Here is a 288,358-nt window from a genome sequence, read left to right as displayed (position 1 = left end):
CAGTTCAATGAGAAAATATTGTAAGCAGCCAGAAAGAAACAACTCATATATCATGGAGCTACAGTACATGGATGACACAAGATTTAGCAGCTCCTACATTAAAGGATTGGAGGGCCTGGAATATGATATTTTGGAGGGCAAAGGATCTAGGATTACAACCAAGAATCACCTACCCAGCAAAACTGAGTTCAATTCTTAGGGGGTGGGGGGAATTTAAATAGGGGACTTTCAAGAATTCTTGATGAAAAGAGCAGAGCTGAATAGAAATTTTGACTTTCAAACACAAGCCTCAAAAGAATCATGAAAAGGTAAACAGAAAAAGGAAATCATAAGGGACTTAATTAGGTTAAAGTTAAACTGTTTACTCTCCTATGTGAAAAGATAATACTTGTAATTCATAAGAACTTGCTCATTATTAGGGCAGTTAGGAGGAGTATTTATAGACAGAGGGCACAGATGTGAGTTTAATATGAAGGAATGATATCTTAAAAATAAAATTAAGGAGTTAGAGAAGAATGTACTGGGAGAAAGGGAAAGAGAGAGGTAGAATGGAGTGAATTATCTTGCATAAAAGAGGCAAGAAAGAGCTTTTATAGTGGAGTGGAAGATGAAGGAGATAAGGGGGGGTGAGTGAACCTTACTGTCATCAGAATTTGCTTAAAGAAGAAATAACACATACACTTAATTGGGTACAGAAATCTATCTTATCCTACAGGAAAGTAGGGAAGGAAAGGGATAAGAGAAGAGGGGTGTGATAGAAGAGAGGGTAGTTGAAAGCAAAATACTTTTGAGGAAGGACATGGTGAAAGGAGAGAGAGAAAATAGAATTAATAGGGCAGGAGGTATAGGGTGGGGGAAAATACACTTAGCAATAGTAACTGTGAAAAAAAAGTGAAGCAAGTTTCTCTGATAAAAGCCTCATCTCTCAAACACTTAGAGAACTGAGTCAAATTTTTTAAGAGAGCCATTTCCCAAATCATAAACAATATGATATGAACAGTTTTTATATGAAATAAACAAAGCTATTTATAGATATTAAAAATATTGTAACTCACTATTGATTAGAGAAATGCAAATTAAAACAATTATGAGGTCCTACCTCATAGCTATTAGATTGGCTAATAGGACAGGAAAGGTAAATGACAAATATTGGAGAGAATGTGGAGAAAATGAGACTATAATGCATTTTTGGTGGAGTTGTGAATCGATTCAACCTTTCTGTCGTGCAATTTGGAACTGTACCTAAAGGGCTATAAAACTATGCATACCCTTTAAGCTACCAATACCACTACTAGGACAAAAAAGGGAAACCACCTATATATACAAAAATATTAATACCAACTCTTTTCTGGAGACAAAGAATTGGAAATTGAGGGGATGCCCATCAATTGGGGAATGGCTGAACAAATTGTGGTATGTAGGACTGATGGAATACTATTTTTCTATGAGAGGTGATGAGCAATATACTCAAAAAAAAACCTGGAAAGACTTACATGAACTGATATAAAGTGAAATGTACTATGTGCAAAGTAATAGCAATATTGTAAGATGTTCAGCTGTGAATGACTTAACTATTTTCCTCAATGCAATGATCCAAGACAAGTCTAAAGGATTTATGATGAAAAATATTATCCTCCTCAGAGAAAGAACTGATGGTGTCTGAATGCAGATTAAAGCATGCTCCTTTTTCCACTTTCTTAATTTTTCTCAAGTTTTTTTTTTGATATATGTTTTCTTTCACAAGATGATTGATATGGAAATATGTTTTGCATGACTACATGTGCATAACCTATGTCAAATTGTTTGCCTTCTCAATGAGGGGGACAGGGAGGGAGTAAGGGAGAGAATTTGGAACTCAAAGTTCTAAAAATGAATATTAAAAATTGTTTTTACATGTAATTGGGGATAGAATACTAAAAGAAATAGGACCTCAACCATTGCCTCTACCCAAAACAAAACAAAACAAAACAAAAACCAGGTTGTGTTCTTCATCAGAGAAAAAATGCACTCAGTTACATTATGCATCACTTCTTACTTAGTGAGAACAAATCAGAATGAGCAAATGCTTCATTGCTTCAAGTAAAAGTTTTGAATCCTTTAACAGTAACAAACATGAAACAAAGAAAAGAAAACTGATCAATGAGATAAAGGGCATTTACACTGTTTGTATACTTTGAGAGAAATGAGCCTTCAAGAAAATAGAGTAGATTAGCTAATATTTCTGCTTTATTGTCAAGTCAATAAGCATTTATTAAGCATCTGCTGTGTGTTGGGTCCTGTGTTATGTTCTGAGCATACAAAAGGCAAAAATAGGCTCTAACCTCAAGGACTTCATGTTGCAATGGAGAAGACAACAACATATAAACAATCATATAGAAATCACACATGTGTATATTTATGTATAGATGGGTACATACATACATACATATGTGTATACATGCATATATTCATATACATACATAAAGAAAAATGGTAGTAAAATCAAAGGGAAAACATTGGTATTAGGAAAGTACAAGGGCCTTGTTGTACAAGGTGGGATTTTAACTGAGATTTGAAAGAATCCAGCCAGCCTATCAGTCTGAGAAATTAGTGAACAAATGTCACATTGATGGCATTAATAAATAGGCCACATATATTTCTCCTATTCCAGTGTGGTCCTAGAATTCCTTTAATTAATTTAGAGATAATATGTGAGAGGATGTTGTTAGGTTTAAACCTAGGAAATTCAGTTCTATTCATTCTATGTCCAAATGGGAGCAGCTGTCTGAGTACTTTAGGTCCTCCTTGAACTGGGAATCAGTTCATCCATCTAATCAACTGGCCAGAACTAAGATTTACCTAAAATTATTCTATTGATTCAAAAGTTAAAATTTAACTCAATGACAGCTTTGTTACCTGGTATTTCACAAACTAGAAAAAGTAAGTATTTCTGATAAACCTAAAGGCAAAATTCTAATCTGGCATCCAGTACCAGTGTCAAAATTGACCAGAATTAATCAGTTAGACTATGCTAGGTTTAACAGTGACATTTCTAGACAAAATTTTTTATGACCCTGCTATTTGAGGATCAAAAGGCCTCCTAGTCTAATATGAAACTATGCCCTTTTATTCAGTGACAGAAATTACCTGGCATTTTGTTTTTGTTTTATTTTATACTAATTATTACTTGCCATTCCTTCTAAATACCAGACAGTGAAGCTTTTACTCTAATAAAGCAAATTTAGATTTAACTAAGGCAAGATTCAAAGAAAGATGAAATCTAAGACTGTATAAAGGTAGTACAACTAAATATAATTCAAATGAAATTCATTACTTTTACATTTTTATAAAGAAAAATAAATTGATTTTTGTACATATCTGTGATTATGAAAGAAAACAAAGTAATCCTAATGGTCTTTTACTCTGAATTTCACCATCTAGAGACTTTTATTTTTGTCTTACAAACTCATTGCATTTTTTAAAATCAAGATGTTTTTAGGATTCCACTTTACTATCTTTATCAGACTGGTTAAACAACTCTCAAATCCATCCTTTTATTGCCAAAAAGCATCCTGTATTAGAATCAGTAAGGGAAATCTCATCACCATTTCAAAAGAATGGTGAGACTGAGACATTTTCCTAGAAAAATAGAAGTTATAAATAAGTTATAGTTAGAAATAAGAATAATTGAGTACAATATAGAAAGCGCATCTGGCCATTTTTAGTAGCAATTAACAAATATTGGCATTGTGTTCCAGACCCCAAGTTCTTCACAATATTATTTACAGTCTATTCAATTAAGCTTTTACTTTATATAGACCCCAAAGTGTTAACCAGAGATATATTTAATAAAAACCTATCTGCAATTGGATATGAATTGCCTGGCTAAGAGGAGCTAATGCTTATCAGTAAGAACAGGTTTGTCTTACAGACATATAATTCATTTTATGTTATTGTTACACATATTTCATCTGTCATCTTAAATTATGGCTTCTAAAGAAATAGAGCAGCACTGCACACTGATAAATCCATTTTTACATGGAAATCTATTTTCTGTGTGTTTGTGTATATAAGTTTGTTGGGTTGTTTTCTTTTGTTTTGTTTAATCTTTGAAAAACTCCAGTGATGGAGTTGAATAACACAACTGAGAACTCATCTAAATCTATCACATTTTCCCAAATCAATTCCCAATTTTTTTTCTTTTTCATGGTTTTTCCCTTTTGTTCCAATTCTTCTTTTACAACATGACTAATGTAGAATATCCAAATACTTGTTCATCAAGCTGTGTTTTCAAAGATTCTTCCATGCCTTCAAGGGAGGGTTTCTCAAAAGTACCAATTTAATACATAAGCATTTATTAAATATCTACTCTGTGCCAGGCACTGGGGAAACAAAGTCAAAATGTAATAATCCCTTTCCTCAGGGAGTTTATGTTCTATGCTGGAGTCAAACTATGAACATATAAGTTTCTGCAAAATAAATAAAAGGAATTTTCCTGGGATGTGGAGTTGATACTCCTCATAGATATGGGATCAAGGAAGGGATCAAGGTGAGCAGAACCAGATGAACATTGTACATAGTAAGAGAAACATTATGCGATGACCAACTTTGATAGACTTAGCACTGCAATGATCTAAGATAATTCCAAAAGACTCATGATGGAAAATGCTGTTCATATCCAGAGAAATAAATATGGGGTCTGAATGCAGATTGGAGCATACCACTGTGTCTTTTTTATTTTTGTTTTTTTTTCTTTTTCTTGGTTTTTCCCTTTTGTTCTAATTCTTCTTTTATAGCATGACTAATGTAGAAATATGTTTAATATGATTGTACATTTATAGTCTATATCAGATTGAATGCCTTCTTGAAGAGGGAGAAGGAGAAGGAGAGGGGAAATTTGGAATTCAAAATCATATAAAAGTAAATGTTGAAGATTTAAAATTAATTACTTAAAAATTTTAAAAAAGAATTTGGATGCTAAAAAGAAAGAAAAGGAAGAAAAGTATCATGTAGAAGGGGAAAACTGAGCTGCACTGTGAATAAATCTCTGGATTCTGAAAGGCAGAGATTTGGAAGAAATATATTCCATACATGGATAGTACAAAGGGACTGAGATGGAAAATGGAGTCAATGCATCTATAAAGAATGTTGGAAGTCCAGTTTGTCTGGAAAATAAAGCATATAAAAGAGAGTTCTGTGCAATAAGGTTGGAAAGTAGGATGAAACTAAGTCATGAAGAGTAGTAACTTGAGAAGGGAATTTACTCAGGAGGAAGAAACAAGGTCAGACCTCTGTTTAAGGAAGATGGTTTTGACATCTGTGTGGAGGGTGAATTTGAGAAAGAAGAATCTTAAGCAGGGAGCAGTAAGGAAATTTTTGCAGGAAATAAGTTAGGAAGGCCTAAAATAGAAAGGCAGCCTTCTGAGGGGGAGAGGCTGGGATAGAGGTATATCCACAAGAGAGAATGTACAATGTCTGGCAGCTGGATACATAGGGTTAGAGAGAATCAAAAACTGAAGACACTGTAGCAATTTCTCACTTGGCATTACTGAAAGGCTGGTGGGGTTAAAAGGGGGGGCTTTTCAGGGAAAGATGTCATATTTTGTTGTGGACATGTTGTACTTGAGGCTTATAATGTATCCAATTTGAAGTGCCCAGAAGGGAGATGGAAACATAAGAGTTGAGCTAAGGAGAATGTAAATGGAGGTGCTGAAAGTATCTGTAGATAGATAGGATGACAGATAGATGAAGGCATAGTTGTTGGTCCTTTGTTCTCAAAGAGGACCATGACATCAGGAGGTGATGCCAAGACATGCAAGTGAATTAGATTTAAGTGAAGGAGAGATGTACAAAGTCACCAACCTCACATTGTTCTCCAGAGCCATCTGGCAGATTAGATCAGGACAACTGGAGATGGCTGGAGGAACTTGGCCTTTTCAAGCTAAGGTCTTTGACAGTTCTCAGTTTGACTGAGGCAATGTCCGTTCAGTGATTAAGGCTTAATAAGTAATGAGGCAGAGAATGGCCTCTTTAATTAGTTAAAAAAAAAATAGATCTTAGAGGGGAAGATCCTCAGGGTTTCTGGCCAAAACAGAAACAATTGCTATTTGCATTCATTCTGAGAGAATCTAGGCCCAAACAGTAACCAAACAGGGCTTGGCCTGGGATCTATTGTTGGCCAATAAATGAGACCTAGAGTGATTTGGAGTTAAGGCTGGTCTTTAAGAAAGAGAAGAAAATAAATATAAAAGATTTTATGGATTAAAATTTACATTCCCTTTGGGCAGAATGCCCACATGTAAGAGTGTGACACTTTATGTAACAGAGGGAAAGGAAAGAAAAAGAAGAAAGAAAAAAGGAAAGAAGGATAGAAAGAAAGAAAGAAAGAAAGAAAGAAAGAAAGGAAGGAAGGAAGGAAGGAAGGAAGGAAGGAAGGAAGGAAGGAAGAAAGAAAGAAAGAAAGAAAGAAAGAAAGAAAGAAAGAAAGAAATGAATACAATCGTGCAAAAAGACAGTGTATGAATTGTCTAATAGACTGATGTAGAACACAACTATGGCCTCAAATTATCAAATTCCTCATATGTTCTTTTCTATTTAAAATTGGGAATGCTTTCCTATCCTTCTCCTTCTTCAGATTTTTCTAAAATCAGTAGAATTTCATAAGAAAGTGAGATTTTCATTTTCTCATATCATTCAATATGAACTTAAAATAAGGAAAATTGCTTTTATTGATACTTACTGAATTTACCATGGGATTTGTTCCCCAGGTAAAAAAAAGAAAGTAAATGGCCTATTACATAACTTTAGATACTTAAATAGAATTAGCCTCATGTGTCATTTTAATTGCCTTCCACTAAGGAGATTTATTTTATCACCTATATTCATCATCAGATTTTAATGAACTTCATATCATGTATTTAAAGAAACATGTTGAAGTATAAGACATTTTCAACACTTAGAAAATAAATTACCAGTATCCATTAAATTCTTGCTTGCCAAATGGGCATACTGTTCCCATTACTTCATAGGAGGAAGAGACAGATGAATGGAAAGAGCTAGAATGCCTGATAAATCCCCCCACAAAAACACACATCAGAATAACTCTACCAACTCATTTGTGCATTGTTATAAAATTTGTTATGTTTTGTATAGAACGTGTCTGGATTTTAACAGCCATTTCTAGTTCCTCATCTTCCATGACTTCTATGTAGCCTTTAAAATTTTCTATGAGGTCACACTCTTCTCCTGGATATTCTCTCCTTTCTAGATATTTCCTGTCTGACAGGTCCTGCCTCTTTTGTTAGATCTATACCCAACTCAAACCTGCTATGGGTATCTCTCAAGTCTTTCTTCTAGGATTTTTACTTTATACGATTTTATTTTTTTTCACATTGTCGGCTTTCATGGTTCCATTAATAGATGATTCCTTGATTTATATATCCACCTCAAACTTTCTCCTGAGAATAGTTTTGAATCACCAGCTGCCTCTTAGACATCTCAAAGTGAATGTCTTGTAGGCATTGTAAATTCAATATGTCCAAAACAGAAAGTTTTATATTTCTTACAAGCTTTCCTCTCTTTTAAATGTCCATATCACTGTTGAGGACACCACTATCTTCTGTCACTCAAGCTTTCAGGTTTGCTGTCAATCTCAACTCCTCAGTCACACTCACTTCAAAATTCCAGTATTTTTTCCAGTCATGTTGTTTCCAGCTTCACATCTCCCATATACATGCTGTTCTCTTCACTCACACATCCTCCACTTTGGTACAGGCTATTGGTGACTCCCTCTTGGATTATTGCAATAGCTTCCTTATTGGTCTCCTTCTCTCAATTCTCTCACAACTCCAGTCCATCCTCCATCCTCCAATCAACAGACAAAGTGCTCTTCTTCAAGTATAGGTCTGAGCCATGTCACCCCTCTAATCAAAAAAGTCCGTTCGCTCTCTATAACTCTAGGTAATATAGAATTCTCTATTTGGCTTTTAAAGCCCTTCCAACCTGGAATCTTCCTAACTTTCCAGTCTTTTTTTAATTTACTCCCCTCAATGTATTCTTTGTTCTAGCAAGACCGGCGTTTTTCCACTTACTCACTTGTAGCACCCCATATCCTGACTCAATTTTTATCTGCAGTCCCCAATGACTGGTATGCTCTCCTTTCTTACCAGTATCTCTTGGCTTCCCTGCTTTCCTTTAAGACTTACCCTGAAACCCACCTTCTGCAAGAGGACTTACCCAGGGGGGTGGAGTCAAGATGGAGAGTGGAAGCAGTGACTTGCTTGAGCTTTCCCCCAAACCCCTCCAAATACTCATAAAAAATGGCTGTAAACAAAGTCTGAAGCAGCAGAACCCATAAAAAGGCAATGAAACAAATTTCTAGCCCAAGACAACCTGGATGATTGATCAGAAAGGTGTATCGTGCAGGGCTGGGCGTGGAGTGCAGCGCGGCGTGGGGTGCAGGCCTCAGTGAACCTGGAGCAGGCCTCAGAGGACTGAATCATGGGCAGCTGTGGAGGTTTCCAGACTCCTCAATCCACGAATGCCAAAGACAATTTAGAAGGTCAGTGGGAAAAGTCTGTATCTGTAGGTGGTCAGAGAGGAAGGCAGGGTTTCAGCTCCATTCCCCAAGAGCATGGCCCTGGCGGGGCAGGCAGCTGCTTCCGGAGTTTCTGGCCCACAGACTGAGGGGGAATCCAGTGGCTGATCAGAGAGGGGCTGCAGGGATCTCTTTGCCAGTGCTGAGGCAGGAGTCTCTTGCTTTGCCCATGTGTGTATCTGGGTGACATTTCTGGGCCTCGATGCTGGGGTAAGGAGGAGCGCTGGCATGGTGGAGCTTGGAGTGGCTGTGGAGAGAAACCCCTCCTCACAGTTACGGGACAGAAAGGAATACATGTGGTCACAGGCCAGGAAAGGAGCAAACACCTCGCCCCTTATCATACCACCTTGGAAGAACTGAAAATTTTCAGGTCCCTACAAGTATCTCTGAAAACAGCTATACAAACCCCTGAAGCTTGGGACAGTACACTCTCCACATTGGAAGTAGACTCTTACCTTAACAAACAGTTTAAAACTCAAGTAATTGGCTGGGATCATGAGCAAGCAGTGCAAAAAGAGTCAGACTATATTATCTTACTTTGGTGAAAAAGAAGATCAAAATATACAACCAGAAGATGACAACAAAATCAAAGCTCCTACATCCAAAGCCTCCAAGAAAAATATGAATCAGTCCCAGGCCTTGGAAGAGCTCAAAAGAGATTTTGAGAAGCAAGTAAGGGAAGTAGAGGAAAAACTGGGAAGAGAAATGAGAGTGATGCAAGAAAATCACAAAAAACAAGTCAACAGCTTGCTAAAGGAGACCCAAAAAAATACTGAAGAAAATAACACCTTAAAAAATAGCCTAACCCAAATGGCAAAAGAGGTCCAAAAAGCCAATGAGGAGTAAAATGCCCTAAAAAGAAAAATTGGCCAAATGGAAAAGGAAGTCCAAAAGATTACTGAAGAAAATACTTCCTTAAAAATTAGGATAGAGCAATTGGAAGATAGTGACTTGATGAGAAATCAAGACACTGTAAAACAAATCCAAAAGAAAGAAAAATTAGAAAACAATGTGAAATATTTCATCGGAAAAACAACTGACCTGGAAAATAGATCCAGGAGAGAGAATTTTAAAATTATTGGATCATCTGAAAGCCATGATCAAAAAAAGAGCCCAGACATCATCTTTCAAGAAATTATCAAGGAAAACTGCCCTGATATATTAGAACCAGAGGGCAAAATAGAAATTGAAAGAATCCATAGATCTCCTCCTGAAAGAAATCCCCAAAGGAAAACTCCTGGGAATATTGTAGCCAAATTCCAGAGTTCCCACGTCAAGGAGAAAATATTACAAGCTGCCAGAAAGAAACAATTCAAGTACTGTGGAAACACAATCAGGATAACACAAGATTTAGCAGCTTCTACATTAAAGGACCGCAAGGCAAAGGAGATAGGATTACAACCAAGAATCACCTACCCAGCAAAACTGAGTATAATCCTTCAGGGGAAAAAATTGGTCATTCAGTGAAATAGAGGATTTTCAAGCATTCCTGATGAAAAGACCAGAGCTAAACAGAAAATTTGACTTTCAAATACAGGACTGAAGTGAAACATGAAGAGGTAAACAGGAAAGAGAAATCATAAGAGACTTATTAAGATTGAAATGTTTATATTCCTGCATGGAAAGATGATATCTGTAACTCATGAGAACTTTGTCACTATTAGGGTAGTTGAAGGAAAAAATTGTATGTATTATATATAGATAGATAGATAGAGGGCACAGGGTGAGTTGAAGATTAAGGCATCATATCTGGAGAATAAAATTAAGGGATGAGAGAGGATGATACTCGGGAGAAGAAAGGGAGAGGTAGAATGGGGTAAATTATCTCACACAAAAAGAAAACAGAAAAGAAAACTCTCTCACAGTGGAAGGGAAACAGGGGAAGGTGACAGGGAATGAGGGGATCTTATTCTCATAGGATTTGGCTTAAGGAGGGAATATCATACACTTTCAATTGGGTATGGAAATCTGTCTTACCCTACAGGAAAATAGGGGGAGAAGGGGACAAGAGAGCAGGGGGGTGATAGAGAGGAGGGCAGATTGGGAAAAAGGTAATCAGAAGGAAATACTTCTGAGGAGCGACAGGGTCAAAAGAAAGAATAGAATAGATGGGAGGGCAGGATAGGATTAAGGGAAATAGAATTAGTTTTTCACAACATGTCTACTAAGGAAGTGTTTTGCATAACTGCACATGTACAACCTATATTGAGTTGCTTGCATTTTCAATGAGGGTGGGTGGGGAGGGAAGAAGGGAGAAAATTTGGAACTCAAAGTTTTAAAAACACATGTTTTAAAAAAAATATTTTCACATGCAACTGGGAAATAAGAAACAGAGGAAATGGGGTACAGAAGTCTATCCTGATCTACAGGAAAATAGAAGGGGAAGGGGATAAGAGAAGGGAGGGGGGAGAGATAGAAGAGAAGGCAGACCAGGGGAAGGGGTATTCAGAATGCATGCCATCTTGGGGTGGGGGGAGGGGTGAGAAATTTGGAACTCAAAAACTTGTGTAAATGAATATTGAAAACTAAAAATAAATAAATTTATATTTAAAAAAAAAGAGGACTTACCCAGTCCTTTCCTGTCTTTTCCCTGCTGCCCTCCTTCTGAGATTACCCCCCATCCTATTTACCCTGTGTATATATAGTATGAATATAGTTGTTTGCATGTTGTCTCCCTATTAGAATGTGAGTTGCTTGAAGGGAGTGAGCATGTCTCTGTCTTTATATCTTTCATGTTTAGTAGTACTTGGCATGTATTAAAAATTTAATTAAAGTCTGTTGACTGACTAAGGTCCATTAAAAAGGCTCTAGTTCCTCTTCCCTATGTGGGTATGAAGAAGATTTGTCTTTGGCTCCAGGTTAGCCTATATATCCGCACAATGGTAGATTTGCCTGGAACTAGCACATGCTGTGTCTTTTTTCAGAAGGATCAGAATGGACAGCTGGGAAATTGCATTGCCAGGGCAACTTATTGGCACCTGAATCCTTGCATCTTCTGTGTGTATGTAACCCATCATTTATACATTATCAATAACATTTCTAGAGTTATATATAATATGCATACAGATACATTTTTTTTCTTGGAAATCTAGAATTGGGTTAGGTTAGCTGTATCCTATTGGAGAAAATGGAAATATACAGAGAGATATAAGAATGTATTATTAGTTTCTAATCAGTGATGATCTGCTCTGTGCCTTATCTCATTTTTTTCTATTGTTGTTTCAGGAAAAAGTGAGCAAGTATGCCAAAAGCTCTGATTTCTTTTTTCTTTGTTCTGATTTAGGGTATCTTTACAGGAGTCTAAAACAACCATTGGATGCAGTTAATATTTTTTATTTTTTTATTTTTTCAGTTCAGGGTAACTTTGAAAAGTCATGCTTTTTATTTATTTTATTTATTTTCAAATTTATTTTGATTCATTAACAATCACTTCCATATGCTTTCAAGTTTATAATTTTCCTCCCCCTCCCTCACCAACACCCTACCCAAGACAGTGCACAATCTGATATGGACTATAATATACATTCCTATTAAACATATTATCATATTAGTGATGCTGTAAGAATTAGAAGCAATATGAGGAACCACCAGAAAGAGGAAACAAAATACAATAGAAGAAAAAAAATCAGCAAATAGTATGCTTCGATCTGTATTCAAACTCCATAGTTCTTTCTTTGGATGAGGATAGTATTTTCCATCAGTAGGCCTTTGGAGATGTCTTAGATCATTGTATTGCAGGGAAAAGTTAAGTTTATCAGTATTAGTCATCGCACAATGTGGCTGTTACTGTGTACAAAGTTTTCCTGGTTCTGCTCACTTCACTCAGCATCAGACCATGCAAATCTTTCCAGGTTTTTCTGCAGTCAGCCTGTTTATTATTTCTTACAGCACAATAGTATTCCATTACATTCATATGCCACAACTTGTTCAGCCATTCCCCAATTGATGGGCATCTTCTTAATTTCCAATTCTTTGCCACCACAAAAAGAACTGCTACAAATATTTTTTGTACACTTGGGTCCTTTTCCCATTTGTATGATCTTTTTGGGATATAGTTATAGAAGTGCTATTGCTGGGTCAAAGGGTATGCACACTTTTATAGCCCTTTGGGCATAGTTCCAAATTGCTCTCCAAAATGGTTGGATCATTTCACAACAATGCATTGGTGTTCCAATTTTCCCACATTTCCAACATTTATTGTTTTCTTGTTTTGTCATGTTGGGCAATATGATAGGTGTGATGTGGTACCTCAGAGTTGTTTTGATTTGCTTTTCTCTAATAAATACCGATTTACAGCACTTTTTCATATGAGTATAGATGGCTTTAATTTCTTCATCTGAGAACTGTCTGTTCATATCCTTTGACCATTTATCAATTGGGGGATGACTTCTATTCTTATAAATTTGACTTAATTCTCTGTATATTTTAGAAATGAGGCCCTTATCAGAGTGACTGATTGCAAAAATTATTTCCCAATTTTCTACTTTCCTTCTAATCTTGGTTGCATTGGTTTTGTTTGTGCAAAAACTTTTCAATTTAATGTAATCAAAGTTATCCATTTTGCTTTTTGTAATGTTCTTTATCTCCTGTTTGGTCATGAATTCTTCTGTTATCCAAAAATTTGATAGGTAACTATACCTTGCTGTCCCAATTTGCTTACAGAATCAGACTAATTTATATCTAAATCATAAACCCATTTTGATTTTATTTTGATATATGGGGTGAGATTTTGATCTCTGCCTAGTTTCTGCCATACTCTTTTCCAGTTTTCCCAGCAGTTTCTTGTCAAAGATAGGATTCTTATCCCAGAAGCTGGAGTTTTGGGGTTTATCAAGTAATAGATTGCTATAGTCATTGACTACTGTGTCTTGCATACTTAACATATTCCACTGATCCACCACTCTATTTCTTAGCAAGTACCAAGCAGTTTTGATAATTGCTGCTTTATAATACAATTTAAGATCTGCAATTGCTAGCCACCTTCACCCATTTCTTTTCATTACTTTTCTTGATATTCTGGACCTTTTCTTCTTCCAAATGAATCTTGTTATTATAACTCTATAATATAATTTTTTGGTAGTTTGATTGGTATGGCACTGAAGAAATAAATTAATTTAGGTTAGAATTGTCATTTTTATTATATTAGCTCGGCCTACCCATGAACAGCTGATGTTTTTCCCAATGATTTGGATCTGACTTTATTTGTGTGAAAAGTGTTGTGTAATTGTGTTCATATAGTTCCTGGGTTTGTTTTGGGAGGTAGACTCCTAAATATTTTACAATGTCTGCAAAAGTTTAAATGGAATTTCTCTTTCTATCTCTTGCTGTTGGGCTTTGTTGGCAATATATAGAAATGATGATTTATCTGGGTTTATTTTATAGCATGCAACTTTCCAAAGTTGTTGATTGCTTCAAGTAGTTTTTTACTTGATTCTCTAAGCATACCCTCATGTCATCTGCAAAGAGTGATAGCTTTGTTTCTTCTTTGCCTATTCTAATACCCTCAATTTCTTTTTCTTCTCTTATTGCCAAAGTTAACATTTCCAGTATAATATTGAGCAACATTGGTGATAATTGACATCCTTGTTTCACCACTGATCTTATTGGAAATGCTTCTAGCTTGTCCCCATTACAAATGAGGCTTGTTGAAGGTTTTAGGTAGATGTTATTTATTATTTTAAGGAAGACTCCATTTATTCTTATACTCACTAGTGTTTTTAATAGCAATGAGTGTTGTATTTTGTCAAAAAGCATTTTCTGCATCTTTTGAGATGATTGTATGGTTTTTGTTAATTTTGGTGTTGATATGACCATTATCATGATAGTTTTCCCAATATTGAACCAGCCCTGCATTCCTGGTATAAATCTTACCTGGTCATAGTGTATTATTCTTGCGATAAGTTGTTGTAATATATTTGCTAATATTTTATTTAAAATTTTTGGATCTATATTCATTAGAGAAATTGGTCTACATGACTCTTCTGATTTAAATATCACCACTATATTTGTATCATAAAAAGAATTTGGTAAGACTTCTTCACCTATTTTCCCAAATACTCCATATAGTATTGGAATTAATTGTTTTTTAAATGTTTGATGGAATTCACATGTAAATCCATCTGGCCCTGGAGATTTTTTCGTAGGGAGCTCATCAATGGCTTGTTTAATTTCTATTTCTGAGATGGGGTTATTTAAGCATTTTACTCCCTCTTCGGTTAATCTGGGCAATTTATATTTTTGTACATATGTATCCATTTCACTAAGATTGTCAAATTTGTTGGCATATAGTTGCACAAAATAATTCCTAATTATTGTTTTAATTTCCTCTTTCTTGGTGGTAGCTTCACCCTTTTCATTCTTGATACTAGTAATGTGGTTTTCTTCTTTCTTTTTTTTAATTAAATTAACCAAAGGCTTATCTATTTTATTGTTTTTTCATAGAACCAGCTCTTACTTTTATTTATTAGTTCAATAGTTTTCTCAATTTCAATTTTATTAATTTTTCCATTGGTTTTCAATATTTCTAATGTGTTGTTTCATTGAGGATTTTTTTTCTTTTTCTAGTGTTTTTAGTTGTATGCCCAATTTGTTGATCTCCCCTTTTTCTATTTTATTTATGTAAGCATTTAGAGACATAAAACTTCTCCTGCGAACTGCTTTTGCTGCATCCCATAAGTGTTGGTATGTTGTTTCATTAATTTCATTCTCTTGAATGAAATCATTGATTGTTTCTATGATTTGTTGTTTGACACAATCATTTTTCAGGATTAGATTATTGAGTTTCCAATTATTTTTAAGTCTATCTTTCCATGGCCTTTTATTACATATAATTTTTATTGCATCATGATCTGAAAAGGATGCATTTAATATTTCTGCCTTTCTGCATTGTATTGTGAGTTTTTATGCCCTAGTACATGGTCAATTTTTGTGTATGTGCCATGTACTGCCAAGAGAAAAAAGATATTCTTTTGTATTCCCATTCAGTTTCCTCCAGAAGTGTATCATACCTAACTTTTCTAATGTTCAATTTACCTCCTTAACTTCTCTCTCATTTATTTTGTAGTTAGATTTATCTATAGTGCTGACAGGGGGAGGTTCAGGTCCCCCACTAGTATAGTTTTGCTGTCTATTTCTTCCTTTAAATCTCTGAACATCTCCTCTAAGAATTTGGGCGCTATACCATTTGGTGGATATGTGTTTAGTAATGATATTACTTCATTGTCCATGGTGCCTTTTAACAGGATGTAGTTTCCTTCCTTATCTCTTTTGATAAGATCTATTTTTGCTTTTGCTTTGTCTGAGATCAGGATTGCTACCCCTGCTTCTTTTTACTTCAGCTGAAGCTTAATATATTCTGCTCCAGCCTTTTACCTTTACCCTGTATGTGTCACTCTTTTTCCTGTAAACAACATATTGTGGGATTATGGTTTTGAATCCATTCTGCTATCCACTTCCATTTTTTGGGAAAGTTCATCCCATTCATGTTCACAGTTATGATTACTATCTCTTTCTCTCCACCCCTTCCCCCCATTTATGCTTTTCTTTCTCCTTTCTCCTTTTCCCTCCACACTAGTGTTTTGTTTTTGACCACCGCCTCTCTCAGTCCCTCCTCCCATCTATTAGCCCTTTCCCTTTTCTTCCCCTTTACCATTACTGCTTCTTCCCTCCCTTCTATCCCCTCTCCCTTTTATTTCCCCTTTTCCCTCCTACTGCTTATAGGGCAAGTTAGATTTCTATACCTAACTGATTGTGTTATTCCCTTCTTGAACCAAATCTGATAAGAGTAAGGTTCAAACAATGCTCATCTCCCTCCCTTCTTTCCCTCTGCTGTAATAGGTTTTTGTGTCTTTTCCTGTAATGTCATTTACCCTTATCTGGCTCCTCCTTTCTCAGCATATTTTCTTAGATCATACTAATCCACTTACTTGGATCCCTTTAACTCTGATTAGATTTTTTTTAATCATTACATCAAAGTCAACTTATATCCACCCCCTTTATGTATACTACTTTAACATGGTGTTCTCAAGAGTTGCAAGTGTCATCTTCCCTTGTAGGGATGTAAACAATTTGCCTTTATTAACAACATATTGTATCTTTCTGTCCCATTTACCTTTTTATGTCTCTCTTGAGTCTTGTACTTGAAGATCATCTATTTTTCCATTTTTTTGTTTCTGTTTGACTGATTCTTGCTCTCTTATACAGTCATTACCTTCCATTTGCCTGATTCTAATTCTTAACAAATTATTTTCTTCTACTAGATTTTGTACCTCCTTTTCCAATTGGCCAATTTTATTTTTAAGGGATTTGTTTTCTTCAGTGTAGTTTTTTTCCAGTTGACCAATTATATTTTTTAAGGACTCTTCTACCTCTCTTATTTGACTTTTAAAATCCTTCTTGAGCTCTTCTAAGGAGGCTTTTTGGGCTTCAGATCAGTTCATATTCCCTTTTGAGGTTGCAAATATGGGTTTATTGACAATGTTATCTTCTTCAGAATTTGTGCCTTGATTTTCACTCTTCTTGTAATATGAATCTATGGTATGTTTTTTACTCATGGTATTTCTTTATTCCCTGTCCTTTAAGGAGATTATGCTCCTGTGCTGGGGAGCAGAGGGCACTGACCTAAGCTTCTTGTGTTGGGAGCCTAGGTCTTGGTCACTGGCTTTGTGTGCTGGGGCCTCCAATGTTGGCAATTTGAGGCTGTAGGGTTCTGGCAGCCACCTGGTGTTGGGATGGAATCAGCAAGGCTGGAACTCTCAGGCAACTATAGGTTGCCTGCTTTTCCTTTCCTTTAGCTTTCTTCAGCTCCTTTCAGATGGATGTTGCAGGGTGTTTATCTGCCTGGGGCCTTTTGTAGTGCTGTTTCCCGTATTTTTGCTGAGGCATTGGGAGACCCATTTGCTGTAGAATGCCAGGGCACTGGGTGGCTTTCTCAACTGGTTTCCACTGGTTCCCCATCCTCACTAAGTTACTTGGAGGTCCAGGTGTTGGTGTTTGCCTGTTCCAACAACTGGGTTTCAGGATCTCCTCCTGTGTGCTAAAGTGGGGCTTTCTGCTAACTGTCTGGGACACCTCCCTTTCTGTACTGCTCCCCTTCCCCCAGGGCAAGAGGGGCCTTTCCCATTAATTCCTCAAGCTACTGCACTGATGCTCCCCAACTTTCTTCTAGTTTAGCTACTGCAGGGTTTTTTCCTGGGGTGATATTTTCTGGGCTTTCAGAGGTTGATGGGGGAGGATGAGAGCAACTACCTTTTTACTCTGGCATCTTGGCTCTCAGGAGCCACTGTTGAAAAGCCTGTGTTTTTAAAAGCAGACTTTTATACATACTAGTAACTGACTTTTTTTCAGTCGTGCTCTTATTGCATTATTCAGCCACTTAAGAATAAGCTCAATATAAACAGCTTCTACCCAGATCTCAATTTTAAAATTTCAAGTAAAGAAAGCAAGTGATCTCTTAAAACGAGCTTATAAGATATGCTTTCAATGCCTGTATTTAAAGTCTTCTCATCTGGATCCTGAAAACAATAGCAGATTCTCTAATAGCAAAAATATACCCAATTATAATAACATCTCACTTTGACTTGCTGAAATAAATACCTCTCACCTTCAGGCTACATCTTCCCCCTGAATTGCATTATAATGTGTTATTAATAATCCTTATTGAAGACTTTTGACTTCTTCCATTTGCTCTTAACATCAGTGTGGTATGCTAAGGTTCCTAAGGACAACTCCATCTTTAAAGCATTCTCCCTTTTTAAACATTTTAAAGATGATTTTTTTATTCTTTATTTTTCTGGTTTCTAAAATGGCTTTCTTCTCTAAATATGCAAGGAACAAAACTTGCTAGTGTTTCTCAGATTTTTCATGCAAAAATGTTGACTTCAGAAAGATTGCTTCGGTGAGAAATTATTTTTAGAAGTTTATGATTAATATGCAAAGAGAATTGGCCTTGGTTGTGACCATCAGTATTATTACGTTACAATTGTGCAGCCTATTCTACATTCCCTGGGTGGATTTCATTATAAGTGTAAAGTGATCTAAATTGCATGGGTCAAGAGCCGAACTCTAGGTGGTTGAAAGTCTGAAGACTGAAGACAAAGAATAATAATAAATTGTAGTATAAGCTTGTGGGAGTGAGTTCCAGTTCAAGCAGAAGGAAAGTACCTAGAGGATGAGGTTTGCATCTTTAATATTTTTAGTAATGATAGGAGTGGAATTAATAGCACAACATTGAAGTTGCAAGAAATCAGTTATTTCAAATCCCTCTGAAGCTGAAAATAAAATAAGACATCAAATCCACATGCACCACATAGCTTCAAAGATATCGGGCTAGGCTTAGAATACAATAGCTATGTGTCTGAACTTTTGAAATAGTTATAGTCTTGCTTATATGAAAAAAAAATCTTTGAAGGTACACATAGGAGAAACTCACAAATAAGACTTTAATTAGCTCAGTCTATGTCCAGTTCTAGGGCAGTTATCTCCACTAATATGATAGTACACACCACATTTTTCCCTCCCACTCCAAGACTGACAATATTTTATAGGGTTTTCTACTCTTCCACAGGCATAAGAGTAGGCCATGTCTGCTTTGGGTCTTTCCTAAATGTACTGACACAAAAAGACACATATGAATTCAAAAAAGACCTATTGTGGAAGACATCCCAAACCTACTAAATTTCCCAGGAAATTTCCTGTGACATATAGAGCCCTACTTAAGTATCGTAACTGTAGGAAAGGAAAAAAAAACCACATAACTTCTGCTTTGTAATTACCTGTAACTACAAGAAGAAAAAGGAAGTTTATTAGCTCATGGCTGTCAGAGTAATTCTGGACTCCAATAAATATAAACCCCGTCTAACTCTCTTGCGTGTAAATAGTAAGTGATAAGGACATAGGTCCAGGTAGGGTGTGACTACATGGACGATCTTTCTGTCACATTCCTTTGCTTTCACTCAATTTTTCTGTTATGACAGCCAACTGTGTTATTTGTTTCTGTGCTGAGTATGTTTTACCTGAATTTCTGTGGATTACTCCCTTTTTTTGTCAGCTGTGACAACTACATGCTGCTAAAAATCATAATTGAATAATGATTTCACAGTGTGAACACTACTTCAACAGACTGTTGGCGTGTCATGCAAAGGCACTGAGGTCAACAGAGCATGGCTGGGCAGGAAAGACCTGAAATTGGAATCTAGGTAGGCAGTAGGGGCCTGTTAAATAAATCTGGTGACTAAAAGAGTTTTAAGCAGAGGATACAAAAGAAAAATGCAGTAGTGGGAAATGAATAGCAGGTTAGGAAGTTAGTATCTCAGGACAGGATTTGAATCATTAACACATAATTAGACATTTGACAAAAGATGAAGGACATCTAACAAAAGCTTGTAAAAATACCCTTTTTAGGTATTTGAATCTTAAACTTTGCTTCATCAGTCATGCTTCATTGCTTATGAAAAGTTGCTCTATATGATAGATACACTTATGCTTTTGAAATGTATATGTGTTATGTCCTATAGGTAGTCAAGCAAATTGTCGCTGTAATGCTAATCTCTAGTCAATGTTGCCACTATTTGCCTTCCCCCTATTGACTATCTCTAAATTATCATCTATATATCTTGTTTGTATGTAGTTTCTTTCATTTTATTTCCCCAAATAGACTATAAACTTGATAATGTTGACTTTTTGCTTTTTTTATAACCCTAACAATTAACACAGTGCTTGGTACCATATCTGACTCTTCATGACCCCATGGAACATACTGTTCCTAGGGTTTTCTTGGCAAGGAAACTGAAGTACTTCTCCATTTCCTTCTCCAGTAGATTAATGTAAACTGAGGTTAAGTGACTTGCCCAGGGTCACACAGTAAGTGTCTAAGGCCCCATATATACTCAGCTTTCTGACTCCAGTACCAGTGCTCTCTCCGCTAAATCATCTAGTGCCTTGCCTGGTACTTAGTAGGTGTTTCATAAACATTTATTGGCTGTCTGTTCCTAATCAAGAGAGCCTTAAATTTAAAAGGTAGAGAGATGGGAGAAAATAATAACAACCTACACAGTTCTTGACAAGCCTGGTACCACATAGAGTGACGATACAAGAGAACAGGAAGAATAGAAGAGAGGAAGAAAATACATTGATCCTTACTGATAAAAGATCCAAGAATTAAATCCATGGCCTCACATATTCACTTACAGAGGCATCACATATAGATAATAAGCAGAGTAAACATAGGATCTTAATGATTTCTCCTTCACATATTTACTATTTATATAATCTAGACAAGTCACAACTTCTGTCATTCTCCATTCCTCTTTGGTAAAATGGGGATAATCATAAATATCTCCCTTGCAGGGTTGTTGGAAGAATCAAATGGAATAATATATGTAAATTGTTGCGCCAGCTTTAAAGTATTATATAAATGTTAGTTCATACTCTTGATGCAGCCATGCATTTAGTGATCACTATTCTCTTCTCCAAATTCATATAAACCATACCACTAATACTCTTCTACAATTTTGACTCACTGGTCTATAGCTTACAAGCTCTATTTTTCCCCTTGGTCTTCTTACATTTGTGGTGCCTCTCTGGGGTTGGGACATAGGGTTCAACAAACACATCTACTGAAATTTTTAAAGCTCTACAATTCAATTTATCTGGATCTGTTGATTTAAATTCATTGACAAAAGAAAGATGCTCTTACCATCTCTTCATTTATGTTAACTTCTCTCCCTCACCCCAATGCCTGGCTTAATCTTTGTTTCATTTTTTCCTGTCCAAAGATCTTTCTCCTCTGAAGATTAGACAGAAATAAAGGAGTTATGCAGTCTGGCCTTCTTAATTCTTGCTGATTATCATATTCAGTCTGTCCTCACTTCCCCCACCTTCCAGGGCCGTGGTTCTTCCTCTACTTTAATTTTTCATTTTCTCCCAACTTGTTTTTAAAAAACCAAAGCAAACAAACACAAGGAGAGTGAACCCTCTTTAATGATAAAGGGAGGTTTTATAGCTATCTGGGAAGACTTGTTATGAAATGATACAGAGAGGTGAAAAGAACTAAGAGAAAATTTATACGATAAATATAATATCCTTTTAAAAACTAGAAACTTTGAAAGACTTAAGAACTCTCATCAATGTAATAAACAGCCACAATCTCAGGGTACTGCTACCTACCTCCTAAAAGATGTGTTGAGTCTAAGATATCAAATAGGACATGACAAAGTGTGAATATTTGTTTTAACTATGAATATTTTTGTAGCAATTGTATTTTTCTTTCTTTTTTGTCCATTGGGGAAAGGAGATAAGGAGGGAACAAATTATTTTGTTTTTGTTTTTGTTTTTGCTGAGGCAATAGGGGTTAAGTAACTTGCCCAGAATCATATAGCTAGTAAATGTCAACTGTCTGAGACTGGATTTGAACTCAGGTCTTCCTGATTCCAACACTAGAGCTCAATCCACTGTGCAAACTAGCTGCCCCATGACCAAATTAATTTGAAAAGAATAAAATTAAATCTAATAACTTCTGTAGGAGGTGGAGCCAAGATGGTGGAGTACAGTCAGGGACTCACCTGGGCTGTCCCCCAAATCCCTCCAAATACCTTTTAAAATGGCTAAACAAATTCTAGAGCAGCAGAACCCACAAAAAGACAGAATGAAACAAATTTCCAGCCCAAGACAACTTGGAAGGTTGGCAGAAAAGTCTCACCAGGGTGAGAGAGGAGTGCAGTCCAGCACAGGCCATACCAGCTCAGCCCAGGCCACAGCAAACCAGGAAGCAGCTGCTTCCAGAGCTCTCAGCCCACAGATGGTAAAGGGGTCAAACAACTGGTCAGAAAGAGATTACAGGGATCTTTTTGCTAGCACTGAGGAAGGACTTTCTTGCTTTGGTCATACTCAGATCCAGGTACTGGGTGGCAGTCCCAGGGAGAAGAGAAGCACTAGTATATTGGAGCTTGCAGCTACAGTGGAAGGCAGAACCCTCCTCACAGTTCCAGGGAAGAAGAGTGCTTGTGATCACTCACAGACCAGAGCACAGGGCAGGAGTAGTAAACATTTTTCCTTAGATCATACCACCTTGGAAGAACTGAAAACTTACAGGGCCCTAGAAGTATCCCTGAAAACAGCTGCAACCCACTCCCCCTGAATTTTGGGACAGCATGCCCCCCCCACCATGGAAGCAGACTCCTACTTTAACAAAGGGTTAAAAGTAAACTCAGAGTCTGGGGAAATGAGTAAACAATGAGGAAAAAAAACTCTAACTATTGAAAGTTATTTTGATGACAAGGAAGATCAAAACACACACTCAGAAGACTATAATGTCAAAGCTCCAACATCCAAAGCCTCCAAGAAAAATATGAATTGGTCTCAGGTCATAGAAGAGCTCAAAAAGTATTTTGAAAATCAAGTAAGACAATAGAAGAAAAATTGGGAAGAGAAATGAGAATGATGCAATAAAATCATTTTAAAAAATGAGTCAACATCTTGGTAAAGGAGACAGAAAAAATACTGAAGAATATAATGCCTTAAAAAACAGACTAAGCAAAATGGTAAAAGAGGTCCAAAAAGCCAATGTGGAGAAGAACTCCTTAAAAAGTAGAATTGGCCAATTGGAAAGGAAAGTCCAAACACTCACTGAAGATAATAATTCCTTAAAAATTAGAATTGAGCAAATGGAAGCTAATGAGTATATGAGAAATCAAGAAATAATAAAACAAAACTAAAAGAATGGGAAAAAAATAGAAGACTGTGAAATATCTCATTAGGAAACAACTGACCAGGAGAGATAATTTTTAAAATTATTAGACTACTTGAAAGCCATGATAAAAAAAAAAAAGAGCCTAGACTTGAGCTTTCAAGAAATCATCAAGGGAAACTGTCCTGATATTCTACAAACAGAAGATAAAAGAAAAATTAAAAGACTACCAATCATCCTGAAAGAGATCCCAAAATGAAAACTGCCAGGAATATTACAGCCAAATTCCAGAGGTCTCAGGTCAAGGAGAAAATATTACAAGCAGCCAGAAACAATTTAAGTATCATAGAGCCACAGTCAGGATAACACAAGATTTAGCAGCTTCTACATTAAAGGATTAGAGGGCCTGGAATATGATATTCCAGAGGGCAAAGGATCTAGGATTACAACCAAGAATCACCTACCCAGCAAAACTAAGCATAATCTTTCTGGGGAGAAATGAACATTCAATGAGATAGAGGACTTCCAAGCATTTTTTTTTTAGGCAATTGGGGTTAAGTTATTTGCGCAGGGTCACACAGCTATTAAGTTGCAAGCGTTTGGTCTGAGGCTGGATTTGAACTCAGGTCCTCCTGACTTCCACTGTGCCACCTAGATGCCCCTTAAGCATTCTTGATGAAAAGATCAGAGCTGAATAGAAATTTTAACTTTTAACTTTTAAATACAAGACTCAAGAGAAGCATAAAAAGGCAAACAGGAAGAGGAAATCATAAAGGACTTAATAAGTTTAAACTGTTTACATTCCTACATGGGAAGATGACATTTGTAACTCATAAGATCTTTTTCATTGTTAGAGTAATTAGAAGGAACATACAGACAGAGATCACATGTGTGAGTTGAATATGATGAGATGATATATAAAAAATAAAATCAAGGTGTGAGAGGAATGTACTGGAAAAAAGAAAAATGGAGAGGTAGAATGGGGTAAATTATGTAACATAAAAATGGCAAGAAAAAGCTTTTACAGTGGAGGGGAAGAAGGGGAAAGTGAAGGGGAGTGAGTTAAACTTACTCTCATAAGAATTGGCTCAAAGAAGGAATAACATACACACTCAATTGTGGATAGAAATTTATCTCAACTACACTACAGGACAGTAGGAGGAGAAGGGGATAAGAGAAGAAGGGGGTTGATAGAAGGGAGGGCAGATTGGATTAGGGGTAATCAGAAGCAAAACATTTTTGAGGAGTGACAGGGTGAAAGGAGAGAGAGAATAGAATAAATGGGGAGATAGGATGGAAGGAAATACAGTTAGCAACAATAATTGTGAAAAAAAAATTTAAGCAAGTTTCTCTGATAAAGGCCTCATTTTTCAAATGTATTGAGAAATGAGTCAAAGTTACAAAAATAAGAGCCATTCTCCAACTGATAAATGATAAAAAGATATAATCAGTTTTCAGATGAAGTAATCAAAGACATCTATAGACATAATAAAACAAATACCCTAACTCACTATTGATTGGAGAAATGCAAATTAAAACAATTCTGAGGTACTACCTCATACCTATTAGACTGGTTAATAGGGTGGAAAAGGTAAATGCCAAATTTTGGAAGGATTATGAGAAAAATGAGACTTAATGCACTGTCAGTGGAATTGTGAACTGATTCAAACATTCTGTAGAGCAATTTGGAACCATGCTCAAAGGACTATGAAACCATGCATCCTCTTTGACCTAGCAATACCACTACTATGTTTTTTATCCCAAAAGAGATTTTTTAAAAAAGGAAAAGTACCAATATATGCAAATATTTATAGCAGCTCTTTTCTGGTGGTGAAGAATTAGAAGTTGAAGGGGTGTGTATCAATTAGGGAATTGTTGTGGTATGTGATTATGATGGAATACTATTATATTATAAGAACCGATGATCAGGATGCTCTCAGAAAAACTTAGGAAGACTTGCACAATCTGATATGAAGAGAAATTTACTATATACAAAGTAACAGCAATATTGTAAGTTGAACAGTAGTGAATGACTTAGCTATTCTCAGAAATACAAAGATCTAAGACATCTCCAAAGGAATTATGATGAAAAATGCTATCCATCCCCAGAACTGATGGTGTCTGAATACAAACTGAAGTATACTTTTTTAACTTTATTTTTCTTGAATTTTTTTTCTTGCCTATGTTTTCTTTCACAACATGACTAATATAAGCATGTTTTGCATGACTCTACATGTATAACTTATATAGAATTGCTTGCCTTCTCAATGGGATGGAGCGGGGAGGGAAAAAGGGAGAGAATCTGGAACTCAAAGTTTTAAAAATGGATGTTAAAAATTGTTTTTAGATGTAAATGTGGGGAAATAAAATATTAAATAAAACCTTACAATTAAAAAAAAGCCTTCTGTATTTCTGGTATCTCTCATTCTCAACTGGCTCTATTTTTCCATTTTTGTGTGAGTTCTTACAGGGCTATGATACCTTCTTTATTCAAATTTAACTACTTGCCCTTACTTCCTTCTTCTATAGGCATCTTTCAAAAATCTGTATTTGTCACTGTGCATCATTATGAGTTCTTTTTTTTTTCTGGCAATCCTCTTTTATCTTTATCTCTCTGTAACCCTGTTAAAATGTGTAGAACAAAATTCTCCTTTGTTCTTGACACTGCAATTCTAGTAATTCATTTTTGAGGTTGCATTTGTTTTATGTCAATCATATCCCAACTTGATTGACATTGAGCACTATACACACATAAATACACCTCATATATATATATATGCTTATATTTCTGTATATGCATATGTACATATGCATGTGTACAAATAATAATTATGTACACTATTGTGTTTTTACAATGTTTTTCTAAGATTACACTCTTAAACCTTTTTGTTCAATGATCTTATGAAGAAAAAACAGTTTAACAACTGTACATTTTACTATAACATAAACACTATAATTTAGAATGTTGATTCTAATTAAGCCTATGGAGTTAATAAGAAATCTCATTGTGTTCATTGTTTCACACCAGGAATTGCTCTACTTGTTAGGTAGGTAAAAGGAGAAACTATTTAGTAAAATTGAGAGAAATCCAAAGTAAATGAGATATCGTCTCTATACAAGTGTTAACTGAACTTCATTGTCATTATTAAAAATGTTTAAATACATTCATAAGGTGGTTCCCTAAGGATGTGGTTACTAGGTCAGGCACACCTGACACTTACCCTACCTGTGCTATCAGTTCTTTATCATATACATTATGAAGACATCTCATTAGATCTGACTAGAAATCAAAGCAGCTCAAAATACTCAAAATAAAGTTGTTTAAAATATGGTACATCTAAAACTAAGATTTTATTGCTTAATGTGTCATCTGTAAAAAACTCACATCTGCATAATTATATTACTCAGAAACAATTTTAAAGATGATTTTAAAAATATCTAAAGTATGGGTTTTTTTTAAATTTTGAATCCAACTGTTAATTATTAAAAATTATACCTTCCAACTAGTTTTTGAGAACAATTCTTTGACGTCAGGGAAAATGGAAAATTATTAACCTCGTTGCTTAAAAAATTGCATATGCATGGATAGGATTGGAAAAAACTAATTATTTGTGAGCTTAGCCAATGATTCATTTCAAACATTTGGATCAATGTATCTTTATGTAATTTGTTTTTCAGCCCTTACCACCAATAAAATCAACAATTAAAACAAACAATTTTTTTTAGTTTTCATTTTTAGGTTAATTAGTTTTATTCTGAATTTAAGAAATGAAACAAGCTTTTCTATAACACACAGAACTGCAAGTCTACTAGGTATAACTTGCTGTTCCTTTTAAATGTATAATAAAGTTATCATGTAAAACTGGAACTTGATATAGCTGAATCACATAGTACAAACATAGTATTTTCAAAAATAATGAAGTTCGTGAGGGCAGAGCCAAGATGGCAGAGTGAAAGCAGTGACTTGCTTGAGCTCTCCCCCAAACCCCTCCAAATACTCATAAAAATGACTCTAAACAAATTCTGAAGCAGCAGAACCCACAAAAAGACAGAGTGAAACAAATTTCCAGCTCAAGACAACCTGGATGGTTGATCAGAAAGGTATATTATGCCAGGCTGGGAGTGCAGCACAGTGTGTGGGCATGCAGGCCGCAGGGAACCTGGAGCAGGCCCCAGAGGACTGAATCTCTGGCAGCTGTTGAGGTTTCCAAACTCCTCAATCCACGAATGCCAAAGACAACTTAGAAGGTCAGTAGGAAAAGTCTGTTTCTGAGGTGCTGAGACAGGAAGATGGGGTCTCAGCTCCATTCCCCAAGAATGTGGGCCTGGGGGCTGCTTCCCGAGCTTCCGGCCTATAGACTGAAGGGGAATCCAGTGGCTGATCAGAGAGGGATTGCAGGGATCTCTTTGCCAGTGCTGAAGCAGGAATCTCTTGCTTTGCACATGTTTGGATCTGGGTCAGAGTTCTGGGCGGTGGTGCTGGAGTGAGGAAGAGAGCTGTCATGGTGGAGCTTGCAGTGGCTGTGGAGAGAAACCCCTTCTTACAGTTACAGGACAGAAAGGAGTACTTGTGGTCACAGGCCAGGAAAGGAGTAAACATACCACCTTATCATACCACCTTGGAAGAACTGAAAATTTTCAGGTCCCTACAAGTATCTCTGAAAACAGCTATACAAACCCCTGATGCTTGGGACAGTACATTCTCCACATTGGAAGCAGATTCATAACTTAACAAAAAATTTAAAACTCAAGTAATTGGCCAGGATAATGAGCAATCAGCGTAAAAAGAGTCAGACTATATTATCTTACTTTAGTGACAAAGAAGATTAAAATATACAACCAGAAGAAGACAACAAAGTCAGAGTTCCTACATCCAAAGCCTCCAAGAAAAATATGAATCAGTCCCAGGCCTTGGAAGAGCTCAAAAGGGATTTTGAGAAACAAGTAAGAGAAGTAGAGGAAAAACTGGGAAGAGAAATGAGAGTGATAAAAGAAAATCAAGAAAAACAAGTCAACAGCTTGCTAAAGGAGACCCAAAAAATACTGAAGAAAATAACACCTTAAAAAATAGCCTAACAAATGGCAAAAGAGGTCCAAAAAGTTAATGAGGAGAAGAATGCCCTAAAAAGAAAAATTGGTCAAATGGAAAAGAAAGTCCAAAAGATTACTGAAGAAAATACTTCCTTAAAAATTAGGATAGAGCAATTGGAAGCTAGTGACTTTGTGAGAAATCAAGACCCTGTAAAACAAATCCAAAAAATGAAAAATTGGAAAACAATGTGAAATATCTCATTGGAAAAACAAATGACCTGGAAAATAGATCCAGGAAAGAGAAATGAAAAATTATTGGACCATCTGAAAGCCATGATCAAAAAAAGAGCCTAGACATCATCTTTCAAGAAATTATCAAGGAAAACTGCCCTGATATGTTAGAACCAGAGGGCAAAATAGAAATTGAAAGAATGCACAGACCTCCTCCTGAAAGAGATCCTCAAAGGAAAATTCCTAGGAATATTGTAGCCAAATTCCAGAGTTCCCAGGTGAAGAAGAAAATCTTACAAGCTGCCAGAAAGAAACAATTCAAATATTGTGGAAACACAATCAGGATAACACAAGATTTAGCAGCTTCTACATTAAAGGACTGCAGGGCATGGAATATAATATTCGGAGGGCAAAGGAGATAGGATCACAACCAAGAATCAGCTACCCAGAAAAACTGAGTATAATCCTTCAGGGAAAAAAAATGGTCATTCAGTGAAATAGAGGACTTTCAAGCATTCTTGATAAAAAGACCAGAGCTGAACAGAAAATTTGACTTTCAAATACAAGACTCAAGTGGAACATGAAGAGGTAAACAGGAAAGAGAAATCATAAGAGAGTTATTAAGATTGAACTGTTTACATTCCTGCATTGAAAGATGATATTTATAACTCATGAGACCTTTCTGAGTATTAGAGTGGTTAAAAGAAAAAAATTATATGTATGTATACAGATAGATAGATAGAGGGCACAGAGTGAGTTGAAGATTAAGGGGTCATATCTGGATAATAAAATTAAGGGATGAGAGAGGAGTATACTCAGAGAAAAAGAAAGGGAGTGGTAGAATGGGGTAAATTATCTCACAAAAAAACCCAGAAAAGTCTTTTACAGTGGAGGAGAAATGGGGGAAGGTAAGAGGGTATGTGTAATCTTATTCTCATAAGATTTGGCTTAAAGAGGGAATAACATACACATTCAATTGGGTATGGAAATGTGTCTTACCCTACAGGAAAATAGGGGGAGAAGGGGACAAGAGAGCAGAAGGATGGTAGAGAGGAGGGTAGATTGAGAAAGGGGGGTAATCAAAAGTAAATACTTCTGAGGAGGGACAGGGTCAAAAAAAAGTATAGAATAAATGGGAGGGCAGGATAGGATTAAGGGAAATAGAGTTAGTTTTTCACAACATGTCTACTATGGAAGTGTTTTGCATAACTGCACATGTACTACCTATATTGAGTGCTTGCCTTTCCATTGATGGTGGGTGGGGAGGGAGGAGGAGGGAAAATTTGAAACCTAAAGTGTTAAAAACATATGCTTAAAAAAATGTTTTCACATGTTACTGGGAAATAAGAAATACAGGAAATGGGGTACAGAAGTCTATCCTGCTGTACAGGAAAAAGGAAGGGGAAGAGCACAAGAGAAGGTGGGAGAGATAGAAGAGAGGACAGACTAGGGGAAGGGATATTCAGAATGCATGCCATCTTGGGGTGGGGGGAGGGGTGATATGTGGTGAAAATTTGGAACTCAAAATCTGTGGAAGTTAATGTTGAAAACTAAAAATAAATAAATGTACGTTAAAAAAATAAAAATAAAAAATAATGAATTTACATGATCACATTATCATAAATTACTATGTTACTGTAATTACAATTAACAATAAAATATTTAATGAGAACAAACCTGCTTAGGCATCTTTAGCAAATAAAATCAAATCAATGTTTTTTTTCAGATTAATCTCATTTTTAAAATATCTATCGCTATATTTTATAATATGTTTAATATATTCATGCAATAGTATTTATATGTAATTTACATATAGGCAAATATGAATTTATTGGGGCACATACTCAATTGTTGTGGGGGGTTTTTCTAACAGGGATGTATGGGCATGAATTTTAGAGAACACTGCACTTAAACGTGGCTATACAAACTAATTGAAATGTTAAGGTATACATGGTACTTGGAGCATATATTGATGTAGAAAAACTTAAGGCCTTCAGGATTTGGCAATAGAAAGAAACCACAGAGTCATTAGGTTCTAAGGAGTTAATTAAATAAAATAAGAATAATTGACCACTTATAGTAAGGCTCAAAAAAAAAAAATTAGGAATTCCTATTATCTTTTTTGGGACTCTCAGGTGCTAAGAATTTTTTGTGGCTTTTTCTCCCCCAGGGAGTGGCATGAAGATGCAAGTCCAAACTAGGTTTAAAGAAAGAGTGGGAAAAAAATCACCCAAGCCCTAAAGTCTGAGTTCCAGAGTTTATGGCCTTTAATAACTTTTTCTCTACTATAAAGTTACTTGGATTTTTCTTGACAATGAATTTTTATATGCTGAGGTCATTTTGCAATGGAAAATTCCTGGTAGACCAGATGATATACACTGGTGGGTTTATTCTACTGGTCAAAGGAAGGGACTTTCATAATAAGACTTCTATTTTTGGCTTTTTTCCCCCTAGAGCTTCTTTAGTGAAAGTCTATATAACCAAGAAGTAAATTCCAACTGTGTTTGTCATATCACCTCCTCAGGGAGAGAAACACTTAGTGTGTGGACATGGTTTGCTGAGAAGTAGCTAATGATGGGTTTTGCACCAGGGTATCAACATATAGGAGGGAAGGCTTTCTTTCCTAGGACACTGACAGCAAGAAATGAGGGTATGCCTTTCCAAAGTGGTCCCATCAGGCAGGGTATCAAATAGCCACCAGTAACCTTGAGTCATGGAGGTCTATCCTGGAGAGGAAGCGTGCTCCTTTAGTATGTTGTCTTGGGGAAGGAAATGGTACCCATCCTTTGTTCATGTTTTCTCATCTGTAAAATGGGGAAAATAATAACACCTACCTTCCAGGATTGTTTTGAATATAAATTGAATTTTTTTTTACTAAAAAGACTTTGCAAACCTTAAAGAACTATATAAATGCTACTCATAGGATTATGATTGGTAGCCCAAAGTAGCTACTAAATCCAAAATTCCTATTGCTCGCAACTAGAGCAGACTTCTCCTGTGCCACCTGGACTGTTCACCCAAACCATGGGGGGAGTTCACCCAGGATCCACTGCAGGAACAATGGAGATGATGGCATGAAAGAATCTCAGGTTCCCCAGGATCTCTTTTTTTCCCATGTTCCATTCTCCCAATTGGATTTGTCCCACATGCTGACATTCCAGCTACTGCTGTCACAGTATGCCTAGCCACACCTTTTAGCTGTCTTCACTTATAAATAGTGGAGCTGAATCAATCACACAGAGAACCACAAGAATCATAGAAATATCTGAAATCTGTAGAATGGCAGGGTGCAGCCTATTTCACAGTAATAAATGTCTCCCCTGAATCTGTGAACAAAAGTTTTTTAAGCACACCCCCTTGAACACAAATATCTTGCTTTGTGGTCATTTCTTTTCAAGACATTATTCTATTGCAATAGACAAGATGCTGCTGGTCTTATAATAGAAACCTTTTCTGTCCTTAAAATGTAGGATTCTATTAATAACCATGCAGTGAAATATTGGATTATCATTTTTCACATGTGTTCACAAGTTTCTTTGACCTCTATCAAGCTACATAAATAAAAAGTCAGTTTTTTAAAATTTACTTAATAAGAAGTTATTAGTTCTAAGGAAAACAAAAACAGCTTAATAACATTCCTGTGTTCAAACTATCCTATTTATTTTATACTTTTGTCATTATTATGTGATAGAATCACAGATTTAGGACTCAAAGGGAATTTAGAGGTACACTGTTCCAACATGCTTTCACACTTAATAATTCAAGTGATTAAATATCCAAAAGTAATACAGGTAGTAAGAGAGACAAAATATAAACCCATATACTATGATGCCAAAGCCAGTGTAACATTTTGAGACCTATCAGGCTATTAAGTAAATATCAGGAGGAATATACATGATTTTTTCTTGCTAAGGACAAGGTGCTTTGTTATCACCTTTAGCTATGTAGACCAGTTCATTTGTCCCCCTTTTCAATTCCCAAACATTTAAACAACAAAGCACCTTCTGTGTTGCAATTCAACATATGTTAATTAAAAACTGAGTATGCAGAGAGCCATGAGGCCCTTTTTTATATCTGCTAACTTTTCTTTAAGTACATAAACTATTGGCTGAATAACTGAAATAGGTCTAGTCTTCGATATTTATAATGAGTTGTCACTCTCTGATGCTCTTTCTGTCTTGCAGGGTGAAGATCACAGTCCATCCACAACATGTGCACCATGAAGTCAACCAATGGAAGGAAAACGAATTCCTTTTCCCTCTTTTATTAAAGATGGAAGAAATAGGGTAGGCTTATTTGTTTTTTCTTCTTTTGCATTTGTCATTCTCAGTTTTAGGTGCCCACTGCAATATCCATTGGACACAGGAGTATAAGCCATATTTACTTTGAAGCCAGGACTAGAGGCAAGTTGTTTCAGACATTCACCCCAGCAGGAAAGGCTGGAAAATTTAGGGTGCTTCAGACTCCAACCCAAAGGGGATTTTGGACTTGTACATGAGATTATGCTCTACAAGAACTGAGCTAAGTTTTGAATCTAATCTCCTTCCTCTCCCTACAGAGGGGAATAGCATCTCCAAAATGTGGGATGAATATTTTCATATATATATATATATATATATATATGAAACCATTTGTTACAAATATTCTTTCATAAAAAATTAAAAAAATATATTCTTTCAAAAAAAGATCCCACTCCCACCCCCTAAAAACCCCTACACTTTGGAGAACATCATCAGTAGTGGCTGGAGTCATTGGCAGAGACTACAGACATTACCAAATCATTTAGTTATTTATTTACTTTTAGTGTCCAGCATGTACTTTTATAAGATTTTGAGTTCTAAATTTTTCTCCCCTCCCTCCACTCCCCCCTCCCCAAGACGACATGCAATCTGACATAGGCTATACATGCATGCTCATATTAAACATATTTCCACATTAATCGTGTTGTGTAAGAAGAATCAGAACAAAAGATAAAAACCATGAGAATGAAAGAACACACAATGACAACAACAACAAAAAGAGAAAATATAGTAAGTTTCAATCTATATTCATACTCCATAGTTCTTTCTCTGGATGTGGATAACATTTTCAATCATGAGACTTGGAATTTTCTTAGATCATTGCACTGCTGAGAAAAGCACAAGCATTGCTTGATTATTGCACAATGCTGCTGTTACTGTGTACAAATGTTCTTCCTGGTTCTGCTCACTTCACTCAGCATCAGTTCATGTAATCTGCCCGCTCATCATTTTTTGATAGTCAAATAGTATTCCATTACATTCATATACCACACTTTCTTCAGCCATTCCCCTAGTTAATGGGCATCCCCTCGATTTTCAATTCTTGGCCACCACAAAAAGAGCTGCTATAAATATTTTTCTACATATGGGTCCTTTTCCCTTTTTTATGATCTCTTTGGGCTATAGATCTAGTAGTAGTATTACTATGTCAAAATGTATGCACAGTTTTATACCCATTTGAGCATAGTTCAAATTCTTCTTAAGAATGGTTGATTCAGTTCATAACTCCACCAACAATGCATTAGTGTTACAATACTTCCACATCTTTTCCAACATTTATCATTTACCTGCTTTGTCATGTTAGATAATCTGATAGGTGGATGTGGTACATCAGAGTTGTTTTAATTTGCATTTCCCTAATCAATAGCGATTTAGAGCATTTTTTTCATTTGACTATAGAGAGCTTTAATTTTTCATCTGAAGAAATTAGCTAAATAGCTTTAATTCTTCATCTGAAGACTGCCTCTTCATATCCTTTGACCATTTATCAATTGGGGAATGACTTGATTCTTTTAGTTTAGTTCAGTTTTGTTTGTTTACTAGGCAATGGGGTTAAGTGAGTTGCCCAAGGTCGCATAGCTAGTGAGTGTTTTCTGTCTGAGGCCCAATTTGAATTTGGGTCCTCCTGAGTTCAGGGCCATGCCCTATCCACTGCACCACCTAAATGCCCCCAGAATGACTTGATTCTTATATTTATAGGAATATAAATATTTGACTTATTCTCTATATATTTTAGAAATGAGGATTTTATCAGAGGCACTGGTTGCAAAATTATTTCCCAGCTTTCTGCTTCCCTTCTAATCTTGGTTACATTGACTTTGTACAAAAAACTTTGTAATTGAATATGATCAAAATTATCCATTGTACATTTCATAATGTTCTCTATCACTTACTTGGTCATAAATTCTTCTGTTCTCCATAGATCTGACAGGAAAACTATTCTTTGTTCTCTAAATTGCTTATAGTTTCACATTTTATGTCTAAATTGTGTACCCATTTTGGTGTAAGATATTGGTCTATGCTTAGTTTCTGCCTTACTGTTTTCCAGTTTTCTCAGTAATTTCTGTCAAATAGTGAGTTTGTGTCCCAGACGTGGGAGTCTTTTGGTTTATCAAATAGTAGATTACTAGTCATTGACTACTGTGTCTTCTGTACCTAACCTATTCCAATGATCTACCACTCTATTTCACAGCCATTACCAAATTGTTTTGATGTTTTCCACATTATAATATGGTTTTAGATCTGGCATGCCTACGCCATCCTTCCATTGCATTTCTTTCCATTAATTCCCTTGATATTCTGGACTTTTTGTTCTCCCAAATGAATTTTGTTATTGTTTCTTCTAGCTCTATGAAATAATATTTTGGTAGTTTGATTGACATGGTACTGAATAAGTAAATTAATTTAGGTAGAATTGTCATTTTTATTATGTTAGCTCAGCCTACTCATGAGCAACTAATATTTTTCCAATTATCTAGATCCGACTTTATTTGTGTAAAAAGTGTTTTGTAATTGTGTTCATATAGTTCCTTGGTTTATCTTGGCAAGTAGTCTGTCAAATATTTTTATATTATCTACAGTTAATTTAAATGGAATTTATCTTCCTGTCTCTTGCTGCTGAGCTTTGTTAGTAACATATAGAAATGCCAAGGATTTGTCAGTTTATTTTATATCTTACGACTTTGTAAAGTTATTAATTATTTCAAGTAGATTTTTTCAGTTGATTCTCTAGGATTCTTTAAGTATATCATCAAATATATAACATCATATGTTCTGCAAAGAATGAAAGTTTTGTTTCCTCATTACCTTTTCAACTTCTTTTTCTTCAACTATAGCTGAAGCTAGCATTTCTGGTATAATATTGGGTAACAGTGGTGATAATGGACATCTTTGTCTCATGCCTGATCTTGTTGGGAATGCTTCTATTTATCCCTATTACATACAATGCTTGCTTATGGTTTTAGATTGATGCTACTTATCATTTTAAGGAAAACTCCATGGATTCCTATGCTCTCTGGCGTTTTTAATAGAAAAGGGTGTTATATTTTGTCAAAAACTTTTTCTGCATCTGTTGAGATAATCATATGATTTTTGTTAGTTGATGTGGTTATTGATATGGTCAATTAAGCTGATAGTTTTCCTAATATTGAACCACCCATGAATTCTTCGTATGAATCCCAAATGATCATAGTGTGTTGTCCTGGTGATAAGTTGCTATAATCTTTTTGTTAATATTTTATTTAAAATTTTTGCTTCAGTATTCATTAGGGAAATTGGTGTATAATTTCCTTTTTCCATTTTGGTTCTTCCTGGTTTTGGTATCAGCACCATATTCGCATTATAAAAAGAATTTAATAGAGCTCTTTCTCCTATTTTTCAAAATAGTTTATATAGTATTTGAATTATTTTTTTTTAAATGCTTGGTAGCATTCACTTGTAAATCCATCTGGTTCTGGCAGTTATTTCTTATGGAGTTCATTGATGGTTTGTTCAATTTCTTTTTCTGAAATGATGTTATTTAAGTATTTTATTGCCTCTTCTGTTAATCTGAGAAATTTTTTTGTTAATATTCATCCATTTCACTTAGGTTGTCACATTTATTGGCAAACATTTGGGCAAAATAGATCCTAATTATTATTTTAATTTCCTGTTTGTTGGTGATGAATTCACTCTTTTCATTTTGATATTGGTAATTTGGTTTTCTTCTTCCTTTTTCAAAAACCAAATTCACCAAAGGTTTATCTGTTTTTTTTTCGAAAAATTAGCTATTAGTTTTATTTGTTAGTTCAATAGTTTTCTTACATTCACTTTTACTAATCTCTCCTTTGATTTTCAGAGTTTCTAATCTGTTATTTAATTGGCCATTTTGAATTTCTTTTTCTAGCTTTTTCAGTTGCATGTCCAATTCATTGATCTCCTTTTTCTCCATTTTATTCATGTAGTATTTAGAGATATAATATTTCCCCCAAGAACTGCTTTGGTTGCATCCCATTAGTGTTGGTATGCTGTCTCATTAGTGTCATTTCATTTCACCCATTCATTCTTTTTTTTTTTCTTCAAGGTGGAAGCAAAGGTTACTTTTCATTACAATCTCTCGAGAAGAGGCATCTGCTCCCCTGGTACACTTTCAGGAAGAGAGAGGCAAGGCACAGAAAGCAAAATGAGATTATATACCCTAATGCAAACAAACCTCCACCCACATCTATCCCTTACTCCCATTGGTTGGGAGGCGGGATTACATTCTTTTTTTATTTTTTATTTTTATTTTTAAATTTTTTTTCCATATGCTTTTGAGTTGAAAATTTTTCTCCCTTTTTCTCCCCCCCAACCTCCCCAAGATGGCGCACAATCTGACACAGGCTTTATATTTACATACCCATTACGCATATTTTCACATTAGTGAAGTTGTAAGTAAAAATTAAAAACAATAGGAGGAACCATCAGAAAGGTGAAACAAAACTCAACAGAAGGTAAAATAAGTGATACGATTCACTTCCATAGTTCTTTCTTTGGATGTGGACAGCATTTCCATCCCGAGGCCTCTGGAGATGTCTTAGATCCTCATAATGCTGAGAAGGGTTCAGTTTAACATTCTTAGTCATTGCATAACGTGGCTGTATTGTGTACAAAGTTCTTGGTTCTGCTCACTTCACTCAGCATCAGACCATATAAGTCTTTCCAGGTTTTTCTGAAGTCAGCCTGTTCATCATTTCTTATAGCACAATAGTATTCCATTACATTCATATACCACAACTTGCTCAGCCATTCCCCAATTGATGGGCATCCTCTCAATTTCCAATTCTTGCCACCACAAAAAGAGCTGCTATGATATTTTTGTACATGTGGGTCCTTTTCCCATTTGTTTGATCTCTTTGGGATATAGCCCTAGAAGTGCTATTGCTGGATCAAAGGGTATGCACATTTTTGTAGCCCTTTGGGCATAGTTCCAAATTGTTCTCCAAAATGGTTGGATCATTTCACAACTCCACCAACAATGTATTAGTGTTCCAATTTTCCCACATCCTCTCCAACATTTATCATTTTCCTGTTTTGTCATGTTGGCCAATCTGATAGGTGTGATGTGGTACCTCAGAGTTGTTTTGATTTGCATTTCTCTAATCAATAACATTTAGAGCATTTTTTCATATGACTATAGATGGCTTTAATTTCTTCATCTGAGAACTGTCTGTTCATATCCTTTGACCATTTATCAATTGGGGAATGGCTTGTGTTCTTAAAATTTGTCTTAATTCTCTATATATTTTAGAAATGAGGCCTTTATCAGAGACTGGTTGTAAAAATTCTTTCCCAATTTTCTACCTTCCTTCTAATCTTAGTTGCATTGGCTTTGTTTGTGCAAAAACTTTTCAATTTAATGTAATCAAAATTATCCATTTTGCTTTTCATAATGTTCTCTATCTCCTGTTTGGTCATGAATTCTTCTGTTCTCCATAGATCTGATAGGTAAACTATTCCTTGTTCTCCCAGTTTACTTATGGTATCAGCCTTTATATCTAAGTCAAACCCATTTTGACTTTATTTTGGTATATGTGTGAGATTTGGGTCTATGCCTAGTTTCTGCCATACTCTTTTCCAGTTTTCCCAGCAGTTTTTTTCAAAGAGTGGGTTCTTTCCCAGAAGCTGGGGTCTTTGGGTTTATCAAATAATAGATTACTATAGTCATTGACTACTGTGTCTTGCATATTTAACCTATTCCACTGATCCACCTCCCTATTTCTTAGCCAGTACCAAGCAGTTTTGATGATTGCTGCTTTATAATACAATTTAAGATCTGGAATTGCTAGGCCACCTTCCCCTGCATTTCATTTCATTAGTTCCTTTCACATTCTGGACCATTTGTTTTTCCAAATGAATCTTGTTATTATTTTTTCTAACTCTATAAATAATTTTTGGTAGTTTGATTGGTATGGCACTGAATAAGTAAATTAGCTTAGGTAGGATTGTCATTTTTATTATATTAGCTCAGCCTACCCATGAGAAACTGATGTTTTTCCAATTATTTAGATCTTATTTTATTTGTGTGAAAAGTGTTTTGTAATTGTGTTCATAGAGTTCCTGGGTTTGTTTCAGGAGGTAGACTCCTAAATATTTTATAATGTTTACAGTAAGTTTAAATGGGATTTCTCTTTCTATGTCTTGCTGTTGGGCTTTGTTGGTAATATATAAAAATGCTGATGATTCATGCGGGTTTCTTTTATAACCTGCAACTTTGCTAACGTTGTTTATTATTTCAAGTAGTGTTTTACTGGATTCTCTAGGATTCTCTAAGTCTGTCATCTGCAAAGAGTGATAGCTTTGTTTCTTCTTTAACTATTCTAATGCCTTCAATTTCTTTTTCTTCTCTTATTGCTAAAGCTAAGGTTTCCAGTACAATATTGAATAACAGTGTTGATAATGGACATCCTTGTTTCACCCCTGATCTTATTGGAAATGCTTCTAGCCTGTCCCCATTACATATAATTCTTGCTGATAGTTTTAGATCAATGCTATTTATTATTTTAAGGAAGACTCCATTTCTCCTATGCTTTTAGTGTTTTTAATAGGAATGGGTGTTGTATTTTATCAAAAGCTTTTTCTGCATCTCTTGAGATGATCATGTGGTTTCTGTTAGTTTTGGTGTTGACATGCTCAATGATGCTGATAGTTTTCCTAATATTGAACCAGCCCTGCATTCCTGGTATAAATCCTACCTGGTCATAGTTTATTATTCTTGTGATAAGTTGCTGCAATCTACTTGCTAGTATTTGGTTTAAAATTTTTGCATCCATATTCATGAGTGAAATTGGTCTATAATTTTCTTTCTCTATTTTGACTCTTCCTGGTTTAGGTATCAACACCACATTTGTATCATAAAAAGAATTTGGTAAGACTCCTTCTTCACCTATTTTCCCAAATAGTACATATAGTATTGGAATTAATTGTTTTTTAAATGTTTGATAGAATTCGCATGTAAATCCATCTGGCCCTGGAGATTTTTTCCTAGGGAGTTCATCAATGGCTTGTTCAATTTCTTTTTCTGAGATGGGGTTATTTAAGTATTTTACTTCCTCTTCAGCTAATCTGGGCAATTTATATTTTTGTAAATATGTATCCATTTCACTAAGATTGTCAAATTTGTTGGCATATAGTTGCACAAAATAATTCCTAATTATTGTTTTAACTTCTTCTTCCTTGGTGGTAGCTTCGCCCTTTTCATTCTTGATACTAGTAATGTGGTTTTCTTCTTTCTTTTTTTTAATTAAATTAACCAAAGGCTCATCTCTTGTATTGGTTTTTTCATAAAACCAGCTCTTAGTTTTATTTATTATTTGAATAGTTTTAATTTCAAATTTATTAATTTTTCCTTTAATTTTCAACATTCCTAATTTGGTGTTTAGTTGAGGATTTTTAATTTGTTCTTTTTCTAGTTTTTTTAGTTGTATGCCCAATTCATTAATCTCTTCTCTTTCTATTTTATTTATGTAATCATTCAGAGATATAAAACTTCCCCTAAGAACTGCTTTTGCTGCATCTCATAGGTTTTGGTATGTTGTCTCATTATTGTCATTCTCTTGAATGAAATTCTTGATTGTTTCTATGATTTGTTGTTTGACCCAATCATTTTTTAGGATTAGATTATTTAGTTGCCAGTTATTTTTTAGTCTATGTTTCCATGGCCCTTTATTACATATAATTTTTATTGCATCATGATCTGAAAAGGATGCATTTAATATTCCTGTTTTTCTGCATTGGGTTATGAGGTTTTTATGCCCTAGTACATAGTTGATTTTTGTGGAGGTGCCATGTACCATTGAGAAAAAAGGTATATTCCTTTCTAACCATTCACTTTTTTCAAGAGCTCTCCCATATCTAACTTTTCAAAAATTCTATTCACCTCTTTAACTTCTTTCTTGTTTATTTTGTGGTTCGATTTATCAAGTTCAGAGCTGCAGAAGTTGACCTCCACCACTAATGTAGTTTTGCAGTCTATTGCCTCCTGTAACTGACTTAACTTCTCTAAGAATTTTGATGCTGTACTACTTGGGGCATATATGTTTAGTATTGATATTATTTCATTGTCTATGGAACCTTTTACAAAATGTAGTTTCCTTCTTTATCTCTTTTAAATAGATCTATTTTTCCTTTTGCTTTGCCTGAGATCAAGATTGCTACTCCTGCTTTTTTTCTTCAAATATATTCTGCTCCAGCCTTTTACCTTTGCTTTGTGTATATTTCTCTGCTTCAAATGTGGTTCTTATAAAATAAACAATACATTGTAGGATTATGTTTTTTTAACCCACTCTGCTATCCACCTCTCTTTTATGGGAAAGTGCCAGCAGCTGGCGTGATGTGTGACAGAGCGGTGAAGAAAAAAATGGAAGGGGAACTGGAGAAAGAAATGTCGGGCTAGGCGAGTCTGAGACTGATGCTCATACGACTGGTCTATTTTCAGAGGTTACAAGATTATATAGAAAACAGTTTCGTACCATGAGAAATGATCTACAAGCACTAACTGATAACATAAACAATCTAAGCAGCTAAAGATCCTCATTATTTCATGAGAAAATAGTTTCAATGCCAAATTTTATATCTATTGTTTTCCTGCCCAGTTGTTAGTATTGTTTACCTGAGTCAGCCACCTAGTCTCAAGTCTGGGCATGAGTAAGAACTTAGAATCAACAAACCATAACAAACGGAGCTAGGGCAAGAGTCATGGGAGCATTTATCCCGAGGCAAGCCTCTATAAGTACTGACCCCTAAAGTCTATAAGGACTTAGAGATTTGCCATAAGTTCTCAGGCTCCCACAGGAGAGTTCATCTCATTTACATTCACAGTTATAATTATTAACTATGTCCTTCTCTCCACCCTATTTTCCCTCTTGTTTATATTTTTCTCTCTCCTTTCACCATTTCCCTCCTCACCATGATTTTGCTTCAGACCCCTGCCCCTCATAATCTCCCCTCCCTTCTATCAGCCCCCTTCCCTTTTCTTTCTCATTTCCACTCCTACTTCCCTATAGAGCGAGATAAGTTTCTATAACCAACTGAATGTGCACTTTATTCCCTCTTTGAGTCAAATCTGATGAGAATAAGGGTCAAACAATGCTTGCCCCCTCTTCTCTTTCCCTCTACATTAATAGGTTTTTGCTACTCTTCCTGTGATCCAATTTATCCTATTCTGCCTCCCCCTTTCCTCTTCTCCTAGTACAATTCTTTTTTTCACTCTTAATCAATCAATTAATTTTATCATTACATCAAATTTATTTCCATACCCCGTTTCTATGTAAACACCTTCTAAATGTCATAATTAAAATACAGTTCTCACGAGTTATAAGTATCATCTTCCTGTGTGGGGGTGTAAACAGTTTAACCTTACTGAAGAATATATTTTCCCCTATTTACCTTTTTATGCTTCTCTTCAGTCTTGTATTTGACTATCAAATTTTCTGTTCAGTTGTTTTTTCTTTTAAATTAAGAATAATTGAAAATCCCCTGTATCATTGAATGTCCACCTTTTTCCTCTGAAAGATTATACTAAATTTTTTTATAGTTGATTTTTTGTTGTAATCCAAGCTCCTTTTCCTTCCAGATATCATATTCCAGGCCCTGCAATCTTTTAATGTAGAAATTGCTAAGTCTTACATGATCCTGACTGTGGTTCCACAATATTTAAATTATTTCTTTCTGGCTTCTTACAGTATTTTGTCTTCAACCTGATAATTTTGGAATTTGGTCATGATATTCCTTTGAATTTTTCTCTTGAGGTTTCTTTCAGGTGATCAGTGGATTCTTTCAATGACTATTTTTGCCCTCTGCTTCTATGATACCAACATAGTTTTCCTTGATAATTTCTTAAAAGATGCTTCCCAGACTCTTTATCTTATCATAGCTTATAATCCAAGCCTCTTATATAAAGGATCTAACTGGGGCTAAAGGAATGTTTTCTTTGGAATTCACAAACAATTCTCTATCTCCAACTCCATGCAATTTCAGAATAGCAAGAAAGTTTTCTTCTTTTCTCCTCCAGCAATGGTAATTTTGGGTCTCTTATTCATCTTTAGAACTTGCCTTTGGATCCAGTGGCTCAAGGGAAACACTTTACTCTCTTGCCATTTATTCTTTTCATCCTCACTGCCCCCTTCCCTAACATTTGCAAGACAGCTAAATAAGCAAAACATACTTTGACCATGGCAGACGAGCCATAAAGAAGTATTTAAACAGAAAGAAACAAAGTTTAAGAGCCTGTGATTGGTCCTGGATGTAGGAAGAGAAGAGAGGCAGGACAGCAAAAGTGGATTGACATTTTTTTAAACAAAGGGTTTTTTTTTTGCATAAACGAAAACAGTGTAGTTAAAACTAAAAGGGAGGAGATTCCTAAGAAAACTGCATAGATGCAGCTCTCTTTGAGAGATTCCCACTCAGAGAGAGAGAGACTCCAGTTGGATTTGTGTTCCTGAAGAAGCTTCCTGGAAAGATATCAAAGCTCAACTCCTAAAAAATGTAGACTTTATCCCACCTTAACAACATGACAGCTATTTTTTAACTCACCTGTAAGCCGAGCTATAGAAAGAAGTGAAAATGTTGTGGAATTGAGAAAGAAAGAGAAGAATTTGGAGAAAGAATTAATTGAGCAGCCACCAACAACAGACAAGTAATGAAGCACTTCCTTCAGGTTCCATTGTGGCCAAAGGCACCACCAGGTCAGCTTCAAATGGCCAAGAGAGTAGAGCAAGTAAAGAGAATTCTGATGAAAGATTGGCTGTACTTTCTTTGCTACCTCAGTTTGTCTAAGGACAATTTGAGGATTTTGAAGATGCTCTTGTATATCTCAGTCCCTCACGTGCTGGCCAGGCTGATGAAAGTAAATACCATAGCATTGATGACAGCGGTGGCGGCAATCTTGATGGCATCAATAACAAGCGTGAGAGCAGAAGTGATTAAAATGAGAGTCACAGTCATGACAACCATGCTAATGATATCTATAGTGATGATGATGCTGACAGCCATGCTAAACTTTTAGAAAGAGGAATGTACACAGATTCCTTCCAGTTTCATAACCTGGGAGCTATGTTTGAGCTTGCCCACAAACAAGCTGTAGAGAAAAGTGGAAAATTTTGGAAGTGAGAGAGAATGAGGAAGAATTCAAGAAAAAGAATGAATCTAGCAACTGACAGAAAAATAATGAAACACATCATTCAGACTTCATTGTGGCTTCAAGTGACCCAGAGAACAGTGGAAGTGAAAGGAGTTCTGAAAAAGGATTCATTCTGTTTCATTTGCCGGTTTGTCTTAAGAACATTTTGGAAAGATTTTGAAGATGTCCTTTTGTGTCTCAACCTCCCACCTGCCTACCAGATTGATGAAAGTGAAGTCAACAGCAATAATGATAATGATGGTAATAATCCTGATGTTGTCATTATCACAAGCATGAAAACAGTAGTAAGTATTGTGATGGTCACAGGCATGATGACCATACCAGTGATATCTACAGCAATGTTGACAATGTTGACAGTCATGTTAGGATGGAAAGGAGGTACTATTTAGGGAAGTTTGAGGAACAATGAAAATGTTTGCAATAGCTGCTGTGATGAGTGAGAGAGTGAATCTGTTAGGGAAGATTAAAAGAATGGATTTTTTTTTAATGTTGAAGTAGTTCAAAAGAATTGATAATTTATATTCCTTTTCCTTTTCACCATGATATTTCTCATGTTCTTCTATTATTGAGACCATTTGGCCATACCATTACTTCACATTATCCATCCTCTGTTTCTTCCCTTTCACAAACTCCAAGAATGAGGAACAAGAACATGAAAGCTAAGTTTAAGTTCAGACACAGGAAAGCTATTGAGAGAAGTGGAAAAGCTATAGAAGTGAAAGAGAAAGAGAAAGCATTGCACAAAGAATATGTATCAAGAAGTCAACTGAAAAATAAGGAAGCATTCCCTTCAGACTTCATTTTGGTTAATGATACAACCATGTCAATTTCAAGTGAACCAGAGAGCAATAGAAATGAAGTGAGTTCTGATGAAGGATTAATTGTGCCTCCTTTGTCATAGAACAATTTGAAGATTTGGAAGATTCCTTTATGTGTCCCAATCTCTCACCTGGCTATCAGGTATAGAACATGAGAGATTCAGACCTTGGTGACTGGGTGGAGCCAAAGCAGTGCTGTAGCTGCAGTTTCCTTCCTGACCTTTGCCTTTCTGGGTTCAGCTGAAGGAAACTTGGTACCACTTTGTAATGCCAGGAGGTAATACCAAGCAGCCAATGTGCACTCAGATTCTAGAGCCTGCCAGTGACCAGCAGAGATGCTACAAAGGAGTTGATGGTGAGAACACTTTGAACACTTGCCTCTGGGACTTTTCTCAGATTCACTCCCTCTTTCTCTCCTGCATTTCTTTCCCCCTAGTTGTGAGTTGAATACAAGGGAAATCTGTTACATTAGGGAGAGCAGCCTCATTATACCTGCCTACCCACTCTCTTCATGAAGCAGTTTTGAAGATCACTAAAATTCAAAATGAATAGCAAGAACCACCCCAAAACATAAGAAGCAAATGTGGCAAAATTATACAGAAAACATATCCCCAAAGAAAAGATAACAGAAGACACCCTACCATACTACTTTGCAAATGTTAGAGGTTCATGATGGTGGTATTTTGGAGATTTTTATTTGATATGTTGTTCAGTTGTGCTGACTTTTTACATTTTAATAAAAGTCACTAGTTATTTTGAGATGGTTTTCTGGGAGAGGATTGAGGAGGAATACTAGTTAAAATGCTAGTGATGGATAAAAAATATTTCAATGAAATGTATTTTTAAAAACATTAAAAAATTAGAAGGGAGGCGTATAAATGGGGGAAAAACAACTTTGTAAGAAGTCTCATTTCATAAAGGTCTCATTTCAAAGGGAACCAGGAAGCCAAACTAAATTTATAAACATAAGAACCATTCCTCAAAGGATAAATGGTCAACAGGAATTTTTTTTTCAGGGAAAGAAATCTGTATTATCAATAGCCATTTGAAAAGTGCTGCAAATCACCAGGGTTGGTAGGATGGAGAGAAAATAAAATTTTGTTAATTGAAAAATAATAACATAAAATAATGTATCTCCTAAAAACAATATTTGTGGCTAAGAAATCCATCAGAGTGGGCTGCCTAGTGATTAGCCTTTCCAGACTTTGAAGGTTTAGTTTTTGGACTATGGATATACAGTCTGTCAATGTGTCCAAAGAGAAAGCTTTACAATATTGGAATGCTCTTTCTGAATTATACTTCTCAAGTATGTAGATATCACAATCTTGACAAAAGCTCAAAGCAAATTTTGATGGAGGTATTCATCATTATGTCAGATAAAAGAGAAGTAATAGCTAAGATCTCTGAACTTAAGGAGCTTGGTATCTATGTGAAGGGACAAGTTTTACACACATGAAACAAAACAAAAGTGAGTTGAGTATGTGATAATATAATACAAACTAAATAAATTGCTGTGAGGATGAAAGTCTAGTCTCAATTTACATGGAACTAATCAGAGAAGCCTTCTTTTGTCTTAATCTCACTTATGTAAGGAATATATAGTTATTCAATAATTATGTGAGAATCAACTGAGGAGTTTAATGTGCCATATGCTATCATTCTAATTAATTCTCAGAACATCTGAGGAAAGATAATTGGTCACATTTTTAAACTAGAAAAACTGAACTCACAGATCTTAATGACCTGTTTGTTGAATAGTTGAGTCAGGAACCTGATTCCATGTTATGTGACATTAGAGTTAAATTTCATGGAAGAGAAGGAGATTGTTTTTTAATAAAATGATATCCATTTCTTTAAATTTTAGAGCTTCTTCCAAGTGATATATTTACAATCTAGAAGCAGTATGGTATATATAATACATACAGTTAGTGCTTAACTTGAAGTCAGGAAGACTTGGGTTTGACTCTTCTCTGGCATTTGATAGTTGTTTGATCCTGCACTAGTCATTTAACATCTAAGGTTCTTAAGCAACTTCCTAGACAGGTCAAGACTGGCATTACTGGAGCTACTTTCCAATACTGACACGCTCACTTATCTTTTACATATTTCCATATATTTAAATTATGTTTTTAAAAGAAATATGTTTAAATACAGGTATTTTAAGATGGATGTTTTAGGAGGGAGGCCAACATATATTTGAAATGACTTAATGTTTTTTTTTTTTTTACGTAGCTGCTCGTTTCTCAAATCACAGGGTAATGTGTTTCTCTTAACGAAGCCCCAGTGTTCTGTATTCCTGCCTTATAATTTTCTGGACAGAGTGAGCTGTCATCTGTGCCAAGAGACAACTAACTACACAGTCCATTATCTTTTCAATGGGCCTGAAAATTATTTGCTTAAAACCTTTTCCTTTGTTGCTTTCTGGAGTTTTTACAAAAGGGATTGATTGTTATAGTTAGGGAAAACCTCTGATTTCAATGAATAACTTGCTTCATTTTTTCTCTTTATGTTGCAAATGAAAAAAAAAACCTAACAAATTAAAAAAAAAACATATTTCATCCATCTCTAGTTCCAGAAGCAGTCTATTATCTGTGTCATCAATACTGCTATACCTCACCTGCCCACAGAATTGTATCTTCTCTTTTCCCTAAGTTCCAGGTGAGGTCTTCATTTTAACAGGGCAAATTTTGAGAGTGTACTATACCCCAAAATTCAACCTTCCCTTGTCCACAAAATCATCAAATATGAGTTACAAAACAGCATTACAATAAAAGGTTGCATGATCTTTCTTGGGGGTTTCCTTGATCATCATATGTATATGTATATATGTGTGCACATGTGTGTATGTTTATATGTATATGTACTCACATACACATATATGCATATATGTGCATGTGTATGCATGCACATATACACTTGGATACACATGTATGTGTGTGTGTGTGTGTGTGTTGTGTGTGTATCTTATATATACTATAGAACAGATATTCTGATGCTCATCTTACATAAATAATACTTCCTTGGCCTTATTTCTATCTTGACTTTCATTGTCTTAGAATTTTCATCCATTCTTATGGTATGATATCTCATCAGAATAAAAAGAACTCCTAAATATGTATCTCCAGGCTTGACCTCCTATTCTCTCTTTGTCTTATTTTTTTTTTAACCAGACTTGTGATTTCGTGTATGTAGAGGACTCTGAGTGAGGATATTCTTCCAGCAGCAATGCAGACCAACACATATTCTCCAACTTGTAGATTATATAGAGTTGCCTGTGGAACTGGAAGCTTAAGTGACTTTCTCAAAATGACACAGCCAATATGTTGCATAGACTGAGCTTTAAACTGGATCTTTATGAAACAGATGCCAGCTCTCTATCTCATGTACTATGTCATGCTGCTCCTCCCCTCTCATTCACTCTTCAATAAGATATCTTCCTGTATTAAATGATAGCTCCACATTGATATTCCAACAGAGCTTGAAACATTGAAAGATCAAACACTGAGAAATTAGTCACTACATCTTCATTTTCTGCCCAACCTCCCTAAATGCCATCATCTTATTTCCTTTTGCATGTATTTTTATTTATGTTTTTTAAATTTATTTAATTTATTTTGATTTATCAACAAGCACTTCCGTATGCTTCTGAGTTGAAAATTTTTCTCCCCCTATCCTCCCCCCCATGTCGCACAATTTGGTATAGGCTTTACATTTACATACCCATTAAACATATTTTCACATTAGTGAAGTTGTAAGTAAAAATTAAAACCAATAGAAGGAACCATCAGAAAGATGAAATAAAACTCAACAGAAGGTAAAAATAAGTGATAGTGATTTGACTTCCATAGTTCTTTCTTTGGATGTGGACAGCATTTTACATCACGAGGCCTCTGGAGATGTCTTAGATCCTCATAATGCTGAGAAGGGCTCAGTTTAACAATCTTAGTCATTGCAAAACATGGCTGTTATTGTGTACAAAGTCCTCTTGGTTCTTCTCACTTCACTCATTATTGTCATTCTCTTGAATGAAATTATTGATTGTTTCTATGATTTCATCCAATCATTTTTTAGGATTAAATTATTTAGTTTCCAATTATTTTTTAGTCTATCTTTCCATGGCCCTTTATTACATATAATTTTTATTGCATCATGATCTGAAAAGGATGCATTTAATATTTCTGCCTTTCTCTATTGGATTGTGAGGTTTTTATGCCCTAGTACATGGTCAATTTTTGTGTATGTGCTATGTACTGCCGAGAAAAAAGTATATTCCTTTCTGTCCCCCTTCAGTTTTCTCCAGAGGTGTATCATACCTAACTTTTCTAATGGTCTATTCAGCTCCTTAACTTCTTTCTTGTTTATTTTGTGGTTAGACTTATCTAGTGCCGAGAGGGGGAGGTTCAGGTCCCCACTAGTATAGTTTTGTCTATTTTCTTCCTGTAACTCCCTGAACTTCTCCTGTAAGAATTTGGATGCTATACCATTTGGTGCATATATGTTAATAATGATATTACTTCATTGTCTATGGTGTCTTTTAGCAGGATGTAGTTTCCTTCCTTATCTCTTTTGATTAGATCTTTTGCTTTTGCTTTGTCTGAGAGCAGGATTGCTACACCTGCTTTTTTCACTTCAGCTGACACATAATATATTCTGCTCCAGCCTTTTACCTTTAGCCTGTGTGTGTCACTCTTTTTCAAATGGGTTTCCTGTAAACAACATATTAGGATTATGGTTTTTAATCCATTCTGCAATCCATTTCCGTTTTATGGGAGAGTTCATCCCATTCACATTCACAGTTATGATTACTATCTGTGTCTTTTTCTCCATCCTTTTCCCCCATTTATGTTTTTCTTTCTCCTTTTTCCTTTCTTTCTCACTAATGTTTTGCTTTTGACCACCGCCTCCTTCAGTCCCTTCCCCCTTTTATTATCCTTTCCTTTTCTTCCCCTTTAGTCTTACTGCTTCTTCCCTCCCTTCTTTCCCCCTCCCTTTTCTTTCCCCCTCTTTTCTTTCCCCTTTTCCCTCCTACTGCCTATAGGGCAAGTTAGATTTCTATACCTAACTGATTATATTATGCTTCTTGAGCCAAATCTGATGAGAGTAAGGTTCAAACAATGCTCCCCCTCCCTTCTTTCCCTCTACTGTAATAGGATTTTGTGTCTGTTCTTGTAATGTAATTTACCCTTGTCTTCCTCCTCCTTTCAAAGTAAATTTTCTAAGATCAGATTCATCCACTTATTTGTATCCATTTAACCCACTTGATTAGATTTTTTTTATCATTACATCAAAGTCAACTAATATCCACACTCTTTAGGTATACTCCTTTAACAAGGTGTAATAACAATACAGTTCTCAAGGGTTGCAAGTCTCATATTCCCTTGTAGGGGTTTAAACAGCACCCCCTTTATTAACAACATATTGTATCCTTCTGTCCCATTTACCTTTTTAAGTCCTTCTTGAGTCCTGTACTTGAAGATAAAATTTTTTGTTGAGCTTTGGTCTGTTTATCAGGAAAGTTTGGAAGTCTCCTATTTCATTGAATATCCACCTCCTTCCTTGAAAAATGATGCTCATTTTTGCTGGGTAATTGATCCTTGGCTGCATTCTGAGGTCGTTGCCTTACAGAATGTCATGTCCCAAGCCCTGCAGTCTTTTAATGTAGAAGCTGCAAGGTCCTGTGTAATCTGCACTGTGGTTCCATATTTAAATTGTTTCTTTCTGGCTGCTTGCAGCACCTTCTCTTTCATCTGGTAATTTTGGAATTTTGCTATTATATTCCTTGGTGTTGTCAATTTGGGATCTCTTTCAGGTGGTGATCGGTGGATTCTTTCTATGGTTATTTTCCCTTCTGGTTCTAGGACTTCTGGGCAGTTTTCCTTTATGATTTCCTGAAAGATACTGTCCAGGCTCTTTTTTTCATCATGATTTTCAGGTAGTCCAATAATTTTTAAATTGTCTCTCCTGAGGTGATTTTCCAGGTCGATTGTTTTACTGATGAGGTATTTTACATTTTCATCTATTTTTTCTTGTTTTTGTTTCTGTTTGACTGATTCTTGCTCTCTCATAGAGACATTAGTTTCCATTTGTCTTCTAGTTTTTAACAGATTGTTTTCTTCTGTTAGTTTTTGTACTTCCTTCTTCAACTGGCCAATTGTGTTTTTTAGGGACTTGTTTTCTTCAGTGTACTCTTCTGTTAGTTTTTGTCCTTTCTTCTTCAATTGGCCAATTGTGTTTTTTAGGGACTTGTTTTCTTCAGTGTATTTTTTTTCCAATTGGTCAATCGTATTTTTGAAGGACTCTTCTATCTCTCTCATTTGACTATTAAAATCCTTCTTGAGCTCTTCTAAGAAGGTTTTTGGGCTTCAGACCAGTTCATATTCCCTTTTGTTGTTGCAGATGTGGGTTTGTTGACAATGTTGTCCTCTTCAGAATTTCTGTCTTGATCTTCACTCTTCTCATAATATGAATCTATGGTACCTTTCTTTTTACTCATGGTGTTTCTTTATTCCCTGGCCTTTAAAGAGATTGAGCTCTCCTGATGGGGCACAGAGGGTACTGACCCAAGCTTCTTGTGTTGGGAGCCTAGGTCTTGGTCACTGACTTTACGTGCTGGGGCCTCTTATATTGGCAATTGGAGGCTGCAGGTTTCTGGCAGCTTACCTCGTGTTGGGCTGGAATCAGCAAGGCTGGAACTTTCAGGAAATTCTAGGTTGCCTGCTTTTCCTTTCCTTTAGCTTTCTTCAGCTCCTTTTAGATGGGTGCTGCAGGGTGTTTATCTGCCTGGGGCCCCCTGCAGTGTTGTCTCCCTAGTTTCTGCTAATGCACTGGGAGATTCCTTTGCAGTAGAGTGCTGAGGCACCTTGTGGTTTTCTGAGCTGGTTTCCACCAGTCCCCCCTGCCCTCACTGAGGCACTGGGAAGTCCAGGTGTTGATGTTTGCCTGCTCTACCACCTGGGCTTCAGGATTTCTTCAAAATTTGAGGCTCATCTGGTGTTGGGTTGGAATCAGCAAACAAGGCCGGGCTTTAGGAAGCCTTTAGTTTGTTTTCTTCACCTCCTTTCAGATGAATGCCTCAGGGTACTTATCCGCCCGGGGCCCCTTGTAGTTCTGCCTCCCTTATTTTTGCTGAGGAACTGGGAGACCTGTTTGCTGAGCTGCTGCACTGCTGCTCCCTGTCTTTCTTCTAGTTCAGGTGTTCCAGGGTTTTTTTTTTTTCTGGGGTGATATTTTCTGTGTTTTCGGAGGTTGATAGGGTAGAGTGAGAGCGACTACCTTTTCACTCTGCCATCTTGTCTCCCGGAAGCGGAAGCCTCTATTTATGTTCTTAAATATTTCCCACATAAGTGTAAAAAAAAATTAAGAAACATTTGTTTTTAAAATTTTGAGTTCCAAATTCTATCCCTCTATCTTACCTGTCCCCCTCAAGAAGATAAGCAATTTCATATCAAATATACATATGAAGAAATTCAAAACTTATTTCCATATTGGGCATGTGCAAAAGAAAAACAAAAAAAAATTAATTTAAGAATATGGTTTAATCTGCATTCAGAGTTCATCTGTTCTCCCTCTGGAGATGGACAGAATTTTTATTCAAAGTTCTTCAAAAATATCTTAGATCATTGTCTTGATGAGAATAGCTAAGTCTTTTGCAGTTGATAATTGTTACAGTATTGCTGTCATTGTGTACAATGTCCTCCTAGTTTTGCTCAACTCATTTTGCCCAAGTTCATGTAAGTCTTCCTAGTTTTTTTTTTCCTCCTGAAACTATCTTGCTCATCATTTTTCATAGTACAATAGTTTTCTATATTCCACAACTTGTTCAGCCATTTCCCACCTAATAGGAATCCCCTTGAATTCCAATTATTTAACATTAGAAAAACAACTGCTATAAGTACTTTTGTACATATAGCTCCTTCTCCTTCTTCTTTGATCCCTCTGAGATACAGACCTAGAAGCAGTATTGAGGAGTCAAAGGGTATAGACAATTTGACAGCATTTGATAACACTTTCAAATTGTTTCCAGAATAGTTACTACTTCACAGCTCCACTGACAGTGCATTAGTGTTCCAATTTTTCAACATTCCCTCTAGTATTTGTGATTTTACTTTTCTGTCATGTGAGCCAGTATGTGAGGTGGTACTTCAGAGTTGTTTTAATTTGCGTATTTTGAATCAGTAGTGATTTAGAGCATTTTTTCCATGTAATTATTGATAGCTTTAGGAAGGCTTTAGCTTCTTTTCTTCACCTCCTTTCAGATGAATACCTGGGGCCCCTTGTAGTTCTGCCTTGGAAAACTGCCAATTCATATCTTTTGACCACTCATCCACTGGAGGATGACTTGTGTTCATATAAAGTAGACTCTGTTCTTTATATATTACACTCTGTTCTTTATATTCAAGAAGTGAGGTTTTTTTTCGAGAAATGTGTTATAATTTCTGTTTTGCTTCTAATTTTGACTGCCTTAAGAGGTTTTTTTTGTATAAAAGCTTTTTTTACCTTCATGGAATCAAAATTATCCATTTTATGTTATGTGACCCTCTATCTCTCTCTCTTTTCTGGTCATAAACTCTTCCTTTTTTCATAGATCTGACAGGTACATTTTTCCATGCTACTCTAATTTACTTTTTTTTTTAGTAAGTCAATTGGGGTTAAGTGACTTGCCTAGAGTAACACAGCTAGTGATTGTCATGTGTCTCAGGCCAGATTTGAATTCAGGTCCTCCTGACTTCAGGGCTAGTACTCTATCCACTATGCCACCTAGCTGCCCCCTCTAATTTACTTTTCATTTCATCATTTATGTTTACATTATGTACCCATTTTGACCTTATCTTCTCTAGAACTAGTTTCTACCAGACTGCTGTTTGGATCTTTGGGTTTATCAAATACTGGATTACTATTTTATTTATCATGTTTTTACTGTGTATTGTATATGTAACTTATTCCATTAATCTACTATTCTATTTATTAGTCAGAGCCACATTGTTCAGATGATGACTGATTTCTAATATAGTCTCAAATCTGAACTTCTAGGTTGCTTTCCTTCATATTTTTGTAATTGATTCCCTTGATGTTCTTTACCTTTTGTTTTTCCAGATGAATTTTTGTCATTGTTCTAGCTCTACAAAATAAGTCTCTGTTATTATGATTGTTATCACACTGAATAAGTAAATTGACTTAGGTAGAATTGTCATTTTTACTATATTGGCTCAGTCTGTCCTTGAACAATTAATATTTTTCCAATTGATTGGATCTCTCATTCTTTTTGTGAAAAGTGTTTTATAATTTTGTCCATAAAGTCCCGGGATTTGTCTGGACAGGTAGATTTCAAAGTATTTTATGTTCTCTGCAGTTATTTTAAATGGAATTTCTCTATCTGTATCTTTTTGCTGGGTTTTGTTGTTAATATATAGATATGCTGATGATTTATGTAAGTTTATTTTCTATCCTGCATCTTGGCTAAAATTGGTAATTATGCCACCCACACATATGTGTATTCCATGTAAGAATGTAATGTTCAACTTTAATGAGTCCGTTATGATTTCTCTTTCCTGTTTACCTTTTCATGCTTCTCTTCAATCTTGTATTTGAAAGTCAAACTTTTTATTCTACTCTGGTCTTTTCAACAAGAATGCTTGAAAGTCCTCTATTTCACTGAATTCCCATTTTTTCCCCTGAAGGATTATACTCAGTTTTGCTGGGTAGGTGATTCTTGGCTGTAATCCTATCTCTTTCACCCTCCAGAACATTGTATTCCAAACCCTCTAATGCGTGAATGTAGAACCTGCTAAATCCTGTGTTATTATTGTGTTTCCATAGTACTTGAATTGTTTCTTTCTGGCTGCTTACAGTATTTTCTTCTTGACCTGGGAACTCTGGAGTTTGGCTACAATATTCCTCGGTGTTTTCCTTTGGGGATCTCTTTCAGGAGGTGATCAGTGGATTCTTTCCATTTCTATTTTGCCCTCTGGTTCTAAAATATCAGAGCAGTTTTCCTTGAAAATTTCTTATTTTTTTCTCTTTTTTTATTTTTGAGGGATTTTTAGTTCATTTTTTTATTTTTTTATTTTATTTATTTTATTTTATGTAATATAAATTTATTTATTTTTAGTTTTCAGCATTTACTTCCACAAGATTTTGTTCCAAATTTTCACCCATCCCGCCCTTCCCCCCACCCAAAGATGGCATGCATTCTGAATACCCCTTCCCCTAGTCTGCCTTCTCTTCTGTCTCTCCCCACCCCTCTCTCATTCCCTTCCCCTTCTATTTTTCTGTATGGCAGGATAGACTTCTATACCCCATTTCCTGTATTTTTTTCCCAGTTACATGTGAAAACATTTTTTTAAAACATGTGTTTTTAAAACTCTGGGTTCCAAATTTTCTCCCTTCTGCCCTCCCCGCCTGCCCTCATTAAAAAGGCAAGCAACTCAATATATGGTATACATGTGCGGTTATGCAAAACACTTCCATAGTAGACGTGTTATGAGAAACTAACTCTTATTTCCCTTAATCCTATCCTACCCCCCCATTTATTCTATTCTTTCTTTTGACCCTGTCCCTCCTCAGAAGTATTTGCTTCTGATTACCCCCTTTCCCAATCTGAATTCCTCTCTATTGTCACCCTGCTCTCTTGTCCCCTTCCCCAACTATTTTCCTTTAGGGTAAGACAGATATCCATAACCAATTGAATGTGTGTGTTATTCTCTTTGTAAGCCAAATCTTATGAGAATAAGATTCACTCATTCCCTCTCAACTTCCTGCATTTCCCCTCTACTGTAACAGCCTTTTCTCTTCTGTTTTTTTTTGTGAGATAATTTACCCCATTCTACCTCTCCCTTTCTTCTTCCCCTAGTATAATCCTCTCTCATCCCTTAATTTTATTCTCCAGATATGACCCCTTAATCTTCAACTCACCCTGTGCCCTCTATCTATCTACCTCTCTATCTATCTATACATATAATTTTTCCCCCTCCAACTACCCTAATACTAACAAAGGTTTCATGAATTATAAATATCTTTCCATGCAGGAATGTAAACAGTTCAACCTTAATAATTCTCTTATGATTTCTCTTTCCTGTTTACCTCTTCATGTTCTACTTGAGTCTTGTATTAGAAAGTCAAATTTTCTATTCAGCTATGGTCTTTTCATCAAGAATGCTTGAAAGTCCTCTATTTCACTGAATGACCATTTTTCCCCTGAAGGATTATACTCAGTTTTTCTGGGTAGGTAATTCTTGGTTGTAATCCTATCTCCTTTGCCCTCCAGAATATTATATTCCATGCCCTTCGGTCCTTTAATGTAGAAGCTGCTAAATCTTGTGTTATCCTGATTGTGTTTCCACAACATGTCAATTGTTTCTTTCTGGCAGCTTGTAATATTTTCTCCTTGACCTGGAAACTCTGGAATTTGGCTACAACATTCCTAAGAGTTTTCTTTTGGGGATTTCTGTCAGGAGGAGATAGGTGGATTCTTTCAATTTCTATTTTGCCCTCTGGTTCTAAAATATCAGGGCAGTTTTCCTTGATAATTTCTTGAAAGATGATGTCTAGGCTCTTTTTTTGATCATGGCTTTCAGATAGTCCAACAATTTTTAAATTATCTCTCCTGGATCTATTTTCCAGATCAGTTGTTTTTCCCATGAGATATTTCATATTGTCTTCTATTTTGTCATTCTTTTGGTTTTGTTTTACAATTTATTGGTTTCTCATGAAGTCATTAGCTTCTGTTTGCTCCATTATGATTTTTAAAGAAATATTTTCTTCAGTGATCATTTGGTCAATTCTGCATTTGAAGGCATTCTTCTCCTCATTGGCTTTTTGGACCTCTTTTGCCATTTGGGTTAGGCTATTTTTTAAGGTATTATTTTCTTCAGTATTTTCAGGGGGTCGTTTTTAGCAAGTTGTTGACTTGTTTTTCATGATTTTCTTGAATCACTCTCATTTCTCTTCCCAGCTTTTCCTCTACTTCTCTAACTTGCTTCTCAAAATCCTTTTTGAGTTCTTCTATGTCTTGGGACTGATTCATATTTTTCTTGGAGGCTCTGGAGGTATGAGCTTTGGCTTTTTTGTCTTCTTCTAGTTGTATGTTTTGATCTTCTTTGTCACCAGAGAAAGATTCTATGGTCTGACTTTTTTTGTGCAGTTTGCTCATGATCCCAGCCAATTACTTGAGTTTTAAACTCTTTGTTAGGATAGGAGTCTGCTTCCAGTGTGGAGAATGTACTGTTCCAAGCTCCAGGGGTTTTGTGCAGATGTTTTCAGAGATAATTCTAGGGACCTGTAAATTTTCAGTTCTTCCAAGGTGGTATGATCACAGGTGAGGTGTTTACTCCTCTCCTGGCCTGTGTTCTGGTCTATGGGTGACCACAAGCACTTTTATCTGCCTTGGCACTGTGAGGAGGATTCCCTCGGCATGACCATTACAAGCTCCATCACACCAGCACTCCTCCTTGCACCAGGACCACCTCCCAGAACCATGATCCAGATCCAAGCAGAAGCAAAGCAAGAGAATCCTGCCTCAGCACCAGCAAAGAGATCCCTGCAATCCCCTGCTGATCAGCCCCTTGATTCCCCCTTTGTCTGTGGGCCAACTTCCAGAAGCCGCTGCCACTGCCCCAGGCCTGCCAGGACTGAGGCTAGGACTGAGCTTCTCTCTCACTGTGGCCACAGACTTTTCTTACTGACCTTCTAAGTTGTCTTTGGTGTTTGGGTTGAAAAGTCTGGAAACCACCACAGCTGTCCAGGATTCAGTCCTCTGAGGCCTGCTTCAGGTTTGCTGAAGCCTGGTCTTTGCCTGTGTACCCATGTTGAACTGTGTTTCTCTCCCAGCATGGCACAATAGACTTTTGTAATCAACCATCCAGGTTGTCCTGGGCTGGAAATTTGTTTCAGTTTGTCTTTTTGTGGGTTCTGCTGCTCTAGAATTTGTTTAGAGCCATTTTTACAGGTATTTGGAGGGGCTTTGGGGGGAGAGTTTAAGCAAGTCACTGCTTTTACTCCACCATCTTGGCTCTGCCTAGGCTTGGATTTTTTTTCCTGATATGTGACACTTTCTTCTAACTTTCCTTTTTTTTTGTCTTCATTTTATTTTCTGTGTCTTACGAAGCCATTAGCTTCCACTTGCTGAATTCTAATTTTTAAAGAATCACTTTCTTAAACTTGAAAAACACTTACATGAACCAATACTGAGTGAAGTGAGCAGAACCAGGAGAATATTTTACACAGTAACAGCAACATTGTGTGATGACTAACTTTGGTAGATTTAGGTCTTCTCAGCAATGCAATGATCTAAGACAATTCCAAAAGACTCATGATGGAAAATGCTATCCACATCCAGAGAAAGAATTATGGAGTCTGAATGCAGATCTAAGCATACTATTTTCTCTTTTGTGTGTGTGTGTCTTTTTTTCTTTCTTGTGATTTTTCCCTTTTGTTAGGATTCTTCTTTCACAACATGACTGATGTGGAGAAAAAAGAAGGAATCATTTTCTTCAGTGAACTCTTGTTCCTATTTTTTTCCATTTGGAAAATTTTGTTTTTAAAGTATTAATTATTTAGTATTTTTGTGCCTCTTTTACAAAGCAGCATGTGGTGTTCAAGAGGGACTAGCATCTCTGGTTTGAGAGCTTATGGAGCTCTTTACAGGGATGCTCATCCACCTTTGGTGTCAACCTGTTACTCAACTCTCACCTGTGGTTTAAGAAGCATTTGCAGTTGTAACACCTCAGTAAACAGTCTTAAGCAGACAGGCTAAACCAGGTTAATGGTGACTAATGGGCCTCAAACCCTTAGGTGTGCTATAGGGATGTCTACCACAAGCATGTGGAGACTTCCGCCAGTGAAATGAGTAGATGAGAAGAATTTGTTCTAACAGCCATCAAGGCAGCTGAAGCTGGCATTGTAGAATGTTTGGAGCTTGGTCATATATCAAAGGTACGAAGTCCATCCAGTACATCCTGGGCCATCACCAGACATTTTGACTTTTGTCTTTCCACTGAACATCAATGACAATGAAGACAGAGTGAAGCTGATGACTTTGTGCAACTCTGCTTCACTTAAATCTAAATCATGAACAAGTCAAGACATCACTCTATTGTGTCATTGGTCGTCTTTGAATACAAAGAAAAACAACAATTGTCCTTTTTTATATAATTGTCTTCCTTTGTTCTCATTTATTTACCTATTTTTCTTCTTACTTGATCTTGAAAGAAATTTTTTTTTTGCTTTTCCAAGAATTTTACTTGGGCTCTTGTCCAATTCACATTATTTTCTTTTCCTTTTTTTTTTTATTTTTTAACCACATTGTTTTCTTCTGAGGTTAGGGCTTGAACTTCCCTGTTACCTTAGCTGTTTTTTATGATCAGGACTTTTTTTGCTGTCATTTGCTCATTTTTTCCACACTGTATCTTGATTTTAATGTTTGTGTTAAAGTTGGTCTCTCCTCCTAATGTGGGGTTTGGGAGACTGATTCTCAAGGCTTTTTCACACTGCTGTTTTCAGAGCTATTTCGGGGGGGGTTGAAAATTTTTGGTGTTTCCAAGATAGTGTGATCTGGGGAGAGGTGTGGCCACTGCTCTCTTGTTCTGTACTCTGGTCCTTCCCTAGGAAGGTCCCCTGATCCTTTGTAATTACAATCAATACTTTTCCTCAGGATTCCTCATCCCTTGAGACTGGGAGTAATACTGTTCATCAGGGCTCCCCGTCTTTCTTCACTAAAAGCTCTCCTCTGCACCTGTGAACTATGATTCTGTAGTGGGTATCGTCAATGGAATTGCCAAAAGACAGCTGGTCCTGCTAGCTGTTCCAGTGCTATCATAATGGTCTCCTGTAATCTCTTTCTGATCATTTGTGAGGTTGCTTAACCCTTTCTGACTTGAAAGACCCCAAAACTGTGGTTGCTTCTGTTGCCATCACCTAGTCCCACCATTGGTGTTTCATCCTCATGGGCTTCAGGCCAGCCTTCACCTCCATATCATGAAGCTCTTTCTGACCTCCTAAGTTGCCTTAAGATGGAAGAATGTGTCAACCTGACCTTTTGTTGCATCTACCACCTCAGAATTAGATTTGAGGAATTAATTTAAAGGGGTTTGGAAGGGAATGTTGGGAGAGCTTAGCTGTGTTTCCTCTACTCTGCTATATTGGCTTCCCATCATCTCATTTCTTAACATTTCTTAAAATGGACTTGTTTCTTCTAGCCAAAGAAGTATAAAATATCCTTCATGTGCTTCTGATTCATTCTCAGAATCTCAGAGGAATAGAGTAGTGGACTTTGAGATATAGATAGGAATCCAGCAGCCATCACATTCAATCCATATGCCCAAAGGAGCCCTTACCCCCCCACACACACACACATACACACACATTTTTTAGCCTTTGCTTCAATATCTCCAAGGCCAGCCATTCTACTCTTTGACATTTCTAATTTTTAGGAAGCTTTTGTTTGTTTGTTTTTATTTGTTTTCCCCTGATTTTCCCTCTTCAGTTTTTATCATCTCCTCTGATTCTACCCTCTACCCTCTAATGCCTCCTCCATATGAAAATTCTTCAAATAATTAAAGATGGCTATCATATTTCCTTCCCTAGTCTTCTTTATGGATAAACATATGAGTTCTTTCAAATGCTTATTCTATATTGTGAAAATTCTGGTCAGTCTCCAGTTTATCAAAGCCTAACTACTTGATGAGATGAGCAATCATAGCAACAAGCCAAGGTTGAAGTAGGGCAAAATCTGCCTAATGAACATACAATCCATATTAGGTGAAACTCAATAAAATACTTGAAGATAGGTATTGCATTTCCCTGAATCTTCTATTCAATAAGCTAAATTCAGTGAGCCAGTTACTTCAACCAATCTTCAAGCCAAATGGATAGAAATATCCTGGTTACCTTTCTCTGGACATCATGCAGAATATCAATGTTCTTCTTAAACTCTGGAAACCATATTTGAAAATACATCAAATGGTGTCTGATGATCTTTGAGTATAGAGTGCCTTACACCTCCTTTATCCTGGGAATATATGTCTGTCTAATATAATCCAAGATCATAATATGTTCTTTGAGTTTGCATATCACACTGCTGACTCATATTGAGCTTTCAGTCCATTGGTATACCTCTAGACCCTTTTCAAAATAATTTCGCTGTATGCTACTCTCATATTTTATTATTGAAGATGATTTTTGCTACCAGATGCAAGACTTCCATTTATCCCTTTGAGAGCTTAGATTCTTATTGCCATCCACTCTTAGTGGTTGCTTTCATTTTACTGTCATCTGCAAATTTGATGAGCATATCAATTATTACTTTATCAGTCATTAATAAAAATTATTAACATCACAGGCTATGTGCAGATCTACAAGGTTACTTCACTGAGACCACATGAAGCATATATAATGAACCATTACAAATTTTTTAGTCCAGCCATTCACCCAGTTCTGAATATATCAAATTGTATTTTCATGTGGTCCAAGTTTCTTAATCTTCTAGGGACTTTATCAAAAGTTTTGCCTAAGTCTCATTAAACTATGTCTACTACATTCCCTTCACCTAACATTTTTATAATTTATTCCTGCCTCTAGGCTTTTGCATATATCATCCTGCTCATTTATAATGTCTTCTCCCTTTCTTCTTTGTCAACTTGTAGTCATTTCCTTCAAAACCTGGCTCCAAACTTATCTTCCTTTGAAATATTTTCCTGAATATTCTCCCACAACTCTGCCTTTGCATGAACTGTCAATAACTGTAATATAATCCCTCCTTATATTTGTCTTTTAGAATTCCTAGCATCCTTCAAAAACTCAGCTCATCTCCTATAGGAGGTCTTTCTTGATCCCCTTAGTTGTTAGTTTTCTCACCATCATTCTCCAATTGTATTTTATATATTTACCTGTTTACATGTTGTATCCCCTCATTAGACTGTAAGTTTGGTTACTGACTTTTTTTTTTCTTCTCCTTTTATCTTTTGTCCCGTTATCTAGCACCTAACATTTAGCACTGTACCTTGCCCAATAACAGGTATTTGGAAGCTTTTTGTATTATTTGATTAACCTAATTCTACAATGATTACTCTTAGTTTTTGTTAGAAGTAAAAAATACATAGAAGATTAATAATGACCAAAACCCCATGTTTATATAGCACTTTGAGTTTTTGAAAGGACTTTGTTTACATAAAACTTGTGAGGTTTAGTGTACACTATTAATATTATTCCTTTTTTATAGCTAAGGAAACTGAATATCATACATACGACATGACTTGTCCAGGATCAAAGAGATCACCAGCCTCAGAGCTAGAATTCAAACCTGCATAACCCTAACTAAATGTGCTACTTTTTATTTTATTATTATTTTTGCTTATCCATCATATTACTAAGAAAAATAAAAATACAAATTTACCTTGTTTAAAAGACTTAATATTGATTAACTGCCTGTTAGTTTTCTCTTACAGTTCATATTTTTTTTTAAATACAGCCCATCAAACTAACTAGATTATAAACCCTTCAAAGGAAAGGAGGAAAAAGACCACATTTTATCTTTCTAATTTTTTTTTGTCTCTCCTCACAGCATAAGGTCCTGTATACAAGAGTCACTGAAGGAAGGCTTGTTGACTGACTAAGTAAGTTAGAGTAATTGTTGACATTAGAAAAGAAAGTGATTACAACAGTCTCTTTTCATGCAGGGTAAAGAAACAGAATATGCAATTTGTTCTTTGCATAGACAACACCTTATCATGTCCAGAGGATTATTATGTAAGCAGTGTAGACAAGGCTCTTCAATTTTTTAAGTATTCTAACTTCCTTTTATATATCAATCATCCATGAAATACAGGGACAGAAAGGCCACAAGGTAAATGCCAGAGAAGATTTCACTTCCAAATATCAGAATTGTGATTAATGAATCAATAGTTAATGGATGAGATAGCCTGAGACTACTTTGATAAATTTGTACTTCAATATGTTGATGGATTTATGATATCATTCATGAAGTTCCTTTTAATGAAGAAGATAGCCAGCTACCTATATCTTACCATAATTTTTAGCCATATATCCTCAGATAAATCGTCCGTATCCTATGGATTTCTGGACTTTTCATGTATACAAGTGGATGCTCTTGGATGTCGATTGAATATTCCTCACTCTCACTATATGAGAATGGTTCATCTTTTCCTCCATCATACTTTTTTCTAAAGCCATTTTTACACTGCATTTCTTGTGTATTTCTCCTTTGATAATGGGTTGCAGCCTGCCCATCTGCCATGCACCTGTCAATTGCTCTTTGTGTGGTCTTCAACGTATTTAATAATTATTTCTGATTTTTTATTTTTGTGAATCATTGGGATATAATGGCAGATGACTCATGTATAAAAGATAGACATCAATTTCCTAATCAAAAACACTGCATATTCCTGAGATGTTTTTGCCAAAATTATCTGAGTAAGTCCTAAGTTTCCCAATTTCTTCCTATACCAAACTGACTGTCATTTTAAAAGCATCTATAAAAACAATGACCATCATCAAGTACTGCATATTTAAATAGTTCTATGTTCGAGAAATAGGCATTTTGTTTTCAATGCCTAATTATAGAGATTTTCACAGTTCCTCCAAGGGCAATGAATTACAATTGGAAAGTATTTATACTAAATGTTGCATATGACTCCAGCTGCATCATGAGGTACAAAATCTGTAAGAATTTGCCAGGCCATCATTTCTTTAATGTGATGACTATGCTTTGTTAGCCAATTAGATAATGGAAGGTATAATGATCACAAACAATGAATAAAGATTGAATGATTCAGCGCATTAGAAATGTAGTAGTGTCCCTCTGGGCTTGTAGCTATAATTTAACACAGATTTCTTTCTTATAATTTCGTTCAGTCAGCTGGTCTACTGGCCAGTCAACATTTATTGAGCACTTGGTGTACCTTTATCCCAAGTCCTGCATATTTGAAAGATGTACCCTGGGAACTTTGCTACTAGAAAGGAAGGAAGGAAGGAAGGAAGGAAGGAAGGAAGGAAGGAAGGAAGGAAGGAAGGGAGGAAGGAAGAGAATTATAGGGAATAAGAAGAGGCAAACAACATTGCTAGTCAAACAAAACAGCATCACAGCAAACAGGACAACTGAAGGACTCAGAAAAGACCTTGCTGGGGGCAGCTAGGTGGTGCAGTAGATAGAGCACCGGCCCTGAAGTCAGGAGGACCTCAGTTCAAATCTGGCCTCAGATCAAACACTTGACACTTACTAGCTGTGTGACCCTGGGCAAGTCACTTAACCCCAATCGACAACAACAAAAAAAAGGAAACAAATAAAAGACCTGGTTTAGGAGATGATATTTAGAATTCTGCTTCTAGGAGCCAAGATGGCAGAGTGAAAAGGTAGTCGCTCTCACCCTCCCCTATCAACCTCTAAAAACCCAGGAAACATCACCCTAGAAAAAAAAAAAACCTGGGACAGCTGAACTAGAAGAAAGATGGGGAACAGCAGTACAGCAGCCCAGCAAACAGGTCTCCCAGCACCTCAGCAAAAATGAGGGAAGCAGCACTGCAAAGGGCCCTAGGCAGATAAACACCCTACAGCATTCATCTGAAAGGAGCTGAAGTAAGCAACCTAGAGTCTTCCTAAGGTCCCAGACTTGCTGATTTCAACCCAACACCTCCTCCTGTCAACCAGAAGGAGATCCTGAAGCCCAGGTGGTAGAGCAGGCAAACACCAACACCTGGACTTCCCAGTGCCTCAGTGAGGGTGGGGGAACTGATGGAAACCAGCTCAGAAAACCACAAGGTGCCTCAGCACTCTACTGCAAAGGAATCTCCCAGTGCATTAGCAGAAACAGGGAGGCACCATTGCAAGGGGCCCCAAGCAGATAAACACCCTGCAGCATACATCTAAAAGGAGCTGAAGAAAGCTAAAGGAAAGGAAAAGCAGGCAACCTAGAATTTCCTGAAAGTTCCAGCCTTGCTGATTCCAGCCCAACAGGAGGTAAGCTGACAAAATCCTACAGCCTCCAATTGCCAACATAAGAGGCCCCAGCACACAAAGCCAGTAACCAAGACCTAGGCTCCCAATACAAGAAGCTTGGGTCAGTGCCCTCTGTTCCCCAGCAGGAGAGTTCAATCTCCTTAAAGGACAGGGAATAAAGAAACCATGAATAAAAAGAAACTTACCATAGATTCATATTACGAGAAGAGTGGAGATCAAGACAGAAATTCTGAAGAGGACAACATTGTCAACAAACCCACATCTGCAACATCAAAAGGGAATATGAACTGGTCTGAAGCCCAAAAAGCCTTCTTAGAAGAGCTCAAGAAGGATTTTAAAAGTCTAATGAGAGAGGTAGGAAAGTCCTTAAAAAATACAATCGGCCAATTGGAAAAAAAGTACACTGAAAAAAACAAATCCCTAAAAAACACAATTGGCAAACTGGAAGAAAAGTACACTGAAGAAAACAAATCCCTTAAAAATACAATTGGCCAATTGAAGAAGGAAGTACAAAAACTAACAGAAGAAAACAATCTGTTAAAAACTAGAATTGGACAAATGGAAACTAATGACTCTATGAGAGAGCAAGAATCAGTCAAACAGAAAAAAAAAATGAAAAAATGGATGAAAACTTAAAATACCTCATGATGTAAAAAACCGACCTGGAAAATGATCCAGGAGAGACAATTTAAAAATCACTGGACTACCTGAAAATCATAATGGAAAAAAAGAGCCTGGAGAGTGTCTTTCAGGAAATCATAAAGGAAAACTGCCCAGAAATCCTAGAACCAGAAGGCAAAATAACCATAGAAAGAATGCACCGCTCACACCTGAAAGAGATCCCAAATTGAAACACCAAGAATATAATAGCAAAATTCCAAAATTACCACATGAAAGAGAAGGTGCTGCAAGCAGCCAGAAAGAAACAATTTAAATATCATGGAACCACAGTGAGGATTACCCAAGACCTTGCAGCTTCTACATTAAAAGACTTCAGGGCGTGGAACATGATATTCAGTAAGGCAAAGGAGCTTGGATTGCAGCCAAGGATCAACTACCCTGCAAAAATAAGCATGATTTTTCAAGGGAGAATATGGATATTCAATGTAATAGGGGACTTCCAAACCTTCCTCATAAAAAGACCAGAGTTCAATAAAAAAATTTGATCTTCAAGTCCAAGATTCAAGGAAGACATAAAAAGATAAATGGGACAGAAATATACAAAATGTTGTTAATAATGGCAGACTGTTTACATCCCTACAAGGGAAGATGACACTTGCAATTCTTGAGAACTGTATTGTTATTACACTATGTTAAAGGAATATACATAAAGGGGATGGATATTAGTTGACTTTGATGTAATGCTAAAAAAAAATCTAATCAAGTGTTTTAAATGGATCCAAATAAGTGGATTAGTGCTGATCTTAAAAATGTACTGAGAAAGAGGAAGGCAGACAAGGGTAAATTACATTACAGGAAAAGACAGAAAATCCTATTGCAGCAGAGGGAAAGAAGGGAGGGGGGTGAGCATTGTTTGAACCTTGCTCTCATCAGATTTGGCTCAAGAAGGGAATAATATAATCAGGAGGTATGGAAATCTAACTTGCTCTATGGGCAGTAGGAGGAAAAGTGGGAAAGAAAAGGGAGTGGGGATGAAAGGGAGGGATGAAGCCGTGGGGGTGAAGGGGAAGAGGGGGAAGGGGAAAATACAAGGGAGGAAAGACTGAAGGAGGCAGTGGTCAAAAGCAAAGTACTGGTGAGGGGGGAAAGGGAGAGAGGAGAAAGAAAAGCATAAACAGGAAAAAAGGATGGAGAAAAAGACACAGATAGTAAACATAACTGTGAAAGTTGAACAGCTATCTTTTTTTTCCTCTTCTGTTGAGTTTTGTTTCCTCTTTCTGATGGTTCTTCCTATTGGTTTTAATCTTTACTTACAATTTCACTAATGTGAAAATATATTTAATAGGAATATAAATGTATAGCCTATATCAGATTGTGCACCATTTTGGGGAGGGAGGTGTGGAGGAAGGGGGAGAAAATTTTTAAACTCAAAAGCTATGGAAGTGATTGTTGATAAATCAAAATAAATTGATTAAATATGCAAAAAAGGAGATGATATTTAAATTGAAAAATAGAGAAGCATCAATGACTACGTATTGCCTCTAGGATAAAAAAAAATTAATTGATCATTTGATGTCCTTGAAAACCTGGCTCCAGCACATCATCTCGCAGAAGAAATTTAAAGGTACTTATCGTGTACTCTAAGTACCAAACCTTCTTGCTATTTCTAATAGATAACTTTCCATCTTCTACTTCCATATTTCCACACAGGCTGATTTCCAAGTGAAATGTTCTCTCCCTACATAGTCCACTTCCTCCCAAGGTTCAATTCAAATATTATCTCCAAAACTAGGTCTCTCCTGACCCCCTCAGTTGTTATTATTTTATCCACTTGAAAAATATTTCTATTTTTTAAACTGTGTGTATATCACCTTCCTCCACCCCACCAGTATAAAATAAACTCTTCAATTGCTGTAAACTTACTTTTTTTTTCTCTTTATATCTCAGTACCTTGCTCATGGTGGGTAGTTAGAAAACAAAATACACTCCTACTTGTTGGATTTAATTCAATTGACAATTAAAAAGTCAAGGTGTTAATTGTTATTATCACTATTTCTAAGAAAAATAAAACTAGTGTTAAACAATTGCCACAGCAAAGAGGCAAAAACCAGGATTTCTTCAAGGAAGGACTTGTTTTTTAATTTTCTCTGTGTACCAACAATGTTTTTGAAATGGAATGCCCTGAATATAATATGCACTTAGTAAATGTTTGTTAAATTGAATTGAATCTTAGCCAACTATATCTTCATTTTTACAAAATTTTCTCTGAAGTACGGAATTTAGAAGGTCATGCTACCAAGGTTCCCTTCCAACCATTTCCCATAACTCTGCTGGGATCAGATAGGAAACCTTGAGAGAAGCAAGCAAAAAGATTACTTTGTTAAAGGATCCTTTATCAATATCAAGCAAGGCATAATATCAGAACATACGCTCACTGACCTGATTTCATTTTCATGGAAGATATCTGACACAAAGGTCCAATGAAAGTTTCTCTATAGATAGTGAATAGGCTCTAATCTACATAAAACAGCAGAAAATCAGCAAATATATTCAATGAGATTCATGACAACAGAGCACCTTATGAAGTTGCAGAGGAAAAACTCAATGGTTAAAGAACCAATATTGCCCAGATGATAAATGCAATTAGTTGGGTGGCACATGAAATTTGATCATTAGTAGGTCATGTACAAACACAACAGATAGACAACACATTCGATAAAGAAATGTGTAAGAATAAGAGCGCAAGTGGGCTTACATTTGAAAAACAAATAGTACCCTTAACTACCACAACTTACTTTCTACCATAAAAACCATCATTTTTAAATCCAATATACATCTACTGTTTTTTTTTTATAATTTTGGGAATTGATCCCTAAAAGTCATCATTAGCAGACACTTCTACGTATAGTTGATGTGGTCCTGCCTTTCTTTTTATAAATCGTGAAACATTGTCTTGACTGAAGAGTAAAAATTGCTTCAACATATTTGTTACAGGGACAATATTTTTGTAAAAATATTTATGTGTATGAGTTCTCTCCACAAGCAGAATGTAATTTTCTTAGGACAAGATCTTATTTTGCTTTTCTTTTTATCTCTCTAGTGCTTAGTCCAAGTGCTTACCTCATAGTAAGTAATAAATTCTTCTTGATGATTGAATAGAAAGAGGAGTTCCACCTTGAATGTGTAAATAGGAGCTCTTAGAAAATGAAAATGAAATTGTGAAAAAAAAACTATTAAACATTTTAAAAGATGAATGCATCAATTATAATACATTAATTTTATATATTTACATTAATGATGTACTATTAATTAGAATAATCCAGCGATTATATATATTGAATTCCCTGTGTCGTATCACACTTACTCTATTAGGAGTGCTTATGTGGGGCTCAATATCTGTAACTTTTGTCTATTTTATCCATGAGCAGTGGTGTTAAAGCATAGAATGAATGATGGATTTAAAAACTGAAAGGGATATCCAAGGATAATTTACTCCAATCTCTTCTCTTCAGTTACTTGAAATTTCTATCAGTTTAAAAATATGATCAAAATCATGTGTTCATTAGTCAGTTTTGCTGGTAGCCCCAAATCAATCTGGTATACAACTTGCCATCTCCATATTAATGGGATAGGAATATCATTTAAGAGCATGCAGACAGATAAGTACTTAGTTCAATGACAATTTCCTAATTAAAACAAACAATTGAGCTTGATTAAATTTCTGTCCAAAAAGTTGAAATGAATGAAACCGCAGATGCAGAATTATCTGGCAACCTTAGCAACAACATTTCTCCTCAGCTGTACATTTTAATGTTAACTTTTATTATGAGAAAGCCATCACTTTCAACTGGCTTACAGACTCTTGAATGGGATGTTGAATAGAGATTATCAGCCACCAGAAAAAGTGGCTAAACCATTTGATTTGAATGGAAGTCCATTCAGCAGGAAAAACAAAATGTTTAATTGCTATGAAAATTATGTCTCTCCGGTGTTCATGTAATCAATTTGAAGACAACTCAGGATATTCATACGTTTGTGCCAGATCAGTCCAATAAACATCCACTAGTAGTTGAAATTCTTCAACAAATGCCATTTTTTTGATATCTTATTGCTAAATCAAGCCCAATGGCATTTGTATGAAACTTCTAACAACATACTGTTTGTTATGATAAAAACAACAAGAAAATAAAGATCATTTCAGGGATATTTTAAAAAAAACACAATATAGGGCAATATTACTTACATGTAACAATAGAACAACTGAATTGATTTCAATGAAAGTAAGTTATTTTTGTGTATGGATTCAAAAGAAGAATATTTCATGGATTGAGTTTTTTGTATGTTCAAATAACACATTTCATTTTAAAATTTCCATGATTCATGGTATCTCTAGGATAACCCTTCCCCTCACTTGTACTTGGTCCATCTCATGGGGTATATATTTGCATATTGACTCTTCATTGGAATTTGAGTGTTTTGAGGATAGGGTTTATGTTTTTAGTTTTCTTTGTATCCCTCCCTCCTAGCATAATACATGTCACATAGTATAAGTATTCTCCTGTGTTTAGCACATATTAAGTGTTTAATACATGTTTTGTCTATGAGTCTATATTGTATCCTTCAGTAGAATGTGAGCTCCATCATGGCAAGGTAATTTTTTTTCATTTTTGTCTTTTTTATTCTTATCACAAGGCAAATTAATTTGTGTCCCAAAAGTCAGTGCAGTTTTAAGCTTTAAAGCTTATATTTCACATAGTAGACACTTACATGCTAGTTAGATTTAATAAAATAAATATAGTAGTAAATACAAGGTTGGGACTCAATGTTTTCTAACAGTACTTCTTGCTCTAGTATTCCATATTTCTATGACATGTCATTTGGGGAAACAAAAAATTGTGTAAGTGATTTAATAATCATTATTTCTGATTACATTATAGATTGAATGGAGAAAGAATAAGCCTTTATATGAAACCCAATATATATCAGTCACTGAGTTCAGTGCTATACAGATGTGTCATTTTATCCTCACAACCACCATGTGAGGTAGATGCTTTTATTACCCCCATTTCACAGACAAGAAAACTGAGGTAAATAGCAGTTAAGTGACTTGCTCACAGTCCAACAGTTAGTAAGTGTCTGAAGCTGGATTTGACCTTGGTTTTTCCCAACTCCAAGGGTAGAGCTCTATTCACTGCACCAACTAGTTATGCCTGTAGCTAGACAAAACAGGGTAATAAAATGTTATAGCCGGATGAGATTTTACAAGTCATCAAATCCACCATATCATGCGCAAATGAGGACACTGAAGTCAAAACAGGGAAATGTCTTGTCCAAAACTATGTAGCTACTTCATATCAAAAGTGAGTTAAGAACCAATGTGTCTTGGCTATAAGCCCAATGCTCTTTCATATCTGGTCTCTCTTAATGTTAATGCTTTCCCTTTGAGACTACCTCCAATTTGTTTTGTGCATATCTTGTACATACAGTTTGCTGTTTTTTTTTTTTTTTTGCATTCCATGTGCTTCATACACTGACTGTATGACTGCATCTAATTAAGCATAACGGTGACTGCATATAATTAGTGCATGACAACTGCTTGTACAACTTTAGCTGTTGACTGACTTTCTACTCCACCATGCGACAGATATTGACACATTTTAATGAACATACTATTTCCTTCGGAATAATTAGAGTATTTTTAATGGGAAACAATCTACTTAGTTATAGTCAATTGTGCCTACCTATCTATACTACGCAAAAACATTCAATATATGTGTGTGTGTGCATATATATATATGTATATATATATATATATGCATATATATATGTATATATATATATGCACACACACATATACATACACACATACATTTATATATAATGTATATAGCCTTTATGAGTTTATAGACATGTAATCACATTTTATAAACACATAAGTATATTTTATATACATATATACATACGTTATACACAAACATGTATAATATGTTTACTATGGTTATACTAGATGGCTGAAGGTCATATTTTAATTGTCCCTAGTGAGTAAGACCAATTAGAAAAGTGTGCTTTATTTGTATCTTATTCCTAAGGCTAATTATTTAAGAAGGAATTTTTTCTTGTTTATCATACTTGATTAAAGCAAATGAAAATAGGTTTCAATTTCCTGTGCTTGAATTTTATAAAGGTAGCTTCTTAAAGAGAAGCCAAACTTAACAAACTTTTTCATGTTCTGATAGATTTAACCAATGCAGAATATCATGTCTTAATAAATAATTAGCTTTAGTAGCTGAAAACAGCATGCCCTTTAAAACACGCTTAAATTCTCCTTTGCCAAAATTCAATAGTTTGGTTTGAGAAATAACTTGTATATTGTATCAATTCTTTTATATACTGAACACTTGCTGATTTAAAGGTTTTGGTTACATTTTCAGTAAAGAAAACCATTGGTAAAGAATAAAATAATATAAATTATTATTGGCAACAAAATTTTAATCTTTTATTTTAGTTTGATATAAAATACTTATTTCTGTCATATTCAACAGCGTGTTGTGAGTTGGGTCCTCACCATTACTTTTCCTTTAGTATTATCTTAAGCTTCTAAAATGTCAGTGATTTACACACTTCAGTTTGATAACCATCCAAAAAGGGTGTTTTACCTACTAGCACATAGTAGGAATTTATTAGATGTTTCTTAAGTTAAATTATTGAAAGGCATGAAAGTAAAGAAAATTTTAAAGATAGAAAAACTCACAAAAATTAAAAGGATTTGAATGTTTACTTACATAACAAAATATGAATTTAATATGAATCTTCATTTTATAATTCCCTATTTGAAAATGGGATTTTTTCACTCAGATGTTAGCAAAAATTGGGAGGCCTTGCAATTATGTTGCAAGATATCTAGTAACACAAGACATGAGTAAATAATACAATTACCTTGCATTTATTTATATGTTGATATAACATATCACCTAGACCACTTAAAATACTTAGTTTCTTCTTCTGAGTGGTGTGCCTGAATTGAAGAAGACTCATCTTCCTGAGTTCTGATCTGGCTCAGACACTTACTAGCTGAGCGATGCTGGCCAATTCACTTAACCCTGTTTGCCTCATCTGCAAAATAACCTGAAGAAGGAAATTACAAAGCACCCTGGTGTCTTTGCCAAGAAAACCCAAGTAATCTATGTCTAACCTCTGTTCTTTTTTATAGCCTATCTTCAGTCTCTCTTCATACTTCAACCTCTTGAAATTCCTAGTTACCTACAATGCAGAGCTTAAAAGTAAATTAGATAAGAAATCTTTCCTAATCCTGCCTAGTTGTTAGAGCTTCTCCCAATCACTTTATAGTTTTGGGGCACGTTATATGTAGAATGTAAGAATTTTGAGGCTAAGGACTTTTCCTATTTATCTTTCCCTTCCCCAGTGCCCACCATAGCACTGGCATATATTCTGTATTTAATAAATGTTTGTTGATGTAATTAAATGAGAAGATACTTAACAGTCTTTGTCTAATTCATGTGTGGCTTGACATGAACTAGTGACTTGCTATTATTATGGGTCCCTGAGTTTTTAAAAAGAAATTCAGAGATGATTAGTTTCTTATACACATTTTTTTCTTACTATTTGGGAACAAATTATCTGTAAATGGGTGATTTTGTAGTAAGCCTATCAAAATTCCAGAGTGGGGAAGAAAAGATTTGTTCTTCTTCAGTCATTTCCAATTCTTTGAGATGCCTTTTGGGGTTTTCTTGGCAAAGACACCAGGGTGCTTTGTAATTTCCTTCTTCAGCTTATTTTGCAGATGAGGCAAATAGAGTTAAGTGAATTAGCCAGCATTGCTCAGCTACTAAGTGTCTGAGCCAGATCAGAACTCAGGAAGATGAGTCTTATTCAATTCAGGCACACCACTCTAACCACTTTGCCACCTAGCTGCCTTGGGATGGGGGAAGATATAAAATACCAATGAAGTTTATCTAAGGTTATTCTTCATGGTCAGCCAAGGCTTTGGGAGGACTGAATATTAAACTCATCCAGACCTATGTACTCAGATCAGTTCATTGCTACTCCCTAAATATAACTTCCAACTTTTACTTTTTGTATAGGAAATGTCCCATCTCTATTCAAAGCACTGATATTTCACCAGTTTCTCCCACTTTCTAGTGGTCCAAGGGCAGTGATTGGTGTTTAAACAAGTTATCTGTTAACTTAAATCTAAAATCTGCAATTTGGGATCTTTAAACATTACAATTGATTGAGGGGCAAAAAAGGGGCAGGGGGAAGAAAAGGCAGAGCTATTATTCTAAAGATAGGGACTTGCTTTCATGGCCTTGGCTAGACTCAGAAACCTTCCCAGAGCTAATAATCAAATTCCTCCTTGTAAGTGATCATTCACTCCTAAGTGTTTGGATAAGGAATTCATGTCAAGACAACAACAAAATGCCAATAAGTTTGTTCATGGAATGAATTTCTGACTCAAATCTCTTAAGGTTTTCTACAGATTCTAAAATGTATTATCTATATGGGCTCAAGAAATAGGTCAACAATTAATCACAACTTCTGCTCAGTTTTGCATATATTGAGAGGCCTTGCATCAATGTGATGGATCATTTGCTACTTAGAAGGGACTAAACTAGGCTATAATAGGTTAAAGGTTAATTACTGAGGTGAATATTATATATGTAGAACTTACCTCTAAGTCTTTGAACCTTTGAGATACTCAGTTAGCTGGAGGTGGGGCACAGAGAGTCTTAAAGGGACTGAAAACTATTGATGAATTTAAAACTTTTCATTGAATATTTTAAATATATTTCCTTCATTGTAAGACACAGTTAAGTTTATCACAATGTTATTCATTTGTTTGGTTTGTGCACTAAGACATCTATTGCCATATACGTACCAAAAATGTACCTCAGCTAATATTGTTAGAGAACGAAATATTCTGCCACAGTGTCTATTTTAAATAATCAGAATTCACCATTTTAGAAATGGTTTTTATAAATGTTAACAAATATGATGGCAGATTTTCCATAATGCAAATTGTCTTAAAATCAGATAGTAAATATTATTTAACTTTGTTGTTATTGAAGGGTAGAAATTGTGTAACTAAAGTATCGTGCCCTGCTCATGTTGTAAATTGTTTGACCGTTCCACTAAATGTGTTGACTATTAACCTTTCTGAGTTCTTTTGTCTGCTTTTCATAGTTTTTCTGCCTCATTTCTGTAATCAGCTGCCAAGTTTGTTTTCTGTCAGTGTGCCTGTAGGTTTATAATGGGAATCATTCAAATGGTCTAATGGTTTAAAGTAGAACAAGATAATGGAAATTTTGTCCTGAATAAATTGAATTACATGATATGGCTTAAATTAATGCTCTGATTTTATTTTTATGTAAGACAACGCTTTCTAATACAATGTTCCTATTTCAGGACTTAGACTCCAAAATCTCTGAGTAGAAACCAGTTTGATTACATGTTAAGGAAATGATCCACAGATGTCCTTAGGCTCTTCCTCTCTTAAATCTTCCCCAGCTCTGCATACTGAGATGCTGTTATTGACAAGCCAGTTGTTAACAGGTATGTTATCCCTTTAAGGAAATTATGATCATAGGGTCATAGCACTAAAACTCAGAAGCCATGTAGTTTTACATTTTCGTTTTACAAATGAGGGCATTGAGGCACAAAGGGGCTGAATTGCCCAAAATCAAACCAGATGTAATATATGAAGCCAGAGTCTCTTGAAAGATCTCCTTCCACTATGCCACTGCCCTCATTCTGTTAGCATAAGCAAGGACAGAAATTTTCAAAAGGACCTTTATTAGTTAGGTACAGGAAAAGAACATAACAATAACAGAGATGTATGTGATTACCGAACTTAAAGCTGTTTTCCTTAAGTTAGTAGTTTCACCACACAGCAGTTAGATTGGCACGACTGCTAGAACATAATTGTTTCTATCATTTATCTTAGCTCTCTTTTTTAAAATTATTTTTTCTTAATTATATGGCAACAAAAAATTTTAACATTTGTTTTAAAAAATTTTGAGTTCTAAATCCTCTTCCTCTCTCCCTCCCCTATGAATTCCTTGAGAACGTAAGCAATTTGATGTAGATTATACATGTGTAGACATGCTAAGAGTAGTTTCATATACCCATGTTGCGAAAAAAAAAACAGACAAAAAAAGAATAAGGCTTAAAAAAATATGCTTGCATCTACATGCACACTTGATCAGTTCTTTCTCTGAAGATGGATAGTATTTTTCACCATGTCCTTCTGAGTTGCCTTAGATCATTGTGTTTCTGAGAATAGCTAAGTCATTCACAGTGGCTCATTATACAATATTGCTGTTACTGTGTACGATATTCTCCTGGTTCTGCTCATTTAACTACACATCATCTCGTGTAAGCCTTTCCAGGTTTTTCTGAAAGCATCCTGCTCATCATGTGTTATAACACAGTAGTATTCCATCACAATTATATACTACAACTTGCTCAGCCATTCCCCAATTGATGGGCATCCTCTAGATTTCCAAATATTTGCCACCACAAAGAGAGCTTCTATAAATATTTGTGTGTATATGTATGAAAGTGTGTGTGTGTGTGTGTGTGTGTGTGTGTGTATTCTTTTCCCTTTTCTTTGATCTCTTTGAAGTACAGACCTAGTAGTACTATTTCTGTGTCAAAAGGTAGACAGTTTTATAGCCCTTGGGCATAGTTCCAAATTGCTTTCCAGCATGTTTGGATCAATTCCCAACTCCACCAGCTGTGCTAATGCACATATGTGTACAACCCCTTCAACATTTGTCATTTTCCTTTTCTGTCGTATTAGTTAATCTGATAGGTGTCAGTTTCTATCAAAGAGTTTTGACTTACATTTCTCTAATCAATAGTGATTTAGGGCATTTTGTATGACTACAGATAGCTTTGATTTCTTCATCCAAAAATTTCCTGTTCATATCATTTGACCATTTGTAAATTGGGGGATTACTGTTATTTTTATAACTTTTACTCAACTCTCTATATATTTGAAAAACAAGGTCTATATGTTTTGAGAAACAAGGTTTATATATTTGAGAAACAAGAGAAACTTGCTATAAACAGCTCCCTGCTGAGTTTTCTGCATCCCTTCTTTTTTCCACTTAATAGTATATATTTTTTCCAATTACATGTAAAGATAGTTGTCAACATTAACTTTTATAAGATTTTGAGTTCCAATATTTTTCTCCCTCCCTCCTTTCATCCATTCCCAAGATGGCATGCAATCTAATATAGGCTATTCATATACAATTCTATTAAACATATTTCCACATTAGTCATGTTGTGGAGGAAGAATCAGAACAAAAGGGAAAAAACATGAGAAAGGAATAAAAGATAAAATAGAATGCTTCAACCTATGTTCAGACTTCATAGTTCTTTATCTGGATGTGGATAGCATTTTCCATCAGGAGTCTTTTGGAATTGTCTTAGATCATTACATTGTGGAGAATATGTCTACCAAAGGGTCATTGCACAGTGTTGCAGTTACTGCATACAGTGTTCTCTTGGTTCTGCTCACTTCACTCAGTGTAAGTTCATGTAAGTCTTTCTAGGTTTTTCTGAAATCCATCTGTTCATCATTTCTTATAGCACAATAGTATTCCATTACATTCACATACTGCAATTTGTTCAGTCATTCTCCAATTCTTTGTTACCACAAAAAGAACTACTATAAATATTTGTGTACATGTGAATCAACTTTTCCTGTTTTTATGATATCTTTGGGATACAGACCTGGAAGTGGTATTGTTGGGTCAAAGGGTATGCACAATTTTATAGCCCTTTGGGCTATAAATGATTTGATTGTTCACAACTCCCCCAACAACGCATTAGTGTTCCAATCTTCCCACATCTTCTCCAGTATTTATCACTGTTCCGTTTTGTCATGTTAGTCAATCTGGTAGGTGTGATGTGGTACCACAGAGTCATTTTGATTTACATTTCTCTAATCAATAGTGATTTAGAACATTTTTTTCATGACTATAGACAGTTTTAATTTCTTCATTTGACAACTGTCTACTCACATCCTTTGACATTTTATCTGTTGGAGAATTACTTGTATGTTCATAAATTTGACTCAGTTCACTACATATTTTAGAAATGAGGCCTTTATCAGATACACTGGCTGTAAAAAGTGTTTCTCAGATTTCTACTTCCCTTCTAATCTTGGTTGTATTGGTTTTGTTCATGCAAAACCTTTTTAATTTAATGTAAACAAAATTATCCATTTTGCATTTCATGATGTTCTCTTTCTCTTGTTTGATCATAAATTCTTCTCTTCTCCATAGACAGGTAAACTTCCTCTCCTAATTTGCTTATGGTATCACCCTTTATGTCTAAATCATGTACCCATTTTAACCTTATCTAGTATATGGTATAAGATATTAATCTATACCTAGTTTCTGCCATACTGTTTTTCAGTTTTCCCAATAATTTTGTAAAATAATGATTTCTTCTCTCCAAATCTTGGATCTTTGGGTTTGTCAAGCACAAGTCATTTATTATTGTGTATTGTATACCTAATCTCTTCCACTGATCCATAATTCTATTTCTTAATGAGTATCAGGATATTTTCATGATTGCCACTTTGTAATATAGTTTGAAATCTGGAACTGTTAGACCAGTTTCTTTGACACTTTTTTTTCATTGATTCCCTTGATATTCTTTACCTTTTGTGCTTCCAGATGTATTTTGCTATTTTTTTCTAGATTTATAAAATATTTTTTGGCGGTTTGATTGGTATGGCACTGAATAAGTAACTTAGGTCAAATTCTTATTTTTATTATATTAACTCAGCCTACCCATGAGCAATTGATATTTTTCCAATTATTTAGATATGACTTTACTTGTGTGAAAAGTGTTTTGCAATTGTGTTCAAATAGTTCCTGCATTTGTCTTGGCAGATAGACTCCCAAATATTTTATATTGTCTGCAGTTATTTTAAATGGAATTTTCTCTTTGCATCTCTTGCTGCTTGGCTTTGTTGGCAGTATATAGACCTAGCAATGATTTATGTGGGTTTATTTTATAGCCTGTAACTTTTCTAAAATTTTTAATTATTTTAAGTAGTTTTTTGGTTGATTGTCTAGGATTTTCTAAGTATGCCATCACATCATCTGTAAAGAGTGATAATTTCATTTTCTCATTGCCTTTTCTGATTCCTTCAATTTCTCTTTATTCTCTTATTGAAAAACTAATTTTTCTAGTACAGTATTAAATAGCAGAGGTGATAATGGGAATCCTTGCTTTACCTTTGATCTTATTGGGAAAACATAGTTTATCCCCATTACCTATAATGCTTGCTGATGGTTTTAGATTGATAATACTTATTATTTTATGGAAAACTCCTTTTATTCCTAGAATCTCTAGTGTTTTTATTATGAATGCGTGCTGTATTTTGCCAAAATCTATTTCTGCATCTTTTGAGATAATCTTCTGATTTCAATTAGTTTTGTTATTGGAATGCTCGATAATGCTGATAGTTTTCTTAATATTGAACCAGCCCTGCATTACTGGTATAAATCCCACCTGGTCATAGTATATTATCCTCAAGATAAGTTGATGTAAACTCTTTGCTAACATTTTGTTTAAGAAATTTGCATCTATATTCATTAAGGAAATTGGTCTATCATTTCCTTCTTCTCTTTTGGCTTTTCTTGGTTTAGGCATCAGCACCATATTTGTGGCATAAAAAAAAAATTATTTGGTAGGATTCCTCTTATTTTTCCAAATAGCTTATATGGTGTTGGAATTAATTGTTCTTTAAAAGTTTAATAGAATTAACTTGTAAATCCATCTGTTCCTGGAGATTTTTTCTTAAGGAGTTCATTGATGTCTTGTTTGATTTCTTTTCCTGAAGCAGAATTATTTAAGTATTTTATTTACTCTTCTGTTAATCTGAGCAATTTATATGTTCGTAAATATTCATCTACTTCATTTAGATTGTCATATTTATTGGCATACAATCGGGGAAAATAATTCCTAATTATTGTTTTAATTTCCTGTTCATTGGTGGTGAATTCACCATTCCATTTTTGATACTGGTAATTTAGTTTTCTTTTTTCACATTTTAAAAGTTCTCTCTTTACTGCTGAACAAGCACTTCACATACATATAAAACAGATGGCGTTTAAAAAACAATTTCATTTGCTATTCTAATCTTTTGTTAACTTTATAATAAATACTACTATGTTAAGTAGCCTGGTTAACCACTGTTCAGGTCTCATCTTAAATACAAGCAAGTTGTCCATGGTGTAGGTAGGGAAAAAAACTCTTGCTACAATATTTTATTTCATATTTTTTCTTACAGATATTCTTTTGGCCCTTGTCAAAGGCAGGCAGCCTAGCCTGAAGTTGACACCATTCTACAAGATAAAGAGGAAATGTTTCCTGAATTGTGTTAAAGCAGCTTCCCATATTATATCCCCAAATATATCCCATCTTAAAGCAATTGGAGCTATTTGAGTCTTGGACCTCTAATTTTTTAGTCACTAATTTTTGAGATTTGAGGAATATAAATATAATTTATCACCCAAGTATGCTTCCTTACTTACCAATTCCTTTCATATTAGCTTAGCTTTCCTAATTAACTTTTGGATACCACCAGTATATTTAGAATCACATGGGAAGCTAAAGCTTCCACTAAAAAAATCTAATCTTTAAAATATCATGATTGGTTGTGTCTGACATATGCTGCTTTTTAGAATCACATATCCCTAAATAATTTATTTTTAAATGTAAACAAATAACCTTAATGTGAGGTATCTAGCTCTAAAACATTAGCATAAAGACAGCATCTTTCCTCTTAAGGTTTGGATTTTGCTCAGTATTCCCTGTACATGGAGCACACCATACCAACAGTCATTGCTCCTACTACAAAGCTTTGGCCTCCCATGCACATGTGAATCATGTGGACATACGTTTTAGTATCCCCTCTGCTCTTCAGTTTGTATAATCCATATGCAACAATAGCTGCAAAGCCTGCCATTCCAATTTGGACAAATGTTGCCTCTTTACCTTTTCGAGCAAGTTTTGGTCTTGAAGTCCCATCATAAGTGGAGAGGGAAACATCATTGTCAGTTGATATTGCAGATGGTTGAAGAGCCGTCAGAACAAGAGGAAAGAAAATCACTTTCCACAAGCAGCTGCCTTCTGCTTCACCTCCAATCTTCCCTGTCTACTTTATACAGACCCCAGGCATGCAGAGTAGGCTCCAAAAAAGGAGGCAGCACATTTGGTTGGTGCTCCCTCTGCCAGAATTCTTTTTTTTTTTTTAATCAAATTAACTGAAGGTTATCCATTTTATTTTTTTTCATAAAATTAGCTTTTAGTTTTATTTATTTTTTATTTATTATTTCAATAGTTTTCTTACTTTCAATTCAATTTCCTTTGATTTTCAGAATTTTTAATTTGGTATTTAATTGGGTTTTTTTAATTTGTTACTTTTCTGGCTTTTTTACTTACATGCCCAATTCATTGATCTCTTCTTTCTCATTTTATTCATGCAATCATTTAGAGATATAAAATTTCCCCTAAGGACTGCTTTGACTGCATCCTTTAAGTTTTGGTATGTTGTTTCATTATTGTCATTCTCTTGGGTGAAGTAATTGATTTTTTTTTTATTTTTTGGTGAGGCAATCAGGGTTAAGTGACTTGCCCAGGTTCACACAGCTAGTAAGTATTAGGTGTCTGAGGTTGGATTTGAACTCAGGTCCTCCTGACTTCAAGGCCAGAACTCTATCCACTGTGCCACCTATCTGCCCCAAAGTTATTGATTATTTTTATTTGTTGTTTGACTGACTCATTCTTTAGGATTAGATTATTTAATTTCTAATAATTTTTTAGTCTGTTTTTCCATGGTCCTTTATTATATATGATTTCCATTACATCATGATCTGGAAAGGATGCATTTAATATTTCTGCTTTTCTGCGTTGGATTATGAGTTTTTTATGCCCTAGTATGCGGTCAATTTTTGTGTAGGTGCCATGTACCACTGAGAAAAAGGTATATTGCTTTCTATCCACATTAAATTTTCTTCAGAGGCCTACTATGTATTACTTTTCTAAGATGCTGTCCATCTCATTAAATTATTTTTTGCTTATTTTGTGGTTAGATTTATCTAATTCTGAGAGAGGAAGCTTGAGGTCCCCCACTAGTATAGTTTTGTTGCCTATTTCTTCCTGTAACTCACTTAACTTCTCCTCTAAGAATTTGGATATCATACCACTTGTTGCATATGCATTTAATATTGATATTACTTTATTTTTTATGGTAACATTTTGCAATATGTAGTTTCCTTCCTTATCTCTTTAGTTAAGTCTATTTTTGTTTTAATTTTTACCCCTGAGGTCATGATTGCTACCTCTGTATTTTTAAAATTCAACTGAAGCATAATATATTCTCCTCCAGCCTTTTACCTTTACTCTATGTGTATCTCTCTGCTTCGAAAGTGTTTCTTTTAAAGAATATATCATAGGATTGTGATTTTTTTAATCCACTCTACTATCTGTTTCTGTTTTATGGGAGACTTCATCCCATTCACATTCTCAGTTATGATTATTAACTGTTTATTTCCCTCCATCCTATTTCCCCCCCATTTATAATTTTCTCTCTCCCTTCATCCTTTCTATCCTCACCAGTGTTTTGCTTCTTACCACCACCTCCCTCAATCTGCCCTCCCTTCTATCAATCCCCTCCCTGTTTATTTTTCCTTTTTCCTGCTACTTCTGTCCTCCCTTCTGACCTCCCTTCTATTCTCCTCCTTCCTTTTTCTTTCCCCTACGACTTTTTACAGGGTAAGATAAATTTCTATACTTAATTGAGAGTGTTTTTATTCCATCTTTGAGCCAAATTGGATGAGAGTTAGAGTCAAACAATGCTCATCCTACTCCCTTCTTTCCCTCTACTTTATTAGATCTTTTGCTCCTCATCCTGTCATATAATTTACCCTATTTTGCCTCCCCCTTTCCTCTTCTCCCAATGGAATCCTTTTTTTTTCACCTCTTCAGTTTTTTTAAGTCATCATATCAAAATCAACTTATACCCACAACCTCTATCTATGTATAACCCTTCAAAATGCCTTAATAAAGATATAGTTCTCAAGAGTTATAAATATCATCTTCCCATGTATGGATGTAAATGGTTATTGAACATTTTTTTTTCCTTTCCTGTTTACCTTTTTATGCTTTTCTTGAATTTTGTATTTAAAGATTGAATTTTCTGTTCAGCTCTGGTTTTTTCATCAGGAATGATTGATAGTCTCCTATTTCATTGAAGGGCCATCTTTTCCCCTGAAAGATTGTGCTCAGTTTGGCTGTGAAGTTGATTCTTTGTAGTAATCCACATTCCTTTGCCTTTCAGAATATCATGTTCTAAGCCCTCTCATCCTCTAATGTAGAAGCTGCTAAGTCCTGAGTAATCCTGACTGTGGCTACATGATATTTATTTTTTTTTCTTGTCTTCTTGCAGTATTTTCTCCTTGACCTGATAATTCTGGAATCTTCAAGCAGGCAATTGGTGGATTCTTTCAATGACTATTTTACCCTGTGGTTCTCGGATATCAGGACAATTTTCCTTGATAATTTCTTGAAATATGCTGTCCAAGCTCTTTTTTTGATGATGGCTTTCAGGTAGTCCAATAATTCTTAAATTATCTTTTCTGGATCTATTTTCTGTGTCAGTTGTTTTTCCAATGAGATATTTTACATTTTCTTCTATTTTTTTCATTCTTTTGATTTTGTTTGACTGATCTTGATGTCTCACAGAGTCATTAGCTTCCGCTTGCCCAATTCTAATCTCTTATTTGATTTTTAAAATCACTTTTGAGGTCTTCCAAGAAGGCTTTTTGGACTTGAGACCAATTCACATTCCCCTTTGAGGTTTCACATGTAGTCATCATGTCATTGTTGTCCTCTCCTGGATTTGTGTTTTGGTCTTCCCTGTCACTATAGAAGCTATCTGTGGTCAAATTTCTCTTTTTGCCTCTTGCTCATGTTTTTGCCTATTTCATAGCCTTTAAACTTGAGCATCTGTGTTGGATCACAGTGGGGCTTTTTGTGCTAAAGGCCAGGGGCCTGGTCACTGGCTTTGTGTGCTGGTTCTTCAGACTCTGGCTCCTTACTCACTCTACTGCAGCGGCACAGCCTACTCACACCTGTTGTTGCCTGGTTTCTGGGGCTAGCAATTTGCCTTCTATGCTGGTGCTGAAGCCTTCATAGCTGACCTGCTGTGCAATTGGCCTGCCTGGGCCAGGACTGAGGAGCCTTGGCTGCTGATCTGTGCTGTGATTAAGAGCCTTCTGCTGGCTTGTCCAGACACCATTTGCCCTGGGCTGTGCTCCTCTTTTGCTCAAATGAGACAGCCCTTTCCTTAAATCCTTCTAAGTTAATCTTAAGCTGGAAAATTGTTTCACTCAGTCTTTTTGTAAGTTCTGTGACTCAAGAATCCATTTAGAGGTTTGATTGAATGTTGTTTCTGAGGGAAACTAGGGAGAACTAATGCAACTTCCTGGCTTCTCTCAGCTATCTTGGCCCCACCTCTTCATTTAACTTTTCATTTAAGAACTGGATATTATGGCATTTGGTGCATATATGTTTAGTATTGACATTACTTCATTGTCTATGGTACTGTTTAGGAAGATGTAGTTTCCCTTTAATCCCTTTTTAATTAGGCATACTTTTGCTTTTGCTTTTGTGAAATCATTATTGCTACCTTTTTTTTTTTTAACCTCAGCTGATGCATGATAGATTTGGCTCCAGTTCCTTATTTTTACTCTGTGTGTGCTTCTCAGCTTCAAGTATGTTTCTTATAAATAATATATTGAAGAATTCTTGTCTTTAATCAACTCTGCTATCCATTTCCATTTTATAGGTGAGTTCATCTGATTAACATTCACTGTTATGACAATTAAGTATGTACGTCCTCCCATCCTATTTTTCTTCTTTTCTTCTTCTCTCTATATTTTTATCTGCCCCTCCTCAAAAGTCTGTTTTAGTTCTCTATTAACCTTCCTTTTTCTTTGTTAGCCCCTCTACTCTTGTCGGCCTTTCCTCCTTATGCCCCTATTGGGTAGTATTGATGTTTATATTCAAATGAGTATTTGTGTTATTTCTTTTTTGAGCCAAATCTGATGAGAGTAAGGTTCAAGCATCACCTGCCGCTCCTACCTTCTCCTCCATTGCAGAAGGTCTTCTTTTCATGGCTTTTTAATGTAAGATAATTTTTCCTGTTCCTTCTCTCCCTTCTCTCTTCTTCAGTTGCATCCCTCTTTCTCATTCTTTTTTATTTTTTTATAATCATTCTATCATGGTCACTCATGTCTGTGCCCTCTATGTATATTCCTAACTTCAATAAAATGATAAAATTCTTATTAATTATAATTGTCACATTCCAATATAGGATTGTAAACATTTTACATTTATTCTTTCACATTTACCTTTTCATGCTTCTCTTGAGTCTTGAATTTGAAATCAAAATTTCCATTCAGCTGTTTTTTTTCAATCAGGAATGCTTGAAAGTCTTCAATTTCATTAAGAATCCATTTTTTCACCTGAAGGATTATACTCAGTTTTGCTGGAGAGGTGAGTCTTGCTTGTGATCCTAGCTATTTTGCCTTCCAGAATATAATATTCCAAATCCATGGATCCTCTAATGAGGAAGCTGCTAAATCTTATGTTATCCTGACTGTGGCTCCACAATATTTGAATTGTTTCTTTCTATTTGTTTGCAATATGTCCCCCTCATGTGGAGCTCTGGAAATCGAGTATGATATTCCTGGGAGTTTTCATTTTGGGACCTCTTTCAGGAAGCTATATTTGGATTCTTCCAATTTCTGTTTTACCCTCTGGTTCTAGAATATCAGAGCAGTTTTCCTTGATTTTTATTTTGAAATGGAATATTTAGCTTCTATTTTTGGAAAATGGCTTTTAGCTAGTCCAATAATTATTATATTATCTCTCCTCAATTTATTTTCCTGGTCAGTTGCTTTTCCCATGAAATATTTCACCTTATCTTTTATTTTTTTTATTCTTTTTATTGTGTTTCATTATTTCTCAATGTCTCATTGAATCATTAGCTTCCACTTGGCCAATTCTAATTTTTAAGGAATTATTTTCTTCAGTGAGATTTTGTACCTCCTTTTTCATTTGATCAAAAAGGGTTCTTTTCTTAAGTGAATTTTTGTACATTTTATTTCATTTGGTCCATTCTTATTTTTAATGAGTTCTTCTCCTTAGTGAATTTTTTGTACATATTTTTTTCCCATTTGGACTATTCTTCTTTCTAAGGAATTGTCTTTGGTGGATTTTTCTGCCTGTTTTACCATTTGGTCAATTCTGGTTTTAAAGGTTTTATTATCTTTAGTATTTTTCATGCCTCTTTTACCAAGCTGTTGACTTTCTTTTCATAATTTTCTTGCATCACTCACATTTCTTTCTCCAAGTTTTCCTCTATCTCTCATTTGATTTTTAAAATATTTTTGAGGAATTTTTATTGGACTTATATACAATTCAAATTTATTTTTGAGGTTTTGCTTCTAGCTGCTTTGTCATGTTATATTCTTTTTTTGTGTCTGGATCTTACCTGCCACCAAGATACTTATTATTGTTGGGTGGTTTTTTTTTTTATGTTCTTTACCGATTTCTCAGCCTTTTTCTTAACTTTCAACTTCATGTTAAGGTTAAGCTGTGCTTCTAGGTTGGAGGGGACACTGTTCCAAGCTTCAGGCCTTTCTCTTTTTTTGTTCTTAATAATATTTCCCCCAATTATATGTAAGGATAGTTTTTAGTATTTATTTTTGTAATATTTTGAGTTCTAAATTTTTCTCCCTCCCTTCACTTTCTCCTCCCAAAGATAGTAAACAACCTGATATAGGTTATACATGTACAATCATGTTAAACATATTTCCTTATTAGTCATGTTATTAGTCATCAGAACAAAAAGGAAAAAAAAAACACAAGAAAGAAAAAAATGCTTCAATCTGCATTCAGAATCCATAGTTCTTTTTCTGGATGTGGATAGCATTTTCTATCCTGAGTCTTTTGGAATTGTCTTGGATCATTGTATTGCTGAGAAGAGCTGTCTCTCATATTTTATTATTATATAATGTTGCTCTTACTGTATGCAATGCTCTGCGGGTCTGCTCACTTCATTCAGCATTAGTTCATGTAAGTCTTTCCAGATTTTTCTGAAATCCAGCTTCAGGCCTTTCTTGCTACTATTTTCAGAGTTAGCTGTGGGGTTTTATTGCTTTTCAGTGCATGCAAAGTGGGTATTATCTAGGGAGAGGTGTGATGATTACTCTCCTGGCCTGTGCTCTGCTCTTTACTCAGGAAGCACTTTGTTCTCCTATATCTGCTAGTACTTTCACAGCTCCGTTGTTTTCCTGCATGTGCAATTGCTGGTGTTCCTGTCTGTATTAGAATTGAGATCAAGGTCTCTTCTGCCATTTAAGTGACCACAAGCCCTCTTTTCCTCTCCAGAATTATGACCAGGGCTTCTTCCCCACTTTGGCCACAAGTTGTTGGGGGTTTTTTTTGCTCCTTTTGAATCTGAGACTTTACCCCAGAATTGTGGTCAGGAAATATAACAGTGTTCTGAACTCAGTGCCAGTAAAAGGTCTCCTTTAATCTTATGACCACTACCCATGGGCAGAGATATCATTAAGCTGCTGCTGCTGCCACTAATGTAGTCACCTCCAAGGCTTGCTGCTGTCACCATGGCATGGCCTGTGCTGCCCAGTCCTGACAACCACCCCCAATAAGGCAGATATTTCCTGCTTACCTTCTAAGTTATCGTTTGCCAGAAAATTGTTTCACCTAGACTTTTGTTGATTCTGCTATTCTGAAATTCAACTTAAGACATCATTTCAGAGTTGTTTGAGGGAGAAATTGGGAGAGATGCAGTGAGTGTTTCTCTGCTCCACCCTCTTAGCTGTGCCCTCTTCTTATCTCTGTCTTAGTGGATGTTAGAAAAGAGATCTCAAACCCAAGATTCACAGTTATAATCCTGACCTTGTAGCTCCTCTAGGCAACTAGTTGGAACAATGGTAAGAATGCTTGGTTGGTAGTTTTAAAGACTTGAGTTTAAATACTCCATCAGACACTTACTAGATGTTTCATCCTGAGCAAATCACTTAAGTTCTGTTTGCCTCAATTTCCTCAACTATAAAAACAGGCATAATAATAATAACACCTACTTTGCTGGAGTTGTGAGGATCAAATGAGATAATATTTTTAAAGTGCTTAGCACAGTGCCTGGCACATGGTAGGTGCTAAATAAATGTTCATTTCCTTTTTGCCTTCTTTCCCTTCAATTCTATTCTAATTTCCTAAGTTCTATTGCATAGTTGATAGAAACTTTAAGTAGTAGTAGATTTCAGAGATCATCTGTTCAAGAGGTTCTTAGCTTGGGGTCCCTAAATTTGCTTAAAAATACATAACAGTATTTCATTGTGATTCTATTTGATACATTTAAAAGCGTAGTTCTCAGGAGTCCATATGGTTTACTTGATTATGAAAAAGGCCCGTGATACACACACAAAAAGATTTAGAATAACTCCACAAAATATATGCAACAATTTATGTATTCTTTTCTTGAAAACTTCCAGTGATTGGGAAGTATCCTATCTCCCAAAGCAGCTCAATCTAAATTTGAATAGCTCTAATTATTAGGAAATATTTCCTTAAATCAAGCCCAAATCTGTCTTCATTAATTCCATGTATTGCAACAGACCTGACCCCTGGGACCAAGTAGAATGAATCTAATTCTGTTACTTAGATTAAATTTTAATTGTCTCTAGAGGGATTATTTCAAGAAGCCTGAAAGACTTGTATGAAATGATGTAGAGTGAAATAAGCAGAACCAGAAAATTAATTTATCGGGTTGTAATAATACTGTGAAGACAAGTAACTTTGAAAGACTTAAGAACTCTGATTATTATACAATGATGAACAACTAATTCTATAGGACCAATGATGAAGCCTTCTATCTATCCAACTCCTGACAAAAAATAAATAGACTAAAGATGCAGAAAGAGATATACCTTTTTAGATATGACCAATGTAGGAACTTTTTTTCTGTATATTTTTTATTGCAAAAGTCTCTATTAGAGAAAGTTAGATAAAATAAATACCTGTTAATAAAAAAAAAATGGTAAAACTTGTAGGAAAGGGGTTGACCTGAAGACCCATAATCAATTCTGAGATTTCTCCCAATGATTTGCTAAGATTACAGGTCATTAGCCTTCATTTGGCATAATTGGGGAATCATCTCCCATTGAAGGGTAGTCACATCTACTGTAATCTTCATCTGAGGACACAGGAATATACTGGAGATTGGCTGACTAAGTCATCAGGGAAACTTTTCTCAGAACTTTCCCTCCACATAGTCTAGAGGAGTGAGCTATAAGTACATTCCTCTCCTAGACTTCATATTCACCTCACCCTGTCAAGAAGAAAAGTCAATGTGTGGTAGTGTTGGCCTGAATTCTTGAGGGGCTGCAGGAGAGGGAGCAGAAGTCATCTACACTTTTATCACTACTACCACCATGCCCTGCAGGAAATTGGAATGGATGCCTTGTAGCAGAGGCAACAGTAAGTAGCATGTGTTTGTATCCATCCTGAATAGAGAAATTTGAAATTAGACTTTCTTGCATAATAAGATGGTTGCTTATGGAGCACGAGGAGATTATTCCAAAAGCACTGCACTATGGATATGTTCATGCCCACTTGACCCAAGAGCAGACTTCAATTAGAGTTCAGCATTGCCACGTAAGCAAAGCATGTTCAAGAGGTCAGGGATTGAACCGAGAGAGAGAAAGAATTTGGATAATGCATCAAGCTGCTTGTAGAAAAAAGAGAGGGCAGTGAGGTGGTGCAGTGGATAGAGCACTGGCCCTGGATTCAGGAGGACCTGAGTTCAAATCTGGCCACAGACACTTGACACTTACTAGCTGTGTGACTCTGGGCAAGTCACTTAACCCCATTGCCTAACAGGAAAAAAAAAGAAGAAAGAAAGAAGAGTGTTGTCCCTACATCCTGTGTAGTTTGTTACTTGGAAAGCAAAGCCAGTACGTTATCATAGAGTATTGGTGTGTTGTGAAATAGATTGTTTATTCCCCAGTGCCTAAATATTTTTGTTTTCTAGAAAGAACTCAAACCACAGGGTAATGCTAAAGGTCTGTGAGGAATCTGTAGAATTTGTAGGGTGCTTTAATTGGACTAAACATCCAGTTGAAATATCAAAGGCTCACTCCTGAAAGATGCTGATGCTTTCTTTGAGAGTTTTGTGTTTCTATATCTATTTAAGGAACCCTGACAGTATTAACTTAAACTCTCTCTCTCTCTCTCTCTCTCTCTCTCTCTCTCTCTCTCTCTCTCTCTCTCTCTCTCTCTCTCTCTTTCTCTCTCTCTCTCTCTCTGTCTCTGTCTTGTCTCTCTTTTTGTGTGTGTGTAGGAGGGGTAAAATAACACTTGATACCAGAAATTCATTATGTTACTTTATTTGTTTCTATAGGACCTGGATGTTTTGTTACTCAATTTTGGAGAAACCTACACTGGAACTTTATTTTGGAGTTTCCTGGATTAACTCCAGATGAGAATAAAGAATTGATAAAAGAAAATTATGGTTGAAAGCATTTTATATGAGTGCAGAGCCTGGGACAACCATGGATCACAGGTTACATATGTATCTATGAATAGAAACAAATATTTAAATAATAATAGTGAATATAGATGAGTGATTACATGTATAATATCCTCACACATATACACACATACACATATATGTATATATACCTATTTATACACACACACATGCAACACACACACCCTTTAAAATGATACAATTTGATTTTGAAGATAAATAAGATGAAACTACACTATAGCCTGAATTAGATAGGAGTAAGAAATTCCTCAAGCTTGGTAGAATAATTAATCCTTTATAGAAATTGTTCTCTATTCTCATCTCTGTGTATGGCCTACATGGTTGAGCAAAGGCTTCCCTATCTATGCCTCTGAATTCTTTAATTGGGCTTCAGGCTATTGGACTCATAATTAATTCCTAAATGATTATGGAAGATATTAATTTCCTCCAACTCAAGGAATTTGATTTTTTTTCTGATTGATTTAGGTCTCTTTGCCTCAGTTTATGGAAAGGAAGCTCACCCATTGTCAGAACTAGAGCAAACTAGTCCATACACTTGTTCTCAATATTGAGCACAAGAATCTGTGTTCCTAAAGTTAAGAGGTAAGTTGGTGGCCATTGAGCCTAACATCCATGTTACCAAGTTAGGTCTGGTTTTTCTGAGACAAGGACAGGGAGAAATAGTTCAGAGACAAAGATAGAACTAGTAGTGATAGAAAATTAGCCACATGGATCCACAGATGCTGGCATTTTTTATAATATTGTAGACAGTACAAAAGCCTGAAACATAGAAGGAAACTTTGGACCTACATTAAAGAGTTCTTCAGTAGCCAAAAAGTTTCTACTGATTTCCTGTGCTATCAGTAGTGGCTTACACTCTGAGAAATGCCTCTGTTTCTTAGTTTAGGTGGAAGGGCAAAATGAAGGTAATATCCTGAGCCTAATAAATGGCTAGCTCAGGATCCAAGTAAGTGTTCCCATGATAACTCAAACATATATCCACACTCTCTTGCCCCCAAATAGTGAAATTTGTAACACTATAATGATTTAAAATTAAATATATATTTGACACATACTGAAAATAGATACTTTCCAACAAGCTTAAGAGAGTATTCTTTTACATGAGAATCCTTTACTTTGGATTTTAAAAATAATGACAATCTGTTTCATCTTCCCATTGTAGCTCCACAAGGTACACTGGTTTTTTTTTTTTTTGAAGACCTTGTTTTTCATTTCAGTCATGTCTGACTCTTCCTGATCCCCTTTGGGGTTTTCTTGGCAAAGATAGTAGAGTGGTTAGCCATTTCCTTCTCCACCTCATTTTACAGATGAGAAAACTTAGGTAAACAGAATTAAATGACTTGCCCAGGGTCACATAGCCAGTAAGGGAATGAGGCCAGATTTGAATTCATTAAGATAAATCTTCCTGATTCCAACCTCAATGCTCTATCCATTATACCCCATAGGTACACCTTATTCTAATTCCAGGATGGGAGTGGGAGATTTTGTTTTGTTTTCTTATGTCTTTCTTTGAGATCCTATCCTCTAAAGTCAGGCAGAAGATCTTCCTATGGTTGATTTAATTAGGATTAGTTTGAGTAAAGTTCTATATAGTGATCTCACAATTCATGTTATATAGCACTTTCAGAGGATTGTAGGTCTAGAAGTAAATTGAAAGGGACCTTAGAGGTCACCTGGTCTGACCTTTCCTCATTTCACAGATGTGAAAGTGAAGAATCAAAGAGGTTAAGTAATTTGCCCAAGGTCACACAGGTAGCAAGTAGAACAGGGTTTTGAAAACAGATCTGAAACCAAAACAGTGGTTTTACTTTATAATATAAGGATGCTGGGATAACTTTTTTTGTTTGTTTGTTTTTGTTTTTTTGGGCAAGTAGGGTTAAGGGATTTGCCCGGGGTCACACAGCTAGTAAGTGTCAAGTGTTTGGTCTGAAGCCGGATTTGAACTCAGATACTCCTGACTTCAGGGCCAGTGCTCTATCCACTGTGCCACCCAGCTACCCCTGAGATAATTATTAATACCTCCATTTACAGATAAATAAATTGAGTTTCAGAGAGGATGGTTTGCCCATGGCCATGCAACTAGGATCTACCAGAGCTGAGATTTGTATCCAGGTTTCTTCACTTAAGGTCAACTGCTTTTGCTTCTATGCCACATTTTCTCTAACATACACAATTAAGTTTAAAAAGGCCAACAATACAAACACCCAAAGGACCCTTTGCACTAGGACTTAGTGGGTATGTTCAGAATTGCAGCTGATGACATCTTCTCCTATGCTCTACAGAAAACTGGATTACCAACAGCACGATAGTATTTTCTAAGATTAGAGTTTTAAATTAAATAAAAATCACAAATATCAACTGGATTCCTCCTTGCTGCTTATGGAATTGAACTATTCGCATGATCTCCTTTGACACTTGCAATGATGCTATGAGGGAAGCACCACAGGTATTACTATCTGTGCTTGACAGATAAGGACATCGAGGCCCAAGAAAGCTAAACAACTTACCCAGAGCCATATAGACATCAGTTATTTGAGAAAGGATCCAAACTCTATTCTGTCTGACTCCAGAACTTTATAAGCATAGGGAATTCCCAAAGAGGCTTGAACTTCTCTCCCCTGGCACAAATGTTGCTTATAAAGGCAACTTGGTAAAATTTATGGAGTGATAGGCTTGAAAAAATTTGAGTTCATCTCCCATCTCTGGCATGACTAGCTCTACAAGCCTGCATAAACATCTTAACCCCTAAAGTGCCTGGGTGAATTGGTGAGACTTACCAACTAAAATATAGAGCAAATTCATCATGAAGTGCTTCCATTTAACTTCAATTTCTTAACATAAGGTACCAAATAAAAGCAAGCACAAGAATTCTCCCTACTATAGGGCTGATTTTAAGAGCACCAGTATTAATGTTAATACTGTATGATGTAGAATAAATTACAGTATTAAGATTTTTTTAATCAACAATGTAAAATGCCATATGATTTAGGACTATTTCATGTTTATAATAATGTTTAAAGATAAATAGATTCATGTAACAAATAGAGGCCTCCAAAAATAACCAGTTATTATGAAAAGGTCCATTAAGAGGGTCACTTTAATAGAACCTTTCTGTGTCGGGGGAAATTATCTTAGGATAATAATGTTTTGATATATCATTACTTAAATAGGAATACTTATAATGATACAAGTAGACCTACATTTAAATAGCATTCCATTAAATCAAGATGATGAGACTAACAGAAAAAAAAGTGTTCAAATAATAGCATTCAGTGATTTAAGAAAGCAGTAAAAGCTTGAGGCTACTATCAGAGAAATAGGCTTGCTTAATCATTTTATTCCAATCCTGTCATATAAATGTGATACTTTTTTGTGATGGAAATTCCTTAAAAGTAACTAATTTTCTGGTTGAACTCAAGTAGTCTATAGTATCATTTTATAAATAAAGAATAAAGGTAGTGAGTCAGTTTTTTACTATTTTATAAACAGGAATATTATAAATATTTTTTACAAAAATCAACTTGGTTACCACTTATTCTGTCCCAACTGTAAGTCCCCAATTAAATGCAATTTAAAGATAACAACAACTAAAATTATTATAAAATATTTGGAGGACATCCCACACCTAAAACTTTCATTGGTACTAAATTTTCATCCTTACTAATTAAATATTTATGATTAGAGTTTTAAGAAATGCTTCTGAAATCCAATATATTGAAATTAATTTTAATAAGAAGTACAAAAAGATAATGTTAAGCAATGTTTGCATGTAGTCAATAATTATTTTTGACAGCAAGCAAAAAGTGACACATTCAAATAAAGATTAACTTGATTCTCTTACATTTAAAAAAAAGGTTACAAATTTTCCAATTAAAATAAGTTTACAAATGAAAGAATTGCATCACCCCTTAGTTATATCTTAATAGCTATGGAACTTACCAGAGAAGCACCCAAAAATTCTATTCAGTGTCACTATTCAAAGATCAGTGTATGTGCACGCATCATGCAATGATTCTGCATGTGGACTTTGCTGTTAATTGGTGATAAGAAATATAATTCCATCCCCTGTCTCTTTTTCTTCCTTTTCCCTGTTAATTAGGCAACTCATAAAATTCATTCTCTAAAAATGTTTCTCAAAGCTCCCAATGAAACATTGACAATAAGGCCATCACTTTCAAAAGGAGCTGAGATTCTTCACACACTGAAATCAGATTTTGTTCATTCCCAACACTCACAAAAGGAAGGTCCAACCAATTTTCCTGTCTTAATAAAGTCTGTTAAATATCAATGTACTTTGAGGAACAGGCACCCATACTTCCCAGGGATCAGGCATTTGCCCGTAATATTTCAAGCTCATGTTATGCCCTTTATAGCTCCAATTTGCAACAAACCTTCAACTTCATTGAGGAGTTTTAATCATAGTTTTTTTTCCCCATAAAACTATAGGCCCCAAACCAATCAAACATGATAAGCTCCTATTATGTCCCAGTTGTTATGCTAGGGTGCTATGGATACAATAACCAAAGTGGTACAGTTCCAAACCCCAAGGACCTTATATTTCACAAACTCTTAAGTGATATTTTTCCTTTTGAAAAATAACTTTGATATGTTTTTGCAAACCTTGCTTCTAGTGGGATCAAATACTTAACCTTTTTCTTATCTCAGCAGAAGGATTATTAATGTATCACTCTTGTTGGGACAGGGGGAAGTCAGCAAGGACCTGTCATTTCCTCAATGTGGGGATCTCCAAGTGTGGAAATTCCATCCACCAGTGAAGAACTGAGTTGTCAGTGATTTAGCCACAGTCACAAATACAAATGCTAGGTGCTAGCAATATGATTACCAACATGACAGTATTTGTTAGAGGTAGGATCTGAATATTAGTATTTCACTGCCTCTCTGCCCAGTACACCACAGTAGAACTAGGCCAGAGTACTAGGTTTCACGAATGTTTATTTACTGAGAGAGTAAACAGGTGAAATATAACGTTTCACTCAAGAAATGAACTACACTGAGCTGTAGCAGGGAGAGTTGGGCAGATCTAAGATAACAAGCAATTTTTCACACCAACAATTGCAGCACAATTCTTTTGATTTCTTTCCCTAAGTATCTTTCAAATGTAAAGCCACAGTACTGGAATTCATCTGGGGACTTAGGTTCAATTAGTGATTCTCTTTTGAACCTGTAAAACATCATGATGAGTAAGGGGTGAGTGGGGGCAAAGAGAGAAAGTATAACAAGTTTACTTGATATCTGGATTTGGATTTGGAGAATTATATATTTTTAAGCAAATAACATTTCAAAGCAAAGTATGACCCCTCCCCCTAAATTGCTGACAAATTTGTGTCAGTGAAACAAAATGACCTTAAGTATGAAATGAATAATAAAAGTTTATATTAAAAATAACTTCCTGAATGCAATTATCACTTGTAAATGACAATACAGAATGATAAATAAAGTCATAACCTACATTAACCAATACTTCTACTTAAATTGGATTTTTTTTTTCATTTCTCCATAAGAAGTAGTAGTCTTTATTTCACAGGAGAACAGGGCCAGAATTTCATATTACCTTTTAGTAGCTCCAGGTTGCAGATGGTTTTGTTAACATTAACTCAAAAGTATTGGAAAGATATTAATGTGACAGCCAATGAAAGCTCAGCCAAACGCAACAATTTGCTCACTTTACTTAAGCAAGAGAGTAAGTGGCTTTAGGCATGCATTAAATAGAATTCCTGATTTACAACCACTAATACTACTCTATGATGAGAAAGCTACATTGGATCTCAAACCAGCCAATTGCATTGGCTGTTAAATGGGCATGTGAAAATGAATTGGATACTTTGTTTCTACAGACTTTTAAGAATTTCATAAGACACTTTTCAAAATAATCCCTGGCATTCATTAGGAGACAGTTACATCATTCTGTTGACTTATTAAAATTAGAAATTTAAATGTATGAGGAAAAAACTTCCAGTTGGATATGATGAATTTGCATATCATAACTAATTCCCAAATGCTTTCTATAGTCTAAACAGGACAATAAAAATTAGTAGTTTCATTCATTATTTCCTTACCCAAAGTTATACCATTTCCAAAGCTAATTACTTGTTGAAATAAAACAGTCATGTAAATTAGATCTGTCCATAAAGGAAAAGTTTTAGGTTTCACAAATTCTTATGAATTTCTCATGTCTCACATTACCCACTTAGTTTCTAGGTTCCATCTTCATGAATTAACATATAGATTCAAACTTTAGGATATTACCTAATAATTCTTTGGGAAGAGAAGCATACAAAATAATTTATTTTTCGTTCCTACTAGGATTATGTATTGGCATTATGTCATTAGCTACAATGTTAAGAGAGAGGGTGGTCTATATTTAATTAAATGTATATATTTGATACAAAATAAGGATTTTTCTAAACTAAACAAAATTCTGAAAACATAAATCAAATATAGGGAAGAAAAAAGTGTTGTTTAAAACATGGTTCTAACTAAATATTTAAAATATACATGTGAACTATATATTTGAAGACAACTAAACTGTTCATTTTGTCTTCCTAGAACAAAGGTTCCTTTTAAGTCAATTTTATTGGTTTTAATAAGGATTTTTATACCTTTTTCTCTTAGCAAAATTATCAATATTTCTTTAAACAGGTTGTTAAAATACTATAATCCTTGGAGGCACATTTATTTATTGTATTCCTTGTTTTTTTGAGAGGAAAACATGAGGTTCTTTCTTGGCTTAAACATGAAAAACTCATTTGTGGTATATCCTTACCTTCCTTTATTTTTTTTCTTCTTTAGTCTATGATTCTGCTTTCTGTTTCTTTGGATTTTGTAAAACAACAATTGCATGTTAACCTAAGATTAAATATAGGAATGATGTATATATTGATTTGTGAGACATAAAACTATATAGATTAAGGATATGGTTAGGAAGTATGATAAATAATGTTTTTCAATTTTTTTTTAGGCAATTGGGGTTAAGTGACTTGTCTAGGGTCATATTGCTAGTAAGTGTCAAATGTTCAGTTTGAGGCTGGATTTGAACTCAGGTCCTCCTGACTTCAGAGCCAGTGCTCTATCCACTGTGCCACCTAGCTGCCCCACAATTTTTAAACTATGTATTCAACCCAAAAGGGACAAAGTGAATAAATGTTGCATCACAATTCAGGCCTATGCATGAAACAATCTGTTTTAAGATATGCACATCAGTGTATTGTCACTACAAATTCTAAGCCAGAATTACTTCCTCAAATGGTCTTAATGCTGTGTCTTTGGGCTTAATAGACTAGTTCAGTAGAGATCTGAAGTGCAAGAAACTCAGTTAATAGAAAATCAAGGTCAGAACTGGGTAGTATTACGCTAGTGGATAATTCCCTAAAATTGTCCACCTTTCTACCTAGACAAATCAGGCAGAAGATTCATGAACCTAGATTCAGGACTATGTTAATCATTAGTTAGAAGATTGGAAACAAAATAAATTGCCTTATTTCATATACTTTATTTTTAGTAAAACTAATGATAATTTTAAATAGTTTCTTAATAAGGATGTTAAGAAAGTTGACTATTCAAAATTAACTATGGGAATTCATTCATGTTTAGCTGACATTGTCAAACTGCTCTTCCAGTTGGGGATTAAAACCCATTGAGTATTAAGAGAGTAGAGCTCTCTGATGAGTCTACGTGATCCCTTACTCATATTGACTGCTCAATGAATGTGGGCTGTATGAACGCATAGATGGATGGAAGTATACTTAAGGAACCTGATAACATGCAGAAAGCCAGAATATTTATTTGCTTTATTTCTCTCTTTCTCCTTCCCTTTATCCTTTGAAAACAGAAAATCCATGCCAAAGGATTTAGTTGTCACCATCTTCTACTGTATATACCAGAAATTCATAAGATAGCAATGACTAATCTTCACCCCAACTCCAAGACACATTAAATAAAAATATAGCTTGTGAATTCTCTCATGGATCTGAAAGCTTTCCAAATTATAAATAATAAATATAAGACCTAAGACGCTTCAGCTGTATGAGTAGTGGATTTTTATGTGAATTTGATATTTTTATGAAGCTGAAGAGATAATTCAAGATGTTTCTTAATCTAATCCTGAGACAAACTTCAAATACAGAGAAACTGAGGAGTTGTATCATTTTAAGATACTTCGAAAAATTGTTAAGGCTGATAATTAAAAAAATACTGATTTTTAATGAATTTATGTACTGGTTATATTCCTTATAGTTTTATATTTAAATTAATAGGAAATGGATAGCAGAAAAATATAAAGCTATCTCAAATATTAAGCTAGTTTTTCATATTGCATTGATCATTTTATTTTAGCATCTTATCTAAAGGGATGAGATTCATACTAATTTCTCTTAACTTTAATGCCAATTTCATGAATTAATTTCAAAGCAGAGCCTGCCTGATAATACAATTATAAACATCTTCATCTTTTATGTTCATAACTTCAGATATCATATATATGCATTCATGACATTGGTATTCATATGCCAGGGGAGCATGCTCATGGTACTTAACACCTAATTTCCTGAAGGTTTTGTTTTTTCTCCTTGGAGTAAACTATTACTTTCATTAGTCTGTATTCTTAGCTGTTTTTCTAAAGGGTGAGCAAAATTGTTAAGTTCATGGCTCTGTAAGTTTTGATCCTTGTTCTCCATGGAGTTCCCTACTTCTCCCACCAAAAATTTCAACATTCCTCCATATCTATTCAAACTCCTAAAGGATTCTATTTAGGGATATGCACAGAAATGCATGCACCAAAGTCAGAGCAGTAACAGAGCATTCTGAAATAAATTATGTGAACGTATGATTTGATTATAGTGTAATTAGGACAGAAGATCCTCAATCATTGAAACCACAGAAAATAATAATTCTAGATAATCTTCTCCAACTTACACATAGGACTGAAGCCAGCAATAAACCATGCAGGGACAGCCCTTTGCCAAAAGCAGAGAGAGATTGTTTGTGGCGGTGGTTGATTTCAAGAACCAATTATTTACAGGCTTTTTTTTTTTACATATATACATATTTATAAATTTATAATTTATACCTGGGTAGTTTGACATTAAGGACATATCTCATAATTTACAAATAAAAACATCTTTAAATTTATAATAGATATATATACCATGAAAAAACAATACCCCTTTTATTGTTTGCCTTCAAACCTTACATACTTTATCATATCATTGCAAACATATCTGAATTACATGGGAGATCTACAATGTGTACAAATATATGTATGAAAATAAGGTCCTTTTTAGTTAAATGTCTGAGTAAAGTGCATGTTTTATACTACTTTTATGATAAAGAAGGCATCATTAGAAGGGGATTAGGGAAATTGATATTGGATCCATTTATCACCCTTTGGTTTATTTTATGTTTTATGGATTACATTGTGGCCTGTGGGACTATTGACTGTTAAGTCTGTCTTCACTGTAAATTCTATTATTAAGATGAATTTGTGACCTTGATTTCAGTACAGTCATACAGAGTACAGAAGAGAATCACATTTTTTAAAAAGAAAATACTAGAAGAAACAAAGGAAAAAAAGGCAAATGAAAGCAACATTGTTTAGTTCTTTTTGCTTTTTTCCACATCAGAAGAGATTCCTTTTATTGATTTTTAAACATACCTATTTTATGCACTAGACTCAAATACTACACAAAACTGCAAGAAATGACACTATACGACTACACATGTTTCTACAAAGACATCGTCATAAAGGTGATCTCTTGGTAAAGGTCAACTAATAACTGCTAATATATGTGTGAATCAAAAGGGCTTTTAGACTGTCCAGAAGCCTGAAAGCTAGGAGTCAGACACAATCATTACATTTTTTAAAAGCTGTCTCAGGGCATAAAGGATTATGTTCAAAACATTCGAATGAAAAACAAAAACAAAAAATTATCACTCTTATTCAACATTAATATAAAATTGAAAACGGCTTCTAATCTTGCTGCTTGTGTGTGAGTTGTGTGTGTGTGTGTGTGTGTGTGTGTGTGTGTATGTGTGTGAAATAGTCAATAAGTGCCAGTAATGCTTTAAAGTTTAAGTAAAAAATGTTCAACTCTTACCAAAACCTTTTCTGGTATACAAAGCCATTGTAAAGTTATGTCAGCAAAATGTAAAGTCGTAATTTACAAAAGCAGATTTACATTAAATCTTATCTGAGAGAGCTGCTTTTAGGACAGAGAAAAAGCGCCACTTTAACTGCCTCTTCCTTTAGAATTAGTGGCTTTCCCAAAATGATGAAGAGAGAAGCCTTAAGGCAGAATTTTCTGTATTAGTAAACAGGAACAAAGAATATCTTACAGTTTTCATATCTCTTCTCCAGGACACAAAAGGTCTTATCAGTTTCTGAGGGGTGGGAATGTCAGCATTACTCAACAGCCTTCAAAGTTTGAAATGAATTTTTCCTGTCTCCAAACCAAGGCAATTTGGCTGATCAATCTCATAACAATATGTACTTGAAAGAGTAAGACACTTTCTTTTGTGAAATGGAGACACTAAGAATTTAAATTGTCTGTGGCTGACAAAAATAATTTGCAGGGTTTCAATGACTGCTTCATTGATAACTTTCCAATAATGTCTAAAGGCAAGAAAATAACGACTATGGCATTCCTACAGTTATTCCATTCTAAGCATAATTAACATCCTGTCAGGTTGTGAATCATCTAAAGTTTGAAGTCATCATAATGTAATATGTACATGGATAAACAACTGTACAGAATAATTAAAGGCTGAATCTTGCTTCCTAGCATTCTTCTTATGTGCACCAAACTCCCTAATACATCAGCAACGATTCTGAGCACTCAGAGAAAGTGTTAAGTTTGCAGAGAACAAACCCTGCTGTTAAAAAAAAAAACTCATCTTATTAATGATAACTTCACCTGTTATTGTAAAATTAGACATGAGTAAGAAAAATCCTAACATCTAACTAAAACAAAAGTGTTCCAGAAGTGTTGTGTAGAACTCCCATTTTCATTTCTACAGTAAATAGAGGTCATATTCAGCATACCTGAAATTGACTTCAAACTAACTTCCCTCAGTACACCTTTGTAAAAGCAATGGCTCAGTTGGCATGGGTACTATCTGCTTACAGATCCCATGAAGTAGCAAATGTGGGCCTCCTTTGGAGACTTACTGATAAGGTAGATTTCTATATACATTCTGTACATATTGGTTCACAAATTAGCAGTTATTAGTCGGACTGTACATAACAAAACAACCTAGCAGATTTTCATTTTGCAGTATCCATACCAAGTAGGAGTTTTGCATTTAGGTTGATGGAGCAAACCCTAAAAGCACAGGCTCCCTGTTTAGATATGTTGCCCAGTACACTAAATTAAAAGTACCAAATAAGACTGGGAAAACTATTCTAGACATTCTGTCTATCTTGCTAACACTGTTGAATGTTTTCTTCGCTTCTGCTGGCTTTCCCTCTGGTTTCTTGTTGGTTTCTGCTGTGGTGGCACTCTTGGAGATGGTGGAAAGAACTGGGTCCTTGGTAATATTTGGAGCATAATTGGCCACGGCCACGGCATAAGCATTATTCTTCTTCATGACAGATGCCTTCTCTTTTTTCTATTAAAAACACAGAAGTTAAAATAGTGCAGGCAGAACTTGACATCTACTTCAATGGAGGCTTGCCCAATGAGTCCTGGGAGCTCATCAAATGGACTTGCTCACAGGAATCATTGTCCAGGCCATTCCTCCATTATATTTTGCCAACATATAACTATTCTGATAACTTTTGAGGAAATTGAACATATCAAGGGCACCGAAATTGAGGAGGTTAATTTCAATTAAAGAGGACTGTGGAGTCAAGAACCTACCATGAATAGGGAGTCCTTATAGGTACATTGGTAATGCTTATTGTGCTGCTAGTATGGTTTTGGTCACTATTGGTCATGGTCTTTAAAAACATAAAAGGTCATATGCTTATAATAAATTGTCCAAAACTTCATGGAATGATACAATATGACTAAGTGAAATACAGAGGGCAAAGAAAATGGGAATGTATGCCCTTAAAATGTATAATTCTAAAATATAATACTCTCATTTAATTTAGGTCAATTTGCTATCTGGATTTTTCCTTATGAATACAAACATTTCAAGAAGCCTTTCCTTTTTGAGTGAGAAAAACACAGTAGAGATATAGATGGCAAGGTAAGAACAAAACCTGAATAATACATGAATATATATATATATATATATATATATATGTATATATATATATATGTGTATATAAATGTATATATATGTGTGTATATATGTGTATATATATATGTATATATGTGCATGTATATATGTGTATATATATGTATATATGTGTGTGTGTGTATATATATATATATATATGTGATGGAATGGATTTCACCTATCAGGCAGTGGAAAGGTATATGGTGGATTGTAAACAGGCTACAGCATATAAGTGATAAGGAACTGTGAAGAAAAAATAAGTGAAAGATGTCATGAGGATAATGTCAATAGGAAATTAACATAGGCCCATCATATGGTGAGAGCAAGAGGTTTCAAACCTTTTGTGCTTCACTCTTGTCCCATCAAGTCAGAGGAAATCTAGGAAGATGTCTCACATGTTACATAAATCTGCTATAGGTAATTTATGGCAAGGTATGGAAATGAATTATCTAGATAGGCAGGGACAAATTAATTATGTTATGTATCCTCAGAAGGAACATCCTTCACAAAATCATCTAAGTAATCACAACAAAAACTAAATGAAGGCAAGAAAATGGAATCCCCCTAAAATTAAAATAGATATCATTTGAATGCCTAGAAATTTCACATTAATATAAATAGAGCTTTTTGCCCAAAAGAATGATTTTGTAATATTAGTGTAGATAATAGCAATCTCTCAAACTTTTATGCTTTAAGGCTGATTTTTGACATAAAATATCTATGTCAATACACACATATTGACATATAAAGCATCACATATTAGCATGTCATATAACATATTACATGTCATGTAACATGACAATGTTCTGCACTGATGGATACACTGTCTAAATCAACCTATTTTTTAAATGAATCCCTTTTTGAACATGTGTCTGAAGATGCTATAGGAATGTGGCAAAATCACTATCTCTGCTGCTTAACTCCCCAAAAAGAAGAAATAAAAAAGAGTAATTAAACTTTATTTTTAATATACAGAAGAGAACAGAGATAAGTTCAGAAGGAAGAAGAGATAAACAAGAAAGTAGCTTTGAAAGTTAGTGCTGAATTTATTTTATATTGCAAATAAAGCTGCATGGAATGAAGATTCGTGGTTTCATATACAATCTTTATTATGTTCTATTTTCTTTGTAGAAATTATTATTATCTTTGTTGCATCTTATTATTATTATCTTATTATCTTTGTTCAGCATCAAAATTCAATAGCTTTTTAAAAGGTTATAAAAGAGGTTATCTCTTTAGGTCAATAATGCCATAAACTTTCTGAATTGAGAAACAAAGACTAATTGTTGCTGCCTACCAAATCCAATTCTAGCCAAATCAATTCTTCTATGAAGTAGAAATCTTTAAGGCAGAGATTGTTGGTAATCTGAACTGTGACGTTCTTGAACTCTGAAAAAAGGCTTATATATGCATACATACATATATGTGTGTATGTATGTATGTATGTATGTATGTATGGTATGTATACACACATAGATAGATAGATAGATAGATAGATAGATAGATAGATAGATACAGAGATAGATACAGAGGTAGATATAGATTTACAGATATATATATTTGCCAATACAAAAGACAGAGATACATTTTTTTTAATTGTCACAATATTTTCTTCAGTTCTCTGAGTGATAGGCATAACCATTTACCATGAGCAGTAATGATATTTGTTCGTTTGCCATTTCTTCCATGAGTTTACATTGTCCCTCCAAATGCCCAGATGTCTTGAGATCTTATAGAAGATTCTCTAAAACTCTTTCCTATAAGTCAGTAGCCAAACTATCAACTGTAAGCACCTTTGAATTCTCTGCTAAATGGCAGAACATCCCATTTTCTCAGTCTGTCATCAGACTTACTCCAAAGAGTGTTTAGAATAAGACAAAGTATTCACAGAAGAGTAAACATCATGCTTAAGGCCTTGTAGATTTGGAATGGATGCACATCCTCCCAGAGTGGAAGGGGGAGGAGAAAGAGAGAAGTGAAAACTCCCTCTAATACATAGTACTAATATTTGCTTTTTGTTTTAAATTTTTAAAAATCCATTACAGAAGAACGTTAAAAAGAAAGATTTTTTTAAACTAATAAACAGAAGAAATGCCATTCTCAATGTATCTCAACCAAGTATTCAACCACTGAATAGTTTATATTCTTTGGGGCTTTAGTTGAAAGGTAATAACAATTTTTTAAAAAGAAAAAATTAACCCTGCAGGAATCACACTAAACCAGGATAAAGGCTATATGCATTTGTATATTCAGTTTATGTTAATAAGGCCCATGGAGCTTAATTTAATTATAGCTCTGTTAAAGACTATAAATGTAAATAGCAATATTCATTCTAACATATTTAAATATAGAAAGAAAAGGGGACTTCCTTTGTAGTTTTTTTCTACTACTAGATGTATGCTATTTAGATTTTTAAAAATCTTTCTGAAATCACAGCATAACTTTCACTTAGACACTTGAGAAGTGAAAACTTTAAAAGAAAAAGCATCTTTGCAATAGAGTTTGTTGATGTTTCTATTGAAGTAGAATGAAAAGATGGTGCAACCCACCATAATTAAATTCTATTTTCTATTTTTAAAATTATGTCTTACAGGATTCAGAATATATTGAGAGTTTGCTGCTATATCAAGGCCTCTGGGTATATGTTCAAAAATGCCAATCATTTCAATGAGTAAAACACCAAAGGACTTAATTTAAGCCAGGAAAAAGACTGATTACCACCATAACCATGGCCTGTACCCTGGTGGCAAACCAAATTATGATCTGTGAAGCCAAGAAGTGCTATTAATACAGTATCAATAATAAGAATACATCTCAATTTCAGAACTTTGTTGGTTGAAGCAAATTAGCACTTCGACCAAACTATAACTTAACAACATTTTAGAGTTGGAAGCAATCAAAAATCATTTAACTTAATACCACTTCATGCCTCACCTTAAAAAGATGGGAAAATTAATGTAAAATGAGATTAAGTTTATGAGTTAGTTAGTAATAGAGCTGAGTCTAGAATACTCTTGAATCCCCATTTGAAAGAGTTTGTTTTACATAAGACCAACATGTCTCTGGTCTTTCTTCATGGGTGAAAAGAAATGTATTCTATGTGAAGAAATATAAAAGCCCTTCCTGGAGAACATAATACATTCAATGAGCTTCATAGGCTGCATTATAAGAATAAAAGACATTCATCAAGAGGCTACTGAACAAGTCTCTGTGAACTCTATCCCAGGCTACTGAAAGAATGCATATATATCGTGCTAAGACAATGATCTTATAATCAAATTTTAGTCCCATAGACTTGGATCTGGAAGGGACCACAGATGTCATTCAGTTCAAATGCCAACATTTTACAGATGACAAAATGGAATTCCAGAGATTCAAAGTTACTTACCAAAGGGCACAGAGCTAGGAATTTACAGAGTAGGATTTGAGTCAAGCATTTTCTCTGGTTTTCTGCCATGATTAGAATGCTCATTCTCCTCATCTCTGCCTCCTGGATTTCTTTAAGTCTCAGCTAAGATCTCACTTTCTATAGGTAGCCTTTCCAAATCCCTTTTAATTTCAGTGTCTTTCCTCTATTACTTATCTCCTATCACACACACAGACATATATCTGACATATATGTGTATGTGTATATGTACATATATACACACATACACACATATATATGTATATATTTGGAGGGAGAGAGAGAGAGAGAGAGAGAGAGAGAAAGCGCTTGTTTGGAAGTATTTGTTTGCTTATGGTCTCCTCTGTTAGAGCTATTGAATCTCCAGAGTTTAGCACAGTGCCTGGCACATAGTAGGCACTTAATAAAATGATTATTGACTGATTAAACCCAGGATTCTTTGATAATAAGTCCTACACTTTGTGTGTTATATCATATTATCTCTAACTATACATACTCTAATATCATATAAGAGGTAAATTACTGGAAGGGTCATTAAAGATAGTCTATTCTAACTATAAGTTTGTAGATTAGCATAATGAAGCCAAGATGGGTTAACTGACTCACTCAAAGTAACATAGGTAGTATAAAAAAGTAGCATAGTAAGTGTGGAGAATGCCCCACATATAAAGGAATATTGTGACATACGGACAGAGAGGTAGGGAGTCTTCAAGTTGTAAGCGGGTGGGTGGTTTGCATGTTAACTTAAGTAATTTGTGCTTTCATTCAATAAGCAATTGGGAAATGATCAAGAATTTAGAGTACTGGAGTAAAATAACCAGTTGTATGTGTAAGAAAGATTAACCTAATAATAACTAACATTTATATAACCTTACTATATGCTGGGCACTCTGCCAAGCACTTTACAATTATTATATCATTTGATCCTTAAAACAACCCTGTGAAATAGATGTTATTATTATCTCCACATTTCAGATAAGGAAACTGAGGCAAACAGAAGTTAAGTGATTTGTCCAAGGTCATACCGGTAGGGAATTTCTAAAGGTGGATGTGAATTCAAATCTTTTTGACTCTAGGCTCAGGACTCTATCCACTCTCTCACCTAGCTATATGAAAAATTTATTGGAGTATAGAGATATAGGGGCCAGGGAGACCAGTTAGGAAGTGAGCCAGAATGATAAGAGTGGATTGAATACTAGAATTGCAGTCAGCAGATGTAGATTTGAACCCTGACTCAAATGCTCTCTAGAAATGTTATTGTGGGCAAGTCACAACATCTCAGAACCTCCATTTATCTATATGTAAAGTGAAGATAACACTACTTTCACATCTAAATCATAAGATTCTTGTGAGGAAAACACTTTGCAAGTTTAAAGTGTCATAATCATCTGCTTGTCCTGACAGGTGGAGTGGAAGATATTAATCAGGGTGTAAACACTGGTAGTGGAAAAGGGGAGTCATATTTAAGTGATGTGGTCCACTGGAAAAAGCACTGGTTAGAACTCAGAGGAGTTGGGTTCAGATGCCAGGACTGCCACTTACTACCCATGTGACTTTTGGCAAATCACTTTACCTATTTAGGCTTTATTCCTTAACTTGTAAAATGGTATTTGGAATAGATGACCTTTAAGGAACTCTCTAACTCAAAATTTATGATTAATGCTATAGGATTTTGTCACTGATTGCACATAGGAAATGACTGAGAGGACAAAGTAAGAAGAATGTAAACTTGGGTAATGGGTGAAAAACTGGAAATTGAAGAGATTGCAGATTTGAGCTAAAAATGATTATTTCTTTTGGAATATACTGAGTTTTAAATACCTCCATTGCATTCAGGTAAGGATATTCAGTAGGAAAACTGAAAATCTATGTCAGAATTCCCAGAGAAATATGTGGTCTGGAGATACAGACCACCATATTTTGGTGGCATTTACTTTTAAAGCCACTTGAGCATGTGCTGAAGAAGACAGTGAAAAAGAGGTGCAAAGCAGAATCCTGGGAAATATTTTTCTTAAAGAATAGGCAGAATGAAGAAGACCCAAAAAGGCAGGCAGAGAGGGTATAGTATAGAATTGAAAACAAACAAACAAACACAAAATGGCATGGAGGTCATAAAAGTCCAGGAGAAAAAGAGAGAACTTTTAGGAAAATGTAATCAGTAGGGTCAGTCAAACATTCTGAAAGGTCCCAGGTATATCAATGCCTTAATAGCCATTAAAAAGCATATTTGGATGTATTAAAGGATTGAGAATAAGTGGTGGCATTACCAGAATGCTCATAAGGCATGTGATCTGGATACTGGTTGGATGGAGTCTGGCAAAAAAAGTTTGGACTTTCAAACCACAAAACACTCACCTGTTCCTACCCATGTTTACCCATACCGAGAGCTCTTTGATCCTATTCATTCCCTGTATCACAACCACTTGCCAATAAGAAACACTTTAGTTTTTCACTAGAATATTGATTCCTATGGAAAGCCAAATCTAAGACAACATTAAATAAAGAACAAATACATGGACATTTCTTTTGGGTGAATATCATGGATTTCAATGGTTACTTGATTTTCTTCAGGTCCAATGAATACATTTCTATGATTATGAGATTTTTTTCATTAATATTTTCCATGCTTCATCTTAGATATAAAACTAGGTTGAAGACTAAGAAAACAATTCGAACCTTCATTATACTCATATGGAGCACTCTCTTAAAAGTAGTGCTTATCAGCAAAGGGAGATGAAACTTTTACTTGAAAGAGGGACAGAAGAATCACAAGAGATGGAATGACTAGAGAAGCCAAGGAACTTTTAAATCCAGTCAAACAAAAACAAAAACATGTGGGCCTGGTGGTGTGCTGACTTAAATAAGCAGTCAGTTGATTTCAGGGGAAGGGTACTCTTAGCCTGAATTCAATATCATCACAAGCCTTTGGATCCTTGTCTGGCTCACCACTTAAGTACTACTCTACATGGACACAATTTGCTACCTCATTGGGACCAAGTGAATTTGTCCTCCCTCCACTTCTCTTTTCCCTGCCTCATCATGACTTGTGATCTGCCATGGCTTACTTTTTAATCTTTTTTTTTGTGTTATCTATGTTTTCATAATGGGTTAAAGATAAGCTGATTTTTACTTCATCTTAGCAAGTTTTTGCCACAAATGAGAGGGCCACACAATTGGGAAGGATAAAGAAGAAATTCTGGACAAATCACCCTAGACTTAATTATATTGAAACACACTCTCTCTCTCTCTCTCTCTCTCTCTCTCTCTCTCTCTCTCTCCCTCTCTCTCTCTCTCTCTGTCTCTCTTTCTCTCTGTCTCTGTCTCTCTCTGTCTCTCTCTCTTTCTGTCTCTCTGTCTCTCTTTCTTTCTGTCTCTGTCTCTGTCTCTGTCTCTCTCTCTCTCTCTCTCTCTCTCTCTCTCTCTCTCTCTCTTTCTGTCACTCTCTCTCCCTCTTTTTTTTGTCTTTTTCTCTCCAAAGAGAATTCTCAAAAGGAATTCATTTCATATATCAGGCTGTTAAATTAATATCCAGAAAGAATATTCATTCAATTTGAGAACTAAAATTGAAACAAATGAAAAAAAAAAGTTTAGCTGAATAATGATAGGGCTTCAGTGATTCTGTAAGAGCTGCTTTGACTGTTCATGACTTGACAGGCAGGTATACTTAAATCTAATATCCATCCCTATTAGGTAATTGCTTTCTGATGTACAATCAAGAGGCCTTCAACTACAGAGTACGTGTGTTGTAAAAGGACATTATCTGGTACTTCAAACAACAAATGAAACTTAAGAATGATATACCACTGTGGGTGTGTGTGGGGGAATGAAGCATGGCATAGTAAGTTTTTTTCTGTAGGTACTAGACACACTGCAAGATTTGGGATTAGGTGATCTAGTCTTCAATCCTGTCTCTGCTTCTCTGGATGCATAACTATAAGTAAGTCATTTAATATCTCTGAGCCTCAATTTCCATATCTGTAAAATGATCATCATAATATTTAAACTCTCTACCTCATAGGATTTTTAAGAAAATATTTTGTAAATAGTAAAGTACTATAGCAATCTTAGCTATCAGTATTGCTATTAAAAAAAAACTTAATGATCACAAGGGTACCTGTCATATATTCATGTGACTGATACACATGACAAACAGTGACAGTTGCTTTCCAAATGCATATGTCATTATTATTTTTTTTTTTGGCTAGGCAATTGGGGTTAAGTGACTTGCCAAGGGTCACACAGCTAGTAACATGTCAAGTGTTTGGTCTGAGACCAGATCGGAACTCAGGTCCTCCTGACTTCAGGACCGGTTCTCCATCCACTGTACCACCTAGCTGGCCCCCAAATGCTTATATCAAGTCTAGAAGAAGGCACACATACCAAGATGCCTAAAATGGAGCAAATGTGTTGACATAAATATTAATATATTTGGAAATGAAAACAATAAGTAAAATACGATGGGAATGTTGGAAAGGTTGAGGAGATAAGTGAAGAAAATTAACCAGATTTTCTCAAATATTTACTTGATAACCCTATCCTATGGCAGAATTCTAAATGCTGGAAAATTTTAGCACTATGACACAATTTTCAGGGCTTACTCAATTTAGATAACACTTTTTTTCAAGACTTTCATATTTATCTCTTATGTTAGTCTAAAAATGTTCAGATATTTTGAACTTATTCTTACTCTCTTTTTCCTAAATATGCACCTTTAAGACTGGAATCCTCACCCCACCCCTTTAAAAAAAATTTCATTCCTTGTCTTGTACCTGGGGAATTCTGTGCCTGAAACTTCAACTTCCACCTTACCTTATTGGTGATTCCCAGCTATGATATAAGAGATGGGAAACCAATCAGATGTTCATGGAAAAGAGCCCATCCCTCCCAAGAGGGAACAACCCTCTCATGTGTGACAGTCCAAGTGTACTGACACTGAATTTGGAGGGATGATGAGAACCTGACATTAATTGGGTGCCATGTGAAGAGTGTCATATCTCTCTAGATCACTGATTGCATTTCCTTTTATGTTGTGGTAAAAAGGTCAATCAAGGCCCTAATAGTGATGGGCTGGCTAAGTCATAGATGTATACTAAGCTCCAGAGATCAAGTATTTTTATATCTTTGACAATTATCCTAACACCGTGTTGCTTCTTCTTCTTCTGTCCTCCTCCTCCTTCTCCTCTTTGAGGCTCCAAGTATTCAAGTTCAGCCAAAAGCCTTTCTTTGAGTGAGTTAAAAGTATCAAGAATAATCTCTTCCTTTAAAGCTTCTAAGTCTGCCAAAGCAACAGAAATGGGATGGGCTATTTCAAAGTTTCAATAAAGATCTAAGAATTCAAATGAAATTTGTAAAGTCTTTCCATACGAGGGGAAAATCTGCTCATTTTTCTTTGCTAAGTTATTCGCACATACATTTAAGTAAAGTGTTACAAGAACTCAAAGTAAAAACATTCAATGACTCAATGATTGGGATTCTTAATTTGTGGTCTATGAATTTGTTCTTAAAATATTTTGATAACTAAATTTCAACATAATTAGTTTCCTTTGGAATTCTATTTTTTAATTTTGTATATTAAAATAGTATTTTAAAAATGTTATTTTCAAAAAGTTTCCATTGACTTAACTGCTATCCAAGTGATCAAAGGGGTCCAAGAAACAAAAAGTTAAGAACATCTGCCCTGAGAAAACCATGCTGTGTGTCTCAAGACAGGTCAGACAATTATAGGACATTAGAAGTATAGATGAGAAACTGATATGCATCTAAAGAGAACATTTCCTATAGAGTAAAACTACAGGTTCAGACCACATCAAATATATGAATACACATACACAAACATACATAGATACAAACATTCAGGCATACTGTTAAAATGAAGAATATTAATTATATTCATTTACATTCTTAGGGTAGATTGTGCATTGATTAAAGTATACCAATATTCGATTCTATTTACAAAAGTCCAGCACTAATTAATTGAAAAGGTCACTGACCAAAAAGATTAAAGTCAACAAACATCAACAGGAGAAATTTCATAGAGGTTCTTTGGTCTAGTTGCTAAATAGTCTAACTCTAATAATGGGTCTGAATCTTCTCAAGGAATTGGAGTAATTATTAATAAAATTGAATTTTTTTCATTCTTTGCTAATAATCTAGTTAAGAAGTAGCATATTTCTAAGACATCTAATAGCCACCCATTGTTCAGACAGTAAAAAACAGTGCTAATATGAGAGAAAACATACTATTTGAGAAAGGGAGCCTCCTCTAATGAGTAGATTTTTATTTTCATGTCAGGGTTATAGATATTTACAGTAGTATAGTAAATTGTCTCTGATATGCCATGGGTTGCAATAAAATGTTTGAGTTACAATACATATGCCATATGAAAAATTTCTTTTTTTTTTAATTCCAAATTTTTATTTTCCTTTCCAAATCCTCACCCTCACTCCACTCTTTGCTCTACCCATTGACAAGGCAAGAAAGGTGAGTGAAATATATAGAATATAGAATACATTTATCATAATTTTTCATTTTCAGAAGATTGGAACTATTCATATTTTCAACATTAATTAGTTTTTTTCAATAAATGAGCAGAAATCCTATTTAAAGGGATTTTTAAAATTGACAACATGCAGAGAAAGAATGGACAGGTTCAAATCTAGACTCAGACACTTACTAGCTGTGTAACCCTGGCCAACTCACTTAACCCTGTTTGTCTCAGTTTTCTCATTTGTAAAATGAGCTAGAAAAGGAAATTGCAAACCACTCTAGTATGTTTGCCAAGAAAATCTGAAATGGGATTAGTCAGATGACTGAAATGACTGAACAACAACAAAGATAAGGAAGAATAGAGAAAGCCTGGTCTACTTGTCCAGGCTAGCATTCCATAGCATAATGAAAGTGATTTCCACCTGACTTTCCTCATCCTTCTCACATAGCTATTAAATTGTATTTCATTTAGAGCATTGACATATATTCTGAAACATAGATGTGACCTTCATATTGCATTATCCAGTACATCTATGATATATTTGAATTTCTTTAGTCTGATGAATTTTTTTAAAAATCCCTATTTTTTATAACTGAGCAGTCAATGAATATTTACTTTATATTTTTCTTTTAAATAATAAACTTACCTAGGTGCACAGCTATAATAATAACTAATATTTATGTAGTGCTTACCATGTGCCAAGCATTTTATAAATATTATAAACAATAAACTTTTCTTTAAAATAGGGGCAGTGACTGAACTTGTAATTTCATTGGAGCAGAAATTTGCAGGTGAGAAAATTCTCTTTAATGATGCAAGTTGGCAACTTCTCTGACCCTTATGATCTTATAGAGTCACATATTCCTTGAAAGGTAAAATGGCTTTCCTAGGGTGTTATACTCAGTATTTGCGAGAGGTAGCATTTGAACCCTAGTGTTCTGGATTCCAAGGAGTCTCTCTATACTACATTGTGTTGCTGCTCATCTAAAACTTTATTTTTATTAGCAACTAAACTTGATTTTATAAAGGAAAAATTTTTTAAATGAACCATATAATAAAATAATTATTTTATGATAATAAGATCATACCTGTCATATCATTGTATTCATGTCTAAAAATAGATGTTTTTTAATAGTAAACATTCTTTCTCCTTGGCACAGACTTAGGGCCTAAGTCCCTAAGACTATAAACTGGTGACATTGATTCAGTCTACATGGGTAAATTTACCAATAAATTCACAAATGAAATCCAACATGCAGTTTTCTCACTATGAGTCCCCTTTATCAATGAATTTACAAGTCACACACATATGCATACACACATATATGTATATAATTGTGGATGTGCATCTCCATATGTACGTATTCTGTAAATGTACATATGTATTATATATTGTATATGCTCTATATTATACATACACACATGCACATGCATGTATGTATATGTGTGTATACACATATTATATATGTATACATATATTGGTTTTATGTATACAAATGTATATTTCCCTAGATCTATGATTTCATATGGTTAAAGAGTACTCCTATATAGAAATCCCTCCATCCATGTAGATCAGCAACTGCTCTGTGACTTAATCATTTTAGAGGACTATATATGGAATTGAGATGTATAGTTCCTTTGTCCAGGGACTCATAGCTAGTATGTCAGGGGAAGGACTTTACTCAGATGCTTTTGACTCTAAAGCTGGTCTTTTACCCACTCCACACCACTGTCTCTTCTAAATTTATAGCTATAGGAAACCATATCTTACAAAAGGGTTCATTTGGGGTTAATGTGGCAAGTTGCTAATGTAAAGGCAGCTGTCACTTACCTTGTCATTGACTACACTCTTTCCATCCCATGCCCAACCTCTTTTTGTGAAGTAATTGACTGTGGCAAATTCGATCAAAGCAGAGAAGACAAATGCATAGCAAACAGCAATGAACCAGTCCATAGCAGTTGCATAAGCTACTTTGGGGAGGGAGTTTCGAGCACTTATGCTTAGGGTTGTCATTGTCAGAACAGTTGTCACTCCTAAGGAGGAAAATGGGGGGAAATCACAATATTAGCATCAAATGTCATTAGAAGTTGCATCCCATTTTAAACAAATTTTTTATGTGTTCTCTTTAATATGTGGACACCTTAGAAAGGACTTACTCTTAGTTATCTTGGACGTTAGGCATATATACATATATGTATACATATATATAATACACATCTGTCTTAAAACTCTGTAAATCCTCATCATCTAGCATTTATTAATTACACTATCAGCACTAAGGTGCTTAGGTTTGAGAATATAAAAAAAGAAGAAAAATGAATGGACATGGAATGAATGAAACATGCTACCTAATAGAGATCTGTTTCTTTTTCTTCTAAATGTATTTTAGCTAATAAATTTAACCAAACATGTGAGAATGGAGTTGATTTTCCTGCCTGTAGACAAGCACTTCAATTGACATACTGACATTGTTTTTTTTTTTTTTTAATGAAAAATGCCCTGAGACACTTCCCACTGACTGATTGTTCAAAGACCCCAATCATGCCGGGAAATGAGAAAGTTGAGTCTCCACACTACTGACCATTGTAGAAAGGTTATCAACACATTAAATATGTTTGAGTACATTGTGTGGGTAGGAATCACACGGGAAGAATTCAGCTTGCTTAGCAATTTTGGAAGTCTAAACAGAATTAACTAGAAAAAAAAGAATCTTTTTTGAAAAATGATGGAATTTAAAATAGAAAGAAGAAAATGAAGCTAACTCAGAAGAAACATTTTTTAAAAAATTACCAGATTTCAACAAAACATAATTTCATAAATTTGTTCATTTTTTAAAAGCATGTTTCCTTGGGGAGAGTGCTTTTTTAAAAAAAAAAAGTTGGTTTTATGGATGAGGCAACATAGAAAGAAGTGGGACAATAATCCTGTATATGTGTTGAGAAGTATAAATATCATAACCAAGAATTTCCTTTTTCTTTGCTATTCTCCACAGAGACTGGTAGAGAGACAGAATGTTAAATTCATGGCCTAGATGTTCATTTAGCAAAAACCAAAACACAACCAAAGCTCTAGCTTATTATAAATACTATATTCAATTATGAAATTAGCACTTATTTAGCACTTTTAAAAAATTTTAATTAACATTTTGTTTCCCCAATCACATGTAAAAACATTTTAACATTCTTTTTTTTTATTGCATTCCAAACTCTCTCTACCCCTCTGCCCTCACCCACCTTGAGAAAGTAAGCAATTTCATATAGGTTATACATGTGCAATCATGCAAAACATATTTCCATGCTAGTCATGTTGTGAAAGAAAACACAGTATTAAAAAAAAAAGCAAATAAAGAAAGAAAAGAAAAAGGATGCTTTGATCTGCATTCAGACTCCATCAGTTCTTTCTCTGGAGATGAATAACATTTTTTCATCAAAAGTCCTTCAGAATTCTCTTGGATCATTGTATTTCTGAGAATAGTTAAGTCATTCAATTTGATTACTGTATACAATGTTCTTCTGGTTCTGCTCATTTCAGTTTGCATGAGTTCATGTAAGTCTTTACAGGTTTTTCTGAGAGCATCTTTATCATCATTTCTTATAGCACAATAGTATTTCCTTACAATCATATACAGCAACTTGTTCAGGCATTCCCCAATTGATGGACATCACCTCAGTTTCCCATTCTTTGCCACCACTAAAAGTGCTACTATAAAAACTTTTGTACATATGAATTTCCTTCTTTTTTTTTTTTTTTACTATTTTTGGATACAGACCTAATAATGGGAATGCTTGGTCAAAGGATATGCATGGTTTTATAGCCTATAGTTCCAAATGCTCTACAGTATGATTGGATCAGTTCAGAACTGCACCAACAGTGCATTAGTGTCTCAATTTTCCCTCATCTTCTCGAACATTGGTCATTTTTCCTTTTCTGTAATATTAGCCAATCTGACAGGTGTGGGCTGGTAGCTCAGAGTTCTTTTAATTCACATTTTTATAATCAATAGTGATTTAGAGCATTTTTCATATAACTATAGATAGCTTTGATTACTTCATCTGAAAACTGCTTGTTTATATTCTTTGACCATTTATCAGTTGAGGAATGGTTCTTATTTCTATAAATTTACCTAAATTTTCTATATATTTGAGAAATAAGGTTTTTATTAGAGAAATTTGCTGTCAATTTACTCACAGTTATGAATACTATGTATTTCCCTACATCCTATTTTCCCCATTTTTATCCCACTCTCTTTTTCCTTTCACCCTGTCCATTCTCAGAAGAGTTTTGCTTCTGACTTTTACCTCCCCAATCTACTTTCTCTTCTATTAGCTCCCATTATTCTTCTCTTATTCATTTCTCTCCTGCTTCGCTGTAAGGTGAGATGGATTTCTACACTCAACTGAGTGTATATGTTACTCTCTCTGAACCAATTCCAATGAGGATAATGTTCATGCACTCCTCCCCACCTCCTCCATTTTGTTCTCCACTGCAAAAATTATTTTGTGCCTTATGTCAGATAATATATCCCATTCTATCTCTACCTCTCCCTTTCTCCCAGTCCACTAATCTTTCTCATGCTTAATTTTATTTTTTTAAATAATCATCCCATCGTATTCAACTCACACCCATGGCCTCTGTCTATATATCCTCCTTCTGACTGCCTTAATAATGATAACGTTCTTAGAAGTTACAGGTATCATCTTCCCATATAGGAACAGAAACAGTTTAACCTTATTAAATCTCTTATGATTTCTCTTTCTTGTTTATCTTTTTATGACTATCTTGAGCCTTGCAGTTGAAAATCAAATTTTCTATTGAGCTTTGGTCTTTTCATGAGGAATTCTCAAAAGTCTTTGCTGAGTTTGTGGTTCTTGGCTGTAACTTTTGATCTTTTAATCTCCAGAATATCATAGAAAAAGCCATCTGATCCTTTAATGTTGAATGTGCTAAATCTTGTGCTATCCTGACTGTGGCTCTTTGGCTGCTTGAAATATTTTCTCTTTGACCCAGGAGTTCTGGATTTTGGCTATAATATTCATGGGAGTTTTCTTTTTTGTATCTTTTTAAGGAGATGATTTATTTTACTCTCTAGTTCTAGAATATAAGGGAAGTTTTCCTTGATAATTTCTTGAAAGTAGATGTCTGGGGAATTTTTTTTAATCATGGCTTTCAGGTAGTCTAATAATTCTTAAATTACGTCTACTAGATCTGTTTTCCAGGTAAGCTGTTTTTCTGATGATATATTTGACATTTGATTCTACTTTTTTATTCTTTTGATTTTGTTTTATTGGGGGTTTTTTTGATGTCTCATAAAGTCATTACTTTTCACTTGCTCAATTCTAATTTTTAAAGAATTATTTTCTTCAGTGAGCTTTTGTACCTCCTTTTCCATTTGGCTAATTCAACTTTTTTAAGGTGTTCTTTTCTTCAGTGGATTTTTGTGGCTTTTTTTTTCCCCATTTGGCCAATTGTGCTTTTCAAGGCATTCTTCTCTTCATTTGATTTTTGTGCCTCTTTTACCATTTTGAATAATAAACTATTTGGTTCATTCTGTTTCTTAAGTTGTCATTTTCTTCAGTATTTTTGTGCTTCCTTTGCCAAGCTCTTGACTATTTTTTCATGATTTTCTCACATCACTTACATTTCTCTTTCCAATTTTTCCTCTACCATTTTTACCTGATTTTTAAATTATTTTTGAGCTGTTCCATGGCCTGAGACAATTTCATATTTTTCTTTGAGGCTTTGGATGTGGAAGTTTTCACTTTGTTGTCTTCTTCTGAATTTGTGCTTTGATCTTCCCTGTCACCATAGTAGCTTTCTATAGTCAGGATCTTTGTCTGCTCTTTGCTCATTTTCCAGCCTACTTCTTGACTTTTAACTCTATGATAAAGTTAGGTTCTTTTTCTGGAGTGAAGGAGGCACTGTCCCAAGCTTCAGGGTTTTTTGTGCAGCTGTTTTCAAGGATAATTCTGGGGACTTGCAATTTTTCAATTCTTCCAAGGTGGCATGATCTATCTAATATACAAAAGAATTTATCTCTGTGAACCATGACAGCAACATACAGTGGGTTTTCTTCCCTATTGGGGAAATAAGGGAGATCACTCTAGTATTCTACCTGGTAGAATTTGACCTGGAAAGTTAACTTATTAATACCTTGTATTACAAATAAATATAAACACAGTTTGGAGTTCACTCTTCCTATGAAACTAAAGTAGCAGGTATGGTGCTGAAAGGATGAGTGGCTACTTTTCCCCTCAGGATTATAGGTGCAACTCTCATGGCCTAGGATTGTTTTTTCTTCCACTATTATTCATGAGCTTCCATCAGTATACTCCCCATTGATTAACAGCCAGATAGATTTAAGTATCTTTTAGAATTGTTTGCTGAAATCATAAAGTAACAAGTGGGATAGAACATCTTCCTAAAGGGGCAGAGACAAAAAGATAGATTAGAGGCAGCCACCCAACAGAACTCTCCCAACATTCCCCTCCAACCAATTTTCAAATAATACCTCAAATCAAATTCTGAATGCCAGATCCAATAAAAGTTTAGGTTGAGACATTTTTCCAGCCTAAGAAAACTTTTTCCCCCCTAGCTTTATAAACTATTTTTGATAATTTAATTAGTATACATTGAATATATAGAATAATTTTGGTAAAATTGTTATTTTTATTATATTGTACCTGCCTACCTATGAACAATTAATATTTTTCCATTTATTTAAATCTGATTTTTTTGTGTAAGAATTTTTTTTATGGTTTTGTTCGCATAGATCCTGGGTTTGTTTTGGTATTTGTATTCCCAGGTATTTTATGCTGTCTAAAGTTATTTTGCCTAGCTATCTCTTCCTGAAGAATCCTGTTGGTTATATATAGGAATGCTGTGGGCTTACTTTATATCCTGCTACTTTGCTAAGATTATTAATTATTTCAATTTACCTTTTACTTGAGTCTTTAGCATTTTCCAAGTATATCATCATATCATCTGCAAAAAGAGATAGTTTTATTAACTCATTCCCTATTCTGATTCCTTCTATTTCTTCATCTTCTCTTCTTGCTATTGCTAGGATTTCCAATACAATATTGAATAATGCTGGTGACAGCAGGCTTCATTGTTTCACACCTGATGTTACTGGGAGGGCTTCTAGCTTATCCTCATTACAAGTAATGCTTGCTAATGGTTTTAGATAAATGCTTCTTATCAATTTAAAGAAAAATCCATTTGTGCCTATACTTTCATGTGTTTCTAGTAGAAATGAGTGTTGTATTTTATCAAATGCTTTTTCTGCATCTATTGACATTATCATGTGATTTTTGTTATTTTTATTATTGATATAATCAATTATTTTAATAGTTTCCCTTATGTTAAGCCATCATTGCGTTTCTATCTAGTATGAAGCCTACTTGGTCACAATGTATAGTCTTTAAAATTGGCCAAAGAAAACTTAAGAGGTCAGCAGAAGTCTGTGATACCAGGGTGAAAGCACAGCCAGAGCCCAGACAAGCATAGGTAGCAATAGCTGCTGCTACAGCAGGAGCAGCTTTGAGAGCTCTCAGTCCAGAGATGGAAAAGTGTTAGGCAACTTGTCAGAAAAAGACTACAAGTGACTCTGCTGGAACTGGATATAGCTGGCACTAACTGGCAACTGTATTGCACATTCACAGTTTGGGATTGCAGCTCCAGATTGGACAGGAGCACTATTATTCAGTCATAAGGGAGGAGAGGCCTTGTTCACATTTCCAAAGCAAAAGAGGAACACTAGCATGTGCTTATGATGGAAGGAGATCAGGAATCTTATTGGCAAAGACCAGAGCACAGACCAGGAGAGCTGTGACCATACCTTTCCCAGGATCACACCATCTTGGAAGCACCAAAAACTTGGAGACCCTCAGAGCAAGCTACCCCCAGAACGGAAGCAAAAAGTTTAGGACAGTGCCTCCTTATGTCCCAGGGAACAGAACCCAACTTCAACATAAAAATCAAAGTCAAAAAATAGACTGAAAAAATGAGCAAAGTATATGATTAATACCTCTTCCTTCATTTTCCTCTCTCTCTCTCTGTCTCTCTCTCTGTCTGTCTGTCTCTCTCTCTCTCTCTCTCTCTCTCTCTCTCTCTCTCTCTCTCTCTTTTTCTTTCTCTATCTCTTCTCTCCCCCTTAATCCTCTTCCCCTTCTATCATTTCCACCTTTCTCTTATTCCCTTTTCCTCCTATTTCCCTATTTGGTAACTTACCTTTCTATACACAACTCATTGTGTGTGTGCATGTGTGTGTGTGTGTGTGTGTGTGCATTGTATGCATGTGTGTATGTGTGTGCATATGTATATTTACATATATATATATATATATGTTTACACATATGTATATATGAAGAAAAAAACAATTAGTAATCATAACCATGAATGTGGATTAAGTGAGCTCATCCATTAAACAGAAGCAGATAGCAGAATGGATTAGAAACCAAAATCCAACAATATTTTGTTTACAAGAAACACACTTGAAACAGAAAGACAGACACAGTTAAAATAAATGGCTGGATTAGAATCTACAGCTGAAGTAAAAAAAAGGCAAGGGTAGTGATCATAACTTCAAACAGAGTAAAAGCAAAGATAGACTTAATTAAAAGAGGTAATCAGGGAAATTACATTAGGCTATAAAATACCACAATGAAGTAATATCAAAACAAAATTATAGCATGTTTCTCTGATAAAGATCTTATTTGTCAAATATATACTGAGTATAGAACTCAGTCAAACTTATAAAAATAAAAGCCATTCCCCAATTAATAAATGGTCAAAACACATGAACAGGCAATTTTCAGAAGATGAAAACAAAGCTATCTATAATCATACGAAAAAATTCTCTAAATCACTATTAATTAGAGAAAGGCAAATTAAAACAACTCTGGGGTATCACCTCACACCTATCAAAAATGACATGTTGCAGGGGATGGGGGTATACAAATGAATTGTCGATGGAGTAGTGAACTGTTCCAACCATTCTGGAGAATTTAGAACTATACCCAATGAGTCATAAAACTGTACACCTTTGACTCAGCTATACCATTATAGTCCATATCCAAAAGAGATCAAAGAAAAAGGAAGAGGACTTATATATATAAAAATATTTATAGCAGCCTTTTTTGTGGTGACAAAGGATTAGAAATAAGAATTAGAGTCGGAAATCAAGGATATCTCTCCAACTGGGAAATGGCTAAACAAATTACAGCATGTGATTGTGAGGAAGTACTATTGAGCTATAAGAAATGACAAGGGGAGTGGTTTCAGGGAAAGAAAAAAAACACGTAAAGAACTAATGCAAAGTAAAGTGAGAAGAAACAGAAGATTGTTGTGCACAATAACATATTGTTGTAATAATGATCAACTGTGAAAGACTTGGCTATTCTGATCACTGTAATGATCCAATACAATTCCATAGGACTCAGAATGAAAAACCGCTATCCACATCCAGAGAGAGAACTAATAGATAATGAATCCAAATTGAAGTATAATTTTCTCACTTTGTTTTTCTTACTTTTTTGAAATATGGCTAACATGGAAATATGGTTTGCATTAGTTAGTTTAACAAGTATGATTACTATCACATTGCTTACCTTTTCAGTGGGTTTGCTAGAGCATTGGAGGAAGCGAGTAAATTTATAACTCAAAATTTAAAAAGACAAAAATTTTAAAAACATGTAACAAATTGAAATGTTAAAATACACACACACACACACACACACACACACACACACACAAGCACATTCCTAAACCTAAAACTCCAAATCCTCATCCATTTTTTTTTCTGAGAAGAGGTTTATAGGCTTCTCCAGAATGCCGAAATTGTTTAATACATAAAAATAGTTAAGAACTCCTATACTAGCGTTGAAGTTGGTATTTCAATGTCGTTTTTGCCATTCAGTCTTCTTTTCTGTTATGTCTGACTTTTTATAACTCCTTTTGGGGTTTACTTGGCAAACACACTGGAGTGGTTTGACATTTCCTTCTCCAGTTCATTTTACAGATGAGGAAACTGAGGCAAACAGAGTAAAGTGACCAATGCAGAGTCACATAGCCAGTTAGTGTCTGAGGCTGGATTTGGATTCAGGTCTTCCTGACTCCGGGTTATGTGCTCTATCCATTGTGCCTCCTAGTTGTCAGCAGTACGTCACCTACAAGTAATACAAACACCTATGACTGATAGAAATTTGAGAGAGGAAAGACAAACAAACAAAACTTTGGACTTTAAATCACCTTCTATTCTCATGGAGGAGAGATCCTACAATGTTTCCCAGCATGTATGGGTGTTCGAAGAAAGGGAAAAAAGTCTGAATAGAAAGGAGTGGGGGGAAAATGGGAGGAGTATTGGAAGGGTCATTGGGAAATTCCTTAGTAATCTTAAGGAAACCATTTGGATATGCAGGAATTTCTGCTTTCTCTGACTTTGAAAGGCCTTCTCCTGTTCCATCCCTTTCCACTAAATGAAATACAATGAAAGTTCCAGATTCCTGACCACTTCTGTCCTTGAACAATAAATTGAAAATAAGGGTAAATCTTGAGGAACTAAATCATATACAATTACATTTAAATGAAAGGGGGCCATATAGGGCTCAAAGTAGTTTTTATTTACTCTCTGATGTGAAAAAGTCCTGAGAAATTTTAACTAATAATTGGGTTTGTTTTTAAACTGAATTGATTTTGTCTAAACTGTTTAGTAAAACCATGCTCTGTGGGAAAAGAAGAAATTCACTGGGGCAAACCACCAAACAGAAGGATCATGACCACAATCATGTTGACAGCTGAAGTTCAGTGACAAGAATGGAAAGAATGAAAGAAGGAGGGAAAGAAGGAAAATGGTTACATGATATATTTTAACATTTTTTTAAATATTTATGAATTTTGGTTTTAGGAAGCAAATATCAAGAGAATCAATTAATTTATATTTTTACTTATAGAACAAGCTCCTTGGGAGTAGGGGCTGTCTTTTATTTTTCTTTCTATTTCAAGCACTGAGCATAATGCCTGGTACATAGTAGGCAATTAATAAATATTTGTTGACTGATTGACTAGTGGTGATGGAAAAAAATATCTATTTAAATAAAGAACACAAGCATTGGATTTGGAATCAGAGAGCCTGGGTTCAGTTACCAACTTTACTTTCTAGCTGTATGACTTTGGGCAAGTAAGTCATTAACTCTTTCTGCCTTTCAGTTTCCTCATCTGTAAATTGAGGAGAGGTCTTCTAGATTAGATGTGCAGAGAACATGGCCACTGGCAGAATATAGAGTACAAGATTTCTTTGTGTGGCTGAAGCAAGTTAACATGTAATTGGGAAGTATTTAACAAAATAAATATAAATGGAATAAAACATAGGTGATCTTAATATATGGTTTTCTAAATCAATATGTACCCTCATTCCTTAGGTATAGTTTAACGCCTCCATTTCTTTTTGTGCTTGACACCACTAGTATAGATGATGTTGAAGGTCCCCTTACACATCAAAATCTAAAATCTTATTTCTCTTGGATAAAGATATAGCACCATTAATATTAGTGCTACATGTCAAAATACTTTCCTGTCTTTATTTCATCATCTCTGAATTGGAAGGCTGTGGGATACAGAAGGACAAAGAAAACTAGACAGGTCAGAGAATATAACAGAATACTGAAGAGAGCATTACAATGATACCACCTACTGGTTAGTGCTACAAGCAAAATAAAGAGATATTCCTGGAACAGAGATGTTACATTGCTTTTCCTATTAATTTTAAATGAAATATTATACTTTCATTTTGATAGATTCTTCTGCAAAATACAAAGCATGTGAAAAAATTCTGTAATGTACCAGAGAAAGAAGAAAGATCTGGATTGCATTAAGTAATATGATTAAAAGGTACATAATTCACATCCATTAATCTATAATGTATGATAATTCAGCAAGCACTGATTGATGTATTTTTTTTATGAATTGTGAAGAAAGGGCCTTATTCACACGTTTGAATGTACTTTAAAGGCCATTTCCAAACAAATAATTCACATGTTAATTATAAGCCATTCTTATCGATTCATGAAAAGCAATTTCCCTACAAGGTGAGTGTTTATCAGCCTGGTTTCAGTTCTTACATAAAACAATAAAAATGTAACAAAAGCAAAACCTAACAGTGTACAATTCAAATTTCTCTTTCATTTGGACCGTTCTATGTTTCATTAGGCCATATTAGGAAGAAGATGGAATGTAGTAATCTATGGATGATATGTTATTAATTATTACATGAAAAATCACAAAGGGGGAAACTGTTTTCTTGAAATAAATATTATATTTGAAAATGAGATTAGAGAAGCCTTTACTCTTTTCTGAGATGCAGATATATTAGTAAGAATAGACATTTATCTTGTCCCTAAGTAGTAAAAATGAAATATGAAATCCCTCCCAAAGGGTATAATGAGGCAAAAAACAATCTCAGAACAGTAACATACACTTCCTTTTTATTTCATTCAGGAGTCATTTAGAAAGTTAAATGTATTTTTAATCTCTCTGATAAATCAGAGACTGAAAATATTTGTTGAAGGTGATGAATCTTCTCTTCTTGATTTATTAACTTGTATAGGGTTCTAATACATTAATTCCAAATGAGAAAAGTTTAACCATGGTTAATGGTCCAGTATATTCACCATATATTCACCATATATCCTATCCTATCACTGTAACCTTGAATCTTAAAGTAGCTTAAAGACAAATTTGGCGATTTAAGCACATATATAGATATATATATATAAATAACCTCATGCTTGACTATAAAGACAAACAACAGATGGGCTTATGTTTAGGGAATGAGGCAAGATAATTAGTTTTGGTGAATTTTAAATGGTCATATTTTAATTAAAAAGAATAACTGCATTGCATCCTACAATAATGCAAATCAGCCTTACTAGTTAAAACTCAGCCAAAACAACTTGAAAACAATTGATATCCCTATCTTTACACTAACTCTCTATAACAATGCATATTATTTTCCTTAATGTGGTTTATTTGGGCATTGTTCCTTGTTCACATCTAGATTATTGGTAGAATCAAGAGAACAATGGGCAAAATGGACTACTTACCTGCTTTTCACTTTATCTGCTTTTTCCTATCTCTGTTGCATTTGCTCATAGAATTCCTGGACTCTTTTCTGTTTGTGCTGGCTCCCTTATCACCCCACTTCATTTCTTTCTGTTAAAAGCTGGCCTATCTTTCAAAGCTCATCTTAAATATTATTTCCTTAATGAAGCCTTCACAGATCCACTCCCTGTACCTCCAGACATAAGTGATTTCATCCTTTCCACTTTCAGAGCACTTTCTTCAACACAATATATTTCATTTTGCATATACATATATACACATTATATATATATATATATATATATATATATATATATATATATATACACACATACATACACATACACACACATATAATACTTCTAAGTCATAAGCTACTTAAAACAAGTAGATGTCTCACTGATCTTTGAATTTTCTTCATATATGTCCCACTCAGATACCTCATTCTAGCAGGAAAGTGACCCCACATTCTTAAAAGATTTGATAGAGGAGTCAAAGATCTGACAAAACCTTTAGAGCTGGAACAGCCTGGTGAAAAATTCTAGACTTGTTGTGAGAGGAATTGCCTGAGGACTTACGTTTCTTCTAAGAGGCAAGAGATGCACTGAAGATTATTGAGCTAAAACATCACATTGAAGTATTTCTTTTTAGGATACACACGTGCGTGCACGCACACACACATGCACACATATATGTGCATATAAATGTATGTATGTGTATATATAGATATATATGGATTTAGCACAGTGTCTTGTATCCATTAACTGTTTATTAAATGAAATACGGTGATGTTTCTTCTAAATATTTCAAAAAACCATAGATGTAATGGAACTATTCTGAAGGTACTTGTACAAACTGGTTCTAATTCTGTCTCTCAGAAATAGATTCCTGTCTGACATTGAACAATTTGCCTAACCAATATGAGCGTCAGTTAGAAATGTTTATCAACAGATTACATAAAGGGATTGATAACTTTTTAATAAAGCTGTGAAAAATTCACATATGTCATGTGCTTAGGCATGGGGAGATCATGTTAGAGGAGGGAAAGTCCTTTATACTCATGCATCCTTGAAGTATTGGAGGCAACTCAGTTCTATAAGTATTTACTAAGCAATTACTGTTTACAGTGAGAAGTGCTTATTATACAAAGTGTTTGGTAGTGGGGATACAAAGTTAAATTTAAAACAGTACCAGCTCTCAAGGAACTTATATTCTGCTGGGAAGGTGTGACATTTACACAAATGAGTAAATACAAGATAAATTGAGCAGGGAGAAAGCCCTAACTTTTAGAGAGATCAAGAAAAGTGTGGGTATGGAGTTTAGTTTTGAAGGGAATCAAGGAATCTAAAAGGCAGAGGTAAAAAGGCAGTGCATATAAGACACGGAGGACTGACTGAGTAAAAGCAAGGTGGGGAAGAGACGAAATGACCAGTTCAGTACCAGATCTTAAACTATATTATAAGGAAGAAATAATGAAAACTCTCTGGTGCTGGCTAATAAATAGAAAGACAGATTAGGGAAACAGAGAAGACATACAATACACAATAGCAAATGATTAAAATAACTTTGTGTCTGACAAACGTAAAGATTTAAGCTTTTGGGATACAAATTCATTATTTGGAAAAAATCATTGAGAAAACTGGAAAGATTCTCACAAGAATTGTTTATTGACCAATATCTTATACTTTTTACCAAGATAAGGTCAAAATGGATATATGATATAGATATTAGGGGAGATAGCATAAGTAAATATGGAACATAGTATCTATCAAACTTATGAATAGGAGAATTTAATACATAAGAGATACAGAATATTGTGAGATATGGAATGGATAATTTTTATTACATTAAATTAAAAACAGGTTATACAAATAAGACTGATGTGTCTAAGATGAGCAGGGAAACAGAAAATTGGGGAGTATTTATAGGTAGTTTCTTGGATAAAGGTCTTATATCTCAAATATATAGAAAAAAATGTCAAATTTATTAAACTACAAGTCATTTTCCAATTGATAAATGGTCAAAGGATATGAATAGGCAGTTTTTTTAATGAAGAAATGAAAACTATATATAGTCATATGAAAAATTCTCTAAATCTTTATTGATAAAAGAAATTCAAATTAAAATAATTTTGAGATATCATCTCATACCTATCAGATTGGCTAAAATGATAGAAAGGGGAAATGACAGATGTTGGAGGAGATGTGGAAAAAATGGTCCACTGTTTGTGGAACTGTGAACTGATCCAACCATTTTGGAGAGTAATCTGGTATTACACCCAAAGAGTTATAAAACTATGTATACCCTTTGACTCAGCAATACCTCCATCAGGTCTATTTCCCAGAATGATCAGGGAAAAAGGAATAGAATCTGTATATTCCAAACTATTTATAGAAGCTCTTTTTGTGGTGGCAAAGAACTGGATATTAAGGAGATGCCCAACAATTGAGGAATGGCTAAATAAGTTGTGGTATATGATTTTGACGGGATCCTACTATGCTATAAGAAATGAGCAGGTTAGTTTTAGGAAAAACATTGCAAAGACTTGCATGAAAGAATGAAGAGTGAAATAAGCAGAACCAAAAGAATGTTGTATACAGTAATAACAATATTGTTATAAGAATAACTTTGAATAGGCGGCAGCTAGGTAGTGCAATGGATAGAGCACTGGCCCTGGAGTCAGGAGGACATGAGTTCAAATCCTGCCTCAGACACATAACACTTACTAGCTATGTGACCTTGGGCAAGTCACTTAAACCCATTTCCTAGCCAAAAAAAAGAATAACTTTGAACAAGTAAGTCATTGTTGAGTATTATAAGTACTCAAATTAACTGCAAAGGACCTATTAAGGAAGATGCTATCATGCATCCATAAAAAGTTAGATAGAAGTATTCATACTATGTCCTTTCATGTATTTATAAATCTGTGTCTATTTCCTTCACCTGGGGGCATGATAAGTAACATCTAACTTGCAAATTGGGCAAAGCAGTGTGTTTAGCATCTTCTTTGACTTATCCAGCCACTTGCTTGTACTTGTGATGAAAAGAAAAAGTTTTGAAGATGAGATCCATTTTGGGGAGGATGACCCAAGATGATTCTGCCTGAATTTGATTTGCCTGCAGTACCTTCCCAGTTAGCAAGAAAACAGAGGAAGAGTAGAAATTTCTGCCACCTACTAGAAGTCTCGTTTTGTTTTCTTCATTTCTATTAAGTGTTAGAAGCAGAAGTTGAAACCATATTGTTCTAACTCCAGATTAACTCTATCTATTATACCATGCTAATGTCCAATTTTAAGTCAACGTGTTAGCTCTTAAGGGAATTTATACTTTGAAATTCTGCTCTCATTAGACAAAGTGTCTTTTCCTCATGTTAAAGGAACTTTGAGCATCAGAAAAGGTTAGAGTGGATAAAGGGAGAAAGAGCATCCCTGGTACAACTCAGTTCATACCCTGTAGCAGTCATATGGGGGATAAACCAATACATTCATGCCAAAGCCTCCCTTTAACAAGGAAGACTCAGAACGTTTCCAGAATCTTCATTTTTCATCAACTATGCAGCTTGGTTTTGACTGTGGGCACATCATGCCTACTTGTGCAACACTCTGCTGCCCCTTCCCCCAATTTCAGCTTCCTATTTTGTATTGTGTTCCCACATTAGACTGTAAGCTCCTTGAGAACAGAGATTGTCTTTCTTTTTCTTATTTATATCCCTAGCTCTTAGCACAGTGTTTGTTACATAATAGGCATATAATAAATGCTTATTGATTATGACCATGACTATATGGAGACAACTTGCTGAAGTTGAAAAGACTGCCAGTTTTGGAGTTAGAGTACCAAGTTTCGATCCCAACCCCACTGCCATTCCTTACATATATAAATTCATAGACACATATGTATCCAAGGTGTTATATAGACACACACACACACACATGTATATTATGAATATATATATTAATATAAATATATTATGTGTGAATATATACTTACGTATGTGTGCTACAAATATATACTTATATACATGCATATATGTGTATATATGTATACACACATTCACACACATGTAATCATGTAAAAATCATTTAATCTCTCTGAATTTCAATTCTTCATCTGGAAAAGGAGAGTTTTTGACTAGAAGACACTTTTACCTATAAATCTATGATGCAATAATCTTATTAATAAATGTTTGTTGACTTGACTATTCCCATGCAGACAGCTAGTCTAGCCTTGCCTCTAAAAGCACATATTTCAATACATTTGTGTATTTACACACATATATGTGTAATCAATGATGACAAATTCTAAGTAACATGTACATTAACATATATTATATAGGTATGTGCTGAAATAAATACTATATACTTAAAACATCTAAAGTCCTTCTGTAGAAAAAGAAAAAAATCATATTTCCCCTTTTAAAACATTTTAACTTATATCCCTTTGAACTTGAAAATTCTACATTAGTTTACAGCCCAAGTTTTTGGTACCATTTAAGGTTAGTAAATCTCCACCCATCTATTCATATGAAATTCAAATTCCCATCCTATGTAGCCATCATGGTAGCTAAAGTTTGACTATCTGTAAGTATAGTAGGGCTTCTGTAACTTCATCATAAGTAGAGCAATAGACCAAGAGCCTGATTCTGTCTTCCCAGGGAAAAGTACTAGGCCAGTACAGATTAAAATAGTCAATCCAACAAATACTTATTGGAAGCTTATAATTGTTTTGGGTGCTGTGGATGATATAAACAATTCATTGTCATTTTCTCTAGGGCTGTGTGATGTTTATCAGTTATTAAATGAAGACAGAGACAGTATGCTTGTGAAATTTGGGGATGACATGAAACTGGGATGGATAGTTAATGTTTAATTTGAGTGACAGAATTAGCATCAAAAAAAGATTTTGAGAAACTGGAATGTTGTACTGAAATAAATATGACAAACTTTTTATGAATATAAATGGTTATCCTCAGGTTTAAATGCATAAATATAGAGTATGGGAATTATTTATGAGAAAGGCCTATATTTTTACATAATTTCAACATACATCAAAAGATGGCAACTCAAAAGCTAATACAATATTAAGTGACAATAGTAGGAGTATTGCAACTAAAAGATGAGAGGTAATAGTTATCTTTCCCATTCCCCCCTTGTCAGTCTACGTCTGGAACATGATATTCTTTCTGGGTGTGACTTTTTTAGTGAAGCATTGACAAAGGATATTGACTTCTACCAGGATTGATGGCTTCTCAGTGATGTTGTGGAGGGAATTTGCTCTTTAGGTAAAGATGGTATTACACGATGTCCTAAATCCTATTTGTCTTGGAGGTTCTAAGATTACAAGTGTAGGATTATTTTTCTGCATTTAAACACAATTGTCATCCATATAACTCAGTAGTGCCCTTAGAATGCTTTCTATGCCCAGACCTGCCATGCCTTCAAAGTGGATACTCTTTGTGGATGCAGATTTGCTGCTTTTCAATACAGACACATTAATAGATGATCTTTGAGGATTGTCACTGACAAAAAAAAATTTGCCCTCTTGCAGTCAACTTTGCAATGAGTTTTTTGATGACTTGATTTAACATTGTACTAAAATATACAAGGAGCAGTAACATACATCTATAATTTGATGTGTCCCTGAAATAACTCACCAAAGACTGTCCTTGCAGGTACCGATTCTCTATTTAGCCAGAATGAAACTTGGGAGAGAATGACTGTCATAATACAAGGTAGGTAGGTCTGAATGACAAAATAACCAATTTTTCTTTTCAAGTGGAAATGTGCTGTCATAACTGTGTATTCACCTACATGAAAATGAAAAAAAAGTTTCATTAGAAAGTTGAAAAGAATAATATTGTCTAAATAGATTGAGCATTTGGAGAGATCTGAAGATATTAGAGAAATTGTCATTTTAAAAAATCCTAACCATAGCACATTTAAAAATGTGAATATACCATTTTCTATCCCAACAATACTTTGAGAGAAATTAAACATCTACCAATAATTTAAAAGTGGACATACAGTACCCTTAGAAGTGTTTTTCTTCAGAAGCATGATTTGTGAAAACATTGTGTATCAACAGACTCTCCCTGATGCTAGGGTTTCTTGACCTCTTCAGATTTCTCATGCCCACTAGCAGTAAACTCTGAGGACTATTTTACTGGCCTTAACTCTGTTTTTTGTTTTAATCTAGAACCTTAAGCACTGATCTCCAGTCACTCTTCTGTTGTTACACAGCTGATTTTTTTGACCCAATTCTTTCACTTTTAGCCCAAATACCAACTGCGGGATTCCCAATGTTCTGTCAGAACTAATTCAGTTCATTCAGTCCTGTTGGGATCCTTATGGCAGGCTTCTTCTCTATTCCCTGGGTTTTAATTATTGCCAGATGTAAGCTAATTAATCCTCACAGCTGTCTTCTCATAGATTAGTGTGCTTTGTATCCTGAGCAGCAGCTTTTCCACGCTACAATAAAAGGCCAAAGGTAATTATCTAGAAATCAGGAGCTGTACACTCAAAATGTAATCAGAAACAATGGGAAATAAATAAATGAAATGAAGTGGGAAAGTAACTAAATTTTGGGGCAAAGAGCAAAATGAAATCTTGGGGAAAGACATTATTACTATTTAAACAAATTTTATATTTCAGCCAACAAATCACACTTCTGATATCTCACTTTGATTCTTAGTCAATTGATCTTATGTTCATTTGTCTTTAACTTGCCTGTACTAGACTTAATTGTCTCCTTTCCAATTGTTTGGCCTAGAAGATCATACTGATTTAATCTGGATCCATCTGGAGCAACCTGAACTGAATCAGATGCATTATAAGTCCAAATATAGGTGACTTCTGAGGTTGTATATGCATCTGTAAAGAAAAATTGGAGAAAATAGCATGTCAGCTTTTTAGTAGAAAACATCCACAGCTGGAAATTGCAGAGTAGGACCATGGACAAAATATCAAGTATATTTATATTTCCCATTCATGCTGTTTTAGAGCCAAATGGTATTACTAAAATTAAAACAACTTTAGTATGAGTTGCAGGAAAGAAACTAAGAACTCAAACACAACTGTTCTTTTTCTCCATTTCCACAATGCCCATATGAGCTAGCTATAGTTAAGTTTAGCTTATGGCTCCACATGTAGATATGAGGTCTCTTTAAATTCAGAGGACCCATAAAAAGATGAGCAACAAGAAAAAAAAAGTCCCTAATGTCAAACAGAGAGAGAAATTATCATAAAGAAACAAGTGGCTTCTGTAAGACCGGCATGAGAACTAGGCAATGATCTTTATGTCCAAAGTGTTCTGTTTGTTGAACTAAATATAACCTAGTTAGGAAATAACGACTTAGCTGGAAAGACATATTTCATGTATAATAGAGATGAATTCATTGCAATGCAAAATCAGAATGATAGCTATGTTGCAAATGACATTTCTAAAATTGGTTCTTTAGTGCTTATAGAGTTCATTGGATGACTATATCCATGAGCACAGAGTGAGGAGGCATATAGTATTTCTTTTTCTTTTTCTCCCACATTCTGTTTCATGATTTTGGCTACAAACAATGTGAAGTACTTGTATCACCCACTAATTTGAATCCACTTTGAGGTGAGTATAGCCAGTGAGATTGTACTGGGAACTGCAGACCACTTGCTCTTCTTCCAGGCTAGCCCCTGTAGCCATCATACAGGGGAACAACTGTTGTCAAAATAGGCCTTGGCAATTGTCTCTGAAGTTACACAGTGGCCAATGCTACTGAAGACTCAGAAAAGAAACCAACAAAATCTTGGGCACTGTCAAATGGTATACCATCAAAAACTGATGTTGTTTTACTAATGGAAATGACGTTGCCGATGATGTATTACTATCTACATAACCACTGCGTCATAAGGAAAACAGGGCCATTCCATTTGACTTAGAGCTGAAATTTTTATTTATGCATTGTCTCCTTCTATTATACTATGAGCTCCTTAAAGGCAGGAACTGTTCTGCTATGCTTATCTGGCTCGCATCCCCCAGTGTTTAGCATAGTGTTTTTCACAGAGTAAGCATTGTATAAATTATTTTTTTTCATTCTTTCAATCATTAATTGGATATATGTTTCCCTAACGCTTTAAAAGAACTATCCCTCAAAATTTCACTTGAATGATGATAAAAGTAGCTGATGCTAAACATATTTTATCTTGCATGGCCATGGAATGATACATGTTAAAAAGCTATTTGTAAGTAAATATTTCCAATATTTCCAGACTTAGCATCATATTGATTAAGTCATATATTAGTCATTATACTATTTAGTAAGCATTTGCTTTCAACTAGCCAATCCTAATGACTTTTCTATGGGGAAACATCAAAAGTAAGTTTTATGATGTGTAATTCTTCCTAGCAATTAACTTGATGAATGCCAAGTAATGCCTAGCTTTTGGACCTTGGACATTTCAATTTGTGAGCTATATGGGAGAAAGTTCTACTTTTCTGAATGATTCTCACTGCCATCTATTTTCAAAAGGCAGCAATATTTGATTACATAAATAACACATATAATAGCATTAAAAAGAATTCACAAAACTCAATTGGCAATTTCACTCCTTTTTTTAAATTTTTGACTGATTGGAATACAGACTAACCTCAAAAATTAAAACAATATGCTGCTGCAGGTTTTGCATTCATAAGAAAGCTCCATATTGGAGACATTACAAAAATTCTTACAGACTGTGAGGAGCAGGGAAAGTCTCTAAAAGGAGATAGAGGATGCTGATGATGATAGCTAATATTTACTTAGTAGTTATAACTTATTTTTAACATTATTTTTAAATTTCGACTTCTAGATTCTCTCCCTCCCTCCAACCCGTCCCCTATTCACTAAAGCAAACAATGTACCAATCATACGTGTGAAATTATGCAAGATATTTCCATATTAGTTGTACTACAAAAAAGAAGCAAAAAAATAAAGTGAGAAAATTATACTCCAATTTACACGCAGAGTTCATCAGTTCTCTCTCTGGAAGTAGATCACAGTTTTTCATCCTTAGTCCTCTGTAACAGTCTTAGATAATTGTATTGATCAGAACAGCCAAGTCTTTCACAGTTGATCATCCTTACAATATTGCTGTTACTGTGTGCAATGTTTTTCTGGTTCTTCTCACTTTAAATTAGTTCCTATAAGTTTTGCCCTGTTCTTGTTGTTGTTGTTGTTGTTGTTGTTGTTTTCCTGAAACCACCACTCTCATAATTTCTTTTTAACACAATAGTGCTCCATCACAATCATATTTCCCAACTGATGAGCATCCTCTCAATTTCCAGTTCTTTGCCACCACAAAAGAAGTGCTATAAATGTCTTTTGTACATATAGGTCCTTTTACTTGTTCTTGATATATGTGGGGTAGAATCCTAGGAATGGTATTGCTGGAATGGTATTGGACAGTTTTATAGCCCTTTGGGCATAATTCCAAATTGTTCTCTAGAATGGTTTGACCAGTTCACTACTACACTAACAATTCATTAATGTACCTATTTTCCTTCACTTCCCCCCAAGCATTTGTTATTTCTGATAGGTATGAGGTAGTACCTCTGAGTTGTTTTGGTTTGCATTTTTGTAATCAACTGTCACTGAGAGCATTTTTTTTCATATGACTATAAAACTTTTGATTTCTTCCTCTGAAAACTGCTTGTATATATCTATTGTCCATCAATTGGGGAATGGCTCTTATTTTTATAAATTTGACTGGGTCTGTATATATTTGAGAAATGAGGTTTTTATCAAAGAAACTTGCTGTAAAAAACTAATGGCGGCAGTATTTTATTAATTAGCCTAACTTCGTCTTCTAAGCTGAATCAAATGACCAGAAAGTGCAAACTTACTGATTTTTTTTTATCCTTGCTTTGGCTTTTTAAAAATCCTAACATATATTTACATTAATCTTTCATTTTTCTTGCACCAAAGATTTCATTCATAGTTTTATTTTGGGAGGGTGGGGAATCTTCAGAAATGAATCAAAATTATCCTTACAAAATTATTCAAAAGTTTAGATTTTAATTTAATCATTGTTGAAACAAACTGAACAAGTAGCTTAAACTCTATAAAGGGTAAAATAATAAAATATAAGAACACATGGGAAATGAAAGTTATAAAGTCATATAGATTTTAAAAGTTAGAAATATAGTAATAGACTACTCCTCTTCTATTAGAAAGTGATATATATCCCAAAGTGATTTTAGTCTTGTTACCATTCTTAAACAAGAAGGAAAACAATGACTATAAGAATGAACAAAGCTCACTACCTCCCGGCAATATAGGAGAATGGGGCAGGGTAAGAGATAAGCATTTATATAGCACCTATTATATCTCAGGCACTGTGCAAGTACTTTACATACATTATTTCATTTGATCTTCAAAACAATCTTGTGAGGTAGGTTCTGTTATTATATTACAGTTGAGGAAATTGAACAAATAAGAATAAGTGACTTGCCTGGGGTCACAGAACTAATAACTGTCTAGCCCAGAGTTAAACTCAGGTCTTTAAGTTATGGTGCCTAGCTGCCTCTTTGGCATATGAATCATGCCAAAATTCAGTGGTTTAAAAGGCCTGAGTCTACCAGCAGAAAATGTAGGTATTCCAAAAGTAACTCTGATGAAAATAAATTACTTTTTAAATATTATGTGCATCAGGAAAAAAAAAGTGAGAAAGGATGGAAAATGACTAGCTTTGAGAGAGAAAGGAATTTGAGATGAACAATAAAGGATGAGATGAGCAATGTGGAATTCTCATTTAGCAGGAGGTCAAGCTAATCTGTAAGAGTTCTTTCACCATCATTCTTATAGCCTCTTCCTCAGAACTCTAGAGAATGGCAGACCAAGAACAGAAAATGAATGATAACAAACTAACACAAAGCAGGAGAACTTCCTCTAGTTTGGCATTGCTAGCATCTATTGGTATCACTCATTGGGCAAACTTACCCAGGTGTTCCAGATCACTACATTATATATAGTCTGCCACTTTGTTAGTGCTGTATTTTAAAGGAATCTTTTATTTGTCTCATTTAAAACATTTGAATAATCCCTCTTTCATTTTTATTCTTGTATTCTGAATAATTTGTCTTTTTAAAAATTGTATTTAATATCTTGGTCCAATAGCTGTTTTTTGTCCTGAATTACTCATTTAGCTTACATTTTTTATTTTGATCTTAAATTTTGATTTCTCTTTGCAATGCAACCTATGTAAGTCAAAAAGAACTGCTTTCTGTTTTGTATCCACTCTCATTTACACTGTTCTGATGTCAACATTTCATATTGTTTCTAGAGATTGTTATCAGAATTCAATTGAGATCATAGATCTGAAGAGATCTTTTCCATGAAAATAAAAAGGATTTTGTAGTTAATCAAAGATTGTGTGTGTGCGAGAGAGACAGAGACACAGAGAGACAGATACAGAGACAGAGATAAAGAGAGAGACAGAGAGAAGAGAGATGGAACAGTTAAATAAAGTGATGTGCCTAAAGTCAGGAAGAGTCATCTTCTAAATAGTGTTACAAAGAGTAAGACATGATTGAAATGACTGTACAACAACTATGTTTGTGTGTGTGTGTGTGTGTGTGTGTGTGTGAGAGAGAGAGAGAGAGGAGAGAGAGAGAGAGAGAGAGAGAGAGAGAGAGAGAGAGAAAGGGAGAGACTGGGACATTGATAGAGAAAGAGAAATTGAAAGAGAAAGAGACAGATATGGTGTATGGTCAGGCCCCTTCAGAAGAACAAGATGCAGCATGAATGATGATCAGTTTCTTATCCTATAAAACCATGAAAACAAGAAAGATATTCTATAGTTATTTTGCCAGCCAGACTTCGATGTGACACACTTGAGCTTTCTAAGGAGCACAAGGTACTGACAGGCAATGGTGGTAAATTGTACAACAGTTGCCAAATTACACAGAGTTTCATCGTAGAGGATTCCTTCACTTTAGAAGCTGCAGGTCCAGACCAAATACCCCCTTTTTTGTAGGAAGAGGTGTTGATTCACAGAGTGACCTGGAATATTCCACTGTAAAGGAAATAGGAATATGGTGGTTGCTCAAAGGAATATGGCATCCAGAAAAGAAGCTTCCTTTGAAGTGTGAATGAATCTGGAACTCTTCACAACAATGCTTTATACCAGGGAGCAGGTACTTGACATTTCCTCTGTGATTCAGATAGCATGATGCTGCCATCTGATCCAGAGGATTCCTGCAAGTGCTAATTGGTCAAAGGCCCAGAGCCTTGACATATGCCCTATATATCCAGCAATGGTTGTATCTAGAAAATAAGGTAAATTATTTCTCCCCAGTTAATATCAGAATACCAAATATCCTAAACTTCATTACGTTAGGAAGCTGCAATGGTAGTGCCATACAATCTTTTTTTTTTTTCCAAAGCTTTACCATTAGAGATTTTTGAAAGTGGAGAGATTACTATATATTCAGAATTGGTAAGCTCATTCCTAATGTATGTACACTTTGCAATATAAGATGACTTTGTATCAAGCAAGGGCCTGTTCCAAAGGTAATTATATAAATACATAAATGTTTCCATGAGTGAAATAGTAATCTAAAAGTTGAAATAAAATCATAGCCTCTCTTAGTTTGGATAGGACCTTAGAGACCAAGTAGTGAGTCAGGCAATAAATATTTATTAATCACCTACTATGTACCTAGCACTGTGCTAAAATTTGGAAATACAAAGAAAAGCATGACAGTCCCTGCCATCAAAGAGCACATAACCTAATGGGAAACATGACAGATAGAAATAAATTGAAGGGGGAGAGATTATTTGGTGGGCCTTGGGGGAGGGCACAATCAAATCCTGTAGCTGGGATGGGAAATGACCTGAGGAAGTAAGAGTTTCAGAGTTGATTTCATTTTGCAGAATGATGAGTTTCTAAAAATCATGAAATCTATGAAAGTGGTCAGGTGGGAAATGTTGATACTATAAGTAGATTATAAGCCCTTTAATGCTATATACTATTTTCATTTTTTCTTTGTATCAAGATGCTTGGCAAATTGTTGGTGCTTAATACATGTTTCTTAAACTGATTAAATCTAAGATTATAGGGGATTTAAAGCTGGAAAAGTATTTAGATATAACCTAGCATAACCTCTTCTATTTGAAAGAAAAGGAAAATGAAACCCTAAGTGTTATTAAAAAAAAAAACCCTTGTACAAGATTACAAGTTTTCCACCTCCTTTTAGAATACTCTTTGTATTAGCTTCCTTCCTTACTACTTTCCTAACCTTCTGCCTATCAAATTACTAGATAGTAGTTTTTTTCCTCTAATTACTTCTGATGTTATCTCCCAGGAGAAAAAATACACTGATATAGGCTTCTGCGGGAAGTTTTTCCTTGTGATCTTATTTGTTTCAGCTCTCTCATTCTTCCTCAAATAATCACATACATATGTATTTACATCTTTTATCCCTTCAGTAGAATATAAGAGCTCCTTGAGAGGAGGAATTTTTTTTTAATTTCGTCTTGCCTATCATTCTGTCTTGCACACGTAAGCAGTTAAAAAAGCAGTGGATCAACAAATTGCAATAAATCCATAAAGTGCTCAGTAAATGCTTGTGATTGATACACTGATAATAAAGACATGGCTAATGATATAGTTGGTTAATTTGTGATATCCAGAGGTGACTCTGCAAAGAAATGAGTACTGTTTGATTGTGCATAATCCCAATGAAGCAAAAGCTGTACATTTGCTCATATACTTACAGCTGCCAAATTTCAAAGGACATGAATGAGCATCCATTGGAAAGTCTTCCAAGTGCATTGGACATTCAGCTTGCACAGTAAGCCTAAAAGTTGAAAGACAAGTCTTTTGTTTAAGTTAATCCTGAAAGCAAGATAAAGCAATTACATTTAAGTTAATCAAGCCACAGAGAAGATGAGATTGTAACATTGTCTTAAGGTGATAAGCAGGTAAATTAAGTTCCTAATAGTTTCCATTTCTGTGATGCTTAGGAAGCCTTATCTCATCACTCAGCAAAAGACAGAAGAGTTAACCAGATGTCCCAAAACCAGGCATGATGGAAAAATACACTTAAATTGACATAAAGATAAGACAATTTCAGGTTGCAGAAAATAGTGATTTTATTTTCTGGCATGTGTGTGTATGTGTGTGTGTGTTCGGGTGGGGGTTACCCATAGTAATGCCACAATTCATCTGTTTAAAAGCACAAAGAAATGATGATTTTGCTAAGGACTGTTTTTATCATATAATTCTGAATGATTTTTAAAAGACAAGTAATGTGCATATATATATATATATATATATATATATATATATGTAGCTTCTAGTTACCAATGTTTATAAAACAAAAAAAAAAGAAGAAAAAAAAAGAAACAGTTGGCCAGATCCCCCTAAAATACACAGCTTAAAACTATTGGAATTTGAAAAAAAAACAGAAATCTAAGTAGATGAATAGATTTTAAATTAGATTTTTGTGTCTTTAACCTAAGGTATAATATCACCTATTGGGCTGAGTGCATGTAAACAGAACAAATTAATATGGCTTTTGTATTAATAAGAAAATTATCCAAACTTTTGTTTGATATTTTCTACTCAGGATGGATGAGAACTAGTCCTAAATGAAAATGACAACGGAATATCTGTCTCACAGATTCAGGAAATTGATTAGAAGTCATGTAGTCTAATCTCACATTCTACATATGAAAAAAAAAACCACAGAGGTTTAAAAAAGTGAGATCCCACAGTTGAGAGAGCTAATGCAAAAACCCATTTCTTTGGATTTAAAGTCAAGAGTAATTTTTCACCCCACCATGGCTTTCCTCATTTTTGGCATTGAGAGTCTACATAACTCCAATATTTTAACTTATATATTCCTAAAATATGGTGTTCCCAACATTCTGAAAAGTCATTTTCCTTCATTTAATTTAAACACTACAATTAAGTCCCATTTTTTATCTTGAACTAAATCTGATTAAAGTTCAGCATCAACAAGAACTCTTACCCTCCAATCAGGTTCTAGAAATAGGAATCAAGATGAAACAGTCACAATGAATAACCATCTCCTCACTATTATTCAATAACAGTAACTAAGCATGGCTAATCTTAAAGAATTGAGTTATCACAGACAAAAGTAAACAAAGGGATCTGTGTATGCTTCTGGGATTTATTTTTTCCACAATTGAAATCTTTTTTGAATACAATATGATGCATACCAACAGAGATATATTTATCTCTGTAACATTATATGTTCACCACTTAACATTCCTGGCTACTCATATCTATCAAAACATAATATTTTCTTATAGCTATTAATATTTCCAAGAATAAAGCAAATTCCTATAAACTTGTGTCTTTGGTTTATCATCAGTTTTTTTTCTTTTTTTAGTTTTTAGCTAATTGGGGTTAAGTGACTTGCCTAGGGTCACACAGCTAGTTACGTGTCAGGTCTTCCTGACTTCAGGGCCAGTGCTCTGTCCACTGCACCACCTAGCTGCCCCTACCATCAGTTTTCTAGTGTTCACTTTGATTTCCCTCAAGTTAGCTAAAAATAATACCTGTTAACTATAGGGGGAAAAAAATCTGTGGAAAGTGGAACAGATTTTTTTTTTGGGGGTAGCAGTTTTAAAACTTTTACCTCTGCTGTTGATTTCATTACATATGAAAATTGTGGTAACCAATTCATTCCTAAATTTTATTTCATAAGATACCCACTGAATAATATGAATGTGTGATTTTACTCTGCATTTACTAATGATCTACCCATTGATTTTGATATTCTAATCAACTAGCATTTATTGGTCTGAGAGGCAAAACATAGAACTCCGCAAAGGTTTATTACATGTAGTGTGATACAGGGAGGTCTCACAAGGAAAATTGCCTATACTAAGGAAATATTTTCCCCACTATCTTTACTCTGCCCTCTGACCCCAACAGAAATTAAAAAAAAAATCCTGACTCCAAAGAAAGATGTATACATCCATAAGTATGAAGTTACAGAACATATATTTCTACTTGTTTCAATGGAAAAATGTATTAAAGGCACATTATGAATGCTTCAATTCAGAAACCTATTCTAATAAGATGTAAAATATCTTGTGATTAAAAACTTAAATTCACAAGTTAATAGGACTTGAGATGTGAAAACATTTAATAGGAAGCATAAAGGACTTTAAAGTACTATTAGAATTGTTATTAACAAATATCTTGGAAAATCATGGCAATATTAATATTATCACCATTATCTAAATTACTATTAACTTACCATCTGCTCCTTTCCTTTACTTCTATCATGGGTTCCATTACTATTTTTTATAGTCTTATTTATCCCTCATTCTACATAATCTAGCTTCTTAAAAACTTAGCAATGTATCTTGCCCATTCTAATCACACAACATGAATAACAATGAGTCTAAATAAGCAAATATCTGAGAGACTGCATTGATTGATAACCTAGTATGCCCATTTCTGAGCAAATAAATGCAACAGGATGGAAAATCTACCTCATTGTGTACAGCAAAGTGCCATCATCCTGAATGCGTAGAAGCTTGTTTGGCATTGTCATGTTATGAGCCACAGACTTCTTTCCATTGTGAAAGAAAGTGTCAGGAGTCCAGATTTTGCTGGCCATTAGGTTATTCAGTCGGAGGATGTTCATGGGGCCTTTAAATTTCAACCTTTCGTCTTTCCACTTTTGACGGAAGAAAACATCTATTGTGTATTCCTGTAAGAGGGAAAATAATTCTGAAGGAAAATAGATCCCCCGCACCCTTCAAGACTATGGGAACTATATAATTAATGAAAATCGATGCTGGAAAAGAAAACAGGCAGTTATTTTCATGAAAATCAATCCATGACTGACATAACTTTAAAGTCTATCTTCCCCTTATAATAAAGCCATAAACGTAGACCATTTCTGTTCATAAGAGTGCTATATTTCAAGTAATCTGAGTATAATGGAAATAATTTCTCCTATTATATTAACTAGTATTGTGATTTTGGAGAATGAATATGGAACTGACTTTCCAAGATCCATCTCCCCTCTTTCAAATCCAAAACTTGGGTGATAAAAGACATGGGAATTTTTTTTTTACATTTCTCACAAAATAAACATCCATTTTCAAAGCAGCTTTGAGTATGTACTTATTTATTTAGCTCGATAGATTTATAAGAACAAAAACTATAGTTTTATTACTGGGCTCTTTCACTTGGGTTCACAGAAAATGAAGATGAATAGCACTTCACTACAGCCTGTGGAACAGAATAGCATGGAGAGCTTGTCTAAAGGGGCACAGGAATGAAAAGAAAACTATCTGACTTCTTTCTTTCTTTTGTGTTTCCTGAGCTAATCCTAATAAAGAGTGGGTAGCAGTTTACCCAGAAGCAAAAGACAAAAAGTTCTGACTAATGAGGACAGTCAGGTCCCCATGAATCATCATCGACTTCCTGGTGTCTATGTCATTCCAGGCAGACTATTAGTGTTTCTTTTTTATTCTCAATAGAAGGATTTTGACTAAATATGAAGTTGTCATCTTGATTGAATCAGGTACTTTTGAGTTCATGGAAGTTTTTTTGTTTTTATCTGAGAAACTAATTTAAAGTATAGGGCTTCTTTGGAAGATAGAAAGCTACTTAACAGTGATGCACACACAACTGAGACTTTCTCATTTAAAAACACAAATTAAAATATGGGTCTGCCCTGATTGTCAATATCTCTGAAATCACTTTCCAATGCCATATCTAAACCATATTTAATTCTACCTATGCTATATAGAGAAACCAATGAGGATTTCATCTGAAGGTGGGAAAATTGAATTGGTCATGTTCGCAAATTGAATGTTTTGAAAGATATACATAAAGAAGAGATAAAGTCACCACCACTCAGGAAGGATAAGATTACATTTGTTCTGTGATTCCTTTCAAGAATTTTTGCAATAAAAGAGATGAAATTTCAATTAGAATCAACATATCTGCAGGCTCCGATAAGGGAAAGCCCTTGAAGTGGCTTTTTGTGAGGAAAGAAATCAGTTTCAGATGGGTGAACATAGGATGCCCAACTTGCAATTGTGAATAAAGCTGATCTTCTGTTTCTGTTTCACTGCCCTCGATAATGTACTGCAACATGTTTTCTGAAAGATGTTAAGCACCTGAGTTTAATCATTTAGAAATAGCACTTGCAGCAAAAATGGCCAAAGTTGCATTCTTGATTATTTAGCACAGTAGTAATTGTCAAATACCAAAATAAAGCACAACTTAGCAAACAAGAGACTTGTTTTTAAATGTTCAAATCCTCATGAGAATATAAAACTAGCATTAGTATTATGGTGAATATTTGCAAGTTGGCAAGACCAGAATTGTGATTTCATTTTTATAGGGATCTCCCAGAAGAGGAAACTTCTAGTGACAATGAAGATCAATACCTGGTTTCAAAGGTATGGGCTTAGAGATCTGTTTGAGGGCACTATGATGAAAAACAACTCATGCTGCATCACATAGTCATACACTTTGGTAGGGTGACTTGAATCCAGATCTTCCTAATTCCATTTTAAACTCTTTATGTACTACCCAATCATCTTTTTAATATACATATAATAAGTGCTCATTAAAGCTAATTGGATTATGACAATAAGCAGCATACACAGTGAAAGGCAATGTATGCAATTAGCTATGCTGGAGTCCTGTACAGAAGCTCCTTTTTCTTGTGGTTGCCTCCTAACCACACCCTTCTTCATGAACTGCTTTGTACCTGACACATCTAGTTGTATGTACCCCAGGGCAAATCTCTTAACCTCTTAGTGTCCCTAACAACTCTCTACCACCACAGATAATTGCCAGTGGGTGTCCTTCTCTAATGTTAATGTTTTCATATCCAGCTGTCAAAATATTTTATGAGGAAACTTCAGACATGTAGGTGAGTCAACTAGGTAGTTACATGATTAGAGTACAAACTATTTAATTCCTTTCTTACAAGTTTAGGTAATGAGGCCCTTATCATTTTCTTTCTTATTTACAAGAGCTGGAAAAGAAAAAAAAAATCACTGATGTCCATATTTGTTCAAAAACTTTTTTTTTAATATAGAATAATCATAAGAACCCAAAGATATGTAAGTTCATTGTCCCTTCTGAGTGATTAGCAAGTATGCTTGCATCCAGGGGCTAAAATAAATGAATGATAATAACAACAACAAAGGAATCTATCTTTTAAAAAATACACAAGAGCTGTAAAAGTTCAAGAACTTAAACTTTTAAGTTCAATAACTTAAAAAAAGTATCCAGCTTTTCTTGTGATGCCATGACTCAACTGTCTTATCTCCCTGGAATATCCCTTTGAAATGGAGAAAAACGTTTGCCACTTGAAAGTTTTTATTCACTGTCCCACCTCGTTGACCCTTTACATAAATGAAGTGGTTTTGTACATAAATATGATATGACTATTTTTCATATAAAAAGTTTTATTTAGCACATAGTGTATGAAACTTGGAATGAAGGAGGTGTGGATTGAAATCCGAGACCTAGAAATATTATTATTATTACTATTATTATTATAGTTAGCAATTATATAGTGCTTTAAGGCATGAAAAGTACATTTAAAATATTTAATTTTATCCTCACAACAATTCTTCAATGTTGGTGCTATTATGATTCTCATTTTGGCAGATGAAGAAAATGAAGCAAGTTTCAGTGACTTGCCCTGGTTTACAAAGTTCAAGTGTCTCAGCCTGGATTTGAACTTGGGACTTGCTGACTACAGGTTCAGGCATCTGAAAAATGTATAAGCCACTTTAGTAACTGAGTCTTATTCAAGTCTCAGACTTTACTACTAATTTATAAAGTGGCAATACACATCAGAAGAAGGAGATATAACACTTAGGAAACAACAAATCTTTGACCTTGAAATATTGCTATAGAAGCTCAGTAAAACCCTAAATATGATTTCTGTTTCTTTCTTAATCTGTTTTAGCCCCCACTCCCATCTCTGATCCAAGTATTCAAGTATCATGAGAACATAGATGTACTTACCAGCTGTGGGACCTTGAGAAAGTTACCTAAAATCCTGGAGCTTTGGGTTCTTCCTCTGAAAAGGGAAGCAGTTGGACTAGATGCCTCCTGGGTTCCTTTCCAGCTCTAGCTCCATTATCCTATTAACTTAGTTGTTGAATGACTGCTATTTAATAATATTGATTTCCTATGGAAGCACAGCTACCAAATAATGAGTTTACATTGATTTGAAAATAGCCCTCTTTGTTCATATATAACTTTGGGAGAGATACAGCAATAAACATTAACAATATGATTTTTCCCAAAAATTGTAAAAACAAATCAATCTCTTCTTTATCAAAAGCTTTAAAAATAATATTTCACAAATGATCACCTCCATGCAGTCATAAACTGTGGTTCTTATATCGATCAAAAGTGTTCCTGAGTTTTCTTTTCTGTCATAAACTGGGAGAAAAATGGCTTCAAAAATGCCAATTCTGTTATTGCAACTCTTTGCCATTAACCAAGAAGCTAAGAGGATCTTTGCAAATGCCAACTAGCCTTTTCAGATAATGCCAATCACGAAGCATAGGAAAATTTTCCCTGTGTATGACTATGAAAAGCCAGATCTGAGTTTGTTCAATGTATCTGCATTTACAAGTGTCTTCATGAAAGAGGTGATAACTTTTGCATTTTTAGATAATTGTTTGTGTATGAGCCATACATTTACCAAAATAATAGTTTTATCTATACAATTTCAAAGTTGCTAATGTAGTAATGATATGGTAAAATTTTGACAACACAAAAAAGAAATAAAATTTGTAGTTTCCTATTGTCTTCTACTTAGAAGGCATAGCTATCCATATAAGAAAAACCATTTGGATGAAAAAAAAGTCTACTTTGATTTTAATATAAATGCAGATGGACAATCTACTGAGTGGGACTCTCAATTAAATAGAAACATAGATAAAATAGCTAATATTCATATATCAGTTTAATGTTTACAAACATATATAGTGCATATATGTACACATACACACACATATATGTATACACATATATGTGTATGTATGTGTGTATATCTATATCTATATATACATAGATAGATAGATATCATCCTCAAAACAACCCAGTTTAAAAGAAAACAAAATTATTTTCCTCATTTTAAAAAGGAACAAACTGAGTCTTGAGGGAGAGGATAAATTATTTTCCTAAAAGTCACACAGGAGGATTTAAATATTCCAAGTCCAGTTCTATATTCATTATGCAACCTTGCTGTCTATAGATATGGAGAATCTATTCCATATTATTGTTAACACTAATACTATTCCAATGATTCTATCTGTTAATGAATCATCACATATTGATGAAATCAAGAGAGTTAAATGAATGAAGTTGTAGATAATACAAAAAGCTATGGAGAATCCTATGATGGGCCTGAGTGGGGTACAGTATGTTGCCAATGCCACATAATAAAAGTGAGTTTTAAGCAGTGCACTGGCTGTGTCCTATTAGTGTTCACAAAATATAAAAATATGGCTCCTAGCATATTGAACAAACTTCCTCTGGAGAAATTATGGGAGAATCTGGACAAAAGCTGCACTGATTAAAATTGCTTTGATGAATTACTATCTGTATCATTGAAGTAACCACATCACTAAGATTGCAGATCCTTCAAAATACTATCTATTTAGTTTCATTCTTGATTTAATTAGTATAGATCCCCCTTATACACAGTTAAAGAATCTAACTACCAATGCCGTCTCAATCATGTGTTTCTTATTCATGTCTTTTTATGAAAGGGCAATCATTCGGTATTTCTTTTCATATCATGTGGATTGATTCAGCTGTTTTCTCCCACTCTTACTACAAAACCGTTCTCTTTTCCCAATTATACATACTCTCAACAATCAATTTTACAACAAATTTAATAAAAAATTCACTAATAACATACCATATCCCATATACCTAGAATATATGTGTTTCCATTATATTTTGGGTTATTTGTTCTTATGAGACTGTGGTGTTCCATGACTCTCTGTAATATAGCATGTAGCAGCAATGGGAGAGTATCAGTGTTAAATAGATGAACTTCAGTATATCTGGGCAGTTTCGGATCTCTAAAAGTAGTACACAATATTCCCAATGTTGTCCATCCTAGTTCCCATATCCAACTTAATTGTAGATCTATTCTATATTCATGTTATGATATGGCCTTCTTCTATTGCATATAGAGTGCTTTTGAGAACTACTTTGAATACATATTTTTCTTTATAGTTTGAATCAAGAGTTTATTCATAGTCATTTTTCTTAGTATGAGAAATAAAAGGTATGCTTTTATAATAATAATAGTGATAATCACTTGAAAAAATGGTACCTCTTCCTACATTAACCTTCTGTTAATATTAATACATATCAGATACTTGTAAATAAATTTAAATTCAGCTTATTTGAGAAATAAATTTTCAAATAATCTCTCTGATGATTCATTTCAATTGAATACATTTATTAACTGCCAACAAGAAGAAACTAGTTGCTGAGTTGAAAATGATGGGAACCTGCTGGGGGAAATGACCTCATATGATGTAAAATTTCTCCCAAAGCCTGATCTTTTTACACATACTTTTAACATGAGTATTATTTTAATGATACCATGTGGCCATGCATGAATCATCCATTATCCTGGTGATCTTAGTGGACTACAAGTTTAATATAATTCAACAATATGTTATAATACCCAAGAAAGCTAATACAATCTTAAATTTCATTAAAGCAGGTGCAGTGTCTAGGATGCAAGAGTTGATAATACGACTATATCTTGCCCTGGCCAAAGTAAAATTTGAATAGCCTGTCAAAATCTGACTACCACCACAATCACCCCCTGACCACTTGCTCTTGACCTTTTCAATCCTGATTAGTAAATACCAACTATATGTAGGTTTGGTTATGGCCATACTTCTCCCTGTCATACTTCTCAGGCATCTTTTTTCCAATGATCTTGCCTCCCTATATATACACTCCCTATCCCACCTCTTATCTGTTTCTTGATCCATAATCAAAACAACTCTGTCATTGTTTCTTCAAAGGGCATATCAATCTAATTCTTTATGCTTGTATTCACCATCACTGGAAATTTAAAAAAACAAGATACACTCCGCTTACCACAACTCCGCTATATAGTTCAAGCTGTCAGAACAAAATCTCCTTGATAACAAGGTCTATGCTTTTATATTTTTGTCCCTCACACTCAACATGATGTTTGACCCATTGTAAGCATTTGATAAATAATTAATTCATTCATCTATATATTCATAAACTGGAATGTGGCAGTTCAAGTGTAATCTAGGATGGAAAAAGGTTTTAAGCTTATGTTACATAGGAATTGATTAAAAGAAGCAATGAAATTTACCTTAGAGAATAAAATATGTACATACACACACACACACACGCACACATATACATTATATATATACATTATATATATATATATGTGTGTGTGTATATATATATATATATATATACATGTATACATACATACATACACACACACACACACACACACACACACACACATAGACATGGTGGAGAAGGGTATTCAACTTTTTGAAAGACTAACAAATGAAAGAAGTTAGGCTTGTTCAACTTACCCCAAAGCATGAAAGTTGTTGAGGCAATAATTTGGCTTCATATAAAGGAAATATCCCTAACAATTAAGAAAACAAAACTGGTGGAACTGTATGCCTCTGGTCATACTGGGATTCCCTAGCTATGTCTTCAAACCAGTACTAGAACATTAAAGGTCACTGGTATTTTGTTAAGCATTGTTGTTCTGGTCTCTGAGGTCTCTTACAAAACTGAGATATGGCTTAAATTCCTTACAATGAAATAACTTTTATAAGTAACCTGTTCATTAAGTTTTTCAGTAAAAAATGTGTAAGTGGCAATTGCTTCACAAAGGTGAAAAACAGGAAGCCTGGATGTTGTTTTTTAAAACATTGTTAATTGTGCCCTACCATCTTCATGAGAAGGTGAGTGTGGGCCATGTGCCAAGAAAGGAAAATACTGTTTCCTTTCCTTAATTTTTTTTTAAATTTAAGTACAAAAAGTGTATACCTCTAAACTCCCCTCAATGAAAATTGTAAGAGTAATCAAGTAGCAATATGAAAATATAGTGGAACCATGTTTTACACGTATGTAGGAGGATAAGACTCAAAGCTTCTCTATAAATTAATCCAGCAAGTCTTTATATTTACCGTAAAACTTTGGTCCTCTACAAAAATTTTATTCCAACGTGCTAATTTGGTAGTGAAGTGATCTTGGTCCTCAACAGTTATATGCCATTCATATATGATCTCTGGAAGCTTCTACAAAGGATTCTAGCATAGGTCCCAAGATGAACTGGGTGTCTATGTAACAAGATTAGTGAAATAAAATTCAAAGGAGCTCATACTCAGAGAAGTGATGATTGGGGTTGGGGGTAGGTTGTTGATGTTTAAAGACAATGATGATGATTCACAGCAACTTTGCTAAGGTGAATGGAGACTAGTCAAACTGCATTGGTTTGGTGGAAATATCCACATCAATTATATCAAGTTCCTGGAAGTATTTAAATAAGTAGCTAAATTATGGAAGATATGGACGGCTCTAGCATTTATGCAAATATACATACATGCAAAAAATGTCAACAACATCCTATACCACTCTAGTTGACACTGCTAGTTCTATTCTCTGATGGAGATTCAGCTGAGGGGACTTTTATGGGAGGAGTGGCATAAAAGATAACACTGAGGATACATATCATTAGAAAAAGAGGTGGCTGAGTATGAATTGAGAAGGTGAAAAGAGTGAAAGCAGATAACATATTAGGTCATCAATAATTTATCAGAAAACATGGGAAAATGGTACAAGATGAGAACCTGGGGGAAAGTGAGGGGCTATGCATTTATAGAGAAGTGGCCCCACCAATGAAATCACAGATCCATTGAACAATACAGATAGATACAAGTGGATATATACTAGAATATATAATGCATGAATATCCAAATGTATATACATCAGAGTAAACATAGACACATATATGCATATATAAATCACCTCTCAATGTAACAGTCCACTCTCCAGGATTATAAACTGCATACAAATTGGTGATCTTCAGTGAGTGGAGGAATTTTCCATACATGCACATGAATGCAAACACAGGAACAATGACTTTAACAGACTAATTATCAGCATGTGTGCTCTGATTCTCTAACTCCATACTTTCTGGAACACAGCCGGTGAGTAATAAGTGGCTATTAATTGATAGTGACAAAAAATCCTAGCTCTAATATTACTTGTCTACTCATGCTAGCATGACCGTATACTAGCATAACTAGCATGAACTTTCAGAATACAGGTTAAACTGCTCTACATTAGAAAGTACAGGTTTCTTCCTATACTTTCATTACTCAAAGTCAATATTCCAACATCCTGACTGCCCCTAGATTAGGGGTGATGCCCTGCAGCATTATCCCAAGTATGATGACTGGTGGTTATGCTTAATTCAACTGAAAATTTTAGATACAAACACACATACATACATGAATATTGGTAAATGTATATACATACCTATATAATGTACATCATATGTTCATGTCATGCGTGTGTGTATATAGTTAAAGCAAATAACTTCATTCTTACTCTAGGAATAGACACTCCAATTGTAGAAGGGAAAATGAAAGCATTTTAAATTGCTTAAATGCACACACCCACCACAAACTTTGTCATCTTGTCAGCATAGCACATTCCAAAGTTTAATTACCTTCTTACTCATGAATTTTTAAATGTTGAAATAAAAGATTTTAACTTAATTGCAGACATTGTAATTAGAATCTTTAATTATAATTTAGTCCTGCAACTTGCGTTGGACAATTAGAGTGGCTAATGATTTTGAGATAACAATGTGTGTGTTTCATTGTTCCCAATTGTCTTTGCTGTGCTACTTTTTCCTCTTAGGCTAATGTCATTATGAATGTTCATCACTAACCTGAACAGGAATACTTGCCATTTTAGGTCATGCTTCTAACTGTATATGCTGCACAAGATGAGAGTGCAAGGATGAATCTGATACAAGGGCAATCTGCTTTGTTCTATACTTTATTTCAATGATAATTCTCTGTTCCGCAAAATTGCATTTTAGTGACATTAGCACAGCATCTCATATAGTCATTGACTCAGAGCTAGAAGGAACTGCAGGGAACATCTATCTAACCTCTGCATTTTACTGATAAAGAGACATTTTCCTTTTGAAAACTCAGCATAAAATGTTGGAAAGAACTGTGGCCTGGGAGTTCAAGGACATAAGTTCAGTGCTGGCTGTGCCACCTGTTAGCTGTGTTTTCATGGACAAGTCCTTTCACTTCTCTTCATCTGTCAAATGGGGATTTGAAAGAGACAATGGTCTAATGTCCTTTGTGGCTTGAACAGTCGATGCATTTAAATACCTCTTTAATTTCCCTAAACCTTTAAAGAAAGGTTTATGTGTATATAACAAAATCAAATTTAATTTATCTTCTAAGGCATAATATAAAACCTTTAACTTTTTCATCATTGATTTTCCTATTTTCATTTTATTGATATTAAGTGTCTTGTTGTTCAAGATGCACAATCATTCACTTTGGCTGTCATTTTGACCATATTTATCTCCTTATAAAAGCACCTAAGTATCTTTTCCATAAGTATCCACAACCCCAAACTGATTTCATGATCACTATAACCTTTTTGTCCCTTCAAAATGTCCTACATCTTCTTTTCCACTCAATAATTCCCTACATCTCATCAACTTTAGACAACCTTCCACCTTTCACTGAAATCCTCTCTTAAAGAGTAAGGAAACAAGCTTATGGATTCTAGATGGGCTGTTTAAAAAGTCCCATTGTCCCCAAAAATCTTGTCAGAAAAAAATGGCAAGATTACCAAAGGTGAAAAGGACAAGATGAAGAAATGACAGAAAGCCAAAACCAAAACTTTAACTTTTAATATGTAAAATAACACAAAGTACTAAGTTGGCCAAAGTTGTGAATTTCATTCCCTTAAAGACCAGCTGTCTTCACTCAGCTCCATAGATAACAACTTCACATTTGACCCTGGTCAACTATTTTTCACATGCATGCCAATGATCTCCAGAATATGATGATTCAGTGATAAATCATTCCCATTATGGGAAAGAAGAACTCAATGTGCATGTGTCTTTGAAAGTGGAATAGCAACAACCTCTTTATAAATGATGCAATAATTTCCCTTCTTCTGAAACAAACATGAATCGTTTATAACACATCAATACAGCCTTAGTTTCCACAAACTGCCTTTGTATCCTTCCACATTCCATTTTAACTTCAGTACCAGATTGATGATATTCCTCTGCATTCTACTATCTGTAGTTGCCATTAAAAATCAAACTTACCCTTCTTCTCAATATTCTAAGCATACCTGAATATGACAAAACATCTTTTGAATCAAGTTATCTCGTGGATTTTTCTCATGTCTCCCGGTAAATTCTTAAAGTGGATATCTCTGACAATGAAAATTCAGGCTATCGTCCCTATTTAGTTTGAGTAGGTCAACAAGATGATCCATATTCATCCTTCCCTTATAAGAAGGCTCGTTTGCCAATAAATATTCAACTCACAACAGAATGCATATTCTCTTGTAAGTCTTAAAGCTTCTCCTTCCACAAAACTCTCTCTGTAACTTGCTATTGAAGATCCGTAGTTTTTATCCACATCAGAGTTCGATGATCAGTCCATAAAGTAAGTCCTCTTCCAAAACTGAAATGACTTGTACTTATTTAAAGCCTAAGAAATTACCAGGTGTCTCTTCTGCATTTGATAAAAATTTGTTTTTCCCCAACCATTAATTTTCTAGGGTTACAAGTTACAGAATGTTTCATCTTATCTGTCTTCTTGTTACACATCACACTCATTCCCACATCAGCCATGTGAGTTATAATTATAAGTAGTTTTGAATAGTTAGAAGCCTTCAAAATAGCTTGAAAATTTAAATCCAATTTCAATATTCCTAAAGCTTCTTGAAATTACCAGGTACAGTTTTGTCTATCTGATTTACTTTTCCATTTATAGTCCCTATTATTTAGTCCTATTAATTAATTAAGCTCCTAAATAAGGGACATCTCTACAACATCTTATCAATTTGCCCAATGACTGCTTCTGTAGGATTGTGAAATTGCTAAGCTCTGACAGTTTTTCTTCAGTCTATTACACAAGAGTCTTATATAGTCAATCTTAGGTAGGTCTCATACATTTTAATATTGTTAAATTCAATAAACACACATTACATGCCAATTATAAGCAAAACACTGCCGGGCACCAGACATGCAAAGTCAAAAATAAAATAGTTTTTATCCTTAAAGTATTTACATTGTAATTCAGGGATATAACATGTACACAAGTAAGTAAATAGAATGAAGAACAAATAGCAAATAGAATGTATATACAAAGTCATTTCAAGAGGGACAGAAAGCTAATAAATGACTGTTGGTGTCAGGAAAGCTTTGCATCAGTGGGGACAAATGATTTGTGCTTTGAAGGAATCTTGAGATTCTTTAATATAGATGAAGTAGTTGTGCATCCAGAAAGACTTGTGGAGGCAGTAATGGGGCTCTGGAGATATAGTGTTAAAGATACAGTCAGGAAGACCTGAGTTCTAATCTTGCCTCTGATGCTATGTGATCCTGAGCAAGTCACTTACCCTCTCTGCCTTTGTTTCCTCATTTGTAAAATGAAGATAACAACACCTACTTCCAATGGTTGCTGTGAGGATCAAATGAGATAATACATAGAAAACATTTTGCAAACCTTCAATCATGGTATAAATGATAATTGTATTGTCATTGTGGAAGTCAACACTTTTGTTGTTTGCCTTTTTGCAAAACCACATAGGCAAGAGAGAGAATTTTCTCTACTAGGAACAGCTATTGGGCCACTTTGGTTGAAACAGAGAGCATATGAAGGTAAGTAACATGAATTAAATTTAAGTATGTATTTGGGAGCCAGATTGTGAAGGGATTTAAATTTGAAGCTAATGACCAGATACACAACATACATATTTGTGTTTGTGTATGCAATGTATATGTTTGTGCGTGTGTGTATGTGTGTATATATATATATATATATATATATATATACACACACACACACTATATATATACACATGTCTATATGTGTGTACATATACACATGTAGATCTACATGTATGTTCACATTGTAAATATGTTTGCACATAAGATGTACATGTATGTATACATATATGAATAAAATATACATATATAATATCCAATATATTATATAGTGTTATATACTATGAATTATGTATAATTTATAGTATAAATATAATAAATAATATACAGATGTGTATATATTGCACATACCCATTATTCACATATGGGATAATTGTGTATATGTAACATACAATTATAATAGATATAGACTATATAGATAAATTCAGCTATGTGTGTTTGATTCTCAGCTGATATTTAAAGCTCTTCACAGTCATGCTCCCACATCATTTTCTTCATATTACTCATATTACCAACATATTTCATATTACTCATCTTTATATACTTTCTTTTTCAATCAAAATGATCCTCTAGTTGTTCCTAATAATGAAGAAAACTCTAATCTAATCTATCTATCTATCTTTATGTACACAAATAATAAGGAAAGAGATAGGAAATGATAGCAATAGAATTGCCTTTCTTAGGAAATAAAATAATTATTAAGTATTATTATTAATAATACTATTAATAATAGTGTTAACAAATTGGAGATGGTTGCAAGAGATATAAGGTATGAGGTACACACGCCAGCTCAAATTGTTCAGCCAATTCTATAAATTTTCAGTGTGAGCATTTATAGTTCCAAAATTAGCAAGCACTACAAATCAGAGATTGATTTCTTATTTTGTTGATTTTTTTAGACTTAAGAAAGTGATGGAGAAAATAGTAATAATGCAGATTAAACTTAAACATGCTTCCTGGGTCCATTTTCTTTTTCTGGAATCAGTTGTTAAACTTTTTTGGTGCACACTGTTACATAAAAGATATTCAGAGGCTCATGTCAAGGATATAGTTGATAATACAGTATGGGAGTTTGGGCAGGTGAAGGCAGCTTTACAACTAGATATGTAGATTTGGGAATAATCTGCAGAGAGATAATAATCACAACCATGGAAGTTGGTGAGCTCTCTAAAGGATAGAGTGTAATTGAGAGCTGACAAGGGGGTCAAAGACAGAGCCTTGGGTGGTTAATTATTATTCAGCAAAGAATACTGAGGAGAATCAAAAGAACACAGTGTCACAGAAACTAAGGGAGGAAAGAACATCCAGAAAGATATGGCAAAGGGTGTCAAAAACTGAGAAGATGAAAAAAATGAGAGATGAATACACATTATGGGATTTACCATTTAGGATCACTGGTGACCTTGAAAAAAAAAAGTGTTAAATGAGAGGTTACCAGTTACAAGAGCTAAGAAGAGAATGGAAGGTGAAGAAATGTAGACAGTGAATAAACTCCTTTAAAGGAGTTTGACTGTGAAACAGAGAAAGAGGTTTCACATAATAACTTGAAGGCTAAGAGGCTATGGTGAGAAGAAAGAATTCCAGGGTTCTTGATTATGAATATGGAAAGTCTTGAATGGTCTTAAGATCACGGTATCTTCATCCCTGCATGAGCATGAGGGAAAACGAAGATGCAATTCACGATTGTTGAGATTATTCTAGAACTAGTAGGCTGGGGCATTTAATGGGACAATGATGTGTTTCGATGTTGCTTAGTGTAAAGGAAAGTGTTGGAGTGGAGAGAAAGACTGTAACCTAGATACTGAACTCTTTAAACAAGAAAGAACAATGTCCTGGAGGTGATTGGATGACTATAATAAGAATTTAAACTAGCACTGAAGACAGCCGGAGTTGTCAAGGGAATAGAGGTTGCTAAGTGTTAGTGACAAAAGGATAGTCAAAAAGTGGCAATAGTGAGTGCTCTTTTTCCCTCCTGACCTCCCGTTCCATCAGTGCATAAGAGAAGGGGCACTTAGAACTGCAAAGCATGTCTAGGAATCCAGGGTCCTCTGGGGAGAACTAGGCAGTAGATTTCAGTGAAAGAATATAGAAAGAGTGTAAAGAAATTCCCATTTTCAAAGAACATCCTCATAGGCCATGCACAATGTTTCAAATGCCCTGTTAGACAATAGCTAAATGTATCTCCATTTGCTCTGCAATCTGGAAAATGTCCTGGTCCACTGAGTGAATCATTAACCAGCCTGAGGAAAGAGGTAAATAAATCCCTTGGTCCAAAGGGTAAGATACACTGAACACATAATCAAATATTACCAAAGTTATTTGAAGCTTGGATTTTTCATCCAAGACCATTTGCCCAAACCCTTTCCTTAAATCAATAGTTGAGATGACTTTAGCAATTCCTTACTGTCCTAACAATGTGCCAAATCTGGCATAGGATAACATATTAAATTAGATTATTAAATTTAAATTTCTACAATCCATTCTGTTTCTAATTTTGTTGGTCCATTTTGAAATGAGAGATAGAGGTGGAGCCCAGCGACTTGTGGCAGGTATTAAACCCTTAGGCTTGTCATTTACTCCACTTCTTTTTTAATGTCATCTAACACCTTCAAATAGACTCTAATCTAACTGGATTGTTGTCTCATGTAGCTTCAGTATGGAAAACACTAAAACAATTCTGCTCTGAAGTATATTTGCTTACTCCCTCAGTACAGACATAATTCTATCTGTCCATGATGGAAAAAAAAAATAGATCAACTTAATTGGTCTATCAAAGTTTTCCCAAGTAATAGCTAAATATGTCAATATAGCATTCTCCTCAGATTTTGTTTCCCAAGTACAGGATACTGCAGTAACTCCAGAACTAATTCTTATAGCTTTTTTTGTAACTCTACCTCTGTCCTCTATGCTAAGAGTCACTTACCCACTTATCCTACCACCAATTATACCTTACCAAACTCTAAACTTGGATTATTACCACTACCTGCTGCTTTTGCTCTTATTCATATGATGCCAAACTATTAGAGAAAACTCATAAAACAATGCTGACTAGGAGAGACTTATGTTACATAATCTCAACTGAGTCCTCACTGTGCCAAAGTAATCCTTTCATAACTCTGTAATCTATTCATTATCCCATTCATCATAGTGAATTTCTCCTTGCTACAATTTCCTGTGGCATCCCTCACCCATCCCAGTTGTTCTCTGTCTCTAGTATCTTCCCACTCCAGCCCTTCCTCCAGTAAAATGACAAAATGATCTTTCTGAGGCCTGATCGTGCCACTCCCTTATTCCCTATTTTGTCTGGGAGCAAAAATAACATGTATTGTTTGCCTTTTAAAGCCTTCAGATATATTGACCTTCTTGCTTTTCCTCAAGCCTCAGTTGACACCTTTTCATAAGCTGCCTCCCATGTCTGGGATTCACTCTTTTCTCATCTCTACTTCTGGGACTACCAGGCTTCCTTTAAGACCCAGCTCAAATTCAGCCTTCTAAAAGAAGACCTTACTATTTCTTCCTACCAATGCAATATTGCCTTCCCTCTGAGATAACTCCAGTTTTACCTGGCACGTATCTTGTATATACAAAGCTGTTTGCAAATTATTTCCTCAATTTGAATGTGATCTCCTTGACAACAGATAGTGTTTTTGCTTTCTTCTATATCCCCCAGTTCTTAGTACAGTTGCTGACACAGAGTAAGTATTTAATAAATTCTTGTTGACTTGTTTCAATGTTTCAGACTCCTTGAGTTAATATCTTTCTTAAAAGGAGCATTTATGTAAGTATGTTAAATCCATCTGCATATAACAAGAAGTGAGATGTAGTAAAGAGCTGTCTTAGAATGAATAAGATCTGTGTTCAAGTTTTGCCCCTAAATTATACTATCTATATGACTATGGACAAATTATTTAAATTCCTAGGAACCCAAGATAATTTTCTGAAACTACAAACTCTAAATGATTTTCCATTTTACATCCATGGAATGACTCTTCTTAATGGGAATTCTATAGATCAATGAAATTATGAATCTAGATTTTTTTCAAATGGGAGCAAAAATAATGAACATTTTGTAATTTTGTTTAAATAAGTTATATCATTGATTCTTCAGAAGTGGTTATCCAGAAACTGGAAAACTACATAGCTGTCATCACTACAGGCTCCCAAGTTCCATCAAATTGTGAGTTTGTGTGTATCATAGGAGGCAAGCTTCATATTCTTTATCCTGGTCTAATTCCATAAAAATTTAAGTGCCTACTATGTGCCAGGCATTGTTTTAAGAAAGACAGTCCCTGGCTTCAAGGAGCTTACAATCTACTAAGGTAAGACATCACACAAAAGTAGGCAGGAAAGAAGGAGGCAGGGACACCAGAGGGCACCTGGTTTGGGGGCATCTTGTTCCTTGGAGTTGAAAGTAGTTAGAACAGCAGATAAAAATGGATTATTCCCCCCCCTAAAGTCTCACACTTAGTTCTCCGTCCTAGATTCCTCATACCTTTTAAACAATACAGTCAAAATCTATCCTTGAGCAATTTAGAGACATGTAAATTCATTGAATATCCATGGATACTGCTATAGTAAATAGTCATGAGAGAAGGATAAATGTCATTGCTGAAGTTTTTGTTTGAATTGAGGTTACATCTTCTTAACTAAGACATGGTACTGTGTTTGTGTCTAAATAATGACAAGCAGACATTCCAATATGAAATTCGTGCAGATAAGGTTGGGCAGCAAATTTTAAATAAATGAATTATATCTTTCTGAAGACAGCCTTCTACAAAACAGCTTTCAAACTATAATAAGTTGCAATACAAAGAGGTAGGATTATAATTAAGACAGTAAAAGACTGAGGGAAATGCACATCTTTCATGTGAAACTTTGTGGAAAAAATCTTCATCATAACACAAGCAACTTAAAGTTTGGGTCAACAATATGTACAGTCTGTGATATTGTTTTGTCCAATTCATTTTCCCTAAAGAAGAAGCTGATAGAGCAAGAAAAAGCAAGAATCAGATCTAGGTATAGCTAGAAAACTTTAGGTAAGTGGTATGGACTTTATGGACAGCCAAACCTATGAAACTAAATAGGAATTACTCAGAGATAGCTAAGCAGGAAATCAAAGTCTAGAGAATATCCCTAGAATGAACAGCAACAATGTTGAGACACCAAGTTGAGATAAAGGTAAAGTGAAGGGTATAAAGAGTGTTTATAGAAAGCCAAAAGAGCAAATAATATGTGTGCTCACAAGCTATTTTTCATTTGCCCTGAAAAACAATAAATTCCTCTACTTTCATCAAAACAAAACAAAAAAAAATTAAGAGATACAATTAAATAGTTCAATCAAAATATAATTTTAATAAAGAACTTACCATATCAGTATCTGAGACAGGTCCAAAACTGGTCACGTAGATATTAGTGAAGACTTCAGTAATGCTGTCTGATTTAATTTAAAAAAAAAAAAAAGAACGGCTTACTATTAATAATAAAATTAAAAAGGCAGAATACAAGGGCATTTTATGTATGATTTGTTTAGAAAGCTGTGTCATGGTAGTCATATTTATGTAAATCTTTACATACACATATGTGTATACATATGCACAAATAACAAATTCTTTCTTTACTTTCACAAGCAACAAACCCATAAAAATAACCATTCTTATTGGATTTTCAATAGGAGGCTATCTTAATTCTAAATATAAAATGTTTTTATAGCAGCTCTGTTACACTGTTACAGATCATAGCTATTAAGTGCAGTCTGTTTCAAATCTGTTTCTCCATAATAAATAGCTTCTTCAGAAACCATCCTAAGAAAACAAGCTTACAATAGTCACCACCAATGCTAAAAATAAAACATACTTACTGTTCAAAAGTGTGGATATTTGATATTTAGATTAAAAACTATTTCAAACTGAAATATTTCCTAAGGATAAGGACCTAGCTTTGTAAGTTAAAATAAGTATTTTTCTTCCTTGATGTCTAAAAATGAATTATTAATAACTATAAACAAATATGACTCATTCTACTAGAAAAAAGTTTTGTTGTTTAATTGTATGCCATACACAAAAGCAAACAATTTGTACTAATTGGAGAACATTTCTTCTATGATAAACTATCCTTTGAGCGAGAATGAATTTTTAAAATTGAATTTTTAATATCCTTAACTGATCACTAGATGGCTTTGAAAAGTCTTCTCAAATTATGAGCAACATTGCTGTGCTCACTCTTAGAAGGAGTCAAATAAATGATGGCAAATTAATATCCTATTGGGAATTTAAATTTCAGAGGTTTTAAAAGTTTTATTTTTCTTGGGGAGGGTTGTCTTTTCTTGGATTTTTTTCCACTTCTCACATATTTCCTATATACTGCATTCAGAAAGATGACCCTCGTAGGCCCATCCTGAACCTTCTGCAGTCAAGGTCAGTGTACTTAACAGAGGGAAGTAAATAATATTTTCTAGTTTTTTTTTTTTATCTGAACACAAAGGTTTTTATGAACAACTAGATTTCAATGCCTAGCACACTACTTTCTAAGGGCATTCCAGTTAAAATTGTTTTCATTTTTTTAAAAATTCTAATGAATTTTTCTGATGAAAAAGAGATATGATCACAGATCAACTTTGCAAAGCTTTTGACATTCAAGAAAAGGAACTTAGAGCTAGGTCTTATATGCCTTAAAATCTCCCATAGCACCTGTCATGGTGTCTTATACTCAATAAATGTGTTGAATGAATGAATCAATCTTGAAGCTTAGTATGAACACAGTCCAGTGAAACTAATAGCCCAAAAAAAAGGGGCCAATAAAATATTAAACATCATCATAGGATCGTTGAATATTAGGAAAAATGCAAGTCAGTGTGAGAAGTACTGGAAATAAAAGAGATTAAAATAATCATATTCTTCCAAAAATAAAGCAAAGTAAGTGGTACATTAGCACCAGGAATATATGCAATGCTCTTGTCACATGTCTGAATTTTCAGAAAAGTTTAACAAATGACTAAGATGATAATGGTAGCTTCCACATGAAATAAGATTAAAATGATTTGTACGATTCAACATAGCATAAAAGTGTCATAGGCTATTATCAAATTTGTGGAGGATAAAAAGGGTAGAGATAGAGTGAACATGGGCTTGGTCATTAAAACTAGAATCACAAATGTTACACTTGAAAGGGACTTTGGATTTTATCTAACTCTACCCCTTCTTTTCACAAGTGAAGAAGCTAAGACTAAAAATGATCTTGAGGTAAGCCTAAAATCTTATACTTCAATATTGGCAGCTCTTGGATTAGAACCTAGATTTTTTGTTCTTAATTTGATTCTCTTTCTACTATATGTTAAATATTAAATATTATATATATGTATATATATGTATATATATATACATATATATACGAATTAAAGCAATATTTATTAAGTAATTGTTATGTGTCATGCATTGTGCCAAGTGCTAAAGATATAAATTTAAAAAAAAAAAGAGTCCCTGTCCTAAAAAAAAAAAATTATATTCTAATGTGGGAAATAACGCATGTAAGGTAATGGTGGCCAGGAAGGGTAACAGGGAAGTTTCATATAATCTTAAAATGATATATAAATGTGAATTATATTAATGACCAAATAGGAAGCATTGTTCCAGAAGACCTACATCTAGGAAAGTAAAAGCTATTACTTACTTGAATCTTCCATGGGCAACTTTTCCAAACATTACACACACATACACACATATATGTATTTGCGTATGTACCTATATATGTAGATATAGATAGATATAGGTATGTATATATAGTATAGATAGATATAGATATCTATATATCTATCACCTATACTAATTATTTCTTCTAAAACCTTCAAGAAAAAAAAAGAAAGTAACAAAAGTATGCTTCAATCTGTATTCAGACATGATCAGTTCTTTCTCTGGCTATGGATAGCGATTTTCATCATAAGTCCTTCAGAGTTGTCTTGCATCAATGTATTGCTGAGAATAGCAAAGTCATTCATAGCTGATCATCTGACAATATTGCTGTTACTTTGTACATAGTACATTTCACTTTGCATTAGCTCATGCGAATCTCTCCAAGCTTTTCTGAGATCATCCTACTCATTGTGTCCCATAGTACAATTGTATTCTATCACAATCACATACCATAACTTGTTCAGCCATTCTCCAATTGATGGGCATCCCCTCAATTTCCAATTTTTTTTTGTCATGAGAGAGGAACTGCTATAAATACTTTTGTACATAAAGGTCCTTTTGCTTTTTTTAAAATCTCTTTTGGATATAGAACTAGTACTGGTGCAAAGTTGGAGGAGTGAGGGATGAGGGGGTGGTCTGGGCTTTGAAATTCTCTTGCTTACTTCTGGGAGCCAAGATGGTAGAGTAAGAAGCAAGTCACTCTTACCCTCCCCTATTAACCTCTGAAAGCCCAGAAAATATCTCCCCAGGAAAAACCCTGGAACAGCTGAACCAGAAGAAAGTTAGGGTACAGCAGTCCAGTAACCCAGGTAGCTTGAGGAATTAGCAGGGCCCCTCTTGCCCTGGAGGAAGGGGAGCAGTACAGAATGGGAGATGTCCCAGAAAGCTAGTGAAAAGCCCCACCTCAGCATACCAGGAGGAGTTCCTGAAACCCAGGTGGTACAGCAGGCAAGCACCAAAACCAGGACCCCCAAGTTTCTCAATGAGGGTGGGGGAATTGGTGGAAACCAGCTTGGAAAACCACCAGGTGCCTTGGCATCCTACAGCAACCAAGTCTCCCAGTGCCTCAGCAAAACTAAGGGAAGCAGTGCTACAAGGGACCCCACACAAATAAATATCCTGCAATATCTGTCTGAAAGGAGGTGAAAAAAATGAAAGGAAGGAAAGACCTGAGTGAGTAGGAAATCTCTCTCTTTTTTTAAATGTTGCAATTTTTTTTTTACTTTTTTAATATTATTAGTCTATTTTGATTTATCAACAATCACTTCCATATGCTTTTGAGTTTAAAATTTTTCTCCCCTTGCCTCCCCACTACCCTCCCCAAGATGGTGCACAATCTGATATAGGCTATACATTTACATTCCTATTAAACATATTTTCACATTAGTGAAGTATGAGTAGGAAATCTCCAGGGGCCACACTACCTAATCCTACCCCTAGAGTTCCAGTGTTGCTGATTTCAGCCCAACAACATGTAAGCTGCCAGAACCCTACAGCCTCCAATTGCCAGCACACAAAGCCAGTGACCAGGCCCTAGGCTCCCAACACAAGAAGCTTGGGTTAGTGCCCTCTGCTCCCCCGCAGAACAGCTCAATCTCTTTAAAGGCCAGGAAATAAGCAAACACCATGAGCAAAAAGAAATGTACAATAGATTTTTATCATGGGAACAGTGAAGATCAAGGCAGAAATTCTGAAGAGGACGACATTGTCAACAAACCCACATGTGGAACCTCAGAAGGGAGTATTAACTGATCTGAAGCCCAAAAAGCCTTCTTGGAAGAGCTCAAGAAGGATTTTAATAGTCAAATGAGAGAGATAGAAGAAAAAATGGGTAAAGAAATGAGAGGTATGAAAGAGAGAGTTGACTAACGATAGCTTGGGAAAGGAAGGACAAAAATTAACTGTAGAAAAAATAACTAGAGTTATTGCTGGGTCAAAGTTCTCGCATGATTTTGTAACCCTTTGGGCACAGTTCCAAAATGCTCTATAGAATGGATGAATCAGTTCACAACTCCATCAACAAGGCATTAATGTCCTATTTTTTTCCCGCATCCCCTCCACCATTTGTCATTTTTCATTTTCTATCGTATTAGCCAATCTAATAGGTATGAGATAGTACCTCAGAATTGTTTTAATTTGCACTTCTCCAATCAATAGTGAGTTAGAGAATTTTTTCATATCTTTTTCTTGCCTCTTTTATGTGAGACAATTTACTCCATTTTACCTCTCCCTTTCCCTTTCCTCCAGTACATTCTTCTTTCACCCCTTAATTTTCCTTTCTTTAGATATTATTCCTTCATAATCAACTCACATCTATGACTTCAGTCAATTTCCCTTAATGATGACAAAGTTTTTATGAATTACAGGTATCATCTTCCCAGTTAGGAATTTAAATAGTTTAACTTTATTCAGTCCTTTATGATTTCCCTTTCTTGTTTACCTTTTTATTCTTCTCTTGCTTCTCATATTTAAAAGTCACATTTTCTGTTCAACTGTGGTCTTTTCATCAAGAATGCTTGAAAGTCCTCTATTTCATTCATTGAATTTTCATTTGTTTGAATGTTTGTTTGTTTTTACCTGTTTTATAATTTGGAGTAGTCTATTTATTAAAATGTTACTTTCTTGAGCCATTTTTTGTATCTCCTTTACCAAACTGCTGATTTGTTTTTCATAATTTTCATAATTTTCTTGCATCACTTTCATTTCTCTTCCCAATTTTTTCTCAGGCCAATTGGCCTGAGACCAATTCATGTTTTTGGTTTTGTTTTGTTTTTTTTCTTGGAAGCTTTGTATGTAGGAGCTTTGATTTTGTTATCTTCTTCTCTGTGTATTTTGAGCTTCCTTTTCACCATAGTAACTTTCTATGGTAAGAATATTTTTTCTGTTGCTTGCTCATATTCCCAGCCTACTATTTAACTTCTAATTTATTGTTAAAATAGGGCCCTGCTTCCAGGGTGAAGGGTGCCCTATCCTAAGCATCAGGGGGCTTGCGCAGTCATTTCAGAGATACTTCTAAGGACTTGTAAGTTTTCAGTTCTTCCAAGGTGTTATGGTCTAAGGAGAGATGTTTACTCCTCTCCTGGCCTGTGTTCTGTCTGTGAGTGACCACAAGCACTCTTTTCTGCCTTGAAAAGTTTCCCTGCTCTACTCTGGCCACATACGCTGGTGTGCTAGTGCTCCTTTTGCCCAGGGCTGCCAGCCAGGGCTGCAACACAGATGCAAGTATGGGCAAAAACAGAGTGCTAGCAGAGACCCCTGTCATATCCTTCTCAACACTTGTGTAATTCCCTTACCATATGTCGGCTGAGAACTCTGTAAGCAGCTGCTGCTGGTGATGATTCAGTGGCTCCCAAGTCCTACTCCTAGTTCACTGGGGACTGGTCTGCACTGTGCTCCACTCTCACCTAAATGCAACAGACCTTCCCTACTGATCTTCCAGTTGTCTTAGGCTGGAGAATTGTTTCACTCCATCTTTTTTTGGTTCTGCTGCTCTAGAGTTTGTTTAGAGTCATTATTTAAAGGTATTTTGAGAGGTTTGGGGGAGAGCTCAGTCAAGTCCCTGCCTTTACTCAACCATCTTGCCTCCACCTTCAGCATTCATTTTAGTAAGATTTTGAGTTCCAAATTTTTTTCCTTCCCTCCCTACCCTCCCTCCATCCCAAGATAGTAAGCAATCTGATATAGGTTATACATGTAGATATTTCCACATTAGTCATGGTATGACAGAAGAGTAAAAAAAAAGGGAAAACCATGAGAAATGAAAAAAAAAAATATGAAAATAGTATATCTCAATCTGCATTCAGAGTCCATAGTTATTTCTCTTGATATGGAGAGCATTTTCCATCATGAGTCACTTGGAATTGTCTTGGATCATCATATTGCTGAGAAAAGGTGTCTTTCGCAGTTCATCATTGCACAATGTTGCTGTTACTGTGTACAATGTTCTTCCTGATTCTGCTCACTTCACTGAGCATCAGTTGGTGTAAATATTTCCAGGTTTTTCTGAAATCTGTCTGCTCATTATTTCTTTAAAACAATAGTATTTCATTCATTCATATACACAACTTATTCAGCCTCTCCCCAATTGATGGGCATCCCCTCAATTTCCAAGTCTTTGACACCACAGATGGGTTGTTATAAATGTTTCATACATTGGGTCATTTTCTCTTTTCCAAAATCTCTTTGGGATATAGACCTAGCAGTGGTATTGCTAGATCAAAGGTTGTGCACAATTTTATAGCCTTTGAGGCATATCAAGAGTTATGCATTAAGGGTCAGCTTTGTGCTGTGGATACAGAGATAAACACAAAGTATCACAGACTGGAGGGTGGGAAAAGGCTACTGATCACCTGGAAGCTTCCCCAAATTAAGTGAACATCAGCCACTGCTCCTAGCAAAATTATTTTCTAGGAAATGTCTATTTTTAAGATGCAATGGAAAAATTGTGAGGAAGACAATGATAAATCGCCCTTCTGTATGGAGAACTAAACAAGAGATAGACACATTACAAAAGACAGAGTTCTTAAGAATTATATATTTTTCAGGGAGTTTAACCAGAGGAGAAAGCTATGAAAGTAGCCTGAATTATTTCCATCCCTGAAGGTTTCTAGAATAAACAAATGAGATAAGTAACCATCTGTTGTAGAGGATTCAGGTGTGCTGGACTTCTTTTGAATCAAGGACTCATAACAAAATAATTGTTTGAGATTTCTTCCAGTTTTTGATTATATGATTATTTGTTTCCCTACACTCATTCACTGAATATGAAATTATATAAAAGTATACAGATTAATATAAAGTTAAGCCAAAATAGCATGCCAAAACAATAATAATTCAAAGCCATAGACAATATAAACAATCCTTTTGGATGTCAGTACATATAGAATGAGCTTGGTTGGGAATTTTCCAACATAATATACCTCTAAAATGGAAGAACAATGGAAATACTAGGTCAAGAATACTCCTTTCCTAAAAAAAATATAGTAATATCAAATATTAGTGTAAAAATCAACAAATATAAATATGAATATGTGTGTACATTATATATATATATATACATATATATGTATATATATATATACATATATATATATGTATATATATATATAAAATGTACACACATAAATAAGGGGAAATACTTCCATTATACTCACACATTATATGCACAAATTATGATATTCTTTCCAATGATGATAATTATCACAACTTTTAAATGCAAAATTAGCTTTCTACATATAAACAATGATGGTAATTAAACTAAGTCATTACAAGTATAAACATGATTACTCAGAACACCAACCTTGTAATTGTGCTACAACATAGTTTTGTTGGAACAGTTTATTTTTTTCGAAAGAGAAGAAAAATAAAGTAGGTACAGATGGACTTGGTGACCTATAACAGAGCCATTTACTCTGTGGCTGCCTGATAAAAATTAAGTGAATAGGTTTGAACTCTGGGGGCCACTTCCAGCCCTAGTGTTCTAAGACTTCTGAGAAAATCAGCTAAGAGAATGAAGGTGAGGATGGTAGCATTATTGCAAGAAAATTTCACATAATATTTCTTGTTGGGTTAGAAATACTAAGTTACTAGCCAATATTATCAAGAAAAGAATATTGGAAAAAAGTAGGACTTTGACATTCTTAAAGTAAAGATCCACCATAAATAAAGAATAAGGAACATTGCCTAAAGAATCTAACACTATCACATGTGGCCATCACAGTTATGAATTAATAATGCAGCAACACTGCAATTCTTTGGCAAGCATGTTCTCTTTTTAATCTGTATTACTTTATTTTTTTAAATTCTTTTCTTATTTCCCAGTAGAAAATTAAAACATTATTTTAAACATGTGTTTTCAAAACTTTGGGCTCCAAATTTTCTCCCTTCCAACTCTCCACCCACCCTCATTGAAAAGGCAAGCAACTCAGTTTAGGTTATACATGTGCAGTTACACAAAACACTTCCATAGTAGTCATATTGTGGAAAACTAACTTCATTTCCCTTAATCCTATCCCACTCCCACCCATTTATTCTATTCTTTGTTTTGACCCTGTCCCTCCTCAGAAATGTTTGCTTCTGATTACCTCCTTTCCCAATCTGCCCTCCTCTCTATCATTCCCCTGTTCTCTTGTCCCCTTCTCCCCTATTTTCCTGTAGGATAAGATGTATTTCCCTACCCAATTGAGTGTGTATATTATTCCCTCCTTAAGCCAAATCCTATGAGAATAAGATTCACTCATTCCCTCTCACCTTCCCCTGTTTCCCCTCCACTGTAAGACCCTTTTCTTTTCTTTTTTTGTGAGATAAATTACCCCATTCTACCTCTCCTTTTCTCTTTCTCCCAGTATAATCCTCTTTCACCCCTTAATTTTATTCTCTATATATGACCCTTTCATCTTCAAATCACCCTGTGCCCTCTATCTATCTATCCATCCATCCATCTATCTATCCATCCATCTATCTATCTATCTATCTATCTATCTATCTATCTATCTATCTATCTATCTATCTATCTATCTATCTATCTATCTATCTATCTATCTATCTATCTATATCTATCTATCTATCTAACTGTCTGTCTGTCTGTCTGTCTATCCATATACATACATATATTTTTTTCCCTCCAACTACCCTAATACTGACAAAGGTCTCATGAGTTATAAATATCATCTTTCCATGCAGGAATGTAAACAGTTCAACCTTAACAAGTCTCTTATGATTTCTCTTTCCCGTTTACCTCTTCATGTTCCACTTGAGTCTTGTATTTGAAAGTCAAATTTTCTATTCAGCTCTGGTTTTTTCATCAAGAATGCTTGAAAGTCCTCTGTTTCGCTGAATGACCATTTTTTCCCCTGAAGGGTTATACTCAGTTTTGCTGGGTAGGTGATTCTTGGTTGTAATCCTATCTCCTTTGCCATCTGGAATATTATATTCCATGCTTTCTAGTCCTTTAATGTAGAAGCTGCTTAATCTTGTGTTATCCTGATTGTGTTTCTACAGTACTAGAATTGTTTCTTTCTGACTGCTTGCAGTATTTTCTCCTTGACCTGGGAACTCTGGAATTTGGCTACAATATTCCTGGGAGTTTTCCTTTGGAGATCTCTTTCAGGAGGAGATTGGTGGATTCTTTCAATTTCTACTTTGCTTCTGGTTCTAAAATATCAGGGCAGTTTTCCTTGATAATTTCTTGAAAGATGATGTCCAGGCTCTTTTTCTGATCAAGTCTTTCAGATAGTCCAATAATTTTTTTTTAAATTCTCTCTTTTGGATCTATTTTTCAAGTCCATTGTTTTTCCAATGAGATATTTCACATTGTCTTCTTTTTTTTTCATTCTTTTGGATTTGTTTTACAGTGTCTTGATTTCTCACAAAGTCACTAGCTTCCAATTGCTCTATTCTAATTTTTTAAGTATTTTCTTCAGTAATCTTTTGGACTTCCTTTTACATTTGGCCAACTTTGCTTTTTAGGGCATTCTTCTCCTCATTGGCTTTTTGGACCTCTTTTGCCACTTGGATTAGGCTATTTTTTTAAGGTGTTATTTTCTTCAGTATTTTTTGGGTCTCCTTTAGCAAGCTGTTGACCTGTTTTTCATGATTTTCTTATATCACTCTCATTTCTCTTCCCAGTTTTTCCTCTATTTCTCTTACTTGCTTCTCAAAATCCTTCTTGAGCTCTTCCAAGACCTGAGACTAATTTATATTTTTCTTGGAGGCTTTAGATGTAGAAGCTTTGACTTTTTTGTCTTCTGGTTGTATGTTTTGATCTTCTTTGTTATTAAAAAAAGATTCTATGGTCTGACACTTCTTGTGAGGTTTGTTCATGATTCCAGCCTATTTCTTGAGTTATAAACTCTTCATTAAGGTGAAAGTCTGTTTCCAATGTGGAGAATGTACTGTCCCAAGCTTTGGGGGTTTGTACAGTTGTTTTCAGAGATACTTCCAGGGACCTGTAAATTTTCAGTTATTCCAAGGTGGTATGATCAGGGGCAAGGTGTTTACTCCTTTCCTCACCTGTGCTCTTGTCTATGAGTGACCACAAGCCCTTTTTTTCTGCCTTGGAACTGGGAGGAGTGTTTTCTCTTCACAGCCACTATAAGCTCTACCACCCTAGTACTCATCCTCTTCCCAAGATTGCCCCTCAGAACTCTGACCCAGATCCAAGCACAGGCAAAGCAAGAGATTCCTGCCTTGGCCTGGCAAAGAGATCCCTGCAATACCCCTCTAACTAGCCACCAGATTCTCCCTCAGTGTGTTGGCTGGAAGCTCAGGAGGCAGTCACCACCCCAGAGCCACACTCACTTTGGAACTGAGGCTGAGACCTATCTTCTCTCTCACCACAGACACAGACTTTTCCCACTGACCTTATAAATTGTCTTTGGCATTCATGGGTTGAGAACTCTGAAAACCGCCATAGTTGCCTGTGATTCAGTCCTCTGAGGCCTGCTCCAGGTTTGCTGTGGCCTGTGTGCCCATGCCAAACTGCGCTCTTCTCCCAGCCTGGCATGTTATACCTTTCTCATCAACCATCCAGGTGGTCTTGGGCTGGAAATTTGTTTCCCTCTGTCTTTTTATGGGTTTTGCTGCTTTAGAATTTGTTTAGAGCCATTTTTATAGGTATTTGGAGGGGTTTGGGGGAGAACTCAAGAAAGTCACTGCTTTCACTCTACCATCTTGGCTCTGCCAAAAGCTGTATTACTTTAAAAGCAGCATTTTCAGACTGGTGAAAGTTAGTAACACTCTTAAACATTCTACTATGATCTCAGGTCTCCAGCAAAGTAATTTTTTAAATGGTCCATTTTTTAAATTATGGAATGGCATGGTGTATCTGTTGATAAATATATGATTTAAAAGTTGAGCTGTCCACCGAAATCTAAAAAGAACATTTATTTATGCTAATGAGGAGTAATTGTAAGAACTATAGGTACAATAGCACTATAAAATGTATTTTCTATAACTAACCTTGCCCATGAGGCTGTGATCGTGTCACATTTAGTAGCATTCCACATTTGCCTCCAAAGACTGTGATATATCTATTTATAATGATATTAAATCAGAGAAGAATCTGTAATACTGATAGCAAAAGTAAAGTTCTAATGATTATTCCAGAAAATCTGCACAGATAAGGGAGAATTACAAACAATAGGATTCAATTACCCAGTGTTTGATAAAGTAGAAAACATAAATTACCTAGGTGAGAAAAAAAACTACTTATTTGATAAAAACTTCTGGGAAAACTGAAAAGTATTCTAGTAGAAACTGGGCTTAAATCAACACCTTATAACACATTCTATAATACATTCTAAGTGGATGAGACTTTAATATCAAATATCAGTCTATAAAATATTAGATAGGAAATCATATACTTCTCAAAGTGATAGGTAGATATGTTACTAGCCAAACAAAAGATAGAGGCAATTCTGAAAGATGAACTAGATAACTTTGATTATTTGAAACTGAAAAGCTTCTACACAGACAAGATAAATGCATTTAGGATAAAAAGGGAAGTGGTTCAATGGGGAAAAATCTTATTTCAAGTTTCTCTAATAAGGATTTGATATTCAAGATACATAAACAACACCCATATCTATGTGTATGCATGTATATGTGTGTGTTTATATACATTGGGGTATATATTTATTTATGTATAAATTTATTTAACATAAGTTATTTATATTTATATGGCTATTAGTTACATACACACACATTTGTGTGTGTACATGTGTGTGTGTGTGTGTGTATGTAACTTATATGTAACTAATAGCCATATACCAATAGATATCTGGCCAAAGGATACAAACAAACAGTTTTTAAAAGAGAAATTGCATAGTCTTTACAATCAAATGTAAAATGCTACAAATTACAAATAATAAGCAAAAATCAAATACAAACAACCCTGAGATTTTATCTCAAACACAATGGCAAAAATGACAAGAAATAGCAATAGCCAATGTTGGAGAGACTGTGGAAAGATAGGCATATCAATATACTGTTGGTGAATCTGTGAAGTGGCACAATAATTTTCAAAAGTAATTTTGAATTCTGCAAATAAAGTGACTAAAATGTCTGTTCCCTTTGAACAAGAAATTCCATTACTGGTCTTATGACCTTAAGAAGCTATTGACAAGAAGAAAGTTGTCATATTCTCCAAAATATATCAGCAGCACTTTTTGTGATATTTAAGACTTGGAAATGAAGTAGATGCCCATTCATTGGTGAATGGTAAAATAAATTGTGGTATATGAATGTAAAGAAATCTTGGATGGTTTTTTAAAAATTCTGTGTGTATGTGACTAATAAAGAGGAGTATTGAAAGATCTATATGAATTGATGCCAAGTGAAGTTAGAGAAGTTAAGCAAACAATATGCATAGCAATTGTACCAATGTAAGTGGAATGAACAGTTATACATCAAAAAACCCAAAACAAACCAAAAAAAAAAAAACCAGAAGTAAATACAGATACAACAAAATATCAAGCAGTACTTGAATGAACAGAGATGAGAGATCTTCTCCAACCCAACCCTCTGTAGAGGTGGTAGCTTTACAAGTGTTACACATTACACATGGTTTACAAATTATTCAGTGTATTGAGCAGTTGTGTGGATTTTCTTTTCTTTGCTAAAAAGTACTATTTTTTATGTAGGATGGCTCTCTGGGAGGGATAGGGATACTTGGAATAACTATTATGATGTAAGAAACTGAAGATATTGATAAAACATATTTTTAAAAATAATATATGCATATTGCTAATTTTTATGGATTTTATTGCTTGTCATTAGGGTGATGGATATCTGATGTTTTGCCAATGCTGCACATGGCTGTGGTCTGTTAACATCAGAACCAAAAGAACCTTTGCTCTTCACATTAAAATCCATTTAATTCAGTATGTCCTAATGCATTTTTCTGATATTTTTATATACATTTACAATATTCTGATTTGTGTCATGTTTATTTGTATATATTTTTGTTGTTGCTCATCATTAGCTCATTTTTTTAACATGAGGAGAGTTCAACAGAATGAAAGGCTACTACACAAGTCCAAACGTATGGAGGTAATGGAGCAACGAGCAAACTGGCTTGGCTAGAATAAAAAGTGTTTGAATGGAAACAATATGAAACACATTTGGATAGATATGTTTCAGGCAGGTTGTAAAGAAAATTGAATGCAAATCTGAGATATTGAGATATTGACTTCCAGGAGTCAAGATTGCAGAATAAGCAGTAAATCACTGTAACTCTCCCATACTCACCTTCCAATAACCATAAAGTAGAGCCACCAAACATATTCTGAAACAGCAGAACCAGCAAAAGGATGGGGGCAAACAAGTTTTTAGCCCAAGAAACTTGCAGGATCAGCAAGAAAGGTGAATCTCACTCTGGTGAAAGGGGAGCTCAGTCCAGGACAGGCAGCATTCCACAAGGCAACAGTAAGCTCTGCGTCAGCAAACCAGTGGGAGATCCTGAGCCCCAGTATAGTGAAGAAGACAAATGCCAACACCAGGACCGCCCCCCCCCCCAGCTACAAGAACTACCACTGTGCTTCAGTGTATCCCTGGGCAAGCTGGCACCCTCCAGTAGCCAGACCTTCATGTGATGCAGCAAAGCCCCAGGGCAAACAGGTAGACACTAATCCTACAAATACTAAGCAAACAGGCAGCAGCCAGGACAGCTAGCACTGGCTTTTCCACATTTTAGCATAGCCCCAGGCAAAAAGGTAGCCTCCATAGGCCAGGCCATGCTTCAGTGCAGCCCTGGGGAAATGCAGAAACAATCCATGGGGCCTCAGGACATACCAGTCATCACTATTAGGACCCCAGCTCAGCACCAGCTAAGCTGCCAGACCTTTACAGCCTCCATCAGTGCCAGTCAAGCCCTACTGCACCCCATCAGCACAGCACCAAACAAGAGGGTTTGCAGTGAGCCTCAGGACAACACCAGCACTACAAAAGGTAAATAGCCAGGGCCTGCAACCACTAGCACAAGAAGCTGGAGACAATATCCTTCCACCATGCAAATAAAGCTCAAATTTAAAAGAAAGGAAAAATCTCCTCTCCTCCCCCAAAAAAGATGAGCAAACAACAACAACAACCACAACAACAACAAAACTCTGACCATAGAAAGTTATTATGGTGACAGGGAAGACCAAGACATAAACTCAGAAGAGCACAATATCAAAACATTTAAGGGCAAAACCCCAAATAAAAATGAGAAATACTCTCAAGCTCAGAAAGAACTCATGGAAGAGCTTAATCTTATAAGAGAGCTAGAAGAAAAATGAGGGAAAGAAATGAGTGTGATGCAAGAGAATTATGAAAACAAAAAAACAGACTCAACAGCTTGTAAAACTGCTTAAAAATGGAATTTGCCAAATGGAGAAGGAGATACAAAAATCCACCAAAGTAAACAACACCTTAAAAAGTACAATTGGGAAAATGTGGAAAAACGTACAAAAGCTAATTGAGGAAAACAACATCTTAAAAGTCAGAATTGGCAAGTGGAAGCTATGAGACATCATAAATCAATCAAACAAATTCAAAAGAATGAAAAAAATGTAAGGAATTGTAAAATACCTTATAGGAAAAAAACTGACATAGAAAATAGATCCAGGAGATAACATCAGAATCATTGGACCATCCAAAACCCATAATGAAAAGGAAAACCTGGACAACATGTCAAGGAATTTTCAAGGTAAACTTCCCTGATGTCCTGGAACCAGAGGGGAAAATAGGCACAAAAAAAGAATCCATATGCTGGGAAAACTGGAAAAGAGTATAGCAGAAACTAGGCATAGACCAAAATTTTACACCATATACCAAAATAAAGTCAAAATGGCTTGATGATTTAGATATAAAGGCTGATACCATAAGCAAACTGGGAGAGCAAGGAATAGTTCACTTGTCATATTTATGGAGAACAGAAGAATTTATGACCAAACAGGAGATAGAGAACCTTATGAAATGCAAAGTGGATAATTTTGATAATATTAAATTGAAAAGGTTTTGCCCAAACAAAGCCAATGCAACCAAGATTAGGAGGGAAGCAGGAAACTGGGAAAGAATTTTTGCAACCACTATCTCTGATAAGGGTCTCATTTCTAAGATATATAGAGAACTAAGTCAAATTTATAAGAATATAAGTGATTCCCCAATTGATAAATGGTTAAAGGATATGAAGGCAGTTCTCAGATGAAGAAATTAAAGCCATTTATAGTCATATGAAGAAACGCTCAAAATCACTCTTGATTAGAGAAATGCAAATCAAAGCAACTCTGAGGTACCACATCATACCTATCAGATTGGCTAACATGATAAAACAAGAAAATGATAAATGTTGGAGAAGATGTGGGAAAATTGGAACACTAATGCATTGTTGGTGGAGTTGTGAACTGATCCAACCATTCTAGAGAGCAATTTGGAACCATGCCCAAAGGGCTATAAAAATGTGCATACCCTTTGACCCAGCAATAGAACTTCTAGGGCTGTATCCCAAAGAGATTATAAAAATGGGGAAAAGACCCACATGTGCAAATATATTCTATCAGTAGTGGCAAAGAATTGCCAATTGAGATGTCCATCAATTGGGGAATGGTTGAACAAGGTGTGGCATACAAATGTAATGGAATACTATTGTGCTATAAGAAATGATGAGCAAGCAGACTTCAAAAAAACCTGGAAAGACTTGAATGGACTGATGCTGAGTGAAGTGAGCAGAACCAGGAGAACGTTCTACACAGTAACAGCCACGTTGTGCGATGACAAACCTTGATAGTCTTAGCCCTTCTCAGCAATGCAAGGTGTGTTCAGGGTAGCCCTTACGCAATGATCCAAATATGTGTCAAGGCCACCCCACACATGGAGGCCATCCAGGGAGGCCGTCCACAGAATCCATCCCCTCTGGCCTATCCCCTACTGCCTTGGGATTCCATTGGTATTCTGCCAACTATGCCAGTTGTATCCCCCGGCTGGGTAACACTGTACTTCCCTCATAACCATGAGTTGTTCTTTTGATACCAAAGGAAGAGGTTAAGTATCTTTAGATCAATTATAGGTAGCAGTTCAATCAATCATTATGAATACTTACAAAATACTTACAAATAAAGTATTTGTGAGATAAGGAAAAGGAGGGAGACAAGTAGTGGCAAGATGTGAGATGATCCCTTTTCCACAGCATTAAAAAAAAACCACTACTAATTTCCTATACTCAGAGAAATTCCAGTCAGAGGTAACATGTAGAAATGCTGGTTTTCCAGTTAGACAGGTTAAAGAGAGTTAAACATGTATACAGGAAAGCAACAAGGCATGACTCTTTTTCCTTCTCTCCTACCTAGCTGCCTGCAACAGCCTCAGTGAGAGGGAGAGAGAGAGAGAGAGAGAGAGAGAGAGAGAGAGAGAGAGAGAGAGAGAGAGAGAGAGAGAGAATATTTTCAGTAAAGTGAAGATTACTTGAGACTGATCAGAATTTTAAAGAAATAAGACATTGTGGCAAATCTTCATGTGTCTTGTCAATTAAACCTCTAAAAGTTCCCAAAGTTCTTTCTCTATCTCTACATTCTTGAATTGTGGACAAGTTCTGGGGTATAAAAAGACAAAAAAAGAAAACAAAAGAGGAAGAGGGGAACCTTTTTCCCTGAGATCTAAGAGAAAAAAGTAATTTCACTGATCATAGAGAGATGAGCTTGAGGAACTTTCACTGACAAGTGAAAGTTCCAAGGCTTGCAGTTTGGAAAAGAAATGATGCAATCATTATTTGGATAACAAAAGGAGAAGAAAATTCCTTCACTGATTATACAGAGATGGGTTTGGGTGCTGTGCTAGTGAAAGTTTCAAGGTGAAGAGAGGGAAGAGGCTGCACTTTGGAATAAAACTGGAACTAAACCTTTTCATGGATCATAAAAAGGGGAAAGGTTTGTGTGAATTGGGAAACAATCAAAAGGCAATTGAGTTTGATTAGAATATCTAGCTAGAATTTTGGAAGTATGACAAAATAAAATTAAGTATTGGTCAATTTTAAAATAACTTTTTAAAATATAGATGTGTGTTAAAATTGGAAATTGACTAAATTATATGAGCCTCATATATATAAGAAGAAATCATAGAGAGCTATGGGTAAATTGATAAGCTATGGGTTCCTTCCAAGATAGTGGAACTAAGATTTGAATTAAATTAAAACATGTTCTTTAGTGTAATAATTGGGAGAGATTGAATAATAATATCAGATTGCCACTTTTACAGTCTTTAGCAGTGGATTGGCTGGAAATAGTGGACTCCATAATATGAAGTGTTTGGAATAAATAGCATTTGTATAAAATATAATATTATAGTCAGTATTAAAATCACAACCCCAGATTCTGTGTAATACTATTTGGAACATAGATTAAGGTAATTTAATTCATTCTGGTCACATTTTAAGTGAAATATTTCTCTTCTAATTTGATGTTTAAGATAAATCAGAATTTATTATACTACTTGGCACTAAGACAAATTGGGAAAATACATAGATCTGAAATTTGTTAGCTGAGTGACCTTAAGCAAGTTACCTCAGTTTAGTTCATATGAGTGTAAAGTGCCTAATACAATGTCTGGAAGAAGGCATACACTATAAATATTAGCTATTATTATTAGTTCCTTAATTAGATGTGATCAGTTTTCTATATAAGGTAATTTGGAAATACATTCAACAGGATTGAAATCACCTGATTGGCAATGAGTTTCTTTCAAGTTTCAAATGTATAATATTATTTCAAATTGGTAAACTTTTATATCAGTTATGTCAATCAACTTTTCATAATGTGGATGTTATTAGAGTATGAACTGAAAGAAACTAAAACATGGAAAAATTATTTAAAACCAGTTATGTTATTTTATTAGCCCTGCTAACCCTATTATAATGCTTTATAACTGTCATTTAGAAAACTGGGTATTTCCACCTTTCCCTGTAGCTAAGGGGAAGTTAAAACTAAAACAATTTGGCTCACTAAGTTACTTGGGGTTATTGTTTTACTTGATAATTGATTACTGTGTGTGGAAAGAAGGCAATGAGGTGAAAGCCTTACCTGGATTAGTACTGCCCATTCAAAGCAGTAATTTTTGATATATGAGGGTGGGCAACAGGTTTAGTCTATTCTATCTTTCAGGAGGGAGGTGTCAAAGAGCACAATCAACAGTAGCTCTAAGGTCGACGGAGTGGATACCCCCAACTCCCCTCCCTTAGGAAGATGGCCAAAGTCACCTTCAACATAGGGAGGGGTGACCAGAGGCCGTATGTGCCAGTTACCATATAATGGGGTCCTAACGATAAACAAACCATGTTTGCTCTGGTAGATACTGGTGCAGAATATAAGATGCTTTATGAGAACCATGAAAGACATCATGACAAGTGGGTAGCCATGGAAAGATACAGGGGAAATTCAGTCAGGGCAAAACAAACTAAATTAAGACTGAAACTGGGACTTACCACCCAGAGAGTATGTGGTTTACATCAGTCTGGAGGAAGAATATATCATGAGGTGGGCAAGCAAGAGCGTCAGGATCAGTTCCTTCTAGGGGGTCACTGTCGATACCTCTTATTTTGTAAACTTGCAAGGTCCCTGGAAACCATCTGTGTGAACAAGGTCATCAGCCCTGGGAAAAGAGCTTGTTTGGATTATGCAGTTACTAAACAATGAACTTGGCTTGCTGAGGATTTGCAAGTTTATATATAATATAGAAAGGATTTCTAATTATTGGTTTTTACACCAGGAAAAAAAATTAAACTTTAGATGAAAAGAAAACAAGTGAAAGACATTAAATGAAATCTCTTATGTATGTGATTCCTTGTAAATTTTTATTACTTATTGAAATTCTATAAAATTACAAATAATTGTATCTGGCCCTAAGCTGTGATTACTGAAACTTGTCATTTGAGGTAAAAGCTCTTGGGACTGTAACTGATTTTATTTTGAGATTTGAATTTAGGTGTAGATGTCTGATGAATCATTACATCAGTAATCCACCATTCAAGAGAAATGCCACAAGCTACTCAGACAGAATGTGATCCTGAACAGGTGGAGGTCCGCATCTGAGAAAAAGCTGAGAGGTTAATGTTGGAATCAACCTAAGGTGGGATCCTCCCAACTCAGTTTCCCCATTGTGTTCTTTTGAACAGGAATGTTTCCCACCTGGCTATTCCTGACTTTGGCTATAAGGTAGAATTATTATTGCATGGTTGTTTGTTAAAGTATGACTCTTATCTGAAATCAAATAGAGCTAAGTATGCATTCTCCTGTCATATATGTGCCCTAGGCTTAAGTATGAAGGACCAGTTTGATGCTGGTATAATCATATCCCTTCTTTTTCCTTTTATAGCGATGTTCTATGATCAGAGCAAACAGTCAGCTGAAGATCTGAGCACAAAGCAAGTATGTGAGATCTTAATGTGTATTCATTCCATATCCCAAACAACTAGGTAAATTAGTACTCAGGCTTGTCATCTGCCTGCCTGCATAGTCATGTGAAAGATTAAGTCCCTGAAATAGCTCATCCTTTCTGAATAATATGGGAGTAATTGGACAAGAGTAAAATGTGATACAAAGATATGAATCTATTGATTTGTGCAGTGGAAATTAGAAATATCTTTGGTTTTGTTTTGGCAAGATAATTTCTGTGCAATCGTTTTTCTTAGAGGATCATAACTTATGCAATATTTTGTATTACATGAATAAAAAAGTCAATTTCATTCAAGTTTATTACTATTGTGGAAATAATACCTGTTTGTACTGTGTGTCCTGTAGAACAAACATGTTTTATTATAAACAACTTGTTGATGTGCATTGTTTTGGAATTAATTATTCAAGTATCCTCCTGAGTCTTTTATTATAATTGGAGTACAGTCAGCCTCTTATAAGTAAATCATTGTGTAACTACTGAACCCAGGGGTAGAAAGCATTTACCTGCAAAAGTGTTGTTACTTATACTGTCATTTATAGGATTGAATCCTCAATAGCATCTGATCCTCCTAAAAGAATTGGAATCAGAGTGGAAAAGTTTGAGAAAGGGACAAGATCAGACAATCCTGTATGTCAAATGCAAATTATTTTAATGAGGCATGTAAAAAAAAAACTAAATTTTCTGAAGCTTCAAGCAAACTTTAGGTTTCTACTTTCATGTTCCCTCATATAGCTCTATTGTCAAGACCAGAACTCCAAGGTTTGAGCTGGTTTTCACTATATGGACTAGTTATTAGAGATAAAAAATTTGAGAAGGTGTGCTAACTTGTATGTGTTTTATTAAAAAAAATAAATAAAATAAGCAGGAGCATGTACAGAGTCTCTACAAGTAACTTGGAACAGAAAAACAATTCTACTAAAGATTTGTCCCTGAGGACAAGACATTTTCCAGATAGCCCCAAGAAAATTATGTTCCAAAGACCATACAAGTATATGAAACATCTGGATTCCAACATGAAATTTGCTAATTAAATGGATATTATGGGTGAGTTGATCATCATTGTACAAGTCTCCCCTTGATAACAAGGAGGTAATTGAGAAAATCGAATTGTTCTGATCCCATTCCATAATTGACTCTATTACCTGTCATCCCTCATATGTTGTAAAACTGCCCAATCCATGTTTATTTGTCTCTGAACCTAGTTCAGAAATTTGGCCTGTACTAAGTTAAGTTCAGAAATTCAGCCCACCCATTAATCCCCAAATGCTATTGGTTCTTCCTTCACCTCTCCAGGGGTGGAATGGAATAAAATTGTTAATAATTGTCATAATTTTATTATTGGTCATGTTGTTTTCCTGTCTGTGCTTGTATTGCTCAAGTGGTTTATGCTTACAAATGAGATGATCCTGACTGTACCCAAAGAGGTCCCAAATACCCTAGTACAGAGCCAGTCCAGGGACACTGCAGAAGATATTTGGGAACACTGTATGGGCTGCTTTTCAGGGGTGGACTGTGGGGTTCCAATTAGGGAAAAGCCATAAAATGCAATAATAAGTGAAAAGCCATAAAAATTTAAATTCTGCAAGAGGTGGAAGCCCAAATACAATGACCTGTTAATAAATCATAAATTAGATATTGAATACACTGAGTCATAACTTAATATACTATGACCTATGAAAGCCATAAAAAGAATGTTGTGATTGGTACATGAGCAATACACAAACATAAGTTTGGCCATAAGGTTGGCATAACTTATAAGCTCATTACTAAGCAGAAAATGAAAAAGAATCCACCAATCAGTAGTGATGCACTCTCTAGCTCCTCCTCCCTTTTCCTGTTTTCCATAATTACCATCGGATTTTTTTTTTTGCTTCTCAGCAGGGATGAATTAAACTGTCTTGCTGCCACCCCAGATCAAAGATTGCTCCTGTTTTGTAAGTCTTCATAATGTTTGATTAAACTACTACCTATAATAATTCTGGAAATGCTTAGCCTCTTCCTTTAGTATCAAAAGAACACCCCATGGTTATGAGAGAGGTATGGGGTTCTTCACCCAGGGGAATTCTGGACCTTACAGAGAGCATTGCAAAATGTCAGGAAGATAATTTTGATCATATTAAATTGAAAAGCTTTTGTACAAAGAAAACCAATGCAACCAAGATTAGAAAAAAAAGCAGAAACCTGGGAAACAATATTTTACAGTAAGTGTCTTTGATAAATGCTTTATTTCACAAATATAGAGAACTGAGTCAAGTTTATGAGGATACAAGCCATTCCTCAGTTGATAAATGGTTAACGGATATGAACAGAGAGTTTTCAGATGAAGCAATCAAAGCTACCTATAGGCATATGAAGAAATATTCTAAACCACTTTTGATTAGAGAAATGTGATTTAAAACAACTGAAATAATACGTTTTATCAATTGAATTAGATAATATAAAAAAGGGAAATGATAAAGGCTGGAGAGAATGTTGGAAAATCAGGACACCAATGCATTGTTGGTGGTGTTGAGAACTGATCCAAACATTCTGCAGACCAGTTTGGAACTATGCCCAAAGGGCAATCAAACTGTGCATGCCCTTTGTTCCAGCAATACCACTACTGTCTGTATCCTAAAGAGATCATAATAAAAGGGAAAAGGACCTACATGTGCAAGAAGTATTTTTAACAGTTCTATTCATGGTGGCCAACTATTGGAAATTGAGGGGATAAGCATCAATTGGGGAATGGCTGAACAAGCTGTAGTTGGTGAATGTCATAGAATACTAATGCAGAATAAGAAATGATGAACATCAGATTTCAGAAAAATATGAGAAGACTTGCATGAACTAATGCAAAGTGAAATGAGCAGATCCAGGAAACCATTGTACACAGTATGAGCAATCTCATGTGATAATTAATTATGAATGACTCAGCTCTTCTCAACAACACAACTATTCAAGACAATTACACAGGACTCACAAGGGAAAATGCTATCCATATCCAGATAAAGAACTGATGTACACTGAATGCACATCAAAACACTTTTTCACATAATTTATCTTTTCTCATGTTTTTTCTCATTTTAATCTGTTTCTTCTACCACAACTATGATGACTGGGGAAATATATTTTACCTGATAGCATATGTATGAACTATATCCCTACAATTTTCAGAAAAGGTGAGGGGAAAAAAGGGAAGGAGAAAAATGTGGCACTCAAAATCTTGTGAAAATGAATCCTAACAATTTTCTTGGTATGTAATTGGGAAAAATAAAATACCATTTAACACAAAAAAAGATAAACATGAGGCAAGAAAAAGTATAATCACATACACACAGGTTTTCATATTTTCAGCATTATGATTTTATAAAAATTATCATAGATTCAATGACTCCAAATCCTCTATAAAATATGATTAACAAAGTATTAAGTCATATGGTTCTGACTATATCCTTTGACAAACTGTAATCAGTATTCATTCTGAAAGGAACTGGAAAAACAATTCATTTACTAGCAATTTTTCATTTATGAATTCTGTGGCACTCAAGCAGTTACTGATGATGTAGTTAGACAACCACATTTCCATTTGGTTAACCTCTTCTTTTTTCCATGAAAAGAAATCTTAATGAAATAAAAGCATTATTAATATTATTATACTAACCCTAATTTGAAATTAGAATGGCATAACCTTAACAGAATTTAAGACAAATCAAACAATAATTTCTCTTATTAAAGGTGTTCTGTATATAGTCAATAATACTTTGATAAATATTGGAAATTAGGGAACTGAATGATGGATGTATAATACATACTAAGTCAAAATTTCAGATCATTAAATATGTTTAAGGAGAAGATTTATTCATAAAACAACAATAATAATTTTGAATGTTTTATATTCATGTTCTACTAATGGTATTTTTCAAAACATCTCTTTCAAGTTGTTTCATATCTCTAACATTTACTATGCCAACATTAATAACATAGGAAATACAGTAGAAACTCAATGTGAATAGATGACAGAGTAAAGCAGCACTCAGCCAAGATCTCCCAACATTCCCCTATGAACAACTTTAAAATAAAATGTAAAATCATACTCTGAAGTGTCAGAGCCACAAAAGGTCAGAATGAGACATCTTTCAAGTCCAAGAAAACATAAGAGTCATAAAGAGAGATCTATTACATAAGGGAGAAGGCTGGTCAGGAATACATCAATAATAGAACAAGGTTGTGGTGACAGAAGGGAACCTGGCAAGTGGACATAGAGAGTTTACATGGTACCCTTATACTAGCACTGGATGCAGGGCTGGATGCTGTTTGGCAACTCGATTGCCTATGCCCACTTCTGGGTCTAAGCCCAAGGACAAAGAGGAGTACTACTGATCAAGAGGGAGTTTGGCACCTCCATTATTTATAATCACTTCTGGGTAATGTTTCAAGGGCAAAGGTCAAGAAGGAAGGGATAACTCTAGAGGACATAGCATTCCTGACTCAATGGGATGAAAGACCATAGGAAACAATATTGTTTTTAAAACCAAGGGAAGAGGGGCTCTGAGGAGCAGCATGGATTGTAATGCAAAGTGATCAAGGGCCCTTCCTGAGAAAGGACCAGAGTAGGGACCAAGACAGCTGTGACCTCACCTCTCCCAAAATCACAACACTGAAGACTTGCGAACTTCCAAAGCTGCCTCTGAAAGCAGAAGTGCAAAAAGAGCCTGAAGCTTGAGACAGAACCCCTTGATTCCCATGCCAGAAACATAGCCCAACATTAACATGAAGTTCCAAGTCAAGAAATAGGGTGAAAAAGAAGCAAATAACTAAACAACCTAACCATAAAAAAGCTACTGTGGTAAAAAGAAGATCAAGACACAAACTCAGAAGTAAGCAAGGAAGTAACAAAAAAAATACGAGCAAAAGCCTCCAAGAAAATAAAAATGAGCTGGACACAAGCCCAAGAAAAATTCCAGGAAGAAGTAAAAAAAATGCTTTTCAAAATCCGATAAGAGTAATAGAAGAAAAAATAGGTAAAGAAAATAAAATTATGAAAAGACAACAAACAGCTTGGTAAAAGATGTACAAAAAATATCGAAGAAAATAACACCTCAGGGTCAAGACAAGCCTGGGGTGGGAATGTGGGGAGCTAGGGAAGTCAGTGAACAGACTGGTCCAGCCCTGGACCATGGCCTCTAAGTGCGACAAAACCCTGGGCAAGGGCTGGCATAAATTGTGTTTCAAGTGTGAGCTTTGTAGCAAGACATTGACATCTGGAGGTCATGCAGAACACAATGAGGAGCCATTTTGCCACAAGCTTGCTATGCTACATTGTTTGGAACTAAAGGTATAAACATTGGGGGCACAGGCTCTTACATCTATGAGAAACCACAGGCTCCTGTCACTGGCCCTATTGAAGACCCAATTTGAGTAGAGGATTGGAAAGCCAGTAGCCTCTCCAGAGGACCCAGCAAAGTATCCAATGTCACAACCTTCACTGGGGAGCACAACATGTGCCCTTGATGTAACAAGAGGGTCTATTTTGTGAAGGTGACATCCCTAGGAAAAGATTAGTACAGCCTTGCCTTTCCTATGAGTGTTGTGGAAAGACACTAACATCTGGTGAACATGCAGAGCATGGTGGACAACCATATTGTAATAAACCTTGCTATGGAATTCTATTTGGACCAAAGGAAGTTAACACTGGGACAGTGGGGAGCTACATCTATGACAAAGACCCTGAAGTTAAGGACCAGACCTAGGAGGTCCTGATTCTTCCATATGATGCTGAACCTGCTGTTCCCAATTCTTCTAGGGGAGTAAACACTCCTCACTGCTGCCTGCACAAGAAGTGTATTTCTGAAGGGGTATGAATAATTTGGCTCAGCTTTGTATATGAATGTAAGGGGGCATTCTTGAGGATTACCCAGACTTGCTGAGATCTGTCTGCACGTCCACCCATTCTTACTATATCTCCTACTACTTCTCTTTCACTTTCAATCTGTTTTGGTTTACCTCTTCACCTCTCTAGCCACCAGTCTGAGCCCTCCCACCCCTTTTCTGTTTCCATTATTCCTTTTTTTCTCTCACTCTCTGTTTTCCTTTTTCTTTGTCTCTAAGAGGCTGTATGTCCTACTCTATCTCCCTCTCTCTTCCCCTTCCCCACCCTCCACCCCCAGAATCCTATACTCCATGTTTATTTGTGAAAATATATGGGTCCTGCTTTGGCTAAAGACACAAACTCTGTGTCCCACACAGTGCTACTGAGCAGCCTGGTGCACAGTGTCCTCTCTAAGATCTCTTCTGCCTTCATTTCCCCTTCATGCACCACAGGTCCTAAGGCCTGGCCACTTATACCTTCACCTTTAAGCAGATACTAAGGCTGCTTTGACTTGCTATCAATAAATATTTTGAGAATAAGAAAAAAAATAATAACACCTCAAAATACAGAATTGGCCTCATGGAAAAAGTTACTAAAATTTGCTAATGAAAATAATTGCTTAAAAAACAGAATTGGGGACAAAAAATGCATTGAAAGAAGCTATTGATCACCTCAGGAAAGAGATCCCCAAATAAAAACCCCAAGGAACATTACAGTCAAATTACAGAACTATCAGGTCAAGGAAAAATGCTGCAAGTGGCCAGAAAAAATTCAAATATAGGGGAGCCACAATCAGTATTATACTGGACTTGCAGCTGATATATTAAAGGATCAGAGATCACGGAACATGATATTCTGGAAGGCAAAGGAGCCAGGACTACAACCAAGAATCACCTACCCAGTGAAATTAAGCATAATACTTCGAGGGAACAAGTGGTTATTCAATGAAATAGAAGGATTTAAAGCCTTCATCAGAAGAAGACAAGAATTTAAAAAATAAACCCCCAATATTAAGACTTAAGTGTCTTTCTATTTATTTATTTATTCACTTATTTATTTATTTGTTTCTTTGTTTCTTTTTTTGTTTGTGTGTTCGTTTATTTTTGGTGAGGCAATTAGGATTAAGTGACTTGCCTAGAGTCACACAGCTGGTGGGTGTTATGTGTCTGAGGCCAGATTTGAACTCAGGTCCTCCTAACTCTGGGGCTGGTGCTCTATCCACTGCATCACCTAGCTGCCCCCAAGAGCCAAGATTTTAATAAGCCTAAAAAGGTAAAAAGGGGAATGAACACAAGGGATTCGATGGAGCTGAACTGTTTACATCCCTTCATGGAAAGATGATACTTTTAATTCTTAAAAGTTTTTCCACTAACAGCTAGGAGGAATATAAATATACAGAGGGTATAGGTATAAGAGGAATTTGAGGGAATTACATAAAAAATAAGGAATGAGAAAGAGGAGTAAAATGGGTGCAGAAGGAAGGAAGAGGTAGAATAAGGTAAATTATCTCACTTGAAGAGGTATGAAAAACCTATTACAATGGAGGGAAAGATGGGAGGATGGGAAATAGGTATCACACACTTAAACCTTACATCAGTATTGTCTCATAGAGGGAATACTATAGAGAAGCAGTTGAATATAGAAATCTACCTTAACCAAGATGGAGGAAAGGAGATTAAGTAAAGGGGGGAGGGCTAACAGAAGAGAGGGGAGACAAGGGGAAATATTAGACAGAAACAAAACACTATCAAGGAGGGAAAAGGTGAAGGGAGAGGGAAGACAAATAGGAAAAGAATAGGATGGACACAATAATCATAACTATGAATGTGAATGGAATGGACTCTCACATAAAATGCAAGTAGATAGCAGAGCTGATTTAAAAAAAAAATGGAATCCTACAATATGTGGGTTATGAGAAACACACTTGAAGCAAAGTGACACATCCAGAGCTAAGATAAGGGTACTAAAGCAGAATCTATTATGCTTCCTCTAAATTAAAAAAAAAAAAGAAGGCAAAGGTAGCAATCCTGATCTCAGACAAAGTAAAAGCAAAAGTAGAACTAATTGAAAGAGATAAGGAAGGTAACTACATCTTGCTAAAATGTACCATAGACAATGAAGTAATATTAATACTAAATATACATGCACCAAGTGGTATAGCATCCAAATTCTTAAAGGAGAAGTTGAGCAAGTTACAGATTCATGCCCAACCAAGAGATAGAGAATATTACAAAATTTAAAAAAAAAACATGATAATTTTGGTTATATTAAATTGAAAAGCTTTCATACAAAAAAAAAAAAAACAATGCAACCAAGATTAGAAGGAAAGCAGAAAGCTGGAAAACAACCTTTACAGCAAGTGCCTCTGCTAAAGGCATCATTTCTCAAATTTATAGAGATGTGAGTCAAATTTATAAGAAAGCAAGTCATTCCCCAATTGATAAATTGTCAAAGGATATGGCCAGGACGTTTTCAGATAGGGAAATCAAAACTATCTGTGGACATATAAAGACATTTTGTAAACCACTTTTGATAAGAGAAATGGAATTAAAATAACTCTGAGATGCCACCCCACACCTATCATATTGGCTAATATGACAAAAAAAGGAAAATGATAAATGTTGGAGAGGATATCAGAAAATTGGAGCAATAATGCACTCTTGGTGGAGTGTAAACTGATCCAACCATTCTGGAGAGCAATTTGGAACTATGCACAAAGGACAACCAAATTGTGCATACTCTTTGATCCAGCAATACCATTACTAGGTCTATATCCCAAAGAGATCATAAAAAAGGGAGAAAGAATATACTTGTGCAAAAATATTAATAGCAGCTCTTTTTGTGGTGGCAAAATATTAAAAACTGAGAGTGTGCTCATCAATTAAGGAATGGCTGAATGAGCTGTGGCATATGAATGTCATGGAATACTATTGTGCAATAAAAAGTGATGAATATGCAGATTTGAGAAAAACCTGGAAAGACCTGTATGAATTAATGCAAAGTGAAATGAGCAGAACCAGGAAAATATTGTACACAGTATCAGCAACATTGTGTGATGATCAACTATGAATGATTCAGCTCTTATCAGCAACACAATACTATAAGTCAAGTATAAAGGACTCAGGAATGAAAATGCTAGCCACATCCAGTAAAGAATTGATGGACTCTGAATGCAGATCAAAACATACTTTTTGCACTTATTTTATTCTTCTTCATATTTTTTATCCTTTTCTTCCTTCATAGCTGTGACTAATATGAAAATATGCTTTACATGATAGAAGATGTATGACCTATATCAAATTGCCTACCATTTTAGGAAGAGGGGAGGGAAGAGAGGGAGAAAAAAATTGGAACTCAAAATCTTGTAAATATGAATGCTAAAAATTGTCTTGACATATAATTGGGAAAAAATAAAATACTGTTAATAAAAAATTGGAAAATAAACAGAATTGGCCAAATGGAAAAAGAGGCAAAAAAGCTTCCTGAAGAAAGTAACTCCTTAAAGATTAGAATTGAGCAAGGTGAAGCTAATGACTCCACATGACACCAAGAAACAATTAAAACAAGTCAGAAGAATGATAAAAATGGGGGAAATGTGCAATATATCATTGAAAAACAGTTGACTTGGAAATAGATCAGGGAGAGATAAATTAAGAATTATTGGATTATATGAAATCCTGATTTTAAAAAAGAGATCCTAGACATCATATTTCAAGAAATTATCAAAGAAAACTGTCCCAATAAGCTAAAACTAAAGTGTAAAAGAGAAGTTAAAAGAATCCAGTGATCACCACCCGAAAGAGATCCTGAAATGAAAACAAATTCAAGATCTCCCAAGTCAAAGAGAAAATATTTCAATCAGAAAGAAACAAAAGCATTCAAATACTATATAGCCCCAGTCAGGATCATGCAAGATTTAATAGCTAACACACTGAAGAAGCAAAGGACTTCTAATATGATATCCTAAAAGGCATAAGAACTGGAATTATCACCAATCCTACCCAGTTAAACAGATAATCTATCAAGGGAAAAATAGACATATAATGAAATAGTGGACTTTCAAACATACCAGATGAAAAGACTAGAACTGAATAGAAATTATGACTTTCAAATACAAGATGCAAGAGAAGCATAAAAAAGTATACACAAAAGAAAAATCATAAGGGACTCAGGAAGCTTCAACTGTGTTCCTTTCTATATGGGAAGATGATGTATGTATCCTCTAACAACATTTTTTTCATTTTTAGGACAGTTAGAAGGATTCTTCATAGAAAGTGGGTGAGGGGGTGAGTCAATTATGTTGACATAATATTAAAAATGAGTACTTGAGAAAGAGGGATGCCCTGGGAGAAGGGGAAAGGGGAAAAGAAGAATGGGGAAAATTCTCTTATGTGAAAAAAGGCATTCAAGGATTTGCTTTTACAGGAAAGGGGAAAATAGTGGTGGTGGGGGCAACACTTGAAACTGCCTCACATCTAAATTGTTTCAATAAGGGATACATGCACATATATAATGCATGCACATATATAATAAGGGATCTATATGTATATATGTGTGTATGTATGTATACATATATCTGTATATATGTATGTACATATGTGTATGTATGTATACATATGTGTATATGTGTGTATATATGTATGTATGTATAACATATTGGCAATCTCATGAAAAATTATTTACTTCAAATAAGAAGTTATTAAGATGTGGTCCATGCCCTCACCCTCCTAAGGGGCATATGTGTAGATTTCAGAGGGGAACATGAACTTGAATGAAAAAAGTATCTTTTTTCACTTACCATTAACTGAAATTTAGTGTTTGTTTCAACCACAAATCAAATAAAAAGTAATTATTCCAAGTAGGGGTTCACAGGATTCATCAGGTTGCCAATAGGGTCCAAATAAGGGTCAATAACTCTTATTTTAAATGAGGTATAATTCTCTAACTCAGAGCTCTTTGCCTCTCTTGGGATTGGTTCACACAACTGTAAATCATTCTGAATCCTAATCATTGTTAATTATAACTTTGATAAAGGTTATGAGGAAACTTAGACTTGTGCTGTAACAAAATATTAACTACAACTTACTATTTTAAGCTGCTTATACTTTAAAAAGTGTCCAAGATTTATACTTCTGTGGTAAAACTAGGCTATATATTGTAAAAGAAAGGACAAGGAGGAGGAGGAAGAGGAAGGAGAGGGAGAGGGAGAGGAAGAGAGAGAGAGAGAGAAAGAGAGAGAGAGAGAAGAGAGAGAGAGAGAGAGAGAGAGAGAGAGAGAGAGAGAGAGAGATAAATTTAGGCCTAATATATAATACCCTATTTCCAAGATGATTGTCAAGGGAATATTAGAAGCCAGAATGTTAGTATTCTAATTGAACTCCAATAACTCGAGTTTAATACCTATTATATTTATTTAACAATTTAAATTATTTTAATATGAATCTTCATTTGTTCTAATTTTTGAGAGTAGACAAATATTTTAATTTTTTACATCTTGTCCACTTTGAGTATAATCCGATGTGATTTTGTAGACCATTTCATCCCCCCTCCCAACTACTCCCTTAATGTTTTCATTCTGTAGTATTTATAATTTCATACCCACTGGCTTCTCTCCACATCCCTCCATTCCAACACTGTAAGTGATTTAAAATGATGGTGCAGTTCTCCTGACAGTTTCAAAGAGGTATATCTATAGTACCAAACTAGCTAATGCATCAAAAAAGAAGCATCTCATATTTCCCATCTGAGAGTTAGGTGCATGAGATTATTCATCTTTTGCTTCAAAGGTAGAAACACATTGATAAATGATACTTTGTACTGCCTGAAATAAAAATAGCCAGTTTGCATTCAAAGAAACAGTTGTAGTTCAATGAGCAGGCTTCACATATTACCTATTATTTCTTGACTATAACACTTCTGCCATAACACAGCCATAACTTTTCTATACCACATTCATACATGTTGCACCCCAGAATTTTGCTTGGATTTACAACTGACAGATTAAGAAGATAAAGCAGCAATGCTATACTTCCTAGGTTATTTTCCTTTTCCTTCCCCCTGATATGATGCTGTTTGCTTCTCTTTAAAGCATAAAAGGTTTTATATATCATATCTGTAAGCATCCACAAGGACATAAATTTAACATGGAAAAAATACATTTCTCTTAATAAATATTGAGACAAAATCCCTTAAGTACCAAGTTGAATCTCACCCTGAAATAAAGAATCAAGTGTCCCTTTGCAACCCATTATATTAACTTTTACCGAAAAGATTAAAGGACCAAAGTTTATCATGTGATTTTAATAAATTTTGCCTTCATTTTAGGTGGGAGACATCAATCCAAGCCCTATTCTATATATTCAAAAACAAAAAGCATGGCTAAAATGGTCCACATGCATATGCAGAAAATAAATAACACAATTTACACAGTTCAATGCTTAGGTTATAAACAATTGATACAGATGGCCGTGATCAATTGGGAGAGGAGGCTCCATATGGATTGTGAAACCTTGACATAGCAAACTGTCCAGATTAATTTAGTTGAACAGTCCATTTTAGAGATGATGTGTAGGCAAGACTCACCCTTGCCAACACTATAAAGTACTGGATGTTTATTTTTAGAAGCTTTGCCAAGAAGCTTTCTTCCATTTATGATATACCTCCTTAACTTTATAAATAATTTTGCAAGAGCAATCCTGCCTATATCTGTAAAAATGAACCATGCAATTAAACTAATCTAGCTTATTATGGCCATGTTTCAATCTCTGAGGTAGAATTGAACTGAGGGTGGGCAGTGAGGGAAGTAGAGAAGAAGGAGCTTAAAATATAGCCCATGCCTTACCAGTTTTTACATTCTCTATGACGAGATAAGAAACTGTGGAATTTGGGGTTTTTTTGTTAATGTTGTTGTTATTCATATCATTTACTTAATGTATGGACACATATATGTATGGACATATTATATCCAAATATGTAGTACTCCTACTTTCAGCCCACAAAGTATCATGTTTTCATAATTTGGGAACAAAATATTATGATTATATGTTTTATCCACATATTTTAGCATAAAGTCACATTTTTAGAGGAGCTTTTCTGTTTTGCAATACTGAGTCAAATACTTTTGTTTTGGTTTTTCTTTTATTTTGTTTTTGGTATCAAATAGTAAACTTTCACATACTTGCTGATATCTTTTCAGCATCTCTTTTTTAAAGAATCTTTGATCTGTTTCCACTTTTACAGAATCTTATCCTCCAAAATACTATAAATGTTTATCTATGAGATCATAAAACAAGGACATATCTGCTTACCTATTTTTCTTTTTGTCCAGTGACATGACAGCTTACCAGTAAAGAATTCAATTAAAAGATTCACAATTAATGCCAAATATTTTCACACTTTTATTTACAAATGATATTGTACTAAACATACTTAGCTCAGGAAACTACAAGCCTTTCACAATGAAAATTACAGTTGACTTAAGAGATCGTGCGAACCATCCGTGGTAGAAAAAGCAAGTACATGACAAAAGAATATTGCCCACAATACAAAACAAATTTCACTAAATTAGGTCATACTTAGGTGTTAGTGTGTGTGTAGTACTTGTGTGTGTGTGTGTGTGTGTGTGTGTATGAGAGAGAGAGAGAGAGAGAGAGAGAGAGAGAAGAGAGAGAGAGAGAGAGGTTAGTCCCTTTTAAATAACAAATAGGCAGACAGTGAAGAGGGAGACAAAGACAGAAATAGAAAGTCAGAGAGATGACAAAAAGAAGAGAGGGTAAGAGAATATTGCAGAAAGAGAAACAGAGAAAGATAAAATATGAAATAGACATGGTAGATAAAAATTTTAGATAGAATTAGAGTTCAGAAGTCTTTCAATTTTTTTCCTTTATATTATTTTAATCACAACATAAAGTATTATGATTCTACTCATTTCCATCTGTATCAGTTCATACAATACTTCAGAGGATCCCCTTAATCAATAATTTCTAAAGTGAAATAATATTACATTTATATTCATAAGTGAAAATGTGATGGCAAGTCCTTAATTGCTGTGTGCCCATTTGGTTTCTAGTTTCTGGTTGTATATATAATCCTTTTTTGTATGTTGAAAATTAACTAAAACAGCAAAGTATTCTAAGTGAAAGATAAGTGATAGCACATTATATGAGTCAAACTACAACATACACACATAAATATATATGCAAGTAGATACACACATATACAGAGACATACATATGTATAGTTCCCTATGTGTAATAACCCCCAGAATACTTGTGGGATCATTGGTATCATTGAAATATTCTTGGAAAGGCAACAGTGTTATAAAAGTTGAAAAATAATGGTTAGGAGCGAAAAAAAAAAGTAGGTTCTCATCCCAGTTGTCCATTAACTCATTATGTGATCTAGGGTAATTTACTTCACTGAACTGGACTGCGATTTCTTGTTCTGTAAAATTGAGGCATTAGCCTAAATGATGGCCTAGACAGCCTATTTGCTTCCATGTTCCTTCCAGCTCTCACCTTCTGTGCAGTTCAGGTCAATGAAAAGGAGCCACATAGGGTTTTTTTTTTTCCCTATCATGTTTCATTTCAGGTGACTACTAATTTTTTTTTTTGGTTCAACATCTTCTGAAGTACATAACCCATCCATTTAGAGATTTACTTGTTTACTTATGACATGACAGTCACTATTTGAGGTGGTGAAAGATAAACAAGCAAGAATAAAACACAGGAGGCTTGCCATAAATGAGTCCTAAAGAAGAATGAGAGTATCATGGAGGGGGCTCATGTTATGGATTCAAAGGGACTTGGGTTCATATTAAAAATCTAGTACTTATTATATCATATTAGGAACAATTATGATAGCAATTCCCTATGAGACAAATCATCTAAGACCTCTTGGACTTCATATATATATATAGATATCTATATCTATATCTATATATCTATATATCTCTATATAGATATATAGATATCTGTCTATCTATCTATCTATCTATCTATCTATCTATCTATCTATCTATATATATATATATATAAATGAGAGAGTTAGAGAAGATGATTGCTGTGGTCCCTTCCAACTCTCAATTCTGTGAACCTATATACTTTCCAGATCTAGCATTCTATGCATATAATTTGATCCCTGTCCTCATGGAGCTTCCTTCTAGTAGGAAACATAAAACATGTGTACAATTAAGATAATACATTATAGAATCTGTTACTGCAATGAAAGCTAGGGAGCCTTGTTTCAGTTCAGGAAAGGAACATAATAATATTTTATTATACAACTTTAAATTAAGTAAAATCCCATGAAAAAACTCACAATACAGAAAAAAATATATAACTTTTACTTTTATTACCATTAGGCCTATGTTTAAAAATCTGTCTTTCATTGAGCACTGCAGGCCTGCTCATTTTGGGCTTCATTGGATCAGCTAAAGTCACTCCCAGGGAGTACCTTAGGTGCTGGGCAAATCAAGATTAGTATATTTTAAATGAGCCATCCTGCAGTGAGTGCTAGAAAATGAATGCTTGATATATGTAATAACCTTTTCCCTAATTTTCTATAATTTAATAATAACTCTAAGTTAAAAAAGAATTTCAAAATCCATTTAAGAAAAATTATTTGCCATAAAAAGGTCTATTGGGGGAAGATTGGATCAAAGAAAGAACCCAAAGGATATATTATCATTGCTACACCTTGCAAAGAAAAGAACCATTACTGTTTATGACACTGCTTAAAAAGAAAATGTTAGAGCATTTTTTTTAAACATCAAGAATTTTGAGCTCTGACTAATCATACGAACATGTCACTAAACTTCTCTGACCCTCAGTTTTGTCAACATTAAAATGGGCATAATAATATATCTCACTGAGTTATGAGAACATTTGGCATATATAAAAAGGATTAATATACATGAGTTATTATTACCCTGAGCAATTCACAACCCTGGCAACCTTTTCCATTGAAAATAATCCCTTTTGATAGAAGTTGGGGACAGAGACAAGCTGGCAGAGAAAAGGCAGGCATTCACTCAAGCTTTCCCAAAGTCCTCTCCTAACAGCTTTAAATAAAGCTTCAAAACAAATTCTGGAGTGGCAGAATCCACAAAAGGATGGAGTGAAACAATTTTCCAGCCCAAGACACCCTAGAAGATCTATGGAAAAGACATGTTGAACTAAGTAAAAGTAGAGCCCAATCTAGTACAGGCCACACTCCAGTAAAGCAGCAGCAGACCTTAGAGGCAACTAAATCAGCAGCATTTGTGCCAGCTTCTGGAGCTATCTGCCCACAGACAGTAAAGGGGTTCGACAACTAGTCAGAATGAAATTAAAAGGCTCCCTTACTGGCACTGAGGGCAGAACTTTGTTGCACTGCACATATTCAGAACTGAGTTACAGTTATGGTTCACAGTTCCATGGTGAGGAGGAGCACTAGCACAACAGAGTTTGCAGTCACAGGGAATCAGGGACAATTGTCACAATTCCAGGGCACAAAACAGTGCCTGTGATTGCTTACATACCAAAGCAAAAGACAGGAGAGTAGTAAACACACCTCTCATTCAATCATAACACTTTGGAAGCACTGAAAACTTACAGACCTCCAGAACTAGCTCTGAAAACAGCTGCACAAAACTCTGAAGTATAGGACAGTGCCCCCTCCAACCCCAGAGCACAGCCCAATTTCTAACATAGTTAAAAGGAAAGATATAGACTGGAAAATTAGCAAACAACAGATAAAGAGCCTGACCATAGAGAGTTGGTAAGGTGACACAGAAGAGCAAAACATACTCAGAGGAAGACAAAAAAGTCAAAACTGCTACATCCAAAGTCTCAAAGAAAAAATACAAATTGTTCTCAGGCTTAATGAGAATTCCTGGGAAAGTACAAAAATTATTGTTAGAAAAAACAAGAAATAAGACAGGTAGAAGAAAAATTGGGAAAAGAAATGAAATTAATGCAAGAAATCATTAGAAAGGGTCAAGAGCTTGGTAAAGGGGGTACAAAGATATTGAAGAAATTAATACCTTAAAATAGAATGGGCAAAATGGTAAAAGAACAAAAATCCAGTGAAGAATGCCTTAAGAAATAGAATTGGCCAAATGAAAAAGATATAAAAAAATTCACTAAAGAGAAGGACTAATTAAAGAGTAGAACTCATCACAGAGAAAAAGATGTACAAAAGTTTACTGAAGAAAAGAGCTTCTTAAAAAGTAGAACTGGCCAAATGAGAAAGGATGTACAAAAGTTCAGTGAAGAAAATAATTCCTTAAAAATAAGAATTGGGAGTAGGTAGAGCCAAGATGGTGGAGCTAAAGCAGTGACTTGATTCAGCTCTCCCCCAAACCCCTCCAAATACCTATAAAAAATGGCTCTAAACAAATTCTAAAGCAGCAGAACCCACAAAAAGACAGAGTGAAGCAAATTTCCAGCCCAAGATAATCTGAATGATTGATTGTAAAGGTATGTCGTGCCAGGAGGGAAGAGGAGCACCATGTGGCATGGGTGCACAGGCTGCAGAGAACCTGGAGCAAGCCGCAGAAGACTGAACTGCAGGCAACTCTGGCAGTTTCCAGACTTTTCAACCCAGGAACGCCAAAGACAACTTAGAAGGTCAGTGGGAAAAGTCTGTTTCTGCAGTGTTCAGAGAGGAGCCAGGTCTCAGAGCCAGTTCCAGAACGCAGAACGCGGGCCCCAGGACAGTAGTTGTGTCTGAGTTTCCAGCCCACAGACCAAAGGGGAGTCAAGTGGCTGATCAGAGGAGGATGGCAGGGATATTTTTACCAGTGTAGAGGCAGGAATCTCTTGCTTTGCCTGTGCTTAGATCTGGGTCACAGTTCTGGGTGGTGGTCCTGGGTTGAGGAGCAGCACTGGTGTGGTGGAGCTTGTAGTGGCTGTGAAGAAGAAACCTTCCTCACAGTTCCAGGACAGAAAGGAGTGCTTGTGGTCTCTAATAGAGCAGAGCACAGGCCAGTAAAGGAGTAAACACCTCGCCCCTTATCATACCACATTGAAAGAAATGAAAATTTGTAGGTCCCTACAAGTATCTCTGAAAACAGTTATACAAACCCCCAAATCTTGGGACAGTGCATTCTCCACATAGAAGCAGGCTCTTACCTTAACAAAGCATTTAAACCTCAAGTAATTGGCTGGGATCATGACCAAGCTGCACAGAAGGAGTCAGACTATATTATCTTCCTTTGGTGACAAAGAAGATCAAAACATACAACCAGAAGGGGAAGACAAAGTCAAAGCTCTTACATCCAAAGCCTCCAAGAAAATTATAAATCAGTCCCAGATCTTCAAAGAGCTCAAAAGGGATTTTGAGAAGCAAGTAAGGGAAGTAGAGGAAAAACTGAGAAGAGAAATGAGAGTGATGCAAGAAAATCATGAAAAACAAGTCAACAGCTTGCTAAAGGACACCCAAAAAAATACTGAAGAAAATAACACCTTAAAAAATAGCCTAACCCAAATGGCAAAAGAGGTCCAAAAAGCCAATGAGGAGAAAAATGCCCTAAAAAGAAAAATTGGCCAAATGGAAAAGGAAGTCCAAAAGATTACTGAAGAAAATACTTCCTTAAAAATTAGAATAGAGCAATTGGAAGCTAGTGACTTGATGAGAAATCAAGACACTGTAAAACAAATCCAAAAGAATGAAAAATTAGAAAACAATGTGAAATATCTCATTGGAAAAACAACTGACCTGGAAAATAGATCCAGGAGAGAACATTTAAAAATTATTGGACTATCTGAAAGCCATGATCAAAAAAAGAGCCTAGACATCATCTTTCAAGAAATTATCAAGGAAAACTGCCCTGATATATTAGAACCAGAGGGCAAAATAGAAATTGAAAGAATCCACCAATCTCCTCCTGAAAGAGATCCCCAAAGGAAAACTCCTAGGAATACTATGGCCAAATTACTGAGTTCCCAGGTCAAGGAGAAAATATTACAAGCTGCCAGAAGAAACAATTCAAGTATTGTGGAAACACAATCAGGATAACACAAGATTTAGCAGCTTCTACATTAAAGGACCGCAGGGCATGGAATAAATATTCCTGGAGGGCAAAGAGATAGGATTACAACCAAGAATCACCTACCAGCAAAACTGAGTATAATCCTTCAGGGGAAAAAATGATCATTCAGTGAAATAGAGGACTTTCAAGCATTCTTGATGAAAAGACCAGAGCTGAATAGAAAATTTGACTTTCAAATACAAGACTCAAGTGGAACATGAAGAGGTAAACAGGAAAGAGAAATCATAAGAGACTTATTAAGGTTGAACTGTTTACATTCCTGCATGGGAAGATGAGATTTATTACTCATGAGACCTTTGTCAGTATTAGGGTAGTTGGAGGGAAAATTATGTATGTATAGATAGATAGATAGATAGATAGATAGATAGATAGATAGATAGGTAGATAGGTAGATGGCACAGGGTGAGTTGAAGATGAAGGGGTCATATCTGGAAAATAAAATTAAGGGATAAGACAGGATTATACTAGTAGAAGAAGAAAGGGAGAGACAGAGCGGGGTAAATTATCTCACAAAAAAACAGAAAAGAAAAGGTTCTTACAGTGGAGGGAAATGGGGGAAGGTAAGAGGGAATGAGTAAATCTTATTCTCATAGGATTTGGCTTAATGAAGGAATAACATACAATCAGTTGGGTATGGAGATCTGTCTTACCCTACAGGAAAAAAGGGGGGGAAGGGACAAGAGAGCAGGGGGATGATGGAAAGGAGGGTAGATTGGGAAAGGGGGTAATCAGAAGCAAATACTTCTGAGGAGGGACAGGGTCAAAAGAAAGAATAGAATAAATGGTGGGGCAGGATAGGATTAAGGGAAATAGGGTTAGTTTTTCACAACATGTCTACTATGGAAGTGTTTTGCATAACTGCACATGTACAACCTATAGAGTTGCTTGCCTTTTCAATGAGGTGTGGAGGGAGGAAGGAGAAAATTTGGAACCAAAGTTTTAAAAACACATGTTTAAAAAAATGTTTTCACATTTTCACATGCAACTGGGAAATAAGAAATACAGGAAATGGGGTACGGAAGTCTATCCTGCCCTACAGGAAAAATAGAAGGGGAAGAGGATAAGAGGGAAGAGATGATAGAGAGAGCAGACTAGGGAAAGGGTATTCAGAATGCATGCCATCTTGGGGTGGAGAGAGGGGTGAGATGGGGTGAAAACTTGGAACTCAAAATTTGTGGAAGTAAATGTTGAAAACTAAAAATAAATAAATTTATATTAAAAAAATAAGAATTGGACAAGTGGAAGCTCCATGAGACATTACAGGAAAAAAATCAAAAGAATGAAAAAATAGAATGAAATGTGAAATATCTCATTGGAAAAACAACTGACCTGGAAAATAGGTCCCAGAGAGATAATTTAATAATTATTGGACTACATTAAAGCTATGATCAAAGAAAAGCATAGACATCATCCTTCAAGAAATTATCAAGGAAATCTGCCCTGATATTTTAGAAACAGAGAGTAAAAGAGAAATTTTAAAAATCCACTGATCACTGAAAGAGATCCCCAAACTAATACTCCCAGGAATATCATAGCCAAATTACAGAGCTTCAAGGTCAAGAAGAAAATATCACAAATGGGTAGGAAGAAGAAATTCATATATTGTGGAGCAACAATCAGCACCACACAAGATTTAGTGGCTTCCAAATTAAAGAAAGCTTGGAATATAATATTCTGGAGGACAAAGGAGTTAGGGTTATAACCAAGAATCACCTATTCAGCAAAACTGAATATTATCATTTGAGGAAGTGGGGAGAGACATTCAGTGAAATTGAGGAGTTTCAACCACTCCTGATAAAAAGACCAGAGCTAAATTGGAATTTTGACATCCAAATGCAATACTCCAAAGAAGCAAAGAAAGGTAAACAGGACAGAGAAACAATAAAGGATTTTAAAAGTTTAAATTGTCTCCATTCCTACAAGGGAAGATGATAATTGTAAATCCTGAGAACTTTCTCACTGTAGAGCCAATAGAAGATAGACAGAGGACATCAATGCATGATGGAATGATTATCTAAAAATAAAATTAGTGGCTGAGAAAGTGGAAGGAGAAGGGGAGAGGTAAAATGGGGTAAATTACCTCATATAAAAGAGGTGTGAAAGAGCTTTTGTAGTGAGGGGAAGATGAAAGAAGTGGAGAGTGGAGAACCTTACTTATATTAGAATTGGCTCAAAGAAAGGATAACATACACACTCATTCAGGTATAAAAATCTATCTTACCCTATAGGAAAATATGACGGGAAAAAGATAAGGGAAGGGGGCGTGCTGATTGAAGGGAGAGCAGATTGAGGGAAACAGTAGTCAAAAGCAAAACACTTTTGAGAATGGACAGGATGAAAGGAGAGAAAAAGAGAGAATAGAGGGAAACAGGATGGAGGGAAATACACAGTGAATAATCATAATTGCAAAAAAATTATATCAAGTTTCTCTAATAAAGTCCTCATTGCTCAAATATATAGAAAACTGAATCAAATTTATAAAAAGAGAAGCCATTCCCCAATTGATAAATGGTCAAAGGATATGAATAAGTAGTTTTCAGATGAAGTAATCAAAAGTTTCAATATTCATATGAGAAAAAATAAATCAACTATTGATTAGGGAAATTCAAATTAATACAACTCTTAAGCACTACCTCACACATATCAGATTAGCTAATATGACAGAAAAAGAAAATGACAAATATTGGATGGGATATGGGAAAATTGAAATACTGATTATGCCCAATTGGTGGAGTTGTGAACTGATTCAACTATCCTCTAGAGCAATTTGGAACTCTGTCCAAAGGACTATAAAACTTTGCATAGCCTTTGACCAGCAATACCATCAGTAGATCTGTATCCCAAAGAGATAAAAAAGGAAAAGGATTTATATGTACAAAAATATTTATAGCAGCTCTTTTAGTGGTGTCAAAGAATTGAAAATTGAGGGAATGCCCATCAATTGGTGAATGGCTGACCAAGTTGTGATGTATGATTGTTATAGAATACTATTGTTCTATATGAGATGACAAATAGGATGTTCTCAGAAAAACCCAGAAAACTTGCATGAACTAATGCAAAGTGAAACGAGCAGAATCAAGACATTGTACACAGTAACAGCAATGTTGTATGACAATCAAATGTAAATAACTTAGCTGTTCTCAGCAATATAATGATTTAAAACAATTATGAAAGATTTATGATGATAAATTTCATCCATTTCCAAAGAAAGAACTAATGTAGTCTGAATGAAAAACTGAAGCACACACATTTTTTTTAAACTTTCTTAATTTGTCTTGTTTATTTTTGTGTTTTCTTTCACAGCCTAAGATGGAAATATGTTTTGCTTGAATGAACATGTATAATCTATATGAAATTGCTTGTCTTATCAATGGGGGAAGGGAGGGAGGAAATTGAAAACTTGAAATTTTTAAAAAATAAATGCTAAAAATTGTTTTTTTACATGTAATTGGGGAAAACAAAATATTAAATGAACATTTTTTTTGAAAAAGAAAAGAATGACTCTTATTCCCATGTACTCTTAAGCCTTGGGGGGAAAAGTGCTTCTCCTTTCTTCTCACTGGAGCTTCTAGACCACTCCTCTACCTTCATCTCTCATTAACCTTTCCTCTTTTGAATTTCAAATCACATTCTTTCCTTTTTGTTCTTATCACAAGGTCAGGCTCCAAATGTTTAAAGGCACTGGCAGTTGTCTCATTTTTTCACCTCCTCAGTTCACATTCCAGTGGAGTTTGGGGTCGTGAGTTGCAGCCTGATGATACACTATATGACACTAAATGAGTTGTTTGCAAAGCTTAAACATGTAGTTAATTATAGCAATATTGTACTTTGTGTGAATAAAAATCTGGTGAAGGGGATCATTATTTGAATATCCTCTACATTATTTCCATTGGGCTAGAATGATTTACCATACTTAACTAATTGTAACTATGAATTGTACACTTTTAAATACTTGTAACCACTTCACAGGATTCTTTATTGGCACTAATGGGGACCTAAGCTGTGGGAGGTGTTCACAATAAATTACATCAAACAATTAGTACTACATTTTTTAAAAAATAAAATTCTAAAATTCCTTTAAATTCAATTGGGCAGCAGTTTGGGTAAAGCATCCACTGTCAGCCATGGGATCTAAAAAAATAGATATTCATATTTGACACTTGGCAGAAGTACAGGCAATACACAGCTCAATGATATAAAGGAATATCTCTGTAGTCTTGATTTTCTTTGTTTGCTTATTAGCCTTCCTCCTCTTATCAATCATGTATTATTATGGCACAATTAGGCTAAGAAGATTATTAACAACTGAGACAATAGAAATTTTAATTTTTGGAATCACTTTCTGTTTGGCTGTATTTCCCCTAATTTCCCTAAATCTTAATTATTTCTTGTGAATATCTAAGGATTTTCAAGGAAGTTCATTTCAATACCATTTAATATGCATACAAAGAAGCAGAAAATTTTTATTTCTGGTTGATGAGTGAAATGTGGAAACACAGGCCTTATTTATTTTGTTGGCACATTGATTACTAAAATAATGATTGAGACCCCCCCACTCACAAATACACACACATCTATACAGACATGACTAGTCTTCTTCATTTGTAGAAGTTATGTGGTCTTTCTAATGTGATTCACACAACGGTAAAAAAAAAAGAAGCATATGAAATTAAGTTTACTAGGCTACCTAACTCAATCCATGCCCGCCTTTATATGAATCCTATTTACACAACCCATTCTCACTTTACCATCTTATGTGATTCTTATTCATACTTTCTAAAAATACTTCATTCAGGTTTCTACTTAATTTTCAGATAGGAGACATCTTCTCTTCATTCAGAGATGCAACTAGCAAACCTATTTTTTTTCCTTCCATCTCACAACATAACTAGCAATCTACTTTTTCTAATCAGATCTGTTCTTGTTATCTTTTATGCTACTTCTTCCTTTCAAGTCATTATAAGAATGATATTGTGACTTACGTATCCCCACAATATATTCTTCAATTTCATTTGAGTCACCTAAAATTTTATTCTTCTAATAATGGTCTTCCATGGTGTTCCATGATTCACAGTCATATGAGTATATTGACATTTTTAAATACTCCCACTCCCTTGCAAATGTAGCACAAATATGATTTACTTTCATCACCTTTTTCCACCCTCTGGGTCCCATGCCTCCACCACATAACTGCTGACTTTTTATATTCAAATATTCCCCTTTGTTTCTGAGGATACATTAATTCCTTTAATAACATTTTATTGTAAACTTGAATGAAAATAAATTAGGATTTTATTATGTGAAAATCACTGTGCTGACTATTAAGAATAAAATTTTTAAAATGGAATAATTTGTACTCTCAAAGAGCTTACATTGTAATGGATGGTATAATACATATAGGAGATTTTGGCTACAAGCAAAAAAGAAAAGATCCATGTATTTTACAGTAGAGTATCAAAGCAGATGGCAAAGTATCTTCTTGAATATTTTTCCACTAATAAAATTTTACTTTATACATAAAATCTTTAATTTTAAAATAAATATTATTGATATATAGATTTGTTTTTATATTACCTATGTTTCCACCATGTCTCCCTTTCCTTCCTCTCAGATCTATCCTATTTTACAAAGAATTTTAAAAGAAAAATGAAAACAATATTAGTCAAACAAATTCTGAAAATTTGTGAAGTGTTCTATGTCCTTGAACCTCTTCAAAGAAATGGGAAAAGGGATTATCCTCTTATATCTCTTCTAATGGGCCAAGCTTGTTTTTGTAATTTTACAATGTTCTTTTTTTATTTTTATGGATTTTTTTTCATTTTTATAATAATAGCTTGGCTTTACATAGCATTTAAAGGTTTAACCATAGATGTGAAAGTATATGTTCTTCTTATTCTTATGGTATCATCTTTTAGACACCGTTACATATTAATTTTTGGTGTAATCCTAAATTCTAACAGACTACTTCCTTGTTTTCCCCATAGTTCTTATCAAATAAAAGTTCTCTCCTAAGTAAATTATGTTTTCAAATTTATCTAATATTGGATTATTGAGTTCCATTATTTCTGTTCCTTTCTTATATACTTTGTTCCAAAGATCTACTTTACTACTGCCAAATGGTTTTGATGATTGCTACTTTATAATATAATTTGAGGACAGAAAAGTGCTATTTTTCTTCATTCCTACCCTTTTCCCCATTATTTTGTGTTTCTAATGCTGAACTCTTTGACAATGATAAGGAATTTAGGGCTGAAGAGGCAGGGACTTCACCTCTTTCTTTTTTTCTTTTTTTTTTTACCTCTTTCTAATATTTCTCCACAGGATTTGCTTTCTGGGATGATGGTTGTATGGACTGGACTAGTATCAGGGCACGTGGTTTGTTGGGCACTGCTTTTATATTTATCTGCTCATCAATGGCAATTGTTCATGTTGATGATGGCAAGGCACATGCACTCCTGATCATATATTTTTAACCAATTCTCTCTCCTTTCCAATGAACTAGCAGTAAGCATGTCTGTATATGTGTGCATTTATCAATTGCAGGGTATATAATAGTGTACCAGGAACCTAAGTACATACAGAAGAGAAAATATGGGACCTTAATGTTCTTTTTGATGCTGGAATATGCATTAACATTAGTAGAAGGATAGAAGATTCCTCCACAAGGCAATCTCATTTTTTCCCCACTAACTGATCAAGTAGACTGTACATTTCCCAAAGAAGGAAGTGGTACAATAAGTCAATATCAGAGCAGGAAGCCATGCTGAGCATCATGGAAATAGTGCTTAACTTGGTCAAAAATGAAGTAATTCTACATAAAACTGTTGGTTTCCCCTAAATGAGAAACATAATTTCTCTCCAGGCAGCAATATGAATCTCATCTCCAGCAAGTACTTAACACCACTTTTCTTCTTCTTTTCAAAAATTGTAGTTAGCATTATTTCAGTGTCCTGATATGTTGAGACAATGGCTACTTTCATCAGCAAAGAGTGTCATCCACTCTGCTCCTTAAATAACATTTAAAAAATTAATAGGCTGCTTACATGACATAAAATTGTTTGCTGGTGTCTTTGGTTTTATTTCTTTGGTACCACAAATACACAGAACCAACTTTTATTTGGGACTTATAGACTTCCTCAATTTATGGTGTGCTTATGCTATCTTAGATTCTGCATACAAATAGAATGAGTGGCTAACTACAGGTTGCATAGTCAACAAAGATGCTCTCAAAAGGCAGGTTTTTCACACAGTGCTCTAATCAATAGCTCTACTTGCCTACTACCGCTGATTCCCTGGGGAAATACACACACACACACACACACACACACACACACACACAGAGTTGTTTTGTTAGCTAGTATTGATGACATTTTTCTATATACTATATAGAATATGTAGCTTCTCTAGCTAAAGATGGCAACCATACTTTCATTCAACTGGAGTAAGAATCACTAAGTTCTTCCATTATTTGTCTACTATTTTTGTCCATTTTTATGTAACTTGTTACATTTATATTACATTGATCATTGATGATGTAATAAGGGAAGCAGAATACATTAAACATGTAATGGATATCTCTTGAAGATGTGTGTTTTAAGTAATTTGAAGAGCAGTGATATGTCATTCATCATGTATGACCTAGTAGAATTCCCTGTAAACCACTTCCAAAACACTATGCTTAATTTAAATTGTCGGTATTGCCTGTCACAAACAACATCAAGACCGTCAGTTGTGGACATCCACAACAATAGTTTGTCCTTAAAGAACTTGGACAACAAGGATAAAATGCTTCTGTGTCAGTTTGTTTCTTTATCACTTCTCAAATTATTTAAAATTAAAGGTCTTAGGTTAGTTAACTGTAGCTTCTTTCAAACAATAGATATGTTCCTGAAGAACAGCATCTATTTTTTCACTCAAATCCTATTTGAAATGAATTCAAAGAACATAAGATCAAGCAGAAGCCTTCAATGAATCAGGTTTTTCTTTGTTTTAAGAAAAGTCCTTCATACTTCGTGGTGTAGTGAAAAGATCACTAGACTAGAAGTCAGTAAACAATTCTCTCATTTTAGCTTTGTGACTGCAATTAGGTATAAAGAATTGGACAAATCATTTTAAATTTTGAGGGTCAAGTTTCTTCATTTTTAAAATCAGCCCTAAACTAAAATGATTCAATGTTCTCTTACTCTTTTCATTAATTTATCTATTTTCTAAGTTTAAATGTCTGTACATACCTTGACGAATACCAAATATTCGTATTTACTGGTATGTAGAGGATTTGAGAGGGATTCGCATGAAATAATGCAAAGCTGGAGTGAGACTGAAATCAAAAGGTATATTGTACTAATAGAGTGGAGGGCCTTGAATAGCAAGTTAAGAAGTTAGCCCTATTATTGAAAAAGATATGAGAATTAAAAATTTATATTCATAGACCACTTTTCATATTACCCATTGAAATGCTTTGAACATTGGATTGACATAATCAGAGTTCAGTTTTGGGAAGATTAATCAGCCAGTAACATGTAAATCAAATTAGTGAGCGGAAAGATTAGAAGTGGTAACACAATAAAAATAAGCAAGGTAAGAGGCAATACAAACTGAATAAAATATTTGATAATGGAAATGTAAGGAAAGGATGGACAGGAGATGTATTTTGAAAGTAGAATCAATAGGGCTGGATACCGAATGCCAAGGGATAGCAAAGTCAAGAGCATTAAAATTTGATGCCAATATTTTAAGCTTGTCTGAATAAAATTGTGGTGCTATTAACAGAATCTGAGGATTCATGAAGAGTAGACTGAGATGGTAAATTTCACAATTGTTGGTTTTGATAAACCAGTGGGATATCTAAGCTGAGATGTACAGCAAGTAATTGGAAAGGAACTCAAGAAAGAAGACAGAGGCAGGGGGTGGGAGTATGTGAAGAACTATGTGTCATAAGAGTAGGTAAGTTTTCTGAGAGATTGTAAATGAAGAGAAGAGAAAACTAAGGCAAAACCCCAAGGAATTACTACATTTAAAGTACAAAAAGTAATAGAGAAGTCGGTGCAAAAGAGAGGGAAAAAACAGAGAGGTAGAAGTGAAATTGGGAGCAGGTAGGTGGCACAGCAGATAGAGTATCAAGCCTGGAGGCAAGAAGAACTGAGTTCAAATTCTGCTTCAGAAACTTACTAGCTGTGTGACCCTGAGCAAATCACTTAATCCTGTTTCCCTCAGTTTCCTTATTTATAAATGAGCTGAAGAAGGAAATGACAAACCACTCCATACAAACCACTCTAATATCTTTTCCAAAAAAACCCCAAATGAGGTCATGAAGAGTAGAACATGATTGAAATGACTGAATGAACAACAGTGAAGAGAAGTGGAATCCTAACATGATCTTACTATAGAAGTTAAGGAAGACTACTTCTGAATTAATGCACTTTCCTAATATTGCCTTTGAGCATGTGATGAATTGAAAGTAATCCAAAGAATTATTTTGTATTCACAAACTTTCTTTTCTTGAATCTTTTTTTTTGTTGTTAGAGGTTTTACATATTAACTGTAAAGTAATATGAAACTACCACAAGAAGTAGGAGACCTTTAACACCTTGAATATAATTTTTCAGTAGTTTTGTCCCACAACTGGCATGGAAATGAAGTAAAATGAAATGCTATAAATGAAGTAACAATAGAATATTTTAAAAAGACAATTTCCCTTCAATATGGCCCTTTAACCATATTAATAATGACCATAAACCAACATGACAAAGGAAATTTGCCACAGACGTCAAGCTTTTCACGTAAAAGGAAAAAGAGCTAAACATTTATTTCCATATCATAATGTGGAACATATAGATGCTTCTAGTAATTTGGTAATACCTATATTATAATGAAATTTCTCTTTTTCATAGGCCAAACTAACCCCCACTTCACAGATAATTATATTTAATTAAGTTTTTCTATATGAAGATATTATATTTGGGAGTGATATAAGATAGTCCCAGTATATTTAGATCAAGGTAAAAATGAGTCAGGTTAGATCAGGTTCGACTGTGTATTACTAGAAATTATTTTAGAATACAGTGCATCATTTATGTATGAAGTAGATAAGAAAAAAATTAGTCATAGACTTTGAAATCATTGCTATCATGTACATTCCCCCTTCTCCTTTAAAAGCTCACTCCCGGATCAGTTTGTATAAAACCTGAGAACTGGAAGGAACATCAGAGGCTTAAAGACTCTGGTTTCCAAAACTTACCTGGAAAAGGTAATACGTAATGAGTGGTAACACCTAATGAGTGGTAATCTAGCGTTTGCTTGAAAACCTCTATTGAAGAGTTTCCCTTAATGCAGCATTACACTTCAGGATACCTCAAATTGTGAGAGTTTTGCTTTCCCTGAAATCTAGTCTAAATGTGCCTTTTGAAACTTCAACCTATTTCTTCCAGTTGTGCTTTTTCAATCTTTCTATTGTCACCCAACAAGTTTTCAAATACTTGAAAATAGGTAACATCCACTTGGTGTCCCACTTCCCCCACCCCAGTCTTCTTTTCAGGCTAAATATCTCCATTTCCTTCAATTAGTCCTCACTCTTGCATTTCAGATCCATCAATAAATCAGCTGCTGTCCTATTTGGTAGTCTTCATTCCCCTTTAACAATTTTTGTACCATATTTTCCCTTCTCCAATGCTTTGATCCCTTTTGAGTTCTCCACAATCTTTCACAGATGATGAATAATGACTTACTCATATTTGCCAGTCCTTTCAGTACCCTTATGTTCATTAAGCATAGACAAGTGCTCTCTTACTATCTCCTTATTTATCTTGGCTATCAACTGGGTGGAACAGTTGATAAAGCACCAGCCCTGGAGTCAGGAGGACATGAATTCAAATCCAGCCTCAGACACTTACTAGCTCTGTGACCTGGGGAAAATCACTTAATCCTGTTTGCTTCAGTTCCTAATCTGTAAATGAGCTGGAGAAGAAGAGGGCAAACCACTCCAATATCTTTGCCAAGAAAACTCCAAATGGGGTCATGGAGAATCAGTGAAACAACTCACTAACACTAACAAATGAATTCCCTATTAGCCATTTTGTCTGCATATTCCAGTCCAAAAAGTCCTTTATCTTGGCAAAGAAAACAGAGTGAATGAAGACATGAACAGTTCTGCCTTCTTTCCTTTTGTAGGACAATGTGGTCCTACACTTTCTATATATCCCTTTACCTCCAAAATAATTTTGAAAATTGACAGACTCAAAGAAGTTTTTAAAAGGAAGTTAAAATGGCAGAAAACCAAAAGAAAGATAGCCCATCACTTATTTTCCCTCTATTACTTTCTTAGACAGTATTTATTCAGCTGCTTCTCTCTGCTTTCTCATTCTCCAAGCATTATTTCCCCAAGCCAGCTATTTTTTTTCTCATTGACATAGAGTAAGGAAGAATGATTTCCAGATCACATTTCTACACGATCAAAACTCTACCACAAGGCTTCATTGGAAGAGTATCACACAAGGGAAAAAATAGAAATAGAGAGCTCAGGGGTCAATGGTTAAAGGTAATAAAAAAAATCAATTGATATCATTAGTGCAAAGTAATCTTTATTCCCCACATGCAGTTCAAATAATGCTCATCTTATCCTTCTGTTAGGATGGCATTGGCTTTATACAGCGTGACTTCTTCTCACATCAGAAGGTTTGCTATAAGTGCCAAATGAGCCAAAAAGGATGAACTAACCTTACTGGAAATGCCTACTGACTTCTAACCATGTTCAGATGAAAAAGTATTATTGAATTCCATAATTTCTTTATCTAATTCCCTTTCTCAGGTATCTTACTTTCCTACACACAATGTTCTTTAATCATGACTTACAGAAGTAAGAAAAAAATCACAGAAACACAGAATACCAGAGCCAGGAATGACCTTAGTGATAATCTCATCCTACCTCCTCTTTTTCTGGATGAGAAAATCAGACATTTTGGTTAGCCAGTCAACAATATTTATAGGATTTATTGTATTTCAGGCTAGAATCACCTTTCTAGGACGCACAGTTGTCTCAGTTCTTTCTCATAAAGCTACAAGTGAGCATATGGTCAGAAAAAAAGGAAAAAAAAACTCTTGCTATCCATGAAATTCTGAAAACATCAGTTAAGTTGCTCCCAGATAGCTTCTCTATCAGGACTTCTCTTATTCACTTAAATACTCTCTGTCCAAATACAAAACTACAATTGGAAGCTTAAAAAAAAGCTCTTTTGAAGGAAAAAAGATAACTGAATATGACTATTGGGAAGGAAATTTAGGGAAATGATGATAAGAAAACTGCTAGCTCAACAATATGTGTTTCAAAATCTAACATGAATTTGGTCATGAAATCTAACATGCATCTAACATGAATTTGGTCATGATTTAATTTCTATGGATACTACTTCTACTGATGTGCATTATAGACCCTTCATGTCTTCTCATGCAACACTATTCTCGCCGATTTGTTTGTACAAGTCTTGTTCAGAGGAATTACCAAATGTCCTGGAAGTTTTACTTTGATTTAGCTAGTATCTTGTGGAAAACAGTGTGTGGTCTGTATTTACTTCTCTTGTGTTATTCTCATGATACAATCAATTCTCCTTCCTTATGACATATGTTATTGTAGTGTTTTTTACCATCTTCCACATACATGTGGTATCCAGTAACATGTAATGTAACCTGAATTCCACACACTATGTGGTTTCTTTTTTCACTTCTATCTCTTACTATATCATAGCACTTCTTCCCCTTTAGCCATATATCATCTTTTGGGTTCTCATAGTAATAAATAGAATAAGATTATAGAAGGCATTGAACTATATTTCAAACATGATCTAGATTCATTTTTTTCTCAGTTCTTGGTATAGCTCATTGTTCATCTCTAATTCCTGACAGAGACATAAATATTTTTAGACTAATTCAATAAGCTGCTCAACCAAAATGAACATTATAATCTGGACAATAGTTATTTACTTAATTTGGTTTTTCTATGTTGCTAGTCTTTTTAAAAAATTCATATAAACATATATCCAATATACATGTAATTTTCATCTACTTAGTTTTGCTACCTATTATTGATATTTAGCACCTAATATCGTGATATGAACACAATGGTTATTTAATAAATGTTTTTGAATGAAGAAATGAGTATTCCTTATCCAGATCAATCTTCAAGTAGGTTTAACCTCCCTGGAAGCATCCTTATGAACTTACCTCTATTTTTTTCTGATTTACTGCAATCTATATCACTCAGATAAGAGAATAAACAATCTGAGGTTTATGCTCACATTTTGGAAAGTATAGCAAAATAAACAATTAGATTCACATTTATGTAATGTTAATTACAAAGTTCATTTACCTTGAAAAAGAGAAGCGGGGCAGTGCTATATCTATCTCCATGTATTTGAAACAATAACACCTGGAAGACAGTTCTGCGAAGACCCAGGAGGAAGAATTAGCAGCAATGTAAGAGAAATTCTAAAATATTTATTGAGTTGAATTGGATTCTTCAAATCTGAGATTCAAAGATTCTTCAGAAATTGATGTTACTTATCTTGAATTGGCAGTGTTCAGCTTTCTAGGGGATTATAAAACAAAGTTATCTTCCTAGCACCTGCGTTTGAAAATTTTGTCACAATGTTGGGAGAAAAACTCATTTGTTTACAGAGCTAACAAATTATATTTTTAAAAGTCATTTATGATGCTTAATATCTTGTTTGTTTGTTTGTTTTTTATAGTGGTGGTTCTTTGCAGCATTAAGCTGTCTCCTAAAAGCAAGCTGGAGAAAGTTCCAAGACAGGCCATGGGGCAAAGTGTGAGTGCATGGAATTTGAAGGACTGGTACAGTTCATTGAAATTCTGATTTACTTTCTGTACTACTCAGTTGTAGATTATACTCATACTCAGATCAAGCCTGTTCTGTTACTAAAAACATAATCTTTTAATGTTTTGTACCCCAGGCCTTCAGTTGAGGACTGAGATATTAGAAGTAGCAGACATAGAAAGTGTTGCTTACAAGGATGGTGACTTTCCAACTAGGTTTGTTGGTGCCAGAACTGGTCCTTCAACATGGTACTGATCAACTCATTTTTAGCCATGTATGGTGACTGATGGTTGGGACAAAGAATCATAGGAAAAAGGAGTGCTACAGTGGTGCCTTATCCACTTAAATATTAATGCCCTACATCAATAATTCAGTCTCCATATCACCTTATGTTGCCACAGATATGGAAGGCACAGTACTGTAATGCCTCTGTGACCATCTCTCTTTCCTCTCCTCCTCTCCCCTTTTTCTTATTCTCTCTCTCTCTCTCTCTCTCTCTCTCTCTCTCTCTCTCTCTCTCTCTTGGCCAAAGCAAAAATCCCTGCTAGAGCTCTAGGTAGTATTTGGAATATTATATGGAATCAAAGTGAAAAACAATTCTGGTATGATAGCATTGTGCTCATATACATTTCTTTTTTATTTTGGAATTCAAGTTCTGAAAGTACTGTGATTGTGAATTAGGTATTCTGGCATCCCAATTTGGGTGATGACTCCATTGTCAGGTGAAAATATAACAATAACAGCAATAATGCCATCGTTTTCAGATTTGGTGCCTTCTACTCAGCAATTACATAATCATAATTTGTTACTCAAATCTGCAATAAGTTATTTGGATAAAAATATTTTCATTTTTATAAGGAAAATGTCAAATCTTTTAGAAATGTTACTTTGTATGCACATTGTTTTCCATTCTACTAAAGATATGTAAATTCAGTCAGGTTCACCCACATTAAAATTTCCCACAATGTTATTTTGTATTCACTCACTTCTTTAACCATACTTAACCCATCACCCATAATACATTTGATTTCTTGTGATTGTGAAATTCTTTCTTTAATATCTGCTTAAAAGAGTCTACTGCTATCCTTTCTAGTACCATGATCAGTCTCTCATTTTTTCACTTCAATGATTACCCTCTTACATGCCCTAGATAACTAATTAGATCTCTCCTCCCATATTCCCCTCTACTTGACCTGAACACCGGCCTTGCAATTCCACTTTCTTTTAATTAAGATTTCTTCTTTCCTGTTCTCCAGTTTTTAATCTTGCTTGAAAACCTGGCTGGCATTTTAGTCTACTCCTTTTGCCGAGAAATTGAAACCTTGCTCTGTATGCTCATCATAACCAACCTGAATTTATTCCATTTGCCCTCAATCTTCACAACACAGAATGGCTGGCACGTTTAGTTCTATTGAAGTGGCTGAAAAAGTATTTTTCCTAAAATCATATAATTAAGGATTTTCTTCCTATTCTGACCTGACCATGTGAATACCAAATAAACATCTTTGAAATCTAAAATCTTCTCAAGAGCAATGCAGTAATAGTATATGGGAAAGCCTCTTATCTCATTTCTAAAACTCTCCCATGGCAATTGCCTTCCTACTCTAAGATGACCATCCAGTTTTAGTCTGCAGTTCTTGTCTGTTTTGGAAAGCTTTTAACACATACTTTTCTACAAACACCTGACCCTTTTACATCCCTAATAGAAATCAAATGTCTCCCCAATCCCTACTAAAACCCATTATGTTCCACTAAAAAAGATAACCTAACTAATGGGCTTTAGAATGCCATTAAGAGATATATAAAGTTTTTACCTTTTCTTTTACCTTCACTTTCACCCTCTAACCTAGCAATGCTCTCAGGGGGAAAAAAAATGCAATTATACTATTCATTCTTCAATATTTACATAATAATGATAAGGTCAATCTCACTATGAGATCCCCTCCCCATTTTTTGCTTCTATTTAGTAATAACAACATTTTTTTATTTAATAAATGTTTTACAAAAGAGGAAAACTTAGCATTTTCCCCATGTTCCTCATTGACATCAGAGCAGCAAAACTTCTTCTACTGTAGGGAGAACAGCCTGTTTAGTTCATCTTCTAAATAAAAGTTGAAAACACAAAAGAGAATGTGTAGCATGTATACTCATAAATATTGAGTTAGTATTAAGTTAATTTCCATTTTTTAAAAAAACTATCCCATGAACAATAATAAATGTGCTGGTACTATTAACAGCTCACTGTGAACTACTGATTTCCTATTTGTTTCCTATCTGTTTAGGATTTGTTTGAGTTGGGGATGTTGGAATACTCGTGACACCTCATTGCCACTTACAGGCTTACTCTTAACCTCTACTGTAAATCTCTTCTCATTTAACATTCACTAAATTCATATCCATCCAATAAAAATTCTGATAGCTCTTGTCTACTGACCTTCAGGACACTCCCCTTCTTTCCTCAATGAGTTCAGTGCCTGACTCATATTTTTTTCTCCTGTCCAACTTCTACCCTCATACTAGGGGACTTCAATATACATATTGATACTCCCTAAAACACTCTTACCTCCTAATTCTTCAACTTGCTCAGTTCCTATGACCCAGTACTCCACCCCATGACAGGTACACAAAGGTACTATCTTATTCTTCATCATCATCATATACAAATGTTTCATTATCATGTATATGAATTCTGAAATCCCCTTATCTGATCACAGAAAACTAGGAAAATATAACAAAACTCTTCTGAACAAATCTACTATAAATTTGTGTTATCTAACTTCCCCTGGGATCTCACTACAGTAAGGCAAATCTCATCACAACATCATAATTGACTCACTCACCATAGCATTTTTACTAACCTTTTTATCACATTTCAAACCTCTTATACCTCTCCCTCCTCCCCATTCCTTTCCACTGAAAACTTTGAGTTATATTTCACTGAAAAAAAGAATGTCATTCAATGAGAGTGTCCTCTTCTCCCCTCCTCTTCAACTCACACATCCCAGAAGGATTCTAGTACTGGCAGCACCTTTACCCCTGTAACATATAATGTGGTATCCCTTCTCGTCACTGAAGCAAACTCCTCTGTGTGAAAAAATGATAGCATCCCATCCTGCCTTCTATAGCAAATTGCCCCCTCTCTCATTCCCAGGCTTTAAGTTACCTTCATTCTTTCCTTTCTACTGACTGCTTCTTCCTAAAAGCAGGCTTGTACCTTCCCCATCCTCAAAAATTCCTCACTTGATCCATCTATCCCTCCTATCTATTGCCTCCAATCTCCCTTCACTTTTGTGGCTAAACTCATTTAGAAAGTCATCTACAATAGGCACTCCCCCTTCTTTCCTCTCAACTATCTTCTTAACTCTACAGTCTAGTTTCCCATATCATCATTCAACTGAAACTTCTTATTCCTATGTTACTAAGTGTTAATTGCCCAATATAATAGCCTTTTCTCAATTCTCATTTTTGACATCTCTGCAGCCTTTGATACTATCATTCTCTTCTTAATATATTCTTCTCCAGATTTTTATGACATCACTCTCTCTTGTACTTTTCTTACCTGTCTGCTGCTTCTCAGTTTCTTTTGCCAAATATTGATTCAGATTACACCCACCATCTGTGAGTGTCCCACAGGACTTGACAAGGGTCCTCTTTTCTTTTTCCTTTATGATATTTCTGTTGGTGATCTCATCAGTTCCCCTGCATTCAATTATCATCTCTATGCCAATGCTTCTCAAATCTAATAAGCTAGCCCCAACCTCTCTGCTGACCTCCAGTCTTTCCAGGACAACTTCCAACCTATTGGAAACCTTGAACTTGATTTAATGTATATATCTTGAGCTCAACATATGAAAAGCTGAATTCATTATCTCCATACCCCTGCCCCAAGGGGAAAAATATCTTTTCCATCTCTCTAACTTCCCTATTATTGCTGATGGTGCCACCATAAACTCATGCTCACTACCTAGGTGGCAACCTAGACTTCATTTTCTGTCACTGTCCATTTCCAAACTATTGCCAAGGCCTGATGACTTGACTTTTGTAACATCTCTTTTGCATGTCCTTTCCCTGGTCTAGGTCCTCATCAGTTCACATCTGGATTAAGGAAGTAACAGGTTGGTTGGCTTCCCAGTCAAAAATTTACCCTCTTCCAGCCTATCTGCCATTCAGCTGCCAAAGTGGCCTTCCTAAAGCACAGTTCTGATAATGCCATACCCCTTGCCTCAATAAATTCCTATCACTTCAAATATAAAATCCTCGATCTTTCAAAGCTCTTTATAACCTGATCCCCCCCCCCCACGCTTTTCAATCTTCATGAAACTTACACCCTACTATGTATCCTTCAGTCAGGTGACACTGGCTTTATTGCTGTTCCTCCAACAAGACACTCTCTCTTCTTCCTTCAAGCATATACATCTGCTCTTCCCCAGGACTGGAAACATCTCCCTCTTTACTTTTACCTTATCTCTTCCTTTTATCTTCTTTCAATTCCCAACTAAAATTTCAGCTTCTTCATAAAGCTTTCCTCAGTCCTTCTAATTATAGTGCCTTCTCTCTATTTATTTATTTTTTGTTGTTTTGGTTAGGCAATGGGGTTCAGTGACTTGCCCAGGGTCACACAGCTAGTGTTATGTGTCTGAGGCCAGATTTGAACTCAGGTCCTCCTGAATCCAGGGCCAGTGCTCTATCCACTTCACCACCTAGCTCCCCCTCTTCTCTCTATTTATGAGCACCAATTTATCCTGTATATAGCGTGTTTGTATGTAGCTGTTTCCATGTTGCCTGCCCCATTAAATTATGACCTCCTTGAGAACAGAGATTGTCCTTTGACTTTCTTTGTGTCCCCAGAGTTTAGCACAGTGTCTGGCACGTAGTAGGGATTTAATAAATGTTTATTGACTGATTGGCTATTATATATTTTCTTCTTTTATGTTCAAGTCTTGTAATTTCATTGATGTAGGGAATTCCTTGTGAGTAATATCCCTCCATTGAAGCAGATCAGCTACTAGTCTATATGTTAAAGTTTTCAAAGTTACTTAAGGCAATGAGAATGTAAGTGACTTAACCACGGGCACAAAGCTAACATATTTCAGAAGCAGGACTTGAATTCAGGTCTGACTCTGAAGGTTAGCCTCTATCTACTATACCAGGCTTCCTTTCATTCCCTATGTGTATATGAAACAAGTTTCTATATTGTAATGAAAATTAGTAAAGAGAAAATATGGTAAATAATGAAGAAAACCAGAAAAAAAGTATGTTTTATCTGATTTCCCTTAGCTGTATGACTAATGCTTGAATTATAATGTTTACCATAACAAAAATGCTCATTTTGCAAAGTAGAAATTAATTTCTATTTTTTTTAAGTATCAGTTTTATAAATCGAAAGGGAGAAGAATAATAAAGTAAATCAATATAGGGAAGAGACGAAGCCATCACTTAGAAATGACTGATTATAAACAAACTTACAACTATATTTGAGGCAGATTAAATAATCTTTCATGTTTACCCCATGGACAGTTCAGTGCCTTGTACATAGAAGGCACATAATAATTTGCTTTTTTTTTGCATTAAGCTGAATTGAATTATAGAGTTTAAGGAGTTCTTAAATTCTCCCTACATACCATCCTTAAAATTGGTAGCCACCATAGGAAAAATTTCAAGAATTAAATATTCATTTTATTCTTTTTCCTCAATCATCTACTTCAGGAGAAAACTATCAGTAAATTTTTAACCAAAAACAGGTTTTTGCAGGACACACACTATCAAGTCAGAACTGAATATCAAGACAACATTGGATGCACTTTTGATTACTGAAATTATTTGTCTGGTTTCCTTATTACAATGTGATTTATTGAACTAATAAGTTGAAAAGATTAATCTATCATGAAAAATGTTTTCCTTCCATGAGTAAAATAATTTGAAATACATACTAAAATATATTTCATATTTGAATTTTATATTCATAATTTGAAATACATATTAGTTCCCAATTGCAGAATCTTCTCTTCTTTGCTGATCAGTAGAGGAAGGAACCTGATAGGGACAGTAAACACTTGGCAAACCTTAAAAGCACTGTATAAATTTAGGTGGTTGTTAGTAGAATCATAAACTGTTAAGACTTAAGATGTCCCTTACAGATCATCTCTTCCAACCACCTCATTTTCCAGATGACAAAATTGAGGCCTTAGGCCTGGAAATAACTCATTTAAAGTTACATAAATATTAAGTGACAAAGCTAGTATTTGCACTCTTCTGACTTCAAATCCCATACCCAGCAGGAAACTGGAGAGGGGCTAAGAAAAACTGAATCAGGAGAATTCTATTTTACACATTTCAAGAGTCCCTTTTCCTCAGGGGGGAATGCTTGAACCTTACCTTCTTTGGAATTGGCCCATAGAGAGAATAACATACACACTCAGTTGGGTATAGAAATCATCTTACCATACAGGAAATTAGAAGGGGAAAAAGATAAAAGAAAAGTGTGATGGGGGTGATAGAAGGAAAGGCAGAGTTGGGGAAGCTGTAGCCAGAAGCAAAATACTTTTGAGGATGGACAGAGTGAAAGGACAGAGTTGAATAAATAGAGAGAAATACGATGAAGGGAAATAGTAATCCTAACTGTGGGGGGAAAAAAGACTTTTAGAGCAAGTGTCTCTGATAAAGGCCTCATTTATCAAATATGTATAGAACTGAGTCAAAATCATAAAAAGTGAAAGCCATTATCCAATTGATAAATGGTCAAAGGCTATGAAGAGATAATTTGCAGATGAAGTAAGCAAAGCTCTATAGCTATTTGGAAAAAATGCTCTAAATTGTTACTGATTAGAGAAATGCAAATTAAAACAACTCTGAGGTACCACCTCATACCCATCAGATAAGTTAATATGACAAAAGAAGAAAATGATAAATATTGGAGGGGATATGGGAAAATTGGGACATTAATACATTGTTGGTAGAGTTGTAAACTAATCCAACCTTTCTGGAGAGCAATTTGGAGCTATGCCCAAAGAGCAATAAAAATGTGCATATCCTTTGCCACAGCAATACCACTACTAGGACTATAGCTCAAAGAAATAAAAAAAAAAAAGGAAAAGGACTTATATGCACAAAAATATTTATAACATCTCTTTTCTGGTTGGCAAAGAATTGTAAATTGAGGGGATTACCATCAATTGGGGGGATGGCTGAAAAAGTTGTAATATATGATTGTGATAGAATGTTGTTGTTCTGTAAGAAATGACAAGCAGGATGCTCTCAGAAAAATCCAAATTGATGCAAAGTGAAATAAGTAGAACTAGGAGAGCATTGTACACAGTAACACTAATATTGTAACACGATCAATTGTGAATGACTTAGCTATTCTCAGCAATACAATGACCCAAGACAATTCTGAAGAACTTATGATGAAAAATGCTACCATCCCCAGAAAAAGAACTAATGGAATCTGAATGAAGATTGAAGCATACTTTTTTAAACTTGCTGTATTTTTTTTATCTGTGTTTTCTTTCACTACGTGGCTAATATGGTATTATATTTTCCATGTCGGCACATGTATAATACATATCAAATTGCTTGCCTTCTCAATGAAGGGAGAGTAGAGGGAGGAAGAAAATTTGGTACTCATTTTTTTTAATGTTAAAATTTGTTTTTACAAATAATTCTTAAAAATATAAAATAAATAATTTTAAAATAAATAAGCATATTCAAAAATGGTCCCTTTTCTTGATCTATTCTTTAGTGAAATCCCTTTCTCCCTTTGGTGCTGAGTTCCTTCCCCTGAACTCTCCTCCACTCAAAATAGGAAGAGATCATCTGATATAGTTTATACTTTGAGTACAACTCATTTACATTAGTATGTTAATTATCCAGGTCCTATTTGCATCTTAAACCTTTTATCTCCTTTGAAAGTCTTTGTCCTTTGTTAAAGGAATTTTTGGTGCAAGCAAGCACTAAAGGAGACACTGGCATTGTATCTGTGATCAGTGTTGAGTTTTACAGAACAAGAAAAGAGAAAGGTGTAAGGGAACAGTGTCAGCACAGATCCCCATGGTCCATAATTACAAGAATTAACAAAGCAAAATCAGGGGAAAAATACTAAAAATTGGTTTGATACCATGAAAATAATATTAAAGCACTTATGTAAATTATCTATGATTAATTATAATGACCCAGACTCATGATTACAGATATTACAAAAATATTTCAAGTTCACTTTAATGTCAGTATATTTGACTTAAATTGAAAACATTTACTGTGATAGGATTTGGCTTAAGGAGAGAATAACATACACATTCAATTGGATATGGAAATCTATCTTACCCTGCAGGAAAATAGGGGAGAAGGACAAGAGGCAGGAGGGTGACAGAGAGGAGGCAATTGGAAAGGGTAATCAAAGCAAATACTTCTGAGGAGGGACAGATCAAAGAAAGAATAGATAAATGGAGGCAGACAGATTAAGAAGTAGAGTTATTTTTTACAACATGTCTACTAAGAAGTGTTTTGCATAACTGCACAGTACAACCTATATTGAGTTGCTTGCCTTTTCAATGAGATGGTGGGGGAGAAGGAGAAAATTTGAACTCAAAGTTTTAGAAACACAAGTTTAAAAAAAATGTTTTCACATGCACTGGAAATAAGAAACAGAGAAATGGGTACAAATCTATCCTGATCTACAGGAAAATAGAAGGGAAGGGATAAGAGAAGGGAGGGAGAGATAGAAGAGAAGGCAGACCATGGAAGGGGTATTCAGAATGCATGCCATCTTGGTGGGGGGAGTAGAAATTTGGAACTCAAAAACTTGGAAGTAATATTGAAAACTAAAAATAAATAAATTCATATTAAGAAATAAAAAAAAGTTAAAAAAAAGTTAAAAACAAAAGAAAAAAAAGAAAAAAAAAGAAAATGTTTACCGTGTACAAGCTAATTCTATAGTAAAACAATGAGACTTTTTCCATGAACTACCTATAGTGAGTCTCATCATTTAGAGCCTACTTGCTTAGTTTATAGAATATGTAGTAAAGAGCTTCTGCTTATGCAGAATGGTCATCTTCTCATGATTGCTTCCATATGTAAAAACCAACAAAATAGAATAAAATCAGATTAATATTTATTCACTCCTTTCCTTTATGGTGGGGACAAGATGTTTTTTTTCCAAAATTCTTCCTATCAGCAATGTGGGGGAGGGGTGGGAGCAACAACATAAGACCTTTCCTGCTATAGTGTTTTCATGCTTGCAGGTGAGCATAGTGCTTAGGGTAAATTTTCCAAAACTAATCCCTAAATTTTAATATTTACCTAGAGAAAAGTATCACAAAGAATATGAATCAACTGGACTATCAGACAAAAACTTTGGGAAAATAAACTCTAATTCTCCTGGAATCATGCCACTCATGCCCAATTACCCTTGAAAGAAGTGGAAAAAAAAGTAATCATTTTCTTCCAGTTGGTTAACATAGGATAAAATCACTGGAAAGTCTTACATGTAATGCAAAATCCCTGGGCAGAACAGTGAAGTGTTAGCTAAAAAGATCAAGATGAAGACAAGAGGGGAAAAAATGATAGAGGCTCTTAGTTTTAGCCAATCTGAACCTACTGGTCTTGGTAGATAAGATACTCAAGGCAAAACTAGCTATGATTTGAGAAGGTCACAATGATGCAGTCTATTTGAACACAGAAGGCCTACCATTAATTTCCTGACTCAGCAGTTTGAAAGAAGCTTTCTGTTACTGAGCTCATACTTCAAAGAGTTTTCCTAAGCCCTTTGCTCAACGAATAATCTAACGATTTCATACAACTACACACATACTAAAGTGTTTTCACATTTTATTGTTTATTTGATTATCAGAATATGTGCATGAGTTATAAAAAATTCAAGTGGTATTTTCCTAAATTTTATGAAAATAGAAATTAACACAGATATAGCACTTCAAAGCATACAAGGTACCTCAGCAAAGTTAAATGAGTTCAGTGCTGGGAGTGTCAGAGTTGGAATATGAAGCCAGGTCTTTTTGAATCCAAGGCCTACCCTTTATAGACTACAACATAGTAGTTTGTCCTAAGTTACATGGCTTGTTATTTCCAGTTGGGCTGCTTTGTTATACCAATCCTTAATTTGTTCTGCTTTCCCTTATACCAAAAAAGTAGTCCTATTTCTACTATACTAATATTTGGCTTTTCATAACTAAAAGACTGAGACTTAGTTGGCAATTCTTTTCAGGCCCTCAAAGTAAAGAAGACATTCCAGGATTCAATATTTTAATACTATTTTTGAGGGAAAATAGATATTTTGCTACATTAAATTGTGATTTAAGCAATTTTCTGAGAAACTTAGTAAACTGTGAGGGAGATAACATACCACTGAATCAGAAAAGAGATTCTGGTCCTGGTTTGGGGAAAGACTATCTCCATAAAAAAGCTTTTTTTCATTGAGCATGGGGGGATGTAGCACTGATGGTGTAGTTGAAATAAGGCATCCTTTGGATTCACCTCTAGTCTCAGAGTATATTAGCTTAGTCTGAGGCAAACATTTTAACAGTGGTAGATTTCTTTTATAATTTGATCAATTAAGGTCAGCTGTCCAGTTCAGTTTATCCACAGATTGATCCAGACACATGAATTTCCTCAGAATCAGCTGATCTCCCAGAAAACACATAGATATGGACACAGATCCAAGTTTATAAATCTGGAAGGAGGCACAGTAGTCCACAAGAGTGGACAAGAGGGGAAATAATACCAATGCTGTAGTTCTATATGGTTGTCTTTACTAGTACTCAAAAGTCCAGGCTTCTGTTTCAGGGGATGTATCTTTAGTATATTATAGAACTTACAAATCTATGAATTAAGGAAAACCTCACATTTCCAAGTCTCAGTTTTCCCATTTATAAAATATAAATGTTGGGAGAAATGTTCTGAAGGTCCTGTCTCAATCTAAAATGCTATGATTTTGTAATTGAATCAACATAGTTGCCCTAATCAATATGTCAACAGCCTTACATTTTCTTTAATATTAGCTTCTGGAACTAAATCCATATAAACAATTGCCTTCATTTCAATCTGACTTAATTTGCATACTTTTAGGCTATGAACTCCTACAGGCTAAAGAAGTAAATTATAATATCTGGCATTTGGGAAAGTGCATTTTCCTTTTGATTTCAAAATACTATAACCTATATTATGCACTTGGGGAAGATTTCACAGAAGGTTTCACTGATTCCTCCCTTATAAACTATAAGATTCAGCTGAATTGTTTTCTTTGTTATTTTTTTTTCCTAATACAAAGCACATCAGCCTTCAGAAAGCTATCTCTCAATTGGAGAATTCTTTCTTTCCTCACTTTTTGTTCTTGTAATACCAAGAGCCCTTCAGAGCTCAGTTCAACATGAGAACTCACTTGTTGGTGTTCCTCTTTCTGTAAACGACTTTATACTTGCTTTGTTTATATTTACTTATCTTTGTACATGCTATCCCTGTCCCCTCTCCTCAAACCAGAAGAATATAAGCTCCTTGAGATCAGGGAATATTTCATGTTTCTGTGTAGCCTCAAAAGTAGCAATGTGTCTGCTACATAACTTCATGGCATGGTGGATATAGTGCTAGACTTTAGTCAGGTATACCCAAGTTTAATTCTGCCTTAGACACTTATTACCTCTCTGACTCTGGACAAGTTTTGTTTCAGTTTCTTCATATGTAAAATGGGCATTATAATATAACCAACCTTTCAGGGTTTTTGTAAAGATTAAATGAGTTTACAATATCTATAAAGTGCTTTGCACACCCTAACGTGCTATGTAAATGTTAATCACTATTGTTGGGGAATTAATAAATGCTTGTTGAATTGAATCTATTGAGGTGAAACCAGTTGGGTTTCCTTTAAAAAAGGAAATATAGACTTAGCTAAGCAAAGAGGAAGCAATAAAAACTGAATTTCAGGTGAAGAATTTGTATAAACAAAGCTTCAGAAGCAGAAACACCCATGGCATGTCTAGGGAAGACTGAGAAGTTTGGCTAAGAGTAGCAATAGGAAGTAAGATTGTAGAAAGATACTGGAGGGCCTTGAATGACAAAAAGTCTTGAATAACTTTAGAGTTTATTTAAAATTAATTTAGAAGCCACTGTTTTGGAGCAAAGAAGTAACATGATATTTAGTTGTGGCATGTGAGGACACATTGAAAGAAGAAGAAACAATCCTGGGAGGTCTTCCAATCACAAGGTATTAAGTGCTTGAACTAAAATGGCAGCAGTGAGAAAAGACACAAGAGATATTTATATTTGAATTGACAGTCTTATAGTAGAATCCGTTATTAATGATAAGGGAATCAGTCCTTTGATCCCATGATCTTTTCAGTAGACCACACTGCATCTTTATATTCATTCTGTATATGCTACTATTAAAAGCATAAAGAGACAACTCATTTATAACTAGATATAACCCTATAATATTAGGGGAAAAAATCTTGAAAACACTCTACCTTGAAAAATATATTATTAATCCAATTTTTTTTTATGCCTAGCACAATTTCCCTTCACAAATGCTTGACAGCGTTTGATTGTCAATATGCCAACACAACAGTTATTTTCTTATTTTCACCAGGACTAAAGACACATTAATTAAATGAAAAATATTTTTTTAAAATAAATCTAGTTTCCAGGGATTCAATTCTAACTAAGAAATGAATGAAAATTGTCTTTCTTGTAGACACTACTTGCTACACATACCAACATTCTAAAATAAAAATATGCTCACTTCCAGGCCATCAACCCAAATCTACCTATTTAAAAGATAGCTAATTTGCTAATTAAGGGTCAAGACCCTATATACAAAGGAGGATCTCTTTATAATTTTTATTGAACCATTCCAAATGCTTATTGGAAATTATTTCTGTAAACAACTCAGCAGGTAGTACAGATAGACTTTCTGATTATTAAATAAAGTTTTTATGCTACCTCTTAGAAAAAGTAAATAATTTTATATTACACTCTTAGAAAAGGTAAATAATTAATTTTATAGGAATCAATAAGGTGCCTACTTTTTTCTCTCAATTTGAATTAGCAAAAAAAATTTCTCTCTGTGTCTACACTTTTGTATATGTAAGTGATTTGGAATGGCATGTGAACATTTTCATGCCTAAGAAGGTAATAGGGGTTACAATGGAAGACCATAATTTCTTGACTCAAACCTCTATTTAGAAATTTGCAACAGCCCACATTTTTCCTCATACTATTCATATTATCTAGCTCCTTTCTGAGGGAAGATTAAAGTAAACACATTAACTAAGACTAATTTCCTTTAAATTTATGACTAAAGTTGATTATTTTTCTTTGTTGAAAATTAGGTGTTTTTAATTAAAATCACACACTGTCTCTGCCAAATTGGCATAGGCATCAGCTACTACGTTTTTCAATGGCTTTAAAAGTTTACAAAGAATAGAAATGCATATTGACATTTATTACAAAACAAAATCACATTTCAAGCAATATCATCACAACATGCTAAAAACAATTTATTATATTTGTATTATATTTTCTATTCCACTTTCTAGGACTTCATCAAAGGAAAAGTTCTGTTGAGAAAGCTGTAAAATAAAACTAGTAAAATTGTGTAGATACATATGGATATTGACCTAGTTCACAAGAGATTTCAATGTACTCTTAAAAAACTCATTTCTGTCAGACATAATAAATCAATTTAATTGGACACACTTCATAAATCAAAGGAAGTTTTATGCTTCCATTGGTATTAGGTACGTATATCTATCTATCTGCAACATATATTTCAAATGCAAGTTACCCTTGAGTATTTTTTTTAATTTATTGTATTTGTATTAATGGTGCATTAAACAGTGGCTGGCATGTAACAGACAATAAATGTTTGCTAATTGACCTATTCATGTGAGCATACTGAAAATTACAAATATGATATGCATCACTAGATTGTTTTTTGGGGGGTTTTTGTTTTTACATTTCACTTACAATGCTGAAATAGGCATAAAGCTATCCATAAATAAGAACTTGTTAAATGATTAATTAACATTATCATTTAACTTTTATAGGCATTAAACATAATTCAGAGAATATAAAACTATTTTACCTCCCAATCCTGGTCTAAGACGATTATCATAACCATCAAGAAGTCTGTCCAGAATTCTTGTAAAGATGGTAATGTTATTCTTAGCTTCATCTTCTTGAGGGTCAGCCAGCACCAACCTAAAGAGACAATTTACAAGCTGATAGAGATCTGTTTTTATATAATGCGAACACTCTGATCTCAGTCTGTTTGTCTTTCTCTGTTTTACTAAGTTCTACCACCTAAGCTACTAGTGTCACCTTTTTTGCTATCACTACTATAAATACAAATGTATTTACAAACAGTGTGGAGAAGAGGCATACAGTGTTGCTGAAAAGAGATATGACACAGTGGGTTCTTCAAATGCTTGAAATCAAAACAGTTTTCACATTTCTGCTGTTCAATATTTTACAAACTTCCCATTTTCCAAAGTGTCATATTTTCAGATTTTACATGTTATTTCAAAATATATTTTCAAATATGACAATTTGGTAATAATAATTTAATTAGGTAGTAAAATTTAGCTATACTGATAGAAAATGATAATAAACATATATGTGCCATAAATGATCACTCCATAATTGGAATCTTTAATTGGGAAACAGAATTAACTCTGCTAAGGAGTAAGAATTCTATATCCTATTGTTTGACATATTTCTTTTTCCTTGACAGGTTTTTTATCCCCAAGACTACATCTATCACATCCTTTATATATGCCTCCACCCAATGGCCACATAAAATACAATATAAATATGAGGGAAACTCCACTGATCATGCTCAGGGAGTCCTCTGATGTCAGTACTGTGGGGGTGGGCTCTACAACAGATTAGCAGTGAACACATTTCCAAAGAGCTGCAGACAGTCTTAAAGGTGCAATAGCTTTAAATCAGTCTACCACAATAGTAATAGCTTTCTTTTCAGAGATTAAATTATCCAGCCATTTCCTAAATATGTAATATAAAAAAATTGAAATGGGTTTATATTCTCTTCAGAAAGTAGTAGATACTCTGATTTTTACCACCAACATTTCTATCAAAAATATTATCAGGTTCAAAGACACACAATTATAAAGCTTAGCTTTTTAATGCAGAACCTCAGATAGATGTGAAAAAAGAACCTTTATTTCACAACATTTTTTTTCCCTGTGTGTGATTTTGAGATTTTAATACTGCCCGAAGAACTGGAGAGCATTGTTTTATATAATGTAGCAAAATCTAGTTTTTATTATCAAATATAAACTTAATATATTATCAAATATAAACTTAAGAACATTAAGCAAATATTTGATTAAATAGCAAAATTGTCATCATGATTACAATTTGTTCATTATTTTTAAAGGAAAAAATTATTTTAATTGTATTTGAGAAAGACAAACTATCTGTGAAAAAATACAAATAAATGACAGTATCCATATATAAATCGTATTATATATGCACATACACACACATCACATTAGCATCCAAAACTACCATATAGACCAAAATACACTCACAGAATTGATAGCTAACAGACACACATTGTTACAGGAACAAAGAAAACATTTAACTGTGTATACTTCAGAAACAAGCAGGAAACTATGTGTGTAAATTATTTCAGGTTCTGAGAGCCTAGAAAGTTTGTGCATTGGCTAGTTAACTTATTTGAAAACATGTAACTAATATATGACTGAAGTTTCACAAAAAACCTTTTTATACCCAAATCATTTACATTTAAGATTTTTTTTCCTTTGGAGCCAATATTTTACATAACAAAATAGTGGATATTTTCCAATTCAAAGATCTGTTTTCTTTCAACATATTTTAAAAGTAAAATACTTTGTATTGGAAACATCTTCTTTATCTTGAACTTACACTACTATATTTTAATAAAGTCATGTACTTAGAATGTCAAAAACATTTGAAAATATAAATTGGACACCTTGGTTGTTTTTAATTAATAAATGGAATGGTCACATCCAAAGTGTATATAGGAATTTTATTATCAAAATGGAATCACAGTTTCTATTATTTTGAAAACAACATTCTAAACACATTTAAGTAAAGATGCCATTCTGATATTTGTATGAAATTATTTAAATAAAAATCTAAAATGAAGTTACAGAGTGCAGTCACAAATAATTGTATCTTGGGAAAATGTAGGCAATAGGAAATTAAAAACATTTTAAAATAATTATTTTTCCATTAATTTTGTCATTTTGAAAATGGTTTCCAAATTTAAATGATGAAAAAGTTGATTAGTAAATCAAGCTATTGTTTTATTGTTTAAGAATGTGAACTTGTCTGCTATCTCCACCTAGAGGTTTAAGATCAAATATCATTTTTGTTTGCTATATTGACCATTGATACAAGTCCATTAAAATTTCATTTTAAATTATGGCTTTCTATTTGACTTCAATGATCACAATTTCAGAATTGTGACAGACATAACACATTTACTCCAATACCTTATAACCTAATATTAAGGGGGGGAAAAACACTTCCCAGGCAATTTTTCTTTCAGTGCATTTCCCCCTTTTGACTCTACTTATTGTCTCCGTTGTATCTTATTATAAAAGACGAATAACTGGCAACTTTACAGAATATCTAACTACATGATACATTTATGTGATAACTCCCTATTACAAGGATAACCTTTTTCACTAGGTAAGAGTACTACAAGCCACATTGCTATAGCCATTTTACTTAATAGTTTTTCCTAAATTGCTGATATTCAAGACAAGCTTTCCTTTTAATTCAAATAACAAAATTATATTTTAAAAAACTCACCTTGCTGGTGCCCACACTAAGAAAACAAGAAAGACCAACTGCATAGTGAAGTCTGACAGTTTTTTCTTCATAACTGTTCTTTGCAAAGCCATGAAAAAAGAAAACAAACAACAAAATCCACTTAGAACTACATTCACTTTCCACCAAACATTTAATCTAAAAGACTAATTTCTGTGGAAGACTGAGTTTAAAAAGAATGGTGACAAATTAATGAAGAGAGAGTAAGGAGTGATAGGGAGGTGGTGCATTTTTTCAATACCATTAACAAGTAATCTGACTTTACTCCACTAGGAACTTATGCTATTCTCATCTTTTGCGAACACCTTGTTTTGTGCAAACATGTAATACCAGGGAACCCAAAGTGACATGTGAGCTGCAGAAGGAAAGAGGAGGGGGGAAGGAAAAGGAGGAGAGAGAGTGTGTTTCATGCCACAACACCCTCAACCCAGACAATCACCGCAACGACAGCAAGGAAGCAAGGGGGCACAAGCCCACCAAAAGCTTGATTCCAACATTCCTGGTTTCATTAGAGTGCACTGCAATTGTAACAACCCCCCATCCCCAACTAAATAATCCATTCGCGGTGTTTCGAGACTAGGTCTCAGAAAGCAGCCGGCTGGACTGCTGCGAAACGACGAACGTGTTTGACAGCTGTTCAGCAACTGATGATTACAATATTAGAAAGAATATCAGCTCAAATATTGAAGAGCCAGCAGCAATCACTGTGTGCAAAGTTCAAGAATATAAAGGAGCTCGATTAATGTCTTACTAGTTAGTGGTGGTTGTGAATTTTATTGTTGTTTTCTTATAATTATTAGGATGGTTGTTCGAGAAGGAAATGAAGCTAGTGCCCCTCTTTACCCGTAGAGAAGAGAAAGGTAGGGTGGGGTTGGGGTGAGGTGGAACAAGATCAAACATGCACATGAGGTGAAGGGAAATCGTCTCTGGTGAAACTAACGCTTGTGACCCTACCTGAAGCAGCAAACAGGACCTGATGTTTCCTCCCTTTGCCCTGATCCTGAAAGAAGGAGGCTGGAGATAGGAAACTTGGAGCTCTAAGGAGAGAGAGAAAGAGAGAAAGATAGAGACTGCAGCAATAGCAGTCGTGAAAAGGGAGCTGATTCAGAGTGGGTTGGTAGAAGAAGGAGGAGAAAGCAGCAGCAGCCACAGTGGCAGCAGCAGAGGCGGCGACGGCGGCAGCAGCAACAGCAGCAGCAGGAGGTGGCAGTTGGTGGTAGTGTTGGCGGTGGTAGAAGGAGGAGGAGGAGGAGGAAGAGGAGGAGGAGGAGGAGGAGGAGGAGGAGGAGGAGGAGGAGGAGATAGGCGGAGGAGGGGGAAGGCGCCGTGCGCACTAGCAGTGGCGGGCACGAGCCCAGGCTCTGGGGGGAGTGGGAGGAGGAGCTAGAGCCCAGGGCGGAGGGCTAATTAGCTACACCCGAAAAACGTCCTCTCCCCGCCCCCCACCTTGTGACACTAGCGGAGAGAGAACCCCTACTCTGGACCACCGCCTGCTTGGTGGCTGTAGCCTTGTAGCCCAGAGCGCTCATGAGTACGCTGGACAGCTCCCCCCTGCTCCCTTGTTGGAAAGGAAAGAAAAAGAAGCCAATACTCCTAGCCCGGCTGCTCTGTGCTTGTTGCAGCATCTGTAGCTTCAAGGGGGACACATGGCTTCAAGGAGGGTTATGTGGGTGGGTGTGTGGAGAAGAGGTATTGGGAGAAGGGCTAGTCCGCAGGGTCTTAGATTCCCAGAATTGCACACCCCACCCCCATCCCCTTCTGATGGCAATGCTGATGCCGAAGAAGAGAGAGTTAAGGATTTTCGTCGACGGGAAAATGTACCTATTCTTTGCCATCATCTTACCCAAGCAAAACAAAGTTCAAAGCACCTTACTTGAAGCCAAAGATGAGGAAGTTTCTTTTTCTCCTCTGAGTGCTCTTGATGACTAAATAGTTAGCCAATTCTTCCATTAGACTGCAAAGGACAGGGGAGCTGTTTAAAACCCCACTAAAGACTCTTGTCCTTTCAGAGTGAAATCATCAGGGATCTGTATCCATTTCTATTCGATGCACCTGGGAAAACCACTTCACTCCTTTTCCCGAATGTCTTCCTACAGGCTCTTTTCCCTTCATACTATTAGACTGGTTCTACATTGAATCAACAGTTCCAAAAAGTTTATGTTAACTGAGTTGCAGAAGACATGCTTGGTTACTTATGTCATTTGAATCAAATATCCATTAGGAGAATATTGGAGGAGTATTAGATTTTTCACCATTTCCTTTTTTTAAAGTGCTCTTTTTAAAAAGTTCCTTAAAGGAACTGTTATAATTTTTAACACTACATCAGGCTTACTATTGTATATATTTGATCTTCCTCCTTTCTACTGTAGCAATAAAATACAAATGTATTATCACACACACACACACTTTGCTAATACATAAAATAAGATGAAATGTTAAACATAGCCTACTTAGAGAAAGCAGATAAATATTTCTTAAAATTTAAGACTACTTGAAAATTAAAGAGGGAAAGTTTTTTTTATATTTATTTATTTTGTTATTTCTTTCCTGAGAGAGAGCCGGGGGGGGGGGAGGGAGAAGACAGACACAGAGAGAGAGATGCATTCAAATATAAATGCTTTCAAAATAATATATTACAATAATGTTGTTTTGGAAATATACAATCCATTTTTGCTTTGCTTTTGTAAGAAGGTTATGGGAGGGAAAGAGAGGGAGAAATTTAAAATGTTCATATTTTCAAGTTGCTCTTTTTAACCTATTAATCACCACTTTCTAAGAATGTTTAATATGCTACAACCTAAACAAACATTTGATTTTTTTCAGTCAGTTCTGTGAACAATACTACTAAATTCTCTCCATCAATATCTCCCATATTATTATTCTCTTCTCTATTTTCCCATTAACAATCTAATTAAAATTCACAAGGGTGAAATGTATGTCATTTAAATCACACCACCAGGAAACCAAACTTAACTTTCTGTTTGGATTAAATACTTTCTACTGTATTCTCCCATTAGTGATGGTCCTTTATTCCTGGGATTCTTTAGTGTCAAGATTTCCATCAACTCACCATTTCTATTTTAATAGAAATCTTCTTTTTTCTTAGTAATGTTGAATAGTACAATTTTACCCACCCCTATTTGTTCAACTATACTAATTTTATTTCAAAAATACCGCTATTTTCTATACATTTCCTTATGTCATCATGTAAAGTACATTTTTGGATTCTAATTTTGAGTTCCATATATTCATTTTATTTGGATAGGCTAGGAACCTGGCCCTTTTGAAGTAATTTCTTGCCTAGTTCCTGTTACTTTCCCCTTTTTGTTTATATTTCCAAGTCCATGACACCAGCACAGGCTACTTTACATGAGTCAATGTTGTATTAGCAACCATTGGTCATTTTCTAAATGTCTAAACATTTTATGCTCAATTTTCCTAAATATTTCAATGTACATTGCTTTAAAAATGTATTAGCAATGCATGTTAAAAAAAATTTAATAACAAATGGCCTATTGTTTTTGTTTTTTCCCCTCAAAATATTCTACAAACAACTTTCTAAGTTAGATAATGATGGGTTAGAACACATTTAGGAAAAAAGAAATGAAAGAAGCTGATACTTTTAAAATGATGTTCATAAGGTCTCTATGAGTATACAATATCAATAAAGAAATTTCATTTTGTTGTCAATTTTCTTATGGTATTGATACAAGTTAATAACTCCCCCATAGACCTGACAGATTCAACCTGATTCTCCTTCTGGGATAGAATGCAGGTTAACAGCCTGGAATGATAATGCCTGTCTCAAAGCTAGTTTGTGTGGGCTGCAAGTAACTCTCAGATCTTCCTTTCTGCTCCTAGAGAGAGAGCTAGGACAGCCAATCCTGTTGAAGACCTAATTAGTTGCCAACAAATCTACACTATCTCAGGCTAAGGATATATGAAGAGCCCTATTTGAGTTCCTTTCCTCTTGATTGGTTTTATGTGATCATTTCTTTTTATTTGCCTTCCTTTCCTCCATCAGCATTTTAAAGGTGAGTGCTAAGGGGGGGAAAGACTATCTAAATAACTGGCAAATTCTCTTTTTTACATGAAAATTTTTGGCATGTCCCTTCTTATGATTTTAAATTCAACATGATTTCTTGATATGTTTCAGTGCAGGTGTTTTTCTTCTAGGAAATTTTGCCATTTTTTTCTCAAGATCCAGCTATTCACAGAGCTTAACATTGCTGCTCCAGAGAACAGGTTTACATGCCCCAGAGGACTTGATAAATTTTTAAGTCTTTATAGAAGGATAAAAAGAATTTTGATGATGTTAGGGCACAGTGGAGGAGGTAAGGCAATATTGAATTCTGAACCAATAATCCCAAGTAATAATGATTTTAATTATAGAGTTGTACATCTATTGGGAATTTTTTCCCTGAAAAATCTCAAAATATTTTACTTTTTCCTTCTGAATTATTCCATAAAGGGCAGTTCTACATTTCTGAAGACTAAGATCAGAATCTCACCACAGTTGGACAGAGAGCAACACATCACTGGCTGTTGTATTAATGAATTTATAAATATACGATCTATTTATTTTACAAGTATATATGAAAAATGCATTCATCTCAGATTTGACCACATGAAATGGTAAAAAGCACTTCAGAACAAATAAGGCATCTACCTTGTTTTGTATATTAACATAGAATTCATAATTTAAAGTGTTTCAACACAATAATTTTATCATATTTACATAACTAGTTTTTAAAAATAGAACAAAGCATTTACTTAGAGGTACAGCACTAACCTAAAATCCTAAATGTTTCAGTTCTGCCATTTCTATGACATGGATTTAGATAGATTGTGCTAATAAGTCCTCTTTGCCCCAAGATTCTGAAAGAGGGCATAGCTTAAATGTGGAAGTCATTAGTCTTACACACTAATAATTCATACACTACTCTATAAAATTAGTGTATCTAGGTCACATTTCATAAAAGCTAAATATTTCATGTACACTGGTTGGAATCAACTATGCACATTTCCTTCTTCAAACATAGTGCTGAAGCTTTCTGTTTATAAACCAATTTACACATTTTTCATCCAACATTCAAATCAATACATTCAACCAAATATGCAGAGATATCACATAAATATGAACAACTTTAGGGGAAACTTTAAGTCAATTGTTATTGGCTTAATGGTTATGAAAATCAATGGCTTCTTTCATTTCCATATGCAGTCTGTTCTTACTACTTTGTAAATATTTTTTCTTTAAGTTACATTAGTCCTCAACATATCTAGCAAGTTCTTACCACCATATATGAAAGACAAGTATAAACCAGAACAAAAATGAAGACTTGGTACTGTGTTATAATGCATAGCATAATTGACTGAAAATCAAGCAATTTGACTGCATCTGCCTCTACCCTTAAGTAGCACTAGAGTAATAATTATAATGGTCCTTTGTGTCTGTATGCTTTACATTTTATGAGAAACTAAACATTCTTAGCTCCATTTTATACTTATGCAGAATCACAGCTAAAACTTCAGGTTCTGATAAACCATTCACTTCTTTGGTACAAAATGTCAATGGTCAAAATACAGACATTGCCAGGCATGTGAGTTGACTGGTACTCCAACTGGCAATTCTAACAGACATAGATGCGAGCAGTATTAATTAGAAAAGTGGCAGCAGTTTGCACACTTGTGCAATATAAGCCTTTCATACAATGTCCTATACTTGCTAGATATCTCTGGAATGAATACAAAGCAAAAGTACCCTAAATAGCTAATAGCATGCAGATAAGAAAAGAAGGCACTGTCCAAGATATTTCTTTTTTAAATTTCATATACAAGTTAAAAACCCTATGGTTGTCTAAACTGAATATAGATAATAATGAGCAAATTCAAGAGGAACATGTGAAGAAGGTTCATGATTTAAGCATGCCTTGGAATTAATGAATGTGAGTATTTCAAAATACATTGGGAGCTACTCTTTGTAATAAAAGTAAATCTATGTTAAATTGTCAATTTCCTAACAAGAATTTGGAAATGAGGTAGTCTTAAATTTAAAAGGTCTCAAGATTTAAATTAGGCCTTATAAAAGTTGCTGATGTGGTCGGTTTTTTTAATATAAATTTATTTATTTTAGTTTTCAACATTTACTTCCACAAGTTTTTGAGTTCCAAATTTTCACCCTATCTCACCCCTCCCCCCACCCCAAGATGGGATGCATTCTGAATATCCCTTCCCCTAGTCTGTCCTCTCTTCTATCTCTCCCCCCCTTCTCTTATCCCCTTCCCCTTCTATTTTGCTGTAGGGCAGGATAGACTTCTGTACCCCATTTCCTGTATTTCTTACTTCCCAGTAGCATGTAAAAACATTTTTTTAAAAATATGTTTTTAAAACTTCAGGTTTCAGGTTTTCTCTCTTTCTCCCTCCCCATACACCCTCATTGAAAAGGCAAGCAACTCCATATAGGTTGTACATGTGCAGTTATGCAAAACACTTCCATAGTAGACATGTTGTGAATAACTAACTCTATTTCCCTTAATCCTATCCTGCCCTCCCATTTATTCTATTCTTTCTTTTGACCCTGTCCCTCCTCAGAAGTATTTACTTCTGATTACCCCTTTCCCAATCTGCCCTCCTCTCTATCATCCCCCTGCTCTCTTGTCCCCTTCTCCCCTATTTTCCTGTAGGGCAAGACAGATTTCTATACCCAATTGAATGTGTATGTTATTCCCTCCTTAAGCCAAATCCTATGAGAATAAGATTCACTCATTCCCTCTACCTTCCCCATTTCCCTCCACTGTAAGAGCCTTTTCTTTTCTGTTTTTTGTGAGATAATTTACCCCATTCTACCTCTCCCTTTCTTCTTCTGAGTATAATCCTCTTCATCCCTTAATTTTATTCTCCAGATATGACCCCTTAATCTTCAACTCACCCTGTGCCCTCTATCTATCTATCTATACATATACACATACATATATTTTTTTCCTCCAACTACCCTAATACTGACAAAGTCTCATGAGTTATAAATATCATCTTTCCATGCAGGAATGTAAACAGTTCAATCTTAATAAGTCTTTTATTTTCTCTTTCCTGTTTACCTCTTCATGTTCCACTTGAGTCTGTATTTGAAAGTCAAATTTTCTATTCAGCTCTGTTTTCATCAGGAATGCTTGAAAGTCCTCTATTTCACTGAATGACCAATTTTTTCCCCTGAAGGATTATACTCAGTTTTGCTGGGTAGGTGATTCTATCTTCTTTGCCCTCTGGAATATTATATTCCATGCCCTGCAGTCCTTTAATGTAGAAGCTGCTAAATCTTGTGTTATCCTGATTGTGTTTCCACATACTTGAATTGTTTCTTCTGGCAGCTTGTAATATTTTCTCCTTGACCTGGAACTCTGGAATTTGGCTATAATATTCCTAGGAGTTTTCCTTTGGGGATCTCTTTCAGGAGGAGATTGGTGGATTCTTTCAATTTCTATTTTGCCCTCTGGTTCTAATATATCAGGGCAGTTTTCCTTGATAATTTCTTGAAAGATGATGTCTAGGCTCTTTTTTTGATCATGGCTTTCAGATAGTCCAATAATTTTTAAATCTCTCTCCTGGATCTATTTTCCAGGTCAGTTGTTTTTCCAATGAGATATTTCACATTGTTTTCTAATTTTTCATTCTTTTGGATTTGTTTTACAGTGTCTTGATTTCTCATAAAGTCACTAGCTTCCAATTGCTCTATTCTAATTTTTAAGGAAGTATTTTCTTCAGTAATCTTTTGGACTTCCTTTTCCATTTGGCCAATTTTTCTTTTTAGGGCATTTTTCTCCTCATTGGCTTTTTGGACCTCTTTTGCCATTTGGGTTAGGCTATTTTTTAAGGTGTTATTTTCTTCAGTATTTTTTTGGGTCTCCTTTAGCAAGCTGTTGACTTGTTTTTCATGATTTTCTTGCATCACTCTCATTTCTCTTCCCAGTTTTTCCTCTACTTCCCTTACTTGCTTCTCAAAATCCCTTTTGAGCTCTTCCAAGGCCTGGGACTGATTTATATTTTCTTGGAGGCTTTGGATGTAGGAGCTTTGACTTTGTTGTCTTCTTCTGGTTGTATATTTTGATCTTCTTTTTCACCAAAGTAAGATAATATAGTCTGACTCTTTTTGTGCTGCTTGCTTATGATCCTGGCCAATTACTTGAGTTTTAAACTCTTTGTTAAGGTAAGAGTCTGCTTCCAATGTGGAGAATGTACTGTCCCAAGCTTCAGGGATTTGTTTAGCTGTTTTCAGAGATACTTGTAAGTACCTGCACATTTTCATTTCTTCCAAGGTGGTATGATAAAGGGTGAGGTGTTTACTCCTTTCCCGGCCTGTGACCACAAGTGTTCATTTCTGTCCTATAACTGTGAGGAAGGGTTACTCTCCACAGCCACTACAAGCTTCACCTCAATAGTACTCCTCCTTACCGTAGCACTGCCGCCCAGAACTGTGCCCCAGATCCAAACACAGGCAAAACATGAGATTCCTGCCCCTGCACTGGCAAAGAGATCCCTGCAATCCCTCTCTGTTCAGCCACTGGATTCCCCCTCAGTCTGTGGGCTGGAAGCTCGGGAAGCAGCTGCCCCCTCAGGGCCAGACTCTTGGGGAATGGATCTGAGACCCCGCCTTCCTCTCTCAGCACCAACAGAAACAAACTTTTCCCACTGACCTTCTAAATTGTCTTTGGCATTCGTGGATTGAGGAGTCTGGAAACCTCCACAGCTGCCCATGATTCAGTCCTCTGAGGCCTGCTCCAGGTTCACTGAGGCCTGCACCCCACGCCGCGCTGCACTCCACGCCCAGCCCTGCACGATACACCTTTCTGATCAATCATCCAGGTTGTCTTGGGCTAGAAATTTGTTTCATTGCCTTTTTATGGGTTCTGCTGCTTCAGAATTTGTTTACAGCCATTTTTTATGAGTATTTGGAGGGGTTTGGGGGAAAGCTCAAGCAAGTCACTGCTTCCACTCTGCCATCTTGACTCCACCCCGATGTGGTCATTTTTTTTAAAAGGATACTGTGGAAAGAAGATGAATTCACTACAATTATAGAGGTATGAAGCATTCATATGTGTGTGTGTGTGTGTGTGTGTGTGAGAGAGAGAGAGAGAGAGAGAGAGACAGACAGACAGACAGACAGACAGACAGAGTGGGAGAGAGATAGATGGACAGAGGAAGGGAATGAGGGAGGAACCAAGTAAGGAAGGAAAGAGAAGGAGAAAGAGGCAACAGAGATAGAGGCAGATGGAGAGAGACAGACAGAAAAATAGACATTGAGACAGAAAACTAGAAAGACAGAGATTGTGGTTTCTCCTTCAATCTCAAAGAGGACCATGACATCAGGAAGATGATGCCATGGCTTACAAATGAATTGGATTACAGAGAGGGAGGGCTGCGCAAACTCACCAGACTCACTTTTTCCTCCAGAGCCATCCAGTTCCAGTGGCCAGATATAGATTAGGGCAACTGGAGGTGGCCCAGAATGCAATGGGAGATAAGATAATATCTTTCCAAGTTCTTACTTTGCCTAAGGCAACATCCATTCAGTGATTAGGAATGTTTAAAAAGTGAGCCAAGGAATGGCCCTTTTAATCCTCCCCCAAACAAAGCAAATTGGGAGGGGGAGACCCTCAGGGTTGTTTCTGGCCCAAAGAGAAAGGATTACTATTTACATTCACAAAAAACAACCATAAAGTGATGCTTGGGCAGGGACCTATTATAGGCCAATCAATGACAGCTAGAGTGAATTGGGTTTCTAGCATGGTCTTTAATGAAGAAATCTAGCCAATAACCCCACAATATCAAGGCAGGCTTCAGCTAGCAAAGTTTACCTTCCTTTTGGCAGTGTACCCTCAGGTAATGGCATGGCACCCCATGGAGAGGAGAAAAAGGAGAAAAGAGGAAAGGAGGGAAGAGGAGGGTAGGGGAGAGGAGAGACAGAAAGAGAGAGGAAGAAAACAAAAAAGAAAGATAGAGAAACAGAGAGATATACAGTGAGACACAGAGACAGAGTGATTAAGACTGTGCATTCATAGCAGCCAGTGAAAGACAGGCATCTTTATCAGGAGTTATGGAGGGTGGGAACTGTTCCTTCTGCCACCACTATTTCTTTATTCAGAGAACAATTAATCTCTATTCGTGGAGAACTATGTTATACTTGGAACATTTCCCACAAATAAAGATCTATTACTCCCTTGTATTGTTTGAGTATTCATTAATACAATCACACCATGGTCTTACTGATCTTGCTATCTTTACACCACCTAAGTTTTGTGTAACAACCTTGCAAATAAGGATTAAAATTAGGGCAAGAGGAAAAGGGTGAGATGGAGGATAGTCTCCCAAAAATGTAAAATGATGCAGGACCTTGAAGAGTGACTATGATTAGGATTGACAGAGGTACATAAAAAGGGCAATCCAGGTGAGGGGAGAGCAAAGACTTGGAAGAAGGAATGTTCATTTCATAGTTCTCACAGCCTCTACCCCAAACAAAAACCCCATGTACAATAAATGTCATTGAAAAAACAAAATTTCCCAGCCCTCAATAGAATTGAAAACTTAAGCAGTTTACAGCATCTCTCTCTCTCTCTCTCTCTCTCTCTCTCTCTCTCTCTCTCTCTCTCTCTCTCTTTTCTCTCAGTCAGGAGTAGCCCAGATATGAAAGAGAAAATTGAATCATTTTTCCCCTATTAAGAAATAACCAAAATTGTCATAGTAAATGATTAATTCATTAATATAGAATTACAGGATGCTACAATAGTGAAAACTAGCATGGTATGGTATAAAAAATTCTTGGCTCTGAGGTAAGACTGCAGAGTCAGATCCATAATTTGCCCTGTTACTCTGGGCAAGTCCTTTAATCTCTGCACCTTTAGTTTCATTATCTATAAAATAAAGAGAATTGAATAAAATGACACCTGTAATTCCTTCCAGCTCTAATAATTTGACTACAACCAGGATATAACTCCTTAAAAGGGAAAAGCAATGTTTTATATATCATTGCATCCCTAAGGTGCATAGTAGGAGGATAATTAATTCACTGTTGGTTTACAAAAGATTCCAGTTTGCCTGCAGAAGAAGTATGGAGGATTTCTGGAAAGAAGCAAAAATCACACAGAATAAAAGGACATGAGCGGATTTCAATCCAAGCTACTGAAGGGAGTATACCTACACAGAGCAAGGAGACACAGATCTACTTAAATATTTACCTATTGAGAGATAGAAAGTGATAAACAATAGAATCATATAATACACATAATCAGTCAAATCATATATCACATAGGAAAGGATACTGATGATGCTCTAAAATACCACTCCTCATACCAGCCTTGGAGTCAGGAGGACCTGAGTTCAAATGCTTTCTCAGACATATAACACTCACTAGGTGTGTGACTCTGGGCAAGTCACTTAACCCCAATTGCCTCACACCAAAAAATAATATAAAATAAAATAAAATATCACTCCCCACAAGAAACATGACCAGCCATCCATTTGAACAGAAATAAAAAGAAAACTTTATTATCAGAATGTTTTCCAAAACTTAAATAGGTTTGGGGCCATATGTATTTTTACCATTAGTTTTTTTTCCTTTGTTCTATTTCAGATATTTTCTTCACCCATTTTTATCATCCCTACCTTTGTATTTTTCACCCTTTTCTCCTCATTAAAAAAAAAAAACTTATTGTAGGGTAATGGAAAATGGCAAAGTTAGCAATCATGGTAAATGAGTTCTGCTACAAATTGCCACGAACTAGTTGCATGACCTTAAGTAAGTCACTAAGTCACTCTGAATTTCAGTCTTACCATCTATAGACCCCAGAACTGGACTGAGTGACTCTAAGGTCTCATAGAGTTCTATATTTTGTAACCAAATAATTTCTCCCTTTACTCCTCCTATTATTCTTTCTCCCCTTCTCTTATGACCTATCCTTTGTGTCAATCATCTATTTTCCTCTATTTTTTTCACACCTCCAGGACTGACTTGCTTTGCACCCATCTTTCTACTAGTCATCCCTACCCCCAGCCTACGCACTTTTACCCACACTCCTCTATGTGCCCTTATTTTTCCCTACTCACCCACTTTGTTTTTCATTCACTCTTTTCTCTTTCTTCGCTACTATTTTTTAACTGTCCTCCTTTTTATTCCAGCTTGTCCTGCATTTCCCTTTTTACTTTTTTTTGTCACTTTCCTGTGTTCCCCTTTTCTCCCTTTTTTTTTTGCTATTCCTCTTTTTTGTACATGCCTATATTTGTGTGTGCATGTGTGGTTTAAGATTTATGTAGGAGTGTGAGTTCAGGGGACTGCACATTTATGTATATGTGTGTGTATATATATAGATATATTATATATATATATATATATTATATATATCACACACTCACATGCACATGTATACTATACATATATATAAATGGATACACAAAAACTATATATATATATAATTTAGCGTGTAGATGTAATTAAGCATTTAGGACACTGTGTGGCATTATGACTTGGAAAGGTGGCCTCAGAATCAGGAATACTGGTGACATACACTGACTGTATGACCCTGGATGAGTTACTTAAAGTTTCCAGATTTTCTGGCCACTCTCCTATAAGTTGTAGAACAGGCATTGTAGGTATTTCTTCAAGCTGTATTTTAGAGATTTCTTCATCTATACCAGACCTGCACAACATGGCAGTAGGTAGGGGCCAATATTAAAATAAGCTAAAATTCTTTGGGCCATGGACTGGTTAGACTAGAGACAGGTTGATGGTGGTTGGTTGCCATGGATGATATGACAAACAGGAGAGAGTGCTCAGTGCAACTCTAAATTTTTCATGGGCAGTCTGAAAATCTTTGGCAGGCCACTTGTGACCCATGGGCTGTATGTTGTGCAAGACTGATCTATACCAATAAAACAATAGTTCTGGCTTAAGAAAATGTCTAAAGTATAGATATGTGTTGCTATGTTTAATAAAGACCACTTTACAAAGTCTTTTGAACAACTCATTGGCTGAATTAGTTGTCTTATCCTTCCCCTGTCTGAAATAGCCATTGGCTTAGTTGAACCATTAAAATTCATTAGGTTTTTTATCCTATTACTGTAGACACACCTATATGGCAGAGGGCCTAAACTGCCAGTAAGGGTATAGGCTGTCAGCTGCCTACCAGGGCTAATTATTAACACAGTTATTAAGCATAGGAAGTTAGCCTACTACCTGCTCGCCTCAGTTCAGAAAAAACTATTGCCCTGACTTAGTTTCTCCTATAAATGTCAAGAGAAAGGTGCTCAATTCATTTACAATTAAGTCATAGGGACTTCATTTATTGCCTATATGAAGAATATTTTGCATTTTAAAAGAGAAGCCAAGCAAAGGTAAATAATATATCACTAATGGTATCATTTCAGATATTCAAGACAAAGTCTTCCTTATTCCCCCAAATTCACATCAAGTAAGCTTTCATCAGTGTAAAATTAGCAGTGGAAGTGGTCAATATCAGTTCTTTCTGGACAGTGTTGTTTCTAAGCTCTTAACAGCAGGGCCCCATATTTCCTTGTCTCCATTTAGTAGTGTTGTGGATTTTGTTTTAAGTTACTCTCATTTTTTTTTCCTCTTTCCTAACATGACCAACTCCATCAGAATAGCTTAAGGAGACTGACCTTATTGGAAAGAGCTGGGTTCTTGGCAGAAGCATCTCTGGGGAATATCTGACAAAAAAAAAAAAAGATGAAGATCACAAAATCATAGACTCAGAAGAGATGAGTTCTATAACACAATCTGTACCAGAGCACTCTACAATGTTCTGGATAAGTGGTCATTCACCCCCCCCCCCACTGAAGACCTCCCCAGGTGGAGAAATTATTACTTTATTAAGTTACCCATTATATTTTTGTCTAGGTGTAATTGTTAGGGAAATATTTCATTCTATTAAGAGAAGACTGGCTTCTTTACAACATCTACCCTTATTCATAGTTCTTCCCCCTACAGCAAAGCAGAAAAAAAAAACTTTACTTCTTCTTAAATATCAACACCCTTCAAATACTTGCATACAGCTATCATGAACTACCAATTATTCTTTTCTCCAATCTAAACTTTTCTAGTTCCTTCAACTGGTGCTTATATGGAATAAGCATAAACTCATTTCTTGAAAAGTTTATGAACATAAATTTTCCCAGGTCTTTCAACTGTTGCTAATGTGCTCACCATCTAGGCTTCTCTCCTCTGGACACTCCCTAGCTTGCTTATGTTCTACCTAAAATTTATTGTCCAAAACTGAATTCAAAACTATAAATATGTTCATGTCCATTGCAAAGTAACTGAGAATATCAACTTTCTTATACTGAACAATGCCTCTATTATTGCAACCTACATATTGCTATGTGTTTTCACAGGTATCCCAAAACACCCTCCCTTGCAGAAATCATACATTTAGGCCTTATACCTAGCCATACAACATACAGAAGTATGTTGTGTTTTTGCCTAGCAAGTTCTTTGACTTAAGCCTCTGGCTTTGGCTCTGATAAGCAAAATCTGATGACTAAATTTCCCAAGACACATATATACAATAACTAACATTTGATAAATACTGGCTTTGATCAATTATTTGATCATATGAAAAGAGGCATCAGGTATAATTTCAACAACTGTTAGATTTTGTTATTCTTACAAATACATATTTCTTTTAGTGGTATTAACAAAAAACAATCTCTCTCGGCATCTTTGGAAAAAATGTTTCCTGTTAATTAATTTTTTGGGCACTCATACCTCTCAGTATTGTCTCAATCCATATGGTGACTTAAGTAGGTTATGAATGATGACATTGTTTATCTTATAGTCTCAGAGAAGGAATACCAGATTTTACCAGAAATCAAAAATCATACACTTTAAAATGTAGTATTCCAAAGGTGTTGGAACATCTAACTGATGAAATAGCCATTGTAAAATAATCATTCATCAAATTGACAGGAGGCAAGGAACAATAAAGTTCAAATTGGACAATGGTTTTGAAAGTCTCTAAGTGCAGTGGAAGGCCAACTGTGTAGAGGGTAGATTAAAAGACAAACATTTCTTTGAAAGTTCATGTTTAGTTCAAAGAAAGCCAATGATAGTGAGGGGGAGATTAAAAATTATTGTATGATGGAAAGTGTTAAATGACAAATTTGGATACTCCAGTTCTAATCTCTGTTCTGCTCCTACATAACTGTATGATCTTGAGTGGCTTATGTAACTTGTCTAATCCTCAGTTTCCTTGTCTGTAAAATGAGAAATGTTAGAAAAGTTGATCTTGAGTATGCCTTACACATCATTACAAATATCACTTTTTCTTCTTCCACTAATAAGCTTAGTATTTTCAGTGGTTGTTTTATCATTAGGATTATCTGAATTTTTAGTAGAAGTGACATATGTTCTTTTTAATATCACAAGAATTCTTTTTTATTAAATGTGCATACCCTTTAACCCAGCAATAGCACTTCTCGGGCTATATCCCAACAAAATCATACAAATGGTTAAAGGACCCACATGTACAAAAATATTCATACCAGCTCTTTTTTGTGGTGGCCAAGAATTGGAAATTGAGGAGATATCCTTCGGGGAATGGCTGAACAAGTTGTGGTACATAAATGTAATGGAATACTATTGTGCTATAAGAAATGATGAACAGGCAGACCTCAGAAAAACCTGGAAAGGCTTGTATGATCTTATGCTGAGTGAAATGAGCAGAACCAAGAGAATGTTGTATACAATAACAGCCATGTTGTGCAATGACTAATATTGATAGACTTAACCTTTCTCAGCAATACAAGGATCTAAGGCATCTCCAAAGCCCTCATGAGGGAACATGCTGTCCACATCCAAAGAAAGAACTATGGAGTTTGAATGCAGATCAAAACATATTATTTGCTATTTTTTTTATTCTATTGTGTTTTGTTTCCTCTTTCTGGTGGTTCCTCCTATTGATTCTAATACTTACTTACAACATCACTAATGTGAAAATATGGTGAATAGGAATAGCCTATATCAAATTGAGCACTGTCTTGGGAAGGGAGATTGGAAGGGAGGGGGAGAAAAATTTAAAACTCAAAAGCTTATGGAAGTGATTGTTGATAATTCAAAATAAATTTTTTAAAATAATTATTTTTATTCCCTCCATCCCTAAATTTAAAATTTCTCATTAATAGGAGGTTCATTTTGTATTTATATATGTAAACCTCTATAATTCTTATCAAAGAAGCTTTACAATTATATTGGAAAAGTATAAAAAAAGAGCATAATACAAAAGCATGTGTAGTACTGGGCACCTAGATGGTGGAGTGGATAGAGCACTGGGCCTGGAGGCAGGAAGACTCATCTTCCTGACTTCAAATCTGGCCTCAGACACTTACAAGCTGTGTGACCCTGAGCAAGTTGCCTAACTCCATTTCCCTCAGTTCCTCATCTGTAAAAATGACCTGGAAAAGGAAATGGCAAACCACACCATTATCTTTGCCAAGAAAACCCCAAATGGGGTCACAGTCAGACACAACTGAAATGACTGAAAAACAACAAATGTATAATATGGTGTGGATACTAAGTACTATAGGTATAGTGAAAAGAGAAAGATCAGAGTGGTGTGAAGCAGTCCTAAAAATGCTTCATGTGAGAGGTCCTATTTGAACTAGTTCTTGAAGACATGCAGGATTTGGACAAGAAAAAAGAGAAGGGACCTACAGGAGAGGGACCAGAATAAGCAAAGGCACTGAAGTAACAAAAATGCTCTATACAGAGTTCCATTCAGTTAAAGTAGACATATACATGTGTTGTGGTGCTAATAATTAAAATAGCTAACCTTTATATAGCTCTTTAAACTTTGCACAACTTTTTATATATATCATGACATTTGATTCTCACAACAATCTTGTAAGGTAGGTTGCTAGCATTATCATCATTTTATTTTATTTTATTTTAGGCAATTGGGGTTAAGTGACTTGCCCACAGTCACACAGCTAGTAGGGGTCAAGTATTTGGTCTGAAGCCAGATATGAACTCAGGTCCTCTTGACTTCAGGGCTGGTGCTTTATCTACTGGGCCATCTAGCTGCCCCAACCTCTGCTACTTTTGATGCTTTTAAACAACTTGAAGAAATGAGTGACAAATAGAGGTGTTTCTTGGTCCAGATGAAAGATGCCATTTTTCAGAGGACTGATGTGAATCTCTAGTATCTGATTAGCCATTATCCAATTGTTCACATAAATAAGCATAAGGATAGCTTCATAATCCTAGGACTTGTATACTTGGGGAGCACAAAGAAAACTGATATGCAGATAATAGTTCACATTTGCATAACACATTAAGGTTGTTAACATACATAGTGCCATGGTTATTGTCCTCATCTTGTAGCTGAGGAAATCAAATTCCAATGTCTTTCCAAGTGCCACATAGTATAACAGCTCAGGTCTTTTGACCCTTAGGTCTAGCATGATTTCTAATACATAAAACCATTACGTGAATGGTGCAAACTTGTATTCTTCTTGGATACTGAAACATGAAAATTGCCTGGAAAGATACAGAAATGATATTTACTCTATGTGCTCACTCTGATGGCATACAAATTGGCATTTCTACCTGATCCTTGAGGGAGATGACATCATACAAGTAAAGTAACCAAGATGTGTTTCCCTTTCTCTAAGCTGTCATAGAGTCTGTTGATGTTAACAAGATTTCCCTAGGAAATTAGTTTTGTTAGTGTCTTACAGGTATGCTCCAATTAAGCCATTTGTTGAATTCTTCCTGATTATTTTAGCCAAAGGACCTACATACACATAGTTTCCTGCTCAACAAATTGTTAACTCCCTAAAAAATAGATGATGTCTGTATCTGTGTGGTCTTTATCCTGCTGGATTAATCTAGCTTTCTTTTCCTTGATATCCACAAATAGATCTGGATAGACAGAGACTCTTCTCATATGTCTTCTGAGAACTCAAATTATTGTGATCCAAGGGGCAGCTAGGTGGAGCAGTGGGTAGAGCACTGGCCTTGGATTCAGGAGACCCTGAGTTCAAATTCAGCCTCAGACATATAACACTAGCTGTGTGACCCTGGACAAGTCACTTAACACCATTGCTTAACCAAAAAAAAAATATTGCTATCCTTGTGAATTTGTTTGATTGATTTTTCAATCACTACATTTGATTTTTATTGAGCAATTCATAGGAAATATGTGTAGTAGTAGAAAAAAAAAAGCACTGGACTGGCAAGAATCTAAAAAGAGCTGGATTCTAAACCAGTTGGGCCAATAACTGTGTAGTTTTGACTAAATCATTTAATCTCTCTGAGCCTCACTTTTCTCTTCTATAAAATGGAACATGTGACTAATTTGAGAATTTATTTTCCTATATATTTAACTATATATATATATATATAGTTAGATATATATAACTATATATGTATATAATGATATATGACTATACATGTGTGTATATATGTGTATATACACACCTATACATATATGTGTTTATATTTGTGTGTGTGTGCATGTGTGTGTGTATAGGGGCACGCACATACATATACTTATGTGTATATATGTACAAAGAGGGGGGATCTATTTTTACAGTGTGGTAGGGACAGTTTAATAAAAGAAAAAAATTACCACAAGAATAAAAGTATTGGCCTACATTATTTCTATTGCCCTTTCTAGCTTTAAGTAACATTTATGTATCTGTGATCACAGAATAGTTAGTCACATTCCAAATGAAGAGGTTAATATGGTAATTTCTCCTACAAAAGATGGATCTTACATCATGAACAGCATCAACCTAGAAGGTAAATGACCAAGATTTCCTATAAGTTTTTAGATGTTCCACTATAAGAAGAAATGACCACTAAAACGTTAGATCTTGGTGTGTCATACATCACTTAGGAGGTTGGCTTGAGCTCCTCCTGAGAATTCACATTTGAATCCTTCATGCAGCTTGATCTTTTCTCTGCTAAAATACATACTCAAAAATAAATAAACTCAGTAGGGGGATTTTCCTGCAAAATTAAATTCTAATTTACTGGCTCCATTACAGAGGAACTTGGCTCAGCTAGCTTTTAGCTTTCCTGCCATTGTTTGGCAATTGGGTGTGGATACCAGAATAAAGAATATATGGCTAAGAACGCATACTATAGTTGTTCTGAGTTAATTTTGAACAGCTTTATTATACAGATTTGAAAACTAATCAATTTGTCATTGATATCATTTTTATGAATATTTATAATTAAATTATGGCATTGGGAGTAAGTACATGCTTTAATCATAGGATATTAAATGCTCTCTAAATTAAAAATAGATGTTTCTGGTAGAATTCATCAATTCAGTTTTTCTCTTATATTTTGATACTGGAAATACCTAATTCCCAGATGACAGTTATGGAATAAGGGCTTTGTTACATGATAAGATACTACTAAAAGGAAAAGAGTGAAAGAAACAAAAAGGTGAGCAACAGCTATTTATGAAAAATGGGGACTTTGGAAGGCAGAGAACAAAAATTTATTTAAAAAAATGATCACTGAATAGATGAGGACCTGGGAAGAAGTTCAAATGAAAGTTGTATTGGAGAATTTTGAATGATTAAAAAGAAAATTTGCACATAATTCCAAATCATAAGTGCAATCATAGAACTTCCATATCATTGGGTCCAAGTAGTATTTATGCTATTTTTGTGTCATAGTTTAGAATGCAGGAGGCCAGGTAAATAATGATACCAAATTTAGATATATTGAAGAGCTTTTTTTTTTCCAGTTCTGTCTAATCCATTACTATGTTTAGCATTTCCACTTTTGCAATATATCTCCAATCCTTACTCTCCTTTCTATTTCTATCACCATCAAAATGAATCAGACATATTTTAACATTTATTTAAAGTGTTGCAGACATTTCCTAATAACCCTTTCTGCTTCCAGTCTTTATTCCCCCTAATCCATTCTACAAAGTGCAGACAGAATAACTTTATGAATAAATATGGTCATGTTACTTTTTTACTAAAAAATTGTCAATGTTTCCCTGTTGGATGTCCAATACAGTTTAGTTCTTCCTGACTTTCAACACTTTAAATAGTCTAGATCCATTTCTTGCCACACACTCTATTTCATGACTAGCAATCTTCTGCTCCTAAACATGCACTTCACTCTTAGACATCTAAGCCTTTGTTCAAAGAATTTCCTGTACCTAACATGCCCTTCCCACCTCAATATTTTCCTAGTTAAGTTCTTACCAATGCTTAAGCAGCCAGCACAGAAGCCTACTCTTTCCATGGAGCTTTACTTAATCCACAAAGTCACTATAGACCTTCCACCACAGACTTCACAAGGCACTTTGTTATATTTGTTATGTTACTGTCTAATGTAAGACTGTGTGTGACAATTGTTTACATTGACATCTCACCTCCCTATGAGATCATAACACTATAAGGGCAGGAACTCATGATATTATCTGTGGTTTCCCTAACATCTATAATTATGTTCTGTGCACAGTAGGCTTTTAACAAATATTTCTTGCATCATATAACAATTTTGTTCATTTTAAAAATAGACTTGTCCTCACATGTTCCAAGCTAGATCTCCAAATTAGTTGACTCATTGCTTTAGTCCCATCTTTTGGGTTTCTTAGTTCTTTTTTCCATGTTGACCTCACAGTTCAAATACAAAAGTGGCCTTCTTTGTAGACATCCAAATGGCATCATAGTTGTTCTACCTTTCCTTGGTTTCTACATAGTATCCCATTCAATTTTGTGTAGACAAATTTTAGAGGCATATGTTTTTCCATTCTAGACTCTTTTTTTTTAAACCAACCTGCAGGTGTGTGTGACTATTTAAAAGAAATTGTAAACTGCTCTCATGTCTTACTAATGTAGTGAGAAGGTATAAATAGTTTTACATAGCAGATAATTAGTTTATGCCAACACATTATTGTGTGTATGAGCATCTGGATATCAACTACTTGGCAAACAGCGAAAAGATATGGCTGCTAACAAAATTCTATGAAGACATTTATAAAATTGCTGAGTGGTGAATATTTAAACCAAACAAAGAATACATTAAATAATGCTAATGGTATGGTTTCACATTTACAAAAAAAAATATCAAGGGCCGGGTAAATTAATTCATCTCTCAGTTAAGATAGGCTAAATATTACTAATACATGATGTTCCCGAGTTGATATTTCTTCCCTTATTTTTAATGAGTCTTCCTAAGGTATAGGTTACATTGATTTACATGGGGAGCCCTACCTCAACAACATATTTCCTGCCATGTAATGAATTTTAAAGGAAATTCCAGGATGACTTGACTTTCTTTCTCTACTAGCTTTACTTAAATCTCCGGTTCACATATATTTTAACTCTAAAATCATTTTTGCTAAGATGATCCAGCCCTCTTCCAGAATAATCTTCTATAACAGCAACCAGTGTGCCATACACATTATCCTTGAAGTAGAATGATATATGTGTATATGTATATGCATATGAATATATACGTGTGTGAATGCATATATCTGTATGCATATGTGTTATAACGCATATATATTTGCAAAGCATTTCCCATATATTCATTTATTTGATATTCATTATAGCTTCACAAGTTTGGTACTAGAAGGTATATTTTAGAAGAAGCTAAAGCTCAGCTTAGTTAAGTTACTTGACCATAGTCACCTAGTGAGTGAATGTCAGAGGCAGTATTAAAATCTAGGTAAGCCTAACACTCTCCCCATTACATCATCTAGTTACAAGCTTTAACTTCTAGTTTGTGTTTCAAATGTTGACTTTGTTTTTGAAACAGAAAAGTACAGCAGATAAAGAGCTTCCTGGGAGTTGGAATGACGTGAATTCATGTTATATCCTAGATATCTTCTGGCTGTATGACTCTGAGCAATCACTTTACTTCCCAGTGCTCTGGGAATTTCCTGGGATTATTAATTACAGAGCAGGTACAAAGCTACATGGATAGTGGGAGTTTCTTCATTGGGAAATTCCAGTGGAAAACTAGTTCACTAAGTCCCTACCAAAGGGAAATCAAAAGTCTCATCCACAAAGAGAAAACTTTACATTTTTATGATCTTCTAAGACATTGATCAGTAGAAATAAAAGGCACCTTAAAGCCATAAACTCCCCAAACTAATTTGAGAAGTGAGGACATTGGGTACCAAAAAAAGCACCATACTAGTTAGTGGCAGAACCAGGACTAGACTCCCAGTTTCTCATATCTGAGTTCCAAGGCTAGAAACACTATTTAAAGGGGATGCCATCCCTATTTCTTATCTTTAGATGATATCTTTATGATACTATACACATATAATACATACATGAACACATATGCATTTGTATTTGGAAATTCAAAAAGAGGATTAAAAATGTTCAGCCATGGGGAATCTTAATTGCACAACTAGTTTTTCAGTCTCCATTTAAAATTATTTAAATTGATTTTTATTTGATATTTATATTAAATTGTTTCGATTTTGATATTGATTCTGGAGGTAAGACTAAACCTTTCTGATTTCCAAGCAAGGAAAGTTTGAGTCAAGTTTGTACTCTGTCTCATCTTTAACAAATGAGCTATGATGATATACATTATAAATGTTGAGACATGAAAAACTGGGGCCAAATATTTGGAATCATTTGCTTCTTGAAGACCTTAACTCAATCTGACCTATCAGGATTTTAGTGTAAAAATCTGGGTTTGAATCCTGTCTTTGCCACTTCTTTCTTGAGCATTTTGGACAAGTCAGGTCACATCTAAATCTGTTTCCTCTTGACATTGTTCCTGAGAGTAACAAATGAGAAAATATTTCATAACCACAAAACAGTTCCAGGAAGCTTTCAATCTATAGGAGCATTTTAGAGATGTGCTTTTATCTTTATCATTTTTAAACTTAATAAGAGAAGAAGGATAAATCATATTTACAGATGTGGATAGAACCATTTAATTATCACACTTTTTAAATAAATAGATAGCATGACAGGAAATACAGAATTCTGAACTAATATGAAAACTCTGTCCTCAACTTTAGTCTTCAAAAAAAAAATTATGCCAATACTGTTGCTTTGGTGTGACTATGTGCCTTCTTGCTCTTCTTCTCTCCCTCCACCCCTTCCTTATATCAGCCTTTCTTATAGTTCAATGCAGTTATTTTACTGAGAGGGCACGGAAATGAGAACCAGTAAGTTGAGCTTCTGTGCCATAGGTCATATAGTGAAAGTTTCTGGTAGAAAAAAATGGATCCTGATCTTATGATTTGGACTCCAGCACTGCTTAACTCATTCAATCATGTCTTCATTTAAGTATTCAGCATATATCCTGAATTATGAGGGATTGCAAAGAATACACTGTTTTACTGGTTACAATTACGGGTAGGCATAGAGAGAAAGATTCTGAAGCCTATCCTGTGTACACTTGTAGGAGGCTTCCGTCAATGTTTTTGATATTTGCTTCTCTGTAATAGGTTATAAAACCCAGTTCCAAAGATTATCTGCTACTTTGCATTTTAAGTAACTTGAATGAGTTTTCTTTTGTTGTTCTTCTGGATTTGATTTCGTTTTCATTTTGACCATCTTTATGAAGAAATTTTCACTCAACTTTTGTGGAGAGCTACCTCATCTGCTGCAAATAGGCAGAAATACCATCTACTATCACTTGAAATCAAGGATTCCAGGCAAAGTACTTGAAAACATCTATATGTTTCCTTTTTTGTCTTCCTCCATTAATTTACTTTGCTCCTCTTCCTTCTTTGCCAACCTCTTCCCTGAGGTCTCAAGTGAAGACTAATATCTTGTGTACGAAAAATGGTTGCATCAATTCTCCCAGTTAGTAGGTTTCCTGAAATATATTTCACCTCCTGTTGGAAGTGTCTGAGGACCTCATATAATATAATATAATATAATATAATATAATATAATATAATATAATATAATATAATATAATATAATATAATATAATATAATATAATATAATGTAATGTAATGTAATGTAATGTAATGTAATGTAATGTAATGTAATATAATATAATATAATATAATATAATATAATATAATATAATATAATATAATATAATAATATAATATAATAAACTATAACATAATATAATATGATATGATATGATATGATATATATATGTATGTATGTATGTATGTGTGTGTGTATGTATGTATGTATATGTACACTATTAATGTTCCGTTTACCAGTCCCAAAATTCACTTGTAGAGGACCTCATTTTCAATCCTTCTGCATAAAAAAAAAAGATATTACTTAGGAGTTAACTCTAAAAAGCAGGTCTGTATTTGATAGCCACTTTTACCTTCTAATCCTTAAAAATTTTATTGTTGCAATCCAGAAGTAAGTGGTTCAATAAGGACCTTAAGAAAAATTGTTTTGAAATCTGAATGCAGGATACTAAGCTTCTCTTATTTTTCATTACAGCACCATTCCCCAGATAAATACAGGATACTATTGAGGGAAAATATCTTTTTCCCATCCTTGAGTCATCACTTTTTTTAAAAAAAGTGTTTGCTCAAATATTTTCTTACAAACAGGGTTCCTAGCTCTTTGTGTAGTACTCATCATTAAAATATCTCTCTGTAGTTTCTGTTTTATCATTCCCATTCATTAGAAATATCACCTGAATCATGTTTACAAACATCTATACACTGTCCAACCACTCTCTGCTTATACTTGAAATGAAATATGAAATGTGGGCAGGACTCCAATCATTATCTCACTCCAGATGAAGTAGAGTAAAAAACATCATCATCATCGTCATGATTTGTTTTTTTAACCTACATATCAAAATTAGGTCTGAGTAAGTTGTCTGTATATTAATTCCAGGGGTTTGGTATTTGTACTAAATGTGGTGCAGGGCCATCATTAATGGGTACGGTTGGAGAAAAGGTAGAACAAAAATGCCAATGAACATGCTCCCATAATCTCTAGTACACTTTTCTGCTGGGGCACTGTGCCCCAGTTTTCTGACTATACTTGTGTGTTTTAGAATAATTTTATATGATCGCCATTTGTACTTGTGTGATATTTTAAGTTTACAGAGCATTCTGCATAGGTTATCCATAATATCCTCTCAGGGAGGTGTAGGTCACTTGGCAGGGGACCAAACATAAATGTTAGCTCCATAGGAAATATTCCAGTCTAAAAAATCTAACACATGGAATAGGAAACCCACCAAATCAATGAGGAATTTTCCAAAATTCCCCCAGTTACATCTCATTTTGTCCTCATAATCATTCTATGGTGTAGATTTAGTTATCTCTGTTTTATAGAGCAGAAAATTAAAATGCAAGAGGTCAAGTGACTTTCCAAGGTCAAATATTCACTAAAGGACAGAATAAGAAAGTTGAACTCCAGTCCAATAGATCTACTTTCAGTGTTTCTTTTCAAAACACTTTTATATTCAATATTTGATTCCATTCTTGTATTATTTTTCTGAAATAATTGTGGCTGATATTTCATCCCATTTTTGTAGAAGGGAGAAATTAAGATGGAGAGGAGGCTTGTCTATGATTATAGAGGAGCTGGGGAAATTGGCCTAGGATCTAAGTCTCCTAACTTCTTGTCAACTTATTTCTAGTATACAGTATGACTCCCAGCTAAAATAGATTTGTTAGTGGTATAATTTAATGGTGCCAGAGCTGACTTCAGTATTAGAGACCTGTATTTTTCCCATTAGAAAATGGCACCATTCACACTCTGACCAGAGAAACCCCCTTTGGTTTAGAGAGGTGTGAAAATAATGAAGAATAAATATCTTATTCTAAGATGTTCAATTTATTTTTAAGTCACTATGCTTTAAAAATATTTTGCAAATAAATTATCTGACACCTCATAACTTATTTTAATTGAGTCATCTTTGCTACATGTTCCTAAGATAACACATATAAAGCTGTGAAAATACTTATTTATCAACTTAGTACAACTAAAACAACTTTAGAGTAAGAATTATATACTCAAATTAATTTTAATTAAACATTATAAATATGTTGAGGAGAAAGTCAATTGCTATCCATTTTTTTTTCCTCCAGTTTCCCTGTATGTGTTTTCCCCTCCAAGATATTGTGGAATAGAGGATTTAAATTATCAAGGTCTGGAACAAAAGTAAGTTATTCAAATAGAGATTTCAAAATGTATGATTCATTTTTTAATCTTCTCGTCAGAAGAAACTATTCCAAAATAGCCAGGGACATTGCTTGATTGTGTCTACACTGACATATTTAAGTTGAAATCATCTCACCATACGGTAAATAATTCCTTTTGATATAGGAGCAAATACAAGTAATGGTGCTTTGGAGCCCTGGAATAACTAGTATGGGCACCCAGGATAAAATAGTAAACTGTGTTCATAAGCACCCAAGAACAGCAAACATTTGGCCCATCAAATTCATTGCAGTTTGACTACTTTGTTTCACTAATTCACAATATTTAGACTGTCCTTAAAATGTGAGTGGAATGAATTGTTGCATAGTCCAAGTACCTAGGTAGAATATATGTGCATTAGAAAATACCAATAAAGGTAGCTAAATCCTGAGAAGAGTTATGAAAGTTTAGAAGTGCATTTAAAGCTTCATCAAATATAGCAGAAGGGAGTATTGGGAAAGGGAGAGTGGAGATAGGGACATGGGAGTGATGGGTAATTCAGTGGGGATCTGAGAGTTGCTTTCAAACCAGCTATAATTATTAGGATCAACACTATTACCTACATGACCATGAATGAGTGGCATCATGGCTTAGGAGATGGAAGACAAGTGTCCAGGTGTGTACAGTCAAGTTCTGCCTTTGACATATTTGACATGGGCAGGTTACTTAGCTTTTTGTTGACCCAGGGCAAATCTCATAATTCTATAATTTGTAAGATATCTACTAATCTACATTTTTGGAAAGAATTTCAGAATTAAGAATTCTTTTTTTTTTTTGGTTTTAGGTGATTGGGGTTAAGTGACTTGCCCAGGGTCACACAGTGTTTGGTCTGAGGTCAGATTCGAACTCAGGTCCTCCTGACTTCAGGGCTGGTGCTCTATCCACTGCACCACCTAGCTGCCCCCAGAATTCAGAATTCTTGATATGAATAAAATCACAGGGCTAGATCAAGGAGCAAGCAAACATACATGACCATTAGCATAGCTATAGTTCAGTTGCTTTTTTAGTGGCTAAGGTAAAGGCAAAACTTAATTGCATGATTGCATATGGTGTGGGGTTGTATTCGATCACAACGTGGAATGGTACTATGGATAGGATGATTATGAAGCTTAGTGTTGAGCTATACTGGGCACAAGCCTCCCTTAGGGCTCATTCCCTTTCTGCAGGAGAGAACAAGAAAAAGGTGAACTAGAACAGTAAAGGGTCACTGAATACAGAGTACACATTCCCCAGAATTCCTGAGGCTGTTCAGAGTCAAAGGAATTTATAACTAGCTGCAGCAGTGTATGTGTGTGGGGGGGAGGGAGGGAAGGAGTGAGGATAACCAGAAGGACCGAGTAAAGTACCTTTCCAAAGATGAAACTACCCTTTACCCTGAAGGGAACACTGTGTGTCCTACTGAGTGAGCTCTCTTAGGAAATTCTTAGTGCAGAATTAGCTACAAACACACAAGCTAAGACCTACCTCAGAATTCAGCTCTGTTTGAACTGAGTGCACAACAGGGTCTCCCAGGGGGAATCTCTGTCCTTAAAGTGGGGGATAATGGTTACTCTGAAGGCTATGATTGAGGTACTAGGTATTGCCCTAAGGTAACTAGTTCCTAGAAGGAGAAATGACATCCTCTTGGGGGAACATCTACCATATTAGCTTCCTTGGGAGAAGCATAACTTCTACTCTTCCACCTTGGGAGCAATGTCTAACAGTAATATCCCTGTTCCAGTTTGAATTAATTGTGGATACACACTGTAAACCATAGGTTCAAGCTGCCATACTTAAGGGGAAGTAGTATAAAAAGCAGAGTAAACTGTGAGGTGAACCAGATGAACAAGAATATAGGGAGAAGCCAAAGAAGGGTTGTCTTCTCTACATCCCCAAAAGAGTGCATTGCTGATAACCTTCTAGGACAAACAGAATCAAGCTTATTATCTATAACTGTGAAGTATCAAGCCAGTCATTTTGCTAAAACCAGTTTTATTTGACCCACCCCAACCCCTTTCTGGAGAGTAGATTTAAGGATACAATCTTAATTGAGTCAATTGAAACCCTTGTTTTAACTGACATTCATTTTCTCAAATAGATTGGAAGCAAATAATTTTCTTAGCCAATGAAAATGAATAAGTAAAAAAGTCAGTGAATCACATGACAGATAGACTAGCAACCTGCCATAAATGGAGTAAAAATGGGAAGAAACTGAGCAAAGAATTCACTGGGCCATTCAGAGAACTTCACTGATTCTCTGGTTATTGAATGTAGCTTTTTACTCCACCAAAATATACTGGTGAAAAATGTAATTAAAAGAATGCAATGAATTTGGGATTTACAAATCCATGGATTAAGTTATTTTAAGTCTTCTAGGGGAGACCTCAATCTGTGATTTCATTGGTATAAGGAGTTTTCAGAGTGAAAACTTCCTTTTCTGTGTTTCTTGGAACACTGAAAATTTAAGTGGCTTTACTTGACCATGTCAAAAAGTTAATATGTATCAGAGGCAGGACATATACTCAGATTTTCTTGACATAATTAGTGCAAAATATACACATCTGAGTTATAAGCATCTAAACCACAAAATGTGAGAAATAGAAAGAATATTATAAAGCCACCCTTCAAATTCCTTCATTTGATTTAATATTTTCATATTATTTGATGAAATTGTTGCTTCTATGATTTGTTCCTTTAACTATGAACTCCTTCAGATTAAATCCTTTCTTCAAGGGCCATATATTGAATAAAAAATCTATTTCCTTGTAATCAATAAGGAATACATTTAATATTCCTCCTTTTCTGTATTTGTTTGTGCATTAGTTTTTTATCCCTTAACATGCAGTCAATTTCAAGAGCTTAGATTTTATGCATTATTCCATGAATAATTTTTGTAAATGTACTATACAATTATGAGATATATAATTATTCATTTCTATTCTTAGTAAATATTTTTCATATGCATATAGGTGTATATAAAATAAAATTCAGTTAGACCTTTCATTCTATTTTTTAAAATACGTTACTTTTGCTTGGAAATAGTTTAAGTTTGACTATTGTAGCTTTACTATCAATTTCTTCCTATTACTTGTTTACCTTTTCCTTTAAGTATTTAGATGCTGTATCATTATTATATATATATATATATATATATATATATATATATATATATATATATATATATATAAAATTAATATTGATATTACTTCATCATCTATCTACTTTTCACCATAATTTTGCTCTGGGCTCTTACTTTAAATATGTATGAATCTTTATGTTTCAAGAAGGTTTCTTGAAAACAACATATTGCTTGATGCTACTTTTTAAGCTATTCTGGCATCCTCTTCCATTACATAGATATCACCACCCTCATTTTGCATAGGAGACCAAGACCAGTGTCAGTAAGTGATTTGTTCAAGTTTATATAGTCAGCTTGTGTCAAAACACTAATATTGACTACAAATACACAATATTGCTGCTACACTAAAGGAAACACATATATCAAAAACAGAAACTTATTTATTTAAATTGGGATAAAAATATGGTTAGCTGTTATTTCTTGACAAAGACCAGGTTTACATAAAGATGGAATATGTAGTTGCCTGTAGACACTGACTTCAGAGGTGCTAGGAAAATCCCATTATTCTACATTTAGTATTTTATTTTCCTCCAATTACATGTACAAATAATTTTGGCATTTATTTTTAAAACTTTGAATTACAAATTCTCTCCCTTCCTACTCCCCCTATTGAGAAGGCAAACAATTCAGTGTAGGGTATACATGTGGAGTCATGCAAAACATATGCATAACATTCATGTTGTGAAAGAAAACATAGACAAAAAAACTCAAGAAAAATAAAATTAAAAAAAAGTATGCTTCAATCTGTATTCAGACACCATTAGTTATTTCTCTGGGAATGGATAGCATTTTTCATCGTAAGTCCTTCAGAGTTCTCTTAGGTCCTTGTATTGCTGAGAATAGCTAAATCATTCACAACTGATCATCTTAAAATATTGCTATTACTTTGTATAGAGCACATTTCACTTTACATCAGCCCATACAAGTCTTTCCAGGTTTTTCTGAGAGCATCCTGCTCATCGTTTCTATAGTACAATAGCATGCCCTCATAATCACATACCACAACGTGTTCAACCATTCCTTAATTGATGGGCATCCTCTCAACTTCTAATTATTTGCCAATCAGAAAAGAGCTGCAGTAAATATTTTTGTACATATAGGTCTTTTTCTTTTCTGGCTTTTAATCTCTTTTGAGATACAGACCTAGTAGCAGTGTTGCTAGTTCAAAGAGTATGCATGGCTTTATAGCCCTTTGGATATAGTTCCAAATTGCTCTAAAAAATGGTTGAATCAGTTCACAACTCTACCAAGAGTGCATTAAGTCTTATTTTTTCTCACATCCCCTCCAATATTTATCATTTACCTTTTCTGTCCTATTAGCCAATCCAATATGTATGAGGTAGTACCTCCGAATTGTTTTGATTTGCATTTCTCCAATCAATAGTGAGAGAGTATTTTTTATATGGATATACATAGCTTTGATTACCTCATAAGAAAACTGATTGTATCTTTTGTTCATTTATCAATTGGGCAATGGCTCTTATTTTATAAATTTGACTCAGTTCTCAATATATTTGGAAATGAGGACTTTATCAGAGAAAATTGCTTCCATTTTTTTTCCAGTGATTATTGCTAACTGTATTTCCCTCCATCCTATTCCCCACCCCTGTTTATTCTATTCTCTCTCTCTCTTTTCACCCTGTCCCTACTCAAAAGTGTTTTGCTTCTGACAACTCCCTCCCCCAATCTGCCCTCCCTTCTATCACCCCTCCTTCTCTTGTCCCCTTCCCCTCCTACTTTCATATAGAGTAAGAAATATGTCTTTATCCCATTGAATGTGTATGTTATTGCCTCTTTGAGCCAATTCTGATGAGAGTAAGACTCACTCACTCACCCTTACTTCCCTACTCTTCCACTCCACTATTGTAAAAGCTTTTTCTTGCCTCTTTTATGTGAGATAATTTATCCTTTCTACCTCTCCTTTCTCTTTATCCTAGTGCATTCCTCTTTCAGCCCTTAATTTTATTTTTAGATATCATCCCTTCATATTCAACTCACATATGTGCCCTCTGTGTGTGTGTGTATGTGTGTGTGTGTGTGTGTGTGTGTGTGTGTACATGTATACATACTGGAATACACACACACATATACATACAGACAGACAGACAGACAGACAGACTGTTTCTAACTACCTAATAGTGAGAAAGGTCTTATGAGTTACAAATATCATCTTCCCATGTAGGAATATAAACACTCTATCCTTATTAAGTCCATCATGGTTTCCTTTTCCTTTTACCTTTTTATGCTTCTCTTGAGTCTTATATTTAAAAGTCAAATTTTCTATTCAGCTCTAGTTTTTTTTTTCATCAACAATGCTTGAAAGTCCTCTATCTCATTGAATATCCATTTCCCACCCCCTCATGGATAATACTCAGCTTTGTTGGGTAGGTGATTCTTGGTTGTAATCCTAGCTCCTTTGCCCTCTGGGATATCATATTCCAAGCCCTCCAATCCTTTAATGTAGAAGCTGCTAAATTTTGTGTTATCCTGGCTATGGCTTATAGATAAGTCAGGCAACTTCTCTGACATTCAGTTTCTTCATATACAAAATTCAAATATTAATGCTTTTACTACATGCCTCAAATATTTACTACTCAAAATATAATACTTTTTGGGGAGTGGTGGAGAAAGGGGTTAGTATTAATACTATTTTCCCTGATCACTCTCAATAGTAGTTGTAGCACTTTCTCAAGACTTGACTGCTTATTTCCCTCCTACCAAATGTTGGTTAAACAAAAGATGATTGAGAATAGCTAATATGCTTGAAAACAAAATAAGCCTTAAGTGGATATCAGGAAGATTATACTGATTTGAGTAACACAGAAAAGTAAAGAAATTCTTAGGCTGAAAGTGAGATAAGTGTTTGGTTCAATCAAGGAAAAAGAGGACAGTACCACCAAAGAGAGTATGCCTCTAGCAGTTTATGGGATTCCAAGGGCTGGAAATCAATGGGCATCTTAGGGGCTGGTTTTCCATGTGTCTACAACTCTGAGGGCACAAAGTGTCAGTTCAAAAATTTGCATTTAACCTCTTGTTACTATCTCTTCCAAAGTTCTGCAACAATCTTCCAAGTGTGCTAAGAAAGAAGAAAGTTCTTGTCCCCAAAGAAAATTTTTTACATCATAGTCTTTGATTGTCAAATGATTCAACACTAAAAATTGATATGATTTTTACCAGAATAAGTGACATTAAAGAGAGCGAATTATAATCATATATGTGTGCATGTATTTATGCATGGATATATACATATATAAACGTGTGTTGTATATTTATGCACATCATATGTGTATGCATGTATAGAAACACATATATACATGTATGCTGTGTGTATGTATACATGCATATGAAGGGCTGTTCCTTAGGAAACCACTTATACTTAGTCAAAGTTGTGTTATATATTTCAGAAGTGCATAAACCCTCTTTTTTGTGTTGGATAAAAATATTAAGATGCAAATTCATACTTTATAGGACCATTGAAACAATCCTGAATATAAATCCACAGCAAATAGGACAACAGGAAGGATTCAGTCCTTGTCTTATTCCCATATGATACTGGTCTACTGGTCTAATTTCCTTTATTTTGAAAGTTTTTTTTTCGTTTTGTAACTTAGAGATTATGAATATTCAGTATAGTAACATTTATGAAAAAGTGTTCTTCAGTTTCTAGGCAAAAATGTTTTGTCTGGGCAAATGTAGGCAACAGTTTAGTCTGTGATAATGACTCAGTTCCAATGTAGTTTATTTGTTCAGATCTCTAGGATATTTTGACATCTATATTTTCAGCATTCAGATTCATTATCAGTGTTTCCATGAAAGATAGCAAACTTCTAATTCATAATCCTAGCCAACAGGTCATGTCTTGATTTGTAGTTGGTAGGAATTAGATCATTACACATTATGATGACATGTTGACGTGTCTTGAGGTTTCTATCATTTCCTCTTTGATCTAAATTTATCACTTAAGGAAAACACTTCTGTAATTTGTGTAGTAGTGATCTGGTGTTAAACTACCACCATAAATCATTACAATTTTACAAACAAATCTACATGACTCTGCTTCTCTATTAACTGATGGTTTTCCAGTCATCCCATCACCATGTTGCCTAGACCAGAGGTGATGAATTTGAGGCCACTGTGGCAAAGCTACTAAGTGCAGTCCTAACCAGATCGAAATCTAATTGGGACATTTTGAACAAAATAAATAAAGTTGCAATACAATATTGATAATGTTAATTTGTTGTTTTTTAAGTCAATGTGTGGCCCAAATGGATGCATTTTTATTGGTGCCACTGGCCTGCATTTCAGCTATCGTCTTCCACCCCATCCCATTTTGCCCCAACAGGCAAGTGTTCCAACCCTGGGAAGCCAAACTCCAAAACTCAAGCTTTGGCCTCATTTTACCCCAAATCAATTCTCATATAACTTCCTAGCCATTTTTATAAATTGCAACTCTATGCATATTCTTGCTCCTCACTTTCCAGCTCCTCTTTTTGTATTTTCTTCCCCCTTGAATCTAAGCTCTTTCAAGTCTAGGATTATCTTGCATGTTTTTATTTGTATCTACAGCACTTAGCACAGACACTGACAAATAGTATGTGCTTAAAGAATGTTTTATCTGTTTAATTATCAACATCTTGTTAGCTAAGTTTTTGTGCATGTTGCCCATGGAGGATCTTTTGATTCCGTTCTTGGCCATGAGATGGTTCATACACTCTATTGTTTGTATATACTTGACAAATCCACTGGTGTGTAATTATCACCCTTTTTTATTACTCAGTAAAATTCAAATCCCAAGATTTTGAATGGTTAAATATATACTGTAAAAAAAAAAACCTTCCATCAATTCTCTTCCCACTTTTTAATAACAAAATATAAATCTTTCTAAAGCTGTTTTAAGATTATTGGCCCTGCCTTCGTGAATATAATATAGGTTTGTAGGGGTGGGGGGAATTTTCCAAATCTGTTGTGTCTCATTTTACAGTTCTAAAAGTTTATATGAAACCAATGCATATGAATATGTATATGCATATGTGTATATGTCTATACATAAATGCATATGCATATATAAACATGTACACATACACATGCATATATGTGTGTGTATGTATGTATGTATGTATGTATGTATAGCATGTGTATGTATGTGTATAATTTTCCCTTTCCTATTTTCTTATCTTCCCTATTATAGGAGAGGATATCACCATCTGCCAGTCTCTCAGGTTCCTAACCTAGGTGTCACTAGTTGTCATACTATCTCTCATCTCCAGAAACAATTTGTCAATTTTGCCTTTGTAACATCTCTTGAATATACCCTCTTATCTTCTTTGCCATTGCCCACTCTTTGGTGCAGGGCTTCATGACCTGACTCCTGTACTATTACGATAGTCTGCTCATGGGGCTACTTGCCTCAAGTCTCCCCTCCTCCAATCCAACCTCCATTCTGCCACGAAAGTGATTTTTCTAGGATCAGCTAGGTGGCACAATAGATAGAGCACCGTCCCTGGAGTCAGGAGGACCTGAGTTCAAATCCAGCCTCAGAGACATAATACTTCCTAGCTGTGTGACTCTGGGCAAATCACTTAACCCCAACTGCCTCACAAAAAAAAAAAAGTGATTTTTCTAAAGCACAGATTCAACTATATCACCCCATTACCCAATAGACTCCAGGCTGCTAATCACCTCCAATGGCAAAAGAAAATCTTGTGCTTGGTTTTCAAAGTCCTACAAAATCTAGGCTCCTAATAAACTTTCCAGTTTTCTTATACCTTAGTCCCTGCCACATACACTTCAGTGCAGTAACATTGGCCTCCTTGATGTTTCATGAACAAGACAATACATCTCTAAATTCTAGGCATTTTCTTTGGCTGTCCCCCTAACCAATAATAGTTCTCCTCCTCATCTTTGTTTATTGATTTCCCTGGACTCCTTTAAGTCCCGACTAAAACCTCACTTTGTACAGGAAATATTTCCCAACCCCTCTTAATTCTAGTGTCTTCACTCTCAAGTTTTCCCCAATTCATCCTGTATATAGCTTGTTTGTATATATGTATTTGTTTGGTTCTCTCCTATTAGGTGTGAGCTCTTTCAATGTGGGGATTGCCATTTGCCTCTTTTTGTATTCTCAGTGCTTACCACAGGGCCAGGCACATAGTATACACTTAATAAATGTTTATTCAGACTGATTCATTATTCTGCTTTGATTTCAACAGAATGCTAACCCCACATAGGAACACGTACATTTAAATTTTGATTACCATTAGCATCAGAGAAATATTTTGGTTGGTACCACAATATAATGTCCATTTGAACAGGCAATCCAAGAGTGCAGGCAGATTGAAGACTTATTCATTCCCCTGACATCTAAACAAGTACAAGAAATTCTCCCAACATTTCCAAGCTGGAACTAACACTTTCTTGGGTTCTAAGAGGGAAAACATGCCTGATAATTCAAAAAGATAAGTAATTAAACCACAAAAAGTCCAGATCCCTTATAAACCTACAGTATTCTATTTTACTATCTATTTCAAATTCTGACACTTAGAGAAGAAAACACATTGTAGCTGCTGAATGAATCAGCCTAGGCAGTTTTCTGCCTACAAGGATGTATTGCTCAGGTTAAAACTCATCTGTCTTTCCATCTAGGGCCATAATTTCATTGTTCAACAAATAAATATTGAGCACTTACTATTTACATGCTCAGCACTGGGCTAGGTGCTCTGGAGACATAGGAGAAGCATGAGGCAGTTTCCTGTCCAGGAGGAAATTAAAAATAACCCCATGAAAATTTAAATGCCAACAGAAAGACAACAATATGTGTCACCAGATAGTACATGATTACATTTCAAGTAAATGATATACTCAGTTTTATGAGTTCCAAGAAAGGAGATATATTAATGTAGATTATTACAAGGGAGGGTTTCTATTTAGGAACTGGAGATAGCTTAGTGAGCAGTGATAAACATTTCAAAAGGCATCAATAAAATATTTTTAGATGAACAGAGGATTAAAAGTACAGAATGCAATACAATCAAATAGGGCACTTTTCCATCTCGCTTGTTAAATTATATGTGGTCTTGTCTATCTATATCTATATCTATACCTGTATCTATATCTATATCTATATCTGTATCCATCTATGTATGTATAGATATAGAAAGTTGTGTTAATGATCATTAAGTTCACAATAATTTTTTTTCTCAAAAAGGTGTAGGTTGGAGTATTTCATAAAGATTTACAGAGGAAGAAATGGGGTAATACTAGCAAAAATTTATGTAGCAATTTATGAATATTATCTCATTTGAGCCTCTTTCAAGGTGAGACAAGTAGTGCAGGTCCAGGCATCATTACTTGCATCTTATAGGTGAGAAAATGATTTCAGAGAGTTTAAGTGACTTATACATGACCCTACATGTCATAAATATCAAAAGCCAGGTTTAAATACAGGTATCCTGGCTCCACTATCTATAGTGTCACACTATCTATAATGACATTATGATTGAGATTATCTTGAAAGGTGGAAATATTTTAGATAAGCAGAGAGGAAGAGGAGGGACATAGATATTCAAGAGACACAAAGCAGGTTAACATGGGTAGATTATGGAGGTGATGAAGTACTGAATAATAAGACTGGGAAGGTAGGTCTAAACCAGACGAGGGAAGGCTAAAGTACCTATAATTTAAATATTGGTTAATGGGAGGACATTGAAGGAAATGACATTATGAAGTAATGATTTAGAAGTTATCAATTTAGCAGCAATGTATGAAATATATTAGATACTACAAACAGTGTAATTAGGTGATTATTATTGTGGTCATCTATTGCTATGAGAAATGATTCCACCTAATACTATTGAGCCTTCTCACTGCTAACTAAGGCTTATTATGTTCTCTGGTACTTTGAAGGATCTGTGATCTCATCAAAGTAGCAACTCCTTCTAATGGAGATTACAATCATCTATCCTATCTCATCAGGTGTGGCTCTCATCTGTCTCCTAAATCCTCTAAACACAGACCACTAAATGAGTCTTTCTCTGAACCTTTTGACATTGTGTGCATACCACTGAAATCTGCATACTGTGCATCAGGTATTCTTTAACCTTATTACATCACTGGCACACCACCTTTTTAAGGCATGTTCCTCTTTCAATATCTTTGATGCTGATTCAACTATGTACATATTCATCGGTTATATTTTGAAATATAAGCATGTTGACCATGTAGTACTCCGTTGCCATTTGAGTAATGCATCTTTTAATTCTTGGGAGACTGAGAGTTTCCAATTAACTATATTCACTAAATACCACTGGAACGAGTGTTTCAAAGTTAGAACTTTTTTCATGGAGATATGTGAGGTCATTAAAAGCTTCCCCAATTGTCTTAATGTAATACAGGCTGTTCTTTTACATTCCAGTTTGATAGGACTTGGGAGAGTTTATATCCTCCTGGAAAAACTTTTAAGGGTACAGGTTCTATTTGATGGCCAGATAAGACACTAAAGTAGAACAAAAGTGTAGGATCTCAAATCATGTATTACAATAAGTTTCAAATGGCTCAATGCAATTAATTAAAATATATTATTCAGAGAAAAGGCTCACTATATATTTACCATAATTTCTCAACAGAATCTATAATCTCATTGATGCAGGTCACAATCCATCTGTGTATGTCTATCCTATGATCTTCTTGTTCATCTACTCCCCAAATTACACTACAGGTGGTCCACTTACCATGCTGGGGGTCTTCCTTGTTTTCTCCTAAAATCATGATTATCCTTATAGATCAAATTGACTATGCATCAGTTATCTCTCATATTTACAATGTGGCTTGCTCATCTAGTAGTAGTAGTAGTAGTAGTAGTAGTAGTAGCATCAGCAGCAGCAGCAGCAGTAGCAATCATCATCATCATCATCATCATCCTTGTAGATTTCTCCTTAATGACATACTTTGATTGTTCTTATTGGTGGCTCTTTCTTTGGTATGCATTGCAATTTGTTCATATCCACCAAGTGCCTTTGAGCATAACGCAATTTAAGTTTTTGCATCTCTTGATTGTATACATTTTTATTGTTTTATTTGAGATCATGTTTACCAGTTCTGCTCTTTTTTGATAAATTTAATTCTAAGCTCTTCTTTAAAATTTGTATGAAACCAAGCACATTTCTTATTTACTGTGCTCTGTTGGATTTTGTTTTGTAATCCTTTCTTCCACCTCCCTCACAAGTTTATGAGTGAATTCATCCCATTCATATTAATAGTTGTGATTACTAAGTTTTTAAAATTCTCATCAAGTGCCATTATAATATTTATTCCCTTCTACCTCAAAAGGAGGAAGGAAAAAGAATGCAATTCATACTAGGTGGATTCAGTTTATATGTCTTGGATTAATATAATCTCAGTATACTTTTAAATCCTTGGGCCTTACATCTATACACACACACACACACACACACACACACACACACACACACACATACACACACACACAATATAATCCCTTCTTCTTCCAAATTCAGCTCCCTTATTCATTCAACAAGCAGTTGTTGAATAGTTACAATATCCAAGGGCAAATACTAAGTGCTATGGCTATATAAACATAATAAAATGCCACTTCCATCTTTTAGGAGCCTAACATTTATAAAAAGAAATATATCATGTAAATAAATTACTACAATATGTTAAAAGCTTTCAAAGGTTTCAGGTAGAGACATTGTTTTGGACACATGATGCCTGCTTTCTAACAACTATCTTACCTACGGTTAAAGATATTCGTCAAGTTCAGTACCCGGTGATGCATTTTTCCATCATGGTAACTCTTCAAACTATCTACTATGGAAGGTTTGTAATTTATCAGTGCATGGAATACCTATGCTGAAAAAAATCATCCCTTCTTGTAGTATTTAAGGCATTATGGCATAGTGGGAGTCAGTGAGCTCTTCAAAAGCAGGGGCTTTTGTTGCTGGTGCAGTTATTTGGGTTTGGTGTCCATGAGTATATGCTCCTTTCTTTGTTTCTCCAGCACTTAAGAAAGTGCCTGGCACATGCTAGGTGCTTAATAAATTGTTGCTGACTAACTCAGATTTAACTCTTTCCTTAGGTACATCATGTGACATGGGGGAGTTAAACTATCAAGGTCCCAGGACACTGTCTAAGTTATGTTCCAGAACATTTGGTGAGCTGAACAATTGGAGTGGGGGGTTCCACACTAATGATATCAAAGGCCTGGGGAAAATAAAACAAAAGCAGTCTATAAATGACATATGTCATGAGCTCTTGATTGGGCATCAGAAATGGAATTCAAGTCCTCAACACTTCATATTATAGACTGTCATAATATGTCTCATTAAAAGCTATGCACTTTTTATTCACATTCAAATAAAACTTTTAATAAAGTTTACATTGAATGAAAATGTTTCTTAGAAAGTGACATACATAAGTACTACAAAATACAAATGGAAAGAATAACAACAAATAGAAAGTAAAAAGTGTTTAATCAAAATGACTGAACCTTATTCTGAAGCATAGTTGAATTTTTTTAAAAAAATTGTTAAATGATTATTATATACAGCTAGGGCAGTGAGGTAGGACAGTGGATAAAGCTCCAGACCTGCAATCAAGAAGACTTGAGTTCAAATCTGGCCTTAGATCAAGGGTGGGAAATCTGTGGCCTTGAGAACATGTGTGACCCTCTAGGTCCTCAAGTAAAGCCCTTTGACTGAATCCAAACTTCACAGAGCTTTTGTGATTGGATTCAATCAAAAGGCCTCACTTAAGGTCCTAGAGGGCCACATGTGGCCTCAAGGCCACAGGTTCCCCACCCCTGCCTTAGACAGTAAGTGTATGCACCTGGGCAAGCTACTTAATCTCCTTTGCCTCAGTTTCCTCATCTTTAAAATGGGCTGGAGAAGGGAATGGCAAACCACTCCAGCATCTTTGCCAAGAAAACCCTGAATGGGTCCATGAAGAATTGGACATGACTAAAAAATGTCTAAAATGTGCCGTGAACTGTAATGAAAGATGAGAATACAAATACAAAAGATAAAGAGTTGCTTATCCTCAAGGACCATAAATTCTACCCCATAAAGGTGAGAAGCTGCCAAGAAAAGATATTTTGGTTTGAAATGCTTCAGAAATTGTGAGCAGAGCCACAGGGTGTTACTTTCAAGTAGCAATGAGAGCAAGAAAGATGAGAAATTCATCTCTTTCCCTTGCTTTTGAAAGTGGGCAACTATGAGTGTAGAGCACAGAGTATAGTCTCATATTTGGTGAATCCAAGCTAAAATAGTCTCTTTTTCCTGCATACTTTTTCTTGCATTTCCTCCAGAGGATGAAAATCATAGTTTACTCACAGCTAAGGTGTCATGAACTGAAGTGATAGGAAGGAAAGGGCTTCCTTCCTCATTTTTCTCTCTCTTTTACCCCAACCCTAAGAAATGGGATTGGGTGTTAATTCTCCTACTCAGTTTTTAGGTGCCAGCAATGTTCCTCACCAGACTAAGAGTTTGAGGCATGGCAACCTTGGAGCCAGAATTCTACTCATTCAGGAAGCTAGCCTCAAAGTAGATCAGACAAATCAGTGTTATACACTTTGTTATAGTATGAAGGTAACACTTAATTTTCAAAAGGAACACCAAATGATTTCAAGCCCTGTCTTGTTAAGACTTATCAATTAAGAGAAGAACTTTCTGTGTGTACCTGGCAATGGATTATGGTTTGAGGGCCTTCCCAGTTAAGGAAAGGAAGAGTTGCCACCAGGTACTTTTTTATTTTTACCTATAACTGATTAAACCATTTACTTCTCAGGGAGTGGGGGAAAGAAGGAGAATTTCAAACTGCATCAATGAAATTGGCACTCATCAAAAATAATGAAGTATAATTTGAGGAACTGAACGCAAATAAGTGAATGCATAAATAGGCTTTGTTTTCTGAGTTCAGAACACCTGAATTATTGGACTGAATTCAAATTTATGCATTCCATGCATGTGAGAAACAGGAACAAAGCCCAGAAGTGCATGTATCTAGAAGGTTGAGAATTAGATGTGCATGACATTTTCTACTCAGATAAAAATACACATGCATATGTCTGTATGACTCATTCCACACAACTCAAAATTGCTGGAGAGTGGGTGTTGCTCTGAATATTACTGCACAATGTAGTTTTCAAAGAAAAAAAACATGTTTGGCACCTTCCATTCTTCCTGGGTAACTTTGGATTAATGGAAATCACAATTAATAACATGCTGAACTAGAAAAGCATTAAAAGCACGTCAAAAGCTAAAGAATATGGAGAATTTGTAATTCAAACACAAGTTGATAACTTTAATGTCAAGGCACACTCTGTCTGTATAAATCTTAATGAAAACAGGCCAGGTCCAGATCAGCAAATTGAAAGAGGAAATTTAGACATTTAAACAGACAATTCAAGGTTTTTGCCTCAGTTATCCTATATTTCTAGATACATTGTTTGTAAGACAAATATTATTCAGATAGGATGATTTGAGTCTCAATGTCACTTTGCCATTGTTATCTGTAATTGGGTTAGGGTCTGAGTGATGGGAAATAAAATAGAATAAAAGTAAACACATCAGAGGCCTTAACTAACATTAAAAATATGGTCAACTGAAATTACAGTTAGACTATGTTTACCTGATGACAAATATCTGAATAACAAAATTGAAGAGTGATTCAATATTTGTAAACATCCAGATTACCTTGTATGTGTCCTGCAGTTACTTATCTGTGAAACATGTACCCCTCCACCCCCATAGTAGCATATAAGCCTGTTGATGGCAGAAACTATCTTATGTTAACATTTCTATCCCCAGCACCTAGGACAGAGCCTGACACATAGCATGCACTTAATTACTTTTGGTGGATTGGTTATTTGAAAATAGGTCTAAAGATCCACAATGTCTATAAATGTCTAAGGTTCATGTTCTCATCTTTTTTTGTTATACAATTTCTTTCTCAACTTTATTTAGTGTTTATAGGCACAGCTTAAATTATTTTTTCCCACAGAAAAGCGTACCCCAAATAAGGTTGAGTACAGAAGGAGTGTAGGAAGCTTGTTGCTATAAAAGTTTCAAAAAGAACTAATTTTTATCAACAGTACAGCATTTCTCCAGACAATTTGGCTTTTTAAATTTTTTTCTAAAGATCAAACTAAGGTTAGTGACCTGACAACCCAATCAAAACAGATGAACTACTTTTATATGTAGACACAATTTCATGAATTCATAAAACTTTAGAATTAAAAATAACTTTGTAGGTCAACTAGGCCATGCCTCTCATTTTATAGATGACAAAATTAAGGTAGAGGCAGCCACATCTCCTTATAAGGGAAAATGATGACAATAGCTTGGCATGTATTCTGGACACATCACTCATACTAGGCTGAATGATCAATGCAGTTCACTGCAGCCTTAGCTGTCCATATTGATTATGCGAATGGCATTTGGGAACCTAAAGTCCTTTGTTTCTTATGCTGCTGCACAATTTTGGTTGAACCTAGTTTGAAAGAGGCAAGAAAGAATACAAACAACACCCCTTTTTTTATTCAGTGCTCTTAGGTATTCTGGATGCTTCTACTTTATTTGCACAATAGAAAATGTTGCAATATCTGAATATTAGACTATAGTTCAAAACTGACAATTCTATCTCAAACTGATCACATAAAACCTTAAATAAAAAGGGAATGAGAGGTCATTTATTAGGAAGTTCCACTTTTAATGATTGATTTTACAAAAGCACTGCCAAATGGCCACCTAACCTCTACATAAAAACAGGAAATCTAGCACCTCAAAAGCAGCTTATTATTCCATTTCTGGACTGTTCTGAGTGTTAAAAAAAAAAAAGTCTTCCTCATATCTTCCTGAGGGGGGCGGAGCCAAGATGGCAGAGTAAAAGCAGTAACTTGTATGAGCTCTCCCCAAAAACCCTCCAAATACCTGTAAAAATGGCTCTAAACAAATTCTAAAGCAACAGAATCCACAAAAAGACAGAGTTACACAAATTTTCAGATCAAGACAACCTGTATGGTTGATTGGAAAGGTCTATCTATCATGCCTGGCTGAGAGAGGAACTTGGGAGCTCAGGCAAAACAGGCCTCAGTGAACCTGGAGAAGGCATCAGAAGACTGAATCACAGGCAGCTGTGGCAGTTTCCAGACTTCTCAACCCAATGCCAAAGAGAATTTAGAAGGGGTGTAGGAAAAGTCTATGACCACAGTGAGTGAGAAACGCAGCCCCAGCCTCAGTCTTGGTGCCTAGAGAAATGGCTGCTTCAGGAGATTCAGGCCTACAGACTGAGGGGGGAATAGAGTGGCTGATCAGAAGGGAATTTCAGGGATCTCTTTGCTGGTGTAGAGGCAGGATTCTTTTGCTTTGCCTGTGTTTGGATATGAGTCCTACTTCTAGGTGGCAGTCCTGGTGTGAGGAGGAATGCTGGTGTGGCGGAGCTTGTAGTGGTAGTGTAGAGAGAATCCTCCTCACACTCAGAAGGCAGAAAAGAGTGCTTGTGGTCACTCATAGACCAGAACTCAGGCTAGGAAAGGAGTAAACACTTCACCCTGGATCATACCACCTTGGAAGAATTGAAAACTTATAGGTCCTAGATGTATCTCTGAAAATAGCTGAACAAACTCCCTGAAGCTTGAGAACCACAGTACATTCTCCATGCTAGAAGTAGACCCCTACCTTAACAAAGAGTTTATAACTCAAGTAATTGGCTGGGATCATAAGCAAACTCTGCAAAAAATGTCATACCATAGAATATTTCTTTGGTAACAAAGAAGATCAAAACATAAACCATAAGAAGACAACAAAGTCAAAGCTCCTACATCCAAAGCCTCCAAGAAAAATATGAATCAGTCCCAAGAGCTCAAAAAGGATTTTGAGAAGCAAGTAAGAGAAGTAGAGGAAAAACTGGGAAGAGAAATGAGAGTATTGCAAGAAAATCATGAAAAATAAGTGAACAGCTTGCTAAAGGAGAACCAAAAAAATACTGAAGAAAATAACACCTTAAAAAAATAGTCTAACCCAAATGGTAAAAGAGGTACAAAAAGCCAATGAGAAGAAGAATGCCTGAAAAAGCATAATTGGCCAAATGGAAAAGGAAGTCCAAAAGGTCACTGAAGAAAATACTGCCTTAAAAATTAGAATGGAGCAATTGGAAGCTAGTGACTTTATGAGAAATCAAGACATTGTGAAACAAAACCAAAAGAATGAAAAAAATAGAAAACAATGTGAAATATCTCACTGGAAAAACAACTGACCTAGAAAATAGATCCAGAGAGAGAATTTAAAAATTATTGGACTGTCTGAAAGCCATGATCAACTAAAGAGCCTAGACATCATCTTTCAAGAAATTATCAAGGAAAACTGCCCTGATATTTTAGAATCAGAGGGTAAAATAGAAATTGAAAGATTCCACCAGTCATGTACTGAAAGAGATCCCCAAAGGAAAACTCCTAGGAATAGTGTAGCCAAATTCCAGAGTTCCCAGGTCAAGGAGAAAATATTGCAAGAGACCAGAAAGAAGCAACTCAAGTATTGTAGAAACACAATCAGGATGACACAAGATTTAGCAGCTTCTACATTAAGGGACTGCAGAGCTTGGAATATAATATTCCAGAGGTCAAAGGAAATAGGATTACAACCAAGAATCACCTACCCAGCAAAACTGAGTATAATCCTTCAGGGGAAAAAAATGGTCATTCAGTGAAATAGAGGACTTTCAAGCATTCTTGATGAAAAGACTAGAGCTGAATAGAAAATTTCACTTTCAAAAACAAGACTCAAGAGAATCATGAAGAGGTAAACAGGAAAGAGAAATCATAAGAGGCTTATTAAGGTTGAATTGTTTACATTCCTGCATAGAAAGATGATATTTGTAACTCATGAGACCTTTGTCAGTATTAGGGCAGATGGAGGGGAAAATTACATGTATGTATATATAGATAGATAGATAAATAGAGGGCACAGGGTGAGTTGAAGACAAAGGGGTGATATCTGGAGAATAAAATTAAGGAGTGAGAGAGGATTATACTGGGAGAAGGAGAAAGGGAGAAGTAGAATGGGGTAAATTATCTCCCATAAAAAAGACAAGAAAAGGCTTTTACAGTGGAGGGGAAATGGAGAAGGTGAGAGGGAATGAGTGAATCTTAATCTCATCAGATTTGGCTTAAGGAGGGAATAACATACACACTCAATTAGGTATAGAAATCTATCTTACCCTATAGGATGATAGGTGGGGAAGCAACCAAGAGAGCAAGGGGATGATAGAGAGGAGGGCAGATGGGGGGAGGAGGTAGCAAACACTTCTAAGGAGGGACAGAGTTAAAAGATAGAATAGAATAAATTGGGGGTGGGATAGGATTAAGGGAAATATACTTTGTTTTTCAGAACATGACCACTATGGTAGTGTTTTGCATGACTACACATGTATAATTAGTATCAAGTTGTTGTCTTCTCAATGAGGGTGGAAGAGGAAGGAGGAAAGGAGAAAATTTGGATCTCAAAAGTTTAAAAACATATATTAAAAATTGTTTTCACATAAAACTGGGAAATAAGATATACAGGCAGTGGTGCATAGAAATCTATCCTGCTCTATAGGAAAACTGAAGGGGAAGGGGATAAGACAAGATTTAGTAGATTGAAGGGAGGGCAGATTAGAGGAAGTAGTATTCAGAGTGCACACCTTCCGGGGATGGATGGAGGGATGAGATGGGGAGAAAATTTGAAACTCAAAATCTTGTGGAAGTAAATGTTGAAAACTAAAAACAAATAAATTAATAAAAAAGAAACTCTCTTCCTGTAATTTCTATCCATTGAGCCAAGTACCACCCTCCAGAGTTATACAGAACATGTCTAATCTATCATCCTCATGACAGCTCTTCAAATATTTAAAGATAGCTATAAATCTCTTCTTGAGGCTAAACATCCCTAGTTCCCTCTACTGGTCCTCATATAACAGTTTTGAATCTTCTCAACATTCTGGTTGCCTTCTGAATGGTCTCCACATTGTCTGTGTCCCTCTAAATCAAGGTTTCTTAACTTGGGAACCCCTAAAGAATCTGTATGTGGGTTTCAGGGGGAGTTCTGTAAAGTTGCATAAGAAACAAATCAGATTGTTATTTTCACCAACCTTTAACTACAATTTAGCTTTTCTTTCAATTACAAATGCAGGGGAAAATGATAGCAGCATTAGCACAAACTGTAACTTTGTTAACAGAACTTCAATTTTTTCATATCATATTACAGCTGCTACAGATATCTCAAAAATATTTTATGACTCAGGGGTCAGCACACTAGTTATCCGGCCCATCTCTAGATCCCATGTGATCATAGTACTCCTGTCTATTGATTATATTCACTATAAGCAGTTTCCTTTTTAATCCTATGCATTTTATTATATGCATTTAAATATTAGGAGAAAAGATCCATAGGTTCCATCAGACAGCCAAAGAGACCCTTGTCACAAAATTAAAATTTCTTGCCCTAAATAGTAATCCACAGAACTAAACACAATACTGCATATGATGTCTGAACTAGTACTAGAGCATATCTGTTCTGTCATCTCTCTTTTTTGCACCCTATGTTTTGATTAATCCATCCAAAGAGTTCATTAAACATTTTGATAAACATATCACACTGTGGCTCAGTAATCAAATGACAATGCTGAGCCTATTCCATATGAGCTTTCCCCCCCTCCTGACCTTTTCCCTTTCAGATATAGCATAATAATTATTAGTCTTTACAACACATTGTGACAGTTAATTATAGCTGGCTTTTCAATTATTTCACTTGTGTAAATCTTTTCTTCTCAACTAGATTATAAGCTACTTAAGGGCAAAGATGATGTTCTGTACTTTTACATCTCCACAATGTTTTCCAGAGCTTGATACATAGTACATGATTACTCAGTAGTTCTTGAACTGAATATCTGGTCACTGGTAGTTTAATCAAAGGATCAAATTAAATATATCAAATCAAATTTTAAAAAGAATATATACATATGTATATATATATATATATATATATATATATATATATATATATACATATATATATATATTCTGGTTTTTTCTAAGTAAAGATGATGGGAATCACATACATATATAGATATATGCATATATGCACATATATACACACAGATATATATATATATGTGCATGTACATACACATATATAATATATGTGCATGTACATACACATATGTTTACATAAATGTGTATATATGCACACATATATCACAGTGATTAAAAAGTGTCTAAAAATTATTATAAGGTCACTTTTAATCTAATCAGGGAATTCAAATTCCATGGTTTTTCTTTTCCTCACATCCCCTCTCCCAAAAAAGAGATCCTACCCTCCCCCATCTGACTACATTTGCCAACCCTGGTAAATAGGTATCTTTTGTCTACCACTGACTTATATCAGCTCACTATTGATGCTGTTAATAAAATCAAGAAATTTTTTAAACACTTATTAGAATTTATAAATTTCCTTCTATTGAATTATGTGAAAGTGTGCATATAGAATTTAAAATATTTTCATGTCTTTATTTTTAGAAAAAATTCTATCTTTCTAAGAATCCAAAAAATATATTAATAAATGGCTGATCTTGTCTAGCTAAAACTTGTTGTTTTTTTAAAATTTGAAACAAATATATCTTTTATTTAAAAATTAAAAAGCAACTTTAAAAAGTAGGATTAAACTGCACTAAGGAGATTGGAAAAGTCAATTATTCAGGATCCCTCTTCTTTTGAAAACAAAATTACCCCATCTATTATCATAATAGGAATAAATTTCATTTACTTTTAAATAACTTTACATTATTTAAGGCATGGTCTTCAGGTGAAATATAGCTGTGTCTCTCTACAAGCACAGTAATAATGATTTGAATAGTTCCCATATCACCCATCATTCTCTTCCCTGAACATTTCCAGGGAAAGAAATTATCACAGACTTTCTCAAATCTATTCAAGTAATTTAAGTATTTGCAAATCTTCAAATTAGAATATTTCTGAAAATCACATTACTTCTGACAGTGAGGAAAAGGATAAGATCGGCATAAAAATAAAAGGGTTGTTGTTGTTGAGGATTTTTTTTTCTGAGGGCCTAAGTCCAAGGAGTTGAAATAAAAATGGGAATCCAATTCCAGGAGGGGATAATATGTCTCAGAATTGCCATTAAATAAGGAGAGAAGATACATGGAGGATCCTTTGAGAGGTGACTAGACATCTTGTTTCCCCAAAGTTTTTACTTATTTTTCATTTATGTAAGGCCCCTACCCTGCCTTGCCCTTGGAACAGCAACATCTGATAGGATCATTAACTGGAGAAATAGGATCGATAAAAAAGGATATCAGCAGCATTCACTTTATGGGGAAGTAAGATTGGAATGTTGTAAATGTATCAGATGAGCCAATTTAATGAAAAGAAACAAAGGATTTCTTAGAATAACTGTCTTTGTACTCATGGAAATTAAATTTCACTAAAAATATATATCATAAATAGTTGAACAGAGGAATAAAAATGTGTTTTTGTTCCTTAGTATAGCAACAACAACATTAACAATAATTACTGTTAAAAAGAACTTTAAAGTCTATAAGTTACTTTATACATATTACCTCATTTGCTTTTCACAATTACCCCTTGAAGTACATGTTATTGTGAACCTCATTGAACAGATAAGGAAACTGTGAAGCTGACTTACTCAGGTATTGAGTGTCTGAGGCAAGACTCAAAGTCAGATCATTCTGAATCCCAACCACTCTATTGACTATGCCACTTAGCTAACTACTGTATCTGAACACACAAATATGGCCCTATTTATAACTGAAGATCTCCCCCTCTATTTCTTATGCCTCATTATTTGCAATTTTGAGTATCCCATTGCAAAAATGTGCACGTGAGTTATGCAAAAAAAGAAAAGCATGTGGGAGTGGATAGATCAGAAGTGCCAAACACACAATGCTGCCCCCCAACACTCCCAAGTCTTGCTCAAACCAGTTTAAAATTTAATTGGGAAATATTTAATAAAATAAATAAAAATACAATAGAATATAGGCAATGTTTATATACATGTATACATATACATATGTGTGTGTTCCCATATGTCATAATGCAGACTACATGAATCCTTATTAAAGTTTAGTGGCCTTCTTTTCTATTTTATTTTGCTACCATTGGACTTGATGGTCTTTAAATTTCTTTCTTATTTTGATAGTTCAATCACTTATTTTGATACAGAATCAAATTTCATAATCAAAGTGCTTCTATAATTGGAATCCTAATCACTTTAATCTACTATGCTAAAACTGAGGTTAAAAAAAAATCTTTGTTTTGCTTGAATTATTCCAATAATTTGTTCATGTCTATATTCTACTTTGATCACAATGAGCCAGCCTAGTGTCAACAAGAACAAGGCATTCCAAACTAACTTTAATTCTTCATATGATAAGATTATACAATTTGTAGATGAGGTGAATATTCTGCAAATATTTTGTTTACATTATAGCACAGATTTTGATAGTTCTTGTGGACAACATAGAGATATGGGCCATACAATAGTATGGTGGATATAGCTAATCAGCTAGAACTTCCATTTTGAGGAAGGGCTGAGACCAACCATAATTCTTTTTCTGGATTTTGCCACCAGTCTTCAGCTGCCTTTCCCTTCCACCCCATGATTCCATTCTCCTATTATTGAATTATTCCTAGAACCTGTATTTTGAAAAAGGTCCAGGGCAGGCATGCTTCTCTTTCTGGACTCTTGCTAGCATAATTCAATTGTTTTCTCCCTCAACCCCTGTAGCTCCCTTCTCCTACTGGTGACTTCCTTCTGGACTCTACATTTTGAGGAAGGACCCAGAAGAGCCATCTTTTACTCTCCAGACTTTGAAACCAACCTTCTTTCATTATATCTCACTCCTTTTCAGCCCCCTTTTATGTATTATATACTCACCCCCATTGCCTTTAGAGAATGATAGATATTTTGGAACATGGTATGTCTTTCTTTTTGTTTGTATTTGCACCCCCAGTTCCTGGCACATAGTAAGTGCTTATTAATTTTTTTGTTTACTAGATTAGCCAGAATAATAGATAATGGTTCCATGTCAGTTTGCAAGGAGTACTTCAAAGGACTACCACCTGCAATCAATTCTTGGTCTTGTGTCTTACCAGACATAACATGGGAATGCTTTACCTAAAAGAAGACAAAGCTTCCCCATGGGACTTGGTTGGTTCCAGTTTCCCTGAGGCAACCTCTTGGTCATTTAAGGGCATAGAAAGTACAGGCTACCTGAAATATAAGCCTCTCAGACTTGGTGGATGCCTAATACCACAAAAGTTGGTATATAGTGATGACTTACTGATCAGATCTATTTCTATGAGAAACCAAGGGAAGCCGTTTCTACTAGTTGCATATCTTTTCTGTGTTAAGCAACACACCACTTGCATATTCCTTGTTGCATATCTTTTCTGTGTTAAGACAAAGTAAACTTTTTTTTTTAGATGTTTGATGACTTAAGAGTGTCTCATTTTATTGCAAAGTTGAACCAAAACTAAGAGAGCACTACCTACGGAGGTTAGAATTGGGGAACTGAGCTGTGAAGTCTGGTTGACATGACAGTGAGGGAAGCTCACATGACAGTCCCCAGAGGTACCCTGAGAAATGCAATTCTAAAAGTTGTAGTCATGCTGGAGTAAAGAAAGATTCCTGAGTATGTCTGAATATACTTATACCAAAGAAAGGACCTCCTGGGGCATGATAAAGTCAAGACATGGAATTTGTAGAAGAAACTAGAAAGAAAAATTAAATGTGGAAAATGGAATTCAACAGTGTCCAGGGGTCAAGTCATGTCGAGCTGGACCAACAGCAAAGACCAATGTAAAGGATTCAGATCATTGCATCTGTTTAGTCTTTGAGGAAGGGCAGCTAGGCAACATCAGAAAAGGGTCTCTCTCTCTCTCTCTCTCTCTCTCTCTCTCTCTCTCTCTCTCTCTCTCTCTCTCTCTCTCATTGTTGTCAAGATTCTTGCCAGAGTCCTCCTTAATAGGCTGATCCTTCACCTGGAAGATGGTCATCTACATGAGAGGCAGTGTGGCTTTAAAAAGGCAGAAGAACAGTTGATATGATGTTTGTTGCCCAACAACTCCAGGAGAAATGTCTGTAAAACCTGGGAAGTTATACCAGTGATGTGCCAGAAAACGGAACTGCTTCCATCTGAATTGTCTGAGGAGGATTCTGAAGATCACCTGGAAGGATAAGATACCAGACACTGAGTTCCTTTCTCAAGCTAAACTGCCAAGCATTCAAACTCTGCTTTAGAGAGCACAACTTTGATGGGCTGGCCAAGTGGTTCGAATGCAAAACGTACACTTGCTGAAAAGATAATTTTATGGAGAACTTATGCAGGGCAAATATTCACATGGTGGTCAGAAGAAGTGATACAAGGACACCCTCAAGGTCTTCTTAAGAATTTTGAAGCTGATTGTGTGACATGAAAGAGTGGCATATGATGGTTCAGCACATTGTCCACATCAGAGAAGGGGCTGTCCTCTATGAGCAAAGCAGGATTGAAACAGCTGAAAGGAAATGCAGGATAGCAAATTTAGAGAAATCACTCCAAATATTCACATGGACTACTTGTGCCCAACATGTGGTAAAGCATTTTGAGCTCATATTGGTCTGATCAGCCACAGTCAGACACACTGAAACTTGACTTTAGCATTGTGATGCCATTTTGGTATTCTTCAAGAATGAAGGGAAACAACAACCATGTGACATAGTAGATAGAGTGCCTGCCCTCAAGTGAAGAAGACCTGAATTCAAATTCAGGTTCAAGTATTTACTAGCTATGTGACTCTGGGCAAGTAGCTTAACATTCTTTGCATCAGTTTCTCATCTGTAAAATGACCTGGAGAAGGAAATGGCAAACCACTCCAGTATCTTTGCCAGGAAAACCCCAAATCAGGTAATGAGAAGTTGGACACAATTGAAAAATGACACAACAAAAACAAAAACAACCACAAGTAGTATAATCAAAGTTCAAAATGCACTACTGAACTGGAAAATGCAATTAAAAGATCACATTTTAAAAAGGTAACAAAGTTAAAATAAAATACTAGTCAATACCTGTTGCAGAGTCAATGGGTCTGACAAGGAATGAGGGACAAGATGAAGCTTCATGGCCTTCCCCCTACTCCTAGTCTAAGTCTCTTTATACTTTCAGCATTTGTAAAAATCTCTCACCTTCTTAAAGGACTAAGCTAGTTTGCCTTAGTTCATCTGCTGCTGGAGCAATTGCTTAAACCAGAGTTTCTTAACCATTTTTAGTTTCACAGACCCCTTTAATAGTCTCTAAAAGTCTATGGAGCCCTTTTCAGAATAATGTTTTCAAATGCATAAAATGCAGTTTCAAAGCAAACCAAATATGTTGAGATAGAGTTATCTTTTTTTTTAAGTTCATAGACTCCAGAATTAGAAAGTCTAGTCTAGAGAATAAAATAATTGGTTGGGCCCAACCAAGGAGAAAGGAGAAGGGAAGCAAGGGTATAAGAGTAAGGGTAGGGGAAGTACAGTTTGGCTTATGGTCATTATTGGAATTTATTTTGCTTGACTTTGTTTTCTTGGAATTCTTTTTGGGGGAGGCTAGATTGGAAGTAAAGAAAATAAATATTTTTTAGTTAATAAATAGTTAATAAAATAGTTAATAAAAAAAACTGTATTTGCATGCAAGCTACAACTTGGCCCTTAGAAATGTATAGGTTTGGCAGTCTATTCTCCAATATCAAAATTTCAGTCCCAACTTACTCTCCACAAAAAAAAAAAAAAATAGCACCAAAGTCTTTCACTCTTCTCAGCCCTAGGGTGAAATGTTTAAGTACCAACTTAATGCAATTTTCAATGAGTTGAATGAAATGGAAAAAAAACCACATAGTCCTTTCCTCTATGAGCTAATGGCTTGGTTTGGAAGGCAAGACTAAAAGACATGAAGCAATCAAAGAATACAGAAGAGTGTTTTGTAATAAATGTTGATTTGTGTAAGTCAGCCTTTTGAGTGACAAAGCATGTCACTGACTGCAAGATAAATAAGTGAGTCTATATTTGTAGCAAGCTACTTCACGGTATGTACCAAGGTGTGTCAAACTGACAAGATCTCTCTCAAGTTGCAGAAGTTAAGCTAAGGAACATACTGGGAAAGACATCTGACTTGCTAATGGTTCAAATGAGCAAAGTAGGCAAATATATACAGAAGAATTAAGTTCCAATTTTATACCAATTCAGTCATTCTCTGCTCTTATTCTACAGAATCCCCCCCTCCTTGTGGCCCAATTGTCATTGAACATCTTCCAAGAGGTAAACATCTAGGCCACATTTAGTTCCAATCTATCCTGAGAGCTCTTAGTATCAATAGCACAATTCAACATCAACATAACTGGCATCAGAACTGCAAAAGATGAATGCCTAAGATTAAACAAGTCTAACCATAAGATCAAGGATGCCTGCATTTGTGTTATGTAAGCAATTCTATGGTTACGTGGGTAAGTCAAGGCAAACAAAAACTTCAGGGCTATGAAAGAGTGGCAACTTATTGCAATAAATCACATGGACTTCTGTTATCCATGTTAATGAGATCGCCAGGACCTATGAAAGATGACTCAGTTCAACTTTTTCCTACAGTGGGAGGAAGGCAATGGTGAAGAGAAATGCTTCAAAGAACATATCCTATTGCTAATGGAGCAAGAGCATCATTTCTGAGTATGAAACCTTCATCAAGCTTCAAAATGTTGTTGAGCAAATGAAGGAGAAGAACAATTGAATATGTGAATACTGGAAGGATTTATGATTGTTTTGGTTATAATGAGAGACTCTTGATATCAGACTTCCCTCCACTAACAAATATCATCTCAATTATGCAACTTAGAAGATGAATACTGGAGAGCTGCCTGAGTTATGTGGGGTCTAAGTGATTTGTCCAAAATGTTAGAAGCAGAATTTGAAATTCTTTCTGATGCTATGTCCAGCATTCCATCCATACTACAAAGTTTTCAAAAATTAAACAGGTTGCTAATAGACATATTTGGTAAGGGCAAAGACATAGTGTAGCTTCTCCCATCTCAAATTTATTCTCTATATAAACAGTAAAGTGACTCCTTATGCATACATCTAAGGAAGTCACTACCCCACCCTAAAAATTCTATTGCCTCTTTGATGAAATGGAAATCCCTCTGGCTGGCGATAAATGTCTTTATAATTTGGTCCCATTTTACATTTTCAGGTTAATTAGACTTTAATCCCTTACTACACACAGTATATTCTAATCAAAGTAGCTTCCTCTTTGCTTCTTAGAATGTCTATTTCCCTTTCAAGCTCACATTAAATACCACATCCTACAGTACCTCCTGATCATAGTAATTCAAAGGGTTCCCCAAATTACTTTATTGACATCACATATGCATATACACATTATACATACTACATGTATATATATGTACACATATAAATATCTGTATATGCAGGTATATGTATATATTCACACAAGCACGTATATATTTGCATGCAGTCAAGCCTCAACATTTGTGTGTCTAACATTTGTAACTTTAAACATTCACATGATTTTCTTCACAGCTTCATTTTCACTTTCACATTGGCAACCTCACACATTTGCAGCTATGTGCAGTAGAGAAAAAAATGAGAGGCAGGATGTGTGCAAGTTGTGTGGTATCCTACTAGGTGCTTCACTGGTCGGGTTCACCCCACTGTTGTAAAGAGCTCCCCATTCATTTACTGTATGTTTTCATTGTTTGCCTTTAAAACTCACATTTTGTGCTGTAATTATGCCCCCAAAACATAGTGAAAGTTTTACAGGCTCTAAGGCGAAGTGTGCAGTCAGTGATACAGCTTAGTGAGAAAATAAAAGCGTTAGATAAGTTTCATACCAGAATGTCTGTAGTTGCTCTAGGCTGTGATTTTGGTGTTAATGAAGAGATGATTTGGTATCCTGCAAAAAGGAAGAAAGTATTCATAAAAGTGTTCATGAATCCACTACAGAAAGTGTTAATATAACCTCTCAAGGGTGTGATGAGGGAATTGAAAGAAGTGAAAAGTGGCTTGTGTTTGTGTATAAATGAGAGGGTGAAAGAGTGGAAAAGTGTGGTTGGTATGGAAACCATCTTCTTGAAGGTCCAACAAATTTATGAGTATGTAATGAAGGGCCAAGAAAATGTGAAGCCTTTTGTAGTTAACCAAGGGTGGGTTTAGTCTTTTAAGTTGTGGTGTGGTTTAAAAAATTTGAAACTTTCTGGTGAAGTTGGTTCTGCTGCTGCTACAGCTGCTGCTAAGTTTCGGAACATGTTGAACACACTGATTGAGAAAAAAAGGTTACCTACCAGAACAAGTGTTTAATACCAATGAGACTGTTTTTGAAACAGGTAGGAAAGTATGTATACATAAAAAAGTCATTGCCAAAGCCCCTGGGTTCAAGGCTTTTAAAGATCATTCAACACTAATGCTGTGCATCAAAGTCAGCAATGATTTCAAGCATAAGCCAATGAGGATCTACCAAGCTGCAAAACCCAGGTTTCTGAAAGGAAAACAAAACAAAGCAAAGCCAGAATGCCAGGGCATTTGGAGCTGGAATAGAAAAGCATGGATGACTACAGAGATCTTCTGGGACTGGTTCAACAGCTTTTACATTATGGAGGTAGAATGATATCTGCATGTCAAGAACCTTGCATTCAAGATTCTTTTAATACTAGATGATGTACCAGTTCATTTTTGTGAGCCCCTAGAAAATGCCCACAAAAATGTAGAAGTTGTTTCTATACCACCCAGTGACACATCTTTGATCCAGCCTATGGATTAGGGAATCATAAAAGCCTTCAAATCACATTATACCTGGGAAATCTGGAACCATGCCTGTGATTACTTGGAAGCAAACTTAAAAACCACCATGATGGATTCCTGATGTAGCCTGAGGAAAAGTTTCACAAGCTATCTTGAACAATTTCTGAAAAAAGTGCTTCTTGTATCAGGGATTTTGAAGGCTTTAAAGATACCAAGGAAGCATTGAAGCATGATATTGAAGCAATAATGTGCCTAGTGCACACCACTGGAACTTAAGGGTTTGAGAATATGAGAGAGGAAGATGTCTCTGACATCCTTCAGGAGCAAGCCCAGGAGCTGAAGAATTTGATGTCTCAAGGTCTTCAGGACACCAAAGATGATGATGATGATGAACAAGCTTTCAAGATTGTGCCACTCAATAACTTCCAAGCTTGAAAAGTGGCTTGGCATAATCAACCATATGGCTAGAGACATGGAGGCTACCAATCCCATCATCAATTGCAGCCTGAAGGTCAAACATTAACTTACCTCTGCTATGCTCACATATTCCAAGACTCTTAAGGATCACAAACAGTAGAGTAGGTTGGCTGATGGATTGTTTAAAACTGGAGTATCCTTCACAATCTCCAATGTCATTCACCAGCCATGAAGGATAGAGTGTCAGAAGTGATGTTAATCTCACCACTCTCAGCATCTTCCAATAGCAGCAACTGAAGTCCCAGCAATGTCTTCCTTGTTTTTCAGAGGGAAATCAAACTAGAGATGTTTACAGCAGTGTAATTTATATTACAATGCACTTACACTGTAATCTGACACAGTGCAAGGAAAGATTTGAGTTAAAATATTTTAATGTTAAATGTTTAATTTGCTGTATGGTTTTTATGGCGCTGTATACATGTGTTATGAAAAGTGATTTTTTTCTGAAATGTTTTTTGAGATTAATACAAAAGGTCACAGAAATTCTACAAAATGACTAGTGAAAAAATATTTTTCAGATAACCAATTTTATTTTTATAAAGCATTTAATGAGTTAATTCATATTACTGTGCTAGGAAAAGTACATATATCAGAATTAATGTGTTATTATAAAGAATTGCGTGAAGAAAACTGTATTTTCAGCAATCTCTAGTGAAAGATTCCAGTTTTTAGTGTTCCCAGGAAATTATCCTATTTCCCATAGGTTAATATATCAACATTTGCATTTTTTGCTTTTATACTATTTCTAGGAATGTTACCCCCACAAAAGTTATACATACATAATGCATGCATATATTTATACTTACTTTTATGTGCATTCTTTACTCCCTGCTGTTGCATGCATATATGTATAATAATACATTCAGTTAGAAATGGTTAGCTAATGAAATTAAGCTTTATATATAACAAGTTTTTATATATACATATGTATACATATAGACACACATAAACACATAACACATAATAGGTATGAAAAAAAGGCATGTTGAGCAATTTATCATTCTCCTTTAATAAAATAATGTCCTTTAGTCCTAGTTGTCACTGTCCCTCCATATGCACACACCTTTCACTTTTATCAGTGCAATCTCCTAACTGGTGTCCATACACACTATGCTCATCGTAGCTTCTCTGTAGTTGCCCATGCCTCCCTGCCCCTGCCCATCTTCACTCCAACTCCTTAAAGGTCGGTTTCCTCTTATCTTGCATTCACACACAATTCAGTTTTAATAGGTCACTTAAAATCTCACCTCCTTTCCTGACAATTTTAATTCACATAGTTCTCTCTATTTTTCTGACTACTTATGACTAAATATAAAACATTAAATGTTTGAGTCACACATTTTGACATTTATTCCTAGATTATCTTGTAATTTCATGTTTTCTCTCTACAATGATATCACATGCCCTTTGAAGGCCGAGAGGGTTTCTAATTAAATATGGAAATAATTTGTATTCTTACTAGTACCTGATGTAGTCAAGAACAAACAGTTGGCACTCAATAAATACTCACTGAATTGGATGCAATATGGAGTACATTCAATTGAACTAAACAAATGTTTTCAAGTAGAAGTGTATGGTCACTCACAGGAAGCTCTCAAGAAAGTAAAGAGAGACAAATGTCTCTATAAGAAGGGAAAAAAAACCATTGAGTGGATCCTATTATGATTATAGAGGACCACCTGAACTCCAGATTGAATTTCATAACACCAAACAGCCAATAGAGGGGGTGGGGAGGAGGAATCTCAATGAGATGTGTGGGTTGTTCACCTATTTATAAAACTATAGGAACAATAATAACGAAAGAAAATGATGGAAATAGCATGTACCATTGTTAATTAAACCTGTCCCCACCTGGTGAGAAACAAGGGAATATCTGATTATGAATAAATGAATAATAAATTTAGTTGGAAATATTTAGCTCATGAAAATAAGCTAAATATACCACTTGCTAAGCACTGTACGCCTGAAGCTTTTACTTAGTCTCTGTAGACTAGGTCCCAGATAGCATAGATTCATGTAATTGAATGATTCATTTCTCAAAACTAAAACCAAAAAAACCCCATATTTTAAAGGGGTATGGTGTAACTAAGCACAAGTAAACTGTTATATATCTGAAATTATGTGCCACATATTGCCTTATGGATACACACACACACATACACACACACACACACACACACGCACACACACTTTTTCAGAAATTATTTGAAGTTACTTTCCCAAAATTAATATTCTTAGAATCACAGAATTTAAATATTAAAGGAACTTTTAATATTGTCTTGGACAATCCTTTCTTTTTAAAGATGAGAAAACTTTATGTATCCATGGAATAACATGATTTTATGCGACTATGTGATCATTTAATTATTTATATATGTTCTATGTAGATGACTCACAGATTTTTTTTTATATCCAGGCCCAGGATCACCCCTAATCTTCAGTCTCACACCATCAATTGCTTATTAGACATTTCAAACTGGATTTTCTCATGGCGTATTAAACTTAATGTATCCAAAACTGAACGCATTATTGGCTTGACTGTCTCTTTTTCTAACTTTTTATATTTCTCTTGAGGACACTATCTTTCCACTCTTTCAGCTTTGTAACCTTTAAATTATTCAACTGCTCATTCTTCCTTATCCAACATAGCTGATCAGTTGCCAAATCATGCATTTTCTCCCTTCACAATATTTCATCTCTTCTCTCCATTTACAATTTGTATTTTTATTTCATGCCCTCATACTCTCGCTTCACAATTATTACA

At 35.0% G+C, this 288,358-nt stretch overlaps 1 protein-coding gene and 2 pseudogenes across 1 annotated transcript; 1 reads left to right on the top strand and 2 right to left on the bottom strand.

The window, feature by feature from the left end:
* Nucleotides 1-80,211: 80,211 nt before the first annotated feature.
* LOC110213048 (HIG1 domain family member 1A, mitochondrial pseudogene) lies at nt 80,212-86,076 on the bottom strand (annotated as a pseudogene).
* Nucleotides 86,077-93,779: 7,703 nt separating this feature from the next.
* GABRA2 (gamma-aminobutyric acid type A receptor subunit alpha2) lies at nt 93,780-230,200 on the bottom strand. The gene is made up of 10 exons (XM_020990682.2): nt 229,950-230,200; nt 228,978-229,050; nt 226,237-226,352; nt 159,705-159,772; nt 141,791-142,011; nt 139,034-139,116; nt 132,021-132,164; nt 130,949-131,101; nt 114,034-114,236; nt 93,780-101,691 (listed from the first exon to the last, which is right to left on the bottom strand). Exons 2-10 carry the CDS (start codon nt 229,046-229,048, stop codon nt 101,386-101,388), a joined length of 1,365 nt encoding a protein of 454 aa, XP_020846341.1. The 5' UTR covers nt 229,049-229,050; nt 229,950-230,200; the 3' UTR covers nt 93,780-101,385.
* On the top strand, nt 184,603-185,176 carry LOC110210855 (cysteine-rich protein 2 pseudogene; annotated as a pseudogene).
* Nucleotides 230,201-288,358: the final 58,158 nt, after the last annotated feature.

This window comes from Phascolarctos cinereus, unplaced genomic scaffold (assembly GCF_003287225.1).
Source record: "Phascolarctos cinereus isolate Bilbo 61053 unplaced genomic scaffold, phaCin_HiC Scaffold_9;HRSCAF=440, whole genome shotgun sequence".
In the NCBI taxonomy this organism is placed as follows: domain Eukaryota; kingdom Metazoa; phylum Chordata; class Mammalia; order Diprotodontia; family Phascolarctidae; genus Phascolarctos; species Phascolarctos cinereus.
This window is presented reverse-complemented; position numbering and strand designations above follow the sequence as displayed.

What these genes read in the sequence shown, in the direction of transcription:
- GABRA2 (XM_020990682.2), bottom strand. Translation starts at nt 229,048, where the DNA reads ATGAAGAAAAAACTGTCAGACTTCACTATGCAGTTGGTCTTTCTTGTT. An exon ending in TTAGTGTGGGCACCAGCAAG is followed by an intron (nt 226,353 to 228,977) that starts GTGAGTTTTTTA and finishes TTGTCTCTTTAG; the next exon opens with GTTGGTGCTGGCTGACCCTC. An exon ending in TCCTTTGAAATTTGGCAGCT is followed by an intron (nt 132,165 to 139,033) that starts GTAAGTATATGA and finishes TTTTCTTTACAG; the next exon opens with ATGCATATACAACCTCAGAA.